This window comes from Artemia sp. Qi Xiang Cuo, chromosome 5 (genome assembly GCF_049724085.1).
Source record: "Artemia sp. Qi Xiang Cuo chromosome 5, ASM4972408v1, whole genome shotgun sequence".
NCBI classification, from domain to species: domain Eukaryota; kingdom Metazoa; phylum Arthropoda; class Branchiopoda; order Anostraca; family Artemiidae; genus Artemia; species Artemia sp. Qi Xiang Cuo.
This window is the reverse complement of record NC_142798.1, coordinates 25,602,633-25,890,990: the sequence shown is the minus strand read 5'-3', so window position 1 is coordinate 25,890,990 and position 288,358 is coordinate 25,602,633. Positions and strand designations below refer to the sequence as shown.

At 35.4% G+C, this 288,358-nt stretch overlaps 3 protein-coding genes across 8 annotated transcripts in view; 2 read left to right on the top strand and 1 right to left on the bottom strand.

Annotated features, from left to right (window-relative positions):
* Positions 1 to 35,686, bottom strand: part of LOC148951983 (uncharacterized) — a 583,729-nt gene extending 548,043 nt beyond the window's left edge. For both annotated transcript variants that reach the window (XM_089089456.1, XM_089089457.1), the window contains exons 1-5: positions 35,566 to 35,686; positions 27,084 to 27,206; positions 26,352 to 26,546; positions 17,861 to 17,952; positions 6,045 to 6,165 (exon numbers count right to left, since the gene is read on the bottom strand). In XM_089089456.1, coding sequence (XP_088945582.1) covers positions 6,045 to 6,165; positions 17,861 to 17,952; positions 26,352 to 26,546; positions 27,084 to 27,206; positions 35,566 to 35,641 — 607 coding nt within the window. In that variant the 5' untranslated portion in view covers positions 35,642 to 35,686. The remainder of the gene's footprint in view (positions 1 to 6,044; positions 6,166 to 17,860; positions 17,953 to 26,351; positions 26,547 to 27,083; positions 27,207 to 35,565) is intronic.
* Positions 35,687 to 85,616: 49,930 nt separating this feature from the next.
* tna (Zinc finger MIZ domain-containing protein tonalli) lies at positions 85,617 to 257,828 on the top strand. 5 transcript variants are annotated; one of them, XM_089088789.1, is made up of 16 exons: positions 85,617 to 85,962; positions 97,911 to 97,985; positions 115,736 to 115,912; positions 118,835 to 118,991; positions 170,270 to 170,515; positions 174,281 to 174,460; positions 183,789 to 184,212; positions 191,253 to 191,388; positions 196,712 to 196,922; positions 205,132 to 205,356; positions 212,369 to 212,511; positions 226,911 to 227,052; positions 241,299 to 241,440; positions 250,164 to 250,399; positions 252,843 to 253,052; positions 257,414 to 257,828. In XM_089088789.1, the coding sequence occupies exons 2-16, from the start codon at positions 97,972 to 97,974 to the stop codon at positions 257,582 to 257,584; spliced, it is 2,814 nt and encodes a 937-aa protein (XP_088944915.1). In that variant the 5' UTR covers positions 85,617 to 85,962; positions 97,911 to 97,971; the 3' UTR covers positions 257,585 to 257,828. The 5 variants fall into 5 exon arrangements, with proteins under 5 accessions (XP_088944915.1, XP_088944912.1, XP_088944913.1 ...); XM_089088786.1 differs by having other exon boundaries at positions 85,618 to 85,962; positions 118,832 to 118,991; XM_089088787.1 differs by lacking the exon at positions 85,617 to 85,962 and adding an exon at positions 91,722 to 91,780 and having other exon boundaries at positions 118,832 to 118,991.
* Positions 257,829 to 270,369: 12,541 nt separating this feature from the next.
* Positions 270,370 to 282,135, top strand: Cisd2 (CDGSH iron sulfur domain 2). The gene is made up of 4 exons (XM_089088785.1): positions 270,370 to 270,481; positions 277,008 to 277,099; positions 279,439 to 279,552; positions 281,914 to 282,135. Exons 1-4 carry the CDS (start codon positions 270,385 to 270,387, stop codon positions 282,007 to 282,009), a joined length of 399 nt encoding a protein of 132 aa, XP_088944911.1. The 5' UTR covers positions 270,370 to 270,384; the 3' UTR covers positions 282,010 to 282,135.
* The last annotated feature ends 6,223 nt before the right edge of the window (positions 282,136 to 288,358 follow it).

The following is a 288,358-nucleotide window of genomic DNA, read 5'->3' as shown; positions in this document are numbered from 1 at the left end:
GGATTCTTTTCAATCATACCAGGATATGCATTCTTCCACTGATTACATTTATCATAGTGACAATTGGAGCATAGGTGCCCTTTAGGATGAGAGTCACACACCTCTTCAAGACAGGAATTACAACCTTTAATTTGTACAGCATATGCTCTATACAATTTACAAGGGTTGCATAATCTACACTTTTCCTCATACTCATCAATCATTGTGCAGTTCTCACATGATGACCAGCTTCCCAGTGTGTACATGCATAGTGGACATGTATGGAACATTTTTTCATGTGTTGATACTCTCACTGCCACAATGAAACTGAGTTACCAACAACAACAAATTGAGTGGGATAGAGAGAGAGAGAGAGGAGTAAATCATCCTTGAACACCATCTTTCTCATGAAAAAGAAAGTCCTAAATTTTTAAAGTAGTGTTTAAAAGCATATCCACAAGATCATTTTGCCGTGTCGTGATTAATATATCAATAAATTGTGTAAATGCATTTGGACCACAACGTTAAAACTTCATGCAATAGTCTAATGATGGAGAATCAGTTTTCATTATATCGACAAGCATTCCCCGAGAAAACATCTTCCTTTGAATAGACAGCTCTAGAAAATCATCATCTAGAATCAAACGTTTTTCCATATCCACTAGGTTCCCTATGATTCTCTCTTTCTCAAATCTATCCATTTTTTAGAGTCCTAACACTCTCACAACCAACTTCAGACTAACCAGAATTTTTTTTTCTACTCTAAAAATATACGCCAGCCTACAATAGAAAGATAAATACCTTTGATTTATAAACAGTTTTATTGAGCATAACTACAACAATAATAATCACTGATTCAATTTGTTCTCATCAATATATTTCACTAGCGCATGTAATGCTGCCTGAAGTTTATTTATATGCACAATATTCAGTTGTGCTGCAAAACATAATTGCTCCTCCATTTGAAATTTGTTTAATGATATTACATATCTAGAATACATATCATCCCAGTCAAGGCATAGTTTACATCCTCCTCTTTTTTCCACAACAACGTTCGGTACTCGTATATCTTTGTGACTGGCGACTCCCGCATCAATCTCCAATAGTGTAAACGCTCTTCTCATTTTCTTTGCTATTATCCTCTCAAATAAGCTATTCTCTCTTAATTAAATTCTCCTACTAATTTGAATTGCAAGGAAATATCGGTCGTTTTTTTCAAACCAAATTACCCCTCAAGTTATCGTATATAGAGTAACCTCCGCTGTCTCTGATTGGCCCCAAAAAATGGGTGTGGCCTCAAAAAACCAGTCTGTTTGTGTTATACAATCTCGACTATACTCTCAAAACGTGTTTGACCACTTTATAGGGTTGCCCGCTTTTTAAAATGTGCACGTCAAACTGTACTGCGTATTCTTGTGAAATTCCTTGTGCAATTGATATCAATAGCAAAAACCAGTCTGATTGTGTTATACAATCTCAATTATACTCTCAAAACGTGTTTGACCACTTTATAGGTATAAAAGGTTTGCTCGCTTTTTAAAATGTGCACGTGAAACTGTAGTGTATACCATGTGAGGGAGTACTGACTCTCTTTGAAAAGGTGTAGAGCTTCAAGCAAATAGCATGGTAATTCCTAAAGCTTCAAGCAAAGTATAATGTACTAGTCTACTAGGATGGACTGGTTTCAAAGGTATTAATCCTTTGGATAATTTGTTGTACTTTAGTCTCCTTGACCCAAGTACTTATGGCTGTAAGTTCCAAATTAATCAGGAAAAAAGGTTTTGTGTGTCATTTCCGAGCCCTAGTCCTTCCCCATTCCCACAGGGAAATGTTAATGATCTTGAATTTTCATTTCGACTGAACTCATGAGATAAAACATATCCCTTTTTGCCATATAAAAAATTGTCACAAATGAGGGAACACTATTAGCCCTAAATACAACATAACAACTGTAAAGCGGTTTCCCTTGTCTTTCATTTTTACTGCAATATGAACTATGGATTAAACATATTGGGGCTTCAGAGTTTTCAGTAATATACGCATTCCTTAGAAAATCTGATCAAGGTAATCACTTGGAAGCAATTGTCTCCTTGGGGATCCACTAACTATTTGTTAATTTTAAGCCTAATTGGTTCTGTCGCTGTAATTCCTGTTGATTCTGAGCTTTAACTTCGTTTCCTCTGTTAAAAACCCTGCTTTTATTTAACTTTATTGTAGCCTAAAGCACGCTGAGATGTTGTGTTAAAGCAACATATTATAGTATCAAAAAAAGAAAGCAAAGAATGAATCAGAAATAGTTTGCACTCGCGTTAATTGTGTTTACTCAAGGAAGAGGGGAGAAAATGTAAGTCAGTTGGTATAGCATGATGCTTAAAATAAAGCTTTGGCAAATTGTTGTTATTGATTGTGCTAGGATTCTTTAACTAGGGTCCCTCGCAGAGACTATCTGTCTTGGCTTTACTCTAGCTAGCCATGGCTTGCCTCTCAAGTCTTTCATCACTTCCACCAAGTTTATAATCGAAAAATCAACGGACCTGGGGATTATTTGAAAATGTATTTTAGATGCTAATTAATCTTTAACCAGAAGTCATTTTGATCTTTTTGATTCTTTGATTAATTTGATTGATTATTAATAACGATTATCGATTAAATTTTGTTATGACGTCCTAAGGGTCTTTCAGAGAAGCCACTTATTCTTAGGAAGGCATGCGAAGTGATGAGAATGAAAGATTCTTAAATGAACCAAGAAGAAGAATGTCGTAGAAATAAAAAAAAAGAAAATAAAAGAAAAAAAGGTACCTGAAAGAACAAAATTACAAACTATACCTATTCCACTTTTTCTCAGTTACCTTAATTTTGGAATGGACTGGAAAAGTCTTATTTCTGTGGGTCTGAAAAGCTATAGAAGGTTTTAGCTACGCTTAAACAAAGGTCAAAAAATATATGGATCGTCTGGCCCTCACTCGTATTCGAAACATTTTATATGTCAGAGTCAGTTTCATTGCACCTATTTTGCAAAACAATGGGTCGAAATGAAGGGTAAAAATACTAGAAAAAAAAATTGAAATGATTAAAAAAAACTAAAATATTAGATTCCAAGTTATGATGCTTAAATATTTTCATTATCCAAAAGTTCACTGTAAAATTCTAGTTCTTAATCTTAAATTAAATTATTCAGCGCAAGGAAGGGCTCAAAATAAATAAAAAGGACTAATAGCAATTAAAAATAAAAGAAAACTTCCTAATTCAAATCGATAGCTGTCGTTGGCAGAAAAATACAAACAAAAAGTAAAAAGCCCTGCACCCACCACTTGCACCCACCACTTGTATAGGAACTTATATCAGGGGAATAACATTAAATAGACGAATAATTTTTTTACGAAAAAGTTAATAAATAGTAGCAAAACCACTTCGGAGAGGGGGGAGCAGGGCTCTCCCACGTACTTGCTGGCCTTGCACCTTTTCTTTACGTCATTAGTCACAAGACTGAGAAATACACAAAAATTTTGAAAGTACAAATGAATTATCGAATTCAAACGTGGTCGAGTCATGTTCATCTCCTTATGCACAAACCTTAGCTTTTCTTTACGTGGATTTTAATGTCAAGTTAGCATTGTCCATTATTAAATGAAAAACTACAGAAATAAAAATCATTTTTAATTTTATTAAATAAAAACACAAGTTTTTCCAACTAAAAGTAAGAAGCAGCAACAAAACTTAAAAGAAACAAAAATCGTTACGTATATGAGGGGGGTTAACCCCCTCTCAATACCTCGCTCTTCAAGCTAAAGGAAAATCCCTCCATTGAAAGTTCCTCCCAAGTAAAATACCCCCCACCAAGGAACTTTTCCCTGACAATTACATTCTTGCTGAAATTCACAGTTCCAACCTACTGAAAATTCCACTGGCAATTCCTTTTAACATCTCCACATGTCAAATTGATTCGGCACATAGAAAGTAAGACAAATAAAAATAATTTCGTAATGGAGTTCTGGAAAATTCCCCAAGTGTAAAATTTCCCCAGAAAAGTCCAACCCCCTAGAAAGTCTGTCCACGGACACTTCCCTCTCCAAGGAAAATTCTACTCGTGGAAAAAAACTCAGTCAATAAATCCCCCCCTCCAAAAACGTATACTTCACAGCAAATGCTGTACGTAAACAATGGGCAAATTTAATGTTTTACAGACCTTTCCCCAGGGGCTGTAGGGGGTCAAGTTATGCCCAAAGGCATAGTTACTGGACATATTCTATTAAACTCTATTTATCTATATATCTATCTATATATCTATTCTATCAAAATTTCAAAGTAGGCCCATTGGCTGGGCCATGGAGGTTCAGGGGTCAGCTCCCATAATTTTGGGATACAATATCGTTAATAATATTTGGGAGAAGGAGTGTCGGGCTAAAGAGGGCCGGGAGTCAGCTCCAATGAGTTTTGAAATAAAATATTGTTAATCATTTTTTTGAAGGTGGGGGAGGGGGCATGGAGAGCCAGAGATCAGCTCCCATAGGTTGAGTCATCTCCCATGAGTTTTGAAATAAAATATAGTTAATCATTTTTTGGGAGGTGGCGGGAAGAAAGGAGGGACAGAGATCAGCTCCCATAGGTTTTGGAATAAATATCGTTGATGTTTCTTTGGGGGGGGGGGCATGGGGTCAGCTCCCATGAGTTTTGGAATATATATCGTTAATAATTTTTTAGCAGACGGGAGGTCGGGTTTATAGAGTACCAAGGGTCAGTTCCCACAATTTTTGGAATAAAATATTGTTAATGTCTTTTTTAGAAGGGGGGGGGGTTAAGCCATTGAGGACGAAGGGTAAGCTCCCGTAGGCTTTGGAATAAAATAGTTTTTTTTTTAGGGGGGGGGGTGGACCATGGAGGGTCATGGGTCACCTCCCAGAAGCTTTGGAATAAAATATCGTTAATATATTTTTTTCTGGGGGAGTTGCCGGGCCGCGAAGGGCCAGGGGTCGGCTCCCATAGTTTTTGGAATAAAATATCCTTAACAAGTTTTTGTGGGGGAGGGCCCTAGAGGGAGAGCCAGGGGTCTCCCTCTATGGTTTTTGAATGAAATATCATTACTAAGTTTTTTGAGTGGAGGGGGGTCTGGATTATCTAATCTTAGAACTATTTTTAAAATTCTTCCATAAAACCTTCCCCCCGGGGCTTAATTTGCAACACCCGCCCCCGTGGTCTGGGGGCTTGTGTCAACCCCCGGAGTTTTTGTTATTTGATGTTTGAACTATTTTTAACAAAATGGCTATCTAAAAATTTTTACAGGAAGCATTTGGGGAAAAGGGCAGGAGGGGGGGGAGCTGCCCTCTGATCACTTTTGACTCACTAGAACTTCCGATTTCCAATCGAGCGACCCCTCGCCGAAGTTTATAATACCAACCCTTCCATATGAAGTGCCTCTTGCAAAAAAGAATAAATGAATAAATAATAAAGCATAGAAGCCTTATGGCCTTTACTATAGGCAACGCTATAGCGTTGTCTCTGACAAATAAACTTTAAATTTCTAAAAGCATCATTCATGTATTTATTTTTTCAGAATGGACTTGAAATGGACTCTGTTTGAATGTCATATAGCTTACAACCATGAGCTTGAAAGCGATGCATGACAGGCTTTTAAGCTGAAGGGAAAGCTTAAAGGATACACGGTCTTTAATGGAAATGCTAAATCTATGTTCTTGATTGATAGATATTCACTATCACCGTGTTTTGATACATTTTGATGCATAGAATCTGCGTAACAAAAACGGAGGTTTTCGATCAAGCCTCTTAGTACACTTGATCGAGTGCTTGAACTAAAAACACAATAGTCCCTGAACCGATCATGATTATATATTTCATTTAATGACTGACCATCCTCATATTCATCATTCGTTCTGTTTATCACTTTGAATTATTCATGGTCGTTCCTTATTTCTTTTGTGGAAAATCCCTATCGCAATTTATTTTTGTATAAAATTGATGGATAGGACAAGCTTATGCTATATAAGAAGGAAGCTTTCACCTATTTAAGTTATATTTACCAAAAAAAATATCTCTGTTTTAGATCTTACCTGGTTCAGCCAATCCTCCTCTGTATAAATGATTTAACATCTCATAAGCTCCGTTGTAACCACAATTGACTATATATTCACTGTCGAGAGAATCACATGCTCCACCATAGAAATTTGTTGGCTATAAGAAGATTTAGGTTAAGTGTAAAAAAAAACTGTGTTCTAAGCTTAAAAGTACTACTACTACTACTACTACTACTACTACTAACAATTCACCGCAGCACCAAGCCTCCTGAGGCCAACACAGCTACGCACGCTCCTCCTTCATCCCAATCTATTCAAAACCTCTCTTTTTACACCCGCCCACGAAGTTTCCATTTCCCTAAACTTTCTTCCACTTTAAATATCTAAAGCATGTAGATATAAATGTTCAAGTTTAACAAAGAAAGGTCAAGATGTGGACACATTAAATACTTGTTTCCTTTTTTTTTCACCTTCTATGTTTCCTTCTTTTCGAGTAATTTTTGCAACTTTGTAGATTTTGATGAAAAATTAGTTGTTTATTTTTATAATTCCTAAAATGCAGTAACGAACGAGCAGTTCGGCTTGTTTGGTTGCCAGACCGAAAGTAAGCTTGTCAAAAAGGGCTTCTACTTTAAGACAGAAATATCTGCCTTAAGACTGAGATATTTGAAGATTAAGGGGATATGGGTATTTTCTTATCTGGGAATAAATTAAATTGAGGGAAATGCGTATAAATACAAAAAAATCGCCAACGAAGTTAAGCAAAAAGCATCTTACAATTCAAGAATAATATGAACACTTTGAAGTGTAAGTTTGTTAATGCTAATCAGGGAGAAAATTGACGTACTAGTTTAGAAAAGAAATGTTCCTGTTGTAAAATTTTGCATCTTCGTTGTCTACAACATCTTTCCAAGGGAGAGCGCAATAGTTTTTTGGGTATAAACACTTTTTTCTTATTTTTTAACCTTCAATCTTGAATCATATTCACCATCGTCAAACGTCCAATTACTTCTAAAAAGACTAGCTAGTAGAGGTGGTTTTCAAAATTTTAAGACTCAGTAACCTTCCCATCAAAACGTACTTATTACTTTAATTTAGATGATCCATGAGAAACATTTTGACTCACGAATTCAGACACTTTGAACTAGACTTATTATGAGCTTTAGAAACACACATCCAAGGGGTAAGAAACACTAAATTAGGTGATAAGGAAGCTGATAAGTCTTGTTTAGGTTGGAAGGTGCTAATAATAGAATGCTAGGTGCTGATTTAATGACTTAAGAGAGCACGCTATCAGTTATGCTAGTATATGCTCCTGTATAATTGACTGGTGGATATAATACTGACTGACTAAGAAGAATTTTACTTACAGCTACAGGAACTTACTTACAGACAGGGTACCCGGTAGAAATATAGTATTTTTATTGTAAGAATTTAATGCCCAGGTCTGTCGAAATAGGGATGGATGGCATCTTATTCTAGATAAATTTGGTGTAGAAAATTAATCGTTACAGACTGCTCCAATTTTGTAGGCACAACAATCTAGTTATAACCAATACAGTATTTGGTCATAAATAACCCATATTTTAACATAGTATTCACATAATGGTAAGAAAGCTAACATTATTGATTATGAATTTGTAAGCCGAAGACTGAGAGGGTTGATAAAAGATACTCGGGTGTTTAGAAGTGCTATTGTTGATGTTAAAAATAAAGACCACCATCTAGTAGTGGCTAGGGTTAATTTAAAGCTGAAGTTTAGGAAGGGTAACCTTTCGGGAAGCTACTATGTTGGTAGATTCTAGGAAGAGAAGTTAGGAGAGCTAGGAATACTAGTAAAAATGTCTAATGTTTAATAGGAGGAGGGGCCTGTACAAGAACTACTTGAGTGATAGATTACAAAAATAAGAGGAATGTAAAGAAAGTGGAGAAAGCAATAAAATATGAAATAAGGAGGTTTGAAGTGGAGGCCATGGATAAAATTGCTAAGGATCTGGAAGATACAGGCTAACGGCGTAGCAATAAAATACTGTACTGGCATGTTAATAAATTGATAGGGAATAGTCGATCGGGACTTGTCTCAGTTAAAGATATAAACGGGGCCCAAATTAGTGACAAGGAAAGAGGTAAAGAGAGATGGGCAGAGCCTTTTGAGAGTGTGTTAAACCATGATACATTTACAGAAAAGGATATAGAAAAAAATGAAAAAGTTTGTGACACCTTGGATGTGAAGAAAGATTTATTTTGTGAGGAAGAATTAGAGACAGTAGCCTACTAAAAGGATAAAAATAATAATAAGTCCCTAGGTGCTGATAGTACTGTAAATGAGCTTTTTCTAATATTGTGGTTATGAAGTTAGAAATAAATTACTGAAGATTAAGAATATGACTTTTGAAAAAGGTGAAAAACCTAGTGACTTTTGGAAGACTCTAATTAAACCTCCCTATACTAAAGATGGTAAGAGTGATTGTGGTAATTGTACAGGCATTAGCTTGGTTTCTGTAGGAAGCAAATTTCTTAATATGATGATACTTTTTAGATTTAGATATGCTGTAGATAAAATTATAATAGAAGAACAGTGTGGTTCCAGGAAGGGTAGAGGATCCGGCGACCGAATTTTCACTCTTAGATTAATAATTGAGAAGTGCCTGAGTCATCAAAAACCTTAAGTCCTCAGTTCTATTGATTATGAGCAAGTGCTTGATTCGGTTGATAGAGGAGCCATAGGGAAGGTCTTATCCTTTTATGGTTTACCAGATAAATACATTAAAGTGATTTATGCTATGTGCGAGCATAACTTTGCTACGGTTAAGGTTAGTACTACTATTTACTACTAACAACTCTCGGCAGCACCAAACTTCCTGGGGCCAACACAGCAACGCACATTCCTCCTCCATCCCAATCTATTCAAAGCGTTCCTCTTTATACCCTCCCAGGAAGTTCCCATTTCCTTTAAACCTTTCTTTATGACATCCTCCCACCCCAGATGAGGACGACCTACTTTCTGTTTAGCCTTAGACGGTTGGTCAAAAAGGACAATCTTCGGCAACCTGTTATCCTTCGTCCGCACAATATATCTAAGTTTTCCCGAACTTTCTCTCATTGTAGTGCTATAAAGCGTGATGGGATCCCAATTTTCTACAACTTACTGTTTGAGGTATATGCAGTTACATGGGTAACCAGAGCAATCCATAGCCAGTTTTTCTGGAAAACATTTAGCAAATCATCATCCGCTTTTCGGAGCGCCCATGCTTCAGAGCCTACTGTTTGAAATACGGTCAGTCAGCCGGGTACAGAGGAAGATATCATTTAGATACTTGAAGAAGATAAGGATATATCAGTGGATCCGACACCGAGAATGACGATGACTACAGACCATCGAATGACGAGCAAAAAAACCTTATTCCAGATAAAATTTTATCCAACAGAATGTGCCCGAATCATTGGGGATCCCAACTTCATATCATTCACGATCATAGACTCCAATATGGTCCTATTACATAGAAAGAAAAGAAACGTAGTATGTAGAAACGTAGAACCGTAGGAAGTGATGACCACTGTCATCACTTCCAATATTCTAATGTTGGCTTGCAGATTATCTTTCTATTCTCCAAAATTTTTTTAACTGTGAAAAAACACCTTGAGTCTTGGCTATTCGACTTTTAACATCTTCACTGCTCCCACCGTCTTTACCGATAATACTACCAAGGTAAGTGAAGCTGCCCACCTGATAAATCTTTTCGTTACCCAACGTCACCTTTTCATCTTCACTTATTACATTGTAGCACCCTAAACTTGCAAATTCTCTAAAAGTTCATTCTTTTTGCTCAAATTTTAATCTATGATGCTTAAATCATCAGTATAATCTAAGTCCAGGAGAGTTTTCCTCACCGTTTGATTCCGTGGTCTCCCATTGTCTTTCCTGTGCTTCTTAAGACAAAGTCCATCAAAACGATCTATATAAAGAGGGATAGAACACAATCCTTCTTAACTCCTGATTTAATACAAAACCAGCTGCTAGCCTCATTTCTTACCTTAACCGCAGCAGCGTTATTCTCGTACATAGCACTAATCACGTTAATGTATTTGTCTGATTTACCATACAAGGATAAGAACTTTGCTAAAGCGGCTTCTATCAACAGAATCGAATGCTTGTTCAAAATCTATAAAATTGAGGACCAAAGGTGTTTGACAACTCAGGCACTTCTCAATTATTGTCCTAAGAGTGAAAATTTGGTCGACACATCCACTACCTTTTCTAAAACTGCACTGTTCTTCTCTCTAAACTTTGTCTACAGCATCTCTTTGTCTAAAAAGTATCATATTACTAAGTAATTTGCTACCTACAGAGACCAGACTAATGCCTTGAAAATTACCAGACTCGGTCTTATCAGCTTTCTTATACAGTGGTTTAATTAAGGGTTTCCTAAAATCGTTAGGTACTTCCTCTTTTTTCAAAAATCATATTCATAGTCTTCAGTAACTTTTTTCTAATCTCAGACAAACCATATTTAAGAAACTCATTTACCATACTATCAGCAACTTGAGCCTTATTATTTTTTAATCCTTTTAGTACTGACACTAATTCTTCCTCACAAAACAAAATCTTCTTTCACATCCAAGGTATCACAAACTTGTTCATTTTCATCTATATCTTGTTCTACAACTATATCTCGGTTAAGCACATTCTCAAAATGTTCCGTCCATCTCTCTTTAACTCTTTCCTTATCGCTAATTGTGGCTCCGTTTAAATCTTTAACTGGGATAAGTCCGGATTGACTTCTCCCACTCAAGTTATTAACATGCCAGTATAATATTTTACTATTATCTCGTCTAGCTGGATCTTCCAGATCATTGGCAATTTTATATATGGCCTCCACTTCCCACTTCATTAGTACATATTTTAATGTTTTCTCCACTTTTGTTTACATTCCTTTTGTTTTCCTATGATCTATCACTTAGATAATTCTTGTACAAACCCCTTCTCCTCTCTATTAAAGATTAAATAAAAAAACAGGTTTTTCTAACTGAAAGTAAGGAACGACGTCAAAACTTAAAACGAACATAAATTATTCCGTATATGAAAGGGGCTGTCCCCTCCTCAACGCCTCGCTCTTTACGCTAAAGTTTTTTATTTAAAAAAAATAGAATTGTCAGAAAGTCAAACTTTAGCGTAAAGAGCGAGGCGTTGAGGAGGGGACAGCCCCTTTCATATACGGAATAATTTCTGTTCGTTTTAAGTTTTAACGTCGTTCCTTACTTTCAGTTAAAAAAACTTGTTTTTTTTTATTTAATTTTTGAACGTTTTTTAATTAATGCAGGTTTTGATTTTGGCTCACCGTACATGAATAATTAAAACAAAATTTGTATATTAATTTTACTTTTATTTGCTTAAATGGCTTTCTAGAAACTTGTTTAATTTTATTTACGAACATTTTTATTAGTAATAAATATAAATAACTTACTAATTAACTTACGCAACGAACTTCTATATTCATAGATTTTTAATACGTATATTAGGGAGTTAGCCCCTAGTCAATACCTTGCTCTTTAAGCTAAAGTTCAAATTTTGCTCCAATTCTTTAAAAATAACCCCTTAATCACAAAGGCCGTTAATTAGAATAAATAGCTCTTATGAAAGTACTAAAAAATCCTTGGCTTAAAGAGCGAGGTATTGACTAGGGGGTGAACCCAATCATATGCGTAATATTTTCTGTTCGTTTTAAGTTTTGATGTGGCTCCTTACTTTCAGTTGAAAAACTTGTATTTTTTAAATTTAATTTCTGATCTTTTTCTTTAATAATGATGGGAAATCCGGCGCCCCCTTCACAGCAATATCCCTTCCCCCATTAAAACTTCCTTCATGGAATATCTCAAAATTTTGATCGGGTGACTTTGGGAAAAAAATGAGCGTGGGACGGGGCCTAGTTGCCTTCCATTTTTGTGGTCACTTAAAACAGGCACTAGAACTTTTAATTTCCGTTCCAATGAGCCCTCCTACGATATTCTAGGACCACTGGGTTGATATAATCACCCTTGGGTAAAAACAAAAATAAAAATAAAAAATAAACACGCATCCCTGATCTTTCTTCTGGCAAAAAATGTAAAATTCTACATTTTTGTAGATAGGTGCTTGAAACTTCTACAGTACAGTTCTCTTATACGCTGAATATGATGGTGTGATTCTCATTAGGGTTCTATAAATTTTAGGGGGTGTTTCCTCCTTTTTTCTAAAATCAGCCAAATTTTCTCATGCACGTAACTTTTGATGGGTAAGACTAAACTTGATGAAACTTATATATTTGAAATCAGCATTAAAATCTGATTCCTGTGATGTATCTATTGGTATAGAAATTCCGCTTTTTAGAGTTTCGGTTACCATTGAGTCGGGTGGCTCCTTACTTACAGTTCGTTGCCACGAACTGTTTGATAAAGTATTTCACTAATATTCCAATCTGCAGTCCTAACTTTCTTCCTAAGACACCCTCAGCAACTTCACAAATTTTTTTTCTAAAATTATTCCATTCATCTTCCACATTGTCAAATTTTAAACTCTCAAGTTTAGTATTCAAATGTTCTTGGAAAGTTTCTCTCAAATTTTCATCCCGGACTTTACCGACATCATAACTTCACGGGAGGTAAGACTAGGAATAAGTGAAGGTGAACAGGTGAAATTGGGTAACGAGAATATCTATCAAGTGGACAGCTTCAAATAAATAGATAGTATCATAGGCAGCGCAATAGCGCTGCCTAAGTATAGAACGATGTTTGCACAATGTATTATTTTTTCTTCTTCTTCTTTTTCTATACCAGGGCACTTCGTATCGAAGAAGTTATCGTAGAAACTTCAAAAAGGGCTCACTCAATTGGAAATTGGAGTGGCTTGTGCCCTTTTTAATAATCGAAAGTGCTTGGAAGGCAAGCGATTGGCCACGCCCACCATTTCCCCGAACACGTCCAATCAAAATTTTGAGATAGCCATTTTGTTCAGCGTAGTTGATTTCCAGATAGAAAATATGTTTTTAAGGAGGACACTCCCCCAAAACCCTCAGGCCAAGGGTTTTAAGTTATGCCCTGAGGGTATATAAGAACGATGTTGGCACAATTTATTATTTATTGTTTTTTTTTCCCTTTAGACCAGGGCACTTCGTATCGAAGAAGTTGTCGTAGAAACTTCAAAAAGGGCTCATGCAATTGGATATTGGAGTGGCTTGAGCCATTTTTAATAGTCGAAAGTGATTGGAAGGCAACTAACACCCCTTCCACGCCCACTATTTCCCAAAACACATCCAATCAAAATTTTGATATAGCTATTTTTTTGAGCGTAGTTAATTTCCAGATAAAAATTATATTTTTGAGGAGGACAGTCCCCCACAGACCTCAGGGCAAGGGTTGTAAGTTATGCCCTGGACCATATAAGGTTTTTATAAAAAAGCGTTGGCGTAGAAACTTCAAAAAATGCTCATTCGATTCGAAATTCAAAGGGCTAATGCCCTTTTTAATAGTCGAATGTGATTGGTGGGCAACTAACACCCCTCTCACGCCCAACTTTTCCCCAAACACATCCAATCAAAATTTTAAGATGTTGCCATTTTGTTCAACATAGTTGAAAGTTCTGGAAATTAGGTCTTTTAGGATAACCACCCCTCCCCCCCACAGCCCAAAGGGCAAGGGTTGTAAGTTATGCTCTGGGAGCATATAAGGTTTTTATAGAACGTGTTGTCGTAGAAACTTCAAAATGGGCTTATTCGATTAGAAATTGAAATGGCTTTTAAATAGTCGAAAGTGATTGAAAGGTAACTAAAACCCCTTCTACGCCCACCCTTTCCCCAAACACATCCAATCAAAATTTTGAGATAGCCATTTTGTTACACGCAGTTTAAAGTTCAGGAAATTATACCTTTGAGCAGGACACTCCCCCCACAGTCTTCAGGGCAAGGGTTACAGGTTATGCCCTGGGGGCATATAAGGTTTCTATTGAAATCTTTGTCGTAGAAACTTGAAAATGAGCTCATTCGGTTGGAAATTCAAAGGGCTAATGCCCTTTTCAATAGTCGAAATTGATTTGAGGACAACAAACCCCCTCTCACGCCCACCTTTTCCCCGAACACATACAATCAAAATTTTTAGATAGCCATTTTATTCAACGTAGTTCAAAGTTTTGGAAATTAGGTCTTTAAGGATGACAACCCCTCCCCCCTAGCCCTCAGGGCACGGGTGGTTAGTAATGCGCGGGGGGCCTATAAGGTTCTTTTAGAAAGCGATTCTGTAGAAACTTAAAAAAGGGCTCATTCAATCGGAAATTGAAAGGGCTAGTGCCCTTTGTAATAATCGAAAGTGATTGAAGGGTAACTAGCCCCTCTCTCACACCCACCCTTTTCCCAATCACATCCAATCCAAGTTTAACACATCCCTTAGTGCAAGGGTTGTAAGTTATGCCCTGGGGGCAAATAGGGTTTATATAGAAAGTTGTTGTAGAAATTTCAAAAGGGCTGATTTGATTGGAAACTGAAATTCCCCTTTTTAATCGTCGAAAGTGAGAGGAGAGTAATTAACCCTCCTCTCACGCCCACCATTTCCCAAAAAAAATTCAATCAAAGTTTAGAGATAGCCATTTTGTTCAACGTAGTTGAAATTTCTGGAAATTATATATTTATGGATGACAAACCCCCCAGAGCCCCCAGGACAAAGGTCGTAAGTTATGCCCTGGGGGCATATAAGGTTTTTATAAAAAGTGCTGTCGTAAAAACTTCAAAAAGGGCTCATTCAATTCGAAATTGAGAGTGCTAGTAACCTTTTTAATAGTCGAAAGTGATTGGAGGGTGACTAACCCCCCTCTCACTTCCATTATTCCCCAAAACACATCCAATCAAAATTGTCAGTTAGCCATTTTTTCAACGTAGTATAAATTTCTGGAAATTTGGTCTTTTTGGATCACAGCCCCCCCCCCCCCTTAACCCTCAGGGCAAGGGTTGTAAGTTATATCCTGGGGGCATATAACGTTTATGTAGAACGTGTTGTAGTGGAAACATAAAATGGGCACATTCGATTAGACATTGAAAGGGCTAGAGACTTTTTTAATAGTTGAAAGTGATTGGAGGTTGACTTATCGCCCTCTGACGCCCACCCTTTCCCAAAACACATCCAATCAAAATTATTAGATATCTATTTTGTACAACGTAGTTTGAAGTTATGGAAATGATACCTTTGGGTATGAAACTCCCCCCACAGTATTCAGAGCAAGGTTTATAAGTAAAGCTCTGAGGGTTAACAATGTTTTTAGTGAAAGGTTTGTCTTAGGAACTTTAAAAGAAACTCATTCAGTTTGAAAGTTCATTGGCTAATGCCTTTTTTAATATTTAAAAGTGATTTGAGGGCAACAAACCCCCTCTCACGCCCACCTTTTCCCCGAACACATACAATCAAAATTTTTAGATAGCCATTTTATTCAACGTAGTTCAAAGTTTTGGAAATTAGGTCTTTAAGGATGACAACCCCTCCCCCCTAGCCCTCAGGGCAAGGGGTGTAAGTAATGCGCTGGGGGCAAATAAGGTTCTTTTAGAAAGCGATGCTGTAGAAACTTCAAAAAGGGCTCATTCAATCGGAAATTGAAAGGGCTAGTGCCCTTTTTAATACTCGAAAGTGATTGAAGGGTAACTAGCCCCTCTCTCACACCCACCATTTTCCCAATCACATCCAATCCAAGTTTAACACATCCCTTAGTGCAAGGGTTGTAAGTTATGCCCTGGGGGCAAATAGGGTTTATATAGAAAGTTGTTGTAGAAATTTCAAAAGGGCTGATTTGATTGGAAACTGAAAGTCCCCTTTTTAATCGTCGAAAGTGAGAGGAGAGTAATTAACCCTCCTCTCACGCCCACCATTTCCCAAAAAAAATTCAATCAAAGGTTAGAGATAGCCATTTTGTTCAACGCAGTTGAAAATTCTGGAAATTATGTATTTATGGATGACAAACCCCCCAGAGCCCCCAGGGCAACGGTTGTGAGTTATGCCCTGGGGTATATAAGGTTTTTATATATAGAGCTGTCGTAAAAACTTCAAAAAGGGCTCATTCAATTCGAAATTGAGAGTGCTAGTAACCTTTTTAAGAGTCGAAAGTGATTGGAGAGTAAGTAACCCCCCTCTCACTTCCATTATTCCCCAAAACACATCCAATCAAAATTGTCAGTTAGCCATTTTTTCAACGTAGTAGAAAGTTCTGGACATTTGGTCTTTGAGGATCACCGCCCCCCCCCCCTTAACCCTCAGGGCAAGGGTTGTAAGTTATGCCCTGGGGGCATATAAGGTTTTATTGAAAGCGTTGTCGCAGAAACTTCAAAAAGGGCTCACTCGATTGGAAATTGAAAGGGCTAGTGCCTTTTTTCTAATATTTGAAAGTTACTGGAGGGCGCCTAACCCACCTCTGACGACCACCATTTCCCCAAACACATCTAATTAAAATTTTGAGATAGCCATTTTGTACAACGTAGTTGAAAGTTCTGGAAATTAGGTCTTAGTGGATGAAAACCATCCTAAGAGCCCTTAGGGTAAGGGTTGTAATTTATTCCCTGGGGGTATATAAGGTGTTTATAGAAAGCGGTGTTTTAGAAACTCAAAAAGGGCTTATTCGATTGGAAATCGAAAGACCAAGTGCCCTTTTTAATAGTCGAAAAGGATTGGAACGCTTGATATTTTTATAGTAAAGATCGATGTGGGTATAATGTATTATTTTTTGCTGTTGTTGTTGTTGTTTAGACCAGGGCACTTCGTATCTAAGCAGTTGTCGTAGGAACTTCGAAAAAGGCTCATTAGATTGAAAATAGAAAGGGCTGATGCCCGTTTTGATTGTTGAAAGTGATTGGAGGGCAACTAATCCGCCTCCCATGCCCACCCTCCTATTTGCCCATTATGTTTAAAAACCAAATGTTGCCTTAAGATTAAATCAAAATGCACTGTGTTAATACTAATTTCCAATAAGGCATCTCAGCAGTGTCCCATGAACGAATGAGGTTATTATTTTCAAAGGTTCGGGACTGCTCCTGTTATTCAGATTTAACCGAATGAAAATAGCATAAACGTATCCAAGCTGTCAAAGAAATCAAACAGATTTTTTTGCGAATGGTATCAAGTTTTCCATTTCAGGTTAACTAGACGATCGAGGTATGAAACTAAATTAAAAACTACTATTTGTGTCCAGGTTTTTAAAAGGGTGCATGTTGTTAAAAATTTCTGAAAATTTTTCTCCAGCATACAAATAGCAGGCCAAACTATAAAGTCTTAAAAAAAACGAAAATATTTAAAGTGTTGTTTTCTTTTTCCCTGAAAAGACTATGTCAATATAACATGAACATAAATTAATTTAAAAAAAAACTTTTTCCACAAAATAAGTTTTTCAAAGAAAAGTAAAGAACTCCATTAAACAAAAAATGAGCAAAAAAAAAGTCTACCAAGCGTGAAACTACCACAAATCAGCATCGATAAATAAATGAAACCCAAAACGAACAGAAATTATAATAAATAACCAAGTCAAACTTTAAACGAGCAGAAAATAACATAAGTTGGGAGGCCAGAACAGAATTTGCACTTTACTGAAAAAATATATAAATGTTTTTACTTTTATAACTTATTTACTTTTTACTTTTATGGCTCGACTTTTATTTACTTTTTATTTACTTTTATTTATTTACTTTTATTTATTTACTTTATTTACTTTTATCGCTCGACTTTTATATGAGCCTTGGCTTCGACTTTCACATGGTCGGGAGTGTGTATGGATAAAAAAAGAAGGATTGATAGTATAAATAAATATTAAGCTTGGAAATAAAGATAAGATAAGACAATAAGAGAAATCTTACAAAACCATGGTTTGCCGCCATTCCAAAAACAGTCTTAATGTTTCCAGAGTTCAAGTAATGGTCGTAATAGTTTTTCACTTTTTGTCCAGCAACTAGAAAGATGAAGAGTTAAAACTAAATATAGAAGTAATTAGCAGCTACTTTAGCTAAGCAAAACAGCTATTTTTGTCGCTCTACGCATCTCTGGAAAGAATTTTAATGCATAGGTTTTTTTTTTGTGGCAAAGAAAATTTATATCCAAAACTAGCAAAGCGCATTCAATAAGCATAACTGAGCAAGAATATATAAAGTAAGAATTTCGGCATTACGTTTGATAGAGAGTAAGTGTCAAGATTACTGAAAAATAAATTGTAAAGAAGGGAAAAAGAGAAAAAATAATCTAGTAATAAACTAGACCGAAAATGTTCCGGTTAAGGACAATAACAAAAGTAAAGAGCTGCTTCTTTTTTTGGCATCAGTATAAACATATATTTGAGTGTAGCACCATAGTGGTGTCATTTCGTCTTTGCGTTATGTAAGCTGCTTCTAAAATAGTCATGTGATTGGTCTGCTAAAAATAATCCACCAATCAGATATAGTCAGAAAATTCGATCTAATATAGAAAAACCATTTGATTAATAAAGCCTATTTGCGTTTGGAATTACATTTTTTCTGCCGAAAACTACATAGATCTTAATAATTTCTATAATTTGCTGGACTTCATCCCTACTACTGCTAATACTCCTACTGCTACTACTTAGGCTATTATGGTATTACGGTGGAATAAAGGTATTACGGTGAACGTTTCAGGGAATATTGAAGAAAAATTTGAACTAAATCAAAACATACTATTTGCATGCAAGCTGTCAAAAGGGCATATCAGTAATATCGTAGGGCTGGTGCAGGGTACTAAATTGAAACTTTTCAGATATGTTGAGTGGGAGGTTTGACTTACTCAAGAGCACTATGTACATACTACAATTTTCAGGAGCCCTGTATACGTTTAAAAGACAGATCTAAAATATATTATTTCAGAGAAGAATTTAAAAAGTCGGAAGGAAATCCAACGAAGACCTGGAAAACAATCAACTCGGTAATTAACCCAACCCAGAGTTCTGTTGCCACAGCTTGTACCTCATCGCCAGAGGAATCAGCTGATCAGATGTGTAACCACTTTGCAAATATTGGAAAAAATATGGTAGTTACCGGATTCTCCTCCTCTGTAAAAGAGTCTTTTGTTCATTTTTTACCTATGGCTAGTGATGTTTCTGCTTTTGTGCATCCGATTAATGTTAAGGATCTCCGAAATACAGTTTGGAGCATGAAGAGTAATGCCGCAGGTAGTGATTATTTTTCCCTGATAGTTTTGAAGCATGCATTTCCAGTTGTATCAGAGCATTTGGTGTACCTATTTGATCAGTGTATGAAATGTGGTATTTTTCCAGATTGCTTTAAGTCAGCTAAAGTTATTCCGTTATTTAAAGGAGCTGATAAGAATTCTTTCCATGATTATAGACCTATGTCTCTTCTCCCAGTGTTAAGTAGAGTGTTTAAAAGATGATAAATGCTTTTTTTTTCTTCTTCTTTTTTTTGTCGTAAAGGTAGTCACCCTGTTCAATGAGTGCGAATATATATGACGACACTTTGAATGAATTTGAAAAAAAAAACGGTTTATTCTTGGAAGCCAAGCTCGTGACACACTTGCGGGGGATGATGAATGCATCGATAATTTTTCGTTGAATTGTCGCCCAAGTAATTATCTGAATCCGAATAATCTTTGAGTATTCAAAGCCTGCAAATGTAGAAAGAGCGATCATTTTCTGGAATTGTCAAGGTCTAAGAACGGCATATTCTTCTTTATGTGAGATTTTAAATTCGCTAGATAAGAAACCGTGTATTGTAGGCCTTTGTGAGACATTTGTTTCTAGCAAGTCACTGCCATGAGATTTTTCTTTCCCAGGATATATTTGCGAGCGAAGAGAACGGACAACCATGGAGCGGGGCGGTCTAGGCCTTTTGATTAATGAAGGTACCCAAAATTGGGTTAGGGATGACCTTTCCCTGTGGCTTGAAGGTAGGATTGAAACACTTTTCATTGAAATAAAAAATGAAGGGGAAAGGAACTTGATTTTGGGATTAATTTACAAAAATCCGTCATGTGATATTAGTTTTTTTCTTGATGAATTTGAACCATTGTTAGATAAAATTAATAATGAAAAAAAAAAAAAATTTATGATGGGAGATTTTAATATAGATTTACTAAAAAGAGCAAATAGCTCACATTTTGTTAATATGATGGTGTCACATGATAGTTTTCCTCTTGTGACTATTCCAACTCGGATTTCGCATCTCTCGGCATCTTTATTTGATAATTTTTTCGTTAATGGTGGAAAGATCTTGACAGATCCCACGCACATGTGGTTGTGTCCGACAGCTCAGATCACCTTCTTTTAATAAGTGAAATAAAGATGAATCAGTCAAAGTAAAATAAACGAAATGAAAGGGCTTCTTTTTACCGTGAAATGAATAATAAAACCTAAAGAGTTTTGAAAATATGATTGATGAAACGAATTTCTCGCGTGTAATAAAGAAAAAGTGTCCAAATACTGCATATGACCTATTCAGTGAGATAGTGACGAATGTAATGAATGAAACATATCCCTTGCGAAGAATAAAGCCTAGTAGAAATTTTCCTAAGAAACCATGGATAACAAAAGCTATTCTAGTTTCAATAAAGCAGAAAAACAAACTTTATGTGAATTATTTAAAGGATCATTCAGATGATAGTTTTATAAAATTCAAGAGATTTCGGAATATTTTAAATTCAGTAAAACGGAATGCTCAGAAACTTTATTTTCAAAATGAATTTCATGAAAATCAAGGGAATATGAAAAATACATGGAAAACAATAAATAAACTTTTGGGTAAATTTCATAGTAAAGAGGAGATGAGAGTCATGGAGACAACAGGAGGTCGTCTTACTGATTCTCAAGACATATCTGAATTTCTGTGTGGTTATTTTGCAAATGAAGGAAAAAGACTTTGCGATCAAGCGCGGGCTAAACTACGCACATCTGCGAGTTTTGGATCTGTCGTTGAAAGACAGCCTGCAAGTCAGAATTCCTTTGAGTTTGCAAGATATTCGGGAAGGGAAATGGCACGATTCCTGGCTACGATGAAGTCAAGCTCTAGCGGGATGGATGCGTTTTCCCTGAAACTCATAAAAGCCGCAAAAACGAGTGTCTTACCTGTCTTGAGGCACCTCATCAACCTTTCTCTAGATCTTGGAGTCTTCCCGGAAGCACTAAAGATTGCAAGAGTCGTTCCTCTTCATAAAGGAGGGAAAAAAGATCACCCATCGAATCAAAGACCTATATATATTCTCCCAATTTTATCTAAGTTATATGAGAAAGTGGTACATGCCCAGTTAAGTTATTATATTGAAAAGAATAAAATTCTAATGGAAAATCAATTTGGGTTCAGAAAAGGGCTATCTACGGATAGAGCAGTTCTGAAATTGGTTGATAGGATTAGTGATGCATTTGAAGCTGGCCTCATACCCTCAGCTGTGTTTTTGGATATGAAAAAAGCGTTCGATACCGTGGACCACTCAGAGCTTATCCAAACTCTTGACTCGATTGGGGTGAAGGGTTCAAGCCTGGAGTGGTTTTCATCGTATCTACACAATCGGTATCAGATAGTTCAGAATGGGTCATTTTATCTTCAAAAAAGAAAATAGAGTGCGGGGTCCCACAAGGGTCAATCCTGGGACCTCTACTTTTCATTATTTTCATTGATCGAGTGAAACACTACCTGTCAGAGGCTGGTGTCATCCTGTTTGCAGATGACACTTTGCTCTTTCTGGCAGCGCCTTCACTTGATGTTTTATATAATAAAATTCATAATGTAGTTTCTGAATTTCTAACTTTTTCTCAGCAAAATATATTAACCCTAAACTTTTCTAAGACTTTTTTCATGATATTTTCTAGACTTTCGTCTATTGCTGGAAATGACCATATCACGGTTCAAGAAAACGTGATAAAGAGAGTAGCAACAACGACGTATTTGGGGTTTTTAATTGATGGAAACCTGTCGTGGAAAAACCATTCAAGTGCAATAGCTGAAAAATTAAGCAGAGGCCTTGGGGTGATGCGAAGAATTAAAAATCTAGTCCCAAAAAAAGATTCTGAAAATGATTTATTTTTCTATATTTTACCCATACATTAGCTACAGATACTCTATATGGGCAAGTAATTTTGCAACATGTTTCAAAAGAATACAAAAGCTTCAGAATGGATCTCTAAAATTGTTATCTGAATTTGATGATTCTGATGAGGTTCCTGCTTATGAGCATTTTAAAAAGAATAAGTTAATGGATGTATCCCAAATTCCAGATTACCAAGTCGCGATTTTCTCGTATAAATATTTGAATCAGCTGCTCATCCCTACTTTTGAAAATCTTTTTACTTTTAATAGAGACCGTCATGATCATAATACAAGAAAAGCTGATAACTTAACTCATGAGTTTAGGAGCACCACTTGGGCATCTTTTGTGATTCGCCATTCTGGTCCCCATGTTTGGGATATAATGCTCCAGCGTGCGAAAAATGTACCTGGAGTCTTCCGATTTTCAAATCACGCACAAAGAAGTTTCTTTTGTATCGGGAGTGAATTTGATGTCAATCTCTCTTCAGATCGTCTTTTTATTCAAGGTATTTTCCCGATTTTCTTCGCTTTTTTGTTTTGTTTTTGTTTTTTTCTATCTACTTCTTGTCTTTTCCTCTTTCTCTATTTTTTTCCTTTATTCCTTCATCAGATAAGTTTCTTGTGTGTTGAGTAGTGAGGTATGAATGTTGTTTTAATTAGCTGAGAGTGATAACCTCGCTTGCCCTTTCAAGCTTATTGCCTTTCTTGGCAGGCGAAAGGCGAATAGTGTTTGTTTTCTTTTTTAATAAATGTATATCTCATCTCATCTAGAATGGTTGAGTTTCTGGAATCGCGGAGACTTTTAAGTCCAACCCAGTTTGGATTCCGAAGAGGAATGTCGACGGATCAGGCCGTTCTGTTTTTGGTGACGTTCGTAAATGATGCCCTGGATGCTGGTTGGAAAGTGGCTTCAGTTTTCCTCGATATTGTGAAGGCCTTTTATTCGGTTGATCATGGTATTCTGCTTGGAAAACTTGATAATTGTGGATTTCGTTGTGCGTTCTTAGGCCTTTTAAGGTCTTTCCTTCATAATCGTTCTTTGTATGTGAGTGTTGGAGGTGCCGCATCGGGTACAAAGAAAATGGAATTTGGTGTGCCACAAGGGGCTGTGCTCGGGCCTACACTGTTTTTAATCTTTATTAATGATTTGTGCTGAGCTGTGGAGGGTTTGTCGTTTGACCTGAATTTTCCCGTTAGTGAAACCATAAAGTTAATTATTGCGCTAATTGTGGATGATGCGCATTTTAAAGTGGCAGCAAAGACGGAACTGCAACTCATGGAGAAGCTTATTACGGGTATGAACCAAATTGGGAAATGGACTAGAGCTAACAAACTGAGGTTAAATAACAATAAATCGCAGTTTATAGTTTACGGAAGAAACCCCAATTACTATCTGTGGATTAATGAGCTTTGACTTGTTGACACTTCCATCCAGTGACTAAAGAATGTCAAGTCCCTTGGTGTACTGACAGATGAATGTTTAAGTTGTAAACCCCATATAGACTTCTTAAATAGTAAGATTGAAAGGAATGTTGGGATTATGAAAAGTCTGAGGATTTTTTCCCCTATGATGTAATAAGGTCTTTGTATTTTTCTATTGTTCACACGTACCTTTTGTACTGTAATGTCGTTTGGTCGAGTACTTTCCCGATACATCTACTTCCGCTTCGTGCAATGCAGAACTCAGCTATAAGAGTACTTTGTGGTGATAAAAAGGTGCATCAGTGAGAAGGAGATATGTCGAACGACATTTTCTGCCTTTACACGGAGGTTCTAAATTTTATTCAGCTTTGTTTTTGTTTAAATATGAGTGTGGATTATTGCCACAATGTTTCGGTCAAATGTTCGTGGCTGGATGTAATGTCCATGAATACTGAACCAGAACAGCACCCAGATAAGACGGCCTCAGGCTTTAACTCGAAGATTATTTTTCTCTTTCCGTCATGTGGGACCAGGGTTTTATAATAATTTACCAAATGAATTATTAGTTGATGAAAATATTGCTAGTTTTAGAAGTAGGTTAAAATCTCTGTGTTTTGGTGAGTATAATATTTCTTAGCGATTTTCTCAGTTGTATTTTGGTTATTTTTTATTGTGGTTTTGTGAGGGTGGTAGTGAAAGAACGGTGATAATTAGTTATGGTTTGTTGTTGTTTTTTTTGGGGGGGGGGGTGCACTAAGTTGGAGGCGGTTGTGCCGTGCTTTTTTTATCTCTCTTTTCTTTTTTTATTTATTTAGTGTTTTATGTTGTTGATAGCGATGTATATATCAGGGTTTTTTTAAAGGGTGTATACCCTAAACAAGTTTGCTTCTGGTGGTTGATTTATTTATTTGTTTGATTTAAATAAAATCCTTATCAGTCAAAAAAAGTTATCAGTCAACATCTCTTAATTTTATATGCATATGATGTTGAATCTTATGGTTTTTCGAGTAATCGAGTGTGATAAATGTCCACGTCTTGTCCCACAATGAGTACGAGTGTAATTGGTCTGGTTAGTCAATGTGCCACCACTAACAAGTGAAAACAACCAAAACCATTGCATCACAATATCCAAAGAAATGCTGAGAGCTGGCCAGATAATGATTAATACACGTATATTTCAAAAAAAAAATTTATATGTCCCGCACAAAACAATATTTCATTAGGAGAAAAGACAATATGTTGTCAATCAGGGTTCATCAAAGAGATATCAGTATGAATCTTCAGGCTTTTATAGACCTGACTATACAAATACAACAAATGGAAAAAATAGAAAAGTTTTCTATTCGTTTATTTGACATTGGAAGTTAGGATTAAAAAATACTAGCGCGTAGCACCTGGTGACTTGATAAAAAAAGAAGAAAATTCGATATGTGGACTATGTGGAACGTTATAGGATTAAAACTTAAATTTTTTTTGCAAGTCCTTATTAATCAGCATTTATGCGATTAACGTATTTTCGTGAGAATTATATTTTTATTACGGTTATATTATTGTTGTTTATTATCATTACTATAAATTTTTAGGAATGCATTGTATCCCGAAAACTCCTTTGTTAGTTATAGGTCAAGTACTTTGAGCGAGAAGGGGTAAAAGCAAATTTATAACTCTAGCTGATAAGTTACCCTCTATATTGTAATTTACATTTTAAGGTTCATGGTCCTTATGTACATAGGACAAATACTTTTTCACTATTCGATTCCAACTGGGCTAATGGAATGACCTCGAATCTCAAGGGTTTTCCAATATTATATTAAATGTTTCATATGATGTAAATTTTTTGTATTTTTTTCCGAATTTTTGCCCACCCAAAACATTTCACGATTATATAGTATTCAACTCATTCTGGCACTAAGCTGATACCTTTCGACAATAACAATACCAAACTGGAAATGGTGCAGTAATTGCAAATTCATAAACATGGGAATTCGGCATGGATTAGGTAAGTGCCTAGGAAGGCGCGAGAACCCCTCAACCGAAAACAAAGATTGAATCTACAACTTTGCATGCATGTTGCTTCCCTTTGACCCAAAAAATGAAATGACAGAAGATGTGCGGGTACAAAGTGGATTGGGTCACTGGAATAAGACGATGAGTTGGTTGGCTGAGAGCTATTACACATTGAATGAACTTTTTCAAATACAATTCTTTATTCTGAAGCCATCTTATTATATGGCTGGATATCGCTCTAAGTTAACAAACTTCAAGGTATCGATCATAATAGTAAATTGCCGGGATGATATTATCCACAACAGCTCCCCATGCAAAAATTTTTTGAGTGAGCTAAAATTAAAAAAAGTGTGCTATTCCGAAAGCCGTCATATTTTTGAATGATGTTAAACAAACCCAGATTTTTGTCAATTCTTTGTTTTCTGTTGGAAAATTTTTCGGAGGGAGCTAAAATTTGAAAAAAGTGTGCTGTTCTGAAAGCCGTCTCATTTTTGCATGATGTTAAACAAACCTACATTTTTTGTCAATCCTTTGTATTCTGTCAACTCCCCCACCCCCGAATATCGTGCTCGCCAATAGGAATCCTTGACATATACCGTAAAAGTAATGCTACTGAAGCTAATTGCCCCATGAACGGAAGTTTTGCCAAGAAACTAGTGTTGTTTTGGCTTCAAGAGCCTGTTTTTTTGTAAACTTATTTCATAGATTACCACAAAATTCATGCCACTTGGGATTATTACTGTATCTCTCTCGCAGAGATTATTACTTTATCAGCTCGCATTATTTAGAATACTTAATTTCAAATATGATCTCGAAAAGAATAATCTATAAATGTTCAGAAAATTGATCTCTGAGACGAAATAAAATAATTTCATACTTGGGTCGACGACAACATCTTCTGTTCCATGAAAAATGTAGACACGGTCATTTAATAGCCCAGATGTGCTGTCAATGCTATTCGATGCAGCAAAAGTTTCTGTTTGTGTAATCAAAGCGGGGACTGTGATAAGGCTTGCTGTAGTCATACAAGTTAGACTTCCAGAGATAAATCCTTGTGCGCAATAATATGGAACTAAAATTAGAAGAGAAATAAAAGTTAAAACCCTAACTAGAAAATTAAAGTAAATTCAATAGATTTAATAGCTTTTGTAGGAAATAAGAAGATAAAAAAATAAGAAAATTCAAATAAAAACAAAAAGATGTGTTAAATTAAATATAAACTACGAACTAGATAAACTAAAGATTCAAGATAAAAAGATAAAAAGGAAAGATAAAAATATATCTGAGATAAATTAAAGGGAAAAATTTTTTGTGTGTTTTCTATATAACAAGTAAAATTATGAAGACTACGGAACAATAAAATGTGCATTACCAATACTATTAATATTGTATTATTTTTATTGTTATAAAGCAATAAAAGGAGTTAAGTTCTTTTCCTAATAGCATCACTAACCACAAAATAGACAAAACGGTAACAATTTGACTCAGAACTTAGGTGTAGAACTTTGATTCTATTAATATTTTACATACTACTGCTGTCAAATACTTATCTTAAAAAGAATTGCAATGCTTTTTCTGAGATAGATTGATGATTTTTCAACTTGCATACCTCCAGCAAAAATACCAGCTCCTTTTACGTTTGTTGAGTACGCTACATGGAACTGAGTTGCCATTGCTGCTCCTGACGATATCCCTGAGACAGTTACGCTTCCTGGGTCTACATTGTATGTTCCTGTAAAAGAAAATCAAGTAGTTAAATGATATACATTTAATACACATAATTTTTGGAGCGACATAAGGAAAACGGATGCTGTTGCATCGAGCTGCGGGGATTCAAAAGGCATTAGGTGATATATTTTATAAAACTGAAATTTACAGTTCATCCCCTAAGTCTCAACACCGTGGATTGATTCATCTAATATGTTTTACCGTACCTTGTTGGAAAATCTTTTAAGGTCTTTATTTGTAACAAACGGGTTATACCCCCTTTTTCTCACGTGCTTTAATGGTTTAAATTACAACTTAAACGTCATTATTGCCGTACCTTTAATGTTAAAAAAAAACACTTCATTGTCAATAATAGGGCTCAAAGACTTTGGTAGTTTTTTCAGTGCCCGGGGACAATTTCAGTTTTTAACCCCTCCCGCCCCCCCCCTGCCCTTAACAACATAGGCAGATATGTCTGAAATATATTGCACATTTACAATCTAAATGATGCTCTAACAGATGCTGCACCGGAAGACAAGTCTATTCCCTTTAGCTCTGCTACTGACAGTGCTCCAACCCCCCCCCCCCAAAAAAAAAAAGATTATTCCAATTTCCTAAAAGTATATCCTGTGTAGCATACTACTTTTTGAATAGCTGCACCCGAATATTCCACAGACAATAGGCATAACTAATGCTAAATGCTTAAAGTATACAACGATGCCCGCGATCTTATAACAATAAAGGAGGTTTCCTGTGCAAAAATTGCAAGAGGTTGTGGTTTCGATCCCCATAAATTAAAGATATTTCCCTTAGTTACTTCCATTTTTGTTAAAATGATAAATATTTATAGGAACCTGCTATCTTTCTTGAATGAAATATGTACCCTTTAAAACAAGTAGGTCAAGGTCTATAGGAGTACCGAACAAAATCACCACAAACAAGAGTTTGGGTATGACCTCCTCTCACTGTAAAAGTCTAAAACCTACTGCGTCATTGGCGGTTTACTGAAAAACAATTTTATGAAAAATATTTTATTTTTACTTAATATTGAAAATAAACATTAAAATTATAGTAACATTTTGAACTGATGAGCTTTCAGCAATACATCAAATATTCAGTTTAATTTATTAGCTCTTTTTAAAGTTGTTAAAGACGAATGTAGTTTCCCTACAAACAAGTGTTTGGATACTGCCTCCTTTCCTAACTGTAAATAAAAACCAAAAACCTACTGCGTCATTGGCGCTTAAGTGCAAACGGATTATACTACAAATATTTTCTTTTCCAGCTCTTACAGTATTGAAAATAAAAATACAATTACAGTGAAATAAATTCTTGAACTGATGGATCTTTCAACAATTAATATCATTATACATCAAATATTCACTTTGATGTTGCTTATACTTTCCAGGAGAAAGGACTTGTACAAGCATTACCTTAGTGATATATCATATAAAAATAAAAGGAATGTAAAGAAAGTGGAGAAAGCATTAAAATATGAACTAAGGAGGTGTGAAGTGGAGGCCATGGATGAAATTTCTGAGGATCTGGAAGATGCAACTAGATGGCATACTAGAAAATATTATGCTGGCATGTTAATAAATTGAGAGGGAGTAGTCAATGCAGACTTGGCCCAGCTAATTGAAGGAATGGGGCTACCGTTAGGGACAAGAAAAAAAATAAAGAGAGAGGAGCTGAACATATATAGAGTATGTTTAACTAAAATCAAGCTGCAAGACGAGAAATAGAGGAAAATGAAAACGTTCGCGATACATTTGATTTAAAAGAAAATTTGTTTTGTGAAGAGGAATCAGCAACGGCACTAAAAGGACTAAAAAAAAGTAGGGCTCTAGCTGCTGATAGGGTGGTAAATGAGTTTCTTAAATATGGTGGCTCTGAGGTTAGAAATAAGTTACTGAAGATTATGAATATGATTTTTGAAAAAGGGAAGTACTTAATGATTTTAGGAAAACCTTTATTAAGCCACTTTATAAGAAAGGTGATAAAAGTGAGTGTGGTAATTATCGAGGGATTAGTCTGGTCTCTATAGGTAGTAAACTACTTAGTCATATGATACTTTTTAGACTGAGAGATGCCAGAGACAAAGCCTTAAGAGAAGAACAGTGCGGTTTTAGAAAAGGTAGAGGATGTGTCGACCAAATTTTCGCTCTTTGGTTAATAATTGAGAAGTGCCTTAGTTGTCAAACACCTTTGGCCCTCAGTCTTATAAACTCTGAGCGAGCGTTTGATTCTGCTGATAGAAGAGCTTTAGCGAAGGTCTTATCCTTGTATGGTATACCAGACAAATACATTAAAGTGATTAGCGCTATGTACGAGAATAACACTACTGCGGTTCAGGTAGGAAATGAGGTTAGCACCTGGTTTTGTATTAAATCAGGAGTTAAGCAGGTTTGTGTTCTATTCCCCTTTATATGGATTATTTTGATGGACTTTGTCTTAAGGAGCACTGGAAAGGCAATGGGAGACCACCTAATAAAATGGGGAGGAAAAAGTCTCCTTGACTTATATTATGCTGATGATCTAAGCATCCTAGATGAAAGTATGAGCAAAATGAATGAACTTTTAGAGGTTTTGCGAGTTCAGGGTCCTTGAATAGGTTTGAAAATGAATGTTAAGAAGGCAAGTCACTAAGGCTAGGAATAAGGGAAGATGAAAAGATGAAGCTGGGTAATGAAAAGATTGATCAGGTGGATAGCTTTACTTACCTTGGTAGTATTATTAGTAAAGATGGTGGGAGCAGTGAAGATGTCAAAAGTAGAATAGCCAAGGCTCAAGGTGTTTTTTCTCAGTTAAGAAAAGTTTGAAAGAATAGGAAGATAAGTCTGCAAACTAAGATTAGAATATTAGAAGCTACAGTGATGACAGTGGTTAATTATGACTCTAAAGCTTGGGCACTCCAAAAAGCGGATGAAGATTTGCTAGATGTTTTCCAGAGAAATTGCTTAAGGATTGTTCTGGGTGCCCGGCTGAGTGACCGTATTTCAAATAATAGGCTATACGGAAAATCTGGTTCAGTACCGCTCTCTAGGGCTATAATGAAAGAAAGGTTGAGGTGGCTAGGGCAGGTTGTGCGGATGAAGGATGACAGATTGCCGAAGATTGTTCTTTTCGGCCAACCGTATAGGGCTAAACGGGAAGCAGGTCGTCCTCGTCTGGGGTGGGAGGACGTCATAAAGAAAGATTTAAAGGAAATGGGTACTTCAAGGGCTAATGTAAAAAGGGAGGCTTTGAATAGATTGGGGTGGAGGAGGAGCGTGAGTAGCTATGATGGCCTCAGGTGGCTTGGTGCTGCGGTAAGTTGTTAGTAGTAGTAGTAGTATTAGTAGGACTGTTCAAGGTGCATATAGTTTTCAGTAAAGCGCCAATGACGCAGTAGGTTTATGACATTTACAGTGAGAGAAGGAGGTTATACCCAAACTCTTTTTGTAGTGATTTTTGTTCGTTTCAAGCTTGATTTGCAAATTCAATTTCAGTTTTACTTGTTTTAAGATTTATTCATTAATTTACATGAATATCTATTGTATGTTTGTTTGCATTAATTGTTTATTTAATTGCTATTCGTTTTAAGTTTCATTTATACTTCAATAGGAAAATATTTATTTTAGTTTTAAGCTTGATATTCATATTCAATCTAAGCTTTATTCGCTTTAAGATCTATTTATTAATTTATATTATCACTTGTTGTATGATTTTTCTATGATTGTTTACTTAATATCTGTTCGATTTTGGTTTCATTTATTCTTTAATAGTAATTTCTGGTCGTTTTGAGTTTTAATTTTAAAGGGTATTTGTATCTGCTGAGCTTAAGTTTAAAATGGCCTTTACTTTTCTTTGAAAAATTAATTTTTCGGAAAGTTTTTTTATTTCATTTTTGAATGCAAAAAATTTCAAGTTCTTAAAAATCTCTCATTTCAAAATCAAACTTAAAAAAAAAATATATTCATTAAAGTATCAAAACTGATATCAAAGTAACAACATCAAAGTGAAAAAATGGGTTTGTGTCAACCTCGGAGTTTTTATTGTCTGATGTTTTGAGCTATTTTTAACAAAATTGCTATCTCAAAATTTTTATCGGATGGGTTTGGGAAAAAAGGGCTTGCGGGACTGGATTAAGCTTCGGTCTCTTTTGACTCTTTAAAAGTGAACTAGAACTTTCTATTTTCAATCAAATGAGCCCTCTCTGAAGTTTATACGAGTATGCCTTCTATAAGAACCATATATATCCCTAGAGAATAACTTACAACGCCTATCCCTTGGCCCTGGGGGGTTGTGTCGACCCTGGAGTTTTAATATCTGATTGTTGAACTATTTTTAACAAAAAGGTCACCTGAAATTTTATCGGATGGGTTTATCCATCCGATACTCCCAAAGGCGTGGAGGGCGGGAGGGGCTAGTTGCCCTCTGATCTTTTTTCACTCTGAGAAAATGAACTACAACTTCTAGTGTCCATTCAAATGAACCCTCTCTGAAGTTTATACGAGCATACCTTCCATAAGAACCATATATGCCCCCAGAGTAATACTTACAACGCCTGACCCGGCCCTGGGGAGGGGGGAACTGTTTCGACAAAGGAGTTTTTCTCATCTGATCTTTGAACTATTTTTAACGAAATGACCATACGTAAAGGAGTTTTTGTTATATGATCTTTGAACTATTATTAACAAATGGCTACCTCAAATTTTTTATCCGATAAATATGGGGAAAAAAGGGCTTGGGGGGGGGCAAGGTGCCCTCTGATTACTTTTGACTCTTAAAAAGGGCACTAGAACTCTCGATTTCCAATCGAATAAGCCCCCTTTGAGGTTTATACGACGGCCCCTTCTATGTGAAGTGCCTCTGGGAAAAAATAAATGAAGTGTGGAGGGAGGCTAGCTGCCTTTTTTGAAGTTTCTACGACAACGCCTTCTATAAAAACCTTATATGCCCCCAGGGCATAACTTAAAACCCTTGCCCTGAGGGTTGTGGGGGAGTCTCTTCCTCAAAAATATATTTTCTATATTCGCTGAACAAAATGGCTATGTCAAAATTTTGATTGGATGTGTTTGCGGGAATGATGGGCGTGCGGGGGGGGGGCTACTTTGCCCTCCAATCACTTTCGAATATTAAAAAGGGACCAGTCCTTTGAACGTCTAATCGTATGATCCTTTTTTGAAGTTTCTACGACAATGCTTTCTATAAAAACCTCATATACACTCAGGGCATAACTTAAAACCCTTGCCCTGAGGGTTTTGGGGGAGTATCCTCCTCAAAAACATATTTTCTATGGGGAAATCAACTACGCTAAACGAAATGGCTATCTCAAAATTTGATTAGATGTGTTTAGGGGAATGATGGGCGTGGGGGGGGGCTATTTGCCCTCCAATCACTTTTGACTATTAAAAAGGGCACTACAACACTCGATTTCCAATCGAATGAGCCCCCTTTGAAGTTTCTACGACTACCCGTTCCATATGAAGTGCCTTTGGGAAAAAAAAAAATAAATAATAAAAATAAAACATTGGAGCCGTATGGCCTTTACTATAGGCAACGCTATAGCGTTCCCTCTTATACACAATCGATAAAATATTCGTTAAAAAAAAAATATATATATTCTCAGTTAACTTCGGCTTCATTAAGAGTGCTTGTGAGAAAAAATAAGTTAATATAGTATGTCTAGTTTACAGACAACTATTCGATCAAACACACGTCTCTATTGCTCAGATTTTTATGATTTCTGACCTCTAGATGAGCTAAGAGAGGTCATCAGGCATACAAGGTTCAATCTTGGTGGCCTGTGTTTCGGTGTATGGGGGTCCAAACTTTTTAAAACAGATGAATTGTACAAGAAATATAAATAATTATTCTGAAATCAACTAATCATGTTAGCCAAAGTAATTTAAACATGCTATAAAATATTTTGTATTGAGGCTAACATTTGTCCCTCGTTCACTTAAAACAAGCAAACTGGATTAATCTAATTCTGAGTTTTATTTCGTTTTCAAGATTAAAGGAGGCTTTTGTTTGCTTAAAAATGTGAAGTACCTCTTTTAACCTGGATGATTAAGAATCAAAATTAAGAATTCTACACCAAAATCGTTCTTGCCGTATCTTAAGGCTTATCTACCCTAAGTCTTCTTAGACTACAAACACTACCCCTATCAGGGCGAAAAACCACCTATAAATCATACTTCTGTTCACTCACTCCACTATACAGTTATCAGGGGCAAATCTCCAGCATTTTATTGGAGGGGGGGCCTGAGGGGTTCATATCTGGACAGTCAAGGGGATGGGTCGTGTGATATTTTTTTCCAAATTATTGGGGAAACTGCCCCCCCCCTCCCCTCCCCCCCCCCCCCAACGAAGCCCCTGCAGTTCATGGAAACTGTACAAAGCCTTCTTCAGCAGGATTAATAAACATTTCATTAAATATTTGCCTAGAAAATATATTTTTAAGCACGAACAAATGAGTATAAGTAAACAAAAATACTAATGATAGTCTATATTAGCTAGGAAATATAGATGGCATTGTAAGCCGTTGAAGTAATTTTCCTTGCTTTCAAACTAAAATTATAATAAAAAACTTGGGTAGTTTGCTAAACTGCAGAAATATTTCCCAAAAATAACAGCCATTCTAACAACCAGCATGCAACCACATTAAAGGAAGCAAGTATTTCATCTTTCATTTATTTGACTCTAGCGACAGTGGCCAACAGATAGACTATTCTTGTAATTCGGACGAACACAATTTTTGGGGTCTATTGTGTATATATTAAGCAAGGAGGGAAGTGACATGTTATGGGATAAGTAATATTCCCCCCAAAATCATAGGAGGGAAAGTTAGGCATTTCAAAAAACGTGAAATTGATATTATTTGTCTGTTGTAAATTGTGGTTTATGAGGAACAACATTCATGCATGAATCTCATAAAAGAAATTGAACTTCGCTTGTTTCAGTATATATTCTTCTTTGATTTTGTTACTGAATCCTTTTTTGTAAGGGGAATGGTTAAAACTATTGTTATTATCAGCATTGGTATCATATTAAAAAGCAATTATAAGGTTTAGTCAAAAATTACTTCAGATTTTTTTTTCTTTTTAGACTGTTCGATTATACATCGCAGCACAGTTTTGTCCCAAGAAATATGTATCGTTCTTCTAATGCTTCCACATGAATTTGAAACGCAATCAAGATTTTTTCACCGCCCCGAGTTGTTGTGTATTTCTTTTTCATTTTGATCTTTTGTAAAAATATGGCTTTTTACTTTTACAGAAAATTCCGTTTTATTGTCTTGAAAAATTTCCCTAATCCAGCGTACAACTTCTTAGTCTGAATTCGAGAATACGGTCAGATTGCTTATAGCCCTAAAATCTTGTGTTAGTTTTTTTTTACACCGTGGATTCAATGCATTAAAGAAATGATTTGTTCGTGGAATCTTTGAGCAATAAGGACATTGGCCTTGGTCCTTCAGACTATCACCTGTTCTATTCCTTCAAAAAACTATTTGAATTTAATAGTCTAAAATTATGAAATTGTTGAAGGACAATTGGACAGAATTATATGCGATTTTGTCAATTCTTGATTCACTTTTTTCCACATGTTTGGGTCTTAATCATGGGGTACATACTTTCCAAGATAATATTCCATTAAATTTGGAAAAATCAAAAATATGACGGACGTTCTTTTAACATTTTTAACAGATTAATATTTTACGTTTTTACAACAGCTTGTTTTTTTGTTTTTTTTAAGCAGATAATAATTTATAAAAAAAAAACTTAACAAAAAAGGAGTAAGCCTAGTAACCTACGCAAATAAGCTCCAGTCTTTCCGAAACCTCATTTACTCAGACTAACAATGACTTCAGAATAATCTGATTGGTATACCTTATATTTTAAAAATATATTTGGAAGAATTATCAAGACGTATTCTTTTTCTATTAAAATATTGTCATCAAAGTTATAATGTATGAGTACTATCAGGCATTTCTACAATAAACAGGAAAATAATAAATAAAAAAAATAGCAAGAAAGCAAAACTTTTGGATATTTTTTTGTCAGCTGGTTGGCACCATAAAGCTGGAAATGGCCCTTAAAGTCCCAGGATATTGACTATTTTCCAGTAATTTCCAAGACATCACTCAAGATCTAGCCATGTAGTGTGTTAATTTTTTGGCTGAAAATACTGAATCCTTAGGATTATCATGAGCTATTATCTAGAGCTATTCATTAAAGCTATTGATATAACAAATGTGTTCAATTTAAAAAAAAATGGGAATAGTTCCCTTGTCAAGGGGGCGATTTAGAAATTTGTAGAAATTATTACTTTCATAATTTCTAAAACACCTAAAAATAAAACAAAATAGACCGAAGTATCTTTGGACTCTAACTTACCTAGACTATCAAGGGCTAGGCTCCTTTTTATACCACTTGATAGCAAGAGGCAAAGAAAGAGCTGTCCCACTCCCATGACAAACTTGGAAACTATCTCAATGTGAAAACACTACTAAGCAAAAAGGACTTAAAACTGACTATTTTGTTTATATAATTAGATTATTGCATTAATTTAAGATAAGGAATTTATTTTTAGTTCACAGAATGATAAGAAGGCTTTGTTCACCTGTCAGTCATTTCAAATTTAATCCTCTTAAACCCTTAAGATTCTTGTATTTGCAAAAAAAATATATGGTTGTTTATTTGTTTTTCGTAAGATTTGAAAAATAATAATTTCTTCGTACCAAATAATTTGTGGAAACGAACTGTAGCTAAAGCACGACTCGTGCTACCAGTAATCGTAACTAAATAATGGTCTTTTGACAACAATATACACATCAGAAGAATTGGATTTTTATCGAAACTCCAAAAATATAAAAACTCATTAGGTTACTAACTACCCATAATAAGTTATAAACCTGAGAAAAAATTTAAATTCTTGTAAATGAGGAACCCCACAAAAAAAGCGGGATATTTAATAAAAATTATACTATCACCTTAAGCATATTAGAGAACCCTTAAATCAAAGGTTTCATGCAACTATCATCAGTTCATTCAATGCTCTCGGTCGGATAACATCTCATTGCACGAGCCAGTTAAATAATTTTGAGTGAACAAAACACCTGTTTGACGCAATCAATTCATTTTTTATTATTTTCTTAGCTAGTGCATACTAATTTGTGGGATGGGAAAGGGAAAGAAGAAAACAAATTGACTTGGAATCGACTCAACGGATTGTATAATCATACATGAGTTAATTCAAAAGCTAGTGTACAACAGATTTTATTAACTGTTAAGTTTATTCAAGATGACGTGAAAGGTGTAAGGAAAGAAATAACAGAAATTAGATCTGAAATAAGTAGTGTATCCTCTAGGGCCCTAAAATTGGAAAGCTCATGCCGAGCTCACGATGCTGCTGTCTAAAAGCTAAAAGAGGAGGTTAAAGACATATCGTCTAGTCAATCTGTTGACATTATAGACTCGGGCCACTTTCAAACAAAGTATTAATTTTAGAAAATGCTGAACGGCGAAATATTATCACTGCATAGAACTTAAAGTGTTCGTCAAAAGAAGAGAGTCTTGATAAAATCAGGGACCTATTGCTGAAATTACGTGTTCAATATGAATTTCAGATCACGGATCAATCTGATAAATATACCAAGTTCAGACTTAACAATATGAATGACAAATACATGGTTTTGTAAGCGAATAAAAAACTTAGAGACCAAGCAAGAGAATTGCCAAATTTTCTCAAAAATATACTTAACAGATGAAGCCAGCAAATCAGTTCGGGATATCCGATCATCTCTTATAAAGATGAAAACGAGCTTAAACAGAAAGGTTCTAAGGCTTGGATTCCTCTAGAAGTTCCCCCTGTGCTGTGCTAAATCGACGTATTTGGTGAGAAAAAGAAATTAGATTCGTTTCGAGTTGTGACCAGTTGACTATTATGAATATGGATTCTTCGTTTTGTTGGGGAATAATTTTTGTTTTTGTTTTTCTTATTTTATTTTATTTTAGGTGTAATATGTTATTATGTTGCTCCAAGCAGAGCATTATGGCGTGTATTGTAAGAAAGAGTATACTCAGTAAGATTTATGCTGCTTTTTACTTTGAAAAAAGAGGCAGGAGATACTACTGTTTCTTTCGTTTTTTTTTACTTTAGGCAGGGGAAACAGAGCCGACTTAACCTTGACGTGAGATCAGTATTTGATAATGGTTAATCTGGTTACTAGAGTCCCTATATCTAGACTTGAGGAATTTGAAAAAAAAAATTCAGTCCTCTTGAATGCTGTTTTTCAAGCACCTTCAGCTTGTGATGAGAATGATAATCACGATAAATATCTTATTCCTGCCAACCAATACTTGTTTTCTGGTGATTTATTCCTTAGGTGACTTATTCCCTAAGAGTCCTAGTACACGAAGAATATCATTTTGGAACTGTCGCGGACGGAGTAGCAGAAAGAACGCAATTTAAAATTTCCTTCAAGAGTCAGATACAGATATTTTTGGGATTTGTGAAACTTTTTAGACGATTATTCCGCAAGTAAAGTTGACGCAAGTAAAGAGAAAAATTTTTATCGCTAAATACCGAAATGTTTTTTGAGAGCTGTGCTGTTGAGTGTTTTACGTACAATAATGATGAACTAGTAATTGTTGTAATTTATCGACCTCTGTCATCAAGTAAGACAGATTTCCTAAATAAATTACAAAATACATTAAGTCTACTTTCGGATCTCCGAATGCCATTCATGATTCTTGGTGACTTTAGGCTCAATTTAATGGAGATTTTTCAATCTACCCAGCAAGGAAATGATTGGCATATGCTGCGGTTCTTAGAGAGGAATCTATCATACGGTATAAGCCCTGTATGTCTTATCCCGACTCGAGTAACTAATTGCGCTTCTTCTCTTGTCGACAACATTTTTGCACCTGATCAATGTGAAGCCACTTTCGTGACTATAGAAGATTCGTCTGATAATTGTTTTTATTATAATGTCCGATTTCAAAGAACAAAAAAGTGTCTAAAAGAAGTTTTATAAAAAGGAGGATTTACTTACAGACAAATGTAACAAGGTTAAAATCAAAACTTGGTGATGTGGATTGGAATAAATTTGTTAAAGAGGAAAATCCAAACAATACTTTGGATGCATTTTATAAGATTTTAAAGGAAATGTTTGTTCGTTGCTGTCCTTATAAAACTTTGCATTGGAAAAGACCTTCGCCATTAAAAGACCTCACTATTAAAATCTATTGATGAAAAAATCTACTCTACAAGATAAGAATGAGGTACCCTTCAGATCATAATATAGAGCGGTTCAAAACCTATAAAAATTTGCTAACTAAAATTCTCAGAATAAGTAAAAAAAAATCTATTATGAAAATTCACTTAAGAAATCGAATTCACCTCAAACTACCTAGAATTTAATAAAAGGAAAAGTTGGAACTAATAACAAAACAACACACCCAGAATTGATCATAAATTAAAATGGTACTGAGCTGAAAGAAAAAAGTAGTATTGCTGAATATTTCTGTCACTGTTTTTCCAATATTAGCTCATATATTACACTTGATTCTCCAGAATGTCCGCCTCATTTATATGAAAGATATCTTTCACCATCTCAAAATTCTAGTATATTTATTGCTCCTGATACCCCTAATAAACTTCAGAGCGTAAAATGAAGTCAAAGAGTGGAAATTCCTTAGGTTTAGACGAATCATCTACAAATGTTTTTAAAAATCTCGTTAGTGTAATTCCTGTTCCATTGCTTCATATTTTTAATACATCCCTGCTGCTTGGGATATTCCCAAAAATACGGAAAGCTGCCCGAGTCCTTCCTATCTTATAATTAAATAAAAAAAACAAGTTTTGTAAACTGAAAGTAAGGAGCGACATTAAAACTTAAAACGAACAGAATTTATTCCGTATATGAAAGGGGCTGTCCCCTCCTCAACGCCTCGCTCTTTACGCTAAAGTTTTTTATTGTTTTAAAAAATAAAGTTGTGAGACAGAGTCAAACTTTAGCGTAAAGAGCGAGGCGTTGAGGAGGGGACAGCCCCTTTCATATACGGAATAATTTCTGTTCGTTTTAAGTTTTAATGTCGCTCCTTACTTTCAGTTTAAAAAACTTGTTTTTTTTATTTAATTTCTGATCATTTTTTAGTTAATGCAGCTTTTATTTGTATAAAAATTTTACTTTTCTTTTGCTAAATGGATGTCTTTACAAATTAACTTACGTAACTAACTTCTATATTCGTATATTTTTCTTCTGGCAAAAAATACAAAGTTGCAGATTTTTGCAGATATGAGCTTGAAACCTATGTAATAGGGTTTTCTGATACGCTGAATCTGACGGTGTGATTTTCATTAAAATTCTTTCACTTGTAGGGGATGTTTCCCCCTCTTTAAAAAATCGAGTAAATTTTCTCAGGCTCGTAGCCTTTGATGAGTAATACTAAACTTAATAAAATTTATATATTTAGGATCAGCATTATAAACACATTCTTTTGATACATTTATTGACATCAAAATTTCGTTTTTAAAAGTTTCGATTACTATTGAGCCGTATCGCTTGTTTTTTTATTGTTTTTTTTATTACGTATATGTTATTACTTATATGAAGGGGTTCTCCCCTTAGTCAATACCACGCTCTTTACGTTAAAAGTTAAAAAAAATTTGATTCAGAAACCCCTGAATCACAAAAGCCGTTTAATTAGAATAGATAGCTCTTTTGAAAGCACTAAAAAAAAACTGTAGCGTAAAGAGCGAGGTACTGACTTGGGGGAGAACCCCCTCACATACGTTATAATTTCTGTTCGTTTTAAGTTCTAATATTCCTTCTTACATTTCAGTTGAAAAAACCTGTTTTTTTTTATTTAATTTCTGATCGTTTCTTAAATAATGCTTGGAAATCCGGCGCCCCCTTCATAGAAATGTCCCTTACCCCAAAGAAAAATCCTCCACGGAAATATTCTCCAGAGTAACCCCCTCCTTTAGCCCCCCCCCGCCAGAAAAAATACTGCCCGAAAATGGTTGTCTACTTCCCAAAACCCAAAAAATACTGCTGGCACGTCCGGCGCCCCCGTCCTCGCACGTTCCCTTCCCCCCTGAACACTTCCATCAGGAACAGATCCTCCAACATAACCACCGACCCACCCATACCTCCCACTAACAGAAAAAAAAACACCAGAAAAATTATGTTTGATTACCAAAAAACAAAACTAAATTTTAACATTTGGTAAAGTTCATAAAATTTATCCCACTCACAGAGTACATCGGGGGATTAATTCAACCTAAAAGACATATTTATCATATTTTCCACCATGTTGAACAAAATGGCTATCTCAAAATTTTGATCGGGCGTCTTTGGGAAAAAAATAAGCGTGGGAGGGGGCCTAGTTACCCTCCATTTTTTTTGGTCACTTAAAAAGGGCACTAGAATTTTTAATTTCCGTTCCAATGAGCCCTCCCACGATATTCTAGGACCACTGGGTCGATACGATCACCCCTGGGGAAAAAAAACAAAAAACAAACAAACAAACAAACAAACAAACAAATGAACACGCATCCGTGATCTTTCTTCTGCCAAAAAATGTAAAAATCCACATTTTTGTAGATAGGACCTTGAAACCTCTTTAGTAGGGTTCTCTGATACGCGGGATATGATGGTGAGATTTTCATTAAGGTTCTTTAATTTTTAGAGGGTCTTTCCTCCTATTTTTGAAAATCAGCCAAATATTCGCAGGCGCGTAACTTTTGATGGGTAGCACTAAACTTGATGAAAATTATATATTTGAAATAAGTATTGAAATCTAATTCTTTTAATGTATCAATTGGTATCAATAACCCGTTTTCTAGAGTTTCGGTTACCATTGAGCCGGGTCGCTCCTTACTTACAGTTCGTTACTACGAACTGTTTGAAAAAGAGATAAGACAAACCCAAGTAATTACCGGTCAATAGCAATTCTCTCACCTTTATCTAAGGTATTAGAAAAACTAATTCAAAAACGAATTATCTTATATTTTGATAAATAAATTTTTTCTCTAAGAGTCAATTTGGCTTTAGGTCTGGTCATTCAACTGAAGAAGCTATTGCCGCACTTTTACTAAATATTAATGATTCTCTAAATGATAAAAATCAAGTTTCTACTCTTTTTTATGACATAAAGAAGGCGTTTGACACAATAAACCACAGAATCCTGCTTGAAAAAATTAATAATACCGAAATCAGAGGTGAAGAGGACTATAATTATTAAGATCTTACTTCCATGGTCAAAAAATTCATGTTTATGTAAATGGTCAAGTATCAGGTCCTAGGTCTCTAGATGATATTGGTTTCCTTCAGGGTCTGTACTTTGGCCCTTATTATTCCTGATCTATATTAATGATTTACCAAGATGTTTACCTCATAATGATATCTTAGCTGTAGTTTTTGCAGAAGATACTGCAGCGATAGTAAAAGCTTTAACTCCTTCCTTCCTTGTTGAAAATCTAATGACAACAGTGAATTCTCTTAACTAGTAGTTCTCTTGTATCTATCTGGCCCCAAATTTATGAAAAACTGAGCTCATGATTTTTGGGCACTCAACGCAGGTACTGGATAAAATCAGGATAGAAGAAATAATCTTAGGTCTTAATACGATAAAAGGGTTGAGTCTTTTAAGTACCTTGGGATCATTATAGACGAGATGCAGTCTTTTCGCAGACACTCTGATTATTTGAGTCTGAAGCTTGCCCATAATCTGGGATGCCTTTACAGCATAAAGCACGTGTTTCATTTTTCCATTCTTAAAATCTTGTATCATTCACTTATTGAATCCTATCTTAAATATTATCCTCTAACTTACCTCACCACGTTTACGGTTCACTCACAATCCCTGCAGATAATCCAGAATAAGGCAGTAAGAATCCTTGACTCTTTTACTTCTCGACCTTCAAAACTACAACATCTATCAGAAACCCAAGCCCTCTTTTTATTTCTAGATATACTCAATCTCAGACAACTAAAAGAATTTCAAAAAGCAATGTGGTTTTTTGGCATTCATACCCCAAAAAATTATTTCTATGATATGGCTATGGCCACGGTTCCCGTCTTTTTTTCCATGTTCGTTTCAAGAAGCTTCATCTTCCTCTACTTAATCCAGAAAGGGCTAGATTTTCATTAAGGTACCAGATCCCCTATATTGCAATTAAATTTAACCTTGTCGAAGTAATTGCTAAGAATCGTTTATCAATAAAAAAAAAAATTGTTTCGAAGATTATTCTTTGTCGGGATGTGGAGACTTATGAATGCTAGATTCATTTTTAATCTTGGTTTCGTTTGAACTCGAGCTAGGTTGGGATCTACTCTTTTTTCTCCGTTCTTTCGTCTTCTTTTTTTGCCTTTTGCTGCTTGTTTTCTTGATCTGTTTTATTTTTGTCCGAAGATGTATTACTTTGAAGTATTAGTTTTTTCTTGAAGTTCAATGTGTTAAGCTAACACATCAAGCTCTGCTCTCTGTTAGCTAAAGTAGAAAAATGTTTTGTTATAACTATTGTGCTATTTTTTTATATTTTTGTGCAATTTTTGTCTGATGATGTATTACTTTGAAGTGTTAGTTTTTTCTTGATGTTCAATGTGTTAAGCTAACACATCAAGCTCTGCTCTCTGTTAGATAAAGTAGAAAAATGTTTTGTTATAACTATTGTGCTATTTTTTTTATATTTTTGTGTTATTTTTGTCTGATGATGTATTACTTTGAAGTGTTAGTTTTATCTTGATGTTCAATGTATTAAGCTAACACATCAAGCTCTGCTCTCTGTTAGCTAAAGTAGAGAAATGTTTTGTTATAACTATTGTGCTATTTTGTTTTATATTTTTGTGTTATTTTTGTCTGATGATGTATTACTTTGAAGTGTTAGTTTTTTCTTGATGTTCAATGTGTTAAGCTAACACATCAAGCTCTACTCTCTGTTAGATAAAGTAGAAAAATGTTTTGTTATAACTATTGTGCTATTTTTTTTATATTTTTGTGTTATTTTTGTCTGATGATGTATTACTTTGAAGTGTTAGTTTTATCTTGATGTTCAATGTATTAAGCTAACACATCAAGCTCTCCTCTCTGTTAGCTAAAGTAGAAAAATGTTTTGTTATAACTATTGTGCTATTTTTTTTATATTTTTGTGTTATTTTTGTCTGATGATGCATTACTTTGAAGTGTTAGTTTTATCTTGATGTTCAATGTATTAAGCTAACACATCAAGCTCTGCTCTCTGTTAGCTAAAGTAGAGAAATGTTTTGTTATAACTATTGTGTTAATAAAGATTTACCTTACCTTACGTATCTAAAGAAAGCGATTTTGTATGGATTAATTAAAAAAAACTTTCTGAAAAACACGTTTTTCAAAGAAAAGTAAAGGCCATTTTAAACTTAAGCTCAGGAGATACAAATGCATTTTAAAATTCAAGCTGAACATTACCAGAAATTACTATTAAAAAATAAATAAAACCCAAAACGAACAAAAGTTAAATAAACAATCATTGCAAAAAACATACAACAAGTAATAATATAAATGAATAAATAGATCTTAAAGCGAGTAATTCTTTGATTGAGTATGAAAATCAAGCTTAAAATGAAAAAAATATTTTGCTATTAAAGTACAAATGAAACTTAAAACGAGCAGAAATTAAATAAACAATCAATGCGAACAAACATACAATATATATATTAATGTAAATGAATAAATAAATCTTAAAACGAGTGACACTTAAATTGAATATGCAAATCAAGTTTGAATCGAATGAAAATAACTACAAACAAGACTTTGGGTATCGCCTCACTGCAGAAACCTAAAACCTGCTGAGTCATTGGCACCTTACTGATACTATATGAGTCATGAACAGTCTTGGAAAGTATAAACAAAATCAAATTGAATATAAGATATATAATAATATTAATTGTTGAAAGATCCATCAGTTCAAGATTGTTTTTTTCACTGTAATTTTTATTTTCATTTTCAATGCTTTAAGAACTGGAAAAGAATAAATTTTTAATATACGAGTAATTCATTTTCAGTGAAGAGCCAATGACGCAGAAGGCTTTAGGTTTTTACAGTTAAAGAAGGGGGCAGTATCCAAATTTTGTTTGTAGTGAAACTATATTTGTCTTGAACAATTTTGGAAAGAACTAATAAATTAAACTGAATATAATGATGTATAATGATATTAATTGCTGAAAGTTCATCAGTTGAAAATTTTACTGTAATTTTAAAATTTATTTTCAATATTCAGTATAAAAGAAAACATTTGTAATATAATTCGTTTTCATTAAAGTGCCAATGACGCAGTAGGTTTTAGGCTTCTGCGGTGAGCAGATACCATAACTTTGGTTTGTAGTTCTTTCTGTTCAATTCAAACTTGATTTGCAGATTCACGTTAAGTTTGAATCATTATAAGATTTATGTATTCATTTACATTAATATATATTGTATGTTTGTTCGCATTGATTGTTTATTTAATTTATGTTCGTTTTAAGTTTCCTTTGTACTTTAATAGCAAAATATTTTTTTCGTTTTAAGCTTGATTTTCATATTCAATCAAAGCATTACTCGCTTTAAGATCTATTTATTCATTTATATTATTACTTGTTGTATGTTTTTTCCTATGATTGTTTATTTAATTTCTGTTTGTTTTGGGTTTCATTTATTCTTTAATAGTAATTTCTGGTCGTTTTGAGTTTGAATTTTAACAGGTATTTGTATCTGCTGAGCTTAAGTTTAAAATGGCCTTTATTTTTCTTTGAAAAACTTATTTCTCGGAAAGTTTTTTTAATTAATCTGTGTTCGTTTTTGATTCCAAAAGTTTCAAGTTTTTATGGCAAGGGGGGAGGGCTTGCTTACTGTTCGATTATTCTTAACTTTAAAAAACGGATCTAGAACTTTCAATTTAAATCGAATGAGGCTTTTTTCAAAGTCTATACGATTACGTCTTTGATAAAAACCTTATATATGAAAAATAGACAGCTTGCATAACTTATGTACATCGATTGACAACAATGAATGGATTGAAAAAACAGCTCCAATAAGGGGGTTTAGACCATTTCACTTGCTGACACAAAGGGATCACGACTGTTTGGAATTGACCTTAATAAGATTTGTGTGCCAAAGCAATTTTGCATCTATCTCAGAGTATGTATTTTAACCTTATAATTGGATAATTATAATATATTTACTATGTGTTCTTCCCATGCAAAACTTTACCTTATTAAAGTCTTTGGGGTGGGGGTGGCGTAGTTGGCATAAAGAAGAAAACTTTAGTGTAGACAGTAGGAGAGGAGAAGGGTGAGGTTGGAGACTCATCCAATACGGGGCGGAACCTCACTTCTCTCCTCCGTTCTCGATTTAGGAGATTAGAGAGACTCTTTGGGCTGTAGAATGTTGGACCGTTTGAGTTGTGGAAGACCTTAACCCTTGCCCTGAGGGTTGTGGGGGAGTTGTCATCCTCAAGGACCCGATTTCCAGAACTTAAAACTACGTTTAATAAAATGGCTGTCTAAAAATTTTCATTGGATGTATTTGGGGGAATGATGGGCGGGGGGGGGGCGAGTGTTCCTATAATCACTTTCGACTATTAAAAAGGGCACTAGCCCTTTGAATTTCCAATCGAATGAGCCTTTTTTGAAGTTTCTACGACAACACCTTCTATAAAAACCTTATATGCCCTCAGGGCATAACTGAAAGCCCTTGCTCTAAGGGTTGTGGGGGAGTGTTGTCCTCGAAAACATATTTTCTATCTGGAAATCAACTACGCTGAACAAAATGGCTCTCTCGAAATTTTGATTGGATGTGTTTGGGGGAATGATGGGCGTGGGGGGGCTAGTTGCCCTCCAATCACTTTCGACTATTAAAAAGGGCACTAGCCCTTTGAATTTCTAATAGAACGAGCCTTTTTTTAAGTTTCTACGACAACGCCTTCTATAAAAACCTTATATGCCCCCAGGTCATAACTCACAACCCTGGCCCCGAGCGTTGTAGGGGATTGTCCTCCTCAAAAACATAATTTGCATCTGGAAATCAACTACGCTGAATAAAATGGCTATCTCACAATTTTTATTCAATGTGTTTGGGGGAATGATGGGCGGGGGGGACTAGTTGGCCTCCAGTAACTTTTGACTATTAAAAAGGGCACTAGCGCTTTGTATTTCCAATCGAATGAGCCTTTTTTGAAGTTCTTACGACAATGCCTTCTATAAAAACCTTATATGCCCCCAGGGCATAACTTAAAACCCATGCCCAGAGGATTGTGGGGGATTGTCCTCCTCAAAAATATATTTTCTATCTGGAAATCAACTAAGCTGAACAAAATGGCTATCTCAAAATATTGATTGGATGTGTTTGGGGAGATGATGGACGAGGGGGGGGCCAGTTGCCCTCCAATCACTTTCGACTATTAAAAAGGGCAGTAGAACTCTCGATTTCCAATCGAATAAACCCCCTTTGAAGTTTCTACGACGACCCCTTCCATATGAAGTGCCTCTGGGAAAAAAGAAATAAATAAATAAATAATAAAACATTGGAGCCGTATGGCCTTTACTATAGGCAACGCTACAAGCGTTGCCTCTGAAGGATTGTAATAGATAAGTTTTATTTGTGTTATTAAATAAATGTTAATAATAAATACTATTGTGTTAATAAAGATTTACCATACCTATCTAAAGAAAGCGATTTTGTATGGAAGGATTGTAAGAGATAAGTATTTATTTGGTTTTCTTTTTTTCTTTTTCTTGGGGCGATTTCGTGATTGCATCGAACAAGCAGTCCTAGAATTTCAGAAAGGGGCTCATTTAAAAGGAAACTTAAAATACTAGTTTCCCTCTAGTGGGGCAAAAGTGATTACTTTCTGCTATTTTGTGGTCAGAAGTAGCAACTTTGGCCATTAGAAAACCAAAATGCTATCGAATGAAGGTTCTGAGATTGCTACTAGGCTTAGACTTACAAAAACTACATATTCAGCTTTTCAAATTAAGAGGCTATAATGCGACGTTGTGGCACATTTATTCTTAAAGAAACACGAAGTTCATGCAAAATATTTGATTTATATATACAATCATGTTTAACATTTAATTTGACTGAGTTTATCCATTGTAGATTTTATAAAAATGCTTGCAGTGGTGTATATTTCTGCCACAGCTATTGAGGAAGATAGCTAGTGGATTTTTCAGCAGGTGAGGAGTAACCACTTTTCAGCGGATAGGAGTAAATATAGAATGAAGGGGGGGATAATTTCCCTCTGTAATCTTCCTTTATTCTGAGGAGTGAGTGGTTTGGGACAAACTCGGCCACGTGGATTGGACATGGTGGCACTGGAAAAAAATCAAGTGTAATATACAACGTTAAATCCATTTGCTTAACTCCACAGACAGGGGGACTGGGGTAGAAGGGTATCACTATAAAAGAATTTCTCAATGATTTTCCTTCGAAACTGTGAAAAGGAATTTACGAAATTCATTTTTGAAATATCACCTATTCTCATGTTGCCCCAGAAAAGGCTGACTTAGAAATTACTAATAAGATTCTTTAATCATTTGGTTAACGAGAAGGAAGATAGGTCTTCCGATTTCTGATTATAATGAAAATGACGGTTGACTAAAAAGTTCGTATGTCAGCAAGTTTGCAAGAGTTTTACTGTTTTTTGTTTTTTTTTCTGTTTTACAAGCATTACAATCTTCAGTAGCTCTTGAATGCTGAGGTTTCTATATCACCATAAGGTCCAGTTTTAACCTGTTTTTTGCATAAATCGTGATTACCTTAGCAAATAAAATTATATAATAACGCTAAAAGCAGGCCTGACAGACATTTTTAGTGCTGCTAACTAAAAACTAGAAATCTCTAGTATAGATGTCAGGCCGGTAAACCAACGAATGGGCAGAATTTCAATGGACTATTATTCTCAAAACGTCAAATGAACAAGCCAAAATATACAAGAAACGGGGTATACAACGATAAGAGAAAGGATTATGATGAAAATCTAAGATTCAAAATGTAAAACTTCAATATAAGTAGCAAGAAATAAATACCTTTCGAAATTGTAAAAACGGATCAATTTCTTTGCTAAATTCATGTTTACTAATCTTAATTTTCAATTTTTTTGATATGTAATATTTGCTAATTATACTTTTATTAATAAATTTAACATACAGGCTCTAAATTAATTTTTGGGTTCGCTTCAAAATAGTCAAAACAATAGTTTTTGGTGACTGCACTAAAAAAGCTACAAGTGTCAAAAAGAAGATGATTTTGGAAAAGATCTTAGTGACAGAACACCTATCAAGTATGCGCAAAATGTCACTGAAAAGATTTTTGAAAAAATGACTTTAACACATTATAAAAGGCAATATAGAACTCTAGGTAAAACTGGACAGTTTCATTAAATCATAAACAATTCAGCTAAAATAGTTTTTTCAAATGAAGCAAAGAGCAACATTAAAACTCAAAACGATAACGAATTATCTTGCATTCAGGGGATTGCCACCTCTTCAAACCCCCGCTCTCCACGCTAAAAAAGCGCTAAAGTAGAAGCATTTAGAATGCAAAAATAGGCAGTTGGTAATTACATGTGTTTTATCCGAAACGTTTCCTTCCGAAACGTTTGACTGAGAATTTCTGTTTATAAATGCAAACGCCAATAAATAAGTCCTTCCATTCTCGAAATATGGTGAAAAAAACTACCACCACGTTGCTCTGTTTTATGACGTTCGTGTAATAAAAGTTCAAATAGGGATAAAATCCTTTTAATAGACAGTGATAACTTTCACAAACAGTGATAAAATTTCACAGAAAGCACTAGATATTTCCGTCACATATGCAGTGACCGTCATCACTACCCAAATATCCAGTATTTTTGTGAAATAACATCACTATTTGTGAAAGTTATCACTGTCTATTAAAAGGATTTTATCTCGATTTGAACTTTTACTTATCGTCATGGAAGGGCAGTGTGGTCTCCGAAATTATCTACGTCATATTTATGGGTATGACGTTCGTCATTGAAGGTAGAATGTAAATCAAGGTTGCGGCATCACCCATAATCTTCTAAAGAATGAATCATAGTAACCCTAAATTTTAGCCGAAAACTGGGTGGCTCATAGTAACCAAAATTTCAAAATTCGAGGAAACACTGTAACTCATAACAGTTGAAAATTTATTAGTGTAAAGAGCGATTCCAGGAAACCGAGCGATTTGAGGGAAACCGAGTGCTTGAAGGCTTATGCAAGTGTAGTCTTAGGCCCAAATTTCCTAATTTTTTTTGAAGCTCTTAAGATCAGTTTTTACCGCAAGTACTAACCCAGGAAGATCCGGCAGGCCTTTTTAGTATAACTGATGACTTAGACGGTTTTTACGAGTTCTAATTGATTTTTTCTTAATTCACCAACTCGCCTTTTGAATGAGCAGAAATTAAATATACACATAAAATAAATCACGACTTTTTTTCATGGAAATAAAGAGCGACGTTAAAGCGTATAGAGAAAGCAAATTATTATATAAACGGAAGGAGCTTCATGCTCCACAACGTAATGCTCTTCAGGATTTACTTCTACTTGCAGTCTAATAAGAAACTACCAAAAAATCAAACGGTTAGGGGTAACGAACTGGAATCAAAAAGTAACCGGTATCAATTGTAAACATATTTTAAAAAAGGGATTATTATATCGATATATAAATCAAAAGAATTTGCCGTTACCGAGAGTCCTAATATATAAGACTCGTAGAGTTAACGTTCCTCATAATTTCAGAATAAGGTGGGAAATACTCTGAAAAGGAAGTGTCTTGATGAAAATGAAACGATTAAATTCCGCCTGTCCACTACCCACCCCAGAAGTTTCAAGTTCCTAAATAAGGAAATATAAACTTTTGATTTTTATCTTAAAAACCTAGTCAAGAATATGCGTTATGTGTTTGTTTGTTTTGTTTATTCATAGGGATGACATTATTAAACCAACGGTCATATAGTTTCGGGAGGGACTTTTTCAAATAGAAATTCAAAGATCTAGTGTATTTTTTTAGGTATCTCTGTCAGTGACGTTTATTCACGGAACTTAGGGGGAGAGGCAAAATGCATTTTCCAAGATTTAGTAGGGTAATTTTACTATTTTTATCAATATTTTTTCAATGAAAATACCGAAGAAAGGCATTTTTTATAGAACATACAAAAGAAGGAATATTTTTTAAATCGAGGGGAGAACGGGGGCAAAAATTTAAGAGAGGACATGCCAACTCCCCCCACTTCCATATTGACGCCTCTGGTTTAACAAAAGAGATAACACCACAGAGGAGTTGGTGATTTCTATTATTTCGTGCTCCAAGACTAAAATAATGGCCCAACTAGAGCAATAATACTATCGAGCAAAAGCTCTTAGACAGCCAATAATTTAGGTCTCTAAACAAGTTATATTCAAACCGCTTGTCTCAGGCGAATTGATGCTGCAGTGAGTTGTTAGTTGTAGTAGTATGGGGACTTACTTTTTACTTGTTGTTTTATGATTATGTCTCATAATCTCTCATTTATTCTATAAAATTCGTCTGTTTTTACGAATTTCAAGAGGTTCAATTTCAAAGAGGTTATTTCAAATAACATGATTCGTTCTAATTTCATCCCATCCTAGCCGAGTAGTTAGCACGCTAGACTTGAGATACTTTTTCTGTAAGGCCAGGGGTTCGAGTCCTGGTAACGCTGTTTATTTGTTTGGAACAGGAGTCATCGGTCTCGACCCAGCTCTAAATGAGTACCTGGTGAAATCTAGGAGAAAAATCAGAACGCGTTGGATGATTTGCCAACAGCCACGCATTGCACCTGCATTGCATAACACATCGGTACCTGGGCTGCGCAGGCCATTGCTCAGCATGCGAAAAAGTTTTTAAAAAGTTCAACTTGAGGGTAGTTTCTGCTCGTTTTCAGTTTGATTTTGTTATTCTGTTTGTTTTTAATTGACATCATCTTTTTCTTTTGTTAAGAAAAGAATGTTGTAAATGTTTTTAGTTTTTCCCTATAAGAATTTAGATTCGGGCTTACTATTTATATCTTGGAAAAAATTTTGCAATAGGTTGTAGTGATATTTGTATTATACTGCTTTGGAGGGATGAATACGGGAAATAATATTCAAATAAATGGGTCGAAAATCTTCATAACATTTGGGGTTCTATAGAGGTGACGGAATTCCAGCCCCCATCATGTTGAAACCTTGAGTATAAATAAATATTAATCAGACACCCCCCTGCACATGCCCTAAAAATTTCAATTTAATTATCTTAACCTTTTCTGATGCACCCTTTTGATAACCATGGATATACATAGTGTGTTTTGATTTAGTTCAACTTCCCTCTCAACATACCCTGACAGTTTCAGCTTAATACCCTTATCAGTTCTTGAGATATTGAAGAAAAGCTCTATTGACCAAATTGGATGTACATAGTGTCTTTTGATTTAGTTCAACATCTCCAACAACAGGCACTGAAGTTCCAACGTGCTTAGACCCTTTGCTTTTCTTAGAATATTCCAGAGACACCTTCTGGAAATCTAGATCCACATAACATACCCTGAAAATTTCACCTTAATATCCTTATCGATTCCAGAGATATTGCAGATACACCCTTTAAACAAACCTATTTAGTTAAACATCCCCCAAGACATGTACTGAAAGTTTCATATTAGTACCTTCAGCCGTTCCTGAGATATTGCAAATACGCACTTATGACAAACTTGGACACACATATATTTTTAATGATTTACTTCGATATACCTAATAAGATGCTCGTAAGTTCCAGCATAACACCCCTAGTTGTTCCTGGGATATTTCACATATGCCCTTTGACAATCTGGATACACATAGTACCTTTTGATTTATTTTCATACCCCTCTCAACTTTGCTGGAAAGTTGAAACTTAATACCCTATTCTGTTCTTGAAACATTGTTTCATTGCTATTTTGACAACCTAGATGCGCTTTAAAACTTTATCTAGTTCAATACTGGTAGCAGTAATAGTCGTAGCAATAGAAAGAGAACTAGCTCTGAGAGTACCCTAAGCCATATAGTTAATACCCTTAGCCATTCCAGAGATATTGCTGATACGTTTTGACAACCTGCATGCACATAGTGCCTTTGGATTTAGTTTTATATCAACATAAACTTTCCCTATAAGTATCTAATTAATTCCACATTCCGTTCCTGAGTTACTGTATCTGTGCCATTTGACAACCTGGATGTACTTAAACTCTTTTGTTTTAATTCCATAGCAGCATTAGTAGTTGAAGTAGTAGCCCTGAAAGTTTCTGTTCCCAAGCCGTTCCTAGAATATTACTGATCCATCCTTTTGGCATCCTGTATGTACATAGTTATTTTGACTTAGTTCAGCCTCTCCCTAAACATTCCCTGAAAGTTTGACCTTAATACCATTAGCCTCACTAGTAGTTTAGTCGGAGCAATAGTAGCAGCAGTAGCAGTAGCAGTATGCACATAGTAATTGAAGGTTAAGTAAACATCCCCCTCAACATGTCTTGTAGGTTTCAACTTCATACTTTAAGCCGTTTCTGAGATATTGCTGATACACTCTTTTGACAACCTGTACGCACAAAGTGTGCATTGATTTAGTTAAACTTCGCGTCAACATATCTAGAACTTTTCACCTTACTACCCTTAGCCTTAGCAGTAGCAGTAGGCGTAGTAGAAGTAGAAGTAGTAGTAGTAGTAGTATTAGTAGTAGTAGCAGCAGCAGAAGCAGAAGTAGTAGTAGTAGTTGTAGTAGTAGTAGAAGTAGTAGTAGTAGTAGTAGTAGTAGTAGTAGTAGTAGTAGTAGTAGCAGAAGAATAATAGTAGTAGTAGTAGTAGTAGTAGCAGTAGTAGTAGTAGTAGTAGTAGAAGTAGTAGTAGTAGTAGTAGCAGCAGTAGTAGTAGTAGTGGTAGTGGTAGTAGTAGTAGCTATAGTAATAGTAGCAGAAGTAGTAGTAGTGGTGGTAGTAGTAGCAGTACCAGTAGTAATAGTAGTAGTATTAGTAGTAGTCGTAGTAGTAGTAGTAGTAGTAGTAGTAGTAGTAGTAGTAGTAGTAGTAGCGGTAGTAGTAACATTAGTAGTATTTAAGTTATGCCCTGGGAGCATGTATGGTTTTTATAGAAAGCGATGTTGTAAAAACATCAAAAAGGGCTCACTCAATTGAAATGGTTAGTGCCCTTTTAATAGTCGAAAGTGATTGAAGGGCAACTAACCCCTCTCTTACACCAACATTTTCCTCAAACCCATCCAGTCAGAAATTTGAGATATCCATTATGTTAAACGTAGTTAAAAGTTCTGGAAAATAGATCTTTTAGAATGGAAACCCCCTCAGAGCCCTCAGTGCAAGGGTTGTAAGTTATGCCCTTGGGGCATATAAAGTTTATGTAGAAAGTTGTTGTAAAAATTTTCAAAAAGGCTCATTTGTTTGGAAATTTAAAATTGCCCTTTTTAATAGTCGAAAGTGAGTGGAGAGAAATTGACCCCCCTCTCATGCCCACCCTTTCCCCAAACACATTCAATCAAAATTTTTAGATAGCCATTTTATTCAATGTAGTTGAAAGTTTTGGAAATTTGGTCTTTTAGAATGATAACCCCCTGAGAGCCCTCAGTGCAAGGTTTGTAATTTATGCCCTTGGGGCATATAAGGTTTATATAGAAAGTTGTTGTAAAAATTTCAAAAAGGCTCATTTGTTTGGAAATTGAAATTGCCCTTTTTAATAGTCGAAAGTGAGTGGACAGTAATTGACCCCCCTCTCACGCCCACCTTTTACCCAAAAACATCCAATCAAAATTTTTAGATAGCCATTTTGTTCAACGTAGTTGAAAGTTCTGGAAATTATGTCTTTTAGGATGACAACCCCTCCCCCCCGCACCATCCTCAGGGCACGGGTTGTAAGTCATGCCCTGGGGGCATATAAGGTTTATATAGAAGGCGTTGTCGTAGAAACTTCAAAAACGGCACATTTGTTTGGAAATTGAAATTGTCCTTTTTAATAGCCGAAAGTGAGTGGAGAGCAGCAATTGACCCCCCTTTCACACTCACCTTTTCCCCAAACACATCCAATCAAAATTTTTAGATAGCCATTTGATTCAACGTAGTTGAAAGTTTTGGAAATTAGGTCTATCATGATTATAGCCGCTCCCCCTCAATGCCCTCAGGGCAAGGGTTGTAAGTTACGCCCTGGGGGCATATAAGTTTTTTATTGAAAGCGTTATCGTAGAAACTTCAAAAGGGCTCATTCGATTGGAAATTGAAAGGGCTAGTGCCTTTTTTAATAGTTGAAAGTGATTGGAGAGCAACTAACGCCCCTCTCACACCCCTATTTTCCCAAACACATTCAATCAAAATTTTGAGATATCCATTTTGTTCAACGTAGTTGAAAGTTCTTGAAATTATGTCTTTTAGGATGATAACCCCCTCAGAGCCCTCAATGCAAGGGTTGTAGGTTAATCTCTTGGGGCATATAAAGTTTATATAGAAAGTTATCGTAGAAATTTAAAAAAGGGCTCACTTAATTGGAAATTGAAATTGCCCTTTTTAATAGTCGAAAGTGAGTGGAGAGTAATTAACCCCCCTCAGACGCCCACCATTTCCCCAAAAATATTCAATCAAAGTTTAGAGATAGCCATTTTGCTCAACGTAGTTGAATAATCTCGAAATTATGTATTTAAGGATGACAAACCCCCAGAGCCCCAAGGGCAAGGTTGTAAGTTATGCCCTGGGGGCATATAAGGTTTTTATAGATAGAATTATCGTAAAAGTTCAAGAGGGGCTCATTCAATTGGAAATTGAGAGGGCTAGTGCCCTTTTCAATAGTCGAAAGTGATTGGAGGGTAACTAACACCCCTCTCACGCCCACCATTCCTCCAAACACATCCAATCAAAATTTTCAAATAGCGATTTTGTTCAGCGTAGTAGAAAGTTCTGGAAATTAGGTCTTTGAGAATAACACCCTCCGCAGCCCTCAGGGCAAGGGTTGTAAGTTATGTCCTGGGGGCATATAAGATTTTTATTGAAATCGTTCTCGTAGAAACTTCAAAAGGGCTCATTTTATTGGAAATTGAAAGGGCTAGTGCCATTTCTAAGAGTTGAAAGTGATTGGAGAGCGACTACCGCCCCTCTCACGCCCACTATTTTTCCAAATACATCCAATCAAAATTTTGAGATAGCCATTTTGTTTAACCTAGTTGAAAGTTCTGGAAATTAGGTCTTAGAGGATGAAAACCACCCTAACAGCTCTTAGGGTAAGGGTTGTAATTTATGCCCTGGGAACACATAAGGTGTTTATAGAAAGCGTTGTCGTTTCAAAAAGGGCTCATTCGATTGGAAATCGAAAGGCCTAGTGCCCTTTTTATTAGTCGAAAGTGATTGAAAGGCTTGAAATTTTTATAGTAAACATCGATGTGGGTATAATGTATTATTTTTTTGTTGTTGTTGTTTAGACCAGGGCACTTCGTATTGAGGGTGTTGTCGTGGGAACTTCGAAAAGGGCTCATTCGATTGAAAATAGAAAGGGTTGATGCCCTTTTCAATAGTTGAATATGATTGCAGGGCAACTAATTCCCCTCCCACGCCCACCCTCCCATTTGCCCATTATGTTTAAAAACCGAATGTTGCCTTAAGATTAAATCAAATGCACTGTGTTAATGCTAATTCCCAATAAGGCATCTGAGCAGTATCCCAAGAACGACTGAGGGTATTATGTTCAAACTTTCGGGGCCACTTTTGCTCTTAAAATTTCACCAAATCAAAATAGCGTAAGTGTATCCAAGCTATCAGAAAGTAAACAGATTTTTTTTGTGAATGGTATCAAATTTTCCATTTCAGGTCAACTAGAGGAGGTATGAAACTAAATTAAACACTACTATTTGTGTCCAGATTTTTAAAAGGGTGTTTGTTATTAATAATTACTGAAAATTTTTCTCCAGCATACTAATAGCAGGCCAAACTATAAAGTCTTTAAAAAAAAGAAAAAATTTAAAGCATTATTTTCTTTTTCCCTGAAAAGACTGTGTCAATAAAAAACGAACAGAAATTAATAAAAAAAACTTTTTCCATAAAATAAGTTTTTCAAAGAAAAGTAAAGAGCTCCATTAAATAAAAATGAGCAAAAATAAAATAAAATAATCTACCAAGCGTGAAACTACCACAAACCAGCATCAATAAATAAATGAAGCCCAAAACGAACAGAAATTATAATAAATAACGGAGTCAAACTCAAAACGAGCAGAAATTAGCATAAGTTGGGCTCAAAACACCTATGCCTTCCCAAGGCCAGAACAAAATTTGCACTTTACAGAAAAAAATACAAATGAATGTGCATTGTCAGTTTAATATGCATATACTGATATTTAGTAATCAAAATTTTAATATTATTTGATTTATTAAAGTTATAAAACTTTAAACATTTTATGAATATGTGCTAAATGCAATATTGAAGGAGTTCTGCACGTTTTAATATCAGCCTTAAATTAATAATTATCAGATTAGTTATAATCGACAGGTTTAGGTGGTGAAAATAGAGGTCATTATTGAAACTTTTAAGCTACCTGTTGTGTTCCGTTTTAAAACGCTCAAATTGCAAATTGTATTTGAAATTAATCAATCAATCTATCAATCAATAAATTATTTATTTCAATTATTAGTTCCCATGCAAATTGGCGCATGAAGAACGACCTCCACGGGCCTCTGTGTATCCGGCTAGCCACTGGAGAATCAAATGCATCTAGGGCCGGTTGGGTTAGCAGCCATGCTCCTCAAACTTCTATTGCTACGAATGGAGCCAGAAATTCAGCCTCAGATATATCCAATCTCGACCCCGGAAAAACCCATTCTCGAACCCATTCTCGACCCCGGACAAACAATCCGTACAATTAGACAGCTGATAGAGAAAACTCTAGAATATAAAAGGAAGGCATATATTGCCTTCGTCAATTTTCGATCCGCTTTGAACACTTTCAACAGACAGTCGCTGTGGCTGATCTTTCAATCTGCTGATGTACCTAATAAAATTGTCAATCTGTACCTAATAAAATTTTCAAAGAATTATACAATAAGAACGAAAGCACTGTCATTGTAAATGACCAGCTCTCATCACGTTTTCAAATTAAAAATGGTGTTTGGCAAGGCTGCGCTGCCGCTCCAAAACTCTTCAAAAGTGCCATGGACCGTGTTCGCAAGAAAAAAACTGCTGGCGCATACTTTTGGCATCGATTTTTCTGGAAGAGTTCTGTCGGATGTTGACTTCACTGATGTTGCATTGGTAATGCGAAAATCTCGGTAACATCAAAACTGCCCTGTAAACGCTAGTATCTGCTGCAGAAAAACTTGGTTTAAATGTAAACTGGATTCAGACCAAAATATTGCCTGTGGACAAGACACCATGCAGCCCCCTGACATCTATAGAAGTATGTGACCAAAATGTTGAGATAGTCAAACAGTTCACCTATCTTGGTTCAATTGGCTGCTCAAATGGAAGTATAGATGCAGAGATATTAGCAAGGGTGACAAAGGCGAACGCTGTTTTTGGCCTTCTTCTGAGGACAATATTCCACAAACCCCAGATCAGCCGTCTCACGAAACCTCGCATACACTCGACCTCGGTAGTAAATGTACGTTATGCTCTTCAGAGACTTTACCTTTGACTTAGTCGCAGATGATGAAGCTAGATGCTGTCCAGACAAAACGCCTCCGCCAAATCAAACACGTTAGATGGCTCGACAGGGTACGAAACATGGACATCCTCCTGTCCTTTAAATTACCACCCCTGTCCGAACGACTTGTATCCCGCTCGCTGCGTTGGCACGAACATTTTCTTTGCCTACTCACTCAAACACCTGCCCGACTTGTATTCGTCTTTGAGCCAACTGCAAACGGTCGGAAACACTCCAGAGGTAAACCACGTACGAGATGGGTGGATATTATCCGCGATAGACTCACTGCGCGGTGTGTCGACCCCAACGAAGTTCCCACTCTCGCCCAAAACAGACCACTCTAGAGACGACTATCGAAACTGACGTCTGGTTCCCTCTGCGTTGGCGACAGTACCAAGCAAGAGCTTTAAGTCAAAGTTAAAAGCATAGCTTATGTGAGCCTAAAACAAAACAAAGAAGAAAAAATGAAAAAGAAAACAAACAAACAGACAGAGCAAGTCAAGCACAGATACAAGGGGGAGGCTATGGGGGGATCACCCCTCCCAAAAGATTTTTTAAGAATCCTTCCTAAATCATACTATTGAGTACTTTATACGAGAAATAAGGACTGAAAATCCATCGTTTTCTGAAATAAAAACAATGAAACATATCAATGCAATAAAATTGTTCAAAGACGGTATGTGTTATAAACGCAAGACTGAAACGTCTCTGCGCTGTTAGGGAGAGCCCAAGGAAGCGCAGACCCAAGACAAGAAGATTGGACGGTGACAGTGCTTTTGCCTGTATATGTAAGCATGCAAAGGTTGGTATCACTTATCACTGCTCCCCAGAGACAGAGACAAAGATAAAGCGTACGTAATACATACGCCCAAATGAAACAATTTTATTTCCATTATCAAACTTAAAAATTTAAGACTCCTTCACCAACGCTGTAAATGTTTGCCTCCTTGCTAGCAGCCACAAAACATTTCAACATTATTTGGTTTACCCTGACAATCACGCCAATTCATCTGCCAACAATCCAATGACTACCTCATTTAGCGGCACTGAAATAGCTTGCAGTTGTGATAAAGATACCGACTTGTCATCTATTATAAGGGTCAAGGTTGTATCTTTTTTTTTATGCCGAATGGCTTTGCATCCTACTGTAAAAAGATTTAAGAAGCATGTGTCGCCTCTAACCATTCAGGAGTCGGAAATATCGCTTCTCAATTTCTTCAGCCAAGTCTGTCTCAATAGTTAAGTTAGTATATTTCACATCTTCCTTCTTATGACAACTGGTTATACTTTTTTTTTTCTCACACGTGGAGCCTGGTGCAGGGCACAATAAGGCCAACCATCCTTTCTGGCGTACCTCAACGAGGTCCTTTGCGCGGTAATAATCTTTGGGAGATGCATTTCCTGCTGCTAGGGCCAGGTATACTAGCACCATTTATCACCCCCTTTACTCATTTGTCCTTTTTATCTTCACATCATATTCTGAACCTGATTCAGGTCTCTAGTCCCATAGAGAAAAATGTTGGGCTAAAAATCAAACTGACTCAAGAGCTTGCTGTTTTCTGCATCAACACGCACTTTTTATCTTCTGCCAATCTTTTGCCGCGTCTGCTTTTCACCTTGATTGGGATAAGTTTTGCACCCTCAGCAAAACGTGTCTTTTTTCCCAGCCAACTGAATAGGCTTTTTCTTATTCCTTGCCCTTTTTCTATGCTTTTGATAACCTTTGCCAACAGTACCGGTAACAACATTAGAAATAATCCCCTCGTCCTCAAACATTGTCATGTAACCAATGGGTGCGTTCTCGGAGATTGTATTTTGAAAGAGGATTTGTCTATACTTTTTTTGTCCCATTTCTATATGAGCCTTTCATTTTGGTGGCCAGATGCTTAAATTGTCCATTCATCTTATATTGCAAACTTACCTCATCTTGATGGCATCGAAAAGCAATCGAAAATATTATAACTTACCAAATGCAACAGACAACGAGTGCATAACATTACCTTTGACTGGGGTCACCTAAGGTTGGCCAACGAACATCGACGTTTAGTGGCAATCTCGAACTCGACAAAGTTTCCCAGTGCCTTGTGCAAGCAGCAAAATGATCCAGTTGAATACCCCGTTGCGTTACGTTACGTCAATAGTAAACCCGACCTCAATTCAATTATTTTAAACAGAACTCTAGAGAGCGAGGGGTAATGTTCCACTTTCTCCTTTTGGCACTGCCGCCCCTCCCAAATTGAGGCTCTGGATCCGTGCTTGGAGCAAGTAAATACAAAAGAAAAGGGTGGAAATAAAGACGTTACTACAAAATCGGAAGTGAACAAACACAATAAATAAATCACAGAGGCACTAATTCAAAATAAATCAAAAAATTAACACGGGAGGGAAATTCCAATATGTTGTAAGGATTTTTTTTTTAAGGGAAAAGAAGATCTAGAGACTTTATAAAGTTGTGAAAGCCTCAGCACGTTTCGATCCACTGACAGTGACTCCTACATATATATTTTTAACTGGTTTGGTACATTAGACTATTTTTTATGTTTCAATATTGCCTCACGGATGACCGACCAAACTTTTCTTAGGTTACCTCTACATTTATCAAATTTGCGTACTAAATATTTGTCGTTAGCAGTACGTAAAAGGCTTGTCAGTATGTTTCTATATTTACAATATTTGACTAAATCAGCTGCATCATTTCTTTTGCAAGCTGTCGGATATAGGATATTTAAGCCTAACTGCAGCTGCAAGAGTAGGAGTCATCCAAGTGGTGCGTGAGGTATTGACATGGGGGAGCACAGACGGTTGGAAATGGCTATTAGCTGGAGTCTTAAGTCACTCAGTTAACAGAGTTGATGCTTCTTGTTAACAGAGTTGATGCGTCTGTTGAAGAGAGAATATTCGACCAATTACTTTGTTAAAAGGATTGGACAATTGCGAGAAGGCAAAGTCTGTCCTTGATTCAGCGTTCCTCGCTTGTGATGCCAAGCAATGTGACACAACACGGGAAAATGATCAGACAAGTCAGAAAGAATGATTGCTGACTCTGCTGAGTCAATCAGGAAAGAATACAGAAAGATATGTTCAATTAGGGATGCAGTTTAACGACTAGGGCAGAAACTAGTTGGGTATAGGCCTGTCGAGAGAAGAAAAGACTGAAACTTCAAATCCAAAAACTGTAGGTTTTGTGCATCATTTTTCGTTGACAGTATGTTCACATTAAAGTCTCCCATTAGGCATTTCCGCTTTCGTTTCTCAGGGTACCCCACACTCAAGAAAAGATTTTCAATCAGTTTGCAGAAGATCTTGAAAGGAAATAGAGGGGGTATATAAGCAAGACACAAGAAGTCGAGCGGCGCAGAGTCGGAAGAAATGTCAAGAATAACCACATGTACAGATCGTGAATGGAGAATTGCATCAATTTTTTGTCCAAATCAATTCCCCTTTTATATGTAATTGAACTACAGATATATAGTAAGATACTGTCAGAACACTTGGTTACTCTTCGGGGAACGTGTATTGCGTTGATTTGAGGAAGGTAATACTGAGAGAAATTATCAGAATCAGACAGCCATGTTTCAGTAAGGCCGAAAAAACCAAATGGTATGTTAGGTTCCCCGAGTTGGTCCCCCAAGAGTTTCCATCGATTGCGAAGGCCCTTTACGTTCTGACAGTAGATAGGGAAAGATGTAGTGGAGCAAAGATATGAAGGTAACTGGTCAAAATATGTGGCAGGAGATAGGTAAGAGTACGGTAAGTCACAAACAGCTTCTAAGAGAGAATCAGAAGAACAAGTTCCATCTCCAGGGTACTTGAAGATTTGGTTCAACAGTAGAGATTTTTCCTTAAGAAAAGAGAAAGCTTGCGACATATCAGTCATCTGAGGAAGTAAAGTCAAAGTGTAGACTGTAAAGTGTAGAGTCGAAACTCAGAGTCAAAGTGGAATGAGTGTAATTAGTCAACCTAAACCGTCGAGTCCTGGCGGCTGACAAAGCAATAGAACGAACGCACAAGTGATGTGGTTTTAGGTTTTCCATAAATTTTATTATACTAAAATGTATTATACATTTTATTATAATATCACGTTATGTTGTCATTTAATGACAACCTAACGCGATAAAAGTTGTGGTTGTGCAAAATGGTACAAGTAAACATATAAGGAGCATATAACGAACATATACAAACATACAAAGAGCTTATAAAGAACACACAGAAAGCATATTAAAAGATGGAACCAAAACTGCCCTATTAAAATAGTGGGCAGAAAAGTAGCCAGAAACATACAAATAATACAAAGTAGTTGCGTTCAAAAAGTACGGGCAGACAAATGGCAAGCGAAAAACAAGAAGGAAAATACATCACTGAGAACTATGCTAACGGTAGTGTTAGTTTTCCGACTAATCCTACGAGCTGAGATAATGTTATCAGGTACTAGTGGGTTTCCCAGGAATTTCAAACTACAGAAGTCCAGAAATTTTCCGGGCTCGAAACGTCCTCGTCAAGTCAAAACACCATAATTTAATCATTTAGAGAACTCTGTTCAATAGTGTCGTTCTGGCAAATTAATTTGTCCTCTAGGCTCACCATTGTAGTCTACTTTCCGAGTACGAACTTCTTTACTTGCAGAGTTTACATTAAGCACTACACTGCTGAAGAGTTTTGAGCTGGCTTTTCATTTCTGCTAACTTTGTTTTAACTATTTTTTGCTAAATCTAGAGATAGGCTGTTAAAAATATCATTCTTTATGCCTTCAATGGCTTCGTCACTTAAACTGACTGGGTGAGACTGCAAAGAGCTAGCTTTGGAAACTTCGTCACTAATTCTCAGTTCCATGTCTTGTTCAATGCGTGTGAACCGAAGATCAGACTTTCCTTTTAACACATTCAGGTGGTTTGTAATTAGAATAACTTGTTCTCCTGTACTCTCTTCGAAGAACTAAGTTTCGCTGTTTGAGTGTGTTTTGCGAGGCACTAGTCCTCTTTTCTCTCTGCTAGCCATATGGGACAGCAATCACTAGTAGTGGTGGGTCTCTAAGTCTAAAAGGGGCACCTGAGGCTCTAATGATTATAACCTAAACCTCATTTGCATATACCATAAGCCGCATTGGCATCATACTCCTGTCAGGATATGACTAACATATATTCAACCTTCATTAAATAAGACAAGTGACCAGTTATTATAATACTTAATATTTAGAGATCCCATGACAACTATATGAATAATTTTTTTATTTGGTTCGAGTGAAACTGGTCTTATGACAGGTGTTTGGGTAAAGTAAACAGGACGCATTTTATGATAAGAACCAAATTTTAATGAATCAAAAAGCGACATATCTGCTACCCCTTTTTTCTTATGACACGCGCTTGAGTAAAGTAAACCGGCGAACTTATGTTCAACAATGATTCAGTTGTTTTGGCATTTTTTAGAGGAAACTTATGATCATCCACGTCCCACCTCCAAGGGACCCCCAATACCCCTCCCCTTACTTTTTGTAACCCCCTTTTTTGACTCAGAATTTTCGGACTTATAATTTTTTGGACACTTATTTGGTCTTAGAATTTTTCGGACTAAATTTTTTGGAATCGGAATTTTTTTTTTTTGGGGGGGGGGGTGAACATGTTTTTTTCTTTAATTCTTTTATACGGCTACCCCCGTGGTACTTTATGGCTGGTTATCGAAACTACCTAGTTTATTGTATTTTTTCAATCAGTATTTCTTATACATTGGAAGGATAAACACTTGCATCATATTTTTTTTTAAAGTGAAGATAAAATACCCAAAGAAAGTGTGTGAACATGATAAAGTTATCGTTCCGTTGAATGTTGAGAAAGATAAATATTTGAACTATGAAACAAGTAATAGTGCTGACATTATTTGAAACGTATCCGTGCAATGTCATGACAGTGAGCAATTAGATTCATTAGAACTACAGAAGAAATTTCACATAAATACTTCTTACAAAGCAAAAACATAATTCTTACAGAACAAAATAAATCCTAAGAAATCACAAATTCTTATTACAAAATACAAATTACTTGATACGAAACAAAAATAATTCTTACAAAATGAAAATACATCCTAAGCAATCACAAACAATTCTTACAAAATACAAAATAATTGTTACAAAACAAAATACTTCTAACAAAACAAAAATAATTCATACAAAATAGAAAATACATCCTGAGAAATCACCAATTCTTATTACAAAACAAAAAATACTTCTTACAAAACAAAAAATAATTCTTACAAAACAAAAAGACATCCTACAGAATCACAGATTGTTCTTACCAAATACAATATATTTCTTACACAAAAAAAAACTTCTTACAAAGCCAAAAAATAATTCTTACAAAACGAAAATATATCCTAAATCACAAACCGTTCTTAAAAAACATAAACACATCCTAAGAAAACACAAATTCTTATTACAATACAAAAATAATTCTTACAAAAATACATCCTAAAAAATCAGAGATTGTCCTTACTAAATACTTCTTAAAAAACAAAAGAAAAACACTTCTTACAAAGAAAAAAAAATTCTTACAAAAAATTATACATCCTAAAGAATCACAAATTCTAATTACAAAATACAAAATACAAAATACAAAATACTAACGAAACAAATAAAATTATTGCAAAACGAAAATATATCCTAAACAATCATAAAATGTTCTTACAAATTACAAAATACTTCTTACAAATCAAAAAATACTTCGTACAAAGAAAAAAATAATTCTTACAAAACGAAAATACATCCTAAAGAGTCACAAACTGTTCTTACAAAACAAAAATACATCCTAAGAAATCACAAATTCTAATTACAAACCAGAAATTATTCTTACAAAACAAAATACATCCTAAAAAATCAGAGATTGGATTGTTCTTACAAAATACACAAAACAAACAAAAAATACATCCTAAAAGATCCCAAATTCTTCTTACAAAATACAAAAAACTTCTTACAAAAAAAAAATAGACACTTCTTACAAAACAAAAACACATCCTAAGAAATCACAGATTGTTATTATAGAACAAAAAATTCTTCTTACAAAGGAATAAATAATTCTTTCAAAACAAAAATACATCCTAAACAATCACAAATTTTTCTTACAAAATACCAAATACTTCTTACAAAGCAAAAATAATTCTTAAGAAACAAAAATACATCCTAAGACGTCATAAGTTCTTCTTAAAAAATACAAAATACAACTTCATAAACAAAAAACAATTCTTACGAAACGAAAGTACACGCTAAACAATCACAAACCGTTCTTTCAAAGTATAAAATACTTGTTACAAAAAAATTTCTTATAAAACAAAAATATTCCTTCCAAAACAAAAACACATCTTAAACAAATCAGGGATTTTTCTTACAAAATACAAAATGCTTCTTACAAAACAAAAAAAAACTGTTTCCTAAAAAGCAAAATATACTTCTTACAAAACAAAAATACATCCTAACAAATCAAAAATTCTTATTACAAAATAAAAAAAACACCTTCTTAAGAAACAAAACTAATTCTTACAAAACAAAAACATATCCTAAGAAATCAGGGATTCATCTTAAAAAATAAAAAAAAATACTTTTTACAAAACAAAAAAATACTTCTTATAAAGGAAAAAATAGAGACAATTCTAACAAAACAAAACTACATCCTAAGAAATCACAAATTCTTATTACAAAACACCTCTCACTAAACAAAAATAATTCTTACAAAACAAAAATACATCCTAAACAATGACAAATAGTTCTTACAAAATACAAGATAATTGTTATAAAACAAAAGATACTTCTTACAAAACATAAAATAATTCTTAAAAAACAAAAATACACCTTAAAAGATCACTAATTTTTCCTACAAAATACAAAATACTTCTTAAAAAACAAAAAATCATTATTACAAAATAAAAATACATCCTAAGAATTCAAAAATTCTCATTACAAAACAAAAAATAATTCTTACCAAACAAATATATCCTAAACAATCACAAATTCTTCTTACAAATTACAAAATAATTGCTACAAAACAAAAAAACTTCTTGCAAAACAAAAAAAATCTGACTAAACAAAAATTCATCCAAAACAAATACAAATTCTTCTTGCAAAATACAAAATACTTCTTACAAAACTAAAAATAATTCTTACAAACAAAATATATCCTAAGAAATCATAGATTGTTCTTACAAAATAGAAAATACTTCTTATAAAATATAAAAAATACTTCTTACGAAATGAAAAAATATTTCTTTCGAAACAAAAATACATATTAAGAAATATTATTCATTTTAAAAAATTATAACATATTAAAAAATTCTTATTACGAAATACCAAATACGTCTTACGGAACAAAAAATAATCCTTAAAAACCGAAAATACATCCTAAATGATCACTAATTCTTCTTACAACATAATCACAAATTCCTATTACAAAACAAAACATACTTCGTACAAAACAGAAACTAATTCTTAAAAAGCAAAAATGCATCTTAAATAACTACAAATTCTTCTTACAAAATACAAAATACTTCTTACAAAAAAAATATTTATTACAAAACAAAAATACATCCTAAAAAATCAGATATTGTTCCTAAAATACAAAATATCTCTTACAAAACAATAAATACTTCTTTCAAAGCAAACAAATGATTCTTACAAAACGAAAACACATCCTAAATAATCACAAACTATTCTTAAAAAACAAAAATACATACTAGGAGATCCCAAATTCTCATTACAAAACAAAAATATTTCTTACAAAACAAAAATACATCCTAAAACATCAGAGATTTTTCTTACAAAATACAAAATGCTTCTTATAAAACAAGAAAATCGCTTCTTACAAAGCAAAAAATAATTCTTACAAAACAGAAATAAATCCTAAGAAATCAGAAATTCTTATTATAAAGTACAAAATACTTGTTACGAAACAAAAAATTATTCTTACAAAACGAACAAAAATAAAATATATTCTAAGAAATAAAAATTCTTATTACGAAACAAAATTACTTCATAAAAAACAAAAAATAATTCATACAAAACAAAAATACATCCTAAGCAAAAGCAATCACAAATTCTTTTTACAAAATACAAAACTCTTCTTTAAAAAAAATTATCCCTTACAAAAAAATTCATCCTAAAAATCAAAAACTCTAATTACAAAACAAAACATAATTCTTACAAAAAAAAATATAATTCTTACAATGTAAAAATACATCTTAAACAATCAGATATTGTTCTTAAAAAATACAAAATGCTTCTTATAAAACTGAAAATTATTCTTACAAAACAAAAATATATCAACAGAAATCAGAGATTTTTCATACAGAATATAAAATGGTTACTAAAAGCAAAAAATACTTCTTACAAAGCAAATATTAATTCTTAAAAAACAAAAATATATTTTAAGAAACCACAAATTCTTCTTACGAAATACAATAATTCTTACAAAATAATAATAAATCCTGAGAAAGCACAAATTCATATTATTAAAAATTCTTCTTACAAATCACAAATTCTTCTTACAAAATATAAAATACTTCTTACGTAACAAAAAATAGTTCTTACAAATTTAAAAGTATTTCCTAAACAATCAGAGATTGTTCTTACAAAATACAAAATACTTCTTACAAAGCAAAAAATACTTGTTATAATTCAAAAAATAATTCTTACAAAACAAAAATATATCCTAAACAATTGCAAACAGTTCTTACAAAATAAAAAACACTTGTTACAAAACAAAAAATACTTCTTTAAAAAAAATTCTTACACAACAAAATACTTCCTAAAATATCACAAACTCTTCTTACAAAATAAAAAAAATTTCTTACAAAACAAACAAAATTATTTTTACAAAACAAAATAAATCCTAAGAAATCACAAATTCTTATGAAAAATACAAAATACGAAAATACGGAATAAAAAAACAATTTTGAAAAAGCAAAATGCATCCTAAACAATCGCAATTATTTCTTACAAAATACAAAACGTTCATTACAAATAAAATACTTCTTACAAAACAAAAATAATTCTACGAAACAAAATACACCCTAGGTTTTCTTACAAAATACAAAATACTTCTTACGAAACAAAAAATACTTCTTACAAAGCAACAAATAATTATTTCAAAACGAAAATACATCCTAGACAATCTCAAGTTCTTGTTGCAAAATACAAAATGCTTATTACGAAACTCAAAAAAATAAATCTTAAAAAACAAAACTAGCCTACATCCTAAAAAAGCAGAGATCATTCTTGCAAAACACAAAATACTTCTTAAAAACAAAAATAATTCTTAAAAATCAAAAAATAATTCTTACAAAGCAAAAATAAATCCTTAGAAATAACAAATTCTTATTACAAAATACAAAATACTTCTTACAAAACAATAAATAATTAAATAATAATAAATAAAAATTAGGTTTACTGTAGGTACCCGGGATACGGCAGGTTCGCTGCGGGTACCCTGGGTGTGACAAGATGTCAGTACTTGCGGTAGTAAAAAAATATCACCATCTATAATTATAAATGAAAGGATGATAGCAGTAGAGATTCTAATATGAACCTATTACTAATCCCTTCAGGTTTGAATCTTGATAAATTCCCACTTCATATGTCTCTAGATCTAAGCATTTGAGAATTATTTCTTGTTTTGTATGAAGTATTTTGTATTTTTAATAAGAAGTTGGGAATTTTTAGGATGTATTTTTGTTTTTTAAGAATGTTATATTTGTAAGAACAGCTTGTGATTCTTTAGGATGTATTTTTGTTGTGTAAAAATGGTTTTATGTTTTGTAAGAAGTATTTTGTACTTTGTGAAAAGACTTGGTGATTTATTAGGACATATTTTTGTTTTGTAAGAATTTTTTAAAGAAATATTTCGTATTTTGTAATAAGTATTTTGTATTTTGGAAGAACTATTTGTGATTTTTAGGATGTATTTTTGTTTTGTAAGAATTATTTTTTGATTTGTAAGAAATATTTTTTTGTGTTTCGTAAGAAGTATTTTGTATTTTGTAAGAACAATCTCTTATTCTGTAGGATTCATTTTAATTTTGTAAAAATTATTTTTGTTTTGTAAGAAGTATTTTGTATTTTGTAAGAAGAATTTGCGATCTTTTGGGATGTATTTCAGTTTTATGAAAATTAGTTTTTTTGTAAGAAGTATTTTGTATTTTTTAAGAACAGTTTGTGATTGTTTAGGATGTATTCATAAGAAGTATTTTGTATTTTGTAATAAGAATTTATGATTTTTTAGAATGTATTTTAGTTTTGTAAGAATTATTTTTTTGCTTTGTAAGAAGTATTATGTGTTTTGTACGAAAAATTTCTGATTTTTAGAATGTATTTTTGTTTTGTATGAAGTACTTCGTATTTTCTAATGTGTTTTTGTTTTGTAAGAATTTTTTTTTTTGTAAGAATAATTATGTATTTTATAAGAAGAATTTTTGATTGTATAGGATGTATATTTGTTTTGTATACATTATTTTTTTGTTTTGTAAGAAGTATTTTGTACTTTGAAAGAACGGTTTGTGATTGTTTAGCATGTATTGTTGCTTTGTATGAATATTGTTTTGTTTTTTAATAAATATTTATCGATATATAATAGGAACAAGTGACTTCTTAGGCGTTATTTTTGTTTTTTAAGAATAATTTTTTGCTTTGTAAGAAGTATTTATTGTATTGTAAGATGTATATTGTATTTTGTAACATCAATCTCTGATTTTGTAGGATAAATTTTTGTTTTGTAAAAATTAGTTTTTATTTTGTAAGAAGTATTTTTTGTTTTGTAACAAGTATTTTGTATTTTGTAATAATAATTGGTGATTCCTTAGGATGTATTTTGTTTTTTAAGAATAATTTTTTGCTTTACAAGAAGTATATTTGTAAGAACAATCTCTGATTGTTTCAAACATATTTTTGTTTTGTAAGAATTATTTTTTTTTTGTAAGAAGTATTTTGTCAGAGGATTTTGAGATCTTTTGCGCTGCCTATTTGTATGTTATGCTGTAGTTTTTGTTTTGTAAGAAATAATTTTTGTTTTGTAATAAGAATTTGTGATTTCTTACAATTTATGTTTTTTTTAAGAACAGTTTGCGATTTTTTAGGATGTATTGTCGTTTTGTAAGAATTATTTTTTGCTTTGTAAAAAGTTTTTTTTTTTTTGTAAGAAGTATTTGTATTTTGTAAGAACAATCTCTGATTCTTTAGGATATATTTTCGTTGTGTAAGAATTATTTTTTGATTTGTAAGAAGTTTTTTGTATTTTGTAAGAAGAATTTGTTATTTTTTAGGATGTGTTTTTCTTTTATAAGAATTTATTTTCATTTTGCAAGAAGAAGTTTGTATTTTGTAAGGAGAATTTGTGATCTTTTAGGATGTATTTTCATTTTGTAAGAATTATTTTTTGTTTTGTAAGAAGTATTTTTTGTTTTGTAACCAAAATTTTGTATTTGTAAGAACAGCCTGTTATTGTTTAGGATGTATTTTCATTTGAAAGAATTATTTTTTGTTTCTTGAGGGGTATTTTGTATTTTGTAATAAGAATTTGTGTTTTTTAGGATGTATTTTTGTTTTGTATTTATGTTGAATTCTTTCGGTAGTCCATTGGGATCTAATCGCTGACTGTCATGACAATGCACGCATACGTTTCCAAAAGTGTTAGCACTAGTACTTGTATCATAGTTCAAATGTGTGTCTTTGTCAGCATTCAACGTAGCAATAACTGTATCATTTGCACACACTTTCTTGGAATATTTCATCTTCATTTTTTTAATATTATGCAAGTGTTTATCTTTCAATGTATGTACAATAAACTAGGTAGTGTCGATGGCCGGCCATAGAGTACCACAGGGGTAGCCGCACAGGAAAAATGCATAAAAAAAATGTTCAAAAGTCCAAAAAAGTCCCAAAGAAACATTCTAAGTCAAAAAAATTGTAAGTCCAAAAAATTCTGAGTCTCAAAAGTCCTAAGAAACGGGGGGGGGGGGGATAAAAAGTTACGGAGGGGGGGTATTAGGGGTCTCTTGGATGTGGGACATGGATGATCATAAGTTCCCTCTAAAAAAATGCCATAGCAGTTAATTCAATGGGAAATATATGTTTGCGGTCTACTTTACCCAAGCGCCTGTCATAAGAAAAAAAGGGGTAGCAGATTTGCTGCTTTGATTCATTAAAATTCGGGTCGTATTATGAAATTTTTCCGGTTTACTTTAGCCAAACGCATGTCATAAGACCAGTTTCATTGAACTCAAATAAAAAAAATCATATAATTGTCATGGGATTACTGAATATTAAGTATTGTAATAACTGGTCATTCCTTTTATTCAATGAAGGTTGAATATATGTTAATCATATCCTGACAGGAATATGATGCTAATGCGGTTTATGGTATATGCAAATTAGGTTTAGACTAAAATCATTAGAGCCTCAGGCGCCCCTTCTATACGTAAAGACCCACCACTTCTATCACTATACTGTGGTTAGTCACTTTAAAAGGTAGGCGCGAACGCGACCACTGAATTCAACAAGAAATTGTGAAGCATCAGAGAAGCAGGATTTTATATATAACTAGTAGATACAGGGTCTGATGTGGAATGAGAAATAAAAATAGAAGAAGCGTGGGCAGCTTTATTTCGTTAAATAACGTTAAGCACACAAGTAACGAGGATTATCAGTCTTTTCAGCAAATAATCCACGAATTTTCAATAAAACCTAAATTTACTAATTTTTCATCTTTTCATGTTTATAAGTTTGATTGATGTTACTGTATTTTGTTACTATTCACTACATTTACTTAAAAAATTTTGAAGAATCCATAATGGCTTAAAAAAAACCCTAACTACTAACTTTGATGAAGATTAAATTATACATTGGAAATATACATTGACCATGTTTGCAGTAAGATTTCAATGTTGCAATATTAGTCACGTATTTTTGAACAGTAAGCTCAGAGCCTCTTTCAATACAAAATGTGTGGGAAATTGCTTTAAGACGCTTTTATTATAAATTTTTATTTAAAATTGTTGTTAGTTACTTCAAATCCATTTGAAATTGAATAGCTAAAGGTAAATGGTTACTTAAACCTAGTCATATTGCGATCTTGACTTGAGAACAAATTCAGAACAGCGAGGTATTAATAAAATATGGTCGGATCAGCCGCAGGTAGCGACTAAGCCTCGAGTAGGGCGATATCTTCATTTCAAAATCTTGCCCTCGTATGTTTCATCAAAACTCATAAATACCGAATTCGGTGAAAACTCAATAAAATTTTCCATGTAAAGATATTAAATGCGGATTTGCAATCATCATATTTAGAAATCCATCGTTACAAACTGATTCACTAATTTGTAGTCAGCTAGCTCAGAAATCCTCTGATAAAAACCTGTGGATAAAATTGGAAGCTATTTGTGAAACATCTGCTAATTAGTCTATGAACATCATGATAATGATTAGTTCTTAACTATTAATCCTTTTAATGAAGTTCAACCTACCTGTTTGTCTTTAATTCTTTGTATTGTCTTCTTTTACTTGAATAAATTGGTTTTTCCTTCCCATTATAAAAATCGGAAACTTCGAAACGTAATTAAACGTAAAGATGAGTATATGTCTATTTACTTACGTCATGTAAAAATCGTTTAGTTACCTTGACCTGAGGACACAAAAATTATATAACTTGACGAAGTTATTTAGTTATAAAAGCCATATATTATAGTGAAAATCTAACAGTTTTGTAAATAATTGTGATTGTGAAAAATCTCACGTTTTTTTCCAGTACTCTAGACCTTTATGGTTCAGACCAAAATACCAATTGTTTGGCATCCTCAAAATAATTGAGTTTCTGCGTGATTTTTCATATAGGTTATTATTATTCCTTATTATTATTATTATTATTATTATTATTGTTATTACTATTATTATTATTATTATTATTATTAGTATCATTATTATTGTTATTATTATTATTATTAATATTATAACTTTTACTCTATTACCATTGTAATTATTTTACTTGAGCCAGTCTAGTTTTTGATGAGGGATCAGAATCAGTTCTTACAAATTGTGAAAACATTACCACTTTTTTCTTTGTATCCGTCTTATTTTCTGTTTTGTTTATCGGAGAAAACCCTTTACAGTTACAAAGAGAAACTTTATAAAACACATTACAAATTGTTTATATTCATTTTTGTTACGTTTTTACGAGTCAGAAAATTATTTCGTGGGGAGGGGGGTCAAACCCCCTACCCCCCGGATATGGCCTTGCTCTTACGGTTTCTATGTTTGAACAAAAGACGGAAATTTTATTATCATTCAACAGGTGAGTCCAAATACCAAGTTACATGAATTTTGATTTGAATTGATGTTAGATTGTAAAATATGTTGAGAACTGACCTAAAATTATTGAAAAAAAAATAATTATCCTATTTTTGAGGAAGTTTAGACCCTTCTTCAAAAAAGCTCTCAGCAATATCGTAATCCAGAGTCTGCTAATAGATATATCTGTGACTAAAGGATGCAATGATGCTTTATACTACAAATTGTCTCATACTTAAAGCTCAAGTTTTCACTGTAGGCTGGTTGCAAAGTCCAAACTTCTAAGGGAGCACACCAACTTTAACATCAAACAGTTCGTGGTAACGAACTGTAAGTAAGGAGCGATGCGTCTCAATAGCGTTTGAAACTCTAAAATATAAAATGTTAATATCAATAGATACATCAAAAGAATTGGCTTATTATGCTGATTCTAAATTAATAAGATTAATTAAGTTTAGTACTACCCATCAAAAGATACGAGCCTGAGAAAATTTGCTTGATTTTAGAAAAAGGACAGAAACACCCACTGAAAGTCAAGAAATCTTAATGAAAATTACATCACCAGATTCAACGCATCAGAAAACTTTATTTGTAGTGGTCTCGAGCTGCCATCTGCAAAAATGTGCAATTTTGTATTTTTTTTGTTACTAGAAGAAGAATCACGAATGCGTGTTTATTTGTTGTTTTTGTTTTCCCCTGGCGTGATTGAATTGAACCAATAGTCCTAGACTATCGGGAGACGACTCATTGTAATGGAAGTTAAAAGTTGTAGTGCCCTTTTTAAGTAACCAAAAAGATCGGAGGGCAACCAGTCCCCCTCCCCCGCCTCTTTTCTCCTAAATTTTCCGATCAAATTTTTGAGGTAGCCACTTTGTTCATCATAGTTTAAAGTTCTAGTAACTATGCATTTTGGGATAACTTGACCCCCCACAGTCCCTGGCCCTGGGGAAAGGTCTGTAAGTCATGAATTTTTCTCATTGTTTACATTTAGTATTTGTTATTGGGAAGTATACAGACATTTTTCGGGAGGGAGGGGGTGAAATGTTCCGCTAGGACGATCTTCCACGAGGATAATTTTCCATGAAGAGGGAAGTTTCCGGAGTGTGAACTTTCAAGGGAAAATTTTACACTAAGGAATTTGCCAGAATTCCTATACGAAATTCTTTTTATTTGTCTTACTCTCTCTTTGCTGAGTCAATTTTACATGTTGAGATGTTGAGGACAGTTTTTCGGGGGGAATTTTTACCGGGTTGGAATTTTCTAGAAGATCTCTCCGTAGGAGAAGATTTTTCACTGGAGAAATTCTCCGTGGAAGAGTTTTCCTTGAGATAGATTCTCCAGGGGGAATTTCCTGCGGGATCAAGTTTCTAGTAGGGAGGAGGGGGGTGGGGAATTTACAACGGAGAGAAATTTCAGGCATGATTTGGAAAACAATCAGAAATTAAAGTATTTTTCAAATAAAAGTGTGCTAAGAAATTTTTTTTAGCTGGAATCGTCCGTAATAAATTTTCCGGGAGGAACTTTCAGCGAGTTTGAAATTATCTGGGGGGAGGAATCTCCCTGGCGGGGGGTGTTATATGTGTGAAGAACTTTTTATGAAGGGCTTATCCGTAAGGGGAAGGAATTTTCAATGGAGGGGGGGGCAGATTTCCTAGCACTATTTGAAAATGATCAGAAATTAAATTTAAGAAAGTTAGTTTTTCAGCTTAAGGTAAGGAGCAACATCAAAATTTAGAAAGAATAGAAGTTATTACGTATATGAGGGGGGTCCCCTTATCAATGCCTCGCCCTTTACGCTAAAGTTTCACGATTTGTCCAAATTATTTAAAAGTGACTCCTAAAACAGAAGGAAAATAAAACTAAAAAACTTTAGCGTGAAGAGCGAGGTATTAAGGAGGGGAAAACCTCCATCATACACATAATAATTTCTGTTTGTCTTAAGTTTTGATGTTGCTCCTTACTCTCAGTTGAAAAAAAACCTAGGAACCCATTTGCGAACCATGTCGACTACCAACTGGCAACTCACTATTGCTGCATATCTGCTTTAGGTACTAAGGACCGAAGATTCCTTCAATTCAGAAATATGACCAAGTCTGATAGGTGAAATATATGTTAATCAGGTAATGTGTTCATTCAAGGAAAATCTCTGATTTAACTAAGACCATTCAAATGACCTCTGAAGGATCACAAGCTGGCTGAACAAAATGCAGAAATGCACACTTTGAAGCTTGGGATGGGGATCAGGCGCCGCTGTCATGTAGAATAAAATGTAAGCGGTCTTTAACGAGTTCGAAAACACCAATCGTTCTGCTAAAATCTATGCATGAAGCTTTTGTTTATAAGAAATTTGCTCTTGCCGTGTTTTGAGTTAGAATTATTATCTGACAATTTAAAAGCATTTACTAGAGTATTTCCTGTACATTGACAATCCAGAAGAAAAGCAAAATATCCACATTTTTGAAATTGGCAAGGATAATTCCCGAGAAAATCATAGGTCAAGAGTGTAGGCGGCTTGGTCCAATGTCTCTGCTTTTGGCCCTCTCATCGTTATGAGTAAACTCTTTGCATGATCCTAATTTCAATAAGATATAAGATGTCCATCTTTATACTGAAATATATCTATAAAACCTGTGCTCTAAACTTACTATTTACATGTTCTAGATCCGGCCTAGCCAAGTAGTTAGCGCACTAGATTTGAGGTCTTTGGTCCGTGAGAAATGGGTTTGAATCCTGGTGTCGTTGGTTATTTGGTTTGGAACGGGGATCAGTGGCAATGCTCTGTAAGCTCAGCCATAGTTGACCCAGCTCTAACGCGTCATCTGGAGAAATGTGGGGAAGGTATACGCAAAGGGAGTGCAAAAGCACAGGATGGCTGGTCTCCTTTCCCGTATTGCAGTTCCTGGCTGAAGGGCTATTAAACGGAGATTAGCACCTGCGGTGGGGATCATAAAATCCAATGTCGTATTCTTGACTTTTTTTTACCATTTTAATTCCGCCTGTTAGGATCCTTGCCTCTCCGGGCTCGGGAAGCAGCCTAGCCCAAGCGAGGAGAGGAGGAGGGTTGGACGATAGGCTAATCTCCTATCATTGTAAAATTTTAGATGATTTCTGAAACGACAACGAAAAGCCTCGGACCTAATTTGATTCCTCAGGAAACGACTACTGACCGTCCCCGGAGGCGATTTCTGACAGCGAATGAACCTTTTCGTCTTGCGTTTGGAATGTCCTGACTGTTAATCCTGACACAAAACCGAGTCGTTTAGAGCGCGTGATTAGAACTCTTCAATCGTATAAGAAATCGTTAAGAATCGTATTGAAGTAGCAGCTCTTTCAGAAGCCAGGCTGACTGGCTTTGGAAAAAAAACAGAACATAAACATAATAAAACCAACAAAAAATACAAACATATTGAAAAGAAAAACGTACTTATATATGATTCTTCACGAACATATTTATAAGGAGATCTATCTTTCACGGAGCATCAGCCCTTCATCAGCGTACTTGGTTAAAGTCCTTAATGTCGTTATAACTTGTGATCTTATAATCCCTTCCATCCACCTTCTATCTTCCAATATTAACGAAAAACACTCATTTCTCAGGTCCGCCAATTCCTTACAATTCCCCCAAAAAATGAAAAATATCCTCATCATTTTCCACATACATCGGACAAAGAGCTGGATTAATACTATGACCCCTACGTTTCCTTTCCCTTTCCACAATATCAATCGAACCTCCCCTTAAATTAAAAATCCATTTTATTTCTTCCCCTTTCAAACTCAAGTGAAAATAAACGTCTTCCCCCACGTGTCCTTCACCGTACTATATACACTCTGAGATCTCGAGGCCTCCTTCCGAGCCTGCCACTGGTGTATTCCTTGCTCGTGTAACCTTTTTTTTACCTTATCTACCGCTGTATCCGAATTCGATCCCTGACCTTTATTCAAAAAATACGAATATCTTGCTTCATCTAAAATGTTCTTAATTTCTTGTGGCCACCCTACCTCTATCTTATCCTCCAACAGACTAAAATACACTTCTTTCGCTAGCCTATTTTTACTTCTTAAAATTTTTATCCAAAACTTCACCATTCTGATTTACCTATCTTTTCTTAACCTATTAAGTCCTAAATCCCCCTCCAGTACAACACTGTGAGTGGATTTATGGGCCCTAAAAACTCTCTTAAAATAATTTCTTTGCATTCTCTTCAACTCCTCGCTTTCTTTAAAACCCCACAGCTCACACCCGAAATGAATAACCAGGAGGAGTGTAGTACTAAATAAATATTGATGCATTGCTAAGTCCCTAATCTTTCCAACCTCACTTTTAAAAATTAAATTCATACACATATAAACCTTTTGTACTCTAAGCTTAACCTCCTGTGCATACTTACCATTCCAAAAAAACTTAACCCCTAAATACACGAATTCTTTTTTAATCTCTATAAAATCGCCTTTAAATCTAAATTCATCATCTTTCCTTAATTTTCCAGCTATGTTGACAACTATGAAGTCTTTTTCTCGGGTAAAAAGGAGAGACACGAAGCCAGAGTTGCCCTAGTTGTCAGTAAACAAGCAAAGAAGTCGATGTTGGAATAAATACCTAAGAATTAAAGAATGCTTAAGGCCCGTTTTGAGAGCTCCCAGTCTAAACATACTGTTGTGGCGGCCTATGACCCCGCAAACGATGCAGGCGGGGACACCAAGGACGGTTTTTATAGTGATCTAAACGACCTAGTCAATACATTACCTGAGCACGATATATTAGTTGTGTATGGCGACTTTAATGTCAAAGTTGGTAGTGATAATGGTTATGTGCATGGTGTGCTAGGCCGACATGGTCTGTGTGTTATTAATGACAATAGAGTGCGTCTAGTTGATATGTGAGCTAGCCGTAGCCTGATCGTAGGTGGCTCATGGTCTCCCCATCATGAAATACACAAAAATACTTCGATTTCACCTGACAGTGCTACAAGAAGTCAGACTGACCACATATTAGCGAAAAAGAGACATAAACGATCGCTGGAAGATCTGCGAACTTACTGCTGTGCAAATTCATAATCCGACCTAAAACTGGAGATTGCCGGTTTCAAACTTAAGCTGAAGACTGTGTGGAAATGCAAATATACTATCAAGTCCTTTGACATCCGGAAGCCCCAGGACTAGAGTCTTCGACAAGCATGCCGTGTAAATCTTGCTAACAGGTGTGCAAGTATTTCGACTGAAGACACAACTGCAACAGTGAACGAGAGATGGGAGTCTATTGTACGATGTGTGCTGGGTGCAATCGAAGGAAATATCGGATATGCAAAAAAGAAAAGTGAGCAGTGAATAAGCGAAAAATCTTGGAAACTTATGAACGATGAAAAGAGGCCAAAATCATGTTGGAATCATGCCAGTAAGAGCCCACTGTCGAGTACAAAGATCTTTTGAAATACAAATACAAGGAAGCCCACAAGGCTGTAAAGCGGTCGGCAGGAACGGACAAACGGCTCTTTCTCGAGACAAAGGCAGCTGAAGCAGAGAGATAGCTGCCAGTAAGGGTGACAGCCGGCAGTCTATCGTATCACAAAGAAAATAACCGGAAATTTCGGAGAGCCAGTTCTTGCAATTGATCGTAAGGCTGGCAAACGTTTTACAAAAGGAACATATTGATAAGAGATGGAAAGAGTACTTCAATGAGGTACTGAACTTTCCACTGTCTACGAATCCTTTATCCCCTCCGGCTAAGTTATCGTTTTCCCAACTCGACATAGGAGACGAACCCATAAGCTTACTTGAAGTCAAGACAGTGTTACATGAGAAGCAAATATTGCTGAATATTTACTGTGCAGAGATCGTTCACGCTCTACGCTCTGCCGAGCGTGCTAGTTTACCCATACGAAGAGTACGTCTTGGAACTGAGAAGCATGGTTGGTCCGGCAGTCTTGATCTCGTTGATTATTGTGCTAAATTGAAATTCTGGTTTCATGTCTGGAAGGAGTGTGGTATGCCACGGCAAGTTTTGATAAATGAAATTCGTCTGAAAAAGCGACATTTTACGAAAGTACTTAGGTAACACTAGGCTAAATCAGTAGCTGAAATATCAATTAAAGCCATAAGTGAACCTAATTTCGTATGGAAAGTGCTCAAAAGAGATAATTCAAAAGCCTATAATGCTTTCAAAATTACCAGCGGCCAGTGGTATGGTTACTTTAAAAGTGAATTTTCCGAGCCTGATCCATCACTGTCAAACCAATATGAAAGGGAGCTTGATGGTTGCTTAGGCAAATCAACTGATGAGATCAGTTTTATTGTTACTCGATCTTCGGTTACTGAGTGCATTTCTAAGCTACAAAAGAAAACTTCTCGTGGTGTTGATGGGCTCTGTGCAAAGCATCTAAGATGTGGCTCCCCTCTCCTGATTGAGCATTTGACCTTACTCTTTCAGATGATATTCTGTTGTGGTATAGTTCCTGATTTGTTTAGTACTGGAGTAATAAGCTTGGTATTTAAAAGGGGAAAGCCCAAGGACCAATGTTCTTCTTTTAGACCAATTACGGTGTCAACGGTTTTATGCAAAGTTTTTGAGTTACTAATTATTGACGAGATATCTGCTAAGTGTTATACACCGGATAACCAATTCGGCTTCAAGAAAGGAGTAGGCCGTGACCATGCTCATCATTTGATTGCTAACTTACTTCTACATGCTCATGAAAATAATGAGGTAGTATATTTTTCCGGGTTAGACGTATCTAGAGCATTCGACATGGCTATACACCCCCATATCTTCTTGACTGCTTATAAGCATGGAGTCAATATTTCTGTCATCAAATCGATACGTGATATGTATAAAAAGATAAATACCAAAGTTAAGGTTACCATCTCACCTAGTGCGGTGGAATTCACTCCTTCAATTCCAGTGAAAACGGGTATTAGACAGGGCGCTGTTACTTCCCCCCCCCCCCCCCCCTGTTTAATAATACTGTCATTGTGCCACAACAGAAAGTTCTAACCACATGTATATTAAATGGTATTGATGTTTCGCTAGCTAACTATGCTGATGACATCCTTGATATTAGTAGAACAGCCTTTGGAATTGAGGAAAATTTTGGAATTCTCGATAGTGAGTATAAACGTATTGGTCTTCGATTTAATGAGAGTAAGACTAAATTCCTGGTGTTCAATCACCGTTCAAATTGCCTGAAAAATGTTCAGTTAGGTGAACAATTTATTAAAGCACAAGACACAATGACTTATCTTAGTGTACCAATTGGGTTAAATCTTCGCGCCACGTGTCAACTGTTGAAAGATTTCTTCGCCGGAATAGCTAGGAATGCGTATGGTTTACTAGTTGCGTTAAAGTTTAAATTTAACCGCCGTATCTTAGCTAGTGTTTATAATGCATTTGCTGTTCCGCATCTACTTGCCCTTGCACCATTTTGGTCTCTTCTTACTGCTTCAGATATTAGGGATATACGGAAGTGTTTCTACAAGTATACGGAATATTTGCTAAGGCTGCCTCTCTGGACTAATAACAGCTCACTATCCTTGCGGTATGGAGTTTTAAGTCCAGTGTCCGCGGTACAGAAAAGAAATGAGAGATATCGGAGGCAGATTATTGGTGAAAGCACCTCTGAAATTGTCCGTCTTTAAGAATAGGTTTGTTCTTACATATAATTGCCCCTATTTGTATTTTTTTTTCTTCTTGTCTGTTCTTCTCTGTTTTGATTCTGTTTGTATTTGTCAGAATTTATTTATTTTTTTTCCATTTTCTTTCTTTATACTCTATCAGTGGTGTATTTTACATTTATGATGGGCAATAAATTTATACATACATACATACATAAGCTTAAGAGTGGCAAAGCTGCAGGAGTTGACAGCTTATAGCCTGAACTGTTGAAGCATGGAGCTGAAGTCATGGCCGAGCCCCTACAACAGGCTCTTCTTACTCAGATACAGGAAACTGAAGATATTCCCATCGATCGGATAAAAAGGATTATTTTCAAGCTCTTTAAGAAAGGCAGAACAAATGACTGCGATAACTGGCGAAGTATCACTCTACAGTCTGTAGCGAGTAAATTTTTCTTTCAAGTGCTACTGAACCACATTTAGTCAAAAGCAACGCAATATTAAGAGATGAGCAGCATGGGTTTCTACCAGGGAGATCGTATGCTGATTTGTTATTCAGTTTGAGGGTACTCATAGATGAATCAAATGAATGGTGGACTAAGATTATTATTGTCTTCATTGACTTTTTGAAGGTGTTTCAGTTAGTCCACAGAGACTCACTATGGAAGATAGTACGGTATTATGGATTCCCCGACAAGATTGTCCGCAATATTATCAAACTATGCAAATACCCGTTATATGTCGTACGGACTGATGATGGGGCCTTACCGAATGGTTCAGTGTGAAGTCTAGTGTCTGCCAAGGATGTATCCTGTTCCCAGTGCTGTTTGCTATAGTCATTGGCTATATACTTCGAGTACGCAACTTCATAGGTGGAATCCAGCTGAACCACAACCACAAATTATGTGACGGTGATTTTGCCGATGATCTAGCCCTCCTATCTTATTTAAGAGAGGAGCTACAGAAGAATATCGCAGTGCTCTCCAGCACGGCCGAGTCAGCTGGCCTGTCAATGAGTACGCAGAAAACAAAATTCATGCGAAACAACGTCAAGACCCTACCCGCCCCACCGCTCAAAGTTGGATCCAATACACTAGAGGAGGTTGAAGAGTTCAAGTAAATTGGTAGTCTCATTAAATGTGTCAGAAGCCTTGAATGTGAAATTACCACACGCATTGCATGCGCAGGAAGTGTCTTCAATAAATTAAGAAATGTGTGGATGAAAGTATCATGCTCCTTGAAGCTCAAGCTCTGTCTCTGCAACAGTAATTTTATCTCCGTACTAGTGCACGGATGCGAATCTTGGGTGTTGACTAAGCAGCTGGAAAAGTGAATCGAGGGTTTTGAGAGCATCTGTCTTTGAAGCATCCTCGATATATTGTGGACGATGAGAATACTAAGGTCTTTATAGCTGAAAAGACAAAGCAGACGCTTGTCATCGATAGAACTACGACTAACCGATGGCGTTATTGGGGTCACATCGTGCGGATCGGCGAAGGCCGCCTACCCATGATGTGTGATGTTGGGTTCTTACCGGCATAAGCCGACCTGGGCGACAGAAGGCAACACTGGGCAAATGCCTTGAGAAGGATGCTGCTCTGTTGAGATCGTCAATCGAAGAACCTTGGTCAAAAGCACAAGAGAGGTTGTCGTGGAGAGGCACCATTGTCACCTTATGCGCAACCTGACGTGGGAAGACCTAAGTCAGTAAATAAGAAGTCTATATCCTTGCCCATGGGACTATAGGGATATTCGTTAGGGGGTATTTGATCCATTACACCGTTCAGATTAAAACAGCTGTCTTGCACTCAATTGGTTGCCCTACGATTTGGTGCCTACTTCTACCTTGGGTATTTCTTTGCCCTCCGGTCGGAGTCGACCCTTCAAAAGACCAATGTAACTTCTAATTGAGTAAGTCTGAATGATTGTTTGGTTATATAACTGCAGAAATCCAGTACCTAGGTCTGTTTATTTGGTTTTACTGCGGTTTTATTCTCAGAGTTTAATGATAAAAGGAGAGGAAAGAAACAAATATGTATTGTTTATTAAAAGACAAAAGTATTGATTGTGTTTTGGTCTGATTTTATTTTCTGTAATTGGCCCGTCACAAGCTTAAGCTTAGTGAAAGTAAGAATGACCGACAATGCTAATTCCATTTTGTATATCCATTTAAAAAAATTCCGTTCTATATGATAAGCGAGGGGGGGGGGTAATTTTTCCCTAGAATTGTTTGCACCCTCCTGGAATTAAATTTGTTTTTAGTATTTTTATTTAAGTATTTCCAATGAAAAATATTATGGCGGGAAAGGAATAAATACAAAATGTTACATAGAAATGGAATAAAACAAGGCCAGAAAAGAAATTACTAATTCAACATTGCGTTGACTATGAATGACTTTTGTACCAATACTATAAAGATGTGTCATTTCTTTTATATTTTAACATAACTATCCAACAGTTTTGTGGTAACGAACTGTAAGTAAGGAACGACTCGTCTCAAAAGTAACCGAAACTCTAAAAAAGAGAATTTTGAATCCAGAAAACAGAATCCAAATAAGTAACATTTATTAAATTTAGTGTTATCCATCAAAATCTCTCGGCCTGAGAAAAAAAAAACTGTCTGATTTTCGAAAAAGGCGGGAAACACGCCCATAAAGACAAAGAATCATAAAGAAAGCTGCATCACAAAATTCAGCATAGAGAGAACCTACTGTTGAGGTTAAAAGCTCCCATCTGCAAGAATATGGAATTTTGTATTTTTTGCCAGAAGAAAGATCTCGGATGCATGTTTGTGTTTTTCCCAGGGGTGATCGTATCGAGCTAATCGTCCTAGAAATTTGGGAAAGGGTGTATTCGAACAGAACTTAAAAGTTTTAGTGCCCCTTTTAAGCAGCCAAAAATAGGGGTGGGGGTGGGGGTGCCTAGCCTCCCTCCCATGCCCCCTTTTCCCCCAAAGTCGTCAGATTAAAATTTTGAGTGTCTATTTTGTTCAACAGAGTTGAAAGATCCAATAACTACTCCTTTGGGGTGCCTCGACCTCCCACAGCCCCCAGAGACGAATCTCCAGCATTTTTATGGGGGGGGGGGGGGCAAGAGGTGTTTATATCTGGATAGTCAAAAGGCATGGGATGTATAATATTTTTCTCCATATTATTGGGGGGCAACTGCCCTCCCTTGCCACCCCGAAACGACGCCCCTGACAGCCCCTAGGGAAAGGTCTTTAGGTTATGAAATTTGCCCTTTGTTTACGTACAGTATTTGTTATTGGAAAGTATACAGGCATTTTTGGATGGTGGGGGAGGGAGTTTTCTGTTGGGGGGATTCAACCTGTGGAGAATTCTCAGTTTGCAGGGAAGTTTCCGTGGGTGAACTTTCCAGGGAGAATTTTAGACTGCGGGAATTTGACAGAATTCCTTAAAAAAATTATTTTTATTTGTCTTACTTTCTGTTTGGCGACTCAATTTTGCATGTGTTTCGGGGAATTTTCGGGGATATCTCCAGCGGCCTTGGAATTGTCGGGGAAATTTTTCAGCAGTGGGGGAGATTTCCCGCGGGGTGAGTTCTCATGGGAGAATTTTTTGTAGGAGAAATTTCCCACGGGGGAACTTTCCATGGAAGTGACTTCCCACCCCGGGGGGGATTTACAGTAAAAATTGTCTGCAGAAGGGGATATTTCCAGAGTGATTCGAAAAAAGATCAGAAATTAAAGTATTTTTCAAATGAAAGTATGCTAAGGAGAATTTTTCAGACCGAATCGTCCGCAAGACTTTTTAGGGGGGGGGGGATTTCAGCGAGGACGGAATTGTCGGGGGGAATTCTAATGGGGGAGGGGTATTTTACGTGCGAGAAACCTTTTACATATGAGTCTGTCGTAAGGGGAGGGAGTTTTTCATTGAGGAAGAGCTAGATTTACCAGCATTATTTGGAAACGTTCAGAAATTAAATTAAATAAACAAGTTTTCCAACTGAAAGTAATGATCAACATTAAAACAAGACGAATAGAAATTATTCCCTATATGAGGGGGCTACCCCCCTCCTCGATACCTTGCTCTTGACGCTAATTCTTGACTGTCTTTCCCATTTTTTTTTTAAGAACGACTCCTGAAAAACATGTAGAATAAGAACAATTATAATAAGAAGCTGTTTTAAAAGTGCTAAAAAACTTCAGCTCGAAGAGCAACGTATGGAGGAGGGGGCAAACCCCCTCATAGATAAATAAATTTTGTTCATTTTGAGTTTCAATATTGCTCCTTTAGTTCAAGACTGAAGGAAACCTTATATCCTCCCCTCGTTTTTATATATCTGTCAATAATATTTGCACAACATTTTATTCAGAAGGGGGGGGGGTGCGGGGGAGTCTGTCAAGACCACACATTTTAATTAAGAGTAACAATGTTCGAAACAGCTACTTTGCCTCAAATACTTAATTTCATTTTTACGAAAATGCACTTTTTATGCTCTAGGGGAGGGGGATGAAAAAATCACTGCCCCCCTCCATTCATGGTCCATTTATTTTAAAATATTTATTACATTTTTTTCTCCTTAGATTGTTATCCTCACTACAATTCCCCTTTTCAATCTCTTTAAAACATCCTATCTCTCTACAGTTTATGAATACTAATATGCTCAAATCGTCAATTCCGAGAGCCCCATAATCTGTTTGCTCACTGAAGCTTCCGCCGTTTGATTGGTAACAGTGTTTTAATCAATATCTCCTTAACATAAGCTGAAAAACCCTCTTTACTTCCGGCCTGAAGCGCCGACGTGCTTTTAGAAAGCCTCGGCGCAACACTCTGTCGCTTTTGGCTCCTCTGTCATATTCTGCCCCTCCATATGACTGGCAACGAAGGGACAGAATCGCTGGAACGCGGAGCGATAGACACCTCCAGGCTGGAGATACTCTGTCAGCTGTGAAGATATCAGCCGTGTGTATTATATGCGTGTTGTTACGGATCTTTGCTGGTCCGTAGGTTATAATCAATTGGAAACAGATCTAATAACAGTCGATTAAGTGATTTGTAACGAGAATGTTGCGTGGCTTGCAACAACAATAGCCTTTTGTCTCTGTTTTTTGTTGTATTTTTAGGCGTTTTAACTGCAAGATTCTAAGCTGTTCGAATAAAGTGCTGATTGTTTCTTAGATGTATATTTGAAAGACGCTTTATTTTTGGATTCTAGTTATTTAAAGGATAAAACAGTTAAGCATCAAGGTAAGGAATTTAAAAGTGGCTACATGTGCGTTGCTTATAGATATTTCTATTTTTCATCAACAAGGAAATACGACGATACCCGTAGAAAAGGAGTAAGCCACTAATATAGTCTGGGTGAACAGAATTTTTGGAAATGGATCTTTAGGATGGACTATCAGGGGTATCTAGGCCTATGTCCTGTTATGAAGTAAACAATAGAATGAAACAAACTTTTGTTCTTCAATACATTCGGAAAATCTCTGTTTATTTGATTTTCAGAGTCGATTTCAATTTACCATTACCCCCCCCCCCCCTAAAGCCTTGATACAGCCCTTCACTATTTGGTAAATTTTTACCAAATCATATTATTGACTTACGAATAAAGTGAATATACCACTCGATGCCTTTTTTAATGCTCTTTCCAAATAGCCTATAATAATCATTTTTGTCGGAAGTGAATTTTACCCCACCCCTATATACCAATTCAGGGTATATATTTGCACATTAGGTGGGTGGGGGTGGGGGCAAGAACGGCATCGAGTGGTATATTCACTTTATTCGTAAGTCAATATGCTAATATGATTTGGTAAAAATTTACCCAATATTTTGTTCACTTGCCATTTTTTTACTTAAACCCATGAATGATAGGGTCATAATGCCAAAATGATGTAATTAAAAAAAATTTAAAACTTGTATTATATCCTAGGCTAGACCATATCCACGCATCAGGAGAGGGGAAGGGGGCTCGGTTCTAGTTTGTAGTTACTCCTCCTCAGAAGGAAACACTATAAGATTCTGAAAACAGCTTTAAAGAATTCAAAAATGCTTACTTACCAAGGTACTTTCCCATTATATGGGCCTCTAGGGTTAACCGCTGTAGAGTAGCCTAGGCAATGAGGTAAAGTTCTACGAAATCATATTATTGAGTTAGGACTAAAGTGAATACACCGTTCGATGCCTTTTTTTTATGCTGATTACGAATATAATAAGCATTTCTATCGGAAATGAATTTCAGCCCCCCCCCCTATAGAGACTATAGCTACACTACCCCTGATTGAACCGCTATAGGGGGGGGGGCTGTAATTAAACTCTATACTAAAATCGTTTTTAATGCGTTAACAGCATAAAAAAAGGCATTAAAAGGTGTTTTACCTTTATTCCTAAATCAATAATATGATTTCGTAGAACTTACCGGCAATGATTGCGTGGTTTTCATTGCGTATACCATATTTAACTGTGTTTTTTTGGAGTTTAGGGGGGGGTACGGTATCTAGGTTACGTTAGGCTACGTATTTAATATATTCTATGATTTACCCCCCCCCCCTCCCCGTAATGTGCATATGTATGGCCCAAATTTGTTTCTAAACTATTATATGTTCATCCTATTTTATTTTATTTCATTAGCATTAACCAAACTTGACTTTTTAGAAAGGCCCATATGCTGGGAAAGTACCCTTACCTCATTCCTAAAAGTGCTTCACACGATAATAGCGGAATCAAATGGCATAGGCTATTTTTTGTGTTTTTGCTATCTCATTTCTATGTTATATCCAAGGTCAACCATTTGCTTAACTGACCAGTTTACATTCTTTTTTTTTTTTTTTTTTTTTTTTTTTTTATTTGAGGAGTGATAACTAGCCCATGCGATTAAAAAAATTTGTAAGCAATAGCAGCAGTGGCGTAATTTCGCCAAAATTCTGGGGGAAGGGTTGAGGTGGAGCCAATTTTCCCAAATCAAGTGAAAATGACAGTGAAAACTGAAAAATGATCTACATATTAACATTAAAGCAAAGATATACTAAAGAAAACAGACCTGTTTCTCTGGATACTTGAATTATGCAGGCTTATCTTAGTTTTGACAATTTTTTTTTGTAGAAACTAAATTTCAGCTGGGGGGGTGGCGTCAAACTGAGGTCTGGAGGGGGGAACTTGTGTCTGGAGGGGGCAGTTGCCCCTCCCTCCTGCCCCATGTGAAATTACCCTCCTGAATAGCAGCTCTGAATATGTAACCTACAAAAACAAATAATACCAAAACTGCTTTTATTGGCTTCAAAACGAGATAGTGAATTGAATTTTGTAGAATTTGGTAATTTCTGCACATTCTGTGCCGATATAAATTCCTGTATTGTGTATGCGTCTGTATTTGTGCTGAACCACTTCCCCGACACTTTAGAGAGGAAGAGAGATCTAACTCGTCAAAACACCAAAAATATTAATTAGGCTACCCAGGGCCGTATCCAGGGGGGGGGGCGTTAGGGGGCCTGAACCCCTCTCCAAAATTTTTGTCTGACGCGTAAAACTGAAACAAAAATGGACATACACAAATTTTTTATTCACTTTTTGAGGTTTTTTTTGTACCCCCCCCCCCCCAAAAAAAAATGAGTAAAACCCCCTCCGAAAAAAAAATCCTGGGTACGGCCTTGAGGCTACCGTATAGAAAATTCTGGAGACCCGTAAAAACCCTTTTGTACGTGTCTATCAATACCATTGTCTAGTGACTGGATTTTGTCCATGTTGACTGGATTTTCCCCCATAGACTATAAATGAATTTAGTTTACTTTATTTTCACAGTTCTAGGAAACAAGTACAGTTCAAATTGTCCCTTTGTCATAGAATGCGCCTGTCCCATCTAGGCCCATCGCTACGATACAGATAGTGAGTAACTGGCGGGCACATACACTAGATGCTGTGTAAGGTGGAGAAATTTAAGAAAAATGGCTAAATCTACGATAAATATGAAATATTATTAGACAAATCGTTTAGAGGCCTGCCCAAAGCCCCCTCCTCCCTATTAGTGTATGCCTGAAATGTGTTATTTTTGGCTACATTCATAATTAAAATATATGTTAGTGTAGCCCAACTGAAAGCTGCTAACGTGTCAGTCAATGCACTTTTCAGCCAAAAAAAACGAAAAAAAAAACAAAAAAAAAAAACAACACAGAAACAAAGAAACAAGAAACAGACAAACTAAAACACTGTCCGAAATTTTCGCAATGGAATTTTCTGAGATTGAAATGTCAAATTAACTCGGTTATACCTAAAACTTGAAAATTCGAAAAATTTAATTTCTTGGCAGTAGTTTTTCATTTTTTAAAGAAAAAATCTCACGAAATCCCCCTCCCCCTACTTCCGTGTTTAGGCATGCTTCCTCCCATTGCAATGTTTTTCTCTAAAGATATTCTAATTCTTAATATCCAAGTGAAATCCCAGTAAATTTCCAGATAAATTCCTGTGCATAAAAATAATTTGTAACTTGACCCCTTGTTCCCTTGCTCCCTCACTGATTTCCGGCTGGTTGACACTGTCTGCGTTATCCAATTCTTAGCTATTGGTACTCAAACTGAAGTCGTTATCCTGTAATAAAGTATTTCAGTTCGCACGTCTTCCAATTTTTCCACGTGCATTTCAGTTTGCACATTTGCACGTCTTCTAATTAGTAGTAAGTCAGATAATATGGTATACCGAGAATATACTTGGAATGAAAATGTTTCCTAGGTGGGAAAATCATGGCTAATATTCTGAAATTGTTGTAGGCGGCTGAAACAACCAAAATTATCGATACAGTGCATAGACACATGACGAAGTCTAGAGGCTAGAGCAGCTATATCTATAGACACTTTTCGACGAGGGGGGGGATATATTGAATTTAAAAAGAGAAACACAGAGTGTATGAAAACTGAGTCATGTTTTTGACACAGTAGGAAACATTCGGGGATTGTTGGGGAGGGTTGAGCCAGGAGGGCCAGGGACCACTGGGCACATGCTTGGCCCAAAGATTTAAGGAGATTAAAAAAGTTTAAAGAGGTACGATGCTTCAGAAAAGTGCTTAAACGCCCCAAAATGTTGGCCCAAAGAGAGGGGGCCCTTGCCCCCTCTAAATCTTAAGATTTCAAGGATTATTCTATTGTTTCTTTTTATCTCCTCTTGTAATTCACCTGTTTAGGTGCTTTTTCTGAGACCGACCTCCCCCTTTCAAAGACAAAGCTCTGCGTTCGTATGTGAGCCCGAATAGTTTGGTTCTTATGGATCTTTGAAGTACTTGCCAGAATCCTCGTGAGGAGTTTTTACGACTGATATTAGGAGCGAAATCCTCTACTCGTCCTCTGTTTATGTGTACATATCCTGTAACGTTTTTTTTTCCACTAGCGGAATCATCGTCGACTATGTCTGTTATTACTGTATTCTATTGTGTATTCTCTGTTTGCTCTGCCCTTTTTGGGGTATTGTGTAATGCAGTGTATTGTTTATTGTATGTGTTTTCCTGTCATTGTATTGAAGGACCCTCAACAGGCTTAGCTTCTTGGGCCAAACAACCTTTAGAAGGGCTTGTAAAAAAAAAATTTTCGTGTTAATAATTTGGTTGATTAATTACTTGACCAGGATGTGAGCCAATAATTGTACGCCCTGCAAGATCCGAAGCTAATAATCCCTAGAGGATTGCTTTCAGAGTTGCTTCTTGTTTATTATTTAGTAGGCTCATAAACTAAATAATTACTAGAAAATTTAAAAACTTCTTTGAAACTTTTCTTCTCCGTTTAACGATCCGAATACCAAAAATCCTTTCTAGTTCCGCCTTTTACCGTTGCCAAGCTATGATTACGAAAGCAGTAATGTTACTTCGCAGCACAATTAGTAAATAGCAACGAAGACCACAGTGCCTTTTCCATTATAAACAAACAATCAGAACAATAGGGTAATTTCTAGATCACCTTAATACATATGACCGAAATCTACAGTTTACCTTAGAAATTAAAAATGCAAATAAATTACATTATCTGGATGTATTAATTATTCGTAGCGTTGATAAACTGGATTTTACAATTTACAGAAAACCCACACAAAACAACAGATACCTGCATTTCAAATCCAATCACCACCCCCCACAAGTTAAAAGAGCTGTTGTTACCTCATTTGTCGATCGTGTCCTAAACATTTGCTCTGAATCTCGCATCACAGATGAACTAAACTTTATTAGAGCCATACTTTTTGGAAACGATTATCTTATTGTCTTTATTAACAATACAATTAGCCGAAGACTGGCAAGACACTCCCATACAATTAAGGGTCTTTTATCATATGAAGTTCCCGCCAAGCCCTCAAATATAATTTAACTTCCATATATTCCGAAAGTCACTGCAAGCTTAAAATAAGTTAGCACACAAAATAATTTTTATGTAGTATTTACCAATAATCTAAAATCATGAACTTCCTAAACTCTGGCAAAGTTATAACCACAGTTACTCGCCAAAGAAGGGTTTATCAAATACCATGTGATTGTGGCAGCCACTATGCTGGTAGAACCCTTCAAAATTTAGTAAAACTCCTACAACAGCACAAAGATGAAATAACTAAAGCTTTAAATTCTTATAATACAAATATTTCTTTTGATTCTGCTCTAGGCAGTCATATCTTTGAGAGTCCTAGCAATATAATGCTTTTTGAAGAAATTTCCCTTATTAGCAATGATTTAGGCATAAAACAAGTTGTTCGAGAGGCAATAAAATTAGAATCAAAATAAATAGTAATATTTCTTTAAACTGATAATTGGGAGAATATTTGATTAATTGCTTATTTACAAATTTGATTAAAAATTATTTAACTAATTATATTTAAAAAGCAATAAAGAATTTCACTCATCCTGTTATGAACAGACCTTTTAGGCTGGCTACCAAAGCGGCGAGCTTAGCTTTAAAAGCGTGTCTGTAATTGTTTCTTATTTCATTTGAATGAACTGTCTTTTTCACCTCACTTGTTGTACCAGTCCTGGTTGAACTTCCTTGAAGTAATGATGCTAGCGCTGTTTTAAAAAACATTTTAGTTTCAACGATTGAATTTTAATGTGAGTTCTTTTATATTTGTTTTTTCTTCATTTGTTTTTGTTGAGGACGACCCTTGGATATAGGGTCGAAATTCATTTAAAGTTGCGTTCGACTGTCTTATATATAAAAAATTCCCTATTGTTCCAGCGGCGAATCCAGGGGAGGGGCGCCCCCCCCCCTAACGTAGTCTAGAGTAGTGTAATTTACTTAATTAACGCAAGCTGCGTTAATTGAGCTTGCTCCTAACGCAAGTTTATCGGATCAACCTATTTTGCGCCCCCCCCCCCTTAAAAAAAATCCTGGATCCGGCCTTGTATTGTTCTACTTGTTTGTTTATAGCCCATTTAGTCAGCCTTCTTCGCAAGCAGGTATCCAGGATTTTTGTTCGGGAGGGGGGGGTTTACCCGATTTTGTTTTATAGCATCTTTTTTCTGGTAAGGTTTTGTCTTTACAGGTATTTTTTAGACTAATTTTTGACTCGGTCAAAAATGTCGGGGGGGGAACCGGATACCCCCCCCCCCTGGATACGGCCTAGCTTCTTCGGGAGATACTCAAATTTACACAAAACTCGTCATTGTAAGAGCTCTGCATCAACCTATTTAACCATCATTAAAACCAGAATTTCCTCATATGACACGTAACAATAGATTGTGATTCAAAGAAGATGAGTAGTGAGCAGCTGATGACAGATCTATGGGTTTTTCAAGCGGTTAATAGCCCCCCTTTCTCCCTTCTTTGGTAGCATGGGAATCTTCTCGAACAGAGGGACCTCTAAATGGGTGGGTGAACCATAAATGCGCGGCATTTCTTTATTATGTTGAAGAATGCCTGTTTTTCTTAAGGTAAGCTCAAACAGCCCAGTTTGACGACTGACAGGTGTTTTAACATATTGTCAGCTATTATATACTGTAGCTGTATACGTTGTTGGTTAGTTATATAAAATTGGAGAATAGACGGACAGAATTTGTTTCATATTATTGGAACTTGGTTGTCATACCTGGCATTTTGACAATTGTAAACGAGGTAGACTAATTTTTTTTACCGTTTTATTTGAAATTTACCAGCTTGGATTAGCTGATTGTTTTTCAAATTTAGTGTCACAACTCCAAGAAGGGGGGAGGGATTCGTGCCGGGCTTGTTACGTTCGGAAATGTCTAAGTTTTACCGTGGTTTTCTTATGATTCACTTCTTTTTTAGGTTTTTTGATTAGTCTCCTCTCGAAAAAAATCCTAGTAGCCTGTACCTGTCTGGTACCAAAATCAGAAAATACTTTAGGTACTGTTCTATTAGCCGGGCAACACGCTGAGATATTGCATAGCGAAGATAATAAAAGAAACTAGTCAAGAAGGTTTTTTCAACGGAGAATTCCTATGCAGAGCATTGAAAACAGTGATTTCTCAATCCGTTTATAATATTTTGGGGTTGAAGGGGCAAAAAAAGGTACCTAGGATACGTTACGTATTCAATATATGCTATGCTTCCCCCCACCCCCTAATGTGCAAATTCGTTTCTAAACTATTATATTTTCATCATATTTTTTTTTATATCATTAGCATTGTTGCCCGACTAATAGAGCAGTACCATATTTTATTTCATGGTTTTCTTATACGCTGAATAACTTCAAAGGGAACTGGAAGTCAAACAGTTCGTGGTAACGAACTGTAAGTAAGGAGCGACCCGGCTCAGTGGTAACCGAAACTCTAAAAAACGGAATTTTGGTACCAATAGATACATCAAAAGAATGAGATTTTAATTCTGAGTTAAAATATATAAGTTTCATCAAGTTTAATCTTAAGCATCAAAAGTTACGCGCCTGAGAAAATTTGGCTGATTTTCGAAGAAAGGGGGAAAGACCCCCTAAAAGCTATAAAACCTTAATGAAATTTACATCATCATATTCAGCTTATCATAGAACCCTACTGTATAGGTTTAAAGCTCCTATCTACAAAAATTTGTAATTTTGCATTTTTTGCCAGAAGAAAGATCACGGATGCGTTTTTATTTGTTTTTTTTTTCTTTTCCCCAGGAGTAATCGTATTGACCCAATGGTCCTAGAATATCGTAAGAGGGCTCATTGGAACGGAAATTAAAAGTTCTAGTGCCCTTTTTAAGTGACAAAAAAAATGGAGGGCAACTAGGTCCCCTCCTAAACTAATTTTTTTCTCAAAGTCACTCAATTAAAATTTTGAGACATCCATTTTCTTCAACATAGTCGAAAATCTAATAAATATGTCTTTTACGATGACTTAATCCCCCACAGTTCCCAGGGGAAGGGCTGCAAGTTATGAACTTTGCCCATTGCTTGCATATTGTATTGGTTATTGGGAAGTATACAGACTTTTTCAGGAAGAATTTTTTTTGTGGGGGGGGGAGGGGGGCTGGAGGAGGGGGTTACTCGGGAGAATCTTTCCGTGGATGATGTTTCTTTGGGGTAAGGGACATTTCTATGAAGGGGGCGCCGGATTTCCAAGCATTATTTAAAAGACGATCAGAAATTAAATTTAAAAAAACAAGCTTTTTCAACTGAAAGTAAGAAGCAACATTAGAACTTAAAATGAACAGAAATTATTACGTATATGAGGGGGTTTTCCCCCAAGTCAATACTTCGCTCTTTACGCTACAGTTTTTTTTAGTGCTTTCAAAAAAGCTATCTATTCTAATTAAACGGCCTTTGTGATTCAGGGGTGTGTGCATTAAAAATTTTTTTAACTTTTAACGTAAAGAGCGTGGTATTGACTAAGGGGAGAACCCCATCATATACGTAATAACATATACGTAATAAAAAAAAAAAAAAAAAAAAAAAAACAAGCGATACGGCTCAAAAGTAAGCGAAAATTTTAAAAACGGAACTTTGTTGTCAATAAATGTATCAAAAGAATGGGCTTATAATGCTGACTCTAAATATATAAATTTTGTTAAGTTTAGTATTACTCATCAAAAGCTACGAGCCTGTGAAAACTTACCTGATTTTTTAAAGAGGGGGGAAACATCCCCTAAAAGTGAAAAATTTTTAATGAAAATCACACCGTCAGATTCAGCGTATAAGAAAACCCTATAACATAGGTTTCAAGCTCATATCTGCAAAAATCTGCAACTTTGTATTTTTTGCCAGAAGAAAAATATACGAATATAGAAGTTCGTTACGTAAGTTAATTTGTAAATTACGTCAGAACCAAATTTAGAGACAGCCATTTAGCAAAAGAAAAGTGAAATTTTTATGCAAATTTGTTTACTTATTCAGTGACGGCGAGCCAAAATAAAAGCTGCATTAACTAAAAAACGATCAGAAATTAAATAAAAAAAACAAGTTTTTTAAACTGAAAGTAAGGAGCGACATTAAAACTTAAAACGAACAAAAATGATTCCGTTATATGAAAGGGGCTGTCCCCTCCTCAACGCCTCGCTCTTTACGCTAAAGTTTGACTCTGAATCACATATTTATTTTTTAAAACAATAAAAAACTTTAGCGTAATGAGCGAGGCGTTGAGGAGGGGACAACCCATTTCATATACGGAATAATCTCTGTTCGTTTAAGTTTTAATGCCGCTCCTTACTTTCAGTTTAAAAAACTTGTTTTTTTATTTAATATTTTGAAGAGCCAAATAATTTTGGTGGGAAGGGTCCTAGGATTTTCCGGTGATATCGAAACCGGTGGAGGGGGGGGGGGGTAAACACATGGCAAAGTGAATTTGTATGTGACAGTTTTTTATAATAGGCAGCCAATGTGGGCACAATGTATTATTTAATTTTTTTCATAAAAGGGACATGTTTTTTTTTATAAACATCAATAATCATCCAATTAGAGTAGTAATCAAGCATTAAGTTATTAGTTAAGCTATTAGATTGTGTAAATGGAAGAATCTGCGATGATGGATCCATGATTTTGCAAGAAATGGCTTGAGTTTTAATTAATTTTATTCTTGCTAGACACCTATATTAGTGGACTAGAACTGAACTTGGATTACCTTTTTTTGGTTTGACAGATTCGTATAAATGCAAATACAAGACAGGGAAGGGCTTGCCCTTGTTTCGCTTAGTCTTTATGTTTGTGAAGGTTTAAGAACCCCCCCCCCCCCCAAAAAAAAAACCCTTCGAATGATCTCTCTCATAATTGGAACGAGCATATATTTTCCAGAACCAACAGTTGTACCTGCAAACACGGACAGGTGGGAGAATTCCCTCTCACGACTTGCCGTATCACCTCTTCACCTTGAAAATCTCCCTCCCCCGGAGCAATTTGTGCCGATTCAAACAGTTGTAGCTCATATTAAAACATGAATCAGTGTTCTGGATACAACTGTATTTTGGATACAAAATCTCGTATTTGGCTGTCAATGTTCTTTTAATTTCTAGCAAACATGCCTAGCTTTCATATTCTTAAACACTTGGCAATAATCCTGGATTTCAAAGGACACGTGAATATTTTGGAATGGTTCCAGATTACTTAAAGATGGACTACTCATTATGGTTCTACTTCTGAGAGCTGAATTAGCATTTTTAAATTGATTATGCAGCTTGGTCGTAAACTAACAATGTTAACAGATGTGACACAACAAGGGTTTTGGTTTCTATACAACATTTTGTCTTTTTAATTTTATAATCAAAATGAAGAAAGTAGTTATTTGACTTTAAGTTGTTTAATAGCAAATGCACATACCACATACCAGACTTGGCTGTTTCCCCGGCCCTGCTGCCAGGAAAATCATTTCAGAGGAAGGAACGTTATGTTCAAAATGAAGAAAGTAGTTATTTGACTTTAAGTTGTTTAATAGCAAATGCACATACCAGACTTGGCTGTTTCCCCGGCCCTGCTGCCAGGAAAATCATTTCAGAGGAAGTAAGGTTATTTCAGATAAAGGAACGTTATTTCAGATGAAGGAACGTTATATTCAAAATGAAGAAAGTGGTTATTTGACTTTAAGTTGTTTGATAGCAAATGCATATATCACATACAAGACTTGGCTGTTTCCCTCGCCCTGCTGCCAGGAAAATCATTTCAGAGGAAGGAACATTAAACTGTTTGTCCCTTTTTTGAGAGCAGTCATCCCAATTTGGTTACATTTTTCAAAAGTTGGTATTAATTTGAAAAGTTAACTATTTAAATCAGTTAATTATAGATAGGTAAGCCCATTCCTAAGATAACTGGAGCCTGCTAATTTGCTGGGTTTTAATTGTTGCCTCTGGGCCTTAACGGGTAAAGCTCAATGATTCGTGATAAAAAATTAGGACGGGAGATTTCCACTCTCCCTCCCACCGTAAGAAATGATGGAATAATGTTGTTTATATGTGAAATTGGGGTTACTGGAGCATTATCGAAGGATTCTAGAAATGAACTTCTGTGTTCTAACAGTGAGCACACTTACGCCGTCAAACTATGACGTAAAGCTAATACAATATTCGCTTTTGTATTGCAGTAGGTGCCCCAACAGACCGATGGCCATATTCATGGTTCGCGTTAGTCAAGCTTGTACATATCAATTTGTTAGGATGCGGGGAAATGAGTAAAAATTTGGAAAAAAGCGCTTTCCCTTGTCTCTCGCTCCCCCCCCCCTATCTCTCTCTGTCTCTCTATCCCTCTCTCTGTCTCTCTCTCTCTCTCTCTCTGTCTCTCTCTCTCTCTCTCTCTCTCTCTCTCTCTCTCTCTCTGTCTCTCTTTCTCTCTCTCTCTCTCTCTCTCTCTCTCTCTCTCTCTCTCTCTCTCTCTTACTGTTTATGAGTTAGTGTATAAATAGTATGTATATATTTTCACCTCCTTTACAAGCCATTGAGCCTTTCTGGCGATCAGTGCAATATAGTTGTTTCAAGATTTTTTTTATATTGGAAATATATATCTTCATAAAAAATCGTGAGATTTAGGGGAGAAGTTTTATGGACCTGCCCCTCCTTCTATGTGAATGTGCAGCAAGTCTGTAAATCATCACCTACAGTTTGGCACCTTTGGTCTGATTAATAAATTAAGGAGGACAAAAGGCTTTAGATATCTACTTGTAGGTTTGATACTGCTTAAACTGAATAACTACAAGTTCGTGTTGTTTAGACCTTTCGTCTCCAGTAATTGGATGTACCAAAATTATAATACAAATTATGTTCCCACTTGATCCCATTATCTGAGCTATGTCATCTATATTTTGGGTCCATATTATCTTTCAGGTTCGGGAATGGTGTTTTTGCGACCATGATCGTTGGTTTGAGAAGATTTTAACAGTCGGATATGTACGGATCTGGGTAAATATTTTAAACACTACCAATTTAGCTTTTGTTTTGATGATGATTACAGTACTTTCAATTCCGATATTACCTTGATCGCAATCACGATTTTTGCTCCTTATTGCTAAACTATGATATACCTTGTCATGCCTGGTAAAATTATCCTCGTTCTATAAACTATGTGTGTAATTGCATGCAATTGTGAAATGATTTCGCCGCTTTATCTGTTCAGGTGAAGTCAAGAAGCACTGATTTCAGATGAGATTAAAGAAGTGGGGTCCGACCTATGTCAAGAATACCTCTTCGTTAGTTCTATCTGCCCCTGAAGAGGTTTCCAAAATAGTGTAGCTTTCGCGCGCTCTGTTCACATGCTAAAAATGAAGTCCTTCCATTAATTTCAAAAAAGAATCAACTGACCAGGGCCACAGGGGGGAAGGGGACGGGTGGGGGGGCGGTTGTTCATCGGAAATATAAGGATTTTCAAAATTTTCGCATATTTTGCTATAATTTTTGTAGTTGTGATTTAGTTAGTTTTGACTTCCAAAGCATGACAGACAAAAGTTGGGACTCCTAAAATATTTGGCTTCATTCGTCTGAGATTAGGATGTTTTGTGGTAGCTTCCCCGAGAAGTGGCTGAAAAATTGAAAATGCCAGAATCTGCTTGAAATAAGGTCGATAGGTGCTTAAAACTAACTAGACTTCTCCTCGGAAATCTAATTCTGCTAAACCCTGCAGCTCGAGCGCTATCAGACTCCAAAGTTTCATAGTTTTATCAATCCCCAACTTTCGAAACTTCAAAGCCTATTGCCGTACTGAAGTTTGGGGTACTTTCGTATGGGAAGCAGTGAGTCGAAAATGGGTCTCCCCATTTTCAGAAAATACGTCCAATCTGCCTGCTTGACTCAAGATAACTGGCCCGTAAATTTCAAATGGGTCTGAAAACTTCTGAGTATAGGTTGGAAAAGGGGCATATGCCTCTCAACATCATTCTGTTCATGCCCCTTTGGCCAAAGGTACTTGTCTCGTACGTTTCATGCCGTTCGGGGAAAGAACCTGCCTACCTTAGGTGCCATACGCCTACATTTCTTCTGGAAAGTTTGCTTGTGTCATGGTGTGGAAGCCATTAGCCCATTTTGGGCCTCTACTCACAGATCCTTGGACCCTTGCATGATTCTGGTTCAACTGGTCGTGGCAGCCTGCCTGCCTTTTTGTAAAAACGATGGCAATGGGAGAGGGCTGGAGGGTGTTTGGGGGAGCTACTAAACCTATTTGGTTCTTTAACAATCCAGGTTCAAAATTCTTACGTGACTTCGGTTCAGGTGTTGTGCAATATGCCTACCTTTCTGCTAAAAAGTTAGTGGTTGGAAAAACGGGGTTTCCCATTCTTTGCCCACAACAATACAGATTCATCTTTAATGCGTGGTTTCGCTTCAAACAAGGTGCAAAACATCTTTCTTTCTTCTTAAAAGCTCATTGTAACTGAATGGTAGACGTTCCAAGGGCCCCCAAATATGCCTCCTATTATATAGATGGAAAATTATAATATGTGTTCGTTTTAAACAAGACGCTTCGTTATCTATTTAATCTTTCCACTAAAAATTTGGAATTGGGGGAGGACTAAGTACTGTCTGGACTTAGCTCATTTTTTCACCGAATCAGGACTTATTTTGTCTATGCTCCGAGTCAGGACTTCGATTGTTTTATCATCACGTTACGGAAATCCAGTGGCTTGATCTTGCTCGTTTTACCCGCCTCTTGGCTTAGCTTGTTTTTGAACTGAGTTGTGGACTGACTTTATTTACATACCATCTTTTTCACCTCCATTCATACAGATTGAAAACCCTTGCAGGGCTCCGGTTTAAAGAAGTTTCAGCATGTCTACCTTTTGGCGAAAAGGCTGGTGATCAAAAGGGGGAGGTGAAGGGATCTTTGGCCCATTGCATGCTCTCAGTCATACAGATTTAAAGTCATTGAGTGATTCTGGATATTAAAAGTGCGAAATTCCTGTATTTTCTACAGAAATTGGTCTCACTTTATCTGAAGAATAGCCCTTTTGCGTTATTTGGGCCCAGCCCTCGGGGCTGCAGGGGTCATTTCTCCGCTGCATGCACATATTTCATCATTCTGAGCGAAATATCATCTTGAAATTTTGATCCGATGCCAAGGGAGCTGTAGCGGTCTCTTAAGTATAAAAGGGCATAAAAGGGGGACTAGCTGCTCTCTGTAAAAATTTCAATTTCTGACCAAATGAGCCAATACCAATTTTCGACACCACACTTTCTATGTTGATATATTAGCCTGATGTTTGTTATCAACATCCTCAGGAATTATTTAGAAATATTTACTAATGTGTTGTGACTTTGGACGTCTATGCAGCAATAGCAGCTTCAGATTTGTAATCAACAACCTCAGGAACCCTTCAGTTCAAACTTTATTGGAAATCAAGCACCATGTGTGAAATATGCACTTCGTTCGTTTTGATTTAGAACAGTCATACTGAGATCCTATCTTGCTGAGATCCAATTAAGGTATGTACTGCTGACTAAAGGGGTTGGATGTCCAAGCTTACGTACTGTTGTCCAAAGGGGATCGGGTACGGAGTGTACGCACTGCTTATTGAAGGATCCCCATAGGACCGCGAGAAAAGAGGCACAACAAGCTTATATGTGAAAATCAGAGCTTGGGGTAGCTTGAGGGGCACGGGCTCAAGGATCTCATATTGGGCCCTTTAATCATATAGATTGAAAATCCCTTCATTACTCTGATTCTAATTAAAAACAAAAATTCGATAGGAACACATCACCCTTTAATTAGTCAAAGCCATTGCCTTAACTCTGACTCTAACAAGTAGCAAACGAATGAAATGATGAAAAATACCATTTTGGGATGTTTCTGCTGTATCAGTCCACAATACTTTACAAAGGACATAATTTAAGCTTAGATCTCGTCGGTCTGAAAATGAAAGGAGTAACCCAATATTTCCGTTTTTATACAGAACAACCTCAGACTCAGGTCAGGACTCTGATTGCACATCTAAAATGTCAGTATGGTTATCATTTGCTTCATAGAGAAATTGGATGGGTTAAGAGAAGCAGGGTTTTGCAATGTTTCAAAGAGTCATTTCCTTTTATGACGGAATCAAACAGTTCGTGGTAACGAACTGTAAGTAAGGAGCGACCCGGCTCAATGGTAACCGAAACTCTAAAAAACGGAATTTTGATACCAATAGATACATCAAAAGAATTAGATTTTAATTCTGATTTCAAATATATAAGTTTCATCAAGTTTTATCATACCTATCAAAAGTTACGCGCCTGAGAAAATGTGGCTGATTTTCGAAAAAAGTGGGAAAGACCCCCTAAAAGTTATAGAACCTCAATGAAAATCACACCATCATATTCAGCGTATCAGAGAACCCTACTGTAGAGGTTTCAAGCTTCTATCTACAAAAATGTGGAATTTTGTATGTTTTGCCAGGAGAAAGATCAGGGATGCGTGTTTATTTTTTTGTGTTTTTTTTTTCCCATGGACGTTATGTTCAACTCAGTGGTCCTATAATATAGTGGGAGGGCTCATTCGAACGGAAAATAAAAGCTCTAGTGCCATTTTCAAATGAACAAAAAAATTGGAGGGCAACTAGGCCCCCTCCCACGCTCTTTTTTTCCCAAAGTCATCTGATCAAAATTTTGAGATAGCCATTTTATTCAGCATGGTCAAAAATATTATAACTATGTCTTTTAGGATGACTTAATCACTCGAAGCCCCCAGGAGGAGGGCTGAAAGGTTGAAATATAGTATTGGTTATTGGGACCCGGCTCAATGGTAACTAAAACTAAAAAACGGAATTTTGATACAAATAGATGTATCAAAAGAATCATATTTTAATGCTGATTTCAAACATATAAGTTTTATAAAGTTTAATCCTACCAATCAAAAGTTACGCGCTTGAGAAAATTTGGCTGATTTTCAAAAAAAGGATGGAAAACCCCCTAAAAGTTATATAACCTGAATGAAAATCACACCATCATATTCCGCGTATCAGAGAACTCTACTGTAGAGGTTTCAAGCTCCTATCTATAAAAATGTGGAATTTTGCATTTTTTGCCAGACGAAAGATCACGGGTGCGTGTTTGTTTCTTTGTTTTTTTCCAGGGGTGATCGCATTGACCCAGTGGTCCTAGAATATCGTGGGATAGCTCATTGGAATGGAAATTAAAAGTTCTATTACCGTTTTTAAGTGACTAGAAAAAATGGAGGGCAACTAGGACGCCTCCCACGCGGATTGTTTTCCAAATGTCACTCGATCAAAATTTTAAGACAGCCATTTTGTTCAACATTGTTGGAAATATTATAAGTATGTCTTTTAGGAGGACTTAATCCCCCGTAGTTCCCAGAAGGAGGGCTGAAAGTTATGAACTTTACCCAATGTTTACATATAGTACTGGTTATTGGGAAGTATACAGTACAGACGTCTTCAGGGGAGATTTTTCCTGGTAGTGTGTGGGGGGTGGGGGTGGGTCGGGCAGGGACGTACACAAGGGGGGCCTCCGGGCCCCCCCCCTGAAATCTCATGATTTTTTTTCATTTTCCCATAATTTTCTTATTTTTCTCACAGAATAATGGGTTTGAAGGATTTCCCCCCCCCCCCTGAAGCAAATTGGGCCCCCCCCGAAACAAATTCCTGCGTACGTGCCTAGGGTCGGGGGTTATGTAGGAGGATCTTTCCATGAAGGAAGTTTTCATGGGGGAAGGGACATTGCTATGAAGGGGACGCCGGACATCCCAGCATTATTTAAAAAAAGATCAGAAATTAAATATAAAAAAACAAGTTTTTCAACTGCAACAGCAGCAACATCAAAATTTTAAACGAACAGAAAATATTACATATATGATTGGGTTCACCCCCTAGTCAATACCTCACTCTTTAAGCCAGAGATTTTTTAGTACTTTTATAAGAGCTATCTATTCTAATTAACGGCGTTTGTGATTAAGCGGCCATTTTTAAAGAATTGGAACAAAATTTGAACTTTAGCATAAAGAGCAAGGCATTGGACTAGGGGGCGAACCCCCTAATATATGTAATAAAAATATATGAATATAGAAGTTGGTTACGTAAGTTAATTCGTAAGTTACGTATATTTATTACTAATAAAAACGTGCGTAAATAAAATGAAACAAGTTTTGAGAAAGCCATTTAACCAAATAAAAGTAAATTAATATGAAAGTTTTGTTTTAATTATTCATGTACTGTGAGCTAAGATCAAAACCTGCATTTATTCAAAAACGTTCAGAAATTAAATAAAAAAACAAGTTTTTTTAACTGAAAGTAAGCAGTGACATCAAAACTTCAAACACACGAACCTGATTTTGTCAATGACCGAAACCGCATTGGTCACAACGCCTCTCTACTTAAGCTGAAGTTTGACTTTCCCAAAATTCTATTTTTTTTTTAAACAATAAAAAAAATTACCGTAACAAGCAAGGCATTGAGGATGGGACAGCCCCGTTCATATACGGAATAATTTCTGTTCGTTTTAATGTCGCTCCTTACTTTCAGTTAAAAAAACTTGTTTTTTTTATTTAATTTTTGAAAGAGCCAGGTGAATCATTGCTGTGATATTCGGCTGTCCTTGTAGTTATAACTGAAAACCTAAAAGCTTTTAACTTCAGCCTGCAGCTTCAAGGCAATGATAAAATTAGAATTAAATAAAAAAAGAAAAGAAGGAAATAATTTTTCAATAAGACAATGGGAAAATGACAAAAAAATGTGTTTTTTTTCGATTTTTTTTCCGTTGGTAAAGACATTCGGTCATGAAACCTAATATCACACTTCCATTATTATTAGTTGGAAAACGCTTTTGTTACTTTTCCATATTGAATTTTGCAGCGTGAAGTTAGAAAGCAATTCTTACTTCATAATATGCAGATTAATTGTAGCTAACACATTTTGCATGCAGACCCGCTATACTTTACTCCCACCCGCATAATGTGCAAATATACAGCCCAAATTTGTTTCTAAAGTATTATATTTTCATCATGTTTTGGTATATTTCATTAGCATTAGCCTAACTTTACTTCTTAAGTGGGTCGCTTTAACAGATAAGCACCTGAATTTTTTTTTTCATTTTTTCTTTTTTTTTCATTTCATCTTAATTTCATCATTGCCTTGAAGCTGCAAGCTGAAGTTAAGGGCTTTTAGGTTTTCAGTTATAACTACAAGGACAGCACAATCCCGCAGAAATGATTCACCTGGTTCATTCAAAATTCCGTCAAAAAAGAAGTAACTTACAAAACTTTGCAAAACCCTGCACCCTGCTTCTGTTAAGCCAAAAAATTTCTGTATGAAGCAAATGATAACCATACTGACATTTTAGCTGTACAGATGGAGTGCTGAGCTGAGTCTGAGATACAAAAGCTCTCACTTTATTCAATACTTTAAGGACTATTTTCATTAATTTGTTCATACTTCACCTTCCAAGTTCCAATGACTGCTTGCATTTTTTGTAACTCCAGGCAATGAATCTCTATCCGCCAACCTACCATTACAAGAGCTTCATCAATTGCCAAGCCCGCCTTCTTGCTACAAAAACATTTTCAGAGTCAATAAGCTTTAACCGTTTTTACAAAAATCAAACAGTTCGTGGTAACGAACTGTAACGAGCGACCCGGCTCAATGGTAACCGAAACTCTAAAAAACGGAATTTTGATACCAATAGATACATCAAAAGAATCAAATTTTAATTCTGATTTCAAATATATAAGTTTCATCAAGTTTAATCTTACCCATCAAAAGTTAAGCGCCTGAGAAAATTTTGCTGATTTTCGAAAAAAGGGGGAAAGACCCCCTAAAAGTTATAGAACCTTAATGAAAATTACACCATCATATTCAGTGTATGAGAGAACCCTACTGCGGAGGTTTCAAGCTCCTATATAAAAAAATGTGGAATTTTGCATTTTTTGCCAGAATTAAGATCACGGATGCGTGTTTATTTGTTTTTTTTTTTTTTTTTTTTTTTTTTTCCAGGGGTGATCGTATTGATCCAGTGGTCCTAGAATATCGTGGGAGGGCTCATTCGAACGGAAATTAAAAGTTCTAGTGCCCTTTTTAAGTGACCAAAAAAATGGAGGGCAACTAGGCCCCCTCCCACGCTCCTTTTTTTTCCCAAAGTCAACCGATCAAAATTTTGAGATAGTCATTTTGTTCAGCATGGTTGAAAATACGATAAATATGTCTTTTAGAATGACTTGATCCCCCAAAGTCTCCAGGGGGAAGCCTGAAAGCTTTGAACTTTATCCAATGTTAACATATAGTATTGGTTATTGGCAAGTATGAATATGTTTTCAGAGGGTATTTTTTCTTATCGTGGGGGGGGGAGTGGATCGGGGATTATGTGGGAGGATCTTACCATGAAGGAAGTTTTCATGGGAGAAGAGACATTGCTATGAAGGGGGCGCCGGATTTCCCAGCATTTTAAACAGTTCGTGGTAACGAATTGTAAGTAAGGAGCGACCCGGCTTAATGGTAACCGAAACTCTAAAAAACAAAATTTTGATACCAATAGATGCATCAAAAGAATCAGAATTTAATTCTGATTTAAAATATATAAGTTTTATCAAGTTTAACTTTAACCATCAAAAGTTACGTACCTGAAAAAATTTGGCTGATTTTCGAAAAAAGGAGGGAAGACCGCCTTAAAATTATACAATCTAAATAAAAAGCACACCATCATATTCCGCGTACCAGATAACCTTAATGTAGAGGTTTCAAGATTCTATCTACAAAAATGTGGAATTTTCCATTTTTTGCCAGGAGAAAGATCATGGATGCGTGTTAATTTGTTTTTTTTTCTTTTTTTTCTTTTCCCCCGGGGTAATCGTATTGACCCAGTGGTGCTAAAATATCGTAGGAGGGCTCATTGGCACGAAAATTAAAAGTTCTAGTGCCCTTTTTAAGTGACAAAAAAAGGGAGGGTAACTAGGCCCCCGCCCACGGTCATTTTTTTCTCAAAGTCACCCAATTAAAATTTTGAGATAGCCATTTTGTTCAGCATAGTCGAAAATTTACAAAATCTGTCCTTTAGGATGACTAAGTCCCCCACAGCTCCAAGGGGAGGGGCTGCAAGTTATAAACTTTGCCCATTGCTTACATATTGTATTGTTTATTGGGAAGTATACAGACATTTTCAGGAAGGATTTTTTTGTGGTGGGGGGGGCTGGAGGAGGGGGCTACTCAGGAGAATCTTTCCGTGGAGGATGTTTCTTTGGGGTAAGGGACATTTCTATGAAGGGGGCGCCGGATTTCCAAGCATTATTTAAAAAACGATCAGAACTTAAATTAAAAAAACAAGTTTTCAACTGAAAGTAAGAAGCAACATTAGAACTTAAAACGAACAGAAATTACAACGTATATGAGGGGGTTCTCCCCCAAGTCAATACCTCGATCTTTACGCTAAAGTTTTTTTTTTAGTGCTTTCAAAAGAGCTATCTATTCTAATTAAACGGCCTTTGTGATTCAGGGGTGTGTGAATTAAATTTTTTTTTAACTTTTAACGTAAAGAGCGTGGTATTAACTAAGGGGAGAACCCCCTCATATACGTAATAACATATACGTAATAAAAATAAAGCAATAAAAAAAAACAAGCGATACGGCTCAATAGTAATCAAAACTTTTAAAAACGGAATTTTGATGTCAATAAATGTATCAAAAGAATGGGCCTATAATGCTGATTTTAAATATATAAATTTTATTAAGTTTAGTATTACTCATCAAAGGCTAACAGCCTGAGAAAATTTACCTGATGTTTTAAAGAGGGGGGAAACATCCCCTACAAGTGAAAGAATTTTAATGAAAATCACACCGTCAGATTCAGCGTATCAAAAAACCCTATAACATAGGTTTCAAGCTCATATTTGCAAAAATCTGCAACTTTGTATTTTTTGCCAGAAGAAAAATATACGAATATAGAAGTTCGGTACGTAAGTTAATTTGTAAATTACGTCAGAACCAAATTTAGAGACAGCCATTTAGCAAAAGAAAAGTAAATTTTTTATGCTAATTTGTTTACTTATTCAATGACGGTGAGCCAAAATAAAAGCTGCATTAACTAAAAAACGATCAGAAATTCAATAAAAAAAATAAGTTTTTTAAACTGAAAGTAAGGAGCGACATTAAAACTTAAAACGGACAGAAATTATTCCGTATATGAAAGGGGCTGTCCTCTCCTCAACGCCTCGCTCTTTACGCTAAAGTCTGACTCTGTCTCACAACTTTATGTTTTTAAAGAATAAAAAACTTTAGCGTAAAGAGCGAGGCGTTGAAGAGGGAACAGCCCCTTTCATATACGGAATAATTTCTGTCCGTTTTAAGTTTTAATGTCGCTCCTTACTTTCAGTTTAAAAACCTTGTTTTTTTTTATTTAATTGCCAGAAGAAAGATCACGAATGCGTGTTTATTTGTTTTTTTTTGTGTTTTTTTTTCTCAGGGGTGATCGTATTCATCCAGTGGTCCTAGATTATCGAGAGAGGGTTCATTCGAACGGAAATGAAAAGTTCTAGAGGCCTTTTTAAGAGACCAAAAAAATTGGAGGGCAACTAGACCCCCTCCCTCGCTCATTTTTTTCTCAAAGTCACCCAATTGAAATTTTGAGATAGCCATTTTGTTCACCATAGTCGAAAATCTAATAAATATGTCTTTAAGGATGACTTAATCCCCCACAGTTCCCCGGGGAAGGGCTGCAAGTTATGAACTTTGCCCATTGCTTACATATTGTATTGGTTATTGGGACGTATACAGACATTTTAATGAAGGATTTTTTTCTGGTGGGGGGGGGGGCTGGAGGCGGGGGTTACTCTGGAGAATAGTGACGTGGATGTTGATTTTTTGGGGTAAGGGACATTTATCTGTAGGGGATGTCGGATTTCCAAGCATTATTTAAAAAGAAGATTAGAACTTAAATTATAAAAAAAAGAGTTTTTTCAACTGAAGTAAGAAGCAACATAATAACTTAAAACGAACAGGAATTATTACGTACACGAGGGGGTTCTCCCCCAAGTAAATACCTAGCGCTTTACGCTTCAGTTTTTTTTTTTATTGCTTTCAAAAGAGATATCTATTATAATTAAACGGCCTTTGTTTTTCTGGGGTTTGTGAATTAATTTTTTTTTTTACTTGTAACGTAAAGAGCGTGGTATTGACTAAGGGGAGAACCCCTCATATGCGTAATAACATGTACGTAATAAAAAAAACAATAAAAAAAAAACAAGCGATACAGCTCAATAGTAATCGGAACATTTAAAAACGGAATTTTGATGTCAATAAATATGTAAAAAGAACTAGCTTATAATGCTGATTCTAAATATATAAATTTTTATTTAGTTTAGTACTACTCATCAAAGGCTACGAGCCTGAGAAAATTTACCTGATTTTTTAAGTAGCGAGGAAACATCCCCTGAAAGAGAAAGAATTTTAATGAAAATCACACCGTCAGATTCAGCGTATCAGAAAACCCTATTACATTGGTTTCAAGCTCATATTTGCAAAAATCTGCAACTTTGTATTTTTTGCCAGAAGAAAAATATACGAATGTAGAAGTTCGTTACGTAAGTTAATTTGTAAATTACGTCAGAACCAAATTTAGAGACAGCCATTTAGCAAAAGAAAAGTAAAATTTTTATGCAAATTTTGTTTACTTATTCAATGACGGTGAGCCAAAATAAAAACTGCATTAAGTAAAAAACGATCAGAAATTAAATAAAAAAAAACAAGTTTTTTAAACTGAAAGTAAGGAGCGACATTAAAACTTAAAACGAACAGAAATTATTCCGTATATGAAAGGGGCTGTCCCCTCCTCAACGCTTCGCTCTTTACGCTAAAGTTTGTGTCTGTCTCACAACTTTACTTTTTAAAACAACAAAAACTTTAGTGTAATGAGCGAGGCGTTGAGGAGGGGACAGCCCCTTTCATGTACGGAATAATTTCTGTTCGCTTTAAGTTTTAATGTCGTTCCTTACTTTCAGTTTAAAAAACTTATTTTTTTTATGTAATTACCAACAGAGCTCTATCAATTATATCGGTTGATTCTTCAAGCTGCAGAGGAAAATAATCGAAGAGGTCCAAGTCAGTTTAAGTTTGAAATTACATCACAACTCGTTGATTTAACTCTTCTCACAACCACATTTACTGACAGTTGCGTAGATTGAATAGCAAATGTTATCCCGCTTTTATTTTCCAAAATTGTTAGATAATGTATCTGCAGCTCCTAAAACTCAGCTGTGGTGAATCCACCATCCTCGTAAGGTTCTTTTTTTTCCTGCAATAATTTTGGAGCATCTAATCGATATTCCAGTTACAACAAAACAGAAATATAATAACCTCCCTCTCATTCAAACACTACCATACATGCACAGATACTGTGTGACTGATGTGAGGGACACTAGTTATTTTGTTTTCGCGAGTCATCTGAGATGAGTGTTGCAAATCGACTTAGCGAACTCTAGAGCTGCCAACTCTAGAGTTAGAAATTGCCTGCGAGCTACAAGAAGCTCGCGATGGACTATTCGCCGGCCTTGTTTTATGTCTTTATCATGGGAGCTGTTTCGTTCGAGCTTTATAAAAAAAATATTTTTTTTGCTGAATAAATTTGGTTTAATTTTCGTATATAGTAAACAGAACTATCTTGGTAATTGTCTGAACCAGAGGTATTGAGCAAGTTTTATCCAAACCTTATCCGACCTCTCTGACCTCATGTGAGGCAAACCTGCAAATAGAAGTATAAATGTGGCTTGTGTGATCCTTCAAGAGGAATCTTTTCCAGTTCCTGACTTGTTTTCGAAAAAAATGATGCACGATAATGTAAAAATAGATTCTTGCAGCGAAAAATAAAAGAATGCTTGGAGCAGATAAGGCGTAAAATAAACTAAAAGAAAACGAAATCCCAAGAGTAGCCTAATATTCTCAGTTGAGTCTTGTTTACTATAAAATATCCTTAAGATGTAACTTTCTGGTCAAATTTGGCGGAAACTGGAAAATGAAGGTATAATACTTGCGAAAATTCCTTTGTTTATATCAACTGATGTATCCTGAGTGATTGATCGTGTTTATCAGGTATGGTCAAAATCATATTCATGCCCTGTTTGTGTTACGAGACCCTATCTATTAACTGTCTGACTTAACTTTCAACATATTACCTTCAGAAGCAAGCCTTTTGATAGTTCTACTGTTCAAAAATTTATTTACATGAAGTGCAGCAAACAGTTTTTAAGTATCTGCAGCGTTAGGTTACTGTATGTTTTTTAAGGAAATGATTCTGCAGTGTGTTTTTCGATCAAGAACAAATAAAAAAATGACTTCGTGCGTCATCTCAGTTATCATCAATCGATACAGTAAGGTCTCCCTCCGACAAATGCTGAAAGTTTTATGATTCTCCTATAATTTATGTTTTTTGTTTAATTTGCCTATTTTTGTTTCATTTTGTCAAATTTTTACCCCTCTCCCCCGAAAGAAATGTGTGCATACTTTCCGCATATGACTACGGTGTGTTTGACTAGAAGCTGTAAAAAAATGTCATGTTGTGTTTTTATGTTGACGGCGGTTTGGTAAATTACAGGTTCATTCTAAAAACGGAGCCCTTGGGGCCCTGACTCCCCAATACTCTAGATTTACCCCACTAGTCTTTATATTTTCCCTATAATCCGCCTTATTTTTGAATTTGTGCCCCCACCCCAGGTTTTGTTCTATATGTCAATTTGTAATTTTTGTGTTGTTTAAGTTAGTAATGTACACTATTGCGTGCCTACAATTCCTACAACACGCTACAAAAACCCGACGTTAAATATTCTTCTTTCTATCGTTCAAAAACAACGAAACAGGGAATAGTTCCTAAACTTTTCCGAGAATGTACGAGCGTTTGACAGATTATCTCTTAGGAAAAACCTTTTTTTCTGCTATGCTTTGTCTATTCTTCATATTCCAATGTTATGAAAGAGAAATATGTGAAGTATTGCCTGTGACGAGCTCATGAAACACTTTTGCCCATCGACGTTCCAGAAAAAAAAAATGTTCAAAGATTTGGAAAATTTGGCCTTGAAATGCACTATTAAACACTCTTATTATTATTTTCGGTCTAGATCTATCGTTTTTATTTACAAAATTAAGAAATAAAACAAATAATAAGTTATTTCTTTACTTATTATAATAAATTATTTCTTTACTTATTATAATAAATTATTTGTTTTGCGATCAAGTTATCCCCTTTTTTCATCAAGTTTTCCCGCAAAAAGTACGGGAAGTACGACAAGCTTTTTAGCTTACCGTTATGTGGATTAATAAATAAATAAATAAATTAAAAAAAAAAATTCCTTACTACAATATGTTTCCCACTCGGGAACGTAATTTTGTCCCTATTAGATTCCCTTTGGCTCGAATATACCTTCTGACCCTCCCCCTAGACATGGGGGAATCTACCTTAAAAAAAATGGTATGAAGGAAAGCCACAGGAAAATTTTGAGAAAGTAAGTACGCTATATACATGGAAATTCCCATCCAAAAAAATGTGTCGATTCACCCTGTAGGCTTAAGCTTTTGCACCTCTGTCTGTAGCATTTAGATTCATTCAGTCATATAGAAAAAGCTCGCACTTTTTCTTAATCTATTATAATCACATCATCCAATTTTCTAATCCATTTCTTCAGGATGAGAATTAAATCAGTTTATCAATTATTTTAATTTGCTATCTTTGCCACCTATTAACTCCATTGATCAAGGTTTATTGACATTCCCAGAGCAGAACTTCACCTCTTGGAAATCAAGGCAGATGAAAGCCTTTTCATTTCTATCTACTGAGTGGCTCTCTAGCGCTTCTATGCATCGTCATTGATCGATAAGTTGCTTGCCCATTTCTTCTTACGGGGACTTGATGACAATTTGCTTTTCCCTCTGTTTCCGTTGTGGTCGATCAAAGATACAGCGCCTGGAACCAATGCTCGAATATGCGTACCGCACATCTTGGAAAGTAAAGTGAAACTCTGGAAAATTACTTTGTTCGCTGTTTGGAAAGCAAGGACGATTGAAAAGTTGATTAGCGTTTTGATAAATGAGAAAGAAATTATTGTTCGTATCTGCGGGAATGTTTTTCCAAGAGTACATGCATAATAGATGTATGGGGGGGGGGGGTCAGGGTGGCTGTAGATTAGGTGAAAGAAAGCGTATTGTGCTCTCATTTTTATGGAATCGGTATATCTGACCATGGTTTTTGAAGGATTGCCTCGCATCAGGTTTCTTCAGTGCGCGGTTGTTTTTTTGTTAAGAATTATCAGTCTACTGGCCAGTAACCCGAAGCAGCTTTCATATAATTTTGCTAAATTCCTGCAAATTTTCGTTTTTTACTGGTTTTATTCCCCAACTCCATCACAAAAGTATATATTCTTACGTACGATTTGGAACAGAACTGTTTCACAACTTGAATTTTAGAAAACTTGAAAAGGAAGTATCATGGTTTGAATTCATCAAGTGGAAACTTAAAAGGATAAAGGATAAAGATCCTTCAGAGTCATTGCTGGTGCATATGGCGTCAAAGTGACATTTCAGTTGCTGGGTCTTTTTCACAGGGACAAGTAGCAAGCCCGGCGCCCAAACTTGCGCAACCATATATATCTTAAAAAAAAAGGAAAAATCAAGAATTCAATTTCTAATGAAAAGGACCTTTATATGCAATTACGCAGTTTTTGGCAGTAGCAGGTACAAAATTAGGGAAAATTTGGGCGAAAAAGCAGCAAATATTAAGCTAAAACTTGTGGCATCAAACTGCATAAGAAGGTTTAGCTTTCTTTTGAAGGTGTAGTTGTCTTTGGGAATCAAAAGACCGTTAGTGTTTGAATTTTTACTGTCGAAAAGGTTGCCAAATTTGACTAGTTCGCTTTGATTATTTATCTATATGGTTCAACAAGGCAACGCTGACGAAAATGTAATAATACCCTACAAACTTAGTAATTAAAAATAAAAAATCGTTAATAATCGCTGTTTATGGTATGCATAGGCATAAGATTGGTCCAGGGGTCTAAGATGTTTTTATTTTTATGTCTTTGTGCTTAAACATTTTGGTTCGATATCATAATATAGCAGCTGACAGCTACTATTTTTGGCCACAATGCCGAAATCAATGCAATGGCAGGATCTATATTGCAGTGGGAGGGTCAAAAGTAGCAGACAGTTTTATCGTGGTTGGAATACACGCTGTTATGTCTGTTAGGATTATTTGTTTGATTTTCCATATTCCTGTCTTGATACTAATATTGTCTGCTAAGATGTGGCACCCAGGAGCTTAAATCTAGATCTAGGCACAGGCTTAGGAATTTATTTCGGGGAGAGGGAATTCGTCAAAACAACGAAAAGCTGCTGAAATATTATAGGAAAATTGTGGAAATGAAGAGATATGTTGGACCAGGATCCAAAACCACTTCCCCTACGATATGCCTTTCCAGATCAAATAAGATTGGCTTGGAAAATTTAACTTTCCTTTAGCTTTTCCTTTAATTTTTCTTTGCTATTCTACTGCATGGAAGCTGAGTTGTGTTATTTTTCAGAGTAAGATGGGGTTGATCAAAATCCGATTAGCCCTATTTTATTATAGCATAGGTGAATTGCCATCTGGAACCCTTTCAAGATTTTTATATGGAGGCCGCGGAGGCTGATCTACCCCCTCTCGCATGGGGAGTGTTTTGAACATAAATCTGGCTTTCTAGCATCCCTTGAAGTAATTGGCCTATACTTTCCCCTGTACTTAGTTTTTCAACCATCCCAAGGTCCCGCTCTTAATGTTTATCATTTTCTTCCGTGACTCAATCTTTAAGGTACTCCTATGTTAACCCCCCCCCCCATAATGTGCGAATATATAGCCCAAATTTGTTTCTAAACTATTATATATTCATCCTATTTTATTTTATTTCATTAGCATTAACCATCTTTAATTACCAGATAAGTAAAGTCGGTGATTGTAGTCGATAAAAGTAGTCTACTATAAGGGTTGACCTTGAAATTTTCATGCTTCAAAACCCCCCTCTTCGTCAGCCACCCAGGTAGACAGACTATCGAACATTCATAAATCTAGCGGGAAAAAAAACTGGGAAGAAATCTCAATTCAATGGTAGATGGAATTCTACTGAACATCTGCCATTCACAGGTGGTCAGAAATATTTGACTTCATTGACTGGAATTGAAACAGAAAAGAAACTATATTTTTTATGCTTTAACTAGTAGCAAAGCCTCTTGGACGATAGGCATAACAAAGAAAAAAACGCAGGTTCACTTTATTGTGAGGCCCAGAAAAATGTTTATCCCCCATCCTCCAAAAATTCCAAAAACCCTTACTAAACATAAAAAGATTCTTGAATGTTTCGACTCAGTCCCCTAGACTTGTGAAACCTACCGATTTTATGGGGAGAATTACTCGCCTGGGCTCAAGTACCTATTTGGCAACGTCACGCGATCAGAGAGGCGAATTTGGATGGAGGGCCTGGAGGGGGGGGGGGTGCCTGTTCCCAATTCCCTAGATTTACCTCCTTCCAAGATTTCGAAAAAATATATTTGTGGTATTTTCATTGAAAAGAAAATATGACAGAATCCCCCTCTCAAGATTCGAAAAACACATTTTTTGTTTCTTCATTAAAGAGAAATTGAAAAAAAAAATCGTTGCCCCCTCCCCCCACATTTTCCAGAAATGGTGCTTCTGCACAAATGTTTACAGAGATGAAAATTGGGGATTGGCTGGGAATTATCGACATAGGTAGTTGTATAGGTAAAGATAAAAATTAATTACCGAAATTGGGAATTTTTTTTTGGTTGTTGACGCGACAGTCCTTCACATCCTTGTTTAATGTATGCCCTTTACGTTCTTCGCTCCCTTGTTTATCTGAAACATAAAAGTGTAATGACTCTGGGGAATTGACTCTTGAGAAAGGGTTTGCATGCTGTTTGTCACGGCTACTGGCGAAATTTTTTTTTCGTAAATTTCAAACACAAAAACAGGAACACTGTGAAACTGGGGGGGGGGGCGAGAGGGGGTGGATTGTACCCTTCCCTAATGACTGCAGATGTTTGTGAAAATGTTTGTCTCCGACGCTTCCTGCATCAGGGGCAGCATTCAATCATGCATTCTGTGCTTTTTAGTCTGTGTCGGGCCTTATGTCCACGCCTCCGTCTCTTTCGAACGTCTCGACCTGAATTCGATTAAAATTACGAAGTAACATCGTATAGGACATGGTACCCTAGGTTCCATGGATTCAAATTTGATTCGAGTCTAGACAAAGGTCATCCTTGCCTCCTTTGACTGGCTGTTTTTTTTTTAAAAACGACCACTCAGATTTCTGAGCAAGTAAGAAAAAGAGACATTTATATTTTAAAAATAGACAACTTGTATTCTACTCAATAATAGTTCAGTATAGGCCTACGTTTTTTCATCCCTGATTTGTCCCTAAAAAAATGGTCGTTTATTTTCTCTTGCAATACACCTATTTCACATATCTCAAGACTGGATTTCAGGCTATTGAGTTCATTTAAAAACAAGATTTCTTAGGCCTGTTCATGATTTCCCGGTTACTTATCTACTGCTGTGTTAACCTTGCCAATCTTCAATAAGTTAGCACTACATACACTTCTTTTTTATTGCATCATTTCGGGTATGTCTATTCTTTCATATTAAAACACAAAAGGGCAATTAAAGAAGACCAAAAATTTGTATTCAAGAGAGGCTCTTACTGAATTTATTTTATTTAGTGATTGGTCCGGAAGCGGTGGTCAACAGCTTTCAGTAGTTACAACGGTTTGGGGATTAACGGGAGGAAACCAGTCTTCGCCGCTTGTTTCAGCCTCTGGAAATCAAGGCTATCAGGGGAACAACAAGACATATATTGGTCCACCTGTTCAGGGGAACTATCGTCAGGGATTACCTAAGTAAGTAATGCTTTCATTTAATAACCAATTTGGTGAGTGGAGTCAGGGTTCTATTTCAGAAAGGGCCCAAGTATTTTATTAAAGTTTAATAAAAGATAAATAATTATAATAATAATAGTTTATTGTTACCCTTTGTACATAACAAAGACGCACTAAGAGGAATATGAAAAAAAAGAGAAGGAAAAACGAAAGGACACTGACAAAACAAAACTTTCGCGCAGTATTGACAACTTAACTTTTAAGCAATCAGACAAAAAGGGTCAAATTATATGTGATTTTACATCTTACGACATAAGACACTTGATAGAAGACAAATCGGTGGTAAACCGACAGTTTTATTACAGTGGTCACCAAATCTACGTGACATTTCATTCTTTTCTTGACAAATCCCAAAAACACCGTACCGTCAGGAAATTTAAGTATTACAGTCTTAAAAAAAAACGAATAAAAGACATAAATGTATTGTATATTCTGTATTTGAGATGAGTGGTTTGCCCGCTCCCTATAGCCACTTCACTTAAGCCTGCTACCCTCTTGATAAATAGAATTTAGGAAGCCCTAATTATCAGAGACAAAATATAATTAGTGACTAGCAAATAATCAAAAAATATCAAGCTCACTTATCTATGCCTATTAATATTGAACTCATCACTAGGACTATAAGAAAAAAAAAAATATAAATCAAGTATAAATAGAACTATTGGACTCTTGTTTGGGAGACGAATTCTAACTGTTGAATTCAGTACTTGTGTTCCTAATGTGTAATTGGGAAGGACATTTCTTCATTGTTCTATGGCACACAACACGGGTGGATGTTTCTGCCCCCCACCCACTCTTATTCATCTGGCTGTGTCATTTCACTAGTCTCTTGATTATGGGGACAATTAAAGCTTCAATAAATATAAGGTTAAAAAATAAAGCCGTCTAGTTCAATGTAGAAAAGCATATGATGCTGATAAAAGGAAACGAAATTCAAAATAAGCTTGTATAAGGAAAAGAAATGCAGATTGAATTTAAAACGGAGCTTTGAATGAAGCAAGTGCAAATAATAGTGTGCATTAAGCATGAATTACAAGAAAATGATTGCTTCCAAGGAATTCAGGACTAGAAAGACAACAGAAGATCTTATGCTTCAAGTATGGCTGTCATGCTTCACACTTTTTTTGTGTGCAGCTCCCATCATATTAATTTGATAAACTGAAGCAATTTCACAAGAAAAATTTTGAGTGACGTTAAAACCCTAGATGTGCAGAAATTCAAAATTTAAGTTAAAACTTAAGGCCAATCAGTTTGTGGCAACGAATTGAAAGAAGCGACCATTGCTAATAATCACCGAAACTCTATAAAAACAAGGAGCTTTAATAGTATTTCCGGCGCACAGATATTTCTGGCGATCTAACTATATAACATTTACTAACTTTAAAAGCTGCCCACAAAAAGTTTGGAGGCTGATAAGATCTGCCTAATATGAAGAAGTGAGAAAACACTCCCAAATAGGGAAGTAACCAAACTACGCCATCAAGTTCAGCATATCAAAGAACACTATTGGAGAGGCTTCAAGTCCCTATTTGAAAAAATGCGAAATTTTGTAATTTTTTTTAAGGATGGTCGCGGATGCGGTTTTTTGTTTGTTTGTTTGTTTTGTTCTTTTCAGGGGTCATTGTATCGAACCATTGCTTGTAAATTTTTGAAATATGGCCTGAAAATTTGAATATCTGAGATCCTTTTTAGGTAACAAAACAGGTCAGGCCACAAGAAAAGTGCCAACTTCTAGCATTTGGTCTGTAAATCGGTAATTTTGGCCCCAACACGGCAAAAATGTTATCGATGAAAATTCTGAGAACTATTGAAAGAATATTTATATAGCCTCCCGGTCTCAGTGGCTATACTGGCGTGCGCTATACCATTTGTCTCTTAACGCACATGCAGTCAGGTATGCACACAGGGGAGGGGGGGATCTCCAAGCCCGGGTTTCCGAATTTCTAAGTTTTCTCGTATTTCATGGCAATTCTAATTTAAGTTAAAAATTTTGTTTTTGACCCCCCTTCCAAAAAATGCCTTCGTATGTCAGGGGCGGATCTAGGATTTTTTTAGGGGGGGGGGGGAATAGGTTGATCCGAAAAAATTAGGGGGGGGGGGGCAAAATAGGTTGATCCGGTAAATTTGCGTAAGGAACAAGTTTAATTAACACAAACTTGAGTTAATTAAGTAAATTACACTACTTTGGACTATGCTAGGGAGGCGTTTTTCTTGGGCCATCAGACGTTTAAGTTTATTGACGCACCATGTTTTACTTTCTGTAAGAAACTTATGACGTATAGAATCTAACACCTGTTTATATTATTTCTAAAACAATTTCAATGTATTATCTTGTTTTCAAGCTACTACTGGTTCTACTGCAGCCGGTCAGTTTAACTTCCTGTATTACTGGTCTATTACTACCATGCTACTTCCTGTATGCTACTGCTAGTACCACTGGTCAATAATAACTGAAAACTTTCCAGCACGTATTTTTGCCCCACTTCCTTGTGAGCAATATACCACAGCAGACAAAGGAGCGGAGCAAGACATGAACCTACCGTCATCTCCTAAAAGACCAAAATATGAGAAGTTCAGAGCACTTGAAATAACATGCTTTTCTGATGGAGCCAATTTTTTTTTAATTTTGTTTCTCTGAAGTTTTTGTAGGCTTTACCCCCCCCCCCCTCCCAAGAGGTAGTTTTGGTGGCGACCGTTTGTATATACCCTCTTGTTCTAAGAATACTGCCGATTGCTGCCCAACTCTTGAACTTATCTAGAAAAAAAAATATGTAGGGAATAAGTGGAATAAAACAGGTATTTCTAGTAGCAACTGTAATCTCATTAAGACCAGTAATTATATTGTAAATCCTGATAGTTAACCAATGCATGTTGTTATAGCAGTTTTGTTGGAAACGGTGGACATCAACAAGACGCACAGTACGGTCCTTCTTCTTTGAACACAGCTGCTATGGTAGCTGCAGCAGCTACTGCGACAGCCACTGCAACAGCGAGCGTAGTAGCATTGCAAGAACGACCAGATATGGGCCAGTTTGGACAGGTATGAGTTTTATTTGGTTTAACGAAGTTCTAAGTTAGAGTAGTTTACTTGTACGTGCTTTAGTACGATTTTGGTAGTATAACTTATGTTAAGGTAGAAGTTAAATAATTGCATATCGGACCCTAATTTTATAGCAGCCTTGCACCATGAAAGACGTCATAAAAATGCATTCTAGAAAGTTCGAAGGATTTCCAAATTGTCTTAATGCTTGAGAAAGTGTGTTCTTTTTACATTTTTTTTCTTCACATTTTCTTTGGGAGAACCAGGGAGAACTCAGTTTTTCAAGGAGTCTCTGTCTCCTGCTCTCCACCGATCCATAGGTGTGCTTGTTGTTGTGAATCAGGTACGTAAAATCCAAGATAATATTGTTTATCTATCTTTCTATTAATTTTGGTTCAACTTTAGCTCTTGATCTACATCTAGTGTTGATGAAGAAGGCGCTTCCAGGGCTAGTGTAAGTCTAGTGCCTTAAATGTAGTGACCTGAAGAGCCACTTCGCCTTTGTTTATGGTAAGTCTTCCTTGAAAATGGCCTCACAATCTCATGTTTTAATTCAGTTCAATGACTAAACTACCTAAACAACCATCAGTTGAGAACATTTAAACTATTGATCCTCAACATGGGCAGTATGACGGCTGCACTTAGGGAGTAAGCTTGGGGCTCAGAAATCTACTTGTGTTTGTGTGTTTTTTCTTACATTTCCGTATTTTCTTCAGAAAACCTTTGGCATATTTGGACAAGCGTTTATGAAATTTAGACTCAAATAAGCAGTGGTTATTAAAGATATACTCGGAAAAGGTTCCACTTGTGATTTCCAGCTACTTATAACACTTTTAAGAAGAAAAGTCACTGAAGGTTTTAATAACTGAAAAAGATTTTAACATTTTAACACTTTTCAAAATTGTAGTATTCTCTGCAATCAATCTAAGTATTTACCTGTTGGCTGTTTGAATATGGCAGTTCGAAGTACCCAAAGTTTTACGACTCCAAGTAGGGAGCAGGAGCCCGGAGAGTGAAACTCGGTTCTCCGAAGACTTTGGATGTGGGAGATAGATTCAGAGCTGAATCTTGCCAAAATTCTCAGATTCCAGGTCGGCATTTTAGTTTTTCGATTCATGTCGCTGGAACAAAGGTGTAACGGGAGCTGTAAACATCTAGCCCCTTCGGATATACTGTGGTTTGATTGTACTTGGCATTAAGGGGGTTTTGAAGTGTAGTGGCAGCTCATATGTGGCCACAAATTTTGTTCTAGTGATCCAATATTAACTTAGCATACTAAACTTCGTATGTACTTTCTTCATTGTTTAATCATTACATCTTCCTAAAATTGAAAGTTTTAGTAATTTGTCTTAAATTGCTGGATTAGCACAAGTGATAAGTAGTTTGCGTGCAATATGATTAGCATTCCAGGGTTTTTTAGTTTATACATTGATCAAGCTGTTCTTGAAGGTTCACATTAAGCCGTTCCCTAACTCCAGTAAATCACTGACGTGTGTTTTCGTTCCTATTAAATCTTTATCTGTCTGCGATGAAAAAGCAACTCGGCCGGTTTTATTGCCCTTCTTTTGCATACATTTGTGTCTCGGTGAACTTCTCACGGGCTCATGCATTCCTTCATGGAAATTCCGAGTCCTCCTGTCTGTTCTGACTTCATTACCTGCCTCTCTCATCACCAAACAAGAAATGCGCTTTGAGCAGCTCCTAATTCTTAATTTACTATCTAAATGTAGGAAGATATAGTAATTCCAATTAGGGTAATACTGCTTTTGGTTGTCACGAAGCTCCTCCCTGTATCAATGCGGCCTTCAGGGGTTCTTACAAATCGGTATACACGACTTTTAAGCGCGCGTATAGCAATGGTATGCATCGGATGCTCTAAATCACCGGGTTCTCTGCTTTGATACCAAACGCGAATGGGTGCTTACTTTGCACTCTAGGAAGGGTTAATGTGTCTAGTTGGTTACGAATGACGGAGATTTGGCACAGTGGAAAACTTTTATCTAGTTAATTCTCCACTGTTTTTTATGTTTGTCCAGAAGCTGAAAACCAGGGTTACCACCGGGCTTTTTTTTCTATCAAAGTGATACTTTTTATGAGGGTGGCTCCTACTGACTCAAACCCTGCTTTGTACATTCTTTAAAAAAAAAGATGCGGAAAAAATTTTTTGCTGTCGAACGCTCAGTTTAAATATACGGTACTTGTCTAGAATCCAGTAAACACGCAATAAGTGAAGTTTCGTTAATGCTAATGAAATAAAACAAAATAGGATGAAAATATAATAGTTTATGAACAAGTTTAGGATATATTTGCACATTAGGGGGGTGGGGGAAAAACATAGCATATATTAAATACGCAACCTAACCTAGGTAGGCTACCGTTTTTTGCCGCTTCAACCCCAAAAAGCTAAAGTTTAAATCTTTGTCACGGAGTGAGCAATACATTACAAGGCAGCGAAAACCTGTTTTCCATAAAGCATCTTTGAGATTTCGATGCGGCCTTTCTCCGGTGTTTATTGGATTCTAGACCAATTACCAAATATACTTCTCCAGGTAAGAGGAAGCTAGGGGTGAATCCATCCTTCCTTCAACATTGACCTCAAGAAGCTCTCTTGAAAATTTGAAAAAACAGGTAAAAAGTATGGAGGGAGTAAAACCAGAAAGCGGTTAATGGGGGCAATAGAACCTTCATATATGTAAGGTGGCTTTCACTTCCTATATATCAGAAGTTAAATCGTTCATACTTATGTATATTTAAAGAGAGAATTATGTGTTTTATAATACACACTAGAAAACTAGTATCGCGTACATGAGACAATATCCGGTTTTCACGGTGTTTATACCAGACAATTAGCTTTGGCTCGGTGGGAAACTACATTATAGCTATATTTTAATTGAATATTTAGTTGGTATTTTGGTTAGGTTAGTTTAGATTATGTATTTAATATAATGCGCTCTGGGTGACCCCCTCCATAATTCTCCGTTTTAGTTTTCATAATTTTGTTACTGAAGTATTGTATTATCATCATATTTTGTTTTATTTCATTAGCATTCACGAAACTTCACTTCTCGAGTGTGTATTATATAACACATAAGTAGGCTACCTTTAAAGGATCTATCACGGAAAGTTTTAAAATTTGGGCCTTAAATGCATTTCTAAGCCCCCCCCCCCCTCAGCAATTCCTACTGGTTTCCCGTCAAGTCGCTCGAGCGTTTAAATCTCGGGATAATCAATCCGTAATTCTCTATAGGTTAACGGGAATTTTTTCTTGGGCTCAATTAAATGCAACGGGGCGGCTACTCACTGTACTTCATATTAATGGTTTTTTATCTGCTTTATTAATTGATGCTTTCATCTTTCTATCTTTTCGCATGCATAAGCTCATATCCCCCCTTCCCCAAAGAAGATTACTATAGAGTAGTTTTTATGCATTAAGATTCTATAATTTTCTCAAATGTGGGGGTGTTCACCCCTTTCTCTAAAATTACGCAGATATTTTATGCTAATAGCTCATGGTTAACTGCAAATTTCCTGGATTTACAGTTTTGGAGTGAGCATAAAAAACAAGTTTTTTTTGTCTATATTTGGTTTTCAAACTTCCATTTCCAGAGTTTTCATTTCTATTGACAAGGGTTATTCTTTTCTTGTCGCTCATGTTCAACGGATATACATTTTTTTTTACCGGGTTCGGGGCACTAGAAAAAAAAAAATCTTTGGTAACTCTGGTTAAAACTATCTGCAACAGTTTTGGTACGGGGTTTTAATGTTGGGTGAAAAAATAACGTTTTCTGTTTCGCTAACGTGATATTTTAAAAGCTCAAGTGATAATGCTGGATGAAAAATTACCGCGAGACCTATTCTTTGAGTATTAGGAACTGACTTTTAAGCTTTGTTCATGGTACCAAAGTTATTGTATCTACGTAATGTTTAGTTTTTCAGAGACATTATTTGAAAATTTTTCTGAAGAAAAAATTTCCTTATTTGATTCTGTTTGAAAAGCCATTCAATGAAAAAAATGGGTTAAACTAGGTGTTTTATTGTAGTTTTTATTTCAAATTTTAGTATTTATTTCACTTTTATTTACATAATTTACTTCGAACGGGATTATGAGTTGCTTATTACTCTAGGCGATCTAAAAAATTTGTTCATTTGCCGTTTTGTTACGTTTTTACGACTCGGATAATAATATGGGGGGGGGGGGGGGCGGGGTCAAACCTGGTAACACCTGGATACGGCCCAGACTCTAGGTCATTGCTGTGTCAATTTAAAACACAATATAGGGAACAATCTGGGGCCATACTCAGGCACGCACGTGAGAATTTACTTGGAGGAGGTTACAACTTCGAATAAGACACCAGATGTTGGTTACGCGCAAAATCCATTGTAAAGATTTGAAGGTTCTGATGTGAGGGGGGTTGGACCTGAAGCTCCTACTTGTCTCAAGCCTGCCTTGTCCAGCAGCTCTCAGACCTGAATAGGGAAGGCTATGTCTTTTTAGGTTCTGTAATCTTAGAGATAAGAACGACTAGTTAACCGATTTTGTTTCTAAGTATAAAAGGCATGTCCCTGTTTCGAATTATTTCAAACTACTTCCGATGTACTCAAAATTAGTCGTCGTTGTCTCACCTAAAGGGCGTAACCGACATACAGGGTTGCCAACTTTTTGCTCCATGAATGTGTCCCCTGAGCACAGGGCCGTATCTAGAATTTTTTTGGGGGAGAGGGGGTCTGCAGAAGGACTTTTCGGTGGAGGGGGTTTACAAAAAGACTTTAAATAACGCCTCAAAATATTTTTAATTTATTTTTGTTACGTTTTTAAGAGTCGGACAAACATTTCGGGGGGGGGGGGGGGCAAACCCCCCGGGATAGGTCTTGGCTGAGCATCTAAAAATGTGTAATTTTTAGCTAAAATGTGTCCATCTTGAAATCTCAAAAACTATTAACCAAAAGACGCTTTTTAAACCTCTTTCAAAGTGGCTAGTTAACGTCAAATATAATGAAAACGAACAAAATCCATTTAAAACATACATACAAAGTGACGAAATGTGAAAGCACAAAACTCATGTTAACATGTAAATTCCTTACTTTGGACAAAATCCTTTACTCACGACATCTCTGGCAAAACCTCGATGCTAAAAAAAGTTTCGTTTTATATCATAAAGTTACAAAATGTGTCCCTTTTTTGTCTTTTTATTTCCCAAATTACTAAAATGTGTCGCTTTTTTGCCCGTTTATGTCATTGTGTCCCGGCACATGGGAATGAGCTCTTCTGACATAAAGTCTGTCCAGTTGGAAACCCTGCTGACAAATTCAATAGTGCTGTGAAATTAAAGCAAAAACATAGTTACGACCTTTAGGGGAAACGAGGAAATAAGGTCGACGCCGAATATAAACGTGCGGACGTTTCTGGGATCCTGCAGATACGAATTTTAAGTGGACTTTTATTTTGCCTATAGTTTTTTTGAGGTATGTCTTTTAGGCCTAAGAAGGCAGCGTAGATGTAAAAAATTGCCAAAGTATATATTAACATTAAATGAGGTATCAGGGACTCGGTAGTCCAAATTCAAGCCATATTTCCTGTAAAAACCAGGTTGTGACTTACGTTTTGATTCACTATATATATATATCCAGGGTTATCGGCCGGGCTCTATCGACGACTAATGTTAGTGAAATCTCTAGAAATCGTCTTTTTCAGTATATTGCTTCTCTGAACCCAATTGTCTTCCATCATCTTCCCACGTAGCTTAGCAATTTCAAAATGCAGTTGCTCAAACCATGTTTTTTTTTAAGGGGATGGCTTTTTTGCTTGACGCCTGTAAGTAGGGAAGCCTGAACTTTTTCCCCGTCCACGAAGACAAAAAAAAAATGTACAAAAGTGCATAATTCTGTGATATTTGAGGAATAGGACGATTATGGCAAACCAAAATTGTTAAAAAATCATCTCCCCCTATCTTGTGCAACCTTAACCCCCCTCCCCCTCCCTCTTCAAAAAATGTTTGGGGGTGCTCGTGATGTTGGAAGACTGAGCTATCACAAGATCAAACTATCTGTGAAGTTGATTTAAAACCTTTGACTGGCAAATCCCTCCCTTGTTGCTTTCTCGTGTTGCTTTGACTGTTTACCCCTTCTATTGTGTCTGCATACCATCCCAGGTTGTCGGCTAGTCTGAAGTCTATATTGCTGGTTGTCATACGTAGGGGGTTTTGACAGGCGTCGCCAGGTGATGGAAACTGGATTGATAATACGATTAGTGGTTAATCGTTTTACCCAAGTTTACTGCGATCATGTATAATGATAGGTAGGGCAAATACGGATGTAAGCAACTGTTGTTATTAATCAGAAGAGGAATCATGCAGACTAATTATTTGTCTCAACCTCTCAGTATTTTGTATTCGACTGTAAGGGAAAGGTCAAAGAGGCATCGCTTAGGGATAGACTTTAGCTTTAGAAATATGGGCAAATTATACTGGAAATTTGACTCCCACGGACGTGATATTTAATCCAAGAAGGTGATAAGTATTTGTAAAGTGTTTGAAATATAGGCGCACACAAGTGGGGCTGGATATTTGGACCCCCCCCCCCTTCATTAAAGACCAAACATACACAAAAGGTGCAAAAGTTCTTTAATATTTCACAAAGATATGGCACTTTTTTGTAAACTATTTTTAGCCTTTGCCCTTCCCTCTGAAAAAACTTGTATCGACTTGTCCTTCCTTAGGAAAATTCTGCGGGTGCATGTTTTTGGAAAACTGGTGTCTGGTTTGTGACTCTTTCTGGGAATTGGAGAAAAATATCGGAACCGATGTAGGAATGTATAAGCTACGAGATGTCGTGGCACTGTCTTGAAATTCAATTTCACTCTGGCCAGCTTTCTGTTACATTGAATATTGCGCTTTTAAGTTGCTTCTTTTTATTGTTTCACTTGGTAAGGACAGATAGGAGTACTGGTTTGAAACTTATTAAAGATACTGAGAGTCTTAAACCCATCAAATTAGTTGAAGGCGGTGAAGTAGAGCCCTGCGAAAATCTGCTGGGCATACATTGTAAGCTTGAGAATCTAGAGATGGCCACAATTTAAGGGAATCAATAATTATTAGAGACCAAATATTTAGCATAAGATGTAGGAGCTATCCAATCTCTTATTAATTAAATCCATGGTAGAATTAAGTAGACAGGTTTGAATCATTTTCCCGCATTGAGCTGGAAACTCCTTGGTATAGCCAAAAGCCAGCCCCTTCCCTTAAACTAGGTAACTTAACTGCTCCGTTATGTTATGTGTGGAAATTTCTGTTCCATTTTAAATCTGACCTCGTTACTCATTGTAATTTCTTTCTTTTAATATAACGAAAAGCAGGAGATTTTGGCACCGCCTGCTCCCTCATCAATTTTATGCTGCTACTACTACTAAAAACTTACTGCAGAACTAAGCTACCGCAGGCCAACACAGATGCGAACGCTCCTCATCCATTCCAATATATCCCAAGCTTTTCTCTCTACCTCAAAAGGCCGATCGTTGACAATTTGTCATCGTTCATACGCAGCACGTGTCCTAGCCATCTCAACCTTTCTCTCATTATATCCCTAGAAAACAGGATAGAACCATATTTTTGTAGAACTTACTATTTGAAATATGGTCAGTCAAAAGGATAACCAAAAGAATCCCCACCAGACAGGGTAAACTTTAGTTTGTGTTATGATTGATCGGCTGTTGTGTATTTTGTTGCGGTTATTATTTTTGCCGCGTTTTATTTTTTCACGTGGTCAGCAGCATGTAGCTCGGATTGGTAAGAGATGCGCACGCGAAATTTTTTTATGAATATGGGAATCGTGAAACGAGGCAGAAAAGTTCCAGTGAATTTTGTAAAATTCCCTGTAGTTTTCTTGAAAAAAAAAATGTTTTTTTTTCTTCATGTTCTACAAGGTGTCAAAACAAAAGTCCTAGCCAGGAAAGTAAGCTTTTCAGAAAAATTATATGTCGTATTCCTGCAGAACAATAAATTTTCTTTCTGCAAACGGGGGGGGGGGCTGTTCGCTTAAATTTTTGTTTCATGGCTCTTGTACTTTAATCGAATAATACTGTGATAAGTACGCAATATGACATTGTTTGATGAAATTGTTTTGTTCACTTATAAATTATTCCTGAAGTTTTCAAGTGCATGGCATCATTTTTTATATATCCCACAAGGTAAGGAAGGCATTTTTCCAACACGGATAGACTAATATAGATCTTCTAAGAACTGCAGCTATCATTGGTTTTTCAAAAACAAAATTTCTTTAGTGACTTTTTTTTTTATTTTGAAGCTTTGTTTTTTGGATCTCCTACATTTGTCTAAGTAAAATGTCCTAGCTTCGAAGCTAAATTTTCAGAAACAAAATAACTTTGAATACTGACAGAACCTCATATAATATCTCCGTTTTAAAAGCGCTAGTTTTCAGGATTCTGTAAATATTGAAAAATATCCCGAGTCAATTTATTTAATCTAGTTTTATAGATATATCTTGTGTAATCTGCGAAGCAGTAATTTGTGCTCGTTGCATTAATTTCTAGCTTTTCGGTGCTAAATTTGCCACAAGAATGGTTACCTATATGATATATCAATATTTTACAAGATTATGAAATACTAATTCTCACAACGTTTACTTGAAAATATATTGCCTCTATCAGGGCCGTATCCAGGATTTTGTTTGGTGGGGGGGGGGTAAAAAATCCATGAAAAATGTGTCAAACTTTTTCTTCGTGAGGGAGGGGGGGGGTAAACCCCCTAACCCTTCCCCTGAATACAGTCTTGACCTCTACCCATTTTTGGATAATGAAGGTTCAGCATTACTGCTGAACCAAATAAACTCCTTCATTGTAATAAACGATAAGGTTTGTAATAATTGTAATAACGATAAGGTATTTGGTTCAGCATTACTGCTGAACCAAATAAACTCCTTCATTGTAATAAACGATAAGTAAAGAGCGGCGCTTGCCAATAGAAATCAAAACCCTAAAGTATGAAGTGTTTGTAACTATGTCTATATCAAAGTGTCCGCTTTTAATAAGGATTTCCAGTATGTAAAATTAATTAACTTTGAATTTGCCCGTCAGAAGTTATAAGCATAAGAAACTTCATAATTCTGGGGGAAAGGAGGTGGGGAAAGAAACACCCCCCCCCCAAAAGGAGTGCGATCTAAATGAAAATTAGATCATCGGGTTCAACTTATCTATGGATGATAAAGCGGAGGTTTTCAAGTTATCTACGAAAATACAGAATTCCATTTTTCTTTCGAAAAAATGGTCAGGGATGGGCGTTTAAAGATCTGTTTTCTCCGTAAGATATTTTAGTGTAGAAGGCTGGGAGAAGATCTTTCAAACTAAAGTTTGAAATTCTAGTACCCTTTTTAATTAACAAAAGAGATTGTGCCGGAGCAAAGCGCCAATATCTGCCTTTTTTTTTTATTAAAATGTATTTAATATTTTTTTTTTTTTTATTTTTTATTTTTTTTTTTTAATAATTATTATCAAAAACAACATTTTGGTTCAAATTTGGTCAAAATACTAACGAGCGAAAAATTATATAGCTCAGGGGTTTAGATATATAAAAACAAAATTATATTAACTCCCTGTTTCAGAAGCCAGGTTCCAGCTGAGTACCGCATTTATTTCTAAATATATATACAGTTCATGCATGGTAAACAGTTCTTATAAATAGCTTATAGAAATACTAACGGTTTTAGAAGATTGCTTGGTTACGCAGCAAAGGTTAGGGGGATCGGTGGATCTATTCTTTGGGGAGCGGGTAAGCTAAAAAGGTACAGATTTTGGCACAAAATTTCAAGCTACCCATCAGACCATAGGAAGGGCGAGGGAGTTTGGAGGAATATGTTTGGACTAAGCATGCAATGGAAGGGCTAATAAGATTTTATCTTTTATACTCCTCAATTTTGGGGGAAGTACATAAATGAATTAAACAACAATAATTTCATGTGCTTTAAAAATACGTATTGACATTGCAAATGTCAAATTGTCCACTTGACACTACTAAAAGAGCATTAAGAAGATTCGGTCAAGAATACAACTATATATGACGGAATGACAATGGGCTTTGTCATTAAAAAGTTTTCGACAACTTTAATAATAGTAGAAGAAGAATATGCAAAACGAAAAAATTGCTTACTTCTTATGGATTTTCGCACAGATATGTCTAGCAAATAAAAAAGGTCATCAGAGTTCTAGCCAACCTAAAATCATTGGTGAAACCTAGTCAAAGTTGTTTTTCAAATACATTTTTTTCACTTCTGTCATAAATTATGTTTTGTTTAAGTTGAAATTTGTTTCAATCCACGTCGGAAGTGGTTTTGGGAGGGGGGATATGGCAGAGGGGGAAATTTCTCGAGGTGCAAAATTTCAAATACATAATCTAACGGTTATAATCATTTGTAATTTTTTATATTTCATTTTTATTAAAATGGAATAAAGGGCGCAGTTAATAAATGAAGATAAGCAATACATTATTAATTAATTAATAAAATAAAAATAAGTTAAAAATAATTAAATAATGATAGTTGGATAATAATAATTGGGAAAATTGAATAAAAATAATTAATAATAATTGAAACATTTAATAATAAATTGAAAATAATTTTGCTAATAAATAGAAATTTTGTTAAAATGTGGTGTGAAAATTATGTGGGAGACAGGAGGGGGGCGCTAATTAAGATTTCGCCCCGTGCGCAAGAAAGGCCAGAACAGCCACTCGTCCGTATTCTTCTGTTTTAAGTGTTAAATTGTAAAAAAAAGAAAAAAAAATACACAGTAGAATTTTGATTTTGAGCAACCAAGCCAAGTACAACCAACTTTTCGTTTATCAGCCTCAGAAAATCTTCTATTTTCATTACTGACAAATTGAATAGGGAAGTGTACTGTAGAAAAAAAATTTGGGATTTCGACTCTTCTAGTATTTTTAATGGTTATTGCCACTAAAGCGCGTAAATTTGTTTACCCTTCATAATTTTATTCTGTGTCCGACATGAGCCACCGAAAGGATTTTTCATCCAATCCCTCAATCAATAGATTCTTTCCCCCATCTGGTGACGCAAGAAGGGACCTACCCTATTTTCTAATATAGGGAGTATAAAATGGTTCAATACTGAAGCTCTTTTGTTTCGCTGTTTTAACCCTCGTCTATAGTGAAGTCTTTAGAAGTCTGGTGATGGACCAATGTTTTTTCTTTGATCCTCAAGGGGATATCTAAAAAAAAACTTTGGGAATCGCTTACGGCTAAAATAGGGCGCTCTTAAACCCTGGACACAGTAGTAATGCATATTTTAAATAAAAATTTGAATGACATTTTATTTAAAGAGGCATTGAAGGCACTTTGGTCTCTATATAATGTGATACTGTAAGGAGTGAAAAATGTTTTCTACAAATAGGTAAAGTTTTTGCTCAATAACTCCTTAGAAAATCCTGCTATAACGTATGTTATAGTGTTAACGAGTAGCGGCTCGTTGACATGTACTATGGTATTATGCATTATATAAATGTATTTACGCGCACTGGAATTACCGGAGTGAATTATTCGAGGATAAAATCTGCACAACTTGAAATTATAATTTAAGTTCAATTATTAAGTTTTCAGTATTATATTTTACAACATGATACTGTTAATAGTCTGAAATCATGCACATTATTTCTGCTTCGATGTACTCATATGTTCATCGTGTATATATATATATATATATATATATATATATATATATATATATATATATATATATGTTCATGTAGGTGAATGTGCATGGTCACTTTTAAAATGCCACTGCTTAAGGATGGACAGGAGATTTTTGGACAAAAGCTATATAAAATATCATACTGTAATGTGACACACAATGGCTTCTATGAATCGTTAAGACAAGAACCGATGTTAATTAATACTCTTAATGAGCTTTTTGCCCTTTGTGGTAGAAATCTTAGTGAACTTCGGGTCACATTAATTCAACCCCGTTCATCTCAGCCCATTTAACTCAACCCTCACCCACCTCAACCTGCATTCAACTCCTGGAACAGGTTATGTTAGGTTGAATGGGAGTTGCGAGGGGGTCGAGTTAAAGCAGGGTGGAGTTGCATGGAGATGAATTTAATGGAGATTGAGCTCGATGGGAGTTAAACTGCTTAGTATAATGATACTTTTTAGACTTAGGGATGCTGTAGATAAAGCTTTAAGAGAAGAAGAGTGTGGTTTTAGGAAGGGGAGAGGATGCAGAGTCCATATTTTCACTCTTACATTAATAACTGACCAAAGTGCCTGAGTCATCAAGCGTCAAACACCTAGATTATGGGCAAGTGTTTGATAAAACTGACAGACGAGCTTCAGTGAAGGTCCCATCCTTATATGGTATACCAGATAAATATATTCAAGTGATTAGTGCTATGTACGAGAATAACATTGCTACAGTTCACAGTACAGTTCTACAGTTACAGTAGGAAATAAGGTTAGTTACTGGTTTCGTATTAAAGAAGGAGTTAAGAAGGATTGCATTCTATCCCTGTTGATATCGATCATTTTGATGGACTTAGTCCTAAGGAGCACAGCGAAGACAATGGGCGAACACGGAACCAATTGGCGAAGTAAAAATCTCTCAGACATAGATTATGCTGATGATTTAACCATCCTAGATGAAAATGTAAGCAAAATGAATGAAGTTTTAGAGGTTTTGCGAGTTCATAGTGCAAGAATTGGTTTGAAAATTAATATTAAGAAAACTAAGTCGCTTAGACTAGGAATAAGTGATGGTGAAGAGGTGATGTTGGGTAACGAGAAGATCGATCTATTAGACGGTGGGTGCAGTGGAGAAGTTAAAGGTAGAATAGCCAAGGCCCAGTGTTTTTTTTTGCAGTTGAATAAAAGCTTGGAAGAATAGGAACATAAGTCTGCGCAGCTACAGTAATGACAGTAGTAAAGTATGGTTCTGAAGCATGAGCGCTCAGAAAGACGGAGGAAGATTTGCTTAATGTTTTCTAGAGGAATTGCCCAGGTATTATTTTGGGTACACGACTGACTGACCTTTATCTAAAAAATACAATAAAATACGTACACAAAATGTGGTTCAATCCCGATTTGTAGGGCTATAACAAGGAAAAGGGTGACATGGCTAGAACACGTTAGTAGTAAGCATGTATAAGGTTTCAATTACACATGGTATTACACAAGCCTGAGGCATGGATATGTGTGCTGTTTCACGATTACACACCTTACCAAGGACAGTCACCTATTACTATGAACGATAAATGGGTTACCGGACGGGTTTAGACGATACATGCTTTACCAGGTTCATTCATCTATCACCATGACATGTTTTTTTTTTTTTTTTTTTTTTTTTTTTTTTTTTTTTTTTTTTAAGCGATCAAACACGTTATATTTGGAACCATGGACGAGATTGTGTAATGCAACCAGACGGGTTTCTAAGTCAATGCTTATTTTCTGGTTGATCCATAGATGTATAGGGGATTACACAAGAATCTTTGTGTAGTTAACAACTAATATTTTTGAAAAGCGTAATTATTTCTAGGTTCAATAGACAAATTAAACTTCCGTTGGCTAAGAATGCGTCACGAGTAATTAAAGAATGAGGAATCGAATACTATGGTTAGAATTGTTTTAAGTTGAAAATTGTACCATTTGCGGAAAAATAACTCTATTTGAGAATTTTTGCGAAAAGATATTTGCAAAAAAGGTATTCCGTTGTGTTCTGTATAATACACAAGTACCATTTGAACAGTGTTGTCATTATAAAATATGCTATAACATTCTATTATACTAAAAAGTTGATACTAATAGAGATTTAGATGCCAAGAAAAGAATTCTAATAAAGAAATTCAGAACAATCCATAGAAATCCTTACAAATCAAGAAGTGAGGTGTATATGAGTATGAACCGTCAAGGATCATAAGCACCAATGACCCTTACCACCAGGAACCTCAACCTCCAAGGGTCCCCTATTTCCACCCTCCGAGGGGCCCCCTCCCCCCAATTTTTTGCCCCTCCCCCCATTTTTTATACTTTTTCGATTTTTTTTGATTTTTTTTAACATGTTTTTTCAACTTTTTGTTACATCTCTTAGAATGATATAAAACATACTTAAAACATAAAAAAATCACATTTAATATTTTCTAAATTCAAAATGAGAATGATATAGAAATGTTAGTCGTGACTTTTACTATTAGAAAAATATTATTTGTAGTAGTACTTTTTTTTAACTAAATTTTTTTTTTGGACTCGAAATTATTCAACTTTTTTTTTACATGTCTTCGAATGGGATGAAACCCTTAAAACAAAAAAAAAACACATTTAATATTTTCCAAACTCAAAATGAGAATGGTAGAGACATGATAATAATGACGTTTGTTATTAGAAAAATAATGTTTCTAGTAGCACTTTTTTTTATTGGACTAAAAAATTTTTTTGGACTTCGAAATTATTCAACTTTTTTTTTACGTATCTTAAAATGACATAAAATATGATTAAGGCTCTAACAGTTGTACTCTACACTTGTTCAGAGACAAGATGCGGCTTTCCCACTGGTACTTTATGGCGGGTTATCGTCACTATCAAGTTTATTGCATGTATTAAATCAGTATTTTTTATACAGTGGAACGATAAACGCATAAGTCATATCTTTAAAAAAAAGTGAAGATGGAGCATTTTAATAAAGTTTGTTCACATGACAATGTTATTCAATTTTATCCGATGTACCCGGCAAATGATGTTGATAATGCATTTAGAGGATGTTGATAAAGCATTTATTCGCTCTTATATTTATATTTTATCAATTTTATCCAAATTATCTAAAAAGGAGATATTGGTTTAGAATTTAATTACGTTGATGCTTGGATTTTGTCCCTTTTATCCGACATATTCGACAAAGGATGTTAATCATGAATTTATTCACTCTGATAAATATATTTTGTCAATTTTATCCGTCTTATCTGACAAATTATTTTCATAAAGTCTTTATTCATCTGACACTTAATTTTTTTCAATTATATCTAATGTATCCGAGAGAAGATGTTGATAAAAAAAAATTCACTCTCACACCTAGATTTTGTCAATTTTATCCAACAGAATCAACAAAGGATGCTGATAAAGCATTTATTCACCCTGACGATTCAATTTTGTCAATTATATTCGTTGTATCTGATAAAAGATGTTGATGGAAAAAATTTATTCACTCTGACACTTCGATTTTGTCAATTTTATCCGACATATCCGACAATAGGATTTTGATAATGAATTTATTCACTCTGATAGTTAGATTTGTCAATTTTATCCGACGTAACCGACAAAGGATGATGATAAAGAATTTATTCATTCTAATACACAGATTTTGTAGAATCTTAATAAGGAATTTGTTCAATTTTTTTCATAATTTCCTGAATTAAATTTCTGTATTGTGTATCCAAGAGGTGAATTCAAGAGAGAGTTTGTTACTTACTTACTTACAATTTTTCATAATACTTATATTTTGTCAATTATATTTGTTGTAACTGATAAAAGATGTTGATAAAAAAAAAATTATTCACTCTGACACTTAGCTTTTGTCAATTTTATCCCATGTATTCGAGAAACGGATATTGATATAGAATCTAATCAGCCTGATTCTTAGATTTTGTCAATCGTATTTGAATTGTTGGACAAAAGATGTTGATAAAAAAATTTATTCACTCTGACACATAGCTTTTGTCAATTTTATCCAGTAAATCCGACAAAGGATGCTGACATAGAATTTAATCAATCTGATATATATATTTTGTCAATTATATTCGTTGTATCTGACAAAAGATGTTGATAAAAAAAATTGTTCACTCTGATACTTAGATTTTGTCAATTTTATCCCATGTATCCGAGAAAGGGATGTTGATATAGAATTTAATCACTCTGATACTTAAAAATTTTATCCAAGATATCCAAGAAAGGATGCTGATAAAGCATTTAAACACTCTGATACTTAGATCTTGTCAATTGTATTTGATGTATTTGACAAAAGATGTTGATAAAAAAATTTATTCACTCTGACACTTAGCTTTTGTCAATTTTATCCAGCATATCCGACAGAGGATGCTGATATAGAATACAATCAATCTGATATTTAGATTTTGTCAATTATATTCGTTGTATCTGACAAAAGATGTTGATAAAAAAAATTATTCACTCAGACACTCTGATTTTGTCAATTTTATCCCATGTATCCGAGAAAAGGATGTTGATATAGGATTTAATCAATCTGATACTGAGATTCCGTCAATTTTATCCGACATATCCGATAAAGGATGGCGTTAAAGCATTTATTCACTCTGATATTTAGATTTCGTCAAATATCATTTGATGTATCTGACAAACGATTTGGATAACAACAAATTTATTCATTTCAACACTTAGATTTTGTCAATTTTATCCTATGTATTCGAGAAAGGGATGTTGATATAGAATTTAATCAATCTGATACTTAGATTTTGTCAGTTTTATACGATATACCCGATAAATGGTGTTGATAATGCATCTAAAGGATGTTGATATAGAATTTGTGCACTGTGATACTTAGAATTTGGCAATTTTATCCCATGTATCCGAGAAAGGGATGTTGATATGGTATTTAATCACTTTGATACTTAGATTTTGTCAATTTTATCCGACAAATCCGATAAAGGATGTTGATAAAGTTATTTATTCACTCTGATATTTCAATTTTGTCAATTATATTCGTTGTATCTCACAAAAGATGTTGATATAGAATTTAATCACTCTGATACTTAGATTTTATCCGAGATATCCGACAAAGGCTGCTGATAAAGCATTTAATCACTCTGATACTTAGATTTTGTCAATTATATTTGATGTATTTGACAAAAGATGTTGATTAAAAAATTTATTCACTCTGACACTTAGCTTTTGTCAATTTTATCCAGCATATCCGACAAAGGATGTTGATATAGAATTTAATCAATCTGATATTTAGATTTTATCATTTATATTCGATGTATCTGACAAAGGATATTGATAAAAAAAATTATTCACTCCAACACTTAGATTTTGTCAATTTTATCCCATGTATTCGAGAAAGGGATGTTGATATAGAATTTAATCAATCTGATACTTAGATTTTGTCAGTTTTATCTTATATAACCGACAAATGATGTTGATAAAGCATTTATTCACTCTGATACTTAGATTTAGTAAATTGTATCCCATGTATCCGAGAAAGGGATGTTGATATGGAATTGAATAACTCTGTTACTTAGATTTTAATCACTCTGATACTTAGCTTTTGTCAATGTTATCCGACATATCCGATAAGGGATGCTGATAAAGTATTTATTCACTCTGGTTTTTACATTTTGTCAATTTTATTCGATGCATCTGACAAAGGATGTTGATGGAAGCGAATTCAATCGATAAAGAATGTTAATAAAGAATTTGTTCAATTTTTTTCATAATTTCCTGAATTAAATTTCTGTATTTTGTATCCAAAGAGATGAATTCAAGAAAGAGTTTGTTACTTACTTACTAACAATTTTTTCATAACGACATATTCAACAACTGATGTTAATAAGGAATTTATTCATTCTGATACCTAGATTTTGTCAATGTCATCCCATGTGTCTGACAATAGATGTATGCAAATTCCTTTTCTTACATCTCCGATGTTTTAATAGACATTCTAAATGTTTGATATGCTATCTTACTTTAAAAATAATGAACACATAACAATGTAATGCATAATATATATTTAATGAAATAATGCTATGTAGAATATTAATTCAAAAATATATTATGATACATTATTAATATCAATGATCAACTTTGGACATTTTGAAATTGCTCCATAAAATATCTCACCATGTTCTCTCTTATATTATAGTTATTGTCATATCTTAGTTTGTAATCAGTAGAAACATCATTATTTCATTTTGAGTCATACACAATTTTTACTGGTGTGTCATCGACAGGCTCAATATGCTTTTCGTCTTTGGTATTATTTGGTTCATTGACTGTTTGATCAATGGCAATAAAGTTTGCTGGTACTTTGTTTTTGATCGATTCATCTTTATATTCCATAGTGATATTTTCTGCCAATGCCCTTTTAACTTTTCTGGCAATTTCCCTGTCTATTTTCACATTATTTTTACACAGGTAACAGTTTCAGCACGTAGACACGATATGGTTTACGATATTAGTAGAAGAGTAGGCCTTTCTTTTTTTGATCTTCCTTTGAATTTTAAAACTTGAAAGTTAACGACAGGATGTATCAGTAGGTAACGTGTTACCTGAAACAGTAGTAAGGAATTGTCCCCAATCATCAACGGTTATTCTTATGTTAACTTTCTTTTTGAGTGTAATCATCTCTGGAGATCTCAATCTTGCATATCCACCAACATAAGAGTGGAATTTTTTCGGTACTCCAAAGAAATTTAATTCCTTACTGTCATGACAATGCATGCATACATTTCCAATAGTGCTACCACTTGTACTTGTTCCACAGTTTAAATACTTCTCCTTGTCGGCATTCAATGCTACAATAACATTGTCATGTGAACACACTTTATTAAAACGCTCCATCTTCACTTTTTTTTAAAGATATGACTTATGTGTTTATCGTTCCACTGCGTCAAAAATACTGATTTAATACATGCAATAAACTTGATAGTGACGATAACCCGCCATAAAGTACCAGAGGGAAAGCCGCATCTTGTCTCTGAACAAGTGTAGAGTACAATTGTTAGAGCCGTAATCATATTTTGTCATCTTAAGATACGTACAAAAAAAAAAGTTGAATAATTTCGGTCCAAAAATTTTTTTTAGTCCAATAAAAAAAAATGCTACTACAAACATTATTTTTCTAATAGTAAAGGTCATGACTAACATGTCTATACCATTCTCATTTTGACTTTGGAAAATATTAAACGTGATTTTCTTTTGTTTTAAGGGTTTCATCTCATTCGAAGACATGTAAAAAAAAAATAGTTGAATAATTTCGAGTCCAAAAAACAAAATTTAGTTAAAAAAAAAGTGCTACTACAAACATTATTTTTCTAATAGTAAAAGTCACGACTAACATTTCTATATCATTCTCATTTTGAATTTAGAAAATATTAAATGTGATTTTTTTTGTTTTAAGTATGTTTTATATCATTCTAAGAGATGTAAAAAAAGTTGAAAAAAATACCATGTTAAAAAAAATAAACCAAGAAAAGTATAAAAAAATGGGGGGGGGGGAGGGGGCCAACAAGTGGGGGGGAGGGGCCCCCTTGGAGGTTGGGGATAGGGGACCTTTGGAGGTTGAGGTCCCTGGTGGTTAGGGTCATTGGTGCTTATGATCCTTGACGGTTCATACTCATATACACCTCACTTCTTGATTTGTAAGGATTTCTATGGATTGTTCTGAATTTCTTTATTAGAATTCATTTCTTGGCATCTACATCTCTATTAGTATCAACTTTTTAGTATACTAGAATGTTATAGCATATTTTATAATGACAACACTGTTCAAATAGTACTTGTGTATTATACAGAACACAACGGAATACCTTTTTTGCAAATACCTTTTCGCAAAAAAATTCGCAAATAGAGTTATTTTTCCGCAAATGGTACAATTTTCAACTTAAAGCAATTCTAACTATAGCATTCCATTCCTCATTCTTTAATTACTCGTGACGCATTCTTAACCAACGGAAGTTTAATTTGTCTATTGAACCTAGAAGTAATTACCCTTTTCAAAAACATTAGTTGTTAACTACACACAGATTCTTGTGTAATCCCCTATACATCTATGAATGAACCAGAAAATAAGCATTGACTCAGAAACCCGTCTGGTTATATTACACAATCTCGTCCCTGCTTCCAAATATAACATGTTTGATCGCTAAAAAAAAAAAAAAAAAAAAACACTTTATGGTGATAGATGAATGAACCTGGTAAAGCATGTATCTTCTAAACTCGTCTGGTAACCCATGTATCGTTCATAGTAATAGGTGACTGTCCTTGGTAAGGTTTGTAATTGTGAAACAATACACATATCCATGCCTCAGGCTTGTGTAATTCCATGTGTAATTGAAACCTTATACATGCTTACTACTCACGTTCTTCGGATGACAGATTGCCAAAGATAGTCCGTTTTGGCTAACGGTTTAGGGCCAACCGAAAAGCAGATCGTTCTCGAATGGGGTGGGAGGATGTCGTGCAGAAAAATTTTAGGGAAATGGCAACTTCTTGGGAGGGATTTAAAGAGGTGTCTTTAGATAGATTGGAATGGGGATGAGCGTGCGTAGCTATCAAGGCCATATCCAGGGGAGGGTTACCCGGTTTGAACCCCCCCCCCCAAAAAAAAAATGTTTGTTTGACTCGTAAAAACATAACAAAAATGGACATAAAAAAATGTGTATGCGTTTTTTGAGGTTTTTTGTGTAACCCCCCCCCTAATTTTTTTTTAGTAATCCCCCCCCCCCGAATAAAATCCTGGATGTGCTTCTGGTAGTTATGTTGGTCTGAGGTGGCTAGGTGCTGCAGTGAGTTGTTAGTAGTAGTAGTAGGCCTAAGGCTCTGTATATAGGCAACGCTGTGGCGCTGGTTTTGATAAACTTTCAGCGAGTTGCAAGCTATGCTTCGATATAAAAAATTGGGGATTAAAGGGGCGCCAATCGAACTCATAATAAGTTTAACTTCTTTTCGTTTTATGTTGCTCTTTATCTTCACGTGACAAAAATAATTCGTGTAAAAAGGATTCATTTTAATGTCAAACCAGATAAATAATATCCATTTTATTGATAAGTACTAATAAACATGTTAAAGGTAAACCAAAAGACTAGATAGCTCTTGAAATAGGGCGGGGGGGGGATCCAAGTTTAAAGTACAGCATAAGGCCAGAAGGAAAAAAACTAGGCTGAAATGAGTTCTTGAAATCGAAACTTGCCCCCATGTGGGAGTGCGACGTTGGATAAATTGTTATGAAGCTTTTCGATAACTTTGGTGAAATTTCTATAATGTAAATATAAATTTTAATTTCGACCGAAATTGTTGTTCTGGTATACAAAATGGCAGAAATCGGCATTTTGTACTCCAGAACATTTTATTCGGTGTAAAATTACACCTTTTAAGAATTCAGCCCCCCCTCCCAAGGCTCTACTGACCTCCCCCTTAATTGCTGATGTGCGGCTGTTCAGTACTGAACATAAATGAATAGATTCACAAATGAATTCATTGTAAATTAAGCTGTAAAATTATGTATAAAAACAGTTAATTTTATCTCGAATATATCCTACTGCAGGAATAGAATATCCTCCACAAGGGGAGGTTTTATTAAACCTTTTTAATAGCTCAAAAAGATTTACTGTCTCATAATTTTTGCTCTATAACATATTTTAACCTTGTGGCTTGTCGAAAAAGATCACCATACACGCCACTTACTCCGCTGCGATCCTTTTTGTGACTAAATTTAAAGACTCAATATATCCATTCTAATGAACCTTTTCCCAGTATTTTACAATCGCTCGCTCAATTCGAACATCTCTTTAAAAAATCCGCATCTGAGGCTATTCTTACCAACTGTTTCGAAAAATAAAAAATTGTATCTTTTTTGTAGAGTTGTCAGACATTTTTTCTACAAATTGCACCCCTTTTGCTAGACTTTAAGAATTTTTTTTTGGCTAATAACTTTTGATGGGTGACTTCAAACTCAAGTAAATTTTTTCATAATTGGAATCTGTATAATGATTTGATTTTTTTTTTTCAAACTATTTACTTACGTACAGAAAATGTTCATTTTGGTTAAAAAATAAGGGAGAAAAAGTAAGTTGTTGTGTTAAATTAAATCAAACGGACTTGATCCACAACGAAAGAACAGGCAGCAAAACTAAATGGGGAAAATCAAGGCGGAACTGACTAAAGCGGGACTTTTCCCTTATTGAAAACTCGATTATTACTCCTACCCCTAGTTGGGAATATTCATCATTCACATATTTTAATAAAAGCAGATCACCAAACAGGCCCACGCGGAGACATGGCTTACGGGGAGGACCACAATTTAGGAAATAACCTGTATAGTATATGTCTGTTATATAAACAATTATTGTACAAAACTGATATTTCAGGGGAATGCAGTTTCTAAATAAAAAAAAATCTTTGGGCTTTGTTAAAAGAGACATAATATTTGTGCATGTGTGCCACCCCTTATATTAATTTTATATATTTCTTTATATTGTGCGCAATAAAGATCTGCAAACATTAAAAAAAAAATTAAATTGATAATTATATCAACCGAATTTTAATTCCTAAAAAAATGGTCCTAAAAAGATAATGGAAGCGTAATAGTAAAGGTACCCACAGGTCTGCCCCTGGGGGTCACTGTGCATTTTTTAGGCACCATTTCCCTATTTCGTATTGGTATTTTTTTTTCATGTGTTTTACTTTTATTATTTGCCACCTAGCCAAGGTCGAAGTGTTTGTCCGACTCGTGAAAACGTAGCAAAATACATATATATGAATTTTTGATGTTTTTTAAAGTTTTTTTGAGTGCCCTCTTCCCGAACAAAATTCCTGGATCTTGGCTTCTTATTTGTTTGAAGCAATCGCAAAAAAGCACGCCACAGATCTTACACGGCCTCTAGCTTGGACCTCGTGCTAATTTAATTGCCTTAGGTATCCTGCAATGCGATTGCCTTTTGACATATCTTGTCGGAAGCAGATGTTTTGCAGGTCCGGTTTCCTGGGCACGTGCGAATATAGCGACGATCTTCCTTGGACCATTCCAGATGTCATCGCCCAAAAGGCTTCAGCAATCCGTCTGACGCTTTCTTCATTGTGTCGTAAAAATGACAAGAAGGTCTGCCTTGTTGAAAGAACACTTTGGAACCATATATAGAAGTTTAATAAACCGGTCTGATGATCATCATCTCAGCTAAGAAATTAATTTACTCTTGAGCAATATGAGATGCTTGCCGCTGTGTGGTTTTGGGCAATAGTTATTGTTATCGTGACTGTATGGCAAAGAAGGCCTCACACAAATTGCTTAAGAAAAGGAGTAAAGCGAGGCTGGCGAGACGACCATATTTAGCCTTAGTATGATATCAGATTCTTGATGCTGGATTGTTTTTAACTTTTTTCATGGTCATTGCTCCTATTAGGCCTACGTCCTAATTGACACTGATTGTCCTAATTATGAAAATAACATCCGTGACCCGAAGATGTTAAAAAAGACAGTGCTTAATTAATAGTTTGATCTATATTACCCCAATCCAGTATTTTCTGCTGATGTGACATTTTGAAGTTAAATGATGATAATATTTTTATTAGTACAGGGCTTCCAATTCGAAACGTAATTCCGTCCGATAATTTGATAAGAACAAAATTATGGGTCTTGATAGCAATATTTGTACCATATTTTTGTGAATATTTAATAGCAACCACGTTTTTCGGCACCCCCATCGGCTGGGGTATGGGGGGTTTTAGGCCTGCATTTCCCCGGTAAATTCTCTTGTGATTTATTCTACATAATTCGCGGGAAGGGGTGGGTATATGCAAAGTAATTGTTGGGTAAATTTGTAACAGTGATAAGTTTTGTTAGAGAAATTCCTTCCCTCTTTTAAAATTCCTCTAACAACGCCCCTGCCTATAAACAACGCTGCTTTAGGGCCCTTTAGTATCAGTTTAAACAAGGCCCTATTCGGGGGAGGGCTTAGGGGGTTTGAACCTCCTCCCCAAAATGTTTGTCCGGCTCATATAAACGTAACATATAACCAAATTTGTTATGCATTTTTTTAATTCTTTTTGTAAAACCCCCCGAACAAAAATCCTTTTGTACCCCCCCCCCCTCTTATTCAACTTCACCCCCCCCCCCCTCGAAAAAAAAATCCTGGATACGTCCCTGAGTTTAAACCAGGCATTTTTTTTCGGGGGGAAGTTGAACATGTCAGCAAAATTAAAAAAGAGACACGTCACATGAGTATAACAAACACATTGTAGAATCACAAGACATCGGTGGGAACAAAGCCTTGGGCCCCTTGTCATGTAAACACGTCTGGTTTAAATCGATAAGTCGGTCTTGGAATTTAATATCTGTTTCCAACATCTTAATTCCAGATCATTTTCTTACGAAATACTGATGGTCAATATTGAGCTCGATCTTATACCCAATTACATGCATGAAATTTTCCTATTTTTTTTTTGCCGTGTAGATTTCTCGGAAAAATTTCTAGGTCCTAGATTCTCAGAGGAAAATACTTAAAATTGTTACTTTTATGGTTTCATTGTTCCAACGCAGTCTGGTTCATTTATTTCGAAACATTCTCATGCAAGCTGATTATATGATCTTTTCGATGATATGGAATACATTAGTCCCGTTAATTGCTGGTATAATACATAGTCGTTTCACCCTTGTTATTGCTGTTTGGTTCGGGACATTGTTGCTTTTGTGAAATTCCTATTTGCTGGTTTGGCTTTCGCTTGAGATCTCTGTGGGTACCTCGTCCTGTTTACAAGGAAGATCAATTGGGAGTATATTTGGGGATTCTAAAGTATGTGCATGCCGTATGTCTGTACCCGACTAGACATCCTCATATTTTTTATTTATTTGATCCTCTTGTGAAAATGACTCAAATGGAGGGCTACTTTTGAAAGTGCTGGATTTAGGCACGTAGGCTGTCAGAAGACGTGAGTAATATAATAGGGGAGGGGGAAGTGGTGGTAAAGTTCTTTGGGTATAAATTCTTTTCATAATACGTTTTTCTCTTATGTAATTATTTTTTACTATTTACATGATAATATGTATGTATTCATGAATATATACGCTTACATACCCAATACATACCACCATAAACATATTAGTCGCAATTAACGTATATAAAATAAACAGTATAAACGTAAAACTGCCATAACTATAATAATAAAGATATCGTGTTTCAGAACTTAAAAGACAAATACGAAAAAATATATATAATCATAATAATAATATATTGAAGACCCGTCGTATACAGTAAATGTACAATGACAGAGTATACAAAATAGTGCGAAAAGAGGAAACAAAAAGAAAACATACTAAAAAATAACAACAAAAGCAACAACTTCTTAAATACCTGCATTACCTTTACCTGCATTTTTACTGCCATTTTACGGGTCGAAGAAATGATGGGGTATGGAGTTCGAACCCACTAACTTCTCTGGATACAGCCTTGGTTGTGAGACCAAGTAACAGGTAAACAAAATCACCAAATTTGAATTGATAGGAAGTCGTTGAACCACAGAATATTCCTTAATGTGAGCGCGATTTTTCTTAAAACCACTCCAATCTTTTCGCTTATTTCAGTAGGATTATGGAGTTCATTTGCATAAAAAACACATGTACTGCATTAAGCACGCTCGGCAAAAAATAATTTACAGGGAGAATGGGGTGAGTCCGTCAAAGACCAGAAACTGAAAATTAAACCAAATTTATGGTGGGAAATCAGAAGAATATGGACAATTCGTAAGGGCTGAGGCTCAAAAACTCACCTTACCTGTATCTCTTGTATGAATAGCAGAAATAAAGAATATGTTATTCTACTCACTTAGAATCCTTGCTTTAAGGCGAAAAATGCTAGATTTTCTCAAGAACAGCTTCCCGTCAAACTTTTTATGATATTTTAGAGGGACTTGAATCCTGTGTATTGGTGGGGAATTACTGAAGCTCTGAGTTAGAGGGATTTATTTTTCAAGATCTAGGAGGGGGGAGGTGACACTGTTTTTTTTATTTTTCCAATGTAAATACCAAACAAAGGTATTTTTTTTAATCTAGAGGGGGCAACAAATCTATGGGGGCAAATGCCCCCACTCTAAATTGACGCCCCTGCTATCTTTTATTTTTTTTTTTGTTTTTTAAGGAGCGCCCGGAAAAAAAAAAAACTATGCATTCTGACTAGCTTGATCTTTTCATAGGGTTCCAGACCCACAAGTTGCCGATAATTATAAGGTGCGTCCGTTTTGGTCGCAATTTCTAGTCCACAGACGTAAGTAGGGGGATTCGAAGCCTGTCCCCTCCGAAATATGAAAATTTTTCGAATTTCTTGGCATTTCTTATTTAATAATTTAAATAAATTTTTCTCTTATTACCCCTCCCCTCCCCGAAAAAAAAATCCTCTTTGAATTATTTAAAAATCAAGCTCAGTGGCTTTTAAATTGGTCACCGTGCGTTTTATATTTATATGACATATCTGTTTCTCAGTCTTCCTCCGCTTATTAATCTCTTGTTCTCTTCTTGTCTGATGTCTGTCTCAAGTTGATTCGAAAGAAGCGGTGTTTGCTCTGTTAGAAGCATTACTCCTCTATGAGAAGTGCCCTCTCTTATTTTATTATTGCCCGTTTTTTTTCCAACAATACTTTGGTTTTAATATGCGAATCATGCTTGAGTTAGAGTAAGCTAAATTGTTACTCTATAAAATGAATTTAAATGAATCTTTAATTTGAATCACGTATTTTGCCATGTAAATGATATAGACCTCAACGGTCACACAAGTGTATCGGTGATGCAATGTCTATATGGCACAGGTTCCATTCTTTTACATTTCGATTTTGCCCATAAAAATACATTAACATATCCCTGTAATTGCTTTAGTAATATTGATAAAATTATATCAACGATATTTTCAACTATATCAACAAATTTTTCCCTCAACTCAGATTTTTGAGTTGTCTAAAGATTCCTGAGACACCAACAATTTCTAATACAAAAATTTAGGGGTGGGGGGGGGGTGATTTAGCAAAAATTTGATCGTATTCCGCTTCAGCATAAGCAGTTCTAATTAATCGCATATATTGTTTTTTTTTTATGCAAAACAAGTTTAATTTTGAGTTTCGTTATAATACCCTTCTTTCGCATGATTTTCCAAGAAACTTGTTTAACAATTAACTTGAATCAAACAGTCCGTGGTAACGAACTGTAAGTAAGGAGCGACCCGGCTCAATGGTAACCGAAACTCTAAAAAACGGAATTTTGATACCAATAGATACATCAAAAGAATCAGATTTTAATTCTGATTTCAAATATATAAGTTTTATGAAGTTTAATCTTACCCATCAAAAGTTACGCGCCTGAGAAAATTTGGCTGATTTTTGAAAAAAGGGGGAAAGATCCCCTAAAAGGGATAGAACCTTAATGCAAATCACACCATCATATTCAGCGTATCAGAGAACCCTACTGTAGAGGTTTCAAGCTCCTATCTACAAAAATGTGGAATTTTCCATTTTTTGTCAGAAATAAACACGGATGCGTGTTTATTTATTTATTTTTTTTTTAATTTTTTTTTCCCCAGGGGTGATCGTATCGACTCAGTGGTCCTAGAATATCGCGGTATGGGCTCATTGAAACGGAAAATAAAAGTTCTAGTGCCCTTTTTAAGTGACCAAAAAAAATGGAGGGCAACTAGGCCCCCCCACGCTCATTTTTTTCTCAAAGTCACCCGATCAAAATTTTGAGATAGCCATTTTGTTCAGCATAGTCAAATCTAATAAATATGTCTTTTAGGATGACTTAATCCCCCACAGATCCCAGGGGAAGGTCTGCAAGTTATGAACTTTGCCCATTGCTTACATATTGTATTGGTTATTGGGAAGTATACAGACAGTTTCTGGAAGGATTTTTTTCTGGTAGGGGGGGGGGCGGAAGGCGGGGTATAATCAGGAGAATCTTTCCGTGGAGGATGTTTCTTTAGTGTAAGGGAAATTTCTATGAAGGGTGCGCCGAATTTCCAAGCATTATTTAAAAAACGATCAGAAATTAAATTAAAAAAAAACAAGTTTTTTCAACTGAAAGTAAGAAGCAACATTAGAACTTAAAACGAACAGAAATTATTACGTATTTGAAGGGGTTCTCCCCCAAGTCAATGCCTCGCTCTTTACGCTACAGTTTTTTTTTAGTGCTTTCAAAAGAGCTATCTATTCTAATTAAACGGCCTTTGTGATTCAGGGGTTTGTGAATTTTTTTTTTTTTAACTTTTAACGTAAAGACCGTGGTATTGACTAAGGGTATAACCCCCTCATATACGTAATAAAATATACGTAATAAAAAAAAAAAAAAAAAAACAAGCGATACGGCTCAATAGTAATCGAAACTTTTAAAAACGGAATTTTGATGTCAATAAATGTATCAAAAGAATAGGCTTATAATGCTGATTCTAAATATATGAATTTTATTTAGTTTAGTATTACGCATCAAAGGCTACGAGCCTGAGAAAATTTACCTGATTTTTTAAAGAGGGGGGAAACATCCCCTAAAAGTGAAAGAATTTTAATGAAAATCACACCGCCAGATTCAGCGTATCAGAAAACCCTATTAGATAGATTTCAAACTCATATCTGCAAAAATCTGCAACTTTGTATTTTTTGCCAGAAGAAAAACATACGAATATAGAAGTTAGTTACGTAAGTCAATTTGTAAATTACAACAGAACCAAATTTAGAGACAGCCGTTTAGTAAAATAAAATTAAAAATTTTATGTCACTTTTGTTTACTTATTCAATGACGGTGAGCCAAAATAAAAGCTGCATTAACTAAAAAAACGATCAGAAATTAAATAAAAAAACAAGTTTTTAAACTGAAAGTAAGGAGCGACATTAAAACGAACAGAAATTATTCCGTATATGAAAGGGGCTGTCCCCTCCTCAACGCCTCGCTCTTTACGCTAAAGTTTGACTCTGTCTCACAACTTTATTTTTTAAAACAATAAAAAACTTTAGCGTAAAGAGCGAGGCGTTGAGGAGGGGACAGCCCCTTTCATATGCGGAATAATTTATGTTCGTTTCAATGTCGCTCCTTACTTTCAGTTTAAAAAACTTGTTTTTTTTATTTAATAGAAAAAAAGATCGACGGGCAAGTAAGCAATACCGGCCGTTCAAACTTCAGATGGTCCACTTTCCAACAGATTACCCTTCCATTCAAGATAGCTTGTAACATTCGAATTAAAAAAATGTGTACTTTTTGAATTGAATTAAATTTAGCAACAGAAGTTAAGCAAAACAAATGTAATACAGCATGTTAGCACCCTCTTCAAGCTTACACTTGTCCATGGACCACACAAAAATAAGCTATATAGGTTTTATAGAGCGCATTCAAGCCCCTAATATAACTAATAATAATAGTAATATAATTTAAAATGATGTATGGAAAGGAAAAAATAAGAAAATCAAATGAAGAAAAAAAAAGAAACATAACATAGACAAAACATAACAAAACAACGAAACATAATGAAGGAAAAATATGTAATGTAATTTCACTATTTACCTCCCGAGACTTCTCTGTTGCCGAGAGTGTATCAATTATAAATTCCCCAGCAAATTTCGTTGGAGGATTTAGGGCAAAGAGTCACTTACCGGACAGATTTTCTTAGATATTTTAAAGAAAGTAATGTGAACAATTCTACTGAATCAGTTCAAGTATCTGATCCTAGAAATCGCTGAAAGTTTCTTTGCCTCAACTACTTATCTTTAGAGCACTAAAGAACGTTTGTCGTGAAAATGATTGTTTAGGTTGGAAAGAAAATGTAAAAGATGCAGTTTTGGACCAGTGTTGATTCAATTTCGAACTAAGTACATAAAATTTGTCCGTCCTCAGCCAAAACCTAGTATCCACACAAAAATCCAATTTTGAGCGAAAGATTGACCTCCTCTAACCTGTATACGGCGTGTCCAATATTGAAATCAGAATGTTCCTATTTGCTTTTGTGGCATACTATCTATAATCTACACTATTACTGCTAACAACTCACTGCAGCACCAAGCTGCTTGAGGTTAATGGAGCTATGCTCGCTCCTCCATCCCAATCTATTCAAAGCCTCTCTCTTTACACCCTCCCTTGAAGTACCCATATCCCTTAGATCTTTCCTTACGACATCCTTCCATCTTTTTCAGGAATGATCTGCTTTTCCTTTGGCCCTAGACAGTTGGCCGAAAAGGACCAATTAAGGCAATCTGTTATCCGCAGAACGTGTTCTAGCCATTTCAACCTTTCGCTCATTTTATCCCTAGAAAGCGGAATTGAAAGAAATTTTTCGTACAGCTTATTGTTTGAGATTAATTAAAAAAACTTTTTCTACAAAATAAGTTTTTCAAAGAAAAGTAAAGAACTCCATTAAACAAAAAAAGAACATAATTTGCACTTTACTGAAAAAATATAAATGTTTTTACTTTTATAACTTTAATAAATCAAATAATATTAACATTTTGATTACTAAATAACAGTATGTGTATATTAAGCTGACTGCACATTCATTTGTATTTTTTCAGTAAAGTGCAAATTTTGTTTTGGCCTTGGGAAGGCATAGGGGCTTTGAGCCAAATTTATGTTAATTTCTGTTCGTTTTGAGTTTCACTCGGTTATTTATTGTAATTTCTGTTCGTTTTGGGTTTCATTTATTTATCGATGCTGATTTGTGGTAGTTTCACGCTTGGTAGATTATTTGATTTTATTTTTGTTCTTATTTTGTTTAATGGAGTTCTTGACTTTTCTTTGAAAAACTTATTTTGTGGAAAAAGTTTTTTTTAATTAATTTCTGTTCGTTTTATAATGACATAGTCTTTTCAGGGAAAAAGAAAATAATACTTTAAATCTTTTCGTTTTTTAATACTTTATAGTTTGGCCTGCGATTTGTGTGCTGGAAAAAAATTTTCAGCAATTTTTAACAACATACACCCTTTTAAAAATCTGGACACTAATAATACTATTTACTTTAGTTTCAAACCTCCTCTAATTAACCTGAAATAGAAAAATTGATACCATTCGCAAAAAAACTCGTTTACTTAGTTTGATCGCTTGGATAAACTTAAGCTTTTTTGATACGGTTAAATTTTAAGAGCAGAAGTAGCCCCGAAAGTTTGAACATACTACCCTCAGTCGTTCTTGGGATACTGCTGAGATGCCTTATTGGGAAATAGCATTATCACAGTGCATTTTGATTTAATCTTAAGGCAACATTTAGTTTTTAAACATGATGGGCAAATGGGAGGGTGAGAGTGGAAGGGGGACTAGTTGCCCTCCAATTACTTTTGACTATTAAAAAGGGCGTTTTCAATCGAATGAGCCCTTTTCGAAGTTCCCACGACAACTCCTTCGATACGAAGGAGCTCATTCGAATCCAATCGAATGAGCAGTTTTGAAGTTTCTACGACAACGCCATCTAGAAAAACCTTATATACCCCAAGAGTAATACCTAAAACCTTTGCGCTGAGGATTGTGGGGGACTGTCCTTTTGGAAAACCTAAATTAAATCTGGACATGAACTACACCGACCAAAATGGCTGTATCAAATTTTGATTGGACGTGTTTGCGGGAATGAAGGGCGTGGGGGGGGGGGGCTAGTTGCCCTCCAATCACTTTCGACTATTAAAAAGGGTACTAGCCCTTTGAATTTCCAATTGAATGAGCGCCTTTGAAGTTTCTACGACAACGCTTTCAATAAAAACTTTATATGCCCCCAGGGGAAAACTTACAACCCTTGCACTGAGGGCTCTGAGGGGGTTATCATCCTAAAAGACAAAATTTCCAGAACTTTCAACTACGTTGAACAAAATGGATATCTCAAAATTTTAATTCGATGTGTTTGGGAAAATGGTGGGTGTGAGAGGGGCGTTAGTCGCTATCCAATCACTTTAAACTTTTAAAAAGGCTCTAACTCTTTGAATTTCCTATGGAATAAACTCTTTTGAAGTTGCTACAACATCACTTTATATAAAAATAAGATATGTCCCAGGGCATAACTTACAACTCTTGCCCTGAGGGCTATCTGGGGGGGGACTATCATCCTGGATGACTTAATTTCCAAATCTTTCAACTACGTTGAATAAAATGGCTATCTAAGAATTTTGATTGGAGGTGTTTGGGGAAAAGGTGGGCATGAGAGGGGGGTTTAGATAATTTCGGAGACCACACTGCCTTTCCATGACGATAAATAAAAGTTCAAATAAGGATAAAATCCTTTTAATAGACAGTGTTTTTTATAACAGTGATAAAAATTCACAAAAATACCTGATATTTCGGTCACATATACAGTGACCGTCATCAGTGGTAAAACTAAAAAAAAACAATTTAAATCAAAATTTTATATACTAAATCAAATAACACTACATATTGTTTGAATCTCTAATTCTTTTCAAAGCAAAGGCGGAAGCTATTCTCTTTGACCTTCTTGGATTTGGTTCATTAGCGTTCAATGATATAACATTTGGACAAAGGTCAAATTACCATAGATAGAGTTCAGCCCAAATTCACCTGCGATTCAAAGCAATATTCTTGAAGATGATTTTATTTATTTCAAGAGTTTCACGAAAATTTTGCTTTAAACCCCGATCCCTAGAAATCAAAGAGAGATTCTCGAACAAAATAAAATGGTCTGGAAAATTAAAAATATGTTTTGAAAGTGCTGAAGTAAAATCTTCCGACTTAGAATCTTGCTTTAAAGCCGAAGAAATAGAATCTTTGTGTTGTAATAATCTCATAACCTATTTTCTATCTGGAAAACAACTACGCTGAACAAAATGGCTATCTCAAAATTTTGATTGGATGTGTTTGGGGGAATGATGGGCGTGGGGGGGGCTAGTTGCCCTTCAATAACTTTCGCCTATTGAAAAGGGCACTAGCCCTTTGAATATCCAATCGAATGAGCCTGTTTTGAAGTTTTTACGACAACGCCTTCTATAAAAACCTTATATGACCTCAGGGCATAACTTAAAACCCTTGCACTGAGGGTTGTGGGGGAGTGTCCTCCTCAAAAAGATATTTTCAATCTGGAAATCAACTACGCTGAAAAAAATGGCTATCTAAAAATTTTGCTTGGATGTGTTTTGGGGAATGATGGGTAGGGGGGGGGGCTAGTTACCCTCCAATCACTTTTGACTATTAAAAAGGGCACTATCCCTTTAATTTCCAATCGAATGAGCATGTTTTGAAGTTTCAACAGCAATTCCTTCTATAAAAACCTTATAAGCCCCCAGGGCATAACATAAAACCCTTGTCCTCAGGATTGTGGGGGAGTGTCCTCCTCAAAAACATTTTTTCTATTTGGAAATCAACTACGGTGAACAAAATGGCTATCTCAAAATTTTGATTAGATATATTTGGAGGAATGATAGGCGTGGGGGGGGGGGCTAGTTGCCCTCCAATCACTTTCGAATGTTAAAAAGGGCACTAGCCCTTTGAATTTCCAATCGAATGAGCCTTTTTTGAAGTTTCTACGACAACGCCTTCTATAAAAACCTTATATGCCCCCAGGGCATAACATAAAACCCTTGCCCTGAGGGTTTTGGGGGAGTAACCTCCTCAAAAACATATTTTTTATGGGAAAATCAACTCCGCTGAACAAAATAGCTCTCTCAAAATTTGATTGGATTTATGTGGAGGAATGAAATGCGTGGGGGGGGGGCTATTTGCACTCCATACTATTTCGACTATTAAAAAGGGTACTATCCCAATCGAATGAGCCTGTTTTGAAGTTTCTACAACAACGCCTTCTATAAAGACCTTATATGTCCCCAGGGCATAACTTAAAACCCTTGCCCTGAGGGTTGTGGGGAGGTGTCCTCCCCAAGAACATATTTTCTATGTGGAAATCAACTACACTGAATCAAATGGCTATTTCAAAATTTTGATTGGATGTGTTTGGGGAAAGTATGGACATGGGGGGGCTAGTTGCCATCAAATAATTTTCAATTATTAAAAAGGGCACTAGCCACTCCAATTTCAAATCGAATGAGCCCTTTTCGAAGTTTCTACGACGACTCCTTCGATACGAAGTGCCCGGGTATGGAGAAAAACCAAAAAAAAAAACATTGTGCCCACATCGTTCTTTACTTAGGCAGCGCTAGCGCGCTGCCTATGATACGGTCAGTCAGTCGGGTACCCAAAACAATCTGTAGGTGATTTCTCTAGAAGTGATTCATCTAGGCAATCCATAATCTGCAGGAATAAAAACAAATTTCAACGGGTTTTCACCTCCAACCCCCATCAAAGGACACACTAGAATTACATAGCCATTATCTACATCGAGCAGAAACGGAGTGGCAAAAACGGGAAGAAATTAGATTCCGGAAAAGCTGTTGAAGAAATTTTTCCTCTTCATCGTTAAATTCTCCCGTTCCAAAAATGAACCGTCACAAGTTCGGGATGTTTTTTAAACTTAAAAAATCTGCGGACACTTGGTTTTAGCAAAGGGCAACTGAGTTGAAGTCTGTGTTTTGAGGTTCTCAAATCTCTCCTATTCTTATGAAGTAAATAATGCATATAATTTCCGAATATAATTTCTTAGGCGCAATGATTTTTGGAAGTAATAGTTCCTTCTTGAATCATTTAAAGAAAAAAGTATGGATAATATGTTCGAATGTTAATTTAAAGCGATGATGGTGTATAACAAAAAACCTTGATTGGTTACTTTTAGGCTAACGCTCTTCCTTGCAAAAACGGAGCTTTGTTTCCGAGGTTTCTGACTGTTGTGTCATTCTGACCGGTGACTAGACAGCTTTTTTGGCATCATAGAAGAAACTAGCAAGGTCTTCTTAATCATTGCGCTTGTCAAAAATGCTTCCTTATTTATAGATATTTCAAAGTTTTTACTTTTCTTGTGTAACCTTGTAATTTTTTCTAACGCATTTATTCTCTTGGTTGGATTTATTGCTACCAGAGCCATCTAAATTTGCAATGGTATAGTTACTGTTAGATGCCGTACGCCAAGGAAATCGGCCCAAGCCCAAACAATACTGAGTTTAATAATATGCATGACTGATTTTGCTGGAATCTCAATTGCCGTTATTTGCTGTCCCGTGATGCATGGATTCAATGTAGGATGATCAAAATTGCATTTAAACTAAATTACGATAACTTTCTATTTTACGTAAAACAGTGTACGCTATAACTTTATTTTTTATAATTCGAATGATTTGACTTCATAATTCCTTATATTTTTTTTCTACGAAATAGGAATTATTTATAGTTATTATAATGCCATATATGATTGCATAAAGACCTGAGCCTCAATGGCACCCAATGCGAGAATTTTTTTATTCAGTGGAACGGTTTGCGTTATAACCTTTTATGGTACTTTTGTAGAATCCGGTAGGTACAAGAGAAGTGAAATTTCATTAATGCTAATTAAATAAAACACAATAGGATGAAAATATAATAGTTTATGAGCAAAATTGGCCAATATATTTGCACATTAGGGGAGGTGGGGTAGGGGTTTGGGGGGAGGGGGAGGGGGGGGGTAAAGCATAGCATATATTAAACACGTAACCTAACCCAACCTAGGTACCTTTTATTCCCCCTAAACCCCAAAAAACTAAAGTTTAAATATAGTTCCCGTATTGAGAAACCCTTCGTTTATACAACATCTAGGCATTACACGGTAAAATGCCTATCTATTCTCGCAATACAATTCTCTTCTACTTACCGGATTCTACAGAAGTACCCCTTTTTTTTGCTATCCAAATGATTTTATTTCACAATTCTTTACGATTATTTTTTCCCATGATTATCCCTAGGTCTTGTCTTGCTATATTATATATTATTGAATTATGTATACAGAGGTGGATACATAATTTTTGATGGGGGGGGGAGGCACTGATAAAAATTTTAATCACCCATCCGTATTTTTCACCCCCTGTTCACTTTAATTATTGGAACTTGTAACCTTCTGGGGGGGGGGGGAGGGCACATGTCCATCCAACCAATTTTTCATCCGCCCATGTGTGTATAGTGTATACAGTTATATGCTTGCATAATTTATTAAATTGTATTTCAGTTGCGGGGCAGGCGTTGTAATTTATGCCCTGGGAGTATATATGGGTCTTATGGAAGGGATGCTCGTATTAACTTCTTATATTCCTACTTTACTTCTTTTTATTTACTTCTAAATATTCCTACTTTTGTTACTTGTTCATGGAATCGCTGTATGCTATCCACTTTTTTTTTACTTTCTAAATGAAGGATTTTGCACTGTGATTGTGGCTTCAAAGTATTGGAAGGAGCTTTGGAATTTCCTGTTCTAATAGACTTGCATGTGAATCACCGGAAGGAAGTTAGGATGACTGGTTATCCGCTTGTTAGTGTGTTTTCTTATTTTCATCAAAATCTAGTTATCGCCTCTAATAAATAACGTTTCAATAACTCAGCTTTTCATATTTCTAACAGGTATTTGAGCAAGTTTTATGCCCATAGGCTCAAAAATTGATTAACATTTACTACAAAAAAAGGATTTTATTTTAATATGGTATATTCCTTTGAAAAATATTGAGCCTCACCTTCCCTCGCAACTGAAATAACACATCTATTTTCTAAGGATCAGCCTCCAAAAATCTATGAAATAATATTCAAAGGGAGTTGAATAGATTCCCTTTTTAAGGCTATAAATAAAGCAAGTTAATTTGCGTTGTAATAGCAGTAAAGAACGAAATTGAAATCCCTTAAAAACGAGATGAAAAAAAGTTTAATCCTTGTTTTGTTACAGGAGCTATTCTCTGCATTTCTAGGGAACACATTTACAATTGTTTAGCTTCAAAATATTTTGGTAATGCATCGTTGCCGTATTTACAGAGTGGGGCGCAAAAAATGTAATTGTCCCTCGTGTTTAGACTACTAAATTGTGATATACGCCCTTTGGTTATTTGTTATTTGTGAAAATTGCATCAAAATTTTCCAACCATCATCGTCATATACTCAACTTTCTATACCTGAATTTTTGACCTGGAATATACCCGCTCATTGCAACCTTTTCTGTTTTTAAGAACTTATGGGGTTGTTCAGGGGTATTCTCTGACAAAAATTCTATCAAAATATATCTTGTAGAAAATGTCCAACCTATGCTAGACCCACAAATTCTCTCATGTGTTTTTTTTTTATTCCCATTTTTTTTTTTTTGTGGTCAAGTTTGAAGGAGAACGATATTATTTTTACAGTCATCCTCCTTTGTGGAATCGCATAATTGAGCAAAACTAATTTCGTACGATCAATATAGATTTTTGCATAGTTACTTTGCCTTCTTTGCAGCAGTTACCAAATTTTTATTGGAACATTCCACTTCTTTCATCTTAAAATAAGGTTTTAAAATTGATATAGACTTTTTGTTGACAATTTATGCTTGCGCTTTAAATTTAGGAGTTTATCATAGGACAAGTTACCCTTAACTGTTTTTTTTTTCGTTATGCCACCCAAAAATGAAAGCAACATTTTTGTACAAAAATAAATATTTATTAGCTCTTTAAATACTGAAGGTTTAATCCTCACTTTATGAAAAAATGGTTTCGATGGGTTTGTATGAAACTGCTGCTATTGCTTCTAACAACCCACTGCAACCCCAAGCCGCATGATGCCAACACAGCTACGCACACTTCTTTTTCATCCCAATCTATTCAGAGCTTCAGTTTTTACCCGCTCGTTCAACCGCAAATGGATGACCAAAGAACGCAATCATCGCTATTTTGTCATCCATCGTCTGTAAAGCGTGGCCTATCCATCTTATCATCTCTTTCATTATAGCCCTAAGAAATGGGACTGAGCCCCATTTTTCGGAGAGCTTACTGTTTGATCTACGGCCAGTTAAGCTAGTGCCTAAAACTATCCTTTCACAATTTCTCCAGAAAACATCTTGGAAATTTTCCTCAGCCTTTCGAAGCGTCCATTGGTGATAGACGGACTTGACCAATGCCTCTAATATTCTAATCTTAATTCGCAGACTTATTATTACAAACTTTTTTCAAGTGCGATAAATGTACATTTTGGAAATCCAGGGGGGGGGGGTGGAAAGAAAAATAGGCTGCTTTCAAATGGGAAGGGATTTTTTTTAGGACGGTTTTCCAATAAATAAATAACCAGGTATTAAGAAAAGGTTTAAATGAAGTAATAGCTTCATGGGTGGGAGTGAAACTGCGAACATATTGGGGTGGAGGGTGTGTATGTGTAGCTGTTTTGGGGCTCAGTGGCTCGGTGCTGCAATGAGTTGTCAGTAATAGTTCCCACACCTCCTGCGGCATCCCTGACTGCTGCAGGGTTTAACATCTTGCAAATGTTCCTCAGCCTTTCGAAGCGTCCATGGGTGATAGACGGACTTGACCAATGCCGCGATCGTGGCCTCTAATATCTAACCTTAATTCGCAGACTTATTTTCCTCTTCTTACATTTTTTTTTCAAGTGCGACAAATGGTAGGGCGTATATTTTGGCAATCCAGGGGGGAGGGGGAGGTAGAAAGAAAAGTAGGCTGTTTTAACATGGGAAGGGATTTTTTTTTACGACGGGTTTCCAATAAATGAAGAACTAGGTATTAAGAAAAGGTTTAGATGAAATAAGAGCTTCATGGGAGGGAATGAAACTACGAACAGATTGAGGTGGAGGGGGTATATGTGTAGATGTTTTGGGGCTAAGTGGTTTGGTGCTGCAATGAGTCGTCTGTTGTAGCTTCCACACCTCCTGTGGCATCCCGTACTGCTGCAGGGTCTCCATATGCAAATTTTTGGCCTTATCTTTATATAAATTTTTTTACTAAACTACTGACTGTCGCGTTACATTTTTTATATAGTTCTCCAGGGCCGTATCCAGGGGGGGGGGGGTTACCCGGTTTGAACTCCCCCCCCCGAAATGTTTGTCTGACTCGTAAAAAAGTAACAAAAATTGATATAAACAAATTTTGTATGCGTTTTTTGAGATTTTTTTTTGTGTAACCCCCCTCCCGAATTTTGTCAGTAAAACCCTCCGAAAAGAAATCCTGGGTACGGCCTTGTAATTCTCCCATTGATAGGGACATCAATTCATGAAAATGTAGGGGGCAAGGATTAAATCTTTTATAGGAATACAAACAAGGGTGTTTACAAACAAGGGGGGGGGGGGAGGGATTTTTACAATTTCATCTAGTGAAAATACAAATAAAAGGTACCTTTTCAAAACCTGGAGGGTCAATCCCCCCTCAATGGGAATCCCTGTCCTCTTATGAGAACTTAAGGAAAGTCAGTTTTTTGGGAAATGGTTTGCAAATGGTGTAATCAACGAAAGTGGAAGACATCCTTCTTTTGAGGGAAACTATAAAATACGTAATATTTTCCTTCTTGGTTACATAATGGCTGTAAAAAGACATCTTTTTAAATACCCAAACTTCTTCTAATGATTTAGACCTCTTGTGGAAAAGAATCCTGATAATGACCCGGTATGTGCTTTTTTAGCTCAGGATTTTAATTGTATGCCTATTACCGGTTTCCCAACATTTTCCTTGGGGAACATGGAAAATTTAGTACACGGTACGGGGAATCCCCCTAGGTTTTTGTATGTTCAGGATCATAATTTAATTAAAGCTGTTTTGTTAGTAGGAGAAGTAAAGTCCCCAGTCGCATAAAAATAATCGGAAATAGTAAATAAGTTTTCTATTTTAACTACATGCTTTTTTAAAAGTAAATTTCGTTGCTACTTTCAACTACAGTTTCCTGGTATCAAATGGGAGGGAAAGTTATCGTGCCCATAAAGCGTAGATTCTTTATTTAAACTTTGATACAGTTAAGCATCTATTCGGTAATGGCATGCTTGTACTGAAAATGATGAAAATTGTCCTGCCCTGTTTAACAAGCAATTGTGCCTGTCGTTATGATTGTGCCAAGGTGTATAACGATAGCTTAAGGCTGCAATGCGCGAAGTTCCGATTTTTAGCCTCGGCAAAGTTGTGAAAACCACAAAATAATGCAGCGCATAGTTCTGATATCAGATTAGTGTTCACTTTCTTGGATGAGTTGCTAATGAAATACATCAGAGAGGTGATAATTTAGGTGACAAGACAATTTATGTGACTTGGGAGGGATTAAGTGACAAAGTATGTGATGACAGCAAAACAGAATATATTGGAAATGCTGCTCACAGAAGGATATAATAACAATAATGGAAGCGTAAGATACTTTGTCATTCTCTATGTTTATGCCTAAACGTATTCCTTGTATCTAAATTCATGCTGAGTCATTTTTATGTCAGACAAATCAATTTCTAGTACGTACACAAAAAACAGCTAGTGGACTTGATATTACCAAGTACGACCTGACAAGTTGTCTTCTAATAGATGGGTCATATGAAATTAAAATTTGGCCCTCGTTACTGGCCCGCCGATATCTATTTCCCCCATATTTTATCTGTGTAATTTTATTACTTTTTGGTTATGTTTTGCTATTATCACACCTGGGGAGTGCAGCTTAGCGGTGTCACGCCCATTAACAAGTTGTTTTCGTTGCAAGTTATAAGCAGCCTTTCAAATGTACTTCAAAAAGTATACGCTATTATGCGATTACTGATTCACCCTGAGTAGTTTTTAATATTTTACAGCATCCATATCAATATTTGACCTGCGACAGTCTAACCCGCCACCCAAAGGCGGTGTAAGAGTGAGGGATACCCTATCCCACCCAGAAAAGACGTAGCAATGATGCGCAGGATATACTTTTTGGCAGTTTGAAATTCAACTACTGTAGGATCCTCTGACACAGGGGGGAAGGAGGTACCTTTATGGATTAAAAAAATGCCTGCTTTTACCTATTTTGTTAAAATAAAACAAAAAGAACCCCACCACCTCCAATAGATTTTGAAAAATATATTTTGTTTCTTCATAAAAAAATTAAAAAAAGTCCATGCCCCACTCTCAATTTTTGTGAATTGGCGTCCCTGCTCTAGAACCCCCTCCCTAGAATTTTGGGTTTGTGCTCCTAAGAGAATATTTATATACATAAACAGTTCTAAAGCAGGAAGGTGACGTTGTTTAGACGAAACACTCCATGGTTGACTAATATTTGTACATATCGAAGTTGAACTTGCAAGTCTGTAGGGATGGGGCCTGGAGCCCCAGAATATCAGGCTTTTTTTTACAACTGTCCAGTATTTTCCTATTTTTTGCTTTTAATGCTATTCACCCCCCGCAGCATCTTTATAGGGGGGGGGGTATTTTCGTTCAAAACTGTTTTTTTTGTTATTTTCATTGAAAAAATGAAAAATTCCCCTTCTCAGATTCTGAAAAATACATTTTTGCCCACTTCCAATTTCTGTAAAATTACGTCACAGCCTTCACCCCCTCATCTTTTTTGGAAATAGATATTAGAGATGGATAGCGACAGTAGAATAAATATAAAATATGATGAATGGCAGTGGAGACTGGAATTGAGCAGATCCTTGCATGGGTGAAAAGTTCTATATGAGGAGTTGTTGTTGAACACGCTCTGTCCCTTAAATATAAGTAAATTAGTAAAGACACAATTGAAGGATACAAGAGTCCAAAGATCAGTAGAGGTATATTGCACGACAGAATCAGACAGGAATAAAACAAATTATTCATTAGATTCTCTATTCACTTTTCTTTTCAAATATAATAATTGTGCGGCTTCAATTCTGTCCCAGCCCCCTCCCCCTAATGGGTCCTGATATAGGGCTAGATCAGCAAACTTTTGTGTATAGCCTAGGGCTATATCTAGTCCTGTTAGGAGGGGGGGGGCTGAGATGCCATTGTGACGGTAATAGGAAAGAGCATTGAATGGAGACTCTTATAGTATATTTCTTTTTTTCTATCAAAACTTTTTTTCTACCAACGAAATTTGGAGGATGCTGAAAATCCCAGGGGAGGCTGGAATACTTTTACTTATATCCCTTAGGAAAAGAATTAACTCTTAACTCCCTTGCAAGGGCATATCCAGGATTTTTTCTTTGGGGGGTGGGGTACAAAAACCCTTTATCAAACGCATCAAACATTTGTTAAATGTAGTTTTGTTGCCTTTATACGTTCGGATGAAAACTTCGGTGAAGGGGATTCCAAACCTGGTAACCCAACCCGGGAGACGGCCTTGCTCCCCTGTATCATTCTTTGCTGTTAATTCGTATACAAGTATTTTCTTTTAATATGCTGAGCTGCTCACTCACTTTGCTAGAATTCGAATTCGCCACTACCGAATGCAAGCGATATCAGAAAGGTTTTCCCATAAAGCAAATTATATAAACTTCCATTGGGTTCGTATCGTTGTTTACTTGTCAGAGATGCCGTGCGCCGGAAGTCTATGTTACGGTGTTTTCAACTATAAGTATGACATCAGAGACTTAAAGCTACTATCGTATGACTTGGATTAAGCGTCGCAAAGAAAAAAAAAATCAAGTTACTCAATTGATTTCTAAAAGTAGAGCATATTTACCTTCAATGTTTCCTGCTGTCATCTCTCAATTATCAAAGAAAACTTTGAAGAGCACTAATGCCGGCTTGTAACATGAAGGCGGTAAAGGCGTTTAAGCTTTTTACCTGTTTTTTTTTACCTTAAATCGCTGATTAACAAGTAAACTAGTGAATAAACGGTAATTAATGGTAACTTTTTCATCAGTAAAACTTGTTTACCCGAACATATCTGTTCATGTTTTTTTTTTAGGAATTGGAAAGGGTAATGTTCATATTATCATAGCCGTTTGGTATACACAATCCTGTTTTGTGTCGTGAAATAAAAACGAACGTTTTGTAGAAAACTATAATCGCTCCTGTTTGAGATTAAATAAAAAAAAAAGTTTTTTTTAACTGAAAGTAAGGAACGACGTTAAAACTTAAAACGAACAGAAATTATTCGGTATATGAAAGGGACTGTCCCCTCCTCAACGCCTCGCTCTTTACGCTAAAGTTTTTTATTGTTTTAAAAAAATAGAGTCGTGAGAAAGTCAAACTTTAGCGTAAAGAGCGAGGCGTTGAGGAGGGGACAGCCCCTTTCATATACGGAATAATTTCTGTTTGTTTTAAGTTTTAACGTCGTTCCTTAGTTTCAGTAAAAAAAAACTTGTTTTTTATTTATTTAATTTTTGAACGTTTTTGAATTAATGCAGGTTTTGATTTTGGCTCACCGTACATGAATAATTACAAAAAAAATTTCATATTAATTTTACTTTTATTTGGTTAAATGGCTTTCTCGAAAGTTGTTTAATTTTATTTACAAACGTTTTTATTAGTAATAAATATACGTAACTTACGAATTAACCTACGTAACGAACTTCTATATTCATATATTTTATTACGTATATTAGGGGATTCGCCACCTAGTCAATACCTTGCTCTTTAAGCTAAAGTTCGAATTTTTTTCCAATTGTTTAAAAATGACCTCTTAATCACAAAGGCCGTTAATTAGAATAAACAGCTCTCATGAAAGTACTAAAAAAAATTTGGCTTAAAGAGCGAGGTATTGACTAGGGGTCGAACCCAATCAAATAAATAAAAATTTCTATTCGTTTTAATTTTTGATATTGCTCCTTACTTTCAGTTGAAAATCTAGTTTTTTTTATTTAATTTCTTATCTTTTTTTAAATAATGCTGGGAAATCCGGCGCTCCCTTCATAGTAATGTCCCTTCCCCCATGAAAAATTTATTCATGGAAAGATCCTCCCAAATAAAAACTCAATCGTAAATTTTGATGGGTAAGACTAAACTTGATGAAACTTATATATTTGAAATCAGCATTAAAATCTTATTCTTTTGATGTATATATTGGTAGAAAAATTCCGTTTTTTAGACTTTCGGTTACCATTGAGCCGGGTCACTCCTTACCTACAGTTCGTTACTACGAACTGTTTGACTAATTTAGGCACACATGTGAGAGTTCATCAGAAAATAACAAAATCTTAGCTTATTTCAAACTGAAGTTTATTAAACTTAAATTTATTATATTGTATTTAAATATATTGTATTATACAGTTATTTAAAGTTAATTATAAGAGAGAATTAAAGCCTAAAGCCAGGGACGTAATTTGCTAGGAGGCAGGGAGCATCTGCCCCTCCCAGACCCCAGTTTGCCCACCCCCCAGACCCCAGTTTGCCCCCCAGCTGAAATTTAGTTTCTCCAAAAATCTTGTCAAAACCAAAATAAGCCTGCTTAATTCAAGCATTCACAGAAATGGGTCAGTTTTCTTTAGTATATTATTGCTTTTTTTTTGTTACTATATGGCTCATTTTTCAGTTTCCCTTGATTTCACTTTCACTTTCACTTGATTTGTCATTTTCACTTGATTTGGGAAAATTGGCTCCAACTTTGCTCCCCCCTCCCCCCCAGGACTTTGACAATATTACGCCACTGCCTGTAACAAGTAGAAATAAAGTCTAATATGAAAGTAATAGATGTTACCACAAAAGAGAGCAGAGTTGCCATCTTAAGTCCCCTAAAGTACAGGGCGTTTTTTGAACTTACTAAAAGCTAAACCGATCGCCTCAATACTTACCAGTTGATGTTTTAAATTCTTAATTAGGCATCAATTTTGTGTACTTTTGAATCAAATCGAAATAAAAGGAAAGTTATTGGCGAAAACAATGTCCATTTTTTTCTGTAAACTTTTTTTTTCCTTTATCTTGCCAAAAACGAAAACGCTATTCGGAACATATATCGTTTTCAGTGAAGTGCAAATGACATTCAGCCACTAAGGGGCTTAACGGGCAGTGGCATAATTGCGTCAAAATCCTGTGAGGGGGGAAGTTGGAGTCAATTTTCCCAAATCAAGTGAAAATGACAGTAAAAACTAAAAAATAAGCTACTTGGTATCATAAAGGTACTATTTAGCATTATAAAAGTACTATAAAAGTACTTTTTAGTACTATAAAGGTAAATATATACTAAAAACACTGATCTGTTTCTGTTAATACTTGAATTATGCAGGTTTATCTTAGTTTTTACAAGATTTTGGAAGAAACTAAATTTCAGATGGGGAGCAAGCTGGGGTCTGGGGGGCAAACAAAAGTCTGGGAGGGGCAGTAAGAACTAACATTCTACTGATTCTTTCTTAGTGAATTATTTATTCATTATTTTTTTATCATCAGCTATTTTATTAATTATTTATTCATTAATCATCTATAATTTATTTATTCATTAATAGTATTTGTGTTCATTCGTTCCCAGTTTGATGGATTCTAAGACTTTAGTTCGCTTGTTTTGGTTTTAATATCGATTTCTACTTTCCGCTCAATTTTTTTTTTTGTCTGAGAAACTGTTTTAATTTCTTAATTAAAAACAGAAAGTAATTCCTCGATTAATTTATAGAAAATCCTTTAATAAATTTACAGAAAATAATTTCTTAATTAATTGCTTTTTTTTTAATTTAACGAACAGAAATTTCTGTTCGTTTTTAATTGACATAGTTTATTATCTATTAACTATAATTCTTGCTTAAACAAGCAGCCCATCTTTCATCTAAAATGCTGGCTAAGGGAGTTGAGGTATTCCTGGGGCTGTTTATCCACTCTGTACCTGGAAATATTTGTACAATTGTGATTGAAACAAGATGTAATATAACCTTTTGACCTTCCCATTGACGTTTAGTAGACACAAAGCTGTTATATAAAGCAATGTAACATTTTTCAAAGTAGGACGTTAATTTTTGTTCTAAACTGGAGAAAAGTTTGCAGGCATACACTCGAGAGTTTATTCTAAAATAGTAAAACTTATTTGGAGGAGGGGGATACAAGTTAAAAAAAATGGGTAAATCGTATGGAAACATAGGAATTATAGTGAAAATGATAAAAATCTTGTATTACGTTTTGGGGGGAGGGCCCAAGGCTAAAGGTGCTTTCGCATATGGTTTCATTCAAATAACCTTTGTCAAGAAATAAATATTGGGGTAGCATAGTCTTAGGACAAATGTAGAGATAAAAAAAAAAAAGCTTCGTGCTCTCTGTTGTAGGCATACACGAATTGATACTTTCCCATTATATGGGCAGGACCTCTAGGGTTAACCGCTGTAGAGTAGGCAATGATAAAACCCATTTTTGACATGTTAACCGCAATAGACTAGGCAATGATAGCGTGGTTTGCTTTGCGTATATGATATTAAACTGTGTTTTTTTGGCGTTTAGGGGGGGGGGGAGGTACCTAGGTTAGGTTAGGTTACGTATTGAATATATGTTATGCTTTGCCCCCCCCCCCCTAATGTGCAAATATATAGCCCAAATTTGTTTATAAACTATTATATTCAACCTATTTTATTTTATTCATCAGCGTTAGCCAAACTTGACTTTTTAGAAAGGCCCATATAATGGAAAAGTACACACGAATTTGTACCTCCAACTCTGTCCGTTGTGGCTCCAAGCATGAACCAGGTTTTGCATACACTGTAAAAAAAAATTGTTTGTAATGTTTATCGGTACTACTGCATTAAATGGACACTTTTATATACTGTTTATGGAGTGTCAAACGGGAGATGCTACAGATACCCGGTACTAAAACAGTTGTTAGAGTTGAATTGAGTGAAACGGGTAATCGAATATGAATGTTAAAATTACAATTTGGGATTTGCCATTTGTGTAATTCTTATAATTTTGTTCATATACCAATATAACCGGGTATCTGTCTCTGGTTAGGTTACATATTTAATTTATGGTATGCCTTACCCCCCCCCCCCCTAGTGTGCAAATATATAGCCCAAATTTGTTTATAAACTGCTATTATATTCATCCTATTTTATTTTATTTTATTTCATTAGCATTAACCAAACTTGACTTCTTTAGCAGTATATAGAAGTGTCCGTATAATGCACCAGTAGCCTACCTGTTTATCAACAGCAAAATTGAAATTTCATCAGCTTAATTTGAATATTAGAGACCATTTTGTAACTCCATTATCATTATTGAATATCCAATCTGTTGAGAAACAAAAATGTTGGATTCCCGTACTCAAACTGAATTTTCAAACAAAACATGTTGGATTTTAAGATCCTTATTAGATTTCCATCTTGTTTGACGGATTTTATGTTCTTTAATTAGATTTTCATTGCTATCGTTGTTCAATTTATTAGGCCTACAATCTTGTCGAATAATAAACTAGTTGGATGTTCTAACAGCTGCCAGGAATGGTCATCAATGACCAGTTTCAGATACAAGCCCAAACAGGTCCTTATCCTGCTCAGAGGCAGACTTTTCCACTCATCATATATTTTAGTGGAATCGTCGGTTTCCAGCGAAACCCAGAAATCGTCCCATAAACCGTAAAGTACGATATTAACATTTAATAAGTCCGAACTTAGTTTTTATTTTGAAAAGGCCAAAAAAGATTGTTTCTCTTTTATTAATACACTGTAACTATTCCATAAGCCATTAATAATTAAAAAATTTCTATGATATTTTTTCATTTCTCCAGAATATTAATTATAAGCTAAAAATGTTTGTACATAAAGTTATGCATTTTCATAAGAACATTTGTACAGAAATTTACTTTAAATGGCACCATAGTCAAATCCAATATGATATTCTAGAGATTTCAATCTACTGTTGAAGTCCAAAACATTTTGATTAATATAACTATTTGCGTAAAAAATTATGTTTTTTCTACTGAAAAGTGCATAAATCTTAATACTTTCAATAATCTGTAGGAATTCAAAAAGCAAGTCACAATTCCAACAGAAAAATTGGATTTTTTTTTACTAGTTTGAATTCAATAAGCATGTCACAATTCCAACAGAAAAATTGAATTTTTTTGACTTGTTTGAATTCGAGCAAAATATTTTGTTGGAAATCAATATTTTTTTTTTTACAGTGTATGTCTCTCTGATTATGCATGGGTTTGAACTCGCTCCTTGAAGCTAAGGTTCTGCAGAGTCGGATAAGAATATGTCAACTGGTAATCGAAACCAAAATATGACATGTGTCATTACTATTCCTGATTATTCGTAACTTTTTATTAACCAATTTTGTGTAAATATACCTCTTAATTAACCTCTTTTCAGGGTTAAGACATCGTCTATTTTAATTCTGTAAACTTAGATGTAAACGAATGTTTTCTTTGAGAAGACGAATTTCACTTCCAATTCAGTATTTTATCTTTTTGACGAAAATGACACCTTCTTCTATTTCGGTGGAGCAAATACGCCTAAGTGGTAACAATGCCCAAGACCAAGGCCGTATCCAGGGGGTTAGGGAGATTGACCCCCCCCCCCGAAATATTTGTCCAAAATGAATATAAACACATTTTTGATGTGCTTTTTAAAGTTTCTTTTACCCCCCCCCCCCCACCAAAAAATCTTTTGTACCACCCCCCCCCCAAAAAAAAGACCTGGATACGGCCCTGTCCAAAAAACCCCGAATTTTGTGGGTTTTGCCATTTTTTTTATGGTTCATAAAAATTTGCATTTAATTGACCATGTTATTTTGCCTTTTTGAAAAGTTTGCAATACTTCAAAAGAACACCCCTCTCCCCACAGTTGATTCTTGCGTATCCATCTGTAGTGATTTAACCATTAGCCAAGACGGAATTACATTGATGGTTTTTTTAACGTCATAAAACATACAGTTTTATTCCCTTTTCCTTGCTCTATGACACCTCTTGAACATAATTTAGTTGTGCCGTAAGACTTGCTCACCCACAAAACTGTCGTACGTATACCTTCACATTAGCTAAATATTCTATCTTACGTTGCATGTTGTAAGTTAATTATACAAAAAGAATACTCTGGATAATAATGTTTTCTACGAGACAAGGGTGCAACAAGCAATTGGCTTTAGTCTTTTGTGCCAGGAAAGGTTAAATACTCTCGAAAAATTAAAGCTTGGCGAAGGAGAAGGTATTACAGACTCGTCGACTCCTAGGTACTGTCTTAGTTTGAGCTAGAATTTATGAGGATTACACGCCGCACGAATAAAATAAACTGGTTATCCTTGGCACAGTCAGATCAGGTTGAAACCCCTGACCCTTAAAGTTGGAATATGCTAGTATGTATCGTTGAACATGTAACCCGGACCATTAAAGCTAGGTCCCAAGGGTATTTATAGCTCAATCTATTAATCCTGGAGGGACCCATAATGTCTACTATAGAGTTTCATTTTCACTTGTGCAACACACCCTCCTCACCCCCTAATATGGGGTTATTTCTGCACCCATGTATGTATGCAGGAATTCGTTTTTGAGGGGGTAAATATTTTGGGGAGAGGCCAGATTCCAAAAAAAGACTAAGCACATTATAATAATAATAATAATTTATTTATAACCCACTTTTATACAAAACAAGCGGAGTAAAGTACACTAAAAAGGAAAAAAAAATCAAATACGCAGAAACAAAAATAACTTAAACCTTAATCACTGACAAAAAACACACGGATAATATTATGGTTTGGGCCAAGGGACACAAAGGCATGTCTTGTTAAATTATTACTAAGTAATTCAAACGATTTGATAATTTTGGTAGCACCCTACTTCTCAATAATGCATGTATTACGATATGAAGTGGGAAGGTACAATAAAATTTGCAATATCTAAAATAAGCGATACGCATCTGAGGCAAACCGTTCTTATTCAATAACAAATACATTCCAATTAAAAACAAGACAAAATGGTCACAATATGCGGAATACATTTTTGCTAAATCTTGGCGTGAATATTTTCTACAGTTAGGGACAATTTTGCGCATATCCGATCTTCAACTTTTCTTTACATCTCTCGAAAATTGAAGTCACAAAAAAGTGAGTATAAAACGAATACCAGTTCCTAACAACTGTAAACTCGCAACAGTGCGAATTACTGAGGATCCAGAGAACAAATTATGAGCAGATGACCTGGGATTGAAAACTAAATATTTGCATTTGTCAAAATTCAAAAACAGACCAACATCCCGAAACATCATAGAAATACGTTGCACCGATAATGCCAAAATAGACTTGGTTCGGCTTAAAACTAGCAGGTCGTCCGCATACGCAATATAAGGCACGTCCAATAAAATTATAAAAATACGAAGGCGTGATCCTTAACACAACATTTTTAGTGCAAGCATTAAATAGATATGGTGATATAACACTAACTTGCTGTAGTCAATTTTGAAATGGTATGTTAATACAGTGCCTTCTGCCTAATTTCAAATAAAGATACGAATTGTTACACCAAAATTTAAGTACATTTATGACAGAAGGGTTCGCTCCAAACTCTGACAAAGAGTGACAAATTATGCAAAAAATATTAGAAGATTTTTTCGTGTAGGGGAAAGGCACGTGCTCTAAGCCCCCTTTCCTTTGTAGTAATTGCACATATTCGATGTTGCGTTTGGAGAAACGGCGTGGCCCAAAAAAAAACAATTTATCTTTTACCACACAGACCTGAATCGATCTTAGAAATATTTATCAAGTTTATAATACAAGTCTCTTTTGAACCATAATTTGCAAGCTTAAACTGTTCTTGATTTTAATTGTTAGTGGAGAATTGCCAAACATCAGTTGTTCAATTTAGCCATATACCGAATATAATAGAAACCCAACGAAGATATGACAGAGAAAATTTAATGTAGCTAGATAGATGGCAGAATTGTTTGTGTACTTTAACCCTTAAAGAAAGTTAGGTGAAGAATGTGCTACAAATTGCAATTGCCGAACTTTTAGTTTTCAGGAATACAAAAAAAGTTTTTACGGTACTTATGCATTTTATATATAACACATCGCTATAGACTTTACAAGGAAACCAGACACGAAAGCAGATAAACGGGTACTTGCTAGATAAATTCATGGCAAAGCGTGGTTTCTCATTCAGTTTACAATATTTAAACGATTGTTTTTCGGTATTTGGGGGGAGGGGAGGTACCTAGGTTAGGTTAGGTTACGTATTTAATATATGCTATGCTTACAGCCCCCCCCCCCCTGATGTGCAAATATATAGCCCAAATTCGTTTCTTAAACTATCATATTTTCACCCTATGTAATTTTATTTCATTAGCATTAATCAAACTTGACTTCTTTCGTGTATAGCTCCGTGTTATATATAATGCATAAGTACTGTTTTTACATTTTCAGACATTTTTTTAATCTTCAAAGGAGAAATGGGACCCCAGTGTTTGTACTTACGGCAAGATGGCTAACATCATGTTTTTGTTAGTTAAATTGAAATTGCAGTAAATCTTTAACTGAGGATGATGTCTTATTCGAAAAATGTTCATAACAAGTTGCACTTTTTATCTTATTTTTCCTTTCCAACCGCTGAATTTTTTGCATCCGCATTTGAGAAATTTATTTTCACTTGAGGTTTCGAACAAAGTTCTTTTAAATTTGATCATCTTGTCATGATCTGTTCTTGTGTTAATGACAGTGCGATTTACGAGGTATCCAAAAAGTCCCGTACACAGACAAATAAAAATGCTGTAATGTCACTAATGATTATAGTGATTTATTATTACAATTAGCGCTTTCCACCCAAAATAAATTAGTTGTAATCACTACTAATATCAATTTATTACTTCTTAAATGACCAATGGGACTATCAGAATACCTTGTATATATTCGCAACGAGTTGTCATAATAATGTCATATATTATTTTTTAGGTTGGTATGCAAGGAGGTATGCAACCTTCTCAGGGGCAGCAGTTTGGTAGTCAGTATAATCCGATGACTCGTGGACCCTCAATGGGTATGGGCGGTATGAATCACATGAACAATATCAACTCCATGAATAGTGTCAACATGAATGGATTCAACGGAGCAGTTCCAATGAACGGTATGACACCTATGCCCGGAATGGTGAACGGAATGCCTACAGTTAATGGAGGAATGGGGAAAATGCAAATGCAGGTAACTATGGTTTACTACTATAGGAAAGAAGCGGAGAACATATTTATCCCCATCCTGGCTAAAGACTTGCGACATAAATTCAGCCGCTTCAAATAAGCAAATTGTTAATTACTTTGAAGCTGAAAGGACTTGTTTTTAAAAGAAAAGAATTTTGGGAACCGGTTAGCTGTAGTGTCATTGTAAGGCTTTGCCTGGGAAGTATCAATGAGGCTCAACGCAAGCAAAAATCTAGTCATACAGAATGTGGTTTCCAAACAACTGGTCAGTGGGACAACTGATCATGCTCCCATCCAGGAGCGGAACTTCCTATGGGGTAGGGGGTGGGCAACTGCCCCTCCCAGACCTCTCCCCCAACTGACCTCTCCCCCAGACCCTAGTTTGACTCCCAATCTGAAATTTAGTTTCTTCAAGAATCTTGTCAAAACTAAGATAAACCTGCACAATTAAAGCATCCATAGAAATGAGTCCGTTTTCTTTAGTATATAATTTCTCTTATGGCACTATATTGATGATATTTCTGTTTTCACTGTCATTTTTACTTGTTTTGGAAAAATTTGGTCCAACTTTGCCCCCCCCCCCCCATAATTTTGACGAAATTACGCCACTACTCCCATCACCTCGTTGCTGTCTTCTACGATCCTCTTAAAAGGACATGTCTTCTGATATCATCGCCGGGGCCTTGTCTTCTATTTTTTAAAATAGTTCGCGGAGTCGCTTCCATCTGTAATGACGAGTTTCCGCCATGAGGGTTTTCTTCATCAGTTCTGCTGCGCTGGCTTCTGCGTGTGTTAAATGTTTTGCGAATTGGGCTTTGTCAACTTAAATTGTATTTCCAATCAACTCCCTACCTAATTTCTATCTTTGACAAACTAGTCTAATTTTGATACTTGTCATTATATGAATAATTTCATATTATCATGACTAGCATGAGTGCTAGACATTTTCTGGTGGATTGAAATATTTCTTTTTCGGTGGGAGCTTTGCTATATGTTTGCTATTCCTAACATACATGTTCTTGTTCATATAAAGAACGAGTCACAACATAACTTTACGAGAGGGGGAGAGACATTCCATGAGTTGATGTCTTCTAATGGGCTACTGACCCGGGTAGTTCAGCACGGGCTCACTAGTATATAAAAATAAAACAAAATGTAAAAATAGCATAGTATTTTTTTGAATAATTTCAGTCAATATTGGAACGAGATATATAAAGCTATGTTGGGTATTTATTTTAAGCCCAAACAAACCCAACATAAAATTATATTGGGTAGATTTTTTAGGTAGAAATCCTGAAAAATTTAGTCTTATTTCATCTTTTAAGAAGTAAATAGGCCTCTGCCAATGTAACCAGTTGGGTAAATTCTTGCTGGCTCTCATAAACACAATATCTCATTTTCACAAAAAGTCTGAGGTCCCTTAGTTTGGGCATGACAATATACTGTGCTTTTTCTTCGTGATCTAGATTTAACCGCATCGTGAATGTTATTGTCAAAGTGCTCCATATCCCGCTATATTCAATAAGTTGTTTAATCCGGGTAGTTATGTCGTGAATAGCCTATGGAAATGTTTCCTCGCCTCTTCTGCGCTTCTTTAAACTTTCATCTGGATTTTGTTTCTCTCAATGAGTGAAATTGTCAGTACAGCTACGCCGCCGCGTCAACAAGAGAGCTAATGTTTGGGTTCATCGACCAAGTAATTTAGCTGATTCTGTCATGGCCGGATTTGACAAGAAGAAATCTTCTGCGAGAAACCCGGCTTGATTTAGCCTTTTTCAATGGAGCGACACTGTCACACGCTTGCTTCGATTTCTTTTCGTGTCGTGCTTTCTCTTCCAATTTGGGTGGCCTTTACGTGCTTAAACATGCTATTTTGCAAAAAAAAAATTCAAAAAAACTTTTTTCTTTTGTTCAAATTTTCATGCTTGCTCCTAAATGTTATCATTTTCCTTGTAGGAAAAATAAGGTCATACTTGTCAGCTTTTGCATTTCAGGAGTTGTGAAGCATTAAGAATATATGAATAAAACAGTGTTTATCAGCTTAGCTTTAAAATCTCTTTTAAATTAAGAGAGTAATATCTGTCGTCTAGGGGATCTCCACCAGAGCATGCACAAACTCACTCATGGACAAGGCCGTATCCAGGGGAAGGGTTACCGGGTTTGAACCCAATTTTTCTCCGACTCGTAAAAAGTAACAAACAAATTTTGGTACATTGAATTGTGATCCATTTTGTAAAGTTTTTGTTGTAACCCCTCCCCCCATGAACTACTGGATACGGCCTTGGTCTTGTGTATGCTAGAAATAGTATCTTGAGATTATATTCCAAGTGAATTTGTAGAAATAGTTCAAATCTTATATTTTATGTATATATACATATATATATATATATATATATATATATATATATATATATATATATATATATATATATATATATATATATATATATATATATATATATATATATATATATAAACGATCAACTGAAGTAAGGATTTCCCTGGAGTACTTTTACAGTCAGATTTGGTAGATTTTCGATGCTCCAAAAGAGCATTTATTTTTTTGTGCCTGATGGCAAGCGAGTATTTCTTATTAGAAACAATTTATACAGTCTGTTCAATCATTAAAAATGTGACGAATTTTATACTTAGCTCGTTAAATATGTCCTGTTTTGTCTCAGGGCGGGTGGATCAAGGTAAAACTCAGGATTTTCTTTTTGGTTGGGAGGGGAGTAAAGGGAACATTTTTCTTCCTTTTTCCTGCTCGTCTGATTGCCTATTTAACAGCCTATGCTACATAACGGCATCGGCTAAGTATAGTGCAGCCATACTTAGCTGCACTACGCGTACACCCATTATTGTAACCTTGTTCGAATTCTTTTATTCTCTTTCCCACGGGGATTTGAAGTTGAGAGAAAACACTTTCTGCTTTTGCTATTTCATTTTCTACATTTTCCGTACAACATCCATAAAAACAGCACTTAAGACTAATATAAATACGGTTCAAGAAGATTTGGAAATTTACTAGCGAATTTTGACATTTAACGTCTTATGTTTTTCATGGTTTCAAAGTTTTGCTATTTCAGCGGCACCTTGTACCTCTTTTAATTTTTTTTTCCTCCTCTGTGAAAATCGCCTACTGTGACGACAGACGTGCGTAATGCTGCGGAATGTCAAAATGAATTTTAGCATTCTATAGAGGCCAGGCATTTCATCTGTTCTGATACTTATTTACCGAGCTATGTTTGTTATTCGACATAACCTGTGGGAAAACCTGCCAACAGAAATTCCGAATTTTTTTTCTGTTGGTTATCTCCCGGGGATTTTGAATGTAAACACCGTAGAAAGGCAACAAGTACGGGTGCGCTTTCGGTAAGTTGTAAACCCATTTGGGAGCTTTTAAGCAGTTAAGGGACTTGCCTCCTTTTCCCCTTGTCTAAATTAGCCTTTAATGCCGCGCTTTGATGCCGCGCTAAATACTTTAATGCCGCGCTCTTGATTGTCATCATGTCTTAAGAAAGATAGATTAAGGGGCAATTCTTCAACGATGAAAGAATCAATATATTCTTCTCCTTTGTCCTGTTATAGGAGTTATTATCAATCTTTTAAACCGCAAAGGAGATTTTGGGAGATTTAGAGCCATTTTTACGCAACAAATTCCAATTTCGAGAAAGATTGTTTGTTTGGGAAATTCTGCTAGGTATCATTTGAATCTGAACCCTAATACGGTAATTTTTGTGGTATCATTTGTGCAAATATATTTTTTCAGGATTCTTTTGGTCCCCAGGGGGGACAAGGTCAAAATATGAATGCTGGAATGTATAGAGGTCGTAGTGCTCCATATCCAAATCCTGCAGCACACATGACGTCAAAACGACAACAACAGGGCGTTTGTGGACCTATGCCAAACAATATTCCTGGTGGTTTTATTGGTGGACCAAATCCTCAGGTATTTATTATTTTATAAGCCTTTTTGACAGTTCTTATAGAACACTATATTTGTCTTTTTGGGTTTAATATCAAAGATTAAGCCTTGAAATTCTACCCACTTTCGGGATCCAATTGAGCTGAAATTTTCATAGGCATTGATTTTGGGTGGCAATGTATGAAGCAATCGTAACTAACTGATAGTAACGAATTAGTTCATTAGTTTGAATTAACAATCTATGTGTATAGGCCTTTAGATGTTGCTGCGTCGACTCTGATAACCCGTTTACAAATGATGGGAAGGAAAGGAAGGAAGATCGCTTAAAGGAAAATAAGGCATGATCTCACGATATCACGTGATATCCAATTTTGTAGAGTTTTATCACATAATATTCACAAAGTTGGTATTTTATCGTAAAGTTATCGTAAAGTTGGGACTCCGATCAGAAGAATATTTCGGGAGGGGCGGAGACTGATTCATCGGAAAGTAAATTTCAGGACAGTGATTTTTTTTTCAAAATTTCCGGGACCGTTCTTCAGACTGATCTTAGGGGATTTTCTACCTACTCCGCTCTCTATAAACAGATGTCTTTAAAATGAAATTGCACGTCACAATTAAACTTTCAAGTATTACTGTGCAGGCGTGTACACATGATTTTTTTGGGGGTGTGGGTGGGGACATAAAATATTTTATAATTTGAATAAGAAGGGTAAAAAAATCACGAAAATTTTGGATTCCGGGGAGTCCCAGCCCCTACCCCCACTCCCACTGTGTATGTCCCTGTTACAGCGCTCCTAAATTTGTGTTGCTAATGCCTCGTATGATTTAGTGATGTTTGAAAAGATGACTTTTAAAGTATCAAAGTTATAGGGGATTTTCGACTAACAAGTCTTGAATATAGCGAATATTTTGGGGAGCAACACAGGCCAAAAAGGTAAATACTCCTGGATGGCGGGACGACAATTTTGTACCATGATAATAATCCTTCTATAGAACAGATGCTATTTGGATCATGCCCGTTTTATACAGTGATTAGGAATAACAATTAGTCCACTTCTATTTTTTTAACAAATATTTCAACTGTTTGTGAGAAATTTCCAAAGGTCGAGCTTCACCTCAGTCCAGTGCAAAATTCCTTAAATGCTGGATTTGTGTATATGTTTACTCAAGACCGTACCCAGAGGGGGGTTAGGGGGGTTTTAACCCCCCCCCCCACCCCTGAAATGCTTGTTTGACACGTAAAAACGTAAAAAATAAATATAAACAAATTTTGTTTGCATTTTTGAGTTTTTTTTGTGTATACCCCCCCCCCACTCCCTAAAATTTGTTTTTGTGTTAAACCCCCTCCGAAAAAAATTCTGTGTACGGCCTTGTGCTTACTTATATTTTTTTTTTCCATTCTTAATAACAACCTTTTTCATGGCAGAATCTTCCTGTACTGGATTGAAAATCAAAAGGGATCTGTTATCAAAATATTTTAGAAAATTTACCTTATTACCCATCCCCCTAAAAAAATTATAGGTGAAGATCAGGGGAACATTAGGCGCAGATCTTTGCTTCCAATACTGAGAGCTACTTTTATGCCGTCACATTGATTTCATCTGATACCGTATTGCTAGGAATAGGCGGGGGGTCAGGAAAAATGTGTCTTCCGGGCTCAGTCTTGGCCTTTGACAGCCTGACACAGTTGCAAACTATGAGGAGGGGGTTAGCGCGACCAGAGCCAACCTAAACCGCTTCTTACGATCACTCGCCGCAGGAACAAGCTTAAAAGGGTTCTACAAAATCCATAATTATTCGCTCTTAGTGTAGTGACTTAGTGTAATTAGCGTAATATACTTGTTAAACTCATCATGACTTCCCCCCCCCCCTTCTACTAAAGAAGACAAACTTTGTGTCCACAACTCAGCACCAATATATAGAGAATTTAAAATTAGAAAAAGAGGATCAACAGTTAATAGGCTGCGTACCTTATACTTTCTCCGACTTGATCCACTAAAGGTTTTCACTTCTTCCTTTCGGCTATGACTTTCAAGACAATACAGCCGGAATTGCCAAATAAACATTCATATGAGACACGTGGTTACAATTTTGAATTAAAGCTTATTGTCATATTCGTTTTTTCTATGGATTCTGAATTAGATTGTTAGGATGGGAAGGCAAAATTGCTCGAAAAAGGGGGGGGGGGAGGAAATGACAAGCCCCCAAGTAAATGATTTTTGTTCGCTTTCAAATTAAATTTTGCCATGAATTTACCCAAAATAGGTAGATAGACGTGAAAAACTTAATGTGGCTATTCGCATTTCGTGCAAGATGGGAGTCACCATAATAGTGGTAAAAGAAAAATTTGAAGATCTTTAGTATTGTTGGCTTATATAACCGATCATTTAGGCTATCCTATTAAGAAACAAGTATTTTTACTTCGGTGTTAGAAAAAATCACAAGAGGAAGGTTGAGTTAGGTACAATAATCATGAAACAAGCCTAAAAGGGCCAGCAGTGTTGTTTCTAACAGGGTCACAAGCGGGCTGGGGACTAAGGCAAAAATGCCTCTAACGAAATTGTTTGGTAACTAAGGCAAAAAGGCCTCTAGCGAAATTGTTTGGTCGGCCCAGCACGAAATTTTGTGTATATATTTCTTTTTTTTGAAAATGAGCTGGGAAATATCTGGCTGATATTCGTTCATAAGTTGCATTTGCAGAGGTATGTTAAGGTTAGTTCATAGGAAATAAGAGATACTAACCATGACTAGGACAAAAACAAATTTAAGTAGCTCTAGCTAGCCCAAGGACCGTCAAACATAATAATACCTACTACGTACAAAATAAGACCAAATTATTAAGCATCATACTGAATTTTTTGTTGTTGATTTTTATCATTAAATCCTCAGGAAAGAAACTCCGACCAAGAGATTAAAATCCCGGTTTTGGGTTTCCTGTGCAACTTGAAATGTTACATACACCCTTTTGTTTTGGATACAACCATATCGTATTTATCTAATGGAGATATGATAATGAGTTTTTCGCAATTATTAAAATAGTGTTTGCCAATTAAATTTGATTTTACCATAAATGCTTGCTTAATATAGGCTATAGAGCAAAATTGAGGCTCCAAACACAAGTACGTCTTGTCACAGCACTTATTCAAATGTCAGAGACTTTGTGCCCTCCCTCCCCCCAGAAAATTTAGATCTAGGCATGTGCCTGGACCGCTGGGTCCGGTCTCTGATTTTGTTCGTAATTTTTATATGGTTCGCCCATTGTTGCTTCGAAAGAGGTCCGAAGACATTGGTAAATGCTCTCCCCCCTACAAGTATTGTACCCTCAAGATAAGTAATTGCATCCGTGGATTGTGAGAATCGATATACGGATTTCAAATTTTATATATATATATATATATATATATATATATATATATATATATATATATATATATATATATATATATATATATATATATATATATATATATATATATATATATATTTCTTGACCTTTTAAATAAATCGTGGATTGGAATAAGGAAGGGAGGGTGGTTCATATAATACTCTAGCCAAAAAATAAAAAAATTTGGATAGAAAAAAAAAATTTTTTCCCAATTTTTTTTTCTAGAAAGAAATTAGAAATTTTTAAAGTTAGAAATTATGACATGGATTTTTGGCAAAAGACAATCATGAACCTGCAGTTCGTATCAACACTGTTTCATTGTACGCGTCATCTAAGATGCGAATCTTAAACTGTAATTAGTCTATGTTTTATATATTGATTTTTTGCCAAGCTAAAAACAAATCCATATTAAAATAGAAGTAATTTAGGTTGCAGATTTGAGACAAAAAGTGTTTTTTTTGTGTTTTTATTATTAGTACAATTATATAACGGTTTTTGATCGCTGTACTCATGTCCTAGCATAACAGTCATTCACCTTTTCAATATCGTGCATCATTTTTATACCAACTTAACTGAATGTTTTTTTTTTCTCCAAATTAAGTTGAGTAGTGTCAGCTATTTCACGGTTTAAAATGTCATATAAACAATACAAAAAGTAGAATAGCATAATACTGCCATTGCTTCGCCTAGTCAATCACTCAATCCTAATTTGAGACATTTATGCAGTGATGTTATTTTTTCAAAATCCTTTGGGGAGGAGAGGGTGGTTCATAGTTGGAGCAGATTTTCCCAGGTCAAGTGAAAATGACAGTGAAAAATCAAAAATGTCCAGTGTAATACCATAAAGGCAAAGGTATACTAAAGAAAACTGACCTTTTCTTTAGATGGTTGAATTACGTAGGCCTATCTTAGTTCTGACAAGATTTTTGAAGACAGTACACATCAGCTGAAGGGGGGGGGGCAAATAAATTACACCTCAGCATTTATTTAGTATTTATATGTATCAAAAGTGATATTGTGTTTCTTTTTCAAGTTTTGGTTTTAAACATGTTTTTCTTCTTCTTTTTTTTTAGTTTCAAAAGCCAAATAAATCTGTGTAGTTTTTAATCCGATTAAAAAGTAAAAAATAATTATATTTTGACCTCAGCGGTGTGTTTTTTTAATGTACAAAAGAAAGAAGAAACTAGATGATGATGCAGCCTTCCTCAAAGCATTTTTCTCGCAATCTCAACAATCTTTTTTTGTTGCGCAATCTCCCCTAAAATGGTTTAAACATAAAATTAGTTGCCTCACACCTTCCTAATATATAAATTAAAAGAAAACAATCATTTATATTCCAAGAATTTCCTGCAGTTTTGTTTCGTTTTCAGTACAAAGCAAGATCTTCCCTGAAGAAAAAAAGAACAAAAATTAGGTTTTCTCAAAGTGGGAAGCAAAGAGTATAGTTAACTTATAAGAGTGGCAGCTGGCACTAGTGTTGGCAAAAAGAACCACCAACGCCATCTAATATTTGGTGACACCCGCCATTTTTTCAATCTTTGTAAATGTTTTTCGGCCAGGAATTGAGATGACACTTATTTCACCAATTACACAAATTAAATTAATTATTCTTATTATTACACTAAAAAAAGCAATGTCGCCTGACGCTAGATAGCGTTGAGATATTTTTGGTCGGCACTAGCGCCAGTTCCCGCTCTTGCAAGTTACCCATACTCTTTGGTACCAACGACAGGTGAAATGAAATCTAATTGTTGGAATTTTTAAAGTGGAAACCAACACAACTATATCGACTTAAGGAACCAGTGAAATCCGGGAATCAAATATTTAAATGGATAGAATTCCATGTGCGGTTGTGCATTTTTTTTTTTTTTTTTTTTTTTTTTGGAATTAGCAGGGGCGAAATTAAAAAAAAGGATTGTGGGCGGAAATCTGAAAAAAAAATTATAGTATTAGGAAGCTTAAGAAAGCGTAGCTTTCCTTTGAAACTGTAGTAGTCTTTAGGAATCAATAGATTCTTAATGTTAGAATTTTTTCGGACGAAAGGTATTGCCAAATTCAAGTAGCTAGTTTTGGTTATTTATTTTCGCGGTTCGTCATTGCATTACTGATGAAAATTGCGTCACTGCCCCCAAAACCTCATAATTTTGATATAACCAAAAGAGAAATCTTAGAAAATTGCAGTTTTCAGGTATGAATAGACCTAAGGTGGTCAAGGGAAATGAATGTTCTTATTTTGATGTACTAGGTACATTAAAATTGTATTTTAATGTAGAACCGTGACGTGTGTGCACATATTTAACTAGAAATTTCTTATTTAATTAGAATTATTTAATTAGAATTTGCGGAGATACAAGAAAAATTTGAATGACGACTTACATTAAATTTAGAATAAATGAAATTTGTGTTACCAATATAGAGAACCCAAACTGTAATTTTTTAACTGTTTGATTTTTTGAAAAAGATAGTTCGACGCCCTTTTCCAAGTCCTGAGGATACACGTTGGACATATTATCATGATCTAGCATCGACTGGAACAGCTCCTTCCGTGCATTTTGAATTTCATATTTTTTTGTAACTAGATTTCATTCTGTCCACAACTGGTGACACATCTTCATCTAAGTTACTTAACATTATCATTCATAAGCATCTTACTATTCATTCCATTGATGTCTAGTAGATTATGCATTCTACTGGCATTTTCCCCTTCATCAGCCATCTTCTCAGCAGCTTATTGCACACATCTTTTTATTTTTATCTAACAAACTTATCAGCTGCTCTAGTTTCCAACGGTTCACCTCACCTTCTTAATTAAGCATTGACTTTGAAGAACTCTCAGATTTAGGGTTATTAACACCATTCTCTTTTTCTCTTTGAAAACTTCTTTTTCTAAGTCGGACAGAGCTTTTCTTGTGAATCCTTATTTTGGGAGAGGTGAATCATAGTTACTGAAAATCAGAAGAAGCTATGCAGTTCTTTAAAAACAAATCTGAGATATAACTCCCACCTCCCCCATGTAACGCCTTAAAAGTGAAACGCTGCGTCGATTGGTCTAAGCTAGTGTCCCATATCCTGTTAGGTTTTCAAGATATATATAACAGTTTCTTTTTTGTCTCCCGAAATGGGCTATATATAATTTTATGACTTTTTTCTGAAATAGTTAGATTTCGAAAGTTTTTTGCTTCAAAATTCTATAAACACTGTAAAGCTTGGTTTTAGAAATAACTGGTCATATGACAGTCAAAAGAACCATAATCTTATGTTTATTTTTCAGTTCTTTAAAAATTATGTCCTACCTTTTGAATCACTGCATGTGATTGACGCAATATTCCCCACTCCTAATGTAAAAACCTGCAGTGGCACTTGCCCAGTAAAATATCGTAATGTTGCACTACTTAGTCATGACAAGTCTGTCATTCCATTTTTCTTCCAAAAATAGTTGAACACGTTTCAAGAAACAGTGTCAAAATAGTGCGATGAAGAAAGTTGACAGGAGTTTTGCACTATGAGCCTTAAGTATACTTAATCCTATACCTTTGAATCCACTCCCAGAACTACCCCTGCCAGTGACGTCAATTAACGGAAATATAAGGGGGGAGTGTATTTTCCAACATCTAGTGGAGGGGTTATTTATTAATTTTTTCTGTTTTTTTTTCTACGAAAATTCAAAAGATTACTTTTCAATGAAAATACCAAAGCACGCCTTACTTGAAATTCTAAGGGGCGAATTGTCCCCCTACCTTCCCCTCTAATTGACGTCACTGCTTCTTGTGCCTTTAATTATGTACGTTCGCGCCCTCGAACCTGCCTCTGATGTGCACGAAATAACCTTAGTGCACAACCCCTTGCATTGTTGCTTAATTTTAGCGCAAACATTTGGGAATGCGCTCACTAGATAATAATGGTTTCTTATTCATTTTCCCGAAGGAGTGAACCAATAGGTTTTTTGACGTCTCCCTTAGAACTTTGGCAAAATTCAAGCAAAAAGATAATTCTAGTAGCGCGTGACAAGAGGACTGGCGAGGAATTATCTGGCAAAATCCACATTCTTTAAAATGAAAACGGGCTTCATGGTTTGTGCCAAAAATTGTTTCGTTGCTGAGGATTTTTTTGGTGTCAAGTAATTATAAACTCTTGGAATTGGAACACTGAAAACGTTAGAAATATCCCATCGAAGCCGTCACTCATCTCCTTGCGGTGTTTTTTCCTCGTCTTTCTTTCTATTCGTCTACATTCTCTGGTGTCTTAGTCATTCGACAGATTGATAGAATATCAATGTCTAATTTTCGTTTATTGTCAATACTAGTTGAATATTCTATTATGGTTTTATGTTTTGCCGGCGAAAAGTTTCGTCTCCATAGTTCCGTTTTGATAGTGATGGATTAAGTCTGACCAGATGTTTTCCAATTTTGCTCAAAGTCGTTCTAGAAATATTGTTTGTCTCCTGTGATGGTCAAGACAAAGTAGTATGAACAAGGTTACTAAGTTCAATGATTGCCGAATAGATGAAAAAAGAAAAGAAGAAACGATACCCGCCAAAGAAATAGGTGATTGAAAATGAGGTCAATGTCGAGATTGACATATTTTTATTTATGACAGATTTTGCACTTAATTTTTCCGTTGCAGTTAGAAAACATTGTTCGTTAACTGGCTAGCGAAGCCGATTAGCTTTGTGCGTGATACTCGCGACTTTCACAAAGCTTCAGGCTATTTTTGAGGTGGAAGGGGGGGGGGGGTAAATAAATAAATATTCACGGCCCTTTTGGGTATTAATAGAATAGTATATTTGCCGAAGTTGTTTTGTAATTAGGTTTGTGGTGCTGACTAAGAAATGTGTTGTGCACTGTTTTCTTTTTTAGTTTTAGTGTATTGTTTTTATTTCTGGGGGGTGGCTATTAAACTGAAGCTGTTGTTTGTTTGTTATAATAAATTTCTCCCTCTCGATATTCCTGAGAAGAAAAGAATTGTCTAGACTTGGAAGTCGAATCAAGACCGCAAGCGGAAATTATTCCTGTCAAGTGATTTTTAGCGTCGAATTCAAACAATTGCACTCACGGCTTTAAAACAACCTACAAATTTCACTTTTTCTTTACTTTTTTAATCAGTAAGTTCTTAAGACGAATAATATTTATGAAAATCTTGTAGGATCCCAATTGAGACCCAATTATCAGTGCCAGTCTGGAAGTTGATTAGGACAATGGAAGTGTGGTCAATTTTCAAATGACTTGCTTTTTCAGTCGATGTTCGTGATAATTTCATTATTCGATAATTTTGATATTCGTAATAATTCGTGATAATTCGCGATATTCGTTAATATCGACGATATTCGTGACTAGACTTTCTTATAAGCCATCCTTACTTTCCATTGGATATTCGTGAGTGGCATTTTTGTCGTCAAGACACGGTTTGTCGGGAATAACTTATAATAATAATTATTCCATTACTATCAATTTAATAGAATAAAAATGATTTGTTTTTAATAGAATATTTTTTTTAATGAATTTCTTAAAATTTTAATAAAATTCAAAAACTATTTAATAAAATTACTTAATAAAGGAAAAACATTTTAGCAAGAGTTAATTATTAATACTTTTTTAGGTTATGTAAGTGAAACGATTATTCGTTTCAATTATTAGGCGCAGTGTCATTTTTTGGGCGAGTTTCTACTTTGTAAACTGGTCTTCGTGTTTTTCGATAATACGAATAAACACGTACTAAAATTTATAAGGCAATTATTTCAGTGAGAGCACGTGTTTCGTAAAAACTGTGTTTTAGGCCAAAATTTGTTATTTTTCTAAAACACATTTTGTTAATTTTGGTTTGTTCACATAATAATGTCTTTGAGGAATTTTCTGCTATCCCTCTTCGTTGAATGGATGCGTTTTAAAAAATAAATAAAAAAAAGTCAACAGAAAAAATGTCAAACAAGTTAAATATTTGTCATTTACAATTCTTTGTATTTTTCAGTATTCTCAGCAAGGCTACCAGCATCAAAGAGCTGGTTTTAATCCTGCTTTCAATGGTGGACCCCAAACAAACATGCAAGCCTATCAATCCTCACTACGACCTAACATGGGACCTGTAATGCGTCCTGGTTACCAGACAAACAATCAGTATTTTAACCCAATGAGCAGCCCACCCAACCCTCAGTTTATGCCTCAGGGTGGACCAGTACCCACGAACATGGGCCAATATCATGGAAATAATCAATTTGTGCAATCACCTGACTCATCAATGAGTGTACGACAAGGGATGAATTATCAACATAGCCCCATCCCTGGAAACCCAACTCCACCCTTAACACCTGCTGCAAACATGCCCCCTTATGTTAGCCCTAATGCGGACGTTAAGCCTAATTTAGTCGACATCAAACCTAACATCACTCAAGGAAGTAAGTTCAATTTTACTTATCTGTTTTTCTTCACTAACGCTTTAATAAGCTTTGCAGCGACCACGAACGTGGGAATTTGTACCCAGGAGTACCAATGAAGGGAGGAGGGCTGGAACTCACCCCCTTAGATTTTCCTATTATTTTCATTAAAATTCGCAAAAAAGACACCCTCACCCCCAGATTTGTAAAAATATCCTTTTTTGTACCTTCATTTAAGAAAAAATTCGAAAAAAAAATCCTTGCCCGCTCCGTATATTTTGTAAATCCGCACCCCTGTTTGTAGCCTAAAATTTATTGATAAACCTGGTATAGTAGGGCTATAGAAAGTTTACTGTTTCCTTAACTAAAAATATGTAATATTAACTCTTGACCTTTTCATAACTGCAGTAAAAAAAACTTGCTAATTACATATAAATTGTAGAAAATTATGCAGAAGTCTGAAAAATTATGGAATTTGGAAGAGAAAGCGTGGACTAAGTCAGGCTTACCTGTCTCTTTAAAACGTTCAACGCTCGCTTTTCTCTATCTCTTCTCGGCTCAAATTAATAGTACAAAATCTTTAATGAGCGCCAAATGATATGTCAGTTTCCATGATTCGCCAAAAAGTCGCCTTTAGTCGACTTTTCTCGATTTGTATTGTCAAATCGCGTCTACTTGAAAAGTTTATTAAAAATAAGATGTTTATGGACCAAATTCATTAAATTGTATGATATAAAACTTATTAAATTATGTTAAATCAAATAAGTTTCAGAATCATCAGGCTGATTTCAGATTTTCCCACTTAACCCCGCGTTCAATATAGCTTATTGCAATCAATTGCAATGGATCTTCGTCACTGAGAGCCAATAAAAACCATTTCCTTTGAAAAAGAAAGGTTTTCATTGGCAGTCAGAGATGAAAATAAATTGCAATCGGTTGCAATAAGCTATGTTGAAGGTAGGGTAAAGCTTGATATATTCGTCCAGCTATGCCATCTCGGTGAAACTCAGCCAACCTGACAAATTCGTTGTACGATAAACCCCACTCGCGCAAAACTTGACTGTGCAAAGCTCGAACCAGGGAAATTTCAACCCACGCAAAACTCAACCCAGTATATCCAACCGGGGAAGTAGTAACCTAGCAACATTTAATCACTAGACTATTCGTTATCAGACAATGGGGGAACAGGGCGTAGATGGTTAAAGTTTTAAAGGACATTTTGGGAAGGTTAGGTTGGCCTTTACATGATCGAATATTGTTTGAGTCGATGTTCCGTCATGTAGAATGTAGCTTGTGTTATATTTTCTGTGCTGAGCTGACTTTTATCAAAGCTTAATTTTGATTGGTTGGAATTTTGTTTCAGCTGAATTCTGGTGTAAAGTAGTCTAATAAGTCTCAGTGCATTGAGTAATGTTTATCTTACTAGGTGTTTTAAGCGGCGATTTGCTTAATTTTTACATGTGATATAATAGCGTTTCGAGAAAAGCAGGTTGAACCCTCCTCCCCTCAAAACTGTAAAATCATATACAAATCCATAATTTTAGTATTTGATATGAAAAAATTTTTTTTTTTATAGTTGAACTATTACATGTTTTGAGTTTAAGATATTAGGTTCCAGCGTATACATAGGAGTTTATTTCGGAAGTGGGGTGGGGGTAAGCCCGTATCCAGGAGGTTGGGGGATTTGACCTCCGCTCCACCCAGCATGTTTGATCGATTCGTAAAACGTAACAAAAATGCATATAAACACATTTTTGTACCCCCACCCCCTCCAAAAAAAGAAATCCTGGATACATCCCTGGGCGCGGGAAAAATCAAAAGAACTTGTATCCACAATTATGTGTAGGAAAATAATCAATTTTTTTTTTTAAATCTCTAGAGTCCATGAGGCTAATGCCGGAAGATCCCTCTCGCTTGTATACGCTTTTGGGTGGGCAATAAATCCCAGTTTAATAAAAATTGTCACAAATTCTTTGAGTTCCAACAGTCATTTTTAATGGCCGTAATCACTCAAAATTTGAAGTGAAGTTCCCAAGTAAATTTATCAATTTACTTTTCAAATGACTTAGAATGACCCAAGTCATGACTTGACAAAAGAAATATTGGTAATAAAACATGATACATTATAACTTAAAAAATGTTCTACTTATCAGATTTAAAATATTCATTTACAACAACAATCAGTAAATTAAGTTATTATAATTTCTTTGTTTTGGATCAGCAGGTGATAAAATTGTATGCCAAAGCTTTTTAGTAATTACAGACAAAATGAAATTTTTTTCTGGCGTACTTTCTCTTTTGTTAAAAAAAATCTTTTAATTATTCAATTTCAAAATTTGGTAATTCGAAAACTTGGTTTTTCCAGGAAGGAAAATATTTAATGAATTTGAATTTTTCAGCTCAACGTCAGGCTGTGGATCCAATAAACTGCATCACAATACTTTTTCAATCCCAATCTAAATATTTAATATCATACAAAAAATCTTCGTAAAAATAATGCCAACTAAAATTTTGTGGTGGTAGAAAAGGTGTTTGTCCTCCCACACCCCCACCTTACCTTCCCTTCCAAAAATCGTTTAAACTAAATCAATCTTAAATCAACATATGATTTAACAATTGACTTTCTATGTATTTGAAAGGAATTCGTTTGAAAGGAAGAGAGAGAAGATACAAATTTACTGCATCCCAGCAATCGCTGGTATTTCTCTGCAATTTTTTATTTTTCAAGCGATAATAATAGAAGAGAAAATCTTTTGTGTCTAGTGGGGCTCTGGCCCTTAGCGAGTTCTCTAGGGGAAACTTTGGTTTTTTCGTATTCTCGACTGTCTTTTGGATTGTTCTTATAATTGTCTATGTTGTACCAACCATTCATATGTTTTAGTCTGTTTTTTTTTGTCCATTCCCCGTTTTCAAAGCGTTCGGTAAATACATAACATAAAGAAGTTAAATTATTGATCGGTTATGGAAAGATTTAAATGAATGAAATGATTCTCATGATTAAATCTTTGTGTTAAAAACGAAAGGGAGTATCTGACACTTTGTTTTTGAAAACAACTTAGAAACTAAGATGGATTCTTCTAGGGGATCTTTATCGACCGATTTTATTTGCAGCAGTTTAAGAATATTTTGATTCAAGTCCTCCGAAAATTTGAAGTGACCCTCCCCTCCCTCCTCCCGTAAATAGAAAGAAACAAAAATAGTTATTGATATATAAATTCCGTTTGGATGATTGAGTATGAAACTGAATGTGGTATATTGTTGGTTTCATAGTACAACAGTGGTGTTTCTGGCCTCTCTTGTGCCCAGGGCAAAACCTTGATTAACAACACCCCGTCTCCCACAAAATTTTGAGGCAAAATTTTAGCAAGATTTAATTATTAATAATTTTTTTATTATTTTCTTTTATTAGCTGTGCCCTCTACTTTATTTTAATAAAAATAAAATTACGAAACGATTGTAACCATTAGATTATTTATTTGAAATTTTTCGCCCCTAAAAATTCTGCGCCCGGGTCAAGTGCCTCCTATTTCACCACCTAAAACCGCCCCTGTAGTACTGATATCCTAAAGAAGATAAAACTGGTTATTTATCCTTCAACTGCAATTAAGTTCTAATTGTGCATTGGTTGATGTAATTTAAGATTGAATTAAGTTCTATTCAATTAGTCCAGTTCATTTTAGACTTAATTTCCTTTGATACTGAGCCCTCATATGTGTATGGTTTAATAGTTTGCTAAATTTTGAGTCTTTTAAATGTATTGAAGGAAATAGGCAGTTAAACTTTTCTATCTAAAGTTCTGTTGTCCTTTGTTGGGACTGATATCCCAACCAAGATGAAGCTGTTGCTTCTTTCAACAACCGAGTTCTAATTGTGTTTTGGCTGATACTTTTCAGGATACAATTAAGTCCAATTTAGTTATTTTAAACATTTCATTCAGTTTAATTTCGCAGTTTAGTTCAGCCGCTGTTTAATGACCCTAAGAAATTATGAGTAAAATTATGGGATTTAGTTTTTCATTTAATTTGGTCTAACATCTCGAAAGTTACGTTTGCCGGACTTGACTCACTTTAATACTGAGCCCTCTAAATCAGTATACCGCCCGGGAATTTTGTATTGGGGGAGGGGGTGAGGCAAATTTCCCGTGTCTGGTGGTAATGCATTAAAATATCCTAAATGTGTCATTAGATGTGTTAAAGGGGTTAATGTCTTTATTAAAATGAAAATTAATTGGTTTTAAATAGATCCGATGACAAGGGGATGGGGGGGGGGGCACAGCAGCCTAGGTATCAAAGAGACATTGTATCATTGTCTTCTTCTTTCTGAGGGAGCATTATCACCTTACTGAATTCTATTTATTTCCTTTAATTTGAGCAACTAATATCTAGAAAGTTACTTTTGCTGGACTTCATTCGTACAGAAATTTTTCGGAAAGGGCAGATTTCCATCGGGAGCAATTTTCCGAATGTACAATGCTAATAAATTAGAACACCTTAAATGATTGATATAGGTCTCAAAGTGAAGTTTTTCATTGTCTTGTTTTTTTTTGCAGAAACCCTCGCCCCTCTCTGGTGCTGTCCAGGGTCTGCATACGCTCTAGTATGATTTATTAGTCTTTGTTAGATTTTTTTTTGTGAGCCTCGACTAAAGCAAATAAGTAGTTAATCTTTTCTATTTATATCAGTTGGCATGAATAGGCTTCAATTGACATTATTTTATGACTTTTGACATCGGTGGTTATTACGAGTAGATTCAGTGTCATTTGAAAGGTCATCAACAGAAATTGACTAATTGTCTGAAATTGACCTGCTCAAAGCTTTGCCATATCTTTTTCCATGCTTAAAGATTTCCCATTCTTTGAAAAAATAATAAATGAAAAATGTAATGTATATACATGCACACATAGAATGATGCATGCACATGCTATAAATAAAATATTAACTGTCAGTGGTGACAGTACACGAAAATAAGGAGGGGTATGTATTATTCCATATCTTGGGGGAGCAGATTTTCTTTTTTAATAAAAAATAAGTGGGTATTTTCATTAAGGCATTTTTCAATGAAAATACCCAAAAAAGGCGTTTTTCAAAATCTAAGAGGAAGGGGTAAAATATCTAGGGGGTACAGGTCTCCCGCCACCAATTGATACTATTGGAATATACCGACTATTTTTAGTAACTGGAAAATATTGCCCAACACTCATTTATACTCATTTGTCATTTGTACTCATTATTTGTCATAATGACCGAAGGAATAAACTAATTCTTTAAATAAATATTTCGGTCTCAGCATAATTGTTTACGTACATGTTTTCAGGTGGATAGGGACCCGAAATACTCGTCAGTAATTGCAGGAGGGAGGGAGGAATGTGTAATTGAGTAATTTGGGAGCGTAGATACTTTGAGCTTCTTTACTACATATTTACTCATCATCTTTTTGCCAAGTCGGATTACTGCTTCTAGCTGAAATTTTTTCGATTGTATCGTTGGGAGTCATTTTACTTTTAACTGGAATACAAATGTGGGAGAATAAACCTCTTAGAACTGATGATACAATAACTACGTCAAGCTCCTTTGCAGTAGGGAGCTCTTAGGATTTGGCTTCTTCCTCGAAATCTCTGATAAGTTCCTATAATATATAATAGCCTTTGTGTGAATCATCTAAGTTTTCTTTTTATCGAATTCATCCTCCCCCTCTCACTTCCACTGTATCTGCCACTGTAGCTTGAAGAACGTAATTTAACAGGATTTTTATGCCTTTAGTTAATGGTTATGACTTATACGAACTTTTTTTTATTCTGTCTTGGGAAAATAAGAATGCTTGGCTTAAAATTCTTGGCAGATCATATTGATTTCTCAATATTAGCATGCAGTTCATAGCAACTGTTCCATTATGTTGAATTTACATTTATTGCACATTTCTTTCAGTAAGTAATATTCCCGTATTGCAATTTTTTTTATCTCAAATGCAAATAGCCCTTTTAAAATAACCCGAGCTTTTAATGGTTAGATACATGGTTTTAATACAAGCGCAGATGTGGAGGAAGTTGAAAGTTCCCCCAGTAATCCCTAATATATTTACTATTCCCGCATAATTTCTGACATTTTCCAGCATAAGAAAAAATATTTTCAATAGGGGAGGAGGATAGACAAGTATACGGAGAGGCGTCGTTTGGAGGTGGCAAGGGGGGCAGTTGCCCCCCAATAATGTGGAGAAAAAGAATATTACACATCTGATGCAATTTGACTATCCAGGTATGGACCCCTCTTGCCCCCCCCCCTAATTAAAATGCTGGAGATAAAAATTCTAGAGAGCTAAGACAGACAAAGCGACCTAAAACTGTATAATAGTCCTTATAAAACTGCTGCCATTTTTTGGAAGCAAGAAGGAGGCACAGCTATTCATTGCCAGACTACCACTAAAGACTACCCAGAAGACTACCACTTAACAATCTGCATGTACTGCATTAGAAGTATGAAATACGGGTTTCTGCAGTTTAAACTCAACATCAGTTACACAGCTCAATATCGATTTAATTTCGCTTGTATACTAATGGAAGAAGAACGTATCAGAAACGAGAGATATTTAAATCGCAGGTAAATACACAAACTTTTGAGTTGTTGAGAAAAAAAATGAAAAATAAAAAAGAAACAAAGAAAAAGAGCAAGAAGAAAAGGGCGTAAGGCTAATTTTTTTTTTTTTTTTATGAAAGGAAATCCTGGGAAATTGAAGTAATGATAATTTAATGATTTTCGATTATTTTAATTTCCTTGGAGTCTTTCGCGAGTATAAGATTATGCTCGAAAACGATTCAACATTTATGGACCTTATACGCAATGTGGGTTTTTAAAGTTTAAACTTAATATCGCTTAATAACACCTTAACATTAACAAGTTAATATCGATTATGCAGCTCTGAAATTGCCTCAAACTCGATATTTTTTTGGATGAAATTTAGTATATTAAGGGCTCAGAATCTCTTTTGGGATACAAAACGGACTTGTTCACTTCAACACTGACGAACTCTCACTGTTTTTTCCTGTCACCAAAAAAATTTTTTTTTAGAAGATGACGAACTCCGATTGACATTTCCGGTCCGTGACGGTATTCTTTTACCCCCATTCCGACTTGAGCATAATTTGGCAGTAAGTAACCATGTATTTCAGCTAAAACCGACTGTTCATCAGACGCTCATGTACAGGTTAGTTTTTTTTTCTATTACCGTTTCTTTTTTGACAGATAGCGTGCTTTAATAAAATCAAGGAGTCATTCAAACGTTAAACCAAAGTTTGACTATACATGGTATATGAAAACCTTTTGTTTTTTTTTTTTTTTTTTTTTTTTTTTTGCATTTTGATCTAACCACAAAAAAGGGAAATATATTATAGACTACAATAAAAATTTGAGTTAACTACTCCGTGAATTATGAAGAAAATTCAGTGTAACTAAAAATTATAAGAATATATGGTAGATGGAGTGAATTCAAAGCACTAATTGCTTGTTTGAAGAAAATATCCAGTTGCTGGTGTTAATTCACGAAAATTTACTCATTGTTCCTGCTAGTGGTCCAGCGTAGAGAGAGAAGCCACTCGTCGTCTCCGGTTCAGACGGTCCTGAGCTAAGAAAATTATGGGGAGGGGCAATTTTTTTAATCTAGGGAGGGGGCAATTATGTTGTTTTTCTATTTTTTCAATGAAAATATTTGAAAGAAGGCATTTAGCTATAAAAATACCCCAAAAAGCACATTTCGAAATCTAGGGGGTGCATGCCCCCCCACCCCTCCCGAATTGATGCCATTTTTTGATTGCCTATGTGCTTGAGCCTAGGGATTTTTAAATGCATTCTAGTGTGGAGTCTATCAAACTGGCCTCTAAAAAAAAGATGAAGTTCGAGGGTAAGAGTGTAAATAAGTCCTGTGGGTTTTTGCTAGTAGCCTTTATTTTTAGGAACTTTCATTTTTTTGTTATTATTATTTTGTTAAAAGCCCCCTCCTCTCCAATCGGTAATATGATAATCTTTTTCACTTGAAATTACATTAACTTTAGTGGCACTTGCACTAGTTTCAAATCTTCAATTGGGAAATACCCATGTAAACGCACTAAGTCTTGAGTCAATTAAATGCTTTTGCTAAAAGTCCAAAACTTAGTCAAAACTACTTCCGAAATCCGTGTATAAGATGCAGTGGCGTAATTTCATCAAAACCCTGGGGGGGGGGGCAAAATTGGAGCAAATATTCCCAAATCAAGTGAAAATAACTGTGAAAAATGAACAATTAGCCATATAGTACCATAGAGGCAAAGACATACTAAAGAAAAACTGACCCGTTTCTCTGGATGCTTGAATTATGCAGATTTATCTTAGTTTCGACAAGATTTTTTGAATAAACTAAATTTCAGCTGGGGGGGGGAACTGGGGTTTGGAGGGGGTAATTGCCCCCGTGTGCCATTGCGAATTACGCCCCTGATAAGATGTTGAATTTGTTATATAGAGGTATCCTAATACTGCAAACCCTAGGAGGATCGATCGGAGTTGAAAGTTTATGACTAAGCCTTAGGGCAGGTGGGTCATAGGTTTTTGTCCGGGGGGGGGGGGAGTCAAAAGAAAAAAAAACTTAGGTTGCTACTTTTCTAATTTCCTGGGGAGCCTTCGGACCAATCGAGAGAATGTCCCTTATTAGTTCTGGTGCAGATATGTCTACAAGGCTGTAAAATTTAAGGAACATGGGGGCTGTGACCCGAACAAAGTATCGTAGGGAACAAAGCTTGATAGTTGTACATTACGATATATATTAGACCAAGACCAAGTTTTGGTTCCAAAATGTTAATATTGATCATCACCGCTATATTCATGAACTAATATTGATATCTATAATATAACCATGATTTATATGATCATGATTATAATTTGATTGTTCACAGCCTTTGACTTCACTTCTTCAAAATAAATCACATGCAAATTACATATAAAGCATGTTTTTCTGTCCGTTTTCCTGGAATATTTTCTAATAATAATAAACCTACGCTGCTATCCTTATTCGAAGGATTTCAAATCAAGGGCCAATTCACCCACACTCAAGCTGAAGCACGCCCACCTTCTTCCAGTTCTGGAATATTTTTTCCCTACGACTCCCATGCGATATACTTTCCATAGATTCTTCTTTAATAATGAATTTGAATGAGCTATCTCTGCAAAAGGCTTCTTTATCTGGCGTCAGAACATCGAGTTCATCGATTTCATGAAGTCGGGGAAAGCTGTTACTCTTTTGAAGAAGCTGGAAAATCCTACAAAGAAAGGGGCTTTGAATAATCGGGATTGTTAACGATTTGTGGAAATTACTGTTGTTTCAGGGAGATCTAGAAATTTAATTTTGAAAAGGGAAGGGTCTAATGCTGAGATGAAGTGTTTTATAGTCCGTAATACTGCCGTAGGATTCTGACATTTTAAGGAGTTTTAATAATAATCCTGTATGGGTGAGGGAGGAGGTTGTGGACTGTCATTTGAGGATATTTGAGGATGGGTCCCCTGTACTTCTGCACTAATGCCGATATATACTATGTAGTTAGTTTTTTTGTGGTTTATACACTTATATATATAAATTTACATAATCTTATATATACACACACACACACATATATAAATATATATATATATATATATATATATATATATATATATATATATATATATATATATATATATATATATATATATATATATATATATATATATATATATATTGGCGTGCCATTTGGCGTGCCCATTTGGTTGAGGAATTAACATTTTAAACGATCATCTTTTTTTAAAGCACCATCAGAGGCGTCTCAAGTAAAAAAAACAACAAAAAACAAATTTTTTTAACTGAAACTAAGAGCGACATTAAAACTTAAAACGAAGAGAAATTATTCCTTATATGAAAGGGGCTGTCCCCTCCTGAACGCCTCGCTCTTTACGATAAAGTTTTTTATTGTTTAAAAAAAAAAGTTGTGAGAAAGACTCTAACTTTAGCGTAAAGAGCGAGGCGTTGAGGAGGGGACAGCCCCTTTCATATACGGAATAATTTATGTTCGTTTTAAGTTTTAATGTCGCTCCTTACTTTCAGTTTAAAAAACTTGTTTTTTTTTTATTTAATTTCTGATCGATTTTTAGTTAATGCAGCTTTTATTTTGGCTAACCGTCATTGAATAAGTAAACAAAATTTGCATAAAAATTTTACTTTTATTTTGCTAAATGGATGTCTTTACAAACTAACTTACGTGAGTAACTTCTATATTCGTATATTTTTTTTCTGGCGAAAATACAAAGTTTCAGATTTTTGTAGATATGAGCAAGGAACCTATGTAATAATGTTTTTTGATGTGACGCATCGAACGGAGGTATGTTAATTAAGATTAATTCATTTTTTGGTGGTTTTTCCTCCCTCTTTAAAAAATCTTGTAAATTTTGTAAGGCTTGTAGCCTTTCATGAGCAATAATAAAATTAATAGAATTTATATATTTAGAATCAGCATTATAAACACATTCTTTTGATACATTTATTGACATAAAAATTCCGTTTTTAAAAGTTTCGATTACTATTGAGCCGTATTGCTTGTTTTTTTATTGTTTTTTTTATTACGTATATGTTATTACGTATATGAGGGGGTTGTCCCCCTAGGACCAAACACCCACTTTACGTTAAAAGTTAAAAAAAAATTTGATTCACAAACCCCTGAATCACAAAGGCCGTTTAATGAGAATAGATAGCTCTTTTGAAAGCACTAAAAAAAACTGTAGCGTAAAGAGTAAGGTGTTGACTGGGGGGAGAACCCCCTCATATACATAATAATTTCTGTTCGTTTTAAGTTCTAATGTTGCTTCTTACTTTCAGTTGAAAAAACTTGTTTTTTTTTTTATTTAATTTCTGATCATTTTTTAAATAATGCTTGGAAATCCAGCACCTCCTTCATAGAACTGTCCCTAACCCCAAAGAAACATCCTCTACGGAAAGATTCTCCAGAGTAACCCCCTCCTCTAGCCCCCCGCCCCCTCCAGAAAAAAATCCTTCCTGGAAATGTCTGTATACTTCCCAATAACCAATAAATAATGCTGGCAAGTCCGGCGCCCCCTTCATGGCAATTTCCCTTCCCCTATGAAAACTTCCTTCATGAAAGGATCCTCCAACATAACCCCCGACCCACCCATCCCACCCACTACCAGAAAAAAACCCTCCTGAAAACTTCTGTATACTTCCCAATAACCAAGACTCTATGTTAACAGTGGGTAAAGTTAAGAAATTTTCATAACCTCCCCCTGGGGACTTCGGGGGATTAAGTCATCCTAAAAGACATATTTATCATATTTTCGACCATGCTGAACAAAATGGCTATCTCAAAATTTTGGTCGGGTGACTTTGGGAAAAAAATAAGCGTGGGAGGGGGCCTAGTTGCCCTCCATTTTTTTTGGTCACTTAAAAAGGGCACTAGAACTTTTAATTTTCGTTCCAATGAGTCCTCCCACGTTATTCTAGGACCATTGGGTCAATGCGATCATCCCTGGGGAAAAAAAACAACAAAAAAAAAGAAATAGACACGCATCTATGTTCATTCTTCCGTCAAAAAATAAAAAACCCCACATTTTTGTAGATAGGAACTTGAAACCTCTACAGTGGGGTTCTCTGATACGCTGAATATGATGGTTTGATTTTCATTAAGGTTCTATAACTTTTAGGGGGCCTTTCCCCCTTTTTTTGAAAATCAGCCAAATTTTCTCAGGCGCGTAACTTTTGATACGCGCAGCATTGAAATCTATATATATTTCATATTTATTATATATTTGAAATCAGCATTGAAATTTGATTCTTTTGATGTATCTATTGGTATCAAAAACCCGTTTTCTAGAGTTTCGGTTACCATTGAGACGGGTCGCTCCTTACTGACAGTTCGTTACCACGAACTGTTTGATATCATCGGTTTTACTGTTTCTGGGCTCAAAATTTTCAAGGACGCCGCCCATCATCTGTTACTACTTCTATAAATATCATTAACACTGCTTTAACGCCAAAGCCTTATTGTTTGAACTAAAGAGCTCATTGAAAAGCATTACAAAATACAAGGGTTTATATGCCTTTGTTGTATATAGTTGCATATGTTGTATATGTTTATATGGTAATTTGAAGACCCTAACGTAAGGGTTAGTCTAAACCAAGGATGGACGGACCGTCAAGGGTTCTTTGGGTACTGTTCAGAAGTTACAAAGGCTAGGAAATGGTGTTTGTAATTATTATTCTCAACAGTTTTATTTTATATTCTATATTCTTATTCTATGTATTATTTCTATATTATTCTATATATTTTTATTCTGTCCTATTCTATATATTCAATAGTTTTATTCAATGGCTTATATTATTTTAGAAAATGTTTGTGGCCTTCACCCTACTTATGAAGCGATTTTTTGAAGTAGTAGATTAACGCTTAAAAACCTATTCATATAGACTTTTTTTTAATTCTTGTTAGTTGCATGCAAATAATACAAAATTATTTTATTAGATCGGATTTGGAGTTACAGCTCAAATGTTTTCATCACGAAGATAGGGCCATGAACACTAATTGGCCAGCAAGTGTCCAAGTCTCGGTGAATGCCACCCCTTTAAACATTGACAGAGGAGAGAATAAGTCTGCACACAAACCACTGTACCTCAAAGACGTATGCCAGCCTGGACGAAATACCATACAAATCACAGTTTCAGCATGCTGTTGTGTGAGTACTTTTGTGCGATCATCTACTTGAATTTAATATAACTTAAGGGAACTTGGGATTCAATCCGATTAATTATGCTTTTCTGTGGTTCGATCTCTTTTGTTGCATAAAAAGTGCCCTGTAAATGTTCGATTCTCATTCGAATGAGCCTTTTACTGATAATTTACGACCAACGAGTTGCTATGGCAACCCCGGAAAAAAATCACACAGCTATTGAGCACGTTGAATTTAATTGTGTAATTCTCATCACATCAGACTTCTTTTTGAGGGTCTACCAAATAAGCCAATCCTTCCTCTTTCTATAGCACAAACTCCCAAATAGGAGTGGTTTGCTGAAACTTTTAAAGGTAGCATTTAAAAGTGCTTTTTCGGTAAATTAGCAGTTTTCAGTATAATTTAGCTAGTATGAAAGTGAATACATTACGTGATGCCTTTTTTATGCTCTTTCATTATTCAATAATCGCTTCTGAGAGAAATTATCCTTAAAGAGGCTAAAAGGGCTTAAAACAGCCCATAGTAACCAAAATTTTAAAATATGTTTCTGAAAAAATTTGGCTAGTGAGAAAAATTGCCATTTGTAGCTGATTCAGGAATGTGAGTTATTATTTTCATTAGTTTTATAATAAAAAGTTATTATGAAAACAAATTTGTAGAAAATTAAAAAAAAATCCGAAACTCCTCAAAATGACGTTAGTTTTACTGTGATGTCATTTAGAGGGGTTTCATGCTCTTTTAAAAATTAGGCTAGGTTGGGTTAGGTTTTAGCCCATTTAAGGGCTCAAAATAAAATTTCCCCCAGAAGCGAGTATTGAATTACGAAAGAGCATAAAAAAGGCATCAAGTGATGTATTCACTTTTATTCTAGCTGAATTGTGTTGAAAACTTGCAAATTTACCACTTTCTCTAAGAAATTACCATTTTTTTTAAAGAAAAATTTAAGGGGACTTTTAATAATGCTTTTTTTAAGAATGTACAGTTGTCGGGTAGTTTGGCTCACTTTGTATTGTATGAACTACAAGTTTTCGCATACGATCATATTTACATTAAAAAAAAACTTTGATCCCATTTAGCTCGCGAGATACTTAATTCTCGTATTTGTTAATCGACGCCTTAAAACGGGTCAAATATCAGGCATTTCATTTCGAAGACCTTGAATTTTGCCCCGAATATCTTTCACGGCTGATAATATGAGTTGGACATGATTTGATAAGCTTTGGTTACAATCATCTAAGACTGAATTGTCCGTAGAATTGGGCAGGTGGGTTCCAAATGGCGTCTTATACCACTCAAATACCACTATACCTCTAATACCACTAAGTGGATTCACGATTGGCCTCTTTTGTCTTTCCATTTTTGATAATGACGGTCGACAGGATTATAGTATAGGTATAATTATACCGGTGAATTCTGCATTATATTTCAAACTGCCTCATGGTAATAGATCAACGTGGGTTGAATCTAGCTGTCATTCGTTCTCTCAGGAATCTGTTTTCTAGATTACGGATCCAACTGAAGCTACCTCCTAACAATGATTTGACCCCCATTCCGCGCACCCGACTAGTTCCAGTCAAGAAAGGAGCGCGTCAAGGAGCAATCACTTCTCCTGGCCATTTCAATAACTATGTCCTTGATGCACAAGATCAATGTCCATCTTCGCTGATTCTGTCATCTGCTAACTTGTCTTGGGCATAGTACGCGGACGACATCCTGAATCTTAGCCGAACCCCTCAGCAGGCAATTGATATCTTCGAAATCCATGAAGCCAAATATCTTAAAGTTGGACTTCAGTTCAACTCTTTAAAATCGGAAATCGTCCTATTCAATTGGAAAACTGATTTTTCTGGTCCTACCATAGCCCTTGGTTCTAGCTCTGTCCAGCCAGTGGATCACCTCATTTATCTAGGTTTACCCATAGGTTCGTCTATCCGTCACACCCAAAAACTTCTCCTCGAACAGCTTAAACGACGAATTTCAGCGTCTTACGCTTCAGTTGTATCGTGCAAACTCCGATTCAACCAGCTGCTTCTAGCAAGCTTGTATAACGCCCTCACTCTTCCTCACATTTTATATACCACGCCCTTTTGGAAACTTCTCACTAAAACTGACCAGAATAAAATCAGAGCGATGTATTTTCGTTTTGCGAAGTATTTACTTCGTCTACCTCCTTGGTATAGGAATTCACATGTAATTGAAAATTTTAAAGTCGCAGACCCTGGCTTCGCCGTCGCTAGATGAATAGCTAAGCATAATAGAAAAATACGACGATATCAACACAAATGGTCCCATCTGCTGATTCAGTGAATCAGTGATTCGGTTTCTTTGTTTGTTCAGTTTGTTGTAGTTTGTATCTTCTTTTTTTCTTTTTTTAAGTGCTCCGTCTTGTTGTATGTTGATTTGACGTGTTTTTCAATAAATAAATAAATAAATAATTATATGTTAACTGACAGAGAGCATGAATTAAACTGTATATCATCCTCTTTTTCTTTCTTTTCGTTTTCACCCATGTTTCTTCTCCCTTCTTAGCCGAACACTTAATTCTCCGCACTTGATCATGTTCTAAAAATTAGATTTGAACAGGAACTTGATAATTTAATTTATTCTCTTGGACTGAGAAATTTCATTGGCTTTTTGTTGTGGTAGGAAAGCTATCAACTGCTTAAAACTAGAAAAACGTCCTACTGTATTGAATGAGTCAGTGATCACTACCAGAAAAAGATATTGAGATCTTTAAGCAATGCTGTATTCAGGGGGGAGGGGAACACTGGGTTTGAACCCCCCCCCCTCGCTGAAATTTTCTTCCGATTCGTAAAAACGTAAAAACAATGCATACGAACAAATTTTGATATGTTTTTTACGGTTTTTTTTCAATTTGTTATCAATTCTGTATAAACATATAATGCAGTTGTTAAGACCGTGCATAAAGCGTGGGGGGATACTGGATTTGAAACTTTCTCCCTGCTATGGGAAAAGTTACGTAAACGTTGGACAGTTTCTGGCTGTTTGCTCTGTTATGCTCTGTTATTCTCTGTATTAAGAAAATAGCTTGGATGAATTTTCACAGTCTATGAAACTATCTTCTCATAAGAGAATATCTTTCTTTGGCACCATTTTTTGCACCTCTTTGTGCAGATCTACTTCAGAAGAAAGAGAAGAAAGCTTGTCTTAATGAATACTGTGGATGCAATGCGTGTATAAATGAATCTAGGAGTTTGCATGAAATACTACGCATGAAAGGTCACATGAATTAGAAATCGTGGATAATTGCTGGAGAAACTTGGTTCTTGGCTACTTTATTCCTTGAATTGTTAATTTTTGATGATTCTGAATGGGTAAATGTATCAAGGCCGTAGCTATCAAGATTATCACCGATTATTTGGTTTGGGATAGGGGCCAGAGGCATGAACCTCAGTCAGAGTCAACCGAGCTCTTAACTTGGTACCTGGAAAAATCTGAGAATGGTAAACAGGAAGGGTGTGCAAAAGCCAGGATGGCTGGATCCATTTTTTAGAGTTTTGATTGCTTCTGACATTCTTTACTTGTCATGAACGGTAGGATGATCTGCTCCGAATCAATAAGACGTGAGAAATATTTGACGCTAAATTTTTTCAATATTCCTTTATTTATTTGAAACGCTTTAAGCTAGGTGGCCAAAATTAGAGAGTTTTAAGTCCCTGACTCAGTTGGGACTTTCACCATCACCTCACCTAAACTGGCCACTATTAGTGGATATATGTAAAGTTAGATATGTAATCAATGGGTATTGAAGTCCCCTATCACGCTGCCGTGGCTGATCCCTTTATGCTGGTGTACCCTGAGTATCTGAACGATAGCTATGGCTTTTGACCTTATTTACAGGTAATCTATATATAACTAGGGTTTCAAATATGCATACTATTTACTAATTCTACCGCGAAGGGGGGGATGATAGGGAGTTTTTCCCTTAGACTCTTCCAGAGAAACCCTTTTCCCGGAAAATTATGGCCAGACAATTCTCTCATCTATTGTAGACCCGACAGCGACACCCCCTCCCAAAACTCTGCTTTTGCACACCATTACACTTTTTTCCTTTTAAAGTCGTCTAAGAATCGGCTAAAAATACAATTATTTTGGAAAAGTGCGCAACAACTTGGCAGTTGAATCGTATGTAAACATCGTTATAGCTGCATCATGACTTGAATCTTTAACTAGCTTTAGAGTCGTTGAATGACATAGAAACTGTTGCCTAACCTTTTCGCCTTTTAATTTTAACGTGTGAATTTTTCCATTCTTAAACATCACGCAGTTTTTTTTTTTGTTTGATAGACGTTTTAAGATATTGTTTCATTTGAAAATACTAACAATACCCGAATGTTATTTTCAAATTCCCCAAAATGTGTTTAACTAAACTCAGCATCCTTGAATGGTCCTAAGCAGTGCGCTCACTATAGGGGTCTTGAATTTATTTTTAATGTCATCCGGTTTTAACCCCCCCCCCCTCGTAATCTAGAATTTCCCATTTTGTATTAAAGGAGCTCAAGTAGTTTTCAAGCAGCATAATATATGAAAAGCAGAAATACGACTACCCTTAACAAATCCTCTACATAACGCTTTAGGCATACAATTTCATACAGTGTTTTGATCAGATTTGTAATGCTATGCTAATCTTCAACCAGTGCATTTTAGCAATTGAAATAGCACTTAAAAATATAATTTTACTAGTAAGTATGTATTTCACAAGTTTTACCTAACATAGGGATACCAGAAAAGAGCTTTATGGTAGACGCTCCACCTCGCCAGGTAAGGAATATAATGCGTCGAAACCCATTTAGGCATGGGATACTCCTCTGAGGAGCCATAATGGGAGGTAATGACTTGGAAATATTTCGTTAGATTTAAGGTGCTTTTACTTGTAAATTTACAACGGTTTACATTTATTAATAACGACTTTGTCTGGATTTGGACATTTTGATTTGGCTGACGGTTTGGTTATACTGTTTTGTCCTAGGTAATTCGATAGATAAGTAAGGTCAAGACCTTGTTCAAGTGCTCGTTTATCTCAATTGCTGGATTAGGAGGATAGTTCTTTCCTTCTTTTTTTTTGCCAAATAATTACCTCTAACACATTATAAAGATTGGTTCTAAAATTATTTTAACAAAATCTTGTTCCTTACATTGTCTACAAATTAAATCAAGTTTAAGCAGTATCATTTCCTATATGAGCAAAAAGGTAGCTACCAAGGCTTTGTTTGAAGGGTAGAGGAAGGGACTCAGTTTCAAACTGAGTTTGAAACTTTCTCCTTGGAGTGTGAAAAAAATACCTAAAGATTCCGCGGTTAGTTTCCTTTTATTATGTTTCGTTCTAGAAATTACTTTGTTTAGGGACAGCAATGTAGATATGAGTGGCTGTGTTGTATGTGTATATAGTTTTATATTATTGATTTTAAATAGTCACATGTCTACTTATTTCGTTTTTTATCTTTTTCAAATTAAAAGTCAGTGGCGTCAATTTTGGACTGAGACATGTGACTCCTAGATTTTTTGCCTTTCCCCTCCCCTTAATTAAAACAAAAATACCTTTCTTGGAGTATTTAATTGAAAAAAAGCTTTTTTTAATTTTCATTGAAGAAAGTGATAAAAATGACAAATTTACCCCCCCCCCCCTCAATATTAAAATAAGTATATTTTGTCCTCCTCCTCTAAAATTTCGTGAATTGAAACCACTGTTCAACTCCCTTATGTTTGTAAATCTAAACTTGTTCTGCCAAAACATTTATTTTTGCCAACCAGCAGTGGCAGATCTGAAAGAAGCAAGTCACGATCATCGGACTGAGTTGAGTTTCGTTTTTATGCTTCCTGAAATAGTTTAAATAAATTCAATGTTTTGGAATGGCTATAGCAGTTTCTGATAGACTCGTCTCTCTCACTTTAAGGGGCTTCCAAGTAAATTAGTACAAAAAAGGAACAGAATATTTCTCTTAGATCTTAAAATCTTAGACAAGGTATCGTAGGGCTACCAATTGCCAATATTGGGCCCCGGTGATCATGATTTCTCGTCGGCCCCTTTGGTCAATACTCTTTATGCGCCGCACGAGTATTTAAACATAGCAGGTCATTTAAGCTTTGGGGGAAGAAGGGGCTGCATATTTGTCATGTTAGCTAAAATAAGCCAATTGTGTGACAGTTCTAGGATGTTACGTTAAAAAAATAAGTGCTAGAAAAATTCCTTGGAGAACTTCTACATAAGGAATATTTAACCCCAGGTGAACGGGACCCCAAGTAAAATTTTTCTTAGACAACTTTTCTCGGGAAAACTTGACCCTTGAAAACGTGCTTGAGAGGACAACTTGACCCTGGGATACTTGCCATTGAAAATCGCCCAGAAGTAATAGGACTGAGAATTGTGATGATTTTGGAAGAGCGTCGTACTGCGTTAAAAATGCTTAGAAATAGGTCTGTGGTGCAAATCCGGACCATGGAAATCATTTTTAAGATCTCCAGGTTCTTTTTGTCTATGTAAGTAAAACAGTATTAATGTGTGCTATGCATGAAACAAGAACATTCAAAGTTTAGATGAACTCACTATTCTGGAGGGAGAAGAGATAGAATTAGGATCTTGGAAATACATTCCCGTGTTCTAGTTTGGAATGCAGATCTCCTCCTGACGGTTTTATGCAGCTTGATTTTTTCCGAGTAAATCAGATTTCATTGTTCTGGAAAGAAGGGGGTATGGATGTAAGAAATTATATCCACTACTTGTACGCTAATTTGGGTCCAATTCCCACATACAGCAGTTGAATTCATGTTGTAAAATAATTGTCAGGTTAACAGGAAGCAGCTTTTGTACATTTTTTCTTTTAAATAAGCATGGTTTTATACAGTAGAAGAATAGAATAATATGTATGGAAGAAAAAATTGTGTGTAAGGATGTTTTCATTCTGAAGGTATATATTTAGTATTTTGGGGTCGATTTTTTCGGGTAGTTCTGCAATGAACATTTTCCTAGTATAGAAAAATTGTAAAATTTAGGGGACGTTGGGCTCAGAACCTCTCCAGGTACATTCTTCACTGCGATATTTTGACGTGTTTAGTCTTTGCGAAAAAAAAATACAAAAATGGCTAAAATAAAGCTTCAAAAACCCTCTATAGCCTTTAAATGAAGGTTTAAAACTTAGTGAAAATTGCTGCAGACAAATTTCTTGATTAGGAGACCTTCTGAGGCTACCGCTCATCTCGGGCAGTTTATTTTTCAGTTTATATGGACAGTTGAAATGCACAATGCTTATCTGTCTTTGACTATTGACTGTTGTTTAACCAGTTTTATTTCAGTTGTTTACAGACTCATTTGGTTCATGTTACACCTCGACAAACCTTTGCAAATCTTTAGCAAGTAATGAAACAAAATGTAATGCCATAGTAATAGGATTTAAATTGAAATATAATTCCAAAATAACTGCCAATGTTGCCAACTTTGGTTCGATGTTTCTGTATATGGCTTTTTGCAAGGTGTTGTAAACATGATTATTTGTTATTATTATCGAGTTTAAGCTTTTTGCTCAATATTGAAAGAGAAAACGATACCTTAGTACTATTGCGGCTTAAAAGTCCACATCCCTATTTTAATGAATTAAAATGTGTTAAATGCTACTGTAAGTATTAATAAAGTTGACTTTTCTTTATTGAATGTCCACTTCATAAGGCTTTGGGTTTTTAAGGCGGTTCATCTTCAGTAAGACACTCATTTTTTTATTGAAAACTTCAGAAGTCTTTCGCAATGTAGTTTAAGAAGACGCCTTCACTAAAACATGGTTAATTCTGGCAAAATTTACTGAAAAAGTCGATGTGGATATGACCTTCACTGGGTAGCTGTTTGTACACATGAAATATTTGTTGATAGGGGAGGGGGGAATTGAACAAAAATTGCAGAAGCAGCAGGATTGTATGACACGCTTTGGGGAAATCATTAGGGTTTTTTGGGGTGGAGGAGGGAGCTTGTTGCCCCCTTTTCAAAATAATGCACATGCTTGCTGCATGGTTCTTGTTTTGGTATCCGTGGAATTTTTATACAGAATGATTCATTATTATTGCAAGGAATTGTATAAATAAAAAGGTTCATTTTTATTTATGCGTCGTCTTCCTAAAATGATATCTCATGTATTGTTTTGGATAAATGTTTTATTTCGATTACGTTGGTCAGTTTTGTTTGCCAAAAATGTTGTTTTTTTTTTTTCAGTCGCATCTATTCGTGCTGCAGTTAGTACACAGGCCTAGCGTACGGTCAGTACTGCAGGGTCTGCTGCGAAAAAGGCTTCTACCAGCGGATCATTGTGTAGCAAAGATCAAAAGACATTTTAACTGTGGAGTTTTTACTAGTCCGTCAACGAACCAAAATGGATCGTCCAATGTACCTTCAGGAATATCAGCTGATAACGATGGGGTTGAACAAACTGCTATAAAGGTACGTGATTTTTATTTATGCATGAACAAAATAATTCCAAGAAATGTGGACTTAGTTTATAAATAAAAAAAGCGGGACTCTGTAAATCAAAATAAAGTATGTTACACATTATAGATTAAAAAAGAAAAATAAAACTTCTGTGGTTTTTATTGTTATTGATAAAAAATCATTTAGGCAAGGAATGTTCTTATCTAGACTGCAAATTAAGATAAACATGGTTTTGATATCAAAAAGCTCAAAATTCTGACTGTTTCGTTAGTAGAAAATGAGAGATAGTACATTTTGGGAAAAATAGAAATTATGAAATTCTTCAAACCCAGATAAGAAATATGGATGCGGATTTGAAAAAGCGATTGGGTTAATTTCATTAGGCTATAAATCAGGGGCCGTATGCAGGTTTTTTGTTCGGAAGGAGGAGTTACGCAAAATTAAAAAAAAAACACATCAAAATTTTTATATCTATTTTTGATACAGTTTTAGAAGTTGGACAAACATTTCGAGTGGGGGGGGCTCATCTAGCTCCCTCCCCCCACTCCCACCCCAGATGCGGTCTTGTTGTAAATACTCCTTTGACAAAATTGTTAGATGACGCCTTTTAAATTACCGCAGCTGAATGATAGGCCATATAACCAATATTAATAATAATAATAATATTAATAATAACAGTAATACTAATAATAATATTGTATTTAAAAGCATTTAAACCACGTACAGAAAACTTATTCATAGAACAGTAGGTATACACGTAGCAAAACACACATGTAAACAAAGCCGCTAAACTCAAATTGTTAGATTGCTAAAAATGTAACCAGAAATAACAAAAGAATTAATGTATTTTTTTTTATGAAATTGGCAGATGATGCCAACGATTCGGATTTCCCGACATTATTAAAAAAAAAAATCAGAAACTAAATACTGAAAGTAAGAAGCAGTATTAACAGAAACTTAAAATGAACAAAAATTATTATGTATATGAGGGGCGTTGCCCCCTCATCAATTCCTCTCAGTTTTACGCAATCCCTCAATTCCTCAAGTTTGACTTTTTGTCCCGATTCTTTAAGAACGACTCCTGAAACACAAGGGTCATTTAAATACAACAATAAGAAGCTTTTTTTAAATACGAAAATACTTTAATGTGAAGATCGAGGTATTGAGGAGGAAGCAACCCCCTTCCTATATGTAATCATTTCTGTTCGTTCTAAGTTTTAATGTTCCATTTACTTACAGTTGGAAATTTTTTTTTATACATAGAAGCTGTTCATGTCTCTCTTAAGCGGAAAGAAAAATAACTAATAAGACTCATGACAACAACACAACCAAAGACTACACGATTACCATAGACACTTGTGCAGGAAAAACATATGCAGTTAGTTTTGTTTGTTTATTGATTATCAGTCCTAATTTAGTTCTTCTTATGTCACTATTGCCATGGCAGTAATAAAAGACCTTACAAAAGAGTACGGGTAACTTATACAATAAGTTACCCATACTCTCCAGATCTTACCTTAAAAGCCGGTGAGCCCTTCCGGGGGTCTAACAAAAGTTCTCTTTAGCATACTCGGATCCTCTTCTTACTGAGACTGTAAATAAAGAAGTATTTGTAAATAAAAATTATCTAAACCTTGTGTCATTTTTGCACCCAGAAGTCCAAAGGCTCTGTTACACCCCAGTCTATGTAGCATTCCTTGCATCCTAAAATTCCTGTGCTAAATAAAATATGCTGAGCACAAACGCTGAAAAACCTTACTGTTCAATGTGTTGTTATATTGTCCTCTTTGGACTGGTTTATTTTGTCCGTAGAAAAAAACCTTAACACTGAAACAATTGCTGGACTCACTTTGGCCATCTGAAAAATATGGCCCGACTCACAACCACTGTAAAAATAGTGGTTAGTAATGTAAAAAGATACTTTATACTGCTTATTGAGCTGGTTAAGTGCTACATTTTGTATAACAAAGATAAGCAGAAAATAAAGAGCAGAAAAAAACGCTTCAGATATATGCAGAAAAAATTGAGCCTAAACAGAAAAAGAATGGTCAATTCCGACCTTCATCGTTCCTCATTTCCCTTCTTAGTCCAAAAGTCGAAAAAACTCCCCCTTCTCTTGGATCAGTATTTTTTACCAAATGTGTTAGTAGTCGGTGATCTAAAACAAAGTTCAGGAACGGAACCCGATTCTACCACTTTTTTACCATTTCAAGAGTGAAAACTTCCTACCTAGACTATCTATTCTTGAATCTCGGTGTGGCAATATTTTTTCAATCCCAATTTTTATTTATCTTTTATAATATTGAGCCTGGGGAGGTCTGCAAGGGGGCCTCGGTGCTTCCCTCCCCCCTAAATCCTGAATTTTCTGGAATTCCTGGGTACTTCTTCAAATTGCCAACTAAGATTTGTTTTTCTTTATTATCCCCCCTCCGATTTTTTTTTTGTCCCCCCCCCCCGAAAAATTCATCAGTACGATCATGAACGGGTTTATCTTCCGTTTTTGTATGTACTAGACAAGCAACTACATGTAAATAGAGAAATTTTGGTTAGAGTTTAGAGTTACCCCTCCTGTAAAGGAAACATATTAAAACAACACCAGTACCACTTTCGATCGGTTGTTTTGTGGTCATTAACACAGCTATCGGCAGGGTCTCGAGGGGGGAGGGGTGCGCCGCCCCCTCTCAACTGTTTTGACATTCGGTGAAAAAAAATTCGCCGAAGGCGAAAATTTTGTCAGAAATTTTGCAAAATCGGCTGATATTTAGCAAAATTCTTGATTTCTGCAGAAAATTCGGCATAAATCAGGTAGCGATTCGGCAAAATTTACGAAGATCGCCCCCCAAATAAAACGAGCCTCGGGACGCCCCTGGTTATCGGATTAGAAAAATTACATTATTCGTGCAGCAGGATGGCTACGCTTGAAAAATATTAACCCCATTCTTTAACAGTAAGATGTTACTTCTAAGATCTTACATTTTTCTGCGCAGATTACCGTTATTTCGTTCATATTTGTTAAGCTCTTACTGCTCACTAATGTTAGCAAAAGTGTGAAACATGCCATTTTTCTGCCACATAGAACAATTAAGGGAGCTTTAATGATATACTCATTATTTTTAATAGACCACTGATCAGAGGAGAATCGTGAAAGGTGTTTGCAAAAGAACGGCATAAGAAGTAAGATCTTGGTCCTAAGATTTCGATCTTAGTCCTAAGATTTCACTTTTAAGCATTCTTTGTCAAAAAAATGTAAGATCTTAGCACAATGATGAGCAAAAGAACGCCTTACTTATAAATCTAAAAAAATTTCGCTGACCCACGATAAACACCATTACCTGAAACATATGTAAAAGTAAATTGCGAATATGTCAGTCACAAAGTGTCATTTTTCAAATCTGACAGCTATACGTATATCATATAAAGTCAAATGAAATTATATTATTAAAAAATGATTACAAAACGTGGAGGGGAATGGAAATAAAGATTAAATTTTAATCAGCTGAAATTTGCTGCCTATTATAAAGTAAGAATTTTATCGCTTTTTAATCTTAGTTTTATATGTAGCTTATGGCTATACGTGGGACCGTTGAAGCGGGGGGGGGGCAGAGGGAATTGATCCCAACCACGAATATAAGCGTCACAAAGAGTATAAAATGAGAAATTAAAAGTTACTACCCATTTTTTTTTAATGTTTTCTTCACAAGACTGGTAACTCTAGTCTGCTACCGAAATCTAGATTAGATGCAAATTGGTGATAAACTCGTCAGTGTCTTTTTTATATTTAGTTTGGTATAACTTTGTACAATTACCTCCCACGTTCGTCGTTATACTTTTATAATTGCGAAGAATATTTAAATTTAACGAGTCAACGGTTTCTCATCTTGTCATCTATAGATGTTTTTACTTGCTGCATCTTTTAATTTATTGTTAATAAAAATCTTGAACAACACTTGACTTCTGTGTATCTTTTACACGATCAAGGAAGTGATGAATACATTGTAGAGTATTCTTTTGAATAAATACGATTTATGCCCGAGCCGCATTGTAGTCAGACCTGTCGATTAAAAGCCAAAAAGTTCCCCGCGTTCTTCAATGATTTTGATATCGCCGTTGCTATTGAGAAGTGGACAATAAATGGTAAGAAATTTGTTTGAAAACTTTTTACCTTGTCCTGTGGCTACTAAACAAGAAAGGACGCATGACAAACCATCATCATCATCAAATTCTGTATCTTTAAGCGTGTGCCAATTTGTTTTCAGGCATTTCTCGAGTCCTGATGGGGCAAAAAATGTCGTTTGATCCCTCTTCCGAGCACTATAACGAAAGAAACGTTAAGAGTGATAGGCTGCCCAACGTTTCGGGTGATACTTCTGCATTTCGACAATCCAGTAGGGGAAGGGGTCATACATCAAGCAGGACGTCGTCCTGCTTCTTTATATTTTCCTGTATATTCTTTATATTTTATATTTAGATTTTTATATTTCTTTCTAATTTAACTTTATATAAGTTAAAAAAGAAGATAAAATAGAAACGACTAAAAAAAAGTGAATCGGCTTAAGAAACTTGGATCTTTCTAAAAAAAAATTTGGGCTATTAGCCCTTGGAACTTTTTTACGGTTAGGTAACGAGACAATAAATGGTAAGACAGTATATGTCCTCGGTTTATCAAAATAGTGCATCTGCAAAATCGCGGGAACCATTCGGGTAGTGATCGAGTTGAAAGACTCGGAGAGCACTGAGGGGGAAGACATGGATTCTGTGGGCTAGGCGGAGCGCCGGCATAAAAAAAAAACGACTAAAAACGACTTAAAAAAAGTGTATCGACTTAAGAAACTTGGATCTTCCTAAAAAAAATTTGGGCTATTAGCTCTTGGAACTTTTTTACGGTTAGGTAACGAGGCAATAAATAGTAAGACAGTATATGTCCTCGGTTTATCAAAATAGTGCATCTGCAAAATCGCGGGAACCATTCGGGTAGTGATCGAGTTGAAAGACTCAGAGAGCACTGAGGGGGGAGGGAGGGATTCTGCGGGCTAGGCGGAGCGACGGCATAAAACAGAATTTGAATGAAAGTACAAATCAATGAGATGGAGCAAGGGGCGAGGCTCAGAACAGAGTGGGGTGGAGGAGGTTCCTTGACAGCTTTGTTTGCCTTAGGTGATTTGTTGATGTGACTAGTCGGTTGTAGGATGAAGGATAGTAGTCTATCCTATTGATACTATGTCCTTATATATTTTTATCAAAATTTGGTTCAAGGACACGGAAACTACTGTTCCAAGCCTCCATATTATCCTAGTTCTAAAGTACTTGTACGTCGATCTTTATTCTCATTTAGCAACTATTGCCTTTAAAACTTGAACATAGCCTCAATTCGTCAGATTACGCACGGTGGGACATTATTGGAGCAAAGTCGTTTGGGATACTAGTTTTATTGACAAATGTAACTATAGTGTGGTTTGTGCCAACTGGGGGGGAGGGGGGCATTCGCTCCCCAAGTTTTTTTTTATTCCCCCCCCCCCTTAGATTTTGAAAAACTTCTTTTTTGGTACTTTGATTGGAAACAATAAAAAAATGCCCCCCCCCCCTAGAATTTGAAAAGTGTGTTTTTGCCCCCCCCCTCATATTTACGTCGATAGACGCCACTGGTGATGAATATCCCATAGTACTTCTATCAAGTGCTGGCCAAATTTGAAAAATGATGATGGTTTAACAATAGTTATTGAGTTAAATCAAAAGCTGAAAATATTCCATTAAGACAGAATAAAACTAGTATAGAAAGTAAGGTGAAGAAACTCACTTCTGTTATTTTCTTATACACGTACGTATTAAGCTTCTTAGGGATATAGCAAGAACTCTATTTGACGAGGGCTTCAACTCCAGGGAGGAGAAGATGCTTTCAGCTGGTCGTAGTGTATTTATGTAGGGCTAGTAAACCTAGGCGCGAAATGCACTTTCGAGGACAGGCTCTCGCCCCCTGGTTATGTTTCAAAGACTGTTGTCGCTTATTTTGGCAGTAAGTTTCCTGAAGATTTTTATGGTTACCGTAAATTTATAATTTTTTTAAAATTCTCCTTTTTAATCTAATTTATAAATCTTTCTTTTTAATCTAATTTATAAATTTTTCTTTTTAATCTAATTTATAATTTTTTCCTTTTTAATCTAATTTATAATTTTTTTCTTTTTAATCTAATTTATAAATTTGTTTTCTTTCTAATCTAATTTATATATTTTTCTTTTTAATATAATTTTAAAATTTTTCTTTTTAATCTAATTTATATTTTTTTCTTTTTAATCTAATTTATAAATGGTTTCAATTTAATATAATTTATAATTTTTCTTTTTAATCTAATTTATAATTTTTTCTGTTTAATCTAACTTCTACCGCAGGCGCCTAGAAATATCTGACATGTGGCTAGTCTTTACCTAAATCAGTCTTAAAGTAAATTCATATATTTATAAACTCTTTATAAATTCCTCTATAAAGGGTTTAAACATGGTATTCAGGAGATTAAATCTTATGACGTCTTGTTACACGTATCAACAGGGTTTCGGATTAAGTCTGTATTAAGGAGTTAAATTTGGAACATAACACGTTTTTATTATAATTGGAGAAATAAATTAGTACCAAAATGAAAGAAACAGACACACAATAAAATACGCAGAATAGCACACTTCCCACGTTTAAAAAATGCATTTTAATATATAGTACCTGGCAATAATATGTTTTCCCAATATAATACATGTTCTCGCATTCATACCGTTGTCAATAAGTATATTCAGATGTTTGACAATAATATATAATCCTCCGCAAAGTAGAGTTTGATGGGCTGGGTGGGAGAAAATAATTGCTAATATAGGCAATTCTTTCCACAATAAAACTTTTTTAATTTCAATTGGAAGAAACAAGATAAAGAAAATCCTTGTCTAGTTTAATTTTTTTATATTTTTTTTTATTATATTCTCTCTATTTTTATCAGCTGTCCGTGAAGAAGACTTGAAATTAGGTTTTATTTATTTTCTTTGACAGGTATCACTGAAATGTCCAATCACATTCAAACGAATATCCTTACCTGCCCGAGGTCACGAATGCAAACATATACAATGTTTTGACCTGGAATCCTACCTGCAAATGAATTGTGACAGAGGGTCATGGAAATGTCCAGTTTGCAAGTAAGTTTACTTCTTCATATGTTAACTCGTAAACGTGATTGAGAATCAACGCGTTCATAGGTGTCATTGTTAAAAAAGAAGTCTTCAGACGTTTCGATATTACTAAATTCCTCAGCAAAACTTTCTAATAAGCTTAGTATTTATTATAGCCACGTACCCCACGGGGGGAGGGAGTTTGAGACCAGGGACGTACGCTGGGAGGAGGGCTCAGGCCTGGCCCACCTAAGTCCTCAATTTTTACTTCTTGTTCAAATGATTATACCTTTTTTTTATAATTGCCCCCCCCCCTCCAGAAAACAATTCTGTGTATGTGCAAGATTCAGACCCGTGTTTCCCTCTTCCAAAATATCCATTGTTTTATTATTTTAAACCGTATTTATTGTGCAATTTTTTCTTCTTTTTTTTGGACCAATTTAGGACCAAAATATCCAATATTTTTCTGCTTTAATAAACAGAATTTTGTATAATTTCTTCTCAGTACATACTGGTGAATAGATGGATATATATGGAACCGCTTTTGTTTGTTATGCTTAATGTCTATAAACATATAATCTCTCTTCAAAGCTAATCTGGCTTTAATTTGTCTGACTAAGGGCTAATTCAAATTAGGATTTATTAGTACCGAGATTTGGCTTACCCTAGTTTGAGCCAATCAGACTTTTCATAGAATTTTATGATTGGTTGAAAAATTATATGAAAAATTCTGATTGGCTCAAGTCAGCGCTAGCTAAATCTCACTGTTAGTAAAACCTCATGGGCATTAAGAGGTTTGTGGATGGGCCTTAACCCACGTTCATATATATATATATATATATATATATATATATATATATATATATATATATATATATATATATATATATATATATATATATATATATATATTATATATATATATATATATATATATATATATATATATATATATATATATATATATATATATATATATATATATATATATATATAACAAAAATAAATTCATGTTTAGAGTGCGTCTACAGTTAGCTTTTCCTCAAAAACTGGCCCGGAAATCTGGGAAACTCAATTAATCATTACATGCGCCTTAATGGGTGTGGTACGAACTTACTTTTTAGGTGAACCTTCACTCGTTGAGCTTCAGAAGAATAATCTTATTCACCCCATAACTCAATATTTAGAAATAGACAAAAAGATACACCTTTATGTGTCAAACCCAAGAAAGTGTGTCTTCATAAGATATCCCCCTTAAGGTAAGAAGCTCCTGAAATGGGGTGAAAAGGCACACGCTCGGGATGGGATCTCTACCAAAATGTCTGTATATACCACGATAAAACATGAAGCTCTTGAAAAAGGTAAGGAATAATTTTATTGGTAAAAAGTTGTAAAACCCATTGAAGCAAAAAGTTTCTGCCAATGAGATGTTTTCCAACTTGAACGCGGTTTAAGGAGAGAAACTCTGAGCTTTCAAATGCCATAACTTCCCTGAGTATAATCAACAAAGACTTTCAAATGCCATAACTTCCCTGAGTATAATCAACAAAGACTTTCTCCATTTTTTGGGAAACTTGGAGAAAGATAAGATTGTCAAGAAGTAAACTAAGTCGATTTCCCAAGAAGGACATTACTGGAAATGCAAGTGCGCGCCCATCCAAAAAAAGACAAAGGATATACAGGGAAGTTCATTGATTTGACTTCGCAAAAGCGACAGGGGTCCTTTGTAAATGTCAAGGAACAATTTACTGGGAATAATCAAGATATTGAGCTTCTGGAACTGTGAATAGAAAGGGGAATCGAAGCTCGGGAAAAGAATATAAAATGGCAAATTAGGACTCAAACTCAACTTGAATTTTTGTACACCCAACACTGCTAAGCAAGAAATTTGCACGCGTAAAAGACGAAAAAGACGCCGAATTAACGGGCTCTCCCCATTTTATAGAAGCAATATATCGTCCTAATGTATATACGCTCTGATATTCGAAATAATTTTAGTCTTTAAATTGATTAAATTTTTACGGCAAGAATCAGAAATACCCAGTTAACGGGCTTCGCTTCTTATTGAAGCAATGTATTCCATCTAAATAATCTTTTAAGCCGTTTTTAAGTTAGGTAAGTAACTACTAATGATTTGGAATTATTTCATTCTTGTGTGAGGTATTGAGCATTTTTATAAAGCTGTGTACCACACCCATTCAAGAAAAAACTTATTTAGTAATTCTAAATCAGTCTAAGTGAGGTAACCAACAATTAATAAAAAAAAAAATACAAAAATTTACATACGCTTTTAAGTTCAGCTCTGTATTATAAATAGGACTTGTTTTTATTCAGTTCTTATGTGAACTTGGCAGAGCTTTTTCGTTCGTTCGTTTGCAGATTAAAAAACAACAACAAAAAACAAGAGCTTTGATTCTGTTTTTAGTGTAGATAGAGTACCTATCTATACTGAAAACATAGATCCTATATAGAGTTACCCCTGTTTTCAGAACAAAGCATGCGAATACGGTATTTTTGACAAGTGTTTTTTTTTGTGGTGGAAGATGTAAGAAATCTGTTTTTTGAAAATACAAAAAGGAAGATTTTAAGCCAGTACTTTTTCAATTTTTAGGAAGGGGGCTGCAGTTTATCGAACAGGCCTTACACCTTATTTCTGGAACTGCACATTTCTAGGCATGGGATTGAAGTTGAGGACTCAGTCGACCTGCTCGAAGTTATTTAAATTCAATAACAAAATGAGATATCTTAATTATGTACGATTCATAGATTCATGAAAAGGCTCTTTACAAACTGGTTCTTATTGACATAAGTTTATTATACTAAGTATGAGAGTATGGAATGCAGATCATGTGGAATTATTTTTTCTAAGTCAAACTAATGAAAAATATTATGTTCAACCTATTGATCTAGGTAATTTAGAAAGAAGCTGTCCATAATAAAAAAAAACTACCGGATTAGCTGTCAGCATACATTGCCTAGACACGTATGGAGGAGGACAGGAAAAGGAAGGAGATTGCGTAGGTTCATATCCCACACCCTTCTCAATTTCAACGCTTCACAATTTTCTCCATAATGTACTATATTTGCCGTGTGATCTGCCTATTTTTAGGGTTTATTTGATTTTGCACTTTCGTGCAAATTTTTCTAAAATACTTGGAAAATCATCAGTATTCTAAGTCTTTTATTGGGTAAAAAAAATAATAAGTTACCATGGCTTACAAATTGAGAGTCCTTTGCTTAAACTCTCTGTTCAGTGTATTTCAAGAATATTACAAATACGCAGTAAGTATGTCATATCTCCTATTTTTCACCTAATTGTGTAACTAAACAATTTAAGGAAAAATATAAAACACATGTTCCCAGCTGTCGTTTCAAGGCTTCTAAGAATTCACCTAGATTAGTGCCAAACTGTCTATTTCTATTGAAAAAAAAGTAATCCCATGGAAGGGACAAAAATTTGGCGAAACGTTTAAACTTTATCGTTTTATGACGTTGAAAGAATTTGTAACCAACTGAGAAATATTTACAATCTACGTCGAAATGTAGGAGAAAAAGCGCAATCTACTGTACGTCGGTTTATACAAGCAATAATGCAGAGCCTGAATTATTGTCACGTTAACCATTGTTATCCCTTTCCTGTCAACAGGGTTGGGGGGAAGGAGATTCTTTTGGCCACTTCTGTAATTTGGAGCAATTGCGTTCAAATATTTTCACCATAATATAGGATATGTAGACTTTAATAGAATCAATCATGGACACATAAAGAGAGGGGGGATGGTCTGTGCGTTTTTAGAGTGATTTAAGCTCATATATGATCATAACTCATATATGACTGTAATGACCAGTAATTCTTATCGAAAGGCTAATCTTCCAGAAGTTTCTTAAAGAAGAGTAACTCTCCTTCAATGCTAAATAATATTGAATGATCTACAATTCAATATTTGAAGTACCAAGGACAGTGAAAATTAAATATGATTTTTGAATTTATTTAAGTTGAAATTTACAAAACCATATATATCTTGAAAAACTAGGAAAAATTTAGATTTCAATTTTTAATAAAAAAGTGACGTTGGGTAATGAAAAGATTGATCAGGTGGGCAGCTTCACTTACCTTGGTAGTATTATTAGTAGAGATGGTGGGAGTAGTGAAGATGTTAAAAATAGAATAGCCAAGGCTCAGGGTGTTTTTTCACAGTTAAAAAAAGTTTGGAAAAATAGGAAGATAAGTCTGCAAACCAAGATTAGAATATTAAAAGCTGCAGTGATGACATTGGTCAAATATGGCTCTGAAACATGGACTCTCCAAAAAGTGGATGGCAATTTGCTAGATGTTTTCAAGAGAAATCGCTTAAACATTGTTCTCGGTACCCGGCTGACTGACCGTATTTCAAACAATAAGTTGTATGAAAAATGTGGTTCAATACCGCTCTCTAGAGCTATAATGAAAGAAAGGTTGAGGTGGTTAGGGCACGTTGTGTGGATGAAGGACGACAGACTGCCGAAGATTGTTCTTTTCGGCCAACCATCTAGGGCTAAACGAAAAGCAGGTCGTCCCCGTCTGGGGTGGAAGGACGTCATAAAGAAAGATTTAAAGGAAATGGGAACTTCTTGGGCGGGTTTAAAAAGGGAGGCTTTGAATAGATTGGGGTGGAGGAGGAGCGTGCGTAGCTGTGTTGGCCTCAGGCGGTTTGGTGCTGCGGTGAGTTGTTAGTAGTAGTTAGTAGTAATAAAAATACTTCTCATTGCATTTACGCAGTTTTTGATAGTAGTGGGTGCCAACTTAAAAGAAAATAACAGGTGAAAAACAGCAAAAAATAAGCTTAATCATATGATACGAAACAGCTTAAGACGGTGTGGTTTTCATTTAAAGGTCTAGTTGTCTTTGGGAGCATTGCTGTGTTGGAAATTTGACGCACAGAAAGTGTTGTAAAATTTCACTCAGTAGTTCTACTTATTTATTTTAACGGTTAAGCCTGACAAAACCAACAAAAATGTGACCCTACCCTAAAAACTTCAGTATTTATAGTATTTTTATTCAAATATTTGACTTTTTTTTTACTATAGTATTCCTTAAATTCCTGTCATTCAATTTACTCGTAGCTAATTTCTCCATTCCTGAAAGAAAGAGTCAATTCCCTGTCCTGGAGCAATTCTATCTGTCGCCGCCCATGATTCGATCTACACTATTTCGAAATGTGGTCTTTTGCTATTCTCCTCCGAATCACTAATGGAATTCACTCTAAGAAATGAGAGGAAAACTAGGCTTGCATTGGGACATAACTTTCTCGTCTCTAGAGTGAGAAGGATTTAGAATTACTCCAGGGAGACAAACCTATCTTCTGATGGAGTTTCAAGGTGGCAGTAAAGTCTTGGAAAATTCACTCCGAGTACTGACTCTTCGTGATTAGATTTGTAAGGCCAGATAATCATCTCCAAAAGGAGCTTACCGTTTGGGATTCTAAAATTTTCTATTTGTGGGGAAATGGAAGAAAAATGTTTGAAAACATGGGTCAATCTTCTTATTCAATTACATAGCATTGGAATATAAGGGTTTGGTAAAAGGATTGGAAATAAAAACTCATGGGAATATTGTGGAAAAAGAGAAGATTCTGTAAAATGGTACTAAAATTTGTGGCTTTGGAGGAACCTGAAGGCAGTGGCGGATCCAGAGGGAGGAGAGTGGGACGCGCCCCCTAGCGTAGTCTAAAGTAGTGTAATTTACTTAATTAATTCAAGTTTGCGTTAATCAAACTTACTCCTAATGCAAGTTTATCGGATCAACCTATTTTGCCCCCCCCCCCCCCCAAAAAAATCCTGGATCCGCCCCTGCCTGAAGGATTGTCCCTTCCACATGTACGTACCAACTTGCTACTTATTATAACATTTCAAAACACCCTGCTAATTTTTTTGCACTGATAATATGTTTGTATAGATTCATTGATTTGCATGATTTATTAATGGCAAAACACTTTCGACTGGTCTTACTAACGAAATCCTGAAATTGACTGTCAATAAAGATTTACCATTTTCATATATTTTCTACATTGAATATTAAATACTCACTGTTTCCCTAAATAATTTATTCAAAGAAGCACGTTGGAGGGGGGAACACGACGAAGTTTTTGGTCACTCTCGACATAGTAACTAATATTTGTGAACACATGGAGGGGTTTGTCCTTTGACTTATGCTTTATTTCTTGATCTCCACTTTTTTTTTAACGGAGTCTTCTTTCGTGTTGCAACACACTAGATCAGATCATCCAACTCACGGAGCCACGGGGGAGAGCCAGAGTTATGGAAGTAGAATCAAAGATGAGCCGATGTGGGGTCGATCGCGAAATAGGTAGAGCGGCAAGAGGTTCGAAGTTGAAGAGGCGCAAAATATGTTTTCTTCTGTCCTTTCATTACCTGTCTTGCGACAACAATGCACAAACCTTTGAGTACATCCAGTTTCGTATGTGGGAGAGGGCCTTAGGGCTCTTTCATTTCTAAATCATCGGTGATTTTTCGGTCTTCCCAATGTTTCCTTCTATTTTCAACATAATGCATATATTTTCCTTGTTTCTTTCAAAATTTTGCTACCCCTCCTTGCAAAAAGTCCTACTTACATACTGGACTCAATCTATTGTCATTTGTAGCTTCTAACATTTTTTTTCAATGACTCGTGCTATGTTTTTCAAAAACCGTTCATAATGTTTTGAAACTCTAATAAAACGTATGGACTCTTTATTCATATTATTTTAGTATCTGAATTTGATCAAAAATGTTTTTTTGTGCCCTGTGATTGTAGTGCCGGGCCCCTTTAACGGCATCTATTTACTCTTAATAATCGCCAGTTGTCGCGCCATCTCTTTCTAAAATGATATTAGAACTGGCTCGTAAATCACGGTTCACTTTTTTCCTCTAAAAGATCAATCTTTCCAAATGTAATTAAGCTCTTCTACAGCTTGGAAACATTCGCAAGACGAAATTATTTTTTCCTGTATTGTTTCCCATAAGCAGAGGTAGGGAGAAATGTTTTTATTCAGAAACAAGGGTCCTCGTTAGCTTTTGGCTGGATTTCTGCCTTTTGTGTCCGCTATACTAGGAAGATGATTGTTTGGTTGAGTTGATAATTCAACAGATTATTTAGTCAGATTCAAGGATCCTCATTGATCATGTGCTGATCAAAATTCACGCAGATTAGAATTTTTAGAAATCAAGACTTCGCATACCAAAAGTTCCAAATACCAGATTTTCTCAGTGACAAGTCGTAACCACGTATCTTGGATATATTCAAGTGATGAGCAGAAACAACGACGAGTTGACCTGTGCCGTGAAATGGTGGATGTTGTGGAAGGTGAAGCAGACTTTTTAGATGCTGTTATAACAGGCGACGAAGCATCGGTTTTCCAATATGGCACACAAAGGGGTCTCCGCGCCCCAAGAAGGCAAGAATGGCGAAATCAAATGTAAAAGCCATATTCATTGTCTTTTTTGAGAACCTTGAGGTGGTACATAGAGAGTTTGTGCCTCAAAAACAAACAGTCAATGCTGGTTTCTACAAAGACGTCCTTGCGCGACTGCACCGAAACGTGAAAAGGAAACGACCAGAGATTGCCGATCGATGGAAGCTCCACCACGACAACGCTCCGAACCTCATCGCCTTTCATCTGACGTCGTACCTGGCCCGGATAGGGGGTTTCAACTTTACCACAGCCTCCGTATAGCCCTGATTTAAGCCCGGCAGACTTTTTTCTGTTCCGCAAATTGAAAACCGCCCTGAAAGGTCGCCGTTTTTATGACGTTGCCGCCATCCAGAAGGCCGTCACCAACTCTTTAAAAGGTATTTCGGAAGCTGACTTCGAGGGAGCCTATGAATCATGGAAATGGCGGTGCATCGACGCCCAAGGGAACTATTTTGAAGAATTTTGAGGTGTTATTAAAATCGGATGAATGAATTGCTGTTTATAGAGTAAGTCTCATTACTTTTTGGACGCACCCTGTAATAGGAAAGTATAGAGGAAAAGGAAAATCAATTAGGCATTCCAATGGTGAATGCTGCATCTATCAAGTTTTCATGTTTTTCGGTACAATTAAAGATTAATAAGGTATCCTTGTGAAATTCTCACCGGAACTCTCCTACGTCATGTTTAAAAAAAAAATCGCCTAAAGATGCATCAACGCTGCCTAGAAAAAAAAATCACAATAAAAGCCTTGGTTTCTGACATTTTTGGATGTGTCAAGACAATTGATCAGTCGGTAAAAAAAAAAAAAAAAGAGACAACAATGTCATACAGGAAAATTGGTTTGCAATGTTGAAGTGCTAAGGACATCGGAAGAAAAATGGCTCCTCCCCCTTGGACGCATCTTAGGCTTGTTTTTACCTTAATTAAATAAAAAAAACGATTTGGTTCAATTGAAAGTAAGGAGCAACATTTAAACTTAAAACGAACTGAAATTGTTCTGTATATTAGGGGGCTGCCTCGTATCAACCCTCGTCCTTTACCCTAAAGACTTAAAGCTCTTTAAAAATACTTCTCATTCAAAATCAAGAGACCTTGTGTTTGAGTAGTCTTTTCTAAGGAATCAGGACAAAAAGTCAAACTTTAGCGTAAACACCTAGGGTTGAGGACGAGGTAGTCCCCCCCCCTAGTATACAGAATAATTCCTGTTCGTTTTAAGTTTTAATATTGCTCCTTAATTTCAGTTGAAAAAATTGCTTTTTTTATCTAATTTCTGACTTTTTTTTTCAAAGGGATTTCGGGATTTCGTCAGAAAATCCCGTTCTTTCCCCACCCTGTGTAACACTTCTCCTGGAAAATTCCCCGAAAACTTCTCTCTCCACGGACAATTCTCCCGTACAAAATACCCCACTCCCCGCAGAAAATTACCCCGAAAAATTTCCGTATATTTCCCAATAAACAATACTATATGTGAACAATTTGGGTAAATTGCGTAACTTACAGCCCTTTTTCCAGGAACTTTGGAGGATCATGTCACCAACAAAAGCATAGTTATTGGACCTTTCGACTATGCTGAATTAAATGGCTATCTTAAAGTTTTGATCGATTGTATTTGGAGAAATAATGGGCGTAGGAGGAAGGCTAGGTGTTCTCCAATCTCTTTGGTCATTAAAAAAAAAACCTAGAACTTTTAATTTCCGTTCAAATGAGCTATCTCCCGATCTTCTAGGACAAGTGGTTCGTTACAATCACCCCTGGGAAGAACGAAAAACAAACAAATAAACACGCATCCGTGATCTTTCTTCTGGCAAAAAAAAAATCCACACTTTTACAAATATGAGCTTGAAACCTCTTCAGTAGGGTTCTCTGATATGCTGAATATGATTGTGGGATTTTCGTTAATATGTCTTGACTCTTTGGGAGTGTTTCCGCTCTTTTTCGAAAATGGGCAAATTTTCTCAGGCTCGTAGCTTTTGATGAGCAGCATTAAACTTAATGAGCTTTATATAGCCTATTGGAATCGGTAAAAAAAAAGAAGCTTTTGATGCATCTATTGTTGTCGAAATTCTGGATTTTAGAGTTTCGGTCACTATTGGGCCGAGTCGCTTCTTATTTACAGCTCGTTACCACCAACTGATTGAAACCACAATCTTCTAAGATTCTTTTTTTAAAAATTCTGATTTTTCATGACACAATCACATTTTCGTCCCTGTTAACGCGTTGAGTCTACCAATAGCTACATAACTGCATATGGAGGTCTTTTTCAATAAAATGTAAATTTCCGATTTTCGTATTTTTTTACCATATGTATAGTTGTATAAGTTAAGCAGCTCAAACAATGAGATTTCATTTTCACTGTCCTTAGTATTTTAATGTGGTTGGAAATCTTCGTTTATGGTTTTTGAACATTTTATTACTGAATTTTATATTTTAGTTTTGTCAGGGCAGATGTGAGTTATTTACAATAATAAAATCGCAATTTCCGAATCCTTGACTCCTTCATATTAAGTAGATTTTTTTTTTTTTTTATGAATAGTGTTTTCAAAATTTGTTACTTGCCTTGGGAAGGGGATATTCTTTAATAAATCGTTACTATCATGACATAAAATAATTGACGTCATTGTTGGAGGACAAGGGGCAAAAGGAAAATAATTATTATGGGGCTTTCTATTCTTCTATCCTTTAAAACAAATAACAATAATACGCTTTATGCACTTCCTCTCTCTCCCTACCTCACACTCTTTTTTCTTCTCCCCCTCTTCTCCCCCCTTCTCTCTTTCTGTGTCAATTTTGTTTACTGTCTCTTCCTCTTAAAAAGTTTCAAAATTGCGTTCTATTAACTGTTTTTATTGTGTCTGATTGGTTCTATGTTCAATATTATTTGCTTCATCATGTCCCAGATTAATTTTGAACTCCCTAAGTAATCATCGTTAGCAACTACTTTTTCTTTTTTTCATTATAGCTTCCTTATTGAACCAGAAATCTTTCTAAATGGATAGAGAACTTTTTGGCAATTTACCAATTTTGTCATTTTTTACATTTGTTCCTAGACTTGTGGTTTTGTTACATGCTTTGTTCGCGTTGAAGGTGAAAACTGTTTCGATGTTTTTAATGGAGAAGTTAGATTTTCCCCCTAAAAACTTTTCTAAAATTAGAGTCATTACTTCCATGAGATGGACGTCTGAAATTTTATTTCTCTTGCTGAAGTTTGAAGAGTGTCTAAAGAATAAAATCCAATTTTAAGTTTAGTCACTTCTTTTTTGTATTTTTTTTCTTCTGTAGGAATGGCTTGCTCAATACCTGGAGGAAGATAAATTGAAAAAGAGGACCAGTAATAAAATAAATATTTAATTAAAGATGCTTATTCTAGCGTAATTGAACGGTCAATTTATCTGGTCCTTCTTTCCGATTATGGCTCAATGAACAGTCAGTCAAAATTCTACTTTGTGCGTTTCGTTTCTTTCTTTTTTCATTTATATCAATTTCGTGGTGCCATCAGTTACGTGATGATGAACCGCTAGTCTTAATAATTAGATAATTATCGAGCTAATAGGCGAGAAATATCCAGAAACAACATTTCCTTCACAAGGTATTTCTTCTTTGAGGGCTTTCTAGAATCACTTATTTTGCATTGAGTGTGGTCTTAGACTGAATTCTAAAAAATAAAGATGGTAGAGCGTTAACACAAATTACTGAATTGCACAACGATATAATTGTTCTCGGACGAGTTTTTGGGTATACCAATTATTTGGCAATCAATGGCAAATTGATCTTTGATTTGCTGCGAACATTTTGCAGTCGTCAAGCAGTAGAGCTGAAGATATTGCTGCATTACGCCCTGAACTAGCGTCAGTTAAGTTATTCGGCACTCACGTAGAATTAAACTTTCTGATTGGGCAATATTAAAACTGACCACTCCATTAGATGGCACAGAAGCTTTAAGTTGAAAATGGCAACTGAAAAATAAGGCAACGGGGGCTTTTTTTCTAAAATTCATTTCAGAACAATAATGAGACCAAATCATTGCACGGGGACGTGAGTGCTACGAGGAAGTTTCCAAGGGAGAGGGGGGGGGGGCTACTAGGAGCGTTGTTTTACCTATTTAAATTATAATGTATCTTATTTTTATATTTTATACCCCTTTTTGAAATGTTCGTGTTTCCCAGGAGAGGAGGGATTACCCCCCCCCCCCCGTAGTCAGTGTCCATACACTAAGATGATACTATGTAAGTTAACATAAACTTCTACTTATTATCTGGACAAACAGATCCGAACATTTGTTTGCCTTCATAATTTTGGTTTCAGAAAATCCTTGATATTTTGATTTATTTCAAATTCCAGTAAAGAGCCATCGGAATTTGGAGGGGTTTGCTCCAATTTATTGAAAATTCCTTTTCTAGTCATTTTAGGTTTTATATTGAAGCTACTAAGCAGCTAAGAATATGGTTCGCTGGAAAGGAAAGACCTATAGAAAGAGTAAATGTAGTTACAGAATGGTTTTTCCTATGGTTTTCTGAAATGAAAAAAAAAAAAAAAAAAAAAAAAAAAATCTATTTTCGTGTGTTAGTTTATGATTTAAATTTTCTGCGGGAACAGGATGTCCCTTTACACTCTGTTTGCTTTCAGCATACTTTTATTTTCTTTAATTGTTGGTGTTAAGATTGTGTAATTCGGTTGTTTGGTCAAAAGCCCTTTTGACAGAAGAGGAAAAAAAATGGAGACGTCTGTAGATTTCATTCCAACTGATCGAAGTTTCACTATATCAACTTGCAATAGACTCATCTCAATTACTTTTCTTTCCTCCCGTTTTAAAACAAGGCTCATTTACATTATTTTACAGTCGATTATTTCGCGTAGTTTTGTGTTCGTCGCGTTAAGCGTATTTTTCAAATTTCCTTGATACGCTTAAGTTATTATAGTTAGCCGATCCGTTTTTATAATCGACACTAATCCTTCTTTCATTACATTTTGAGTCGCTATAGGCATTTCTACTTAATCAGTGTCATTCTTTTTTTTTTTCGGAATCTGTTCTGCAGCCTACAGGTTGTTTAGTTCTATGCTAAAGACTTAATAATTTCTTTACGCTTTCGCTTAGTTATGGAACTTTAACCTTTCCCAAAAATTATTCCCAAGATTGAAAAGCTAGCAGTTCCCGCCATTTCAGGGAGAGAGAATATCCTTTTATGAGAAAATTCCCTTCTTTGAAAGTCATTTCTAAAAGGAAAGATCTTCTCTTTCATACATATTGCGGGACAATATCTTGCAGGAGAATTACAGCCCGAGGAATCAAAGTAGCTAGCTGGGTCAATAATTCTGGAACCAACTAGATAAAAACATGGTTGTAATAAGAACAGTAAATGCGGATCAAAACAGTTCTAGAAATCAATATCTTGTTTTCAGTGGATTACTGCCTTGCGAACAATGGTGCAATTTAGAGGAATGTGTGGGGCTTATAGCCTTCCAAATTTTAGATAAAAGATGAGTAAACCTTAGAAAACTGCGGTTTCAATCAGTTTCTTTCAAGTGATAGAAATAAATTATCAAAAAAAATGTCAAAATTCTTTTCGTATTATTGGTTAATATTAAGAATGTTTTCGTAAAGTTATTTGTTTCAGTTTTTCTGCTGAAGAATTACAGTGCTGGACTGTAATTTGATATTTGGACAAAATTTGAATATTCAGTCAAAATCTTCGATCGCCTGTAGTTTTGTGCAATCAGTTTTTTCCTGAATAAGATCCTGATAATGAATAAGATTTTTTTCTGAATCCCCACCTTCCGTGACCATCCCTTCAATAGGAAGGAGCCGAAAAAAAAGTTTTTGGTCTTTTGCCGGGCCCTGTTTTGTCAGGGTTGCAAATAAGATTTCTTTCTTCTGCGTTTGGGTCCAACTATCCCATGGACTTAAGGATGCAAGCTTCGAGCCGATCGGAAGAAAAGTTTTGGCCTTTTTTTGGCCCCTATCTTTTAAGATGGGGAAGGGGGCATGCCTTTTATCTCCAATAGGTTATTCTTGGTCTAAGGGCTTATGACTTTTGTTTCAAACTGCTAAGGGGCAGAAGTTTCCGGTCTGTTTCCGGTCCCCTATCCCCCCTCTCACAACAAAATGGGTGGTGGTTTTTGATCAGAGAGCTATCCTCAAATCTTTAGTCAAATGCCTTGGGTTTTACGAAGGGACAATGGTGTCAATTCATGGAACTGTTAGGGGTCGAGGTATTTTCCGAAATTTTGAGACGGAGTTAAAATTTTTTTTTTTTTTTTTTTTAATATAAAAAAACATCTTTTAGCAAAAGCACACAAAAAATTACTATTTTTTAAATCTAGTGTGTTTGTGTGGGGGGGGGGGGGGTTAAAAAATTTAAAGGAGGGAAATACCCCACAATTGACGCCACTGTGGAGGTACTGGACAGAAAAATGCCTTGGAGGGGATTAGCTGCCATCCAATCACCCTTGACTCTCAAAAATGGACCCAGAACTTCAGTTTACTCAGGTAATGCTACTGGGAATGGTCATTTTAACGAGGTCATCTACTGCAGTCATTTAAGATGTGTCTTATTTTGTTTGCAAGTTTTGATTAGTGCCAAATGAGATGTGTCGTTTCACACGAATATTTATAATGCGTTTTGGGCTTAACACGAAAGAGTTGTATATTTATGAAGTCCTCGTCAATATTACGGTTTTGTGATTTTTGCAAAAATCCTGATTTGAAAAAGCAATAAGGAAAAAAAGTCATGAGATGGGTTTACAAGTTACTCTTAAGAATTTGTTCCAGGTACACCCAGAACATTTTTTTTTAAGAAGGGTCCAAATATGGGAAAGGCCTTTAGCTATATTTTCAGAACTGTTTACTTGCAACATTTAGCAGTCAATTCGGCTCTACAGCCTCGTATAATATTTGCTACTTTTTTTTTCTTCCTTTATAGCTGATATTTTAGATTCATTACGCTCGAAGTATTTTAATGAATATGTTTTTTTTGTTTTCAGTAAAACAGCATTGTTAGAAGGCTTAGAAATAGACCAGTACGTTTGGGGCATTCTCAATGATAGTCGAAGCTCCGAGACAGATGAAGTGACTGTAGATTCAAACGCTAGTTGGCGACCGGTGAAACCATTTGGAGGAGTTAAGGTACTATCTTTAGAGCATGAAAAAAGAAAAATTAACAAATAACAAGTGTAAACAACCATCGGTGGTGATGGGCTGCCCACTTTCATAAACTGTTTGTAATAGGTGCCCCGTACTTCGCGTGGCGCGAAGAGGTGAGTTTTGGCGGAAGTGGACCTAAGTGGTAGAACAATTAATGCTCTAAAATGTACACCAGATAGTGGAGAATTGGTTACACTTTTATTGGTGATGGCAAACCAAAAGCGCCAAGGAGTAGACCAATTAGGGGGGAAAGTTAGGGGTAGATACCCCTCCCCCAGAAGGTTAAAGGTTGCACCAATTAAAGGGTCAGACGGGCAAAAATTTTCGATATTGGAGCCAATTTTTTATTCCCCCCCCCCCAAAAAAAAAAATCTATTTAGCGCCCTAAATTTTGGAAGGAAAATTCTCCACCAGTCCCAATTTTTTACCGCATCGATTAACGATAAATTAAACTTAGTTACTTTGGAGAGTCATTGTTTTTTAGGATAGAATTCGTGAAACATTTTGGAAAACATCAAAGAGCATACAATTTTATTTGAATGTATTTTTTTTAGGGAAAAAACAGAGTCAAATTTGACTTAAATTCCGAATTTCAAACTTTGAAGTTAAGGTGCAATGAAGTTGTCATATTTTTACAATCATAATTGTTTTTCTTTTAAGAATTAAGGGGGATACACGAAGAGCCATGACAGCTGAAAAAATAGAAAATATTAAATATATATATATATATATATATATATATATATATATATATATATATATATATATATATATATATATATATATATATATATATATATATATATATATATATATATATATATATATATATATATATATATATATATATATATATATATATATATATATATATATATATATATATATATATTATAAACGATAAGTGAATTTTGATAGACAGACATATGTCAACACAAGCCAACTATAGTAGCCCAAGAAGTTAAGCAGATACAAATTTACGAGATTCAATTACCAAATAAGCTACAAGGCATAAATCTACTCGCTGTAATATGTCTTTTTTGATATTTACAAAATGTAAACCATTGATTTTAAATATAAGGTTAACTAATGACTCACTATTGTTTTTTTTTTTTTTTTTTTTTTAGATAGATAGATAGATATTTTATTAATTTTAGATATTTTATTATATATATGTATATATATATATATATATATATATATATATATATATATATATATATATATATATATATATATATATATATATATATATATATATATATATATATATATATATATATATATATATATATATATATATATATATATATATATATATATATATATATATATATATATATATATATATATATATATATATATATATATATATATATATATATATATATATATATAGATAAGATAGATAGATAGATAAATAATTTATTTATGAAATATACCTAACGCTATAAAATACACCTGCGCACATGCCTAGTGGCATAATTGAGCGCATTAAAAATAAGAACAAATTATTAAACACCATTAGAAATTTAAATGAAAACGAAAAAAGAAAAAAAAAAAAAAAAAAACAACAAGCCTCTTGGACAACTGCCCAAATACAAACATGGTAAATAAAACCAAAGTCAACTTTAAGAGATAAACTTCCCCGACCTTCTCACCATTCTGCGAAACTGCTGGTAATCAGCGCACTCTCTAATATCCAGAGGTATAGAATTCCACACCTTTGGACCAATATGCCTCAAACTAAATCCGGCTCTCGTTGTTCGCCTAAACTCTTGTGAGAAATTAAGCCTAAGTGATTTTGGATATGAATGGCGCTGCAAATTAAGAGGGAAAATTCCATGGAAATCTGTTGCTAACTGACTAAAATCGTAATTGTGACATATCTGGGATATTGCAACGACAGGAACTTTATATAAAGACACAATCCTAGCTGATTCAAAAAGATGAGTAACAGAAGACCCAATATCAATCTGAAAAAGTATCCTCATCGCTTTATTTTGTAAAATTTGAAGGGGTTTATAAACAGAAGGACAAGTTGAAGCCCACACTGAAACATAATATAGAAAAAAAGGGTGGACCCGAGAAAAGTAAATTGATTTAAGTATATTAACCGGAAAAAACATGGCGGAGACGGCACATAATCCCAACATTCCTAGAAACTTTTACCGATAAAGTTTTAACATGTTCGTGGAACGACAAATTTTCATCAATAATTATTCTAAGATATCTAAACTGTTGTACCCGTTTCAATTCCACATTATTTAAATAAAGAGTAAAAACATCAGAATTGACTGAACCAACTCGTTAAAATAGTATATACTGGCATTTCCTTTCATTTAATAGAAGAAGGTTTCGACAATACCAATCTGAAGTAGTTGATAGAGTACTTTGGGTGTTCAGGAAAAGCTGTGTTAATTCTGAATGGGAAGAAAAAATCTGAAAATCATCTACAAACATAACAATTTTGCAGATTGGAAGAAACTCAGGCAAATCATTAAAAAAGAGAAGAACTAGGGTAGGATCCGAAAAAGAGCCCTTAGGAACCCCACAATTTACGAAAAATTACTTAAATCGGATACTATTTTTCAATCACGATATTCAATTTTTCTTTCTGCAGGGTCAGATGCAAAAAAATTCAAATATTTTGAAGAAGATCCATATTTTTTTAGTTTATTTACTAAAGGACTGTGATCAACCGAGTCAATCGCCTTGGCCATATCTAAGAATTCAGCCAAGGCACCCTGACCAGTATCCAGCCTATTATTTATTTCAATTAAAAGCTGATGTGTTGCTGGTTCTGCTGATTTTCCTTTAATGAATCCATACTGTGAGGGATGCAATATTTGATTATTACATAAACAATTTTGAAGTTACTTATGAGCATTTTTTCCAAAATTTTACATCAAACATGGTAGTGAAACTCCTCTATAATTTGAAGGATTCCTAGAAGCACCACCTTTATACAAAGCTAATACATGGGCATTTTTTAAAAGATCAGGAAAAACTCCATTTAGTAAAGACAAATTAAAAGTGCGAACAATGGGGCAATAATAGGAGCTATTTGTTTCACAATTTGTGTAGAAAACCCAAAATCATCCAATGAAAAACTTTGCTTTAGTTTCATTATATGTCCTTTAACTTCCTGAGGTGCAATTTAAAAAAAATCAAATGAATTTGGTGCTTCATCTTCAACAACAAAATCAGTCGACTGACTCTCTTGCCTATTTGTACTCGATACAATCCTAGACCCAATAGTACTGAAATGCTTTCCAAAAATATCCAAAACTTCTTTTGGATCCGTCACTTTTGAACCATCAAGTTCAAGACAATTAACTCCCGAACTCGGACGATGATTGGGACGGATTTTTTCATTGATCAGCTGCCATGTCTTTTTCATATTTGACTTATACTGTAAAAATTTATCGGAAAAATATTTTCTTTTACCATATCTTATAATAGAATTCAGTTTATTTCTATAAGTTCTATAATCCTCATGAAATACATCAGATTGAGCAGCCAGATACTGACTATGTTTTTTTCTTTTCATCTTTAATGACGTCAAAATACCATCCGTAATCCACGGGTCAAATTTTTTTGAAAACTTTCCGCACAAAAATCTTGTCGATGCTGCTTGATCTCGGAGTTGTATCATATCATGGATAAATTTCGAAAAAGCATCATTAGCATCCATTTGAATCAAAAATGGGGGTCCAGTCTTTATTATCCATCAATTCACGCAGAAGCTTAAAATCAATCAATTTTTTCTGTCGGTAAGAATTTTTATTTCCATCTTTTTTAAATGCACGTTAAGATAAACTTTGGGCTACATCTAACACGACACTAACTGTAAAATGATCAGACATGTCACATGTACTAACAGAAGACTTTATCGCTTTAAAAGAAACACCAGAAAAGAAAATGTTAACCAGCAAAGTTGCAGTAGTCTTTCTTACTGTCGTAGGAAGCGAAATACTTGGAAAAAGCCCTGAACACAGCATAATGTTCAGAAATTCTTATGAACAGCCACATCTAAATTCGACAAATCAAAATTGAAATCTCCTGAAATTATTACTGTTTTCTTACATCCACCAAGTTTTACAACTAGGGGCACAAAAATCTCAAAAAACCCTTTGGGGTTACTTGATGGTGGTCAATATACTGATCCAAAAATAAAAGGTTCGCAGCCAATGGAGCGTTAATTCAACAAATAGAGTCTCACACAAACCTTCTTCCCAAACTGAAAAATCCTCAAGTATATCAACAGACCAATCCTGTCGGACATAAATTATTTGACCACCTTTCGCAGTCTCAGACCTACACCATGAATCAGATGTCATGCCTGAAAAGGGAGAGCATAGGCCTTGGCGACTTTTGCGACAAAAAAGTTTCACATACAGCAACAATATCTTTGGACTAGAATTAAAAAACAACTAAAGCTCACTATAGGCACCCTGAAATTCTTGCCTATTAAAATGTAACACCCTTATCGGGAATTCACATTGCTCAACTTCATTAGTTAAAGGGTCATCCGAAAAATCACAATCGGGTAGATTTCTGACATACTGTACATCTTTATCACTCCCAGTCGAATCATTAAGTATCTCATCTAAGTTTAAACGGGACCCCAAAACGACTGAAATCCATCCATATCACAAATAAACAAAGGAAAACTAAATCAAACTTCAATTATTCACAGTGAAGGTTCATTAGCCAGATTGAGGATCTTAGCCACATCTGCTATTGTTTTGCATGGTATAATTTGTGAGCCATTTTTCACAAAAATGATGCCTCTCATCGTCCACACATTCTTATTTTCAAATCTGTTGCGAGCAAGCTTGAAAACCTCCTGCCTCTCCCTAGTTAACGCTTCATTAACAAAGACGCGGGAACCCTTGAGAATTTTTCAATTGTGAAGTATTTCGACTGCTGCAGCTTCTGAGATCAATGTAAGTTCGATAGGGGCTAGAGCTTGATCATTAGCTCCTAGACGTTTAGCCCCTTTAATGATTGATTTTTCAAGCTGAAGTCCCATTTGCAAATTTAAACGATCAAGAACTTTCTCACCTAACACCGGGAGATCACGGGCAGTTGTCTCGACACCAGCAACAATGACTTTATTTAGAAGGGCAGACTGACATAAGTCGTCCAACTTCGACTCAAGTTTTTCAAGCTTGGACTCATTTTGAACAAGTTTCACTCGTAAATTAATGTGCCGATAATTAAGGCAATGACTATAAAATCACTGCGGCTTTAACTTTCTGTTGTGATTGCGGTAGTTTTAGTCTGTAGCGACCTACTTGTAAAAGAAAAACTGCTTAGATTAGAGCAGGGGCGTAATTAGCAATGGAGCAAGGGGGTAACCGCCTTTCCCAGACCTTGGTTTGCCAACCCCATAGACCCCGGTCCCCCCCTGCTGAAATTCAGCTTCTTCGAAAATCTTGTGAAAAGTAAGATAAGTCTGTATAAATCAAGCATCCACAGAAACGGATCAGTTTTCTTTAGTATAGCTTTACCTTTATGGTAAAATGTGGCTCATTTTTTTTCAGTTTTCACTGTCATTTTCAATTGATGTGGGAAATTGGCTCCAATATTTCCCCCTCCCCTGCAGGATTTTGACGAAATTACGTCACTGGTTTAGAGAAAGACAGAAAAACATCCAAAACTGAATTTCTAAGAACCTAAAAATGATTCCAGCTTGATATTTGGTACCTTAGTAAATACTATCATGGCCTTTCAATAAAATCCTCTTAATTTACTTTTATACGTATCTTTGCTAAATTATAGGATATGAAACACTGAATTATAGCAGCTGACATAAAGGTGTAAAATGTCACACAAGATTATATTCTAGTCTAAAAAGATGACAACATTGTTTCAAATAATCAATATGTGACAGGATTATCGTTTGCTTGTTTGATTGTTTTGTATATTAATATTCACACAAGCAGATATTCACGTGTATATTTGCAAATGTATACGTGCATTTTGCACCTTTAAGCTATAATATGTATACAGCGGTATATATGTTACGGTGAAAGACACAAATCTGGCAAATGTCGACGTTCACCAGTGAATGTCCGAAATTTCCTTTACTCAGCTTGGACTCAATGCGAGTCAGCTTTGTCATTCTTATGCAAGGTTTGATGGTAAAAGTTAAAGTTAGGTTAGGTTAAGTCAGATTAGGTTATAAATCTTAGAAATGGGCTAAAAGCCTGACCTAACCTGTCACCATCAAACGTTGCATGAAACTGAAAATGCTGACTAAATTCAATGAGAAAAAACTAATTTCGGACATTCACCGGTGAATGTCGACATTCTCCGATTTCGCTCTTTCACAGTAGCATATACATCATAGAAATAAACTGTATCGTATATGGTTATACATTGCTTGGCAAACTTCACTGCTATAATTTTCTAAAAAAAAGAGCTTTATCTTAAATCATTTTATTTTGAGCTAAGTAAAGGCGTTTGTATTCTACTGCAGGTTGAAATCTAATATTGGAACTGCTGTTTAGTGTCATTTTTTTCAGCGGCTTGAATTTTCTCATCAAATTTGATATATTGCAGAAACATTCTTGAATTTGTCAATCAAGATTTGATGGTATTTTGGATTCAAAAACGGCAGCTAATAATCAGTCAAGAATTTGACGACATTTTTCCGGCAGTCGCTGAAAATATCAATTTTTAATAGCGAATTATAGTGCTCTAATCATTGGTGCATATAACCTAACCTTAGGAAGTAAGGAGTTTGAAACTTCAAAACGAAGTACTTTTAAAACCCAAGAAGAATAGCAAATGTTGCCAGATCATTCTCAATATTCATTAAAAAAAGGGGGGGGGGGCTCTTGAACTATTCTGGGGTATTCCATGCTACCCTTTTTGTTTTAGTTAGGACTTTAAATTTTTAAACTTTTGTCTAACAAGAAAGTTATATTTGGTCCTCCCACATGCCACGTTGATAGAATTCACCTTTTTATCGAAAATATGAAATGAATTATGGACAGGCTTGAAGAAAAGTCTGTCAAGGCCAAAGCATTGGGGTTTTTCAATGAATTATATTATTCTCTCCCTTAGGAGGGGGGAGGGTCAAACATTAGAATCACGAAAAAGGTTCGGAGGAAACCATTTTCGGCCCAAGTCACACGGATTTTTGTACAAATTAAATTGTTCTTTGCGAACTTTTTCCAGCCGCGGGGGGGAGGGGGAATAATGCTCTTGCTGCTTTTGTGCTTAATATATTCAAGAGTGTATAATCAAATTTCGTATTATCAAACAGTTCGTGGTAACGAACTGTAAGTAAGGAGCGAACCAGCTCAATAGTAACCGAAACTCTAAAAAAACTTTTTATACTAATAGACATATCAAAAGAATCGGCTTATTATGCTGATTTTAAATATATAAGTTCCATAAAATTTCGTTCTACCGATTAAAGACCATGAGCCGGAAAATTTTGTCCTGATTTTTGAAAAAATGGGGAAACGCCCCCTAAAAGTCATAGAATCTTAACGAAAATCACACCATCAGATTCAACGTATCAGAAAACCCCAAAGTTGTGGTTTCAAGCTCCAAGTGTGTGCATGGGTGTTTGTAAAATATATTTCTTCAATTTTTCAAATAAAATGTCCCCCCCCCCAAAAAAAAACAAACAAACAAAAAAACAAAAAAAAACATGTTTTTCAAAATCTAGTAGGGCGGGTGGGGTTGGTCAAAATTTTGGGGCTAATGCCCTCTCCCCCTCAATTGCCACCACTGTCCTTAGTCACTACTCGATTTATCCACTGACTAGTAGGACACATTTTAATTTGCAGTCTCTAAAAGATGCTTAAGGGATTGGGTACACAAGAAAAAGCAGATTTTTTCAGTATTTTTTAATAGCCAGTTTTGTCGACTCTAAGATAGTTGTCAAGGTGAATTTACAAAAAGCACATATATGAGCAGTATCTTCTAAATGAGCGATTAAACATTCCTCTACGATCCTGCGGTACCCTGCTAGCCCTGGTCGAAAAAAAAGAAAGAAAAAGACATCACTGCTACCCATGCAAAAAAGTAATTTCCCTTGTTTCTCGAGTTTAATAGCTCACAACCTCTGTCATAGCGTTTTAAACCACGAAAATCGTTTAATTATCTTCCCCGAAAATTTGTTCACGCAATGAGCTTATACTTTTAAGTTAAACCTATACAATAGCTATCATTCCTTGGTCTGCAAAAATGGGAAATTTTGTATTTTTTGCCAGAAGAAAGATCACGGATGCGTGTTTGTTTCTTTTTTTGTTTTTTTTGCTTGTTTTTCCCAGGGTTGATCGTATTGACCCAGTGGTCCTAGAATATCGTGAGAGGGCTCATTCGAATAGAAATTAAAAGTTTTAGTGCCCTTTTTAAGTGACCAAAAAGGTTATAGGGCAAACAGGCCCCCTCCCCGCCCCTTTTTCCCCAAAGTCGTCCTATCAAAATTTTGAGATAGCCATTTTGCTCATCATAGTTAAAAGGCCCAATAACTATGTAACAAGACCCCCCCCCCCGTTCCCATTTTTTACAGATAGTGTTTGTTATTGTGAAGTACGTATACATTTTCGGGTGGGGTAGGGATTTTTGCTGTTTTCTTTCCACGGAAAAATTTTCTATGGGGAGGGAAGTTTCCAGGGGGTAAACTTGTCAGGGCAAACTATACACTGGGGGACTTTGCCAGAATTCCCATACAAAATTCTTTTTAAATGTCTTGCTTTCTCTTTTCCGTCTCAATTTTACGCGCGGAGTTGTTAAGGGTAATTGTTCGGGGTAAATTTTCACCGGGATTGAATTATCTATAGGATATTTCCGTGGTGATGGGGATTTCTCCGTGGAGGTGGGGCCAGAATTCCTGGTATTGCTTAAAATGATCAGAAATTAAATAAAAAATAAGTTTCTTTCAACTGAAAGTAAGGAGCAACACTAAAACTTAAAAAGAACAGAAACTTTTACATGTATGAAGGGGGTTGTCCCCTCCTCAACACTTCGCTCTTTACGCTAAAATTTGAATTTTGTCCCAATTCTTTAAGAACGACTCCTGAAACACAAGGGTCATTTAATCAATAATTTTTAATCAATTTGCTTTAATTTACCCGTGTTTTCTCTTTTTTGCTGTTTTTTCTTTTTTTTATCTCTTGTTCATTTTAAATTTTTTGTTGTTGTGGTCCTCAACAAGTTCGCTACCAGGATCCATATTATTATTGGTGTTATGTTTCATCTTTTTTTTTATTTCAATAAATTGAATTTAATTTAATTTAATTAGAACAATAGGTAACTTTTTCAATTTACTAAAAGAGCGAGGTGTTGAGGAAGGGGCAATCCCCTTCATACATGTAATCATTCCTGTTCGTTTTAAGTTTTAAAGCTGCTCCTTACTTTCAGTTGAAAAAACTTGTTTTTTCTAATTCAGACAAGAAACAGATATTAGAATATATTTTATGTATTTATATATACTTATTGTGTTTATTTCAAAGTACAGGTTACAACTTGTGGATCGAGCTTAGATATTATTCTTAAAGAATCGTCAGTTCCAAAGTCTTAATATCACTCTTCCCAAATTAAGAAGAAATTTTCTATTTATTTATATCGACTGCTTTTTATTTTTCTGTATCGACCGCTGGAATCTGGAAAATGCTTCTCTTTTTTTTCCTTGTATGTTTTTTTTTATAATCCTTAATTCAGAACATAATTTTTGAGGAATTTCCTTGTGACTAAGTAACTTTAAACTGTAAATACTCTAGAGGAAGCGTGTACAATTCAAAATGTGACGAGGGACAAATTATACTAAAGGAAGCAACCCTGGGCTACACTAAATATAAGAAAAATGGAGAACAGACTACTTACTTTATTTCAATACTCCCTCTTCAAAAATTGCATTAATCATAAATTCAATATTGTAATCAATGATTTTGCTATAACTAATTATAAAAAAGATAGAAAATTATGAGACCAAAGACTGCTTTAAATACATGTATGAGAAATAGTAAGGTTGTTTCCTCTTATGAGTCACAACGATAGCAACAAGGGGGTGCTACCATTTCATCTAACCGTCACAAGCACTAAACGTCATTTCGTCGACAAGGAAAATCCGTCAGAACATCGGCACGTCAGGGCATCGACAGTCATAACATCGGCACGTCAGGACATCGACAGTCACAATCGCTACCCGTCAGAACGTCGACAGTCATAACATCAACACGTCAGTTCATCGACAATCACAATTGATACCCGACAGAACGTCGATAGTTATAACAGCGACCCGCCATAATGTATAAAATTTTTTAGATGTTATGACGTGTCGATGCTATGACTGTCGACGTTCTGACGATTAGTGGGTCTGACGGATTTTCGTTATGTAAAAAAATTTTCAAATTTATATAATAGTAATAAGTATATAATAGTTTAGAAACAAATATCGGCTATATATTTGCACATAAGAGGGGGGGGGGTAAAGCATAGCGTATATTAAATACGTAACCTTACCTAGGTACTCCCCCCCCCCTAAACTACAAAAAACTAAAATTTTAAACTTTTAGATGTTATGAAAATTTTTTAGATGTTATGACGTGTCGATGTTATGACTGTCGACGATCTGATGGGTAGCGATTGTGACTGTCGATGAACTGACATGTCGATGTTATGACTATCGATGTCCTGACGTGTCGATGTTCTGACGGATTTTGCCTTCCCAGCAACAAGTCAGGCGCGCACCTGGGAAGGGAGGGTTTTTTCACACCTAGGATATGTATAATTGTCTAAATCCATAAGATATTCCCCAGGTTTCCCCTATTTTCAAATTTTGGACGTTTCTACGAGCCCTCCCTCCACAATAAATTCCTGTGAATATTTCTGCTGCAAGTGTTATCACCTTGCGTTAATTATAGGGCTTGGGTTTGCTTTTTTTTTTCTCTAATACGCCCCTTTTAGTCCTAATAGATCGTATAAAGGCCCTCGGTCTGTACGTTGCTCAGACCTGCTCCTAACTGAATGTCAAACTTTTTGCATTTTGATTTTCAACGACCGATTTGTTGCATTCGAAGAGCTTCTGGTTTCTACTCAAAAATGAAATATTTACTAGAATTTCTATTATCACCAAGTAACCTTAAATTACAATGCTCTAACTTTGTTACTTGCGCAATATGCTTTGATTTTGAAATAACCAGAATTCTAAGAGTTGGGAAAAGGAAAATTCCTTTGTTTTCATTCCGCCATTATTCTATTGCTTCTTTGTTGAAATAATTTGGATTCCTGAAACCAAGCTTGTTCGATTAGTGAAAAAGGAACAGATTTTGAATGGCGACAGTCTCAGTGAAAAGCCCTTCGCTCTTTCTTTTCCATTCCTTTCTTTGTCTCCAACTGATTTCCAGGGAATCCCTCTGATCGGAGAATGGCGTGAAATAAATGAGCCTCTCTAAAGCCGGATCAATACGTGCGATCTTTATCTAAGTATTGTGGGTGTTTCTAGCCAATGTCAGTGGGTTGTTTCTATTGGGCGGTGAAAAGGGTAAAAGAAAGGATAATGGAAAAACGTCATCTAGTTAAGGGAATGACTTAAATGGCTCTATTAACGGGAAAGCTTTAGAGAGTGAGCGACCTGTTGGATTCCTTTTCTATAGACTTGTTTACATGGATTCAGACAAAGAGGACGTTGACTTCTTAAGCTTAGAAATTTATGGAATGCATTAAAAACGGAATGTAGTTTTTCGAGAGGGGGTTTAAAATCTACAACCTGCTTTCCTTCCTCACCCCAAGAAAAAGCTTCCTGGCTACCTAGATGAAATTTCTGACTAAAATATTTGTCTTTTAATGTATAGACTTAACGATTTTGCCGTTATGTCCGTTATGACGGACGTATGACGGACATAGTCATGCATCACGTTTGACCCACAAAAAAGAGAAAATGCAATTAAAAAACTAACTAGGAAAAAGAGGATAATTTCAGCCCGTGGACAGAAAGAAAGGAAAAAACAAAAGTAGATATTTCGGCAAGGACCTACGCCAAGCCGTCTTCAGTGCTAAAAAAGGGAAAAAAAAGAAAGAAAAACTAACCTTTGGAAGTGAATCCTAACAGAGCAGAAGAAATACTAAGCAGGATTGTTTCTTCTGTTCTATTAGAGTTCTCTTCCAAAGGGTAGTTTTATTTTTATTTTTCGCAGCATTGAAGACGGCATGGCGGGTGTCCTTGCCGAAATATTTGCTTTTGTTTTTTTCGCTTCTTTCTGTCCACGGGCTGAAATTATCCTCTTTTTCCTAGTTAGTTTTTAATTATATTTTTATCCTTTTTTTTGTCAAACATAACTATTATTACAATGAAATTTATAGTTAGAGGTGCCGTTTCAGTTTTTTTTTTCGGGAAGTAGGGGACGAGAGCCAATCATTTTTCAGAATCTGGGAGGGCAAAATTGGAAAATGCCATTTTCGCATCATTTTTGGGCAATTTTTTCCTCTTTCTTAGCAAACAATAAAATAGTTTTTGAATTTCGGTTGCATAAAGTGCCCCTGTATTTCCTCTCGCATAAATGGTGTTCCTCTTTATTCGTCCAGCTAAGAGAGTTAAAGCAACAAGAATGTACATTTCGAGCAGTGCTTCCATCTTCCCTTATTTTTGGTGTTTCCCCGAATTCCCCCCACCCAAAAAAATCGGGTTCTCCTAAATTTCTCGAGAATCAACGTTCGTAATTCACAAACGTTAATATAAAGTACACATAATTAATTTTCGCAAACACTAATTTTCGGAGAGAGTTCGGGAAGCACAATTTTCTTCTGGGGAAATTCGGAGCAAGACCCAAAAAAATCGGGAAAATTGAAGCACTAATTCCGAATAATTTTCCGCCATAATAATTATCCATATGTAATTAAGTTTTCGCAAATCCAAAAGTTGGCTTATATGCACTATAGTTTTTTAATAGTCAGGGGTGGATCCAGGATTTTTTTAAGGGGGCGCAAAGTAGATTTATCTGATAAACTTGCGTTAGGAGCAAGTTTATTTAACGCAAATCTGCATTAATCAAGTAAATTACACTACTTTAGACTACGTTAGGGGGGCGCCCCCTCGCCCCTCCCCTGGATCTGCTACTGTTAATAGTTGTCAGCCCTCTTTTCCTCTTCAGAACCAAATTTCCCACTCAAAACCCTTCTTTCTATACAATCTTCTATGCCTCAGGTACAGATATTTTCGTCAAAATTATTGAATTAATTAATTAGCGATTATTATTTTATTTTATTTTTTCGTTTACAAAAATTTAGTAAATTCCAGAAAAAGATGGCTCCTATGTTAATAGACTCGCTATGGCCAAATCGACAGAAGCCACTATTTTGTTGGAAGTTACTCATTTGCTTTTTGTTTTGATAGAGTGAAAATAATATGCTACAAGCAATTAGTTAGGCAATTTAATTTTACGATTCAGGCTTGAGACGTGAACATTATGGCAAAGCCCTGGTCAAGTTTCTACTTATGGTTTGCTTGGAGTCAGATATTTCGCTGAAAACAGCAAAATTGTTGAAAAATCTGTATCCATTTCGACGAAATTCTTCCTTTTGGCACATATTTTGTGAAAGCTATATGAGGGGGTGGGTGTAATCCATGCAAGTATTTAGTTGTTCATTCTATAATGATCGTAGAATCATCCTTAAAAATTAGTTACTGGATACCTTTCCTCCCTGATATGAGTTAGTCCAACTCTTAAATAGAATAGCTAGACTTGAATTATTTTGTCCGTGAGTACAGTGGTTTAAGTCTTAGTGTTTCTGGTTATTTTGGAACGGCTGGACGTGGTTTGGAACGTGGATCAGTGGCATGACTTAGTAAGCTCGGCCAGAGTGGACCCAGCTCCAAATGGGCAGTTGGAGGAATCTGGGCAAGGTAAACAGGGAGGGTGTGCGAAAGCACAGGATGGTTGCCCCCTATCCCTCATTGCACTTACTGGCTGAAGGGCCATGAAACGAAGATCAACACCGTCAGTAGAGACTGTAAAGTCCAGTGCTTTTTTTTTTCAGTTAAATCCAATTCTTCATACACACATGGAGCGTACACAAAGCAGTTAATATTTACGAGCTGTTTCAAAGTTGAAAATTAAAATATATCAATTCTGATTTCACTTATGTGTGCAGTTTAATTATTCCCCCGATTTGGTATGCCAGTTTCCTACTTATCCATGTGGCTATTTGAATTCCAAGGGTTGACCCAATCTAAAGCCTAAGAATTTTATCTATTTTAGACTGAAGACGACAGCAGTGACTCTTGTAGTAGTAAGCGGAACTTTGGAAAAGCTTTATCACCTGGAAGTATGACTATGCCCAACATGAATAATTGGGATTTCGGCCCTTCCATGTCGCCCTACTGCCCACCTGATATGCACAGTTAGTATTTTTTTTTTCTTTTTGTCTTGTGCTAAGCTATGACAGAGGTCGTTAAATTTTTGCTAAGTGAAAATGACGGCACCACCACCGAGGAATGGAAATGGCAGCTTTATGTCGGATTAAAAGAGAAATTCGCTGTCTTCTGGCGAAGCCAAAGTTTTCATTAGAAAACAAAAGCTCTTTTAAATACTTATCTAAATACAATAACAATAACATGTTTGCAATAGTGCATAAACAGTAAGCTTTTATTTATTTTAACACGACTTGCCGGCCGGAGAAATGAATTTTTCAATTTCAAAACAGAAGTGACCTGGTTATGTGCCTACACAGATTTTAGGGGTTTTTCCGCCGTCCAATTGTTAGCTAACAATGTTAGCTAACAAAAATTTGTTTGGACAGCAGAAACTGAGTGGTTAGTTAAGAGAAAAAGTTAGTTTACAATTCACAGAAACAAGATATTGGGCAGGGAAATTAAAGAAAATTTCTAACTAAGATAGGGTTGCTGTGAGTTTGTTTCAACTTAATAATACCTGATACCTAAGCTTAGGAATTCAATTAATAGAAAATGGCAAACTGGCCCTATCGTACAGAAAAAAAAATTAACTATTAATGCCAGCATGTGAAACTAAGGCACAAAACATTTTTTTAACTAGCAACGTATACTGAATTTAGGCGAAAATTAAAATACCAGTGCTTAAGCTTTCCTAAAGTAACTGTTTAGTGCATTTACATAAATTATCCCATGTATGGAGGAAGTGGATGCACGTAGTAAAAAATATAATTTAATCGAATAAACTAAATAGTTATATTTTTTATCATTTAAAATTGCAAAGAATACGTTAAAATCCAGTTGTTTTCCTATTTTTCAACATAATAATTGATTTTTTTTTTCAATAAGACAACCAGAAAATATATTTATAATAAACCAAAAGGTGAAAGGAAAAAAAAGAAATAGCAACAGTCCTCGATTCTCTAGCAATAGTAAGCATAAAATGTACCCATCTTGCTTATTTTTGAATATTTCGTTTTAAATTCCCCAACAATTTTCTTCAACAAGTATTCGATTTGTTAGAGAAATCCTCTAACAATGATAAGATAAAATAAGATAACGTGTATTTCAAGCCAAAATATGGCCATGTACACAAATAACATACACGATTAACAAATTACAGCACTCGTCACAATAATAAAGAAAAAAATAAAAATAAAATAAAAACTACTCTCTTCTTTTTGCAAAATCCTCATCAAGATATCTTCCCACTTGAGAAATAAATTGTGACGACGTACTTTTCAAGGCATCAGGAAGCAGCACTCCATCATTCCCAAATAAATTTTCCCTTACCCCCAAAAGACCTCGAGAACGACCCAGACAATGCTCCAAATTATCCTCCTCTTCTTGCCAAAGAGGGCAAGCAAACCTGCCGTCCGGGACGCTTTTCCTCCTCTCAAAAACTTTTAATCTTGAACGAATCGGAAGGCAATTAGATCGTAGCTGTATTCAATGTGTAAGATATTTAGATATTACATTTAACTTAAAGTAAAATTCCTGACCGAAAATTATATTAACCACTTTATAATGCCTTATAGTCGCCATATTGTTAATATTCTCATCACATTTCTGTATTGTCTGGTCCTCCAGCACCCGCTTAATTTCCTTGTCCAACTGTAATTGTTAACTAGTTGGTCCAAGGCCATCATTCCATGCGAAAGAAAAACCTGTAATATCCAATATCTCTTTAACTTCAAAAGGCCAAGATCTTTCTATATTTAACCCAGGTGTCTCATCATATGCAGCCTTCAGTAACCTACCACTGGGTATGTGTACTAGTTTTAGCCTAAATGTAATCAATTGGGCCGTCCTATAACTTTTAAGAGACCACAATCCAAGGTCTCCTTTAAGAAACTGAGAATGGGTCATTCTATGCAACCCATACAATTTATTAAAATAACCTAGCTGAACGTTTTCTAATTGGGTCGCATTCTCGTGTTCCTATATTTCGGCCCCGTCAATGAGAATAGGCGTAATCTTATATAAAAAAAACCCTCTTATACAAACACAAATTCTTCATTTCACTAATTTTATTCCTGAAAAGAAAAAATGTTGCAGCTCTTCCCCTATTTAACACTTCTTTAATATGAGAACTCCATCCACCATTACTTTGGAAGATATAACCAAGATACTTTATTTTTTCAGTGTCAGTGTCATCCGCAAATAATAACACCAAAAAATTAATTTTTCCAAGACACAGCTTTGGAGCCCATTTTTCTTCCAGAAATTCCCCCATATCATTCAAAAACAAACCGAACAGTTCCGGTGACATGGCGCTGCCCTGCTTCACTCCTTAATTAAGGTCATACAACCTGGAAAATTCCAAATCTACAATTTTTGCCGTAGCTTGAGTCCCTGAGTACAGATTCCAGTATACACTAATAAAACTGAAAGGCAAACCCTCATCTCTTTAATACTTTTTAAGAGGAAGTCCATCTACGTTTTCGAATGTCTTTCTTAAGGCTAAAAACATAAAATATAGCTTTTTTCTACCTAATCCATATTTCTCTATCAGTGCGATTAACACAAATGCTCTATCCGACCTACTATACCCTTTCATGAAACCCCACTGCTCCTCTTTAATCACCCCATAACCCTCCAACCATTCATTCAACCGAGTGTCCAAAATCTTTTCTAAAATTCTACTAAGTGCAGGCGTTAATGCTATCAACCTATAGCTACCATGATCACTAGGACTAACTTTCTTAAATAGAGGTACCATAATCAATACTTTCCATAGGGAAGGCCATACACCACTACTTATAATTCTATTAAAAATATTCACTAAAACTATCAAAAAAACATCAAGAAACCTCTTTAACAAAACTGCTGGTATACCATCTATTCCTGGCCCTGATCCTCCCTTCATCTTCTTTACTAGTCTCCTAACTTCATCTGAGGTTACCTCCTTCAGTAACTCATAATCTTTTTCTTTCATCGGAAACTGCGGAGCAACCCTTGATTCTTCACTATCAAGGCCACTAGAATCTTCATCTATACTCTCAAGAAAACTAGGCCAAGTATCAGCTTCAGGGATTTGTAATTGGCCTTTTCCTTGTCCATTCTCCTGCCTTATTCCTAACCAAAATTGCTTTGGATCCCCTACCATATAAGCCTTCTCTATCTCTTTCTGTTCCTCTCTAATTTTCTCTCGTTTTTTTCTCCGTTTTAGCCTATTATATTCCCTTCTCCTTTCCTTAAACCGTAAAAACAAGCTCTGCCTTTCTTCCTCTACAGAGCAAGCATTTACCCAATCTAATAACTCCTCCAACTCCTTTTTAAAAGAACTACATTCACCATAAAAAAAAACTATTTTTCCTTTTCATATTTGGCTTCTCTGACACACGAGCACACTCATAAATCACAAAACCCAAATCTTTTAAAACTCCATCTATATCCTTTGTTTCATCATACCCACTCTCAACTTTCCCAATTATTTCAGGCCTCAAAATCTCCTCATTCATCGACTCCAGCTCCCCTTTGCTCCATTCACATTTTAAAACCTTGCCTGAAAAACAAAGATCCTTTGTTATCCTTCTAGTAGGACTATCTCCTTTTGTATTCCTTGGAACTCCTCTTCTAAGGCAAAGCTTAATCTCAACTGGTAAGTGGTCAGAGCCTACGACCCTAAGAACCTCTACATCAACTGTCAGGGCCACGAGGTCAATACAAACCAAAATATAACAATTACACTAGGGTTTGTCCCCGAGATACAAGTAAACTCACCCTCCTCTCTATCCTTCCCGAATTTTCCATTTCCAGTCGCTAATGCATTATCTGAACAGAGTTCCAGAAGCCGTTTACCCCAACAATTAACCCTTCTTTCAATATCTTTGCTCCTTCTAGATGTCTTATAAATATCAGGTATCAGGTGTGGCGTATCAACAAATGAAACCTGATTAGTCTCCTTACATATTCCCGTATAAGCATTAAAGTCCCCCACCACCAAAAAATAATCCTTATCAAAACGTGATCGCAATTGCCTAAGCTCCTCCTCTAATAAATCCCATGTCACTTCTACTACATACTAACTATTCTAGGGGGCAATATACACGGCACCTAAAATCAAACTTTTACCACTAACAAGATGAATCCTAACCCATATAATATTCTCCGATACACTAGAAATTCGAGAATGTTTACGGAAACGACCTTGCTTAATTAACAACAAATTACCTCCATAATATCTCATATTCTTTGCTGATTTACGCGCCAGATTTCCTACCCAGTATCCTTCAAAATAAGGCACTGTATCGTCACTATGCCACGACTCCACAAGAGCAATAATATCAACACCCCCTAGGTCCTTCAGTACTTGTTCAACCTTATTTCTCATACCCTGGACATTCCATGTGATTACCCGCATAGGGTGAACATGACCACGCTGTCCCTACTCCCTTAGAACAAGCTAGTGAGGTGTCGGCAGGAAAAAGGGTGTTTCTAGCTCATCAGGTAAATAAGAAAGTCTATAATAATCTTTTGATGACGCAGCTCTGATTCTCCTCGACTGACCTCTGTAGTTAGCTCTTCCGCCGCCAGATCTAGAGTCCTTTCTTGCAACATTACGGGCATCAATGCGATTTTGATCGTCCGGGCTTATGACCTCCCAGGCTTTTCGCTTTTCAGTATTTTTCGCAGCTATTGGAGAATTCCAGACAGGACGCGGAGCCCCTTTCGAGAAATTCGGCTTCGGATCACGTATATTAAATTCGATCACCATCTCGATATCACTCTCGGCTTGACTATCACTCTCAGAGCTTTTAGACACCACTCTGCCAGCGACGGAAATGTCCGTTTTTTCGCTAGCCGGTTCTTTAGCTAGTTCGACTTCTCTTGTTTCTGCTAACCCGTTTCGAAGAGGCCCCTGTTTGTTCACTTCACTGGAGCTGGTGGTTACTTCCTTAACATATTCCGAAGGAAAGTCATGAACAAACACTCTGCCGTCGATGTATAACTTTTCACCCCTAAGCCTAGCTTGGTGGTGTACCGACAAAGCGTATTCTAAGATCAGTTTAAGGTTTTTACGAGCTTCGCTTTTCATGGCACTATATTCCGAGGCAGTCGACAACCCATGCCTCTTCAAGGAGATTAGATTTATGAGGTACTTCACGAAATTCAACAAAGTTCAACTTTTATAAAACTGGTCCTGCCCGCATTCTAAATACGTCTTTGAATTCACAACACTTCATATTTAAATCCGATATACACTTATTAAGAACCATAATCATTTCTTGCTTCAGCGTATGTATAGCAGGATTAATAGGCTCGAAGTTATATAGGACAACATTACATCTTCTCAGTTCTTCATCAAATGCGTCAGCCCGCATGGTAGCTGCTCGTAAATTCTTCCGAAGCATATCAATTTCTCCTTTCATCTCTTCACAAGCTTTGACATTTTCAGATAGTTTTTGATTCAAAGAAGCAAACTGGCTTTCAACTGATGTAACCTTCACTAAAACGTCCGGCAAAGTCTTTTCAGTAGCCTCAATTAATCGTGGTATCAGACCTAGCTTGGAGTTAATTTTCTGTAAAAATTGAGCGTTGGCTGTACCCTCAGGCATAGCCTCGGTTAATGCTGTAGTCACTCCGTTTAAGTTGTTCATTGTCCCAAAATTTCAGTCGTCCCGCACACTGCTTACGTACTCCTGCTTCAGTGATCCAAATCACGATCAATAATCATATATAAACAAGAGAACAGAGATATCATCACAAGAGTCTAAATTCTATTTCGTATTTCACTTGCAAGAACGCTGAATGACAACAAATTTTCATTCAGAGAAATGATTCATACTTATTTCCGAAATGTCACCAATTGCATAAATACCAATTGCATAGTTAAGTATCTGGTTTCAAGGTTATCCGTATGAAAAATATATAAATAAAAATCCTCTATTACAGATTAAAATTTAATTTATATTATATAAAAGACATATACACACTGCTTACGTATTCCTGCTTCTGTAATCCAAATCACGATCAATAATCATATATAAATAACAGTCCAGAGTTATTATCACAAGAGTCTAAATTCTATTTCGTATTTCACTTGCAAGCAACGCTCCCCGAGGCGATATTCATCAGACGAGCGCTGAATGAAAACTGTTAGCTAACAATTTTTAGTTGGATGGCGGAAAAATGATTGTTGGTAAAAATGTTAGCTAACAGTTTTCTGTTGGACGGCAGAAAACCCCCTTTTTTCCCCGGGCGATGCAAGATTCTGGTGCCGAAGCAAAATTGCACTACTTTCAAAAATCTAGCTATGGCTTTGAAATGATGGAAGTAATTGTTGTAATAATCTGTTCAGAAATTTTGTTCAGCGATTCTTGTACTTTAAAATATGAAATCTTAATGTTCCACTGCTTGAACAAAAACCATTTTTGTCCACTTTTTAGAAAAGACAGTACTTTAAAAAACAAAATCAATGATTCAATGAAACTGAGAAAATAAATAGATTATATCCTATTCTTGAGATAACTATTTCTATCGACGTTATGCTAAATATGAAATTTCTCTAACCAAATCTACAACCATGTGGTACTAACACTTTGAATAAGTTGCTTCAAACTTCTTTAAGCTGACCGTCATGATTTCAACCACTGGCTGGTTAACATAGTTATTAAATATAATTAATGCCTATAATTAAATACTACATAAAACAAAGATAGAATTTGAAAAATATATATTTCTGGGAATCCATCAGGCAGGGTCGTATCCAAGATTTTTTTTACTCATGAATTTTTTCGGGGGGGGGGGGGGTCAAACCCCATACCCCCCCAACCCCCTGGGTACGGCCTTGCCATCATGGGACATCCCTTCTTACACCTTTTTCTACAGAGCCAGTGGCGTCAATTCATCAAAATGTATAGAGAAGGGGAAATTTTTCGTGATCTTTGAGGGGGGGGGGTGTTTACTTTGTTTTTTTTTCACTTTTTTCAACGAGAACAGGAAACAAAAATTATTTTTCAATTAAAATCCCCCCCCCCCAAAGTAAGGTATTTTCCAAAAAATAGGTAGGGGCAAAAATATTAATGGGGTAATTGCCCCACTGTCACCCCTCCTACTTGACGCCACTGTAAGGAGCTTAAGAATCTATTCTATTTTATAACTAACCGTTATTATGCTTGGAACTGTGTATCTTTTCTGCGTTCGTGTTCTACCTAATCATTTTAGCTTAATAACTAAACATCCCCATATATGCAATCTAAACCAATCAATAAATCTTCCTTATCCAACTATTTGTTCCATGCATCATTTCGGAATTGGGGGGAAAATCTCCAAGTTCACAATTTCGTTATCCTGACGGTGGAAAAATGTTACCGATAATCTTTTTTGTTTTTCTCTGTCATCCCATCGTCAAGTGTTTCCATTTTTTCTGAGACTTGAAGATCCTTTCTACGTCTTAGTATCGATTACAGCCTCCTTTTGGACCTTCAAAGGAACCAAGGGGAAACAACAAGATAAATAGGTTTTATCCCCAGATTCATAGCTTGACTCTTAGCACAGGGCATATTGATTAATTCTGACTTCTGGATATGGCTTTGTGAATTGCTAAAAGCTTAGAGTGATGGAAGTGGTTAGAAAACATATTTTTAAATGATGTTGGTTATTTTTGATAAAACAGGGGGGTATTCATGAAATCAACATAATTTGTTTGGGTAAGAATTTTATTTATCACTTCGTTTAAGCACATACTCCGTATACCTGTGTGTACGGTATTGTATGAGTGTATTTGATCTCGTTTATATGCACCCGCATGTTTTTGTTTATTCTTATATAAGCAAGGGGGCTTCTGTCCCCCTCTAATGACAAGGAAAAAATGAAATTTTTTAACACTGAAGGAAAAAGCAGTGATTTCGCCAAACCTTGGACCCAGGACTGCATCCAGGATTTTTTCGGGGGGGGGATACAAAAGAATTTTTTTTTTTGGGGGGGGGGAGGTTATAAAAAAAGCTCATCAAAAATCCTTTTCTATTCATTTTTGTTACGTTTTTTTACGAGTCGGACAAACATTTTGGGGGGTGGGTGGGGTTCAAACCCCCTCCTCTCCCATGAATACGGCCTTGCTTGGACCCCCTCCCCATTTTTTTTGCTAATTCTCCCTTCCTATCCCTACGAACAAATGTTTGTGGGTACCAGTGCGATTCTGCGTCTTTGAACGTTTAAACACGAAGTATAATACCAGTTTTTAGGGATAGGAGACCGACCAACCAAAATAAACCCCAACTGTGATCTACGAAAATTAATACTTGACGCCATTATTTTGTTTAAAAATGCGTAAAAAACAGAGATATGAATTATTTTGACTCAAACATGAAACGTTTAAAGTATGTCCAGGATTCATTCCGGGGGGGGGGGGTCAATTATGGAAAATGCCTTTAAAACTTAGACTAAATAAAAATGTAAGATTTTAATTCTCAAATTTTAAACGTTTTTTTTAAGGATTTTTACCCAGGATTGTCTTCGGGACAGAGAGAACCGGGTCAAATATGGAAAAGGTCTCGATTAAGTGTTTTTTTTTAAATCGCATATTAACTAAAAAAGCCCTATTTTTATGGAACTTTTCACTCTTGCGGAGGATAAGTATCAGACTCGGGTCCCTCTGATTGGCTGTGCCCTGCAAATGCTAATTAGTGTCACAAATGACATTTGTTTTATCTAATTTGTTCCATTACAGGTATAGCAAACGGATCTATGATGGCTGGTAGTTCCCTGGCTGGCGGATCCCCATTCCCAAGCCGAAGCAACAGCTTTGATCCAAGCATGATGTCAAGCGAGTGGAATGTGGTTAATAACCAAAATGGACCTTTAGCACATCTCACGGATTCTGTAAACGCCCTCGATTCCCTAAATGCTATGGAAAAGTCCTTGAATGACCAGATGATAGGTCACTCAGGAAATAATCATATGCAGGTATGTATCACACAATCAATGGATTAATGTACTCACAAAGTAACTGGATTCTAAGGGAAAATAAGTAAGAGATTATTATCTCAGTGTATTAAGGTTTATTGGAGTTTTTGGCAAGCAAATTCTGTTTTAGCTATTTTAATGTTTTAGACTTGTAGTGGCCATAAGCATAGGCATAACCAGTTCTGTCCTTATAAAACTTTGTTGATACCACACTTTGCATATATGAAAAGTCAGAATAAAAAAGAAACATATCTTATGCACCTCATATCATTCAAATGTATGTTTTGGTGGGAAATGGTTAGGAGTTGATATTAGGTTACCTTAGACCATAAATTGTACAGAGCAATGGCGCATAGGACGTCTACGAAACCTCGCCATACATCTTGGTGGTGAGATGCAGCCCTGACATCCTCCCACTGTGGTTGAAGAGACATCTTCCCTCTACTCAGATCCTGTTCATACTGTCGTCGCACCAATAACTCGTAGATATACTCTTTATCAATTAAATAAGATGGACGGGAAATGGATTATATGTAAGAAAATGTGTTTTGTTTTTTTTAGAAAATAGATATTTATTTGCCAGGCTTTCTTTATGTGACGGGCTCTTGAGAAAATGGATTAATGGGATAATCAAAGAGGGATTATTTTTTATAAAACTTGAATCAAATTCCTAGTAAAACGATACAGAGCAACTCTGACCTTGAACAACATTTTTTTTTTTTTTCATTTGTCGGCTGAGATGTCTATGTTAAACATTTTTCGGAGCTTCATTTCTGTTATAACAGTCTTAACCGAAGGCGTCCGTGCGTAGTGGGGGCGGGACTACCCTCATTGAAGGCCAAAAATATGAAACAAAATCAGGATTCTACAATACTAAGGGAAAAGATTTCTGCAATTTTTTTTTCAAACATCCACTCACTGTAAAGTTTCTGTGAATCTGCTAGATTTTTTTTTATGGATGCCCGTTCCCAGTTTGGAGCAACAGCTTCGATACAAGCGTGATGTCAAGTGAGTGGAACGTGGTTAATAACCAAAATGGACCCTTAACAGATCTCACAAATTCTGTAAACGCCCTTGATTCCCTGAAGGCTATGGAAAAGTCTATAAATGATAGTTCACTCGAAAATAATCATATACGGCTGTGTAACACAAATTCATTCGATCAATATATTCACAAAATAACGGGTCTCTATTGATCATAACCGGAAAAAAAATATAGTAGATTATAGTCTTAGTAAACTGAACTTCATGGAAGTTTTTGGCATGCAAATTATGTGTTTATCTATCTAACTACAAGTTTATTAGCAGTCTAAAAAGCTGTTGTCCTAAACACCTTTGTATAGACAGGTTATTTTGATCTATCACTTACGAGGAATGAAGTATATCGAACGTTTCGTCTAAGCGTTATATCTGACATTTTCACGCATCTGAGGTTATTGCCAAAAACCGTTTGATAAGCTGTTCTCAAAGGGAGAATTAGCAGGACAATGCATGTTTAATCACGCTTTGATCTTCCTGATGTACGTTATGCTGATTCTACCTTTGAGAACAGCTTAGCAAGCGGTTATTGGCAATGACTACAGACGTGTTAAAGCGTCAGATACAACTTTTTCGTCCAACAACGACGGCATGCTCTGTCTTCATTGGACAAAACAAAAATGCAAGAATGCGTATTTATTCGGCTTAATGGAAAATATTGGTAGATACGGCTTTTACTTGGTCATATCAGTAACTATCAAAAAGAGGAATAGCAATATTATTCTAATATAAAAAAAAAACCTCTAGTATAGTTAAAGCGGTTTTAACGAGAAAAATAAATTTTATTGATAATTTAAACAGGAATTGCCCAGAAATTCAGAAAATTTTGTATTTGTTGACACGACTAGCCCCCCCCCCCTTCTCGTCACTCACATCCCTGGTCATTAGAAGTTATAATCGAACAGATATAGTCATATAATTGTAGATTATAGCTCTATTAATTAATGTATATTAATATAGAATTATGAACACGGAAGAAAATTACCAAGATCTTTTTGAAATAGCACTGGTCAGACTAATGTGATTGATATTTTTAATGCTGTAAATTCGAACATACATTTGATAAGTAAGGAATTTATTAATATTTGTGTCTTATTTGTCCCTTTTATTCTTAAAATACATTATATTCTCTCAATTTCTAATATCTGTTTTGTAAGGTTGCACGTGCAAATGTCGTGAAGGAGAGTGGCGTTTAAAAGAAATGTTCGTTGAAAGTATTAAAAATTCCATGAAGCATTAGAAATTCCACAGTAATTTTTTGGGCAGTCTGATTAAAGAGCTCGAATTTGTTATAGAAGCACAAACAATTTTTCTAATTGTTCTTATCCCAAGTATTTATTTATTTATTTTTTGGGGGGGAGAGGCAATTTGGCTCTAAACCAGACTAAAAAAAACAATATTTCAGATGCACAATGGTCCTCACACACCCCACACTCCTAACACGCCAAATAATTCTGGCATGACGTCGTCTGGCTCCTATAATCAGGGGATGAGCTGTGAGAATGGTGCTACCTCTTTGAATACTTCCGATCCTCTTGCAGACCTACCTTCGGATTTGAATTTTGATCCCGCCGCTGTTATTGACGGGGAGGGGCATGGACAGGAAAACTTAAATGTAAGTATATAGAAAATCTCTCATAATGTCTGGGTGCTGTAATCACGGTAAATTTATACCAAATATTTTATGCCTTTTTTTATGCTCTTTACGAATATAATAATAATTTTTGTCGGAAATGAATTTTAGCCCCCACCCCTATATATACCAATTCAGAGTATATATTTGCACATTAGTGGGGGGGGGGGAAAGTTTAATCTTGCCTATCATTTATATCAGAAATCAAATTTATCCCCCCCCCCTAATGTGCAAATATATACCTTGAATTGGTATAAATAGGGATGGGGTAAAATCCATTTCCGACAAAAATCATTATTATGTTTGGAAAGAGCACAAAAAAAGGCATCAAGTGGTATGTTTACTTTATTTGTAAGTCAATAATATGATTTGGTAAAAATTTACCGTAATCACTAATCAGTAGCTTATTTTACTTAATAAGGAGTCTCAAAAACCTTAAAAAATTTTATAACCTAAATAAAATATGGACGTATATGTTTCTTTAGTGACCCAAAGACTGGTATACGCGTCTAATAGTATTTAGTCTAACCTTTTAATCATAGAATTTATCACTCGAGTGGCTTGGGAACATCTTGCCTCAGACTTCTACTCTCTTTGGGCTTTTGCACTAACGTGGATAAAGAAGCACATCAATACTTTCCTATATTTCTCTTCTAAAGGTACTTTTGTAATTATGTCTAAAAACTAATGCTTTGTAATTCTGAAAACAAATCCAAAGTTTCGCGTGGAAGATCCCTGTTTTCTTATGCTGTTTTGCTTCACAATTATATGGCAGTTCATGCTAGTTTTGGTATATGAAGTTCACATTGGGATATTTGTTATTAGAGGTATTGTAGCAAGAAGTATTCCTATGCCTTCCCTTGAAAAATAACAATATAAGTATCAATTTATCTTTTTTTCATTTGTTTTTTTTTTACTGAGTATAATGCTGTTCGAATACAATCCGAAGTAGATATATTTTTCTTGAGAAGTTTTTAGTGAATACTGTACCGTCTGGGTATAACTTTTGAAATAATCCTTCCACTCCAGAAGTGAAAGGCTTCGAAATAAGCTGATGGACCTTTTCAACCTTCATATTACCTTGATCTTACCAACTATTAAATAAAAAAAACAAGTTTTTTTAAATGAAAGTAAGGAACGACGTTAAAACTTAAAACGAACAGAAATTATTCCTTATGTGAAAGGGGCTGTCCCCTCCTCAACGCCTCGCTCTTAACGCTAAAGTTTTTTATTGTTTGAAAAATAGAGTTGTGAGAAAGTCAAACTTTAGCGTAAAGAGCGAGGCGTTGAGGAGGGGACAACCCCTTTCATATACGGAATAATTTCTGTTCGTTTTAAGTTTTAACGTCGTTCCTTACTTTCATTTAAAAGAAAACTTGTTTTTTTATTTAATTTTTGAACGTTTTTGAGTTAATACAGATTTTGATCTTGGCTCACCGTACATGAATAATTAAAACAAAATTTGCATATTAATTATACTTTTATTTGGTTAAATGACTTTTCTCGAAACTTGTTTGATTTTATTTACAAACGTTTTTATTAGTAATAAATGTACGTAAATTACGAATTAACTTACGTAACGAACTTCTATGTTCATATATTTTTAATATGTATATTAGGGGGCTCACCTCCTAGTCAATACCTCGCTCTTTACGCTAAAGTTTGAATGTTGTTCCGATTCTTTAAAAATGATCGCTTTATCACAAAGGCCGTTACTTTGAAAAAATAGCTGTTATGATAGTACTAAAAAATCTTTGGCTTAAAGAGAGAGGTATTGACGAGGGGGTGAACCCAATCATATATGTAATATTTTTTGTTCGTTTTAAGTTTTGATGTTACTGCTGTTGCAGTTGAAAAACTTGTTTTTTTTATATTTAATTTCTGATCTTTTTTTAAATAATGCTGGGAAATCCGGCATCCCCTTCATAGCAACGTCCCTTCCCCCATGAAAACGTCCCTTATGGAAAGATCCTCCCACATAACCTCCGACCCACCCACCCCCCACTACCAGAAAAAATCCCCCCTGAAAACCTCTGTATGCTTCCCAATAACCAATACTATATGTTAACATTGGGAAAGTTCATAAATTTCAGCCCTCCCCCCGGAAACTTCGGTGGATTAAGTCATCCTAAAAGACATAATTATCATATTTCCGAACATAGTGAACAAAATGGCTATCTCAAAATTTTGATCGGGTGACTTTGGGAAAAAAATGAGCGTGGGAGGGGGCCTAGTTGCCCTCCGTTTTTTTTTTGTCATTTAAAAAGGGCACTAGAACTTTTAATTTCTATTCCAATGAGTCCTCCCACGATATTCTAGGACCACTGGGTCGATACGATCACCCCTGGAAAAAAAAAAAAAAAATACAAACAAACAAACAAATAAACACGCATCCGTGATCTTTCTTCTGGCAAAAAATGCAAAATTCCACATTTTTGTAGATAGGAGCTTGAAACCTCTACAGTAGGGTTCTCTGATATGCTGAATATGATGGTGTGATTTTTATTAAGGTTCTATAACTTTTAGGGGGTCTTTCCCCCTTTTTTCGAAAATAAGGCAACTTTTCTCAGGCGCGTAACTTTTGATGAGTAGGACTAAACTTGATGCAACTTATATATTTGAGATCAGCATTAAAATATGATTCTTTTGATGTATCTATTGGTATCAAAATTCTGTTTTTTAGAGTTTCGGTTACCATTGAGCCGGGTCGCTCCTTACTTACAGTTCGTTACCACGAACTGTTTGATACATGCTCAAGCTCTACAGACGCTATTTAATTAATAAATGTAATTTAATGGAACTAATTATTATTTATCAGAATGAGTCATCAGTACTCAAGCAAATTAAAAAAAGAGAAATTTTTGATAATATATCTAAAGACAATAGGTGCGTTACTATGAAAACCCGTGATATGTATTCTTTTTAACTTTTCTATGTATTTATTTTAAACGAAGTTAATCGACTTTTTAGTGATCAGCCCTTCTAACCCTTAAGATTTAAGAGTGATCAGCCCTTAAGATTTTACTTTCATATCAATAGATGCATCAAAAGAATTGGCTTATTATGCTGATTCCAAATATATAAGATTCGTTAAGTTTAGTGTTACTTATCAAAGACTACGAGCCTTAGAAATTTTGGATGGCTTTCGAAAAATGGGGAAAACCCCCCAAAAGTCAAGGAATTTTATTAAAATCACACCATCAGATTTAGCATATCATCATATCATAGAACCTTACTGTAGAGGTTTCAAGCTCCAACCTACAAAAACGTGGAATTTTTTTGCCAGAAGAAAGACCGCGGATAGGAGTTTTTTTGCCTGTATTTCTTCTTCTTTTTTTTTTCGGGAATGGTCGTATCAAACTAATGGCCCTAGAATAACGGGAAAGGGCTCATTCGAACAGAAATTAAAAGTTCTAGTGCCTTTTTAAGCGCCCATAAAGATTGGAGGGCAGCTAGTCCCCCTCCCACGCCTCTTTTTCCCCAAAGTCGTCCGATCAAAATTTTGAGATTTTGTTCAGCATAGTTTAAAGCTCCAATAACTATGCCTTTGGAGATAACATGACCCTCCAACCCCTGGAGAAACGTCTTTAAGTTTTGAGTGCACACGGTTCCTCGCGTTGGAGGATGGGTATCGGACAATATTCTCAAGAGGATTAGAAAAAAATTAACTGTTTTAAGCCTAGGCGTTTAATTTTCCAGGGATCCTTCGAGCCAATATTGTGAATAGAGGATTTTCCATCTGCCCCCTCTTCATCTTTGAGGCTTTTAATAAAAATTAAAATCCTTGATCGCTCAGACCTTTAAACCTGGTGGAGGGCGGGGTTCCTGATTGTTGAATTACAGAACCTGTCTCGCTATTGAGCTTAGATATTTTTGACAGGATAACGTACTTGATTTGTGCTGTATTAAATAAAAACCGAAGTTATGAAAATCTAAATTGAAAAGTGTATCAAAATTGACATTATCACGATAATGCTATATTAGATAAGTATATTAGATAATGCTTGAATATACTTAAAAGTATATTGTAAGTAAATCAGTTTCCATTTAAACCGTAAGAATTTCTGGCAAAAAAAAATATTTCTAAATGAGCCATCAGATACTAGAATTTACGTAAATAATTAATAGTAATGTCTAATCTAATAAAGGAATTTGCAACTAAAATTCCTCAAAATTCCATACTCTGGTTACTTAACTTTTATTCTTTATTTCTCTTTAGCTTTTCTTTCTCCCGATTACCTCATCCCTTTTCTCAGATCTCTTCTGAGGAACTATTATTATTTAATGTCTACCTTTCTGTCGGAGAAAATGGTAATTTTTTTACCAAGTTCTATATATTTCAGCTCTTACCGGACAGTATGGTTGATCCATTGGACCTATTATCCTATCTTGACCCACCGGACCTAGCAACCCCACCATCAAGTGGAGCCAGTAGTAACGGTGGAAACAGTGTATCCACGCCAGCCAGTGCCGCTCCTCCAACCAATGACGATTTGCTGGCTCTATTTAACTAAAATAATTTAATTATTGGTGGATTTGTTCCTAATTGCCAAATGTGTTGGGGTCGCTAGAAAAAAGGACGGGTGATATTTCTTTTATTTATTTATGGATTGTTTCAGTAAAGACGTTTTGATTGTGAAACGGGTATGTTGGTTTGGTTTACCTCTGTAATTTTAGTGGAATGTATAAACTGGCGTTTTGTTTTTATCATGAAGCCAAAGAGAAGCTGGAATGCCAAATTGTCGTTTTGAGCTTTAATCGGTGAAATATACATGTATGTATATATGTGTATATACAAATATATATATATATATATATATATATATATATATATATATATATATATATATATGTATATTTATATATGTATATATATATATATATATATATATATATATATATATATATATATATATATATATATATATATATATATATATATATATATATATAAGATTGCACAGAAATAAAAATATTATATGCAATTATTTATGCATTGTAAAATATCAGTTCGTATTATACTTCAGCTAGGTTCTGAAAGGAGTCGAATTTCGCTTCGGCCGTCGATTTCGCGTCGCTTTCTGAAAATGAAGCGAATATCCGACTGAAAAAATATGGTTAAAATAAGTAAAAGCAATTTTAGATTATGCACTGGAAAAGTAGAACTTTTTAAAGATAAGTGTTCAAAGAACTCTTATATTATAGGAGTCTCAAAAGAATTTGGCTTACCAGATGGAATTAACATAGTGACGCCATTGGGTGTTTTAATATGTCGTCTTTTCGATAAATTAGCGTATTTACCGTCTATTTCAATAATAATAACGGTCTTCTGTCAGAACTTAGCTTTAGGTTCTGTTGGTACAAAATGTGTGGATGTGCACAATTTTATTCTTTGTAAATAGTGCTTGTTATAAAAAAATACTGCCGTTGTTTTTTTGTTTTTTTTTTGAAAAGCGATATTATATAATTATGATTTGATTTGCAATTGAATGTAGTGTATAAGGACGCGTTTATGTATAAGTAATTAATATTATTGCACCTATTATTCATTTCATTCCTTCTGCGCAACTATCTCGTGATTTTTACTCTGTTAAGTTACCTGTCTTTGAACGTACTTTATTTTTCTAATGTTTTCTCGTCTAAGGTTCCATCTCTCGAGTGGCGTAACTGGAAGGGGCTCTGGGTGTCCAAGTCCCCCTCCCACCTCTAAAATGTGAAAATTTATGAATAAGTATATATTTTTCGTTTCATAGAACATTTTCATGGCTGAATTAGACCCCTCTGAAATGGATATCAAGCTACGCCCCTCACGTTACAGCATCCTGCATTTCTTTTCATATTACTTTATATTTTCAAATGTAAAACCACCTTTTTTCTAATTCTAAGGAGGGGGAGATTGAATTTGCCTCGCATTTCTATTTTTAATTACATTTTTCTATCAAATGTTGGTCCAAGCGCTTAAATGATTTGGCTCTGTTATTTTATCTGTTAGGATTAGATTTAAGTAACTAAGATGAAATATCTTTTCTGTCATTTTGAAAATTTTGTCATTTTATCAGACATTTTGAGATTTTGAATTTTCATTTGGGATTTTGAGATTTCGAAGTCTTGAATCCTTCAATAAGCCTTCCGATTGCCTCGTGCTCTTCAACAAGATTGTTATTTCAGCAATTTCAAAATATCATTCTAATGCAATTTACTTTTCAAAAGGGTAAAGTTTAGTTCATTTTCCCAATTGAATAAAATAAAAGCTTTACAGAAATTTTTTAGTTCAAGAAAATTAAAATCTATATTTCTTTTTTCAAAAATAAACTTCCTAGATAGAATGTCGTTTGCTTCAAAGGTAAAGCTTTAACTTCAAGTAAGTCTTAGACTTCGAGAGTCCATACAAATATACATCGCAAACGCATTATTTTGCATCAGCTCTAGGGGATCTAAAAATAGTTGGAATTGCAGCATTAATTCTCATTGGAAAAAAAATGTGTGAGTTTCAGATAAAGTATAATTGAAAAAGAATGGTGCTTTTATCATGGAAAAAAAACCTTTAAACGTGTTGTCTATAGGAGAAACAACTTGTTTTTCAATCACCGGACTGAAAACCCAGAAAACACAATTCAAATGACTTTCTTTACTCAAATAGATTTGATGAGGGAAAAAAAACTATATATCTGAATTTTCCTTTTCTAAATTTTCGGATCAGAAAACCTCTTACTATGAATAAGAAACCAAAAAAAAACTTTTTTTTTCTTGTAAAAATTACTTGTTGTATAGCTGTAACTGAACATCAGCTTAAATGCCATTCTGATGTAACAAAACTGGGTGACGAAAAAAATAAAATAATGTCATCCATCTCGATTTTCTTTTTTTCCTGGTTTTGTTCTTTTGAAAATCTTTAAGACTTTGAAAACTTCTGAGCTCCCATAAAATTCATATTTTTAATACTCACTGAACCAAAAGCTCAACGGCAGTAGCTATAATGTTATTCTTGATGCAATGGATCCGGGTGAGGAATAAACAAATACGACAAATGAAACCAATGCAATGCTCTAGATCAAATATTTTTCTCGTGGGATTTTTGGCTTCATAAGTTAAAATAATATGTCTCTCTAAGTAAAGGTATTATAAACCTTCATTTTATAACCAATTCCAAAGGTTTACATTCTTTTCACTGAAGCCAAAAAGCTTTATTTTCAATGACAAATTTTAAATTTTTCCTTTAGTTTTAGGCATGATAATAAAGTTACATGTAGCAATTATAGCAAATACCAACTGGATGTATGGTGATAGAAAAATACACAAGCTTCTTTTTAGTGCTTAAAGTACTAAGGGTTAAGGGTTTTATACCTGCATTTTTATAACCAATTCACGCATCAGATAAATATTTCTTATTAGGATAGTCTCTTAATCTGCACTTTTCGGACTAATTTAAAAATTGGAGAATTATTTTGAGGGGAGTTCAAACCCGGTATCCCCCTCCTCTTGGATGCGCCCCTGTATTGAACAAGATCTTATAGAGAGAAAGAAAAACACATACCAATGCAACAATCTAAATAATATAAGTTTTCCATAATTTGGAAAATTTATCATTGGACTTTCTAAAATAATTATAAATAGACATACCACAGGTACCATTTTCTTTTTACCATTCAATAAAACAACACGCGAATCTGAAGTTCTTCAGCTAACCTAATGTAATTAGTTAATATCCCACCTTGTCTCTCACTTGTCATCTGCGGAAGGTAAACAGGAAGGGTGTGCGAAAGCACAGGATGGCTGGCCCCTGACCCTCCATTGCACTTCCTGGCTGAAGGGCCAAGAAATAGAGATCAGCACCGCTGGTAGGGACTGTAAAATCCAATGCCGTATTCTTTACCTTTTTTGTCTCTCACCAGACTGCATAGAAACTTTAATCATTTTGATATAAAGCTGAAAGAACTTGTATATGGTAAACAGAGTAAAACTCTGGCATATAAACCACGCTTAGATAGCCTCCTTACTTTAGTCTTTTATAATTGACCGAATTTCTAATAAAAAAAATGTTATGCTTGACAATTATTACTCGTAAAATATACACACTTTTTTTTAGTTATATCTTTTATTGTTATTGTTTTCATAGCGGAAACATACATAAATCGGTGATGTGTTGTTTCGTAAGCACTCCGCATGATTCACGATAGATCTTCGTTATTTTCATATAATTCTTGGTTTAACCTTCATTTTTTGTGCATTGTAGTATTTTATTTTTTGACAAATACCCCTCCTAGCTCTCTTCCGCAGTCTTTCAATACACCATTTTGTTTTACTCTGATCGTGTACTTATAGTCAACCTTTATACATATATCATTTTGGCGCAGACGAGGACCAACCACCTTTCACCGAAATCTTTTCTATGTCATAGCTTATCGCCATAGATGAACTCTCTTTTTGAAAGTGTCAATTTATCAGAACTGTTGTTAACTTGAATGTACAATAGAGTCATTCTGCATTATAAACGCTTTTGTGTTTTGCTTTTATCTAGGATTTTTCTTATGACTTGTCAACATGTTTTAAAATTATGTGTTTAGTAACACAGGTTATGAAATCCTCCCTTAAATTGATCGTCCACTAATCGGGGTGTCTACTTTGAATCCATGGTTTGGAAGTAGTTCTATGTAGTGCCAAAAACTTTGAGTCATGCGGCAAAAAACCGTACAGCTCAAAATGTCTAGTTTGTAGAAGATCGATGTTCGTCGATCCAATCTTTCGTCCCTTAATTCTATGACTATCTACCTTAGTTCTGCCCTAGGAATGACCTATGGATGGATGATAGATAGACTTATCTATCATTAAGTGAAATGACATCATTTTTGTACAATCCTACAAAGGGCTTATCCCAGATTTGCCTCTCAATTACTCGGACTATCTGCCTTGTCCCTTTTGTACAATTAGCCATGTCTTGATACCTACTGCAAAATACTTGATTTTAATTCAAAATTATAATCATTTTAGGAGTTGAAATTGTCAGTACAGGCACAGCACAAAGGCAGTTACGAAAGAATCAAAGTACATTCTTTAATGAATTCGGTGATAATTGGGCTGTGATAATTAAAAGTGCGACATACGCCATTTTGGTCGAAAATGGGTTATATTTGTGTCATGGGTAAACAAAGCACGGGGAATTGAATGGTGTAGTCAGAATTTTTCTATCTTGTACCGTTACGAAGATAAAAAGAGATATAAGCCTCTAAGTGGTGGATATCTCTTTTTGATCAGGTCTTGTTTCAATTCAGAATGACAGAAGAGGCTTATCTTATGGAGCCATAACACGGGGACCTGGCATTTGTCTCCTTTTTTGCCAAGGAAAAAGGAGACGTATGCCATAAAATGGAATAATTTTGTATTCGCTCGGAATTCTTGAATTTGATTTCTACCACTGAAAAGAGGATACAAAAAAATTGATTTAGAACATGTTCCATTTATACCCATTAGCCTCATCCTTCAGAGCGAAAACAGCCGACAAGCTTTTCCGTTTTTTCGCTCTCCTAAAAAGTTACAAATATGGCATATGTGGCACTTTAAATTATCACAGCCAAATTAATGCATTTGATAATGCTGAATCAGAGTACATTAAATTTAATTTTGAAATAAATTTAATATGCTTTGAAATAAATAGCTTTGAAAATAATTTGGATTCTTTCATTACTATGTGCCTTTTTTGCAGAAGTTTAAGACTGATGCAGCTTATAAGGTCAATTAAAAAAGGAAGGTCAAGTAATTCTTTTGAAATAACTTGATTCACTTCAAAAATGTATGTCTTTTCAGTAAAAGAGGCTAACTACAAATGAATAAGCAAGAAAATTGATTTGTTTGATCACAATCAAAGTACATTAAATGAAATGTGTTCTATGGATACTTGAATTTTCTTGCCGCCACCAATCAAATCCTTTACTGTTGTAAACGGATAAGTCTACTGTTAGCGAAATTGAGTTTTTCATATTTTTTTTTAAACAACACTTAGTTTTGAAAGACTTAGGCCTGGGTAAGTATGTAGTCATTGTTGTACGTGATCCAACTATTTTACTCAATTCTCCTACGACACGCTGTGCCTGCTATATTAATTTAATTTGGCCTTTTGATCAATCCTGGCTAATCTAATTTAGAACTTGTGTTGTTGTTGGTGACTTATTGCAAAGCTACATAAAGATTCAATAAGAAAACCTAGACACTGTATCGAAAATATGCCTTTAGACTTAAAAAAGGAAGAAAGAAAAAAAGAGAATAAACAATAAACATTTTTTTTTCATTTTTTGGAAAAAAAGGGAAATTTAAAATTTCCTTACGGAGCTACTTACTTCTAGAAAAAAAATCATTGTAAGCTTCATACCAAACCAATTCTGGTAATTTGAAACCCTTTTGGTTTGAATTCTGGACAAACCCCAACATAACCGAACACTACTACTACAACTAGCAACTCACTGCTGCATCAAGCCGCTTGAGGGCAACAGCTACGCACGCTCCTCCTCCATACCAATCTATTCAGTCTCCCTCTTTACACCCTCAAAGGAAGTTCCCATTTCCCTTAAATCTTTCCTCCCTCCCCACCAGGGGACGACTTGCTTTTCGTTTGGCCCTAGAGGGTTGGCTGATAAGGACAGTCTATGGCAATCTGTCATCCGCTGAACGTGCCCTAGCCGTCTCAACCTTTCTCTAATTCTAGCCGAAGAAAGTGGTATCCAACCGCACTTTTTGTACAACCTACTGTTTGGGCGATTGATTTAATCAACTAAGTTTTTAACATCACCGAGTGATTGATTTAAACTGATAAGATCAGGTTTAAAATTTCCAACTACATCCCCAACATAATATTGCATATTGGATGCTAACCCCTTACGCAATACAGCTTATTGTAATCCATTTTTGGCAATTGATTTTCGTCATTGACAGCCTATGAAACCCATTTTCTTTCACAGAGAATGATTTTCATTGGCTGTCAGTGGTGAAATCAATTGCAATAAGCTATATTGAACGCAGGGTAATTCACGTATGGAAATCAAAATGTTTGAAAGTTAACAAAAAGCTTTATTTTCCTTTAAGTTTGAAATACCACTAACTTTTTACTGGAATATTCGCCAAAGAAAAGATGAAAATTCATTTTTCATTCTTCCCGTAGAATGGAAATCCTTAAAAGTTTATAGTGGTTGCTATTTTGAGTATTAAAACTACATCCTTTGCCTCAAAAAAGTGGCTGATGGGGTCTTCAAGGGAATATGCATGTAACTTTTCCATAAAACCGTCGCAAAAGTTGTGAAATTCTTTTATCTGCAGCCTATTTTTGAGTACATCAATTTATAGGTTTAATTTTTTTATTGCCAAAAATTACTTAATCGAATATTGGTCAATTTTGTTGAATGTTCAAGCAGTAAGTGAAGGCCCGTTCAACAGAGTGATCCGTCTCAACAGTAACAGAGACTCTAAAAAGGAGATTATGTAATAATATATACATTGAAAGAAGCCGCATTTTATTGTGATTCCACATGTTAAAACTCATTAAGTTCAACGTTACTGTTCAAAATTTATCAATATGCGAAGATTTGCACAATTTTTGAAGAAAGGGAAAAATACACTTTAAAATGGACGTGATCTTGATGGAAAATAGACCGTCAAAACTATCCCTTCCAAGAACCCTATTCCCAGAGGTTTAGAAAAAACAAATTTTTACTGAGAATTTTAAGAGTGGATGCTTGTTCATTTGTTTGTTTGTTTGGATTTTTCCCGAGAGGACTTGTATTGAATTAGTGGCTGCGAAATATTGGGAGAGGGCACATTCCACGAAAACTTTACGTTATTTTGCCCTTTTTAAGTAATAAAAAAGACCATATTGCAATGAAGTTCTGATTTCAGTCATGTTTTGCCGTATAGCAGAAATTTTGGCCCTACTAAGGCCAAAATGCTTGAGAGCAAAAACTGTCAGGTAGCCAATTGGATTAGAACTATTTAAAAGTTGCATACATGGCTTCGCAGTTTTAGAGTTCATCCTGCCACATGGTAGTGCTTTCGTCCCTAAACATTTATACAGTCAATACAAAATGGAGGGCCGTATAACAAGTATTATTAACGTTTTTAATGTAAAGTTGAGCACCAAGTATTACGGAAGAGCAAGGGTGGTCTCCGGATTTTTTTTTGTGGGGAGATGGGCTGCACGGAGTCTCAAGTAATACATTTTTGCAACGAAGTTTTTCCTCTTTTTGTGAACGTCTTTCCAATCAATATTGAGATGAAATTTCTCCATTGGTTCTTCATTTAAAAGAATATATTTGAAATAAGCTTGCATGATAATAACTCCACTGTGATTGCAGATATATATTTGGTGGGAAGTAGAATATTACATTTACTGATACAATTATATTAGGGAATTGGAGAGATTCCTCCGGGTAAGCACGAAGCACATTGAACATTTTAGGACATCGCCGTCTAGTCTATGCTGATCTACTTCTCTTGAAATGTTCATTTACTATCATTAATAAAAAAAAAATCTGGAATATAAATTTTTCGAAGAAAAGTAAAGAGCTAGATTACGCCAAAGACGATCAAAAATAATGTAAAATAATAACTCAAGCTTAAAACGAACACAAATCACTCAATAAATAAACGAAACCCAAATGAACAAAAATTGCAGTAAATGACCAAGTACAACTGAAAACGAATAGAAACTACCACAAACAGAAGTAGCGTTAACAGCCCCCATGCCTTCTAAAGACCAAGACGTCATTTGTACTTTACTGAAAACAATTTGTATTTCGAGCTGTATGGTTTTGTTTTTTATAACATGAAATTACCGTATTAACCAAGATTACTGAAATAAACTAATGAAATGTAGATTGAAAGTTTATACATTAACATTCATTTCTGGAAGTCTGAGCAATTTCGGATTTATTGACGTCATAAAAGAGGAAATATTTAAAGCGTCTTTGTTTTCATTATAGTGGAAATGACGTTCTTGTCTCGACAAGGTATTGGGGGTATTAGCGCTACTCCTCTTTACGCTAGTTTCTGCTCGTTTTAAGTTTGAATTGATTATTTATTGTAATTTTGGTTCGTTTTACACTTTAATAACTACTTGACTGTATTTCTACTTGTCTTATGCTTAATGTAGCTCTACTTTTTTGAAAAATTTCTTTTGTGGAATTTTTCTCGAATTGATTTCTGTTCGTTTTGATTGACACAGTTTATTGATAAATAAAAGGAATTTTTGTAAAGTTTTTTTTTTCAATTTTCTTCATGGAAATCAAAATTTTAGTTAGTAATTTTTATTTCAGACAAGATTTCGTAAAAAAGAATTGAAAAATAGTTACGCTTTAGAAGTTTGGGTGGATGGGTACGTGGAATATTATTCAAATAAACGGATTGAGAATCTCTATAATCTTTGGGCTTCTACAGGCCTTGAGTCATTCTGATCACCGTCGTTTTACAACTTTGAATAGAAAGAATATTGGTCGACTATTTCTCTCACAATGGCCCGAAAGTCTCAGTTTACTCCCCTTAGCGGTTCCTGGGATATCGTAGATACACTTATTTGACAACCTTGGATACACATAGTTCCTTTTATTTAGTTCAGCAGGTCTGGAACGTTTTTGCTAATTATCCTTAGTAATTCCTAAGATATTGTAGATACTTCATACTGTAATGAGTTGTGAGTAGAAGTCATAGTAGCCCTTAGTTTCCATCTGCTGTGATTTGAAGAAAATTAAATTTTAAGAACTCATTTAATTTGTGAAAAAAAACAAAATTACTTTGGAAATCACAAGCATGATGTGAAAAATTGTAACCTTATTTTATGCAAGATGAATTTCAACCCGTTTGCTGAAGTTAAACTTTTATTATTGCTACAATATAATAACAAAAATTCATTAAATTCATATGAAATATCACACCCATGATAAGTTCTGAATGCAGTCAATTTCAAATAATTATGCTGGTTTCAAGTTGCCCTTTATCGCTTAGAAGATTCCGAACCGCAAACTTTTAGCTATCAAAAAGAAGCTGAAGAAATATTTTCCATAGTATATTTTTATCTAATAAAAGGAAGAATCTGGAGAAAAAAATGGATTTTTTTTTTTATTCTAACTACAACAGTGAAGAAGATTGCTCTGTTGGCTGTTTTCCTGGATGAAGAAGAGCAGAAATTAAAACATTAGAATAGAATACTTGTATTAGCCAAGGAAAGCAAAGCTACATGAGTCTTGCCTTAACAAATTGTATTATTAAGTAACATTCATAACTTATGGTTTGTTTACACATTGCGGAAATTCATGCGGATTTAGCAATCCGTGCAGAAATTCCGTCCGTTTTTGTGCTAGAAAAAATCTCTAGCTTTCCGCAACGTTGTGGTCAAATCAGGACGGAATCTTGGCAAGATTTTTAAATGAATAAAATCATGAGTATGGATTATCAAAAACTACACGATCTTATAACTTTGGTTCAAGGCTACACCCAGATTCTATGATCCTACACACCCAGGCTATAAGAAAACTAAACAAAACGATGTCATTTGGGTCTCTACTGTTCAACAGCTTTCAGAAGAGGGTAAGAACATAGGTCAAGCTGTTGCAATAATTTGAAATCTTTGCCTTAAAACGCAGCGTTATTTTAGCCATAGTTCGAACAGAAACGGACGGATTTCCGCAATGTGTAAACGAACCATTATGCTTGATTCCAATAATTCAAATGACTTTCGAGTTTCTATGCTTCTCATGTTATGGGTATTAAGTTGAAATTTCCAACTTTGCAATCAGCTTAGGTTGCAATCCACTTAGGGGATTACCTTATGGAGATTGCGGACCTTAACAGAACCAGGGTGAATGACCTTCTTATCCTATGCAAAAAACGGCATAAGCTATCAACTTTATCTCAGAGTAGATTATATTCCATGCGCTGGAAAACTACAACGCAAGCAGATTTAGTGCTTTCCCGCGTGAACTGCTAGCAAAAATCTGCTCACAATCTACAAAGTCGCTGCAGCTTTCTGCAAAAGAAAGTATGTGGGAACTAAGGATAATCGTAGCTCTATTAAGATATTAAGCATAAAATGTTTTAGTTATAATATTTTCATAAACTCTTCGGGTAGGTCTCTTCTCATAAGTATTGATCAGTTTATGCCGTTTTTGGCCATTTATTCACCATGTTGCTGCGCGGAACATTTAAATAAACATATGCCACATAATCAGGGCTTCTACTATTCCCGAATTTTCGGGAATTTCCCCGAAAATCTATGTGTCTCCCCGAAAAAAAATTGGTTCTCTGAATCCCCAAAATTTCCCCGAGAATCATTCAATCACGGTGTCACCCCTAGTGACTATCCCTAGCAAACATTACATACCATGATTTTTCACTGCCCTTTTGTTCGTTAATTTTAGTGTCCTATGGTACTTTGCAAAGAAACCAGGCCGATATAATTGAAGTATAGACGGTTCTTCATATTTTCACAAAAGTGTCATTTTCTTGGATTTAAATTAAACCATTTCGAATGCAGTGTTCCAAATGCTATAAGATTCTTATATTTATGTCATTCGTGGTCAAGACACTCTTGACAAAATTAGCGAAGAATTATACTTGAAGTTGTTTAACGGAACACTCAGCTGGATTTTGGGCTTTGAAATTGTTGGGATTTTGTGTTTGAAATTTTGGGATTTTGGGCTTTGAAACTTCTAAAGAGGGAGAAATGCTTTGAAAGCCGAATCATAAGTTTAAATTTTGTTTTCTTTTGCTATTTTTGGTTTTGGACTTACTGCATGAAGGCTAATTCTGAGATAAAAACAAATTAATTTGAAGAAATTGGGGTATAATTATTTCTTCTTGAGAACTATCCCTAAATACCATACTCTTACCATAAAAATGCACCACTTCCCCCCTCCTAATGAGGTAAATCTTAACTATAGACTATGTAAAAGGTCGGGAAATAGGAGATTTAAGTGGAAGTGACCCCAAAATATTATTCATAAGAAAATTTCCATTGCAGCTTAAAGTACAAATTTGGTTATTAGACTCATATTGTTTTCTTGTCTAGTTTTATATTATTGTTGAACTTATTTATCACGAACTACTGGTTAATAATGCCAAATAATGTTAGTGTGAAGAAAAATAATAAGTAACTTTTATATGATTTGTAATCTATAGCTATCATGTCCAGGCATTAGATGGGCTGATAAAAAATTGAGACTGCAATAAGTACTATATTTGGAACATGGATAGCCGCAGGGTTGGTGGGAGGGGTGGAAGTTAATCGGTGACTACATAGTAATTATGAGGTTACAAATGGAAAGGAAAGCATAGCAGAAACAAACAATAAAACAAATGTATTTTCCGCAGAGGGGGGGGGGGAGGTATTTTCCGATTGTATTTTCCATGGGGGTACTTTCTGCGGGGGATATTTTCAGCGGGAGACTATTTTCTGCGGGGGGTATTTTTTTGCGGGGTTAGGGTTATTTTTCGGTTTCGGTACTTGTTAAGAATCCAGTAAACATGCTATAAGTGAAGATTCGTTAATGCTAATGAAATAAAACAAAGTATGATAAAAAATATATTAGTTTAGAAACAAATTTGGGCTATATATTTTCACATTGTGGGGGTGGGGGGGGGGGGGGTGGAGGGGATAAAGCATAGCATATATTAAATACGTAACTTTTTTATTAGGATTTCATTTGATTCTAGATGTGGTTTTTCGCGTGTTTACTGGATTCTTAACAAGTACCCCTATTTTTTTTTCCGCGGGGGGATTTTCCAGGGGGGGGGGGTTAAACATCTAAAACATTAGAATAAGTATGAAAAACCAATTCCATTTAGTTCTTGTTTGTTTTAAGGTTTAATGTTGCCCCCTACTTATAAGTTGAATTTTGTATGTTTAATTTACCTATATAGAAACCGCAAACAATATTTGTTTTTAATTATTATTAACGAATTACTGAGATCGATGACTTAATGAAAAACTGCTACTGGTGTTTACAGTTCACATGTATTCACTATTTTTTCTTAGACAAAATTTTGAAGTTTTCACCGTAATATCAGCAATAAGTGTTTTCAGCTATGGTTTCCAATCCCGTGCTCTGGCTTTAAAACCTACTTTGTAAAAGGTTTGATTTACTACGCGGATACAAGTCCTACTTGAGCCTGAAAACGGACCTAAAACCAATTTTGGCTTCAAATTTTTGCAACGAAATTCCAGTTGGTTTTTTCCCCGAATTTTAAAGACCTGTCCTCGAAAACCCCGAATTTTTAAGATTCCCCGAATTTTAAGATTCGAGAGTGAAAGCCCTGCACATAACTGTCAAACAGCAACAAAATGGAAAGTTTTTCGAATTTAGTTAGAATTCATGTGCCAAACTACCTTGCTGGCTTACCCCTGCCGAAATCCATTGGAGGATGGTTTAAATTAAATTGTAAGCCAACTTGAATGTTCAATTTAAATAAGCTAGGGCAATTTCTGACTTATAGGCTACTTCCTCATAATAGGGTAGCCTAGTTAAAAAAGGTTATGTGATTTGATAGAGATTCTAACCACTTACTCGTAAATTTCCGGCAGTTCATATTATTGACTTACAAATAAAGTAAATATACCACTCAATGTTTTTTTTATGCTCATTAAAAATAGGTATATAGGCTATAGGGTGTTTGGTATAATTTTAAGCCTAATCTGCTCCAAGCTGAGAAGCTACATATAGGCCTACACTTCAAGTTCATTTGTGAAGGCACCTCAAATACTGCCAAATCCAAATCAACCTGTCAAAAAGGCTATGAACAATAAGAAAGTTTTCTCAATGTATAAAAAGTGTAAATGTACATACCACTAGAAGTGATTTACAACAACAAGAAATAAGCTGAGGCAGCTGCTGACTAGACACCTCATGGCAGATTATGAAAAAAACTTTGCACCTAACATAAAAGATAGCCCAAAGATGTTATGAAGATAAACAAAAAATCGCAAAGAAAGGAAGAAAGCGAGGACAATTAACAGCCAGTGAAAAAATTGAAAAATTATGCAAATATTTTGGTCAAGACCTCTGCTTGACCGTCCTCAGTGCAGAATAAAACTGATAAAAATTTAAAAACCAAACCTTAAAATAAAAACACCAAACTAAAATTGGATGACCCTTTCCTAGTAGGCTAATGGTGAAAGGGTAACTGAATAAAAAAACAAGTCTAAATGGCATTTCAGAATTTCATTTTGCGTAAAGCACTTTTAAAGGCTGATCGCTTTCCAGTTTGATTGTTATCGGAGACTCTATTTGATTGCACAATATAACTTTGTTGATGTATGTAAAAACGATCAGAATTAATAATTTTGTCATAAATGGGACTTAGAAAAATTTCTCCAGTGTCTCTATTGAGAGCTACCTTTTGGTGAATGTACTTTTTTATTTCAACTGCATCCCTGAAAACTTGCGTGAGACCTTTAACGGGGGCAACGATAGAGGCCTCGTCAAACAAAATGAAATGGTGTGGATTCTTGTACACATGTTGCGCCAAGGCGGAATCAAAAACCTCAGGCCTTTGGCGTAACGTCATTGCCTTGTCGATTGAGGACCTATGCTCAGATAACCTCTCCCCCAATTGCTGTTGGGTTCTACCAACATAAAAACAGCCACAAGAACAAGGAATTCTATGAACACCACTACCCAGAATAGGGCTGGTTTTATCTTTGCCGCTGTTGAAGAAGCTCTGTATAATATTTGAATTTTTAAAGGCAACGCTAAGTTTATGTTTTTTAAGGATTCTTTTCAATTTATCACTCAATTTTGGAATGTAGGGTAGAACAGTGAAAAGTTTCTAATCATCCACCAATGGGACGGTATCTGTTGGGGCTTGTGGACCTGATGCACTCCCCTTTGCCTTTTTTGGCCTACTGTCTATAATAGTCTCAAGTAATTTTATAGGGTAGCCATTAAAAAATAAAATATCCTTAATATAGTTCAATTCTGAGACTATGTGAGGCTCTGAGCATATTCTTATTACTCGGTCAACCAAAAAAATAACAGCTCCTCTTTTTATGCAGGGAGAGTGGTTGGAGGAAAAATGCAAATACCTATCATTATGCATAGGCTTTCTATAAATAGAAAATTCAAGGCCAGGAGACTTATTAAAAATTAAGACATCTAGAAAAGGGAGTTTGTGATTATGTTCTAGTTTTAAAGTGAACTGAAGGTTAGAGTCCAAAGTGTTTAGATGAGTTAAGAAGGAGTTAAGTGACTCTCCTCCATGCTCCCACAGAGAAATAACATCATCCACAAACCTACCCCACAAACGGTGTTTCATCGGAAAATTTTCCAGAGCAGAGATTTCTATGAATTCCATATAAAAAGTTGCCAAAAATGGTGAAAGACTTGTACCCATGGGTAAACCCCTAATTTGGGTGAAAAATTGATTATTATATCGGAAATATGAGGAGGAACTATTGCAAAGACGGATGAGACGCATAATAGTTTCTATATCCAGTGTTTTGTAGTCTATTTGATCAATATTATCTTCTAATTTCCTTTGAAGAGCTAGTTCACATTTTTTAATGTCGCAAGACGTATACATAGAAATGGCATCAAAACTGGCCAAAATTGTATCCTTTTTTTATTTCAATGTCTTTTAATTTTTCAACAAGGTGAACTGAGTTTCTTATGTATGAAGTTTGTGTTTGCATAAGGGGGCGAAAAAGTGTTGACAACCATTTATGAACCACTTTTTAGTTTGGTGTTTTTATTTTAAGGTTTGGTTTTTAAATTTTTATCAGTTTTATTCTGCACTGAGGACGGTCAAGCAGAGGTCTTGACCAAAATATTTGCATAATTTTTTAATTTTTTCACTGGCTGTTAAATGTCCTCGCTTTCTTCCTTTCTTTGCGATTTTTTGTTTATCATGATTAGCCAGTGTGGTCTCAGAAATTAGTTATGAAGATGTGTCTTCCAAGGGTAAAATACCAGTATCCAATTGCACAAAATTATGTAAAACTTGAAACCTCATATCTTGTTATCAAATTAGAGTTGAAAAGGTCTGTATAGGCCAATGAATAGCTAAAATTCAAACTATGCAAGAACATGGTTATTATTAAAATTATTTAAGATCATTCACTGAAAATGATTAGTTTATTGACTTATCTAGAAAGAACTCTTTTTGGAAATATCAATTATCCTGTTTTAATGTAAATATCTTTTTAGTGTTTCAGTATTATTCACATAGGCTATTTATAGAAAGCTGATTTTCATCTGATTCTGAAAATCTAACTTTTATTCCTTGATTTTCATTCTATAAATCACAAATATTAAATATATTTTTTTTTCATTTCACTTGCTTGTCAAAACAGAGACCACACATTGGATTTATGATGACAAATTACTCCCACTGGGCTGGCTCTAGTGAGAGATGATTGGGTCTACACTTGCACTGTATCATACTGCAGTAAAAAAGAGGCAGTCCAAAAACCCATTGCTATTTTTCCAAAATGCCAAAGAAAAGTGGTCTTTCCCAAAAAGAGGTCTTTTACCCTATGCCATTCCTGCTCAACCCTATGGAAAAAAGCTGGAAGATCCAGAGGAAATTGCAAATTCGTTGAATGGCACATTTGCATTCAATTTCTCAGTAGACTCCCTCACCAAGCCACCATGCTCTACCTTTAAGCTGGTCAAACACCCAATACAAAACATTTACATTACCAGAATAGATAAGAAAAGGTTGAGTAAACTAGACCTCAACAAAGCTAGGGGTCCAGATAGCATACATCCCTGGCTCCTTAAAGAACTTACAGAAGCTGAGCCATTCTGTCCCTTGAAACTAAGAGCATACCTGCAGACTGGCAGACAGCCATAATTACCCCAATATTCAAGAAAGAATCTGGAACCCAGCCAGAAAACTACCAACCAATTAGCCTTACCTCAGTTATGGCCAAGCTTATTGAAGAGACAAGTCAATGGTGGCATCATTGAACACATGCCATCAAATAGCCTCCTTTTTAGTGGTTAGAATGGCTTCAGGGAAGGCATTTCCATAAGAACTAATACAATCTTTTGACAAATAAGAGAGCTGCTGGAGCAGGGTTTTCCTGTTGATGTATTCCTCCTGGACTGGGCCAAGGCCTTCAATAGAATGTTTGATTATTAGCTGATGATAAAAGTGTCTGTATATCTGATAGGCAATGATGTTGACCAGTGGATCCATAGCTTTCTATCTGACAGGATGCAGATTGTTGCTGTATATGATGAAAGAGGTCACCTCATGTGCTCTGCACCAGTTCCTGTTAAGAGTAGTATCCCCCAAGGAACCAAGCTAGGCCCAACACTATTTAACTTCTAGATAAACAATGCCTCTGAAGTGGTTAAGAATGGCTTGGAACTGTGTACAGGCAGTCCAAAACTATTTGGTTCAGCTGCTTCCACCAAAAATTGCTCTTCTTTACAAGAAGATCTTACAAACCTGTCACAACCAGCATGATCTCACAAAGATTGCACAACCACCATGCACATGGTGTGTTTTGATTATGTTCTGAATCCCTCTCAATATTTCCTTAAACTTTCACCTTAATACTCTAAGCTTTTTTGGAGACTCATGATCAAACATGCCCCCTTTTGCCAATGTTGAACCTTATACATTAACAATGGACAATTTGCATAACTTAAAACCCCCTGTCCCAGGGCTGTGGGGGACATGAAAATCCCTGGAGGCATAGCTATTAGACCTTTTCACTAGTTTGAACAAAATGGTCATTTCAAAGTTTTGATCAGTGTTGGGGAGAGGAGGCACCAAAAAAGGGGAAGGAGCAGGAGGGGTGGTTGCCCTCTAATCATTCTTAAATAATCCATCAACATAACCTGAAAGTTTCAATTTAATACCCTCGCCTGTCCCTTAGATACTGCTGCTATGCCTTTTTGACAACCAGCATGCACATGGTGTATTTTGATTATCTTCTGAATCCCTCTCAAAATTTCCTTAAATTTTCACCTTAATACTCTAAGCCTTTTTGGAGACCCAGGATCAAATATGCCCCATTTTCACAATAATAAACTTATATGTTAACCCATTAATGCCCAAGCCTAGATCCAGTTAGAAATCCATGCTGAACTTTTTCAAGGGAAGTCATTGGGGTTCAATTTAGAAGTTTTTAGTGCCAACAAAATCAGCACCTTCACCATTGGTGCTATGGTGTGTTCCCATTTGGGAACAATGGGTAAGATCTGGGTCTAATTTTTATTTATCAACTTTGACTATAATGTAAGAAAAAGTAGCAAAAAGTATAAGAAAACAAGAAGAATTCAAGTTCTGTGCATGAAATGATTCAAAACAGGTTTGAAGGTGGAGTTTCACCCTGCAGTTTCAACACTCTAGATGTGTGTTCTTCCAGCAAACTGTGCCTTGGCCTTTGCTTTGGAGCAGGCTCAATGATGTGGACAGTAGCCTACTTTAGAAAAATACAAATCAGTCCAGGACTCCCTCCCCCCTTTGTTGACTGGACCAAAAGCCCTGTTGCTAAAAAGACCCTCTACAACTTTTCTCAGATATGTTAGCTGTGACAATTTTCCTCCATCATCATTTTTGTGGAGGTGGCAGTAGAATCTCCAAGTTGCTATGCCAAGCATGTACAGAAGAATCTGACCAATCTTGATAATGGCTGGCTTTGGGATAAATATGTCTTTATGAGCACTGCCTTGAGTACCACTTGGCTTGCTTAGTAAAACTGTTTTCACTCATGGATTCAGCTACAATGGGTACACCCAAGTCATCTGACGACCATATGTGTTCACTTGGAAGCTTAAGATACCCAGATAGCAGTATAATTGACAAGAAAGTATTCAGGTTTTCAAAGCTGAAAGTGAAGCCTAAGTCACCTTTCTGTGATGCATATCTGGTAGTTTCTTTGATAGTCAAATCACAAATATTGTCATAAAAGAAACGGCAGGAGATCTCATACTCAGATATATTTATCAAGTGAGCAAATTTATTTGGGACACTCATGGTGCAAACAAGGGATTGCCAATGTACAAGTTTTTTCCACTGTGAGGCTTGATTGGCTTGACTTTTAGGAGTAGTCTGAGGTTTTCTCTTGGGAGTTGCACTAATGATGGATGGATCATCACTATTGGGGTCAGGAACAACAAGCGCCATATGAATCTCTGTTGTGCCAGCAACATCACGCGGAAAACTATACATCAGCCTCATTGTTTCACTCCTCTTCGTCACTCACTTCAGCCATGCCAGGAGGGATTATAATCATGTCAGCAGGGTCTTTGTTGTCGCCAGACAACAAAGCTTCCTCAATGGCAACAGCTTCCTCAATGTTTCAAAATGGTGTGGATCTCATCTGTGAAGAAAAATGTTTTTTAGCTCATATCAACCAATACTCGTTTCTGCCCACTGTTTCCAATTGGGAACACTTTCATAAAAACCCTGAGATATAGATTTTTCATAGCAGACTGACAAGTAGCATTCCATAACCCGTTTGGGAACAATGGGTGCTAATGGTTAACAATGGTTAATTTGCATAACTTACAGCCCCTATCCCAGGGGCTGGGGGGGGGGGGTGATGTCAATCCCAGAGGCATAGTTATTTGTTCTCTAGCCCACCATTTCTTAAAATGATGTACATTTTTGGTTGTATTTCCTTTTGGTTTTATTTCAAAGGGAGCACAATTTGAATAGTCTGACCTTCTTGTGATAGATTTGTACAAGTGTCTTAATATCAGCAGTGGAAAAAACAGCTTCCTGGCTTATTACTTGTGGGTGTGCTCCAGGCGTGTTACTTTCTCTCTCTTCCTTTTTTTTTCTTGTTGTTTTTCTCCTCTTGCCCTTTCTCTTTTTTCTCTCCTCGCTCTCTCCCTTGAACAATGTGATTCTTAATTTTGTTTTTACTTTTTGTCATAGCTTTTTATAATCTTTTTGTCTATTTTTCTATCAGTATTTCTTTGTCTAATATAATCTCTTTGTCTTTAGTTCGAGAGTGTCTACAGTTGGTGCCTTTTCTCACTATTGTTGGTGGGAGTGTCTATTTAACCCACAAAAGCTACAAGAATTATTTGAACAGAGTAAGTGTCGACCTTTCTTTCTAAAGTACTATATCAATTATTTACTAATCAGAAGTAGCCCTGGAAAATAAGCAAGATAAATCTCGTGAGGATTAGGCTAACTTTCTCACCGTGCTAAAAAGAGGGGAGACAAAAGACAACTTTGGAAGGCTAACATCTTTTCTAACCATTGGCTACTGCTACATCTTTTGGATCTTAAGAAATTTATCTGCCAATTGGAGTTAGATAAAAAAAACATTAGCCAACTTATTTGGAATTTTATTTCAAGATAATTTCATGGTATAATATGTTACTCACAACCACTAGTCACTGTTCCTAAGATGTTTCTGAGTCTTATTCTTTCAGTAGCCACTTTAATTTTTAGCATGAGCTTATTCTTCAGAAAACCTCCATCAGTTTACCATTTATTGGGTCCAAATCCTTCTAATTTCTTTAAAACTGTATTATGTTCCCATTAACAACAACAACAATGGGTTTATTAAAAAAAAAAATATATAAATCATCGATTCCCTGAAGCAATGCTTGTGGGGGAGAAAACCCTCATAAAAAAATAAAAAAAAAAAAAAAAAAAAAACAAGAAAAAAAAAAAGAAAAAAAAAAAGAGAAAAAAAAAAAAACAACAAAAAAAACATAATTAGAGCTCAACTTACCGGACCCGAAAACCAACGAATCTCCAAACAACACCCAACAAAAATATAATAATTATAATCATAATCAGCTGCAACGAAACCCTCCTCAAAAACAAAACTTAAGTGGCGTGGACTAATCCATTCAAAATATACACATCAAAACAATGGTTCTTTAGCGACTTAAGAAAATCCTGCAAACCCCCAACATTCCTCAAATCCTCTGGCAAACTCTCCCAAACTAACGGAACAACATGGCGAATTGAAAACCTAGACCTAGACGTGACCATAGCTGGTCTTCGCATCAACTGAGAAGATCGTGAACAGTAGACGCAAGACTAAACATTCCTGAAAAACATGATGGTAACTCCGAAGCTAAATATTTAAACATAAACAGAGCATTATAGAATACACATATTCCTGCTAACGGTAGAATTTTATTCTCGCGGTAAAGATGCCTCACCGATGTAAATAGGTCAATTTGATTACCATAAAGAACTCTAATTGCCATATTCTGTGTTACGCAGAGCGGATGGAGGTGAGTTACGAAGTACATATCCATGTAAATTGCCACTGCCACAGTTACTCATAATTTCTAATTATGTAGATCCCTAAGAACCAAACCAAAACCTCTCAAGTACATACCATAAAAATTCAAATTGAGAAACAGTTTACTTTTGCCCTTTTCTTGTTGTGTATTAATAAGTAATATATTTAATGTATTAAAAAAACAAGCTTACTGTTGCTTTAATAAATAATTGAGTAGTCTATCTAATTTGCTTTCAACTTAAACTGACTGAACCTGATTTTCCTGTCAAAAAGCAGCCAACTCGTTTTAGATTTGAACTAGCCTGAGGCAGGAAAATTAATTTTCACAGTAAGTTAATTGCTGTGAAATTTTATGGTATAAATATGTTTATCCCCTTACCTGCAAAATTTGAAGTCCCATCACCTCACCATATAAAAAAGCAAGGCTTCCCGAAACTCTTTTCAAACTACCTTCAAATGGGAGCACTTTGGTTTCAGCTTGATCCATGAGACAAAACAGGGTGTACTTACCAAACTATATATAAAAATCTGTTGACATTGAAAGAATGCAATCTATATAATTAGATCATGTATATACACAGTATTTTTTTGGCAGGGGCCAATGATAAAATAATGATATTTTTTAACAGTCTGATCAAGAAATGCCCAGAAATTCAGAAAAATTTTGGACCATTGTCTCACCTACACTGTTAATTGTATATAGCAGGGGGGGGGGGAGGTACAGTTAGATCATGCACTCTAACATGACCCGAGTTGTCTGACAAAGACGTTTGGTATGAGTACTTTACAGGTACCATTTGTCCATATCTATTATTTTTTAGAACCATTATGTTGAATATATAGTATATTTATGTTTGCTAGGAATGAGGTGGATTGGGTTTATTAATAGGGACAAAATTTTTGGTATCATCCCACCACTAGCATATGTAGATATGGCCCATTCTTATGGTCTAGAAAGGTTTTTTCATGGATTAAATTGTTAAAGGCATTATATCCTTTATTTTGCTTAGAAAGCTCTAAAAATGTTCTTTTTCTACATGCTTTCTGATAGTTAAAGAACTAATAGTCTTTATTTAGCTTATTATTTGTAATTAAAGTACTATATTTCATTCTTCTTAATTACTGTAGAAGAGATTTGTCTTTATAAACATTGTTCTTCCTTAGAAGCCACCTGTCAACCCTGAAATTAAGAAAGATGCACAGAAAGTTGTAGACTCGTTCACTGCTGAAGAATTCAAAACCAAGACTGCCTTCTGTAGATGCTGGAGAAGCGCTAACGTAAGTTTATGTTGTTTTATTCTCTACCTGTGTTACAGCTAATTTGGCAGTCAGTCAGACATGTATGCAGACCTTTTTCAGGATGGGGGCTAAACAACTCAAAAATAGATGATGGTGAAGTACATGGACATCTGGAAAACGTTGCGATTTTTTTTATGGGAAAATGGGGGACAACTCTAGAGTATTTTCGGCATAACACCTTTAAATTAGGTTTTGTTTTCTTAGACCACACTGCCGTTCTAAGACAAAAGAATAAACTTTCAAATGGGGATAAATCCATTTATTTAGACAGTGAAAAAACAGGTACAAAAGTCCAGATATTTCGGTCACATATACAGCGACCATCTTCAGTAGAAATACTAAAAGACTAAAGTAGAAATACTAAACTCTCCAGAGCCCAGTGGGAATGTGTGTGGTTCAAGTGCTGTTCTTTCGCCCGGTTTTGTCACATTTTTTTGCATGCAAAACTTCATTTCCCCTAAGGGCTTTTTCATTCATCTTAATGGTTTTACAAAATGAGTTTTGGCTGAACATTTTTTTTTCTTTTTATGATAAACATATTACAACAAATTTCATAGGCAAGCATAAGCAAACAAATTTCATATTTCACTCTACTAAACAAAAGGTGGAACATTTGTTCCAAAGACTGATCTCTAGTACATAGAGACACTTCTTTTTTTTTTTTTTTTATTACTGTTTTCATGTTCACAATAAATTTTTAAATGTTTATTAATTTTACTTTACTACAAAGATGAAAAATTTAAAAAGAGCCATGTACACAAGACTTCATTTCAGAGAAGGTCTAAGTTATCACAACAGCAACAACTGATGATTTGTATGAACAATATTAAAGTGAAACTGCTGAGACTTGAAACTAAAAGAAGCTTGGAAGTAACAAAATTCACACCCCTGACTCAATCTATTATCTAGAAATCTTATATGGATCTGAGTACTTCCATGGAGAGGTCCAAGAAGGTGCGTAGGCCTCTGAAAATCATCATTCATGTCCCATCATTTTAATGTACTTGCTTCAGAAATTTCGAGCAGACTGGTGGAAAAAAGACCTCTTACCTGTCTGCTAAAAATTTGCATTGGGGAGGATAAAGTACAACTGACTTAACTTGTTGTTATACCAAGTTTGGGATTAGCTCGTTTGTGCACGGAATCGGGATTCGGTTCGCATTGTCTCATTATCCAATCCTTTCATGCACATCAACGATCAAGGTTTGAACTACTTAAAATTTTTTAAGCAGCATATCTCATGAACGAATATTTGTGCAAAAATATCATGTCATTTTCGGTCAGCTCATCAATTGTGGTAAAAAAAATTACCTGTCTTTCTTTTTATAAGTCGATTTTCTTGCCTTTTCGGCAAAACCTCAAAAAACGCGTAAAAAATTTGTTTAAATCCTTTTTTGTTAGGTTTTTACAAGTCAGACAAACATCTCGGGGGTTCAAACCCCCTCATATCATATCGCTACTGAGAAAGGAGCAAAGGTAGATAAGTGTTTTTCTTTTACCAGTTTTCTAGAGAAACGGTATACAATCCCTCTGCATCAGGCCCAAGCTGAAAATGAGACAACAAACTTGAGAAAAATGACCAGTAACAGTTGATAATAGCGTTTTCGGACTTCTCGGTAAATTTTCCTTTTACGACCTTTAAATTCCCCTATTTATCATTTTAAGAAGACATCTTGACCACAGGGCTAGGAAACCGTTTTAATCTTAAAGGCTTTTAGATTTTATTCTAGCTTCAGCTTTATTCTAGCTTTTAGATTTTTTCGAAACTGGTGCCTAACTACTAAATTGGAGGTTTCCACTCCAAAGCAGAAATGTGGCTTTTCAGGATATAACTTCAGATATGCCCTTCAGCATTGACTGTAAAACTTCTTTTAGGCCCATACATTATAGGTTTGGCACAAGGAAAACCATCCTTTTGGCTCGAATTAAAAAGAATGTGCGCTTTTCTCCAAAATGTAATGTTTTATTCATCACTCCAGTCTTCAGAAAAATTGCTGAGATCAGACACTTCTGACTTTCTTCCAGTAAACTGAGTGACAGCATAAAAGACAATAAAAACAGGCCACACCAAAGATTGCTCACGTAATATGACTTGAATTTCGTTTTCGAATAGGGACTTCAATTTTGAGAATTCTTCGGTAAAAATGAAGAAAAAATGGAAGCATAGTGCAAATGTGTAAAAGCAGATTGCCGACTTTTTTCTATCAGATTATATTTTTTTATACAAGAAATAGTTCAGCTAGTAAATACTAAAATAAATTTTTGAATAAGTAGCATTTACAATCATCACAAAAATTGCTGTTCCAAAGCCTACTTTAATATTTAATCTTTTTTTTTCAGTTTCCCTATTGTGATGGCAGTCACAATGCCTACAACAAGGAATGTTGTGACAATGTTGGTCCTCTAGTAATAAGCGCTAAAGCTGAAGAAAATTAGCTGATGTTTTACGAAGTTCAGTGGTAATCTCTGGAATCTGTCAAACTAAAGGATATAGCTACTAACTATTTTATAGGTTTAAAATTGTTATTTGAGTTTTTACACATTACAATTGTTTCAACAGGATGTTAAATTTTGTTGTTTTGTTTATTGATAGCAGCCTTCTTTATTTTGTCACACCACTGGCGATTTTGCCGTATGTGCTTTCATTTTGTCAATCCTTTTTAAAATTGGGACTGCGCTTGAAAATCAAATTTGAGGATGAACTTGGAATTTCCCACAAAATCTCATCTTCTTAGCTTTTCTTGGGCAAGGCACAAAAATTTTTTCCCCTTCTTGGTATTTTCAGATCCGTCCATGTTCAAAAATTTGTTGCATAATTGAAGTATTTTGGAGGTTCTTAGATTTTACCCAGAACTGGAACTAGTTTTTTTCTCGGGGAGGGGGGGGGGGTACTGTAGGTTTTTTCGCCCCCTGCCGCACCATCAATACTATAAATATTACGATTTCTCCCAGAGTCAAGACTAGGAAAACTAGTTTTACCCTTTCAGGTATTTTTTAATATTTTGTGAAGCTACAGACTAGCCTAAAGAGGGGGTGCTTATCATCCAAAACCCTCATCCGAAATGGGGTCCCTCGTGCAAGGAAAACTTGCAAAAAAAATAAAAATAACTTAACATGTAAAACTGCTCTAAGACTTCAAAAACTTGGGACCCACAAGAATGTATCTCATGCTCAGTTATAGATGAGATGAGCAGTGGCGTCGTTGAGTAATTTGAAAAAAAAAATATTAAGTAACTTTAAAACTGTTGCTCGTTTTAATTTCAACTTCGTTCTTCACTGTGAGCATATAATTTTCTTAATTAATCCAACCTTATTTTTAACATTAAAAACGCGAAAAACAGGGGTCCATTACACCCAACGTGTTCCACATTGGTATTTATACAAATATACCGCCTTCAAAACCTTATCATCAAGTAAAAAGGTGAGCCTAGTTAATGGCAAAATTGCGAAAATGTACTTATACTTCCTGTTTCACCACGTTTGCTCAGGTCAAATTGTTTCTCCTGATACTTCCTAAAATCTATCAGTTCAATACAAGATTTTCTTGTTTTAAACCGTTCAAAAATAAATACGAACACACCCTCTACATCTACCAATAGGACTGAAATGGAATCGCTGGAAAACAAGAATTTTTTTTTTCATTAAAAAACGAAAAGAAATCATCGAAAAAGAAAAAAAGAGTACTTTTATAATGATATTCGTACTGTAGCTAGACAGGCCAAATCGGTTGTAGCTTAGCCATAGAAGCTAGTAGGGGGGAGGGATCAGCTCCAAGAATAATTTAATTGTTTAATTTTTTTACTTCCAGCATTTAAATCAGAGCTTCAATAGAGCCCAAATTCTTTTTGTTACTGAAACGACCAGAGAGCGCTGATAACGTCGTATTCCTTGCGTTTTGGATTCACATGCTAACTCATAAATGTAAAACTGCCTCTATATGCAATACCATGCTGACTTCTTGCTATTTTTTGCTTTTCTAAATATTTCTTTTAACCAGCTCCAAAAAAAGAATTGTCATAAATGTACGGAGGATTATTACTGTTATTAGTCGCATTTCACGTAACGGGAGTGCTACTTGTGTGACATTTATCTCTGCATCAGCATACTGTACGAAATGTCTGCTGCAAGTAGGATAAAGTGAATCCAAACGATCTCACAAATAAGCGATACCAGCCCATACTCTTTATCTATTGTTATCAGTTTTAATATGCAACACTAGGAGACCGAGCTTCATTTGGTGAAAGGAATTGTGGGCGGACCTAGAGCAAAATCTTGGGGGGGGGGGGAGTGACAAGGGCGCCAATGAGGACAAACTTGGGGGGCCAATGTGACAATAATTGACCAAATTGACAAATTTATTAAAAAAAAGAGAGGAAAAAAAGAAAACAAGGAAAGACGGCGCCATAAAAAATCTTCGGGGCCCAGCCCCCCCCCCCCCTGGACCGCTAGTGAAAGGAATTTTTGAAGAAAAATATTCAGGCCCCCCCCCCTTCCGGGAATGTGTACCTCCCATACCCTGATTTATACAAAAAAAAACTTACTGTGTAATTTTTCTAGATTTCGTTTTCTTTTAACAAAGATACAAAAGGGAAGGTAATTTTCAACCTCTAGGCGTGAATTTTGTCCATCTGACTGACATCCCTGGTAAGTTTTAATTGATGTAAGGTTCCTACCACAATGCTGCCAAGAATCGTTCAGATTTTCTGGATATTCTTAATTAAACAATGCTCAACGAATAAGTTAATAATTCACTTTTTTTCGATACTTTAAATTAAAAATACTGTCGCTTTTTCAAATGTAAGGAAAATTTCCAGGGAGATTTTTCACAGAGGGGAATTTCCGTAGGGGTTGGGTCGGAAATTTATCCGCCAAGTTTTTTCATTGGACAACACCCTTTTTTGTTATTTTTTATTTAAAAAAGGAAAAACAACCCAAACTGCACTCTTTGGGTGCCATGTGTGACTTTATGATTGCCTTATAAAGTCAAATTTATAGAGTAATTAAATATGAAAATTAGTTTATAAATGAGCCCATAATTAGCTCTCTATTATGTCCAAGTTTCCGGCCCATCCTTTCCATTCCAAAAACATTACCCAAATTGCACTTTTAGTGCACCATGTGGCACTTTATGACGGCCTTATCGAGCCTAGGCATATAAAAAACGATAAGATATAATATTTCTCTTTTATGAGTCCTTGAACAGCTCTCTATGATGCCCCAATGTTTCAATAACAACGGAAAAAAATAAGAGGACACATCATTACTGCCCATGCAAAAAAAGCTTTATTTTCTTGTTGTTCAATGAGTATCGCGTATCGTGCAATTTTCCTGTAAAAGGTTTTGACAATGGTAATTTAAAGGGTGTGCTTTTTGATTTGCTAAGACGTCATTTTCAAATCACATGCAACTGATTGACGCGATGCACGGGGCTTCTGGACAGGGTTGCCACCCTGACCTGGAAGAATTTACTAAATCGGAGAGGAAAAATTTACTAGATCGCATCTGTTTTTACTAAATGCTAAAAAAAAATTTTTGCGCGTGCGGCTACGCCGCACGCGCACCATCAAGCATCGATTTTTACTATAGGAGGATAATCAATACGATTTTCACAATCTTTTTTTTCTCGTTTCCTCCTTTCCTTCGTTTTCATAGTATGATTGAAAATTCCTGAAACCTATAAGTTCAAAAATCCTTTTTTTGGTATATATATATATATATATATATATATATATATATATATATATATATATATATATATATATATATATATATATATGTATATATATATATATATTATGTTACATTTCTACTTACTTTCAATTTCTCTCAGCAGGCTCCTTTCTCCTCAATAAAAATTTTCAAACTGAGGAGATTCACTTAATCACCTTGGGTGGTTGGGTTTTGTTTTGATTCCAATAGATTCCCAATCATCACAAATCCAAGTGTCATTATAGCTTCATTTTTAGTTGGCGAGATTCGATATACAGAAAGCTGATTATGTTGACCTTTATACGCCGGTACCAAAGCGACTATTTATGAAAATAGGTTACAGCTTGACTAGGTCTAAGACAGCCAGACGAAATTGCAAAATAAACAGGCAAAAATTGTAAATTGTTATATATTTACAATAATTTTTTTCCCATGAATTCATGGAAAATAAAAAAAAGTTTTGTTTACTATAAATCATGACTTTTTACTAGTTTTTACTAGATTTCGAGAAATTTACCAGATCCTCTAAATTTACTAGATTTGTTTTTACTAGATCTAGTAAAATCCGACTAACGGTGGCAACCCTGCTTCTGGAATAGTTCAACTGCGAGATTTTGTCTCCTATGATGGACACGGGAGTTGAAGGAAGTGGACAGGGGGATAAGCACTTTAATATTAATGGTAAAGCTGTGATTGAATCCGAGTTTATTAAACACACCATCACCCACCCGAAGTGTTTACAGTACACTACTGTCGTCTCCGCCCACTCATTGCTGACAGCCTTAGTAAAAGCTGAATCCATTACTTTAATTTATGTTTGTTTGATGCGTGTACACCGAGCATCGTCTTTGCTAAATACCAACTTTTCTTAATTATTGCTTGAAGAAAAATGTCCTATTGAAGACTTAGGAAAGGAACAGGCTATGTTTACTTTTTAACCGGTTGGTTAACCCCCCCCCCCATTAGGTGGAAAAGTTCTCATGTGGTTCCAGGATAGAGGCAGCTGGGCTGCTACGTACTCTTTAAATTATTAATTCAGAATAAGCGCGTCCTTAGATTCAGCGATGTAAGATGGCCAAATTTTCGGCTCCTTATCCAGTTCCGTAAAAAACAGCTTTGTCCAGCTCTCAACCTTGATGTGTTTCATAACGTTATTAAAAATATATATTTTTTTCAATTTTAATTGGTTCTAACAGGCTAATAAAATCAGTAAAAGGTAGAGCTCTTTATTTCTTTGGCTCAGAACTAACTTTATAAAGCAACAGAAAATAGAAGAAGAAAGAGGTAGTGAAAAGGGATTTGATTCCGTCTACGTCTTCTTGTGGTAACATAAGAAGAGAAAGTGAAGGCAATCTTAACAGTGAAAGCAGCTCAACTTTGACCCAATTAATTAAGAAACATGATCCAATCTTATCTTTGTGATGGCCCCTCTCAACAAAGACTTGAATTCCCCTTAGACTAACAGGAGAAAATTCGGAACAGAATCATCAGAATTTTCAGTCGTCTTTATAACACATTTAGGCTTGTGTTTTTCACAAGTTTTCTAACACCCCTTTCCCCACAAGGTGGTTTAAGAGGAAAGGGATTGAGGGGGGCACTCGCTGCGGACGCAGAAATTTTAGGGGCGCAAATCTGAAATAAATAATCTAACATTTATAATTATTTTGTAGTTTTTAAAATTTTATCTTTATTAGGATAAAGTAGAGGTTGTAGTTGGCAGTATGCTAGTTACTTACTATAATACTTATATAATAGTACTTACTGTAAATACAATCACACTGAAGAGGGTAGAACCACCACTGCTTTTCCCTGAAGGATAAACAATGTTCATTTACTCCCCGGAGGTGGACCCTCTTGGCCCCCAGTAAAAATTCTGAAGCTACGCCCCTGGAGATGAGTGTATTAATAGATCATGTAAAATAAATTAATATAAATGGTAGAAAATTCCACTAAAGATAATATTTGTATTTAACATAAATAATTTTTGCACTTCTTCTCAAAAATACTGACCAACATGAGAATAGACGATTTAAGCGATCCAGTATTATTTTTGTGCACAAGTCTATACTCTCAGAGACATTAAGTGTACATTTTTAGCTAGGTAGACATAGGTTTTTGAAGCTTCTAATGGGAGTATTTAGTTTCTGAGGGTTCAAATAAAAAAAAATAATTGACAATATGTAGCTTAATAAAGGCGTTCATCTTGGTGTATACTAAGTACACTTATCTAAAGTAGTCAATGACCTAGAAATAAAGAAACATGTTTTTGTAGCCTTACAACTGTCGTATTACCATACCTTTTTACAAAGTCCATTTCTGTGAGCAAGCCAAGGGATCAAGATCCATAAAGACTCTTGGCAGCACAATAGCTATATTTTGGGGAGTTTTGAATGTGTCCTTCATTTCCATACTATTACCTCTGAAGCATGGACGCTCCAAAGAGCGGATGAAGATTTGCTAGATGTTTTCCAGAGAAATTGCTTAAGGATTGTTCTAGGTATCCGGCTGACTGACCGTATTTCAAACAATAGGCTATACGAAAAATGTGGTTCAATACCGCTCTCTAGGGCTATAATGAAAGAAAGGTTGAGGTGGTTAGGGCACGTTGTACGGATGAAGGATGACAGATTGCCGAGGATTGTTCTTTTAGGCCAACCATCTAGGGCTAAACGGAAAGCAGGTCATCCCCGTCTGGGGTGGGAGGACGTCATAAAGAAAGATTTAAAGGAAATGGGAACTTCGTGGGCGGGTGTAAAAAGGGAGGCTTTGAATAGATTGGGGTGGAGGAGGATCGTGCGTAGCTGTGTTGGCCTCAGGCGGCTTGGTGCTGCGGTGAGTTGTTAGTAGTAGTAGTAGTATTTCCATACATTACGATATATTTTTTTCCACGAAGTCTTGCATATTTGGTTCAGAATTTTCAAGGGGAAGTGCCTTCCCTCCTCCGTATGTGCATGCTTCCAAGATACAGTCTTAGAAAATTTCAAATACCTGTATAGCACATATTGTTACCTCCAGACTTATCAAGTTCAAACTGTCAAAAATTTTAAGTCAAAATAGTGTCTCTCTCTTTGAATCT

What these genes read in the sequence shown, in the direction of transcription:
- Cisd2 (XM_089088785.1), top strand. Translation starts at nt 270,385, where the DNA reads ATGGAAAGTTTTTCGAATTTAGTTAGAATTCATGTGCCAAACTACCTT. An exon ending in AGGATGGTTTAAATTAAATT is followed by an intron (nt 270,482 to 277,007) that starts GTAAGCCAACTT and finishes CTTTGTCTTTAG; the next exon opens with TTCGAGAGTGTCTACAGTTG. An exon ending in GATGCTGGAGAAGCGCTAAC is followed by an intron (nt 279,553 to 281,913) that starts GTAAGTTTATGT and finishes TTTTTTTTTCAG; the next exon opens with TTTCCCTATTGTGATGGCAG.
- tna (XM_089088786.1), top strand. An exon ending in CAGTTTCAGCATGCTGTTGT is followed by an intron (nt 196,923 to 205,131) that starts GTGAGTACTTTT and finishes TTTTTTTTTCAG; the next exon opens with TCGCATCTATTCGTGCTGCA. An exon ending in CTGCCCACCTGATATGCACA is followed by an intron (nt 241,441 to 250,163) that starts GTTAGTATTTTT and finishes GTTCCATTACAG; the next exon opens with GTATAGCAAACGGATCTATG.